General features: G+C 37.7%; 2 protein-coding genes, 1 long non-coding RNA gene, 2 other non-coding genes and 1 pseudogene across 6 annotated transcripts; 4 read left to right on the top strand and 2 right to left on the bottom strand.

The window, feature by feature from the left end:
• The first annotated feature begins 1,800 nt into the window (after positions 1-1,800).
• GORASP2 (golgi reassembly stacking protein 2) lies at positions 1,801-33,101 on the top strand. The gene is made up of 10 exons (XM_036857622.1): positions 1,801-2,024; positions 14,407-14,487; positions 16,067-16,270; positions 16,978-17,064; positions 17,846-17,976; positions 20,942-21,074; positions 22,761-22,884; positions 26,989-27,075; positions 28,089-28,199; positions 29,790-33,101. The coding sequence occupies exons 1-10, from the start codon at positions 1,962-1,964 to the stop codon at positions 30,128-30,130; spliced, it is 1,362 nt and encodes a 453-aa protein (XP_036713517.1). The 5' UTR covers positions 1,801-1,961; the 3' UTR covers positions 30,131-33,101.
• Positions 16,541-16,613, top strand: TRNAG-CCC. Its single transcript has one exon. It is a non-coding gene; the product is annotated as a tRNA-Gly (tRNA).
• A 19,447-nt stretch (positions 33,102-52,548) lies between the features above and the next one.
• LOC118898076 lies at positions 52,549-56,606 on the bottom strand (annotated as a pseudogene).
• Positions 56,607-56,697: 91 nt separating this feature from the next.
• TLK1 (tousled like kinase 1) lies at positions 56,698-209,756 on the bottom strand. Of its 2 annotated transcripts, XM_036857997.1 has the most exons (21): positions 209,474-209,756; positions 164,667-164,785; positions 142,061-142,132; positions 121,647-121,722; positions 118,448-118,494; positions 116,851-116,946; positions 115,019-115,108; positions 113,890-113,982; positions 109,653-109,763; positions 109,402-109,538; positions 106,204-106,392; positions 87,162-87,228; positions 75,226-75,323; positions 72,902-72,983; positions 68,977-69,068; positions 68,802-68,891; positions 68,473-68,642; positions 68,015-68,150; positions 64,798-64,909; positions 63,259-63,366; positions 56,698-58,471 (listed from the first exon to the last, which is right to left on the bottom strand). In XM_036857997.1, exons 1-21 carry the CDS (start codon positions 209,610-209,612, stop codon positions 58,295-58,297), a joined length of 2,301 nt encoding a protein of 766 aa, XP_036713892.1. In that variant the 5' UTR covers positions 209,613-209,756; the 3' UTR covers positions 56,698-58,294. The 2 variants fall into 2 exon arrangements, with proteins under 2 accessions (XP_036713892.1, XP_036713893.1); XM_036857998.1 differs by lacking the exon at positions 113,890-113,982.
• Positions 62,279-82,530, top strand: LOC118898077. Its single transcript, XR_005020619.1, has 3 exons — positions 62,279-62,459; positions 64,689-64,901; positions 82,202-82,530. It is a non-coding gene; the product is annotated as an uncharacterized LOC118898077 (long non-coding RNA).
• On the top strand, positions 73,892-73,963 carry TRNAA-UGC. Its single transcript has one exon. It is a non-coding gene; the product is annotated as a tRNA-Ala (tRNA).
• Positions 209,757-288,358: the final 78,602 nt, after the last annotated feature.

Consider the following 288,358-nt stretch of genomic DNA (forward strand, 5'->3'; position numbering starts at 1 on the left):
AGGAAGGGCTGGAGTTGCTCATGGGCTACTTCAGGTCCACAGCCAGGGTTCTGCAAACGATGGCTAGTGTTAGACATCTGGGAAACAAAAATTTTGACTACTCAACATAGCAACATCTTATGACCCCACCACGAAGAGGATTATAATTGCCAAGCAGAACAAGAATATTATCATCAAACCTAGCTCTTACACTTATTCCTTTGTGTCAAATTCATTAATTCATTAATTTGCATCAAATTCATTAAATTAGCTGCCAGGCACTCTGCTGAGTATTACAAACACAGAGCTGACTCCACTGCATTCTCTGTCCTTGACGAGCCTAATAACTGGAGAATTCATTTATGTATGTACTAGGTCTCCTAAAAACCTTGTATTGGTTTATGGGCAGCAAAGAAAGAAAAATGATTTTTTATTTTTAAATACTCTTTTATTGTTACAAAAGCAGTCCATGAGCATTTTAGAATGTAGAACCAGCAAAAACAAAAAATAAAACATCTCTGTCGCCACCCAGGGATCACCACTGTAACCCTAAGCTGGCATCCTACCACATCTTCAATACATACTATGTATTAACACATATTTTATTTACAAAAATGTTTTCATATTGTTTACAGACATATCCTGTCTTATAACCTGTTTTTTTTTTCAGCCAATAATTTCCACTTCTCCATGACAGTAAATGCTTTTCTTCAAACACACAGTACTCACATTTTCCCAATTGAGCCCAAAATGTCCTTTACAGCTAATTTCTCCAAATCAGCCCCCAATTCAAGACCTTTCATTTCATCTCCTGGTTATGTCCTTCATATCTCTTTTAACCCAGTACAGACCCTTTCTTATTATTCTGACTTGATGAAAAGAACTGGCCAGCTGTTCTAAAGAACAGCCCATTTCTTTTATTTTTGCCTGGTTGTTTCTTTATGAAGTCATTTTACTTGTTCTTCTCTCCTTTGTATTCCTGTAAACTGGAAGATCTAAAGAAAGGTGTGAGAGGAGCAAGGTAAACATTTTGGTCTGGAATACTTCATGGGTGATAATAGTTATTCACGTTGCTTCACATCAGAATACACATGTTCTGATATCTGGTTGATCCACCGTTAGTGAGGGTCAAATTGACCCCTGCGCAATAACTGGGGATTTTGGAGGGAAGGGACAAAAGGAGCAACCGAGTAGGAAAAGTGTGAATACAACTTGACTACCTAAAGGAAGTGGAATGGGGAACCCAGCATCAGGCGGTGCAACGCCAAGGTCATCCAACTGTGTTTCCCACTCTGGCATCGCTCAGGTTGTGATAGACTGATCTTGTTCTCACAATTAGGGAAGACAAAAAACAAAAAGAGAACTTTGGTGGGTCCTCCATAACTCTTTAGGACATTTTCCTTTATAAAACTGAGCTAAGCTGAGCGGACACGGTACTCCGCCCACGGAGAGCCACTACCACGATCCTCTGTGCAACCTGGGGACAAGACCTAGAGGTTCAGAAACCTAGAAATTAGGGAGCTCGCTGTGTTTGCATCCGCCCCTATTCTTTTCAGCAGGAGCCCCTTCCCGGCCTCTGGGCACCAGGGGGAGCTACAGTCAAGCGACCGTTCTTTCGGGAGCGCGGGAACGCGTCTAGATGAATCTTGTCAAGCCCAGGGACCCGTAGTAAGGTGTAAAGACTGGATGAACCGTATTTCTGCTCTCTCGCGAGCACGAATAGGCCTCTCCCCGCCCTCCACTCCAGCCCTGCCTCCCGGGCTCAGACCCCTGCCGGTGGCACGCGGCAGGTGGCGCTGTCTGCGGCGTCGCAGCGGCCCTGGCTGCCGCGGCGACGATCTCCCAGCGGGCAGTGCGGCCGGGCTCTCCTGAGGCTGCGAGTGCCACGTCCCAAGTGCTACGCGGAGGAGCGGAGAGGGCGGTGCGCGAGGGGGCGGGGAGCAGCGCGGAGCCCGGCCTGGCCACACTGATCGCCCGCCGCCATGGGCTCCTCGCAGAGCGTCGAGATCCCAGGCGGGGGCACGGAAGGCTACCACGTCCTGCGGGTAAGGGCTTCGACGGCGGCCCGGGGGCGGCGGGCTGGAGGCGGGGCCCGGCCGCGGGGAGGCGGAGGCCCCGACGGGCTTCTTCCCGGGGCAGCCAGGCCCGACCCCGCGAAGGAGAGGCGACCGTGGGCGCTGCGTTGGCCGAGGCCGGCTCAGGAGGCCGCTCACATCCCGCCTCCCCGTAGCGCCCCGGGCCCGGGTCCGCCGCTCCGGGAGGACGGGCTGGGACCAGAGGAGGCAGCCGGCGACTTGGCCAGGAGCGGCCCAGGCGAGAGGGCAACCTTGACTCCTTTCCTCTTCACGGCCTTCTCTGCCCCCACCCCTTCATTCTTAGCTCCCAAAGTTAGGGAAGGCTCGGGTGCAGTCTGCAAAAGAGGTGATGGTGAAGGTAGCATTTGAGTTTTCCGAGAAAAGGAAGCCTGGAACCCGCAGACTAGAGGCGGTGGATGCAACGGCAGGTGTTGATTCTCCTCCGCGCTGTCCGTGTGTCCGAAAAGGCCAATTAAGCAAACAAAACGAAATGGCCTAGGAGTAGGTTTGACGGACTTAAATCTACTTGATTTTGACTGTAGTTTTTTCTCTCCTGTGTCGCTCCTGACCTTACCAACCCTCCTCTTCCACATTTCCTGGCGGTGGGAACTTCCGTTCTCTTTTTTCTAAAGCTGCTCAGGGTGTGGTGGAGATTAAGGTTTAGATCCACAGTGTAAAAGAGGTAATGGAGAGGAACGTTTTTTTAAAAAAAAAATCCAGGTAAATAAAGGAAAGCAACTTCGGTCACCAGGATGCAGAGAAACATAGTATCTCGAAAGGCGTTAGCTAAGCCCCAGTTATGAACAGCCTGGGTTGTACGGAGCGTGTGGTCCTTTCCTCAAGGAACTGGGAGTCTTTAAAAGTGGCAGTGTTGGTTGTGTGCTGTGACACCTGCGTTGAGTGATAACATGATGGACTGTCAACAAAGTGGCCCCAATCTGTAGCACCATTTCAGGACATAATATAGTGTAAATAGATAGCTCCTCACAGGCAAGAGCATTTTCACTGAAAGTGGGAAAGTGCACTTCCTGGTGCTAGTCATCTTCTTCCTTAGGTCCCATGTTTTAGGTGAGACAACATTCTTAAACTAAGTTACCAGACATCTGCTTGATAGGACCGTTATCAATCACCTTTCTGATCTTCAGGATTATCACGTCTAGTTGTCTCTCCACTCTGCTAAAAATCCCTCTTGAAGCCATACGCTTGGTGGGAAAGGATGATTTTCCCAGAAAATAAAGGGAATCTATAAATAAACCATAATACTTTCCTGTTCTCTTTAGCTAAACCAACCCCTAAGTGCCACACTGATAGGGGAAATGGAAGGAGAATTGTCAGATCCCAGATGTGAAGTGAAAGTTAGTGGCAGTACTTTCTCTATTCTCTGGTTTGATTCTGAGTTCTCTGCGGTATGTTATCCAGTATTACTAGCTGATTCTCACAGTTGCTGATTGTGGCCATGAATCATTGGGGATTCGTGATATTTTTATAATAACGTGCTAGGTAAAGCACAGTATTAATGAGTGTTGAAAGTCTGTAAGAAAGTTGTACACATCAAAAGGATTCCAGTTCAGTGACTTCTGTTGACTTTTGTTAATGACTACCTTCGACGGTAAACAAGTTGAAGTGTATTTCTTTACATAGGTGCACCTCCGAAAATCAGCACTCATACATATTCAGTAGTGCAGATGCTGTTATTCTATAAATATGATTTTTAGAAGCACTAGGGACAACCTTAGTTTCCAGTCTGCATCTGGAGCATAAATGTTGCAAAAGATGAAATAATTCTTTTTTCATTTGAATTTTATTAGAGGGAGCTTTAAAATAGTAATGATCATCTAATTTAGGAGAATTTTTAAAAATGTTTCTGAGTTCCTAACCCACTCTGCCCTGATTCTGTAATTGGTTTCTTTATCTTTGTTTTTAGAGGGGAAAAGTACTCTGTTAAATCTCAACATATAAAAATTTTCTTTTCATTTGTTATTGCCTAAATTATGGTTGTATATTTCATCTCTGGGTTACTGAGATTGTAAACCAGGGTAAATATGGCAGGATAATCATGGAATAAAATCACCCATGTTTACCAAGTTCTAGAATGATTTAATTAGAAGTTAGTTTTCTTTAATAATTCCCTGGCCATTTCCTTGCTAGTGATAAAAACTTGTATGATTGTGTTTTGAAATACCAATTTATAGTGACACCCATATACACTGCTATTTTATTACTGTTATTTTTAAATTGTATTCCTACAATTCAGAGATTGACCTTTATGTTTTCTCTGTTATTTTTTCATATCCATTGTTAGATTCTGCTTTAAAAAATATTTAGGGGACAACCTTGAAATGTTTCCAGATTTTCTGCTATGAACAGTATACTTACCTTTTTATCTATTATGTATTAATGCACATTTTCATTTTGTGATCATATTATATACCCAACTCCCATACTCACCCTAGAAGTAACCAACATAGTTTATGTATCCTTTCAAAAATGTTTTATGCGTGTAAAAGAATCCACTCCCCTCCCAACCTTTCACTGTTTCTTTTTGTTTCCTTTTGTAACTGTTAGAATAACATGCTACATACCATTAAACACCCCGGTCGTCTTTTTTGGCAGTGTCTTGTCTATCTTTCCATAGCAGCGCACAGAGATTTGCCTCTTGCCTTCACCTAGCTCCATAGTAAGTCTGTTATACCATAGTTTGGTTAAGCACCACTTCCTGGTGTTAGACATTTAGTTTTTCTAGTCTTTTGCTGTTACAAATACATATCTACAACCTTAAATCCTACCTTTCGTTTTCACTTAAAATGTATTTTTCCATATTATTGAATTGTAATGTCTTTATATAAACATTGGTCTTCATTTTAGTAAATTACTACATTGTTTTCTGATTATCGGCACGTGTTCATTAGAGAGCATTTGGATAAGTTCAGAAAGTATAACAAAAATCCTGAATTACCTGTAATCCTACCATCTAAAGGTAAATACTGTTGAAGTATTTTTCCTTGTCTTTTTTTCCCCTGTGCTTACCATTGCCCTTTAGCCATGTTTCACAAAGATTTTGAGTAATATGATATAATCAAGTACAATATGGCCAAAAGTTATCATAGGATGTTGGCTTTACAACCTAAATATCCAACAAATGAGTAACTGTTAAATAAATCAAGGCCTAACTACAGATTGGAATTCTGTGCATTCAGTGAAAATTATGTTTCAAAACACTCTGTGGTCATAGGTGTGCTTCCGTGTGTGTGCATGTACATTTGAGTGCCTAGGGAAATAAAATGGAAAGGTAATAAGCCAAGATATTAAAAGGATTATTGGTGGATGGTGACATTTTTATTCCTTTTAAATTTTAATATATTACCCCAAATTTTCAGTGACTATGAAATATTTGTATATTTATAAAAATATAGTTATAAAAATTATTTTTTGAAAGTGGACTCCTAGTGAAAGATTTTAAAATTTGTTCAGAAGCTTTCTTTTGAAAATAACATTATAGGGAATTCCCTGGCTGTCCAGTCGTTGGGATTCCTTGCTTCCTCTGCAGGGGGCACAGGTTGGATCCCTGGTTGGGGAACTAGGATTCCACAAGCTTCAGGGCATGGCAAAAAAAAAAAAAAAGAAAAAGAACACTGTATTTCTGATTCCTTTATGCATTGGGTCCCGTTCCGCGTTCACCATGCATACCACTTTTATTCCCATTCTCTTATCCTAACATAAGGCAGGAGAAATGTTAGCCAGGACTTCTCAGTTTTGTTATAAGTTACTACAGTTGCAGTATGTTGAATACAGAATTCTTGTCTAGATTTTCTATTAATTATCAAGTAAACCCAACAAGACCATTTTCAAAATTACGTTTTTGGAGTTGCCACATGGATGCCCATTATAAGATGTTTCTAAATTAAAATATTCAAATTAATTCCACTCTACACTTAATAGTCTTTGAAACGGAGGGTATCTGAGGACATTCTGGAACCAGTGTTCACACCAGTATGGGGATATGGAAAATGTCATGTTCACTGTTTCTTGTAATTTCCTCTGAGAGAGATTTTGAGATGATGGATGTTTTGAAGGAAAGGCCATTGAGATGAATTGTGTCTACAGTGTAATAACAGGCCTTTATCTTGTGAACCATTTGCTGCAGGCTGGGCAGCATTAGGTACTCTCCTTAGAGGAGAAAGTGAGAGTAAGTGGAATTATTTCTATAGAAAACAGAATACCTAGACCGTATCTACTATTATATAGATGTGCTCTTTTTCTTTTTTTTTAATAATTGCCTATACTTTTTTAAAAAATTAATTGATTAATTAGTTAATTAATTTTATTTTTGGCTGTGTTTGGGTGTTCGCTGCTGCGCACAGGCTTTCTCTAGTTGCAGTGAGTGGGGACTACTCTTCGTTGTGGTGCGCGGGCTTCTCATTGCGGTGCTTCTCTTGTGGAGCACGGGCTCTAGGCCTGCGGGCTTCAGTAGTTGTGGCACGTGGGCTCAGTAGTTGTGGCTCACGGGCTCTAGAACACAGACTCAGTAGTTGTGGCGCACGGGCTTAGTTGCTCTGCGGCATGTGGGATCTTCCCGGACCAGGGCTCAAACCCATGTCCCCTGCATTGGCAGGGGGATTCTTAACCACTGCGCCACCAGGGAAGTCCCTAGATGTGCTCTTTTTTAATGGAACCTAAGTAATCTACGTGAAATCCTGCAAGATTTCAACTTGGTACTTGTTCTGAGAAAGTGAAATCCCATTATTTGATAGTCATAATTTTTTTTAATTCTAACCCAGTGTTTCTCTAACTTTTTAAACTCATGCCTCCATTTGAAAAACATAAAAATCTCACTATTATTCCTTCTCTTCTCACTCATTCTGAAACAGTGGGTATAAAAAGAAAACAGTTGGGTTATTTGATGTTTTCCAAATATAAAGTTATAATTGAAAAAGCTTTATAAACACCATTTGAAGATTCTAACCTGCTCCCAAAATTGATCTCTTCTAATAAAAGGCTGTGAAATTGTTTAATACACATTCTTTGATATTGCTTTCAAATGTAGGAATCAGAATACTTCATTTTATTATGAATGAATGTTTTATTAATGCCATGAAATACAATGTTTGTGAACCTTAGGACACTTTTAGGAATTGTCAGTATCATTAGACATAAACTTTTCCTGATATTAATAAGCCTCGAACAAATTAATAGTGTCATGTTGTTTGTATACCCTTATATATTTTTGTGATAGTGTGTTTTAATGTATGGATCTTCAGGATCCTCATTTGGGGAGACCTGCTCTTGGTGGGTAATTATGGTTTCTGTCTCTGGTCAGTAAGTAGTAGAGTGCACAGAACTGGCTTCAGTGCCTTTCTGGGTCAGATACTGACAGGGCTTTTTAATAATTCCCCTGAAATTTTCAGAAGAATTGAACTTAAAATAACCACTAATATCAGTACATTCATTTTGCTGGCTTTAATATTCTACCAAAAGGATTATATTGATTGATTACTAATAAAAAAGCAGTTAACAATCTAAACTAGAAAATATCCATGAAGATTTGATATGTGCCTTAGAATCTGACTATAGATTGCCTTGGGAGTTGTGATTATCAAGTAAGATGACTTTTTTCCAAACAACATATGCAAAAACAAAATAGTTACTTTGAGAGACTGTATAGGTCCTCTTGGCATCGCATATCAATTTACTACAGCATGAAGAGAATAATGCTGGGGTTTTTTGGTTTTTGCTTGTGTGTTTGTTTTTTTAAGCATCAGTGAGAGATCATGTAAGCACATTATCAGCAGTAAGGAACCTTGTCATCTTGTGGACATGGATACATTGAGAGACTATCATAGTAGACCACTGGAGACCACCCTTGTGAATCACTAGATTCTAGTGTCACTCCATCACTTCATTGTCTTCCCTTGGGCAAACCTTTGAATTTCTTTGAGCTTCATTCTTTTTATCTGAAAAGTGGAGATAAGAGTAGTGCCTCCTCCACCTCTTTTTTTTTTTTTTTTTTTTTTTTTTTTTTTACTGAAAACCACATTAGATGGTGTACATGAAAATATTTTGAAAAAAAATTGAGCACATTAAATTTCTTTATTAAAAAAATGCTGTCTACTTCATTGGTTATTCTGAGGATTAAATGGCATATTCCATGTAAAGCACTTAACATAGCATCTGGAATATGATAAAAGCTCAATAAATGTTAGCTGTTGCCTTTATTATTAGCATTTACGTTATTGTGTCACCTATTGAGAACAACTATTATAGTGCCAATACTGCTTAAAATATACTTGTTGTAAACATTTTAATTAGTATTTCCGTTTAATTAGTCATTCAGCAGCTACTTTTTGTCCATGTACCTAACCCTGTATGTCACTGCTGTTTAAGTTTTGGATCAAATCTGACCCATTAATTTTATAAATGTCCCTGTTAATTTTTAAAGATCCTCATTTTTGAGGAAATTTTACATCTGTATTTTAAAAGATAGGTGAGTGCCAGTGTCCTTTTCATTGCTTTGCCACAGTGCTACTAAACACCTGAACTAAAATGACCTACAGTCTGTATAATTAAAAATGATCTTGTTGGGTTTGATCTACACTGTAAAATCTATAGATAGCTTAACAACAGACTTCTTTCATGGTGAGTCATTCAATCTTAGAGACTATCTAGTCAGCCTCCTCACTTTACAGCTAAGGAAAAGGAGCACAGAAAGATTATTGCCTGAGATCACACAGCAAGTTTTCTTTCCCTAAGAAACAAATACCTGAGTTGGTATTTGAAGAGTATAAAATGAGATGGCATGTTGTCAGAGTTTTAGTTTCTTTTGGAGCAGACCAGTTTCTTTCAGCATCGTTTTTCTAACATGCAGATCTTTTCTAGGAAGCTATGATGTAGTGATGGGTTTTTATTTCATTTAATTAGCATTAGAATTTTATTTCAAATTTCTTCATATGTCACAAGTTACATCATTGGGTCAGAATCAGGAGAACATGCTCTTTGAGTTATTTTGATAAAACATGTGAAGAGAATGTTTTAGCAGGTGAGCCTTGAACTCCTCCAGTCTAGCTTGGGGCTGTTACAGATAGTGCTGCTGTGAATGTTACATTGTGTATGCCTTTGGAGAACATATGTATTCCCATTCCTACTGGGTATACTAAAGAGTGGAATATTTGGCAAAGGTGTGTGTATTTTAGTATAGATATTGCCAAATAGCTTACTAACATACATTCCCACTAGCAGCAATTAAGGTTTCTGATTGTTCCATATCCTCATAACACTTAGTATTTTCCGTCTTTTTCATCTTGGCCATTCTGATAGGTGTGTAGTGGTATCCCATTGTGGTTTTAATTTGCATTTCCTGATGACTGTTGAAGTCGACCACATTTTCATATTTACTGACCACTTCAGCATCCTCTTTTATTTAGTGTCTGCTAGAATCTTTTCTCCATTTCTTTAAGTTGTCTGTCTTCTTTTTTAAACAGCTTTATTGAAATATAATTTACATACCATTAAATTCAGTCTTTTAAAGTTTACAGTTCAGTGGTTGTTTAGTATATTCACCGAGTTGTGCAGCCATCATCAGTATCTAAATTCCAGGACCTTTTTATCACCCTAGAAACAAACTCCCTACCCGTTAGCAGCTGCTCCCTTTTCCTCCTACTCCCAGCCCCTGGTCACCACTAATCTACTTTCTATGGATTTACCTATTCTGGACATTTCATATAAATGGAATCATACAATATATGGTCTTTGTGACTGGCTTCTTTCACTTAGCGTAATGTTTTCAAGGTTCACTCATAGCATATATCAATACTTAATTCCTTTTTATTGCCAAATAATATTCCATTCTATAAGTGTACCACATTTTGTTTATCCATTCATCAGTTGAAGGACATTTGGGTTGTTTCCACTTTCCAGCAGCTATGAAATTTGTATATAAGTTTTTACATGGACATGTTTTCATTTCTTCTGGTTATATACGTGGAATTGCTAGGTCATACAATAACTGTTTCACATTTTGAGGATCTGCAAAACTGTTTTCCACAGAGGCTGCACCATTTTACATTCCCACCATCAAAGTATGAGGGTTCCAGTTTCTCCACATCCTTGCCAATCCTTGTTGTTGTCTTTTTTACTTTAGCAGGTTTTGTGAATGTGAAGTGGTATCTCATTGTGGTTTCACTCTCCTTCTTAATGATTTGCAGTAATTCTGAATTTGTTTTGAATACAGTTCCTTTGTTGGATATTATGTTGTATCATTTCACTTTCTTAATTGTGTGTTTTGATGAACAGAAGTTCATAGTTTTAGTAAAGTTTATCAGTTTTTAAAAAATTTATGGTTAGTTTTTTGTGTTCAGTTTAAGAAGTCTTGGGACTTCCTGGTGTCCAGTGGTTAAGACTCTTCCAGTGCATGGGGCACAGATTTCATCCCTTGTCAGGGAACTAAGATCCCACATGCCATGCAGCGTGGCCAATAAAAAGAAAAGTGTCCATACTTGATGATCTCAAAGATATTCTATGTTTTTCTCTAAAAGCTTTATTGTTTTACATTTGACCTTTAGATCTGACATCCATATAGAATTGATTTTTGAGAGACAACATTTTAAAAAATGATTTATCTCCTCTTCCTAGCTGACTAATGTTCTATGTCTTTTTCTCTTTTTTTTTTTTAAGAGGTGAGAGATAATTAATACATGGTTAGAAAAATAATGTAGTGTCCAGGAATTAATTGGTTATAAAGATTTGCCCTCAGGTGGTGATTGTGGAGTTAGGAAGAGGAGCTTAAGATTTGTAGGACTCCTATCATATGTCAGAGACTTCGCTAGGCATTTCATGAACTTAAATTCATTCAATCTCTACAATATTCTTGTAAAGTAGGTGGCATTTTCTCTTCCTTGCAGATGAGAAAATTGAGGCCCAGGAAGGTAAACTTTCCCAAGCTCTAAAAGCTAATAATTAGGCAAACCATGACTCAAAATCAAGTCAGTTTGGCTCTAAAATTCTATTATCTGTACATTTTTTCAAAATCATGTAAAATCTTAATTATTAAACTTTCAAATTTAATCTGTTCATCTTAAATTGCTGTGATATTTGGCCCAATAATAAATTAAATAGCCCATGGAGCCGGGTATATATATTTTTTCTTTTCTTTTTTTCTTTTTTTAAATTAAGATGGTTTGAAGGAAGCAGACGAATCAACAATCATGAGATCTCATAGGGGACAAAGTATTGAAGTGGTAATCTGATGCTTGAGAGATTAGGTGCCTGAGAGATTCTTGTCAGTGGCTAATACTGCCAGAGGAACTTACCTTTGTGGATGTTTAATTTGTGGTGTAGTAGAATTTATTTTCCATGCTATGAAATGTAGGAAATTTTCTTTAAATGAATTAGGGTCAAAGAGAGCATTTTCTAGGGCTCCCTCTGCTGGCTTCCTAGTAGTAATTAAGATACCTAGATGCCAGAATTGTGCTGGTAGTAATGATGTAAATAAATTTAGGAAAGAAATTAATTTCAGGGTCCATTAGAAACAGAGATATCGATGTTTCTAGCAAATGAAAATAGAAAATAGAGAAAGGATTATTTACATTTATTTATTTATTTTAGAATCCAAATTTAGCTATTAAATCTTTTTAGAGTTATGGGGAAGAACAATTCTAATGGTATTGGAAACTTTCCATTTCAAACAAATTGTGGTAAAACTTGATACTTGGAGGGTGGCATGATAAGAATCAGCGTGTGGGATCACCTTTCTTGGTTGGTGATGATATTACAAAAGTATTCCCTTTAGCCCTTTTTAACTAAAAGGTAAAGTGTTGGCAGCCTCAGTGGAGAAGTCTGAAATTGATCAATGGACTAGTTGGTTTCTAGATAAAATGGTCATTTGGAAACATTTCCAGTCAGAGAATTAGATGATTAGATGTGGACCCAGTTAAATGAGAAATTCCCTTCTGAGGGGGCTCCTAGGGTCTGTGCTAATTATCCTCTTTTCACACCTCAGGCATTTCGAACCTAATTGATAGGAACCTAATAGACAGGCATCTTACACCTAGAGTATTATGACTTTTTTTGCCAGCTAGCTGTGACTTGACGTCTCTTTTCTTGTCATAATAGCTCCAGGCAGCCACCATTTTCCTTTCAGAGCTGCCATTTGAGGAGAAATCTATCTGCCATTTTGGAATATAAAATAGCCCCCATTTAAGAAAACTGAGTATAAAGAAAATAAACAGTATGTGCTGATTATTTTTGTTAGAGAGCCAACACCTTTAAATAATAAGTCCCTTTGATATTTAACTCGTTTAATTTACAAAAATGATTTAACCCCACATTTGCAGGAAATTTTACATAAAACAAGGTCAAACAGTTTTAGCAAGTTAAACATTGAGCCATCTTTATAATGGACAACTAACTATTCCTTACTGTGACAAATGAAGAAAATCTAGTTTTACTTCCTCAGAGGCAATGATAGTATAATTTGGCTTTAAATGAATAAAAGGTAACAATAGTAATGAATGTATCATTAATCCAAGATCAAGTCTCATTAATCCAAGAAGTCTGGTATAAGAGGGACATATTCTGGGAACAATTTGGGTTCCATTTTGAAAGCATTAAAATGATTTGTTACTGTGTGAATAGCTACAGATTGATGTATGTATGGATGTGGATCTATTATTTGCATTAGCCTCAGAATTGACTATTAGAACTGTTTAGACTATTATATAAGTTCAGCCTACAAATATCAATGCAAACTCTTTTCATAGGATAGTTTTGATAGTATTTAGTAACGTCAAGCAGGATAAAAATTCCTTAAAACATTGTGAAAATATTTTAGAGGAGATGCAAAATGTTCTGTATTAACTTTTTGCTCTTTTGTCATATTACTACCATTACTAGCTACTAATATTTATATTACTGCAAATTTAGGAAATTTAATAGTTTATTTTAATCCATTTCAAATTGGGGATGCTGAACATTTGAGTTGTTGAGAAACTAGGTAATCTTAATCTTCCATGTAAAATCCTCTATAAGTCTAGCTCCATTCTTTCCTTCCAGCCTTCTTACTGGGCTAATAGTTATATACTTTTGAGTTTCACCTCTACCACTACCCAGCTGTAAGATCATAGGCAAGTCATAAGATGGTTTCTTCACCTGTAAAATAAAAGAATTGCACAAAATCCATGATTTTAACACTTTATTTGGGTTGAGGAGAAACCCTTTGAGAATCTGATGAAAGCCATGGATCTTTACACCCTGAAAACTGCTGATTCATACAAAATGTTGCATATAATTTATTTCTATCCCATACCACCCTGTTGTCTCTAGGTATACTATATTATGATCCTCATTTTTCAGACTCCCTCTGGGTTTTTTTTTAAAGATTTATTTATTGATTGATTGATTGCTATGTTGGGTCTTCGTTTCTGTGCTAGGGCTTTCTCTAGTTGAGGCAAGCGGGGGCCACCCTTCATCGCGGTGCGCGGGCCTCTCACCATCGTGGCCTCTCTTGTTTCGGAGCACAGGCTCCAGAGGCGCAGGCTCAGTAGTTGTGGCTCACGGGCCCAGTCGCTCCGCGGCATGTGGGATCCTCCCAGACCAGGGCACGAACCCGTGTCCCCTGCATTAGCAGGCAGACTCCCAACCACTGCGCCACCAGGGAAGCCCTCCCTCTGGGTTTTTACTCATATTATGTCTTCAACTTTCAAATGTTTTTCCTCATCCCCTTATCCATCTGCACCTTTGAAAGTTCTACCCCCTTTTAAAGCACAATTCAAATGTCATTTTTTTTTCTGTGAAACTTCTTCAGTCAGATTTAATCTTCCCCTTAGAACTTTGTACCTCCATTATAACCATTAACATCTTTGATCTTGTATTACAGCTGTTAGAGGTCTGTGTCCTCCATCTCCCCTTCTTGCCTGTTCCTCAACAGATTATAAATGTCTTGATAACAGCGGCTGTGTTCCTACATTAGTTTTGTGATTGAATAGTGCCTTGCTAGTAGTAGTCATGGAATAAGTAGAATAAATTAATTTGAATTTGCCGCTCAGTTGTAATGATTAACTGTCTGCTATGTCATGTGCTAAATGCTGGGAGGATTGTCCCCCACCCCCCCAAAAAGCAGAAAGTGGTGTGAAATAGAACGATAGAGGAAAAACCTCATGTACGAGATGAATTTAAAGAATGAGTAGAATTTAGGGAGCTGCAGGGGCATTATCTGGGAGATGAAGAGAAATAAGAGAACTAGTGGGTACCTGTATCAATGAAATTAATCTATTTTTACTGAAAAGTGATGGGTATTAAAATTTAGCTTTTGATTCATAATTAAGCTGTGCATTTTTCATTTTTGGCATTTTTGTTTTTACAGGTACAAGAAAATTCCCCAGGACATAGAGCTGGACTGGAGCCATTCTTTGACTTTATTGTTTCTATTAATGGTTCGAGATTAGTAAGTTCAGCTTTTTGTAGTTACGCCTATGGTATTTTGTAATCTTTTGAAAATGGAATTTTTCAGATTATCTGGGATAGATGTTTATTCATTGGTTACAAACATTATTTAGAGTATGATACCAATAAAATAACCCTGTGTTAGTAAACATGAGAATGTCAAATATAGAATACTATACCTCACACTCCAGTGATTATCTTAGGAGAAGAAAATCAGAGACTTTTACTTTATATGTTAAATATTTAATTTTTACTTTTACTTTATATGTTAAATATTTAATTTTTTTAAGCAGAAAGAGGTGGTTTTGTTGCTTTTTCAAAGATGCCAGACTTTTGTAGGTTATTGACAAATGGATTAGTAAAGACTCATTCTCAAGTAACTTGTCAGTTTTCTTGTTGCTCAATTCCCTGATATATCAATAGAAATAATGTTACAAAACTATACAGAGATGTGTTCCAGAAGTGCACAATTAAAACCACCTTTTATAAGCTGCTTTCAGTTTACATGTAGTAAAGTCCAATAGGAAGGAAACTATAATTTCAGTAAAGGAAATTCTTATAACAATGGCTGCTTGGTTGGTTTATTTTTTCACAACAGTCTTAAGTTTTTGTTCATTACTACCAACATCACCTACGTAATGGCCTTTATTCATTTATGTAATGAAATATTTAACATACTGTTTCCGTTTTCTTTTCCTGCCAGTTTGTAATAAATAAAGTGTATATGTAGGAGTAGAGTCCAAAATTAAACTTCAACTCTAGCAAATGTTTTAGATTTTTAAAATCAAAGTCATACCAACTCTGTTAGTAATATGTCTTCTTGTGGAGTATTTTGGTTTTTTATCATTGAAGCCCCGGATCATTTCAAATAATGTTGGCTTGCAAATTCTGTAATTCCATAGTCAGCTATGGAGTTGTTGCTAATGTTACTTGAACACAAGTTCATGTGCCCGACGCACAGCGGGGCCAGACTGTACCAAAATGTCAGAGTCTGGAGCAGAGAAAGGTTTATTGCAGGGCCAAGCAAGGAGAATGGGTGGCTCATGTTCAGAAAAACCCGAACTCCCCGAAGGGTTTCAACAAAGCATTTTTAAAGGCAAGGTGAGGGGAGGGGTGTCCCAGGGTATGTGATCAGCTCAGGCACAATTCTCTGGTTAATGGTGATCAATCCTTAGGTGCCGGTAGGTCTGGAGGCTACCTGCTCATGACCTTCAGGTAGTTAATTTCCTCCTTTTGGTGGTGGTTTTTAGCATTTGAAAAACTCAGGAAATATGCATGAGATACTATTATCTGGGTACTTCAGAGAGGTACTACAGCAGAGGATAGGGGGAAACGCCTGTCCCAGGAAGGCCCCATAGGGTCCTGCTCTGTTACACTAACATAAGTTCTTAATTTCTTGACATTCTTTTATTTTGAGGAGTATTTGAATGTTAATGAAACCTCCACCTATTGAATGTTTTATTTATGTTAATAATATTATTCCAATAGGGCCATGGGATGCTTAAGGTAAGATAATTAACATTAGATTTTTACTGTTAAGTAAATGTTTTTTATTAAGAAAAATTTCTATGTGTTTACAGAATAAAGACAATGATACTCTTAAGGATCTACTGAAAGCAAATGTTGAAAAGCCTGTAAAAATGCTTATCTACAGTAGTAAAACACTGGAGTTGCGAGAGACCTCAGTCACACCAAGTAACATGTGGGGTGGCCAGGGCTTGTTGGGAGTGAGCATTCGTTTCTGCAGCTTTGATGGGGCAAATGAAAACGTTTGGCATGTGTTGGTAGGTATCAACTGTGAACTGTTACTTGCAGTTTAAGAAACAGTGTAGAAAGGTGTTTTAATAGTGGTTGTTTCCAATTTGGTGAGATTGTAGGGGTATTATTAGGCTATTTTTAGTTTCTGAAAATCAAAATTGATTGCTTTTAAAATATGGATTAATAAAAAAGAAAAAGAACTTGAGGAAGAGAAGCAAATACGATGCCTAAGAACTATTTTTCTAATGATTTATCCATTAGAAGAAGGTATTTTAAAGCAAATAGCTACAGGAACTTCCCTGGTGGTCCAGTGGTTAAGACTCTGCACTCCCAATGCAGGGGGCCCGGGTTCGATCCCTGGTCAGGGAGCTAGATCCCACGTGCCGCAACTAAAGATCCCGCATGCCGCAACTAAAGATCCCGCATGCCGCAACGAAAATCCCAAGTGCTGCAACTAAGACCTGGCGCAGCCAAATAAATAAATAAATATTTAAAAATAAAATAAAGCAAATAGCTACAGAAATGTTTTAAATATTTATTAAATATTGTGGGTTGTTTAATGCTTGGGAGATTAAATATATATATATATATACTATAGTTTCTGATCTGACATCTCTAACAAGAAAAATATAGGGGGGGTTAAATTACTATAATTAAGGACTGAACTATACAATTTGGAAGATTATTTTATATGCAATAATTTGATGGGGGGGTTGTTTTTGTGTCATCCTAGGAAGTGGAATCAAATTCTCCTGCAGCACTGGCAGGTCTTAGACCTCACAGTGATTATATCATTGGAGCAGATATGGTCATGAATGAGGTAATTCGTTTGTTTATTAATACTAACAGTTATTTAACATTTTCTCATTAATGGTTAAGTTCAGAAGTATATTTGCACACTTTACATTTAAAGTTGAAATTTAGGTCTTTGCTGATCAAGATAGCTTACGCTCCAGGGTGTTAAGCAGAAATCTGGGAGGTGTCTTACTAGGTACAGCTGTGAGGAAAAACGTACACTCTGTGGCAATTGCACAGATTTTGTGTATGGTATATGTTAGAAATCTCTTGTACCTCAAGATTAAATCGAATCCTCGTCTTGATTATTGATTTCCTGTTCTCTTTTCCTTTCTAAGGTAACAAAATTGGCTTAGCTGTATTAGTTGGATCCTTTTCCTTGTCTGTTAGCTAGTGGAAGTATATATTGCTAAATCACAAATGAGAGAAAAAATAAGGTGCCCAGAGAACCAGGTCTTAATAATGTATAGTAAGCAGAATATGTAGAATTTGGGTATAGAAGACTTATACTAAAATTGCTGACTAGGTCTTACAGAACTGGACATGAGGCCTTGCGTTGTGTAGATAGGTAAAATATTGAATTAAACCTCGTTTGGAGTATTGGTTTTAAGAAATGATTTTTATGTCTAGCAGCAGGGCCCAGAATCTGGTTTTTGTGGGTGTAGTTTTTTTCGTTCTTGTTGTTTTAGGTGTGTTTTTTGTTTGTTTGTTTTAGGTTTTTGTTGTTTTAGATATTAGTCAGGTTTGAGACCCACTATTCTAAAGTTCAGTAACAAAAACATTTTTCTCCTTTAATGCTTTTGCAGTCTGAAGATCTGTTCAGCCTTATTGAAACACATGAAGCAAAACCATTGAAACTTTATGTGTATAATACAGACACTGATAACTGTCGAGAAGTGATTATTACACCAAATTCTGCATGGGGTGGAGAAGGCAGGTAAGGTCATTTTTTAGACTAAGTTATGACTACTTAAATTTACCAGTCAGATATGTTGTAAACATTGTTTTTATTTTGAAACAAGTTATTGGTTTATTGTAAGACTTCTCTTGAGAAAAGGAAAGAGCTGACCTAGAATATTGAATCCAATAATTCATTTTTTTAAAGCACATATTTAGTGAGCATGGTACGCGTACCCAGTCCTTTTTCTTCTGATCTAAGGACTAACAAACTTTTTTGTTTTGTTATTTTAGTAAAATAGTTTTCAGTTTTATTTTATTTTCCCAAAATTCCCTCCTCAGCAGTGGGACAATACAGTATAACTTTCTCTAGCTGCTGGGGAAATTTCTTAGCACTTTGTGGAAACTGTTACCTTTTAGAAATGGACAGGCTGATTTTAACCAAAAGTTAGACAAAATTGCAACAACAATAAAAAGCAATTTAGAAAGAGGATCAAGCCAAGCAGAAAAGCAAACTTTATAAAATCAGTTTTCTGGGACTGTTCATCAAGTCAGTTCCCTAATTTCAAAAGGCCAGACCAAAGCAAAGCATGATGACTTAACATGGTATCTTTAGGTCTTCTGTCTACTATTTAAATTGAAATTTTTCATTATTTTGAAAGTTCTAAGAACCTTTTTTAATTTGAGGAATTGTTGAGTGTAAACCAGAATTATAGGAAAGCCTGGAGTTTGGAAACTTCTACCAGTGTTTTATAAAAGTTCCAGCACTTGCTGGGAAAAGGATGACTTAGTTGATGCAGACGGAGAAAGCCTGTTTGCTCACAGTACCTTTACCCACACTACCTGAGGTTCTACAGCTAAATGTATATTGTCACCAGAATGCTAACTTGTTGCAATTTGAGAAAATGAGATAGAAAATGTGGCCTGTCTGGGGGCCATACTTGACCAAGTTATCATTGTCCTTTGTCCAGGTTTGTAAACACACAGAAAGATGATCTTCTTAAGGTATTAAAAGTTGATTTCATTTCAGAGGGACTGCCTCATATAAACTAAATTTGCAAAGAAGCTTCTGTCTTCATTAGAGTGGCAAATTTTCAGTTTACAATAGAAAAATACCCCCTCTCCAGTTAGAATAATACTTAGATCCTATTACTACCACAAGATTGCTTGGTGAGCATGAAATGAAAGTCTAAGGAAGAGATTCTAGATGGTGAAGTTCAACAGCAAAGAACATTACTAGTTCATTAATTTTTAATTCTGTTGACTAAACACTGCTACATTCTTGTTCTTGGAGCCCTTCTTTTCTAGACTTTAGCAGTTATTCCTTTTCTATGGAAGACATTTTTCCTATTGACATGGTTTAGTACCACTGATCAGCCGTTGCTTTAGACAGGACCATACAGACCACTTTCCTGAGTCTGCCCCCATTTGGCATATGTGTGCCTCTGGTTTTCATTCCTTCCTCAGAGGCTGACCACATTGCTTTCATTACAGCACATTTTTCTTAGCTTCATTCTTGGGCTGTCTTTAAATTTATGGAGGTCTCCCTCTTGCCTCAAGTGCCTTCTCTACCACCACTTAGTTCTTTTGATTAAGCACCTTGTTTTTAAATGTAGCTACCTCTGAAAGGCTTGTATTGATCAGTATAAATTATTTAATCTTTCTTTCTTCCTCTAAATCTATCTGAGATCCAGTTCAGTAAAATTTGCAGCTTGATGGTATAAGGGAGGAAAAGTGAGAGAAGAGGGAACAAGTAATTTTTTAATATGAAGCATTCTTATGAAATCAGATTTGGATAAGGAAGAGCCGAAGTTGGCCACTGCCTGCTCTCCCAGCTTTTGGTGGTAGTAGTACCCATGGAAATAACAGATGCCCTGGCAGGAGAGAGGCACAGTGATACCTGTGTATGTCCTACTCAGAAAGTGCAAGTAGTTTGGAAAATAAAAGCAATTGTGATGGAAACATAAGTTGGAACCTGATTGTGAAAAGCCTTAAATACCGTGGTCTGGAATTTGGATATACTTCGGGCAGTGTTAGTTCTATAATATTGTAACAGTGAGGGTTCTTTGGTTCCAAATAGTAGAAACCAGCTGCAGCAGACATGAATTTATAGCTACAGAGTCACTCATATAATCAAAGACTCAGAATGGGAAAGGACAGGACTCAGACACCTTTAGGGATTTAGAAAGGAAGAACTAATTGGCAATTTCATCACTTTCTACTGAAGGGATAAAGCCATTTTGGTTTTTTCTGTCACTTCCAAGATTTGCAGCCCTGGGCAAGAGAGGTAAACTGGCCTGGCTCTGGTCATGAGCCACTCCTTGTTTTGGGCAGGACAGGCCCCCTGCTTGACAGTCCCACCCGTGCTCCACAGAACGGCAGAGGAGTAGTTCTCCAAAGGGAAGAAGGAAAAGGGAATGTTGGGAAGACAGCAGACTCTGGAAAGAAGACAACAGACTATGGGAAGATCACTCTGGAAAGTGATTGTATCTTATTAGAAAGATATCTCTGGTGGCATTGGGAGGATGCATTAGAAGGAATCTGGATTAATTTGGATTGATATGTGTCAGGTTCTGAAATAGACCTATAGGTTGTGTAAGTGACATCAACATACAAAAGTGCTTGGAGCTCTTCAGTGGAAAGGCTATATGTCATTCATTGAGCAAATAATTACTTAGTGTCTGCCATGTGCCAGGAACTGTTAAGGCAGTAAACATAACAAGGTCTCTGCCTTCAAGGACCTTACCATTTTATTGGGAGAGACAAAATAAACAAATAAATATGCAATGTGTTGGATGGTGATAAATACTTGAAGAAAAATAAAGGAGAGTATGGTTAGTGTCTGTGGTGGAGAGAAGGGTGCTATTTAATAAAGGGTTATCAGAGGAGACTTTTGATAAGATGACAGTATTTAAAAGAATGGAGATTTGTTTTTCTGTTTCAAAACCTCAAAAATGCAAGCTGTGATTGATAACAATAACTTTAAGAAAAAAATATCTTCATAGCCTAGGATGTGGCATTGGATATGGTTATTTGCATCGAATACCTACACGCCCATTTGAAGAAGGAAAGAAAATTTCTCTTCCAGGACAGATGACTGGTACACCTATTACTCCTCTTAAAGATGGATTTATGGAGGTAAGATAACTTTACTGCCTGATTATACCATAACTTTCCACCCAAATGAGTAGATGTGTGGGGTGGTAGCACTTATTTGAGACTGGGCAGATGATGAGTTAAATATTGAAGTGTTGGATTTGAAGTTCCTGTAGGATATCCAAATGGATATTTTCTGGTTCTAGATTTCAGGAAAGAGGGCAAGGCTAGAGATACAGATTTGGGAATCAGCAGAGAGAGGGTAATTTAATCCAATGAACATTGATAAAAATCATCAGGGGACTGGGCCTTGGTGGGTCAGAGGACCGAGGCCAGAATCTTGAACATCCCTAGTGTTTAAATGGATGGGCAGAGAAAGGGGATTCAACAAAGGAAGCTCAGGAGAAGGCCAAAGGGAGAGAACAGAGCTTCAGGAAAGGGGGCATAGGCAGCTATGTGAGGTACTGCAGAGAAGTCAGGTGAGAGAAGGAGTGAAAAAACATGTCCCGGGCTAGAGCACCTTAAGGCTTGATGAGATGCAGATACCAACTTACAGGAGATAGAGGGTGAGTGGTGAGTGATAAGGTGATGATAGCTGCTGCTTCCTATTTCAAGAAACTTGACTGGGAAAGCAAAGAGAGCTAGGGGTGTGGGAAGTATTACAGGATCAAAGCGAGGCTTTTTAAAGAATAAGAGGTATTTGTGCAGGCTTATAGGCTTTTAAAATGTTTCCTGTGCAGGCCTTACAGGCCAGTTAACTCTTCTGCATGACTAAATAAAAACCAAACATTCAAAAAGAAAATGCTACAGTTGTAAAGAAAGGGCTGCTGCCACTGTCATTTTATGGTGCATGGTTGGGCCATCCGCAATTCCAGAGGAAGTGAAGGGGAGCTATGGGGAAGTGTAACCTCTCCTCACCCCCATCCACCATTGGCTCATGACCAGAACCAGTGTTGTTGTATGTTTAGACTCCTGCTGCCCCAATCAGTGCTCTCTGCCCCAGATGAGGCGCTATGGGCAGTCTGAGAAGACCAGAGGGTGAAATGGCAGCTAGGGAGAAGGGCCAGAATACAAGTTATGTTGGAATGTGCCAGAGGGCACTGGAGCTGGCATAAGTTGGAGGATTCAGAGGTGAAATCACCCATCCACCCATCTGTAGAGTCCATATAGATTCATTCCCACCCCCACCCCATGCTCCCAGAAGGTAGAGATCTGGCTGCCACATTCATTCATTGATGAGAAAAGGTAAGGAGGGCTCATGAGGTTAGACATCTTAAGAAATTTTTAAGGAATCTATCATGGTGTTAAGACTTCAGCTGACTTCTTCCATGAGCAGTGAAAATTGAAAACACGAAACTGGCTGAGAATTCAAAGAAGAAGAAAGCAGTGGTGCTTTAAGGGTTGAGTATAATCTTTTTTGGCTGGCTAGGAAGGAGGAGAGAGAATCTCCTCCTGGTGTCGAAGTGGCTAGAACAGTGTGTATGATGGGCTAGATGCCATGTGTTAAAAGACTGGAAGTGACAGAAGGGGGAGATGTTTACAGTGCGTGGTCCTTGGCACGTATCAAAATTAGGAAGGAGTGTCTGAAAGCCAAAGTGCCAGGTGAAAACTTTTGACAGTTAGTACATGATCGAAAAAGGTATCTGCAGGACCGGTGAGAGCCAATATTTATATTCTCTTTTAAGTAAATTTGAGTAATTTTCCTTTTTTCTTTCTTTTTTTTGGAAGGTCCAGCTGTCCTCAGTTAATCCCCCGTCTTTGTCATCACCAGGAACTACAGAAATTGAACAGAGTCTGTCTGGACTTTCTATTAGCTCAACTCCACCAGCTGTCAGTAATGTTCTCAGTACAGGTGTGCAGAAAAATAGATTCTGTTTTCAGTCTACTTTGTTTTACACGATATTGTTATCTGTCCCAAGCTGTAGAATTTTAAAAGTTGATGCCAGTGTACTTTGAAAACTGTAAACGTGCTCTGCATTGACAGGCCCTGTCTGAAAGCTGGTACTAAATCATCACAGGCATTTGAACCTCTTCTCAGACAATTTTAGACCTTGGGCTTGTCTTGTTGTAGAGTCAGGATTCTACCTTTAATTTCTGTTTAATAGCTCTATTTACTCAACAGATGTTTGCATATCCCCTAAGTAGTAGACACTGGGGATACAAAAGTGAGCAGTTTACCATTCCTTTCCTAGGGACTCAGTCTTGCTCAGGGGACATACGCCTATCTCCTCTTTTTCTGTACTCCTTGTTCTACCTAATATACTCCTTTTTTGTTTGTTTGTTTTGGTTTTTTTCAACAGCTTTCTGGAGATGTAGTTCACATAGCATTCAATTTACCCATTTACAGTATACAATTTAGTGGGTTTTGCAACCATCACCTCAATCAATTTAGAACATTTCATTACCCCCAAAAAACACCCTGTACCCGGTCACTCCCTGTTTTCCCCCAATCCCACAGGCCTAGGCAATTACTAATCTACTTTCTCTTTCTAATCTAGACATTTCATATAATATATGTGGTCTTCTGTGACCTTCCTCTCTGGCTTCTTTTCCTTAGAATAGTGTTATCCAGGTTCATTCATGTCATAGCATATATTAATAATTCATCTTTTTTTATGGCTAAATAATGTTCCATTGCATGGATATGCCACATTTTGTTTATCCATTCATCGGTTGAGGGACATTTGGATTGTTTCTACTTTTTGGCTATTATGAATAATGCTGCTGTGAACATTTGTGTACAAGTTTTTGCATGGACATATGTTTTCATTTTTCTTGGTTATATACCCAGAAATTAGAATTGCTTGGTCACATGATACAGTTCTTAACTTGGTATGTTGATAGAGTTTATTTTTCCCTTTCCTTTATTTATTTATTTTTAACATCTTTATTGGAGTATAATTGCTTTACAATGGTGTGTTAGTTTCTGTTTTATAACAAAGTGAATCAGCTATACATATACATACATCCCCATATCTCCCCCATCTTGCGTCTCCCTCCCACCCTCCCTATCCCACCCCTCTAGGTGGGCACAAAGCACCGAGCTGATCTCCCTGTGCTATGCGGCTGCTTCCCACTAGCTATCTATTTTACGTTTGGTAGTGTATATATGTCCATGCCACTCTCTCACTTTGTTCCAGCTTATCCTTCCCCCTCCCCATGTCCTCAAGTCCTTCTCTATGTCTGCATCTTTATTCCTGTCCTGCCCCCAGGTTCTTCAGACCCATTTTTTTTTTTTTTTTTTTTTAGATTCCATATATATGTGTTAGCATACGGTATTTGTTTTTCTCTTTCTGACTTATTTCACTCTGTATGACAGACTCTAGGTCCATCCACCTCACTACAAATAACTCAATTTCGTTTCTTTTTATGGCTGAGTAATATTCCTTTGTATATATTTGCCACATCTTCTTTATCCATTCATCTGTTGATGGACACTTAGGTTGCTTCCATGTCCTGGCTATTGTAAATAGAGCTGCAGTGAACATTGTGGTACATGACTCTTTTTGAATTATCCTTTCCTTTTTTTAAATCTCCTGTTTTCTGGTTTTCTTTCTTTATACCAAGAGTATATTATATACTCAATTAATGTTGACTAAGTGGATGAAATACTGTGTCATTGTTTAGTTTTATTTCATTAATAGCCTTTTATTCTTGAGCTCTTTTTTTAATATTTATATTCCAAATTTGATCATATTCCACTTTGTTCTCGAATGGATTTAAAACAGCCCATCAAGATGCAGTTAAGGTCAACAGTATGACCCCTGGAGTTTGTCCCCTAGGTTCAAATCTCAGACCTTTTCAGAGTCTTTGTTTTATTTCCCAAAGATATGTATGAAATTTAAATTTTTTATTTTTTATAATTAAAAACTTGAAACATATTCAAAAGTAGATGACTATTAATAAAGATTCATTTGCGTAACAAGTAGTACAACCAGCCCCCACCGCCCAGCATCACCAGTTATCAGTACGGTAACCTACCTCCCTACCCCCTGCTCTTTGCTGGGTTTTTTTCCCAGCTTTATTGAGGTATAATTTGCATACCATAAAATTAACTCACTGCAAGTATAGAATTCAATGATTTTTAGTAAATTTATGGAGTTGTGCAATCATCACCACAGTCCAGTTTTAGAATATTTCCTAGATGACATTAAATGTTAATGTCATCAGTATCAAGTCATGGATACATCTGGAAGAGATTTTAAAGTTTATTTCATTCAAGCAGTGTTTGAGTTCTTTTTATGATATTAAGATTTTTTTCTTACATCGCATCAGATGTAAGAAATGGTTTTTTAGTTTATTCCTGAATAGACTTTCCAAGACAGCAATCCAATCTGTGTCTGATAACTCTCACCAGGCTTTACAGTAAGTGTTCCAGTGCAAAGTGTTCTGGCTTTAGGAGATAGCTGACATCTCTCTTCAAGTCCCAGTTTCTTTTGAGAGGCATTTTAAATCTTCCCTAATTACATTACAGTTATATTGTCATGTAAGCACATGCACTGAGATCCCTGGTCTTATTACACTGTAGAGAAATGGTTTCTTGAATATTAAAAGACAGAGACGTAAATAAAGCAGAAATTGCTCAAAGGAGACTGAAAGAAATCAGCATTTTCACTTTGAGTAAATAAATTTAAAAACACTCAAATGTTCTAGCATTATAACATGTGAGAAACCACTTTTTGTTAAGCATTTATTTTTCTGTCTTTGCTTTAATTATATTGCTGCAAAGTAGCCCAAACAGTAACTGTAGAAACATTAAAGTATGTGGTTTAAAAAAAAACCTCTGTAGATTTGAAAATTTTGGATTAAGAAATTTTCAGAAAATGAATATATCATTTTGAAATGACATTAATCGATGTGACCCTCTCACACTTCCTGTCTCCCTTTCTTTTTCTGCCCCTTATCAGAATGTAAATTTCCAGAAGGTAGTGATTTCTATTTTCTTTATGCTGTAAAGTTCCTCAGTGCCTAGAACAATGTCTGACATATAGTAGGTGCCCCCCACCCAAACTTTAAAGACTGAACACACCAACCAACCATCCAACCCCTTTGAGAATCTGATAAAACAAAGAACCCTCTTCTATTTTTGCATGGCTCCAATTTCTGCAAAAAAGTGAATACATTACTAAATAAATTTTAAAAGCTATCTGAAAATGGTTGCTTCAGACTTTTAGGCACAATTCATTCTTGCTACCATATTTAAGCAGATCTCTGTAAGACAAAATCTAGAATCCATGTGCAGTATTACTGTTGTTTGGACATCAGCAAAACCTCCCACTTGAGTAGGTGGTAAACATTAATAGGTAATCTTTATTAGGTGGTATCGTAAGAGTTACTTGAATGTAAAGAACATGACCTCCTCAAACTAACAGCAGTAAAAGTGGGAATGTACTAGACTTCAAAGGAGTGTCGCAGAATCTAAGGTCAAAAGGAAATGAAGATTCAGGAAGCCAGGTCATTCTCCCCATCTCTGGAGGTCCACATGCTCTTCTGTCTCTTTCAGGCCATGTACATCATTCTCTTTCACAGACCAGAATTCACTGTTTCATGGGGCACATAGCCCCCCAGCAGCCCCAGGTGTATGTGGCCTTTTAGGTCAGGAGCCCAATAGGGACTGATTAGGATCCTTGTGTCCCATTTCCAAATTTCCAAAACAGTTTTCTAATCCAGCCCTGCTTAGGTCAGGAGTAAAACTCTTACCCGGTTTTACTTAGCTGTGGAGGGCTTGCAGAGCCCCCCGCCCTCTTGGCTCATGGTCTGCTAACAGCCATTGCGAAGGGCCAAGGGCAGAGCAGGTGGATGAGCTGTGGCAGTGATGCAGCCAGAGACCAACTGACTAAAGTCACACTGAGTGAAGACCTGACCACGGCGGGAGGGAAGGGACTGAAGACTGTCTGAGATAGTCTGCTCATTCCTTATCAACTGAAATTTTTAAAAGGTTGTGCTTTTATTTTAGGTGTACCAACAGTACCATTATTGCCACCACAAGTAAACCAGTCCCTCACTTCTGTGCCGCCAATGAACCCAGCTACTACATTACCAGGTAAGCAGCTGGAGACATATATGTAATAACAATAGCTTTACTGATATTTTGCATCTTAGAAAACAGTGAAAAAAATTTATACCTTTGCGGTGACTATTTATGTCTTTTACTCTCATTCTATCTCTGCTGTAACTTTGTGATAAGTGAGACCAAGTGGCAATGAACTGCTGTCACCAGCTAGTCAGCTGCTGAGCCTTGGGCTCCTTAACCCCAGCCAACCATCCTCCCTGCCCCCAGTGCAACCTGAGGCAGGAATAAGGAGTATATAGACTGTCCGTCCTTCAGCACAGGGCTTTCTGGTCATTGTTTAGTGAATAAGACATTGTGTCGTGGAGGAGAGCAGTCCTTTCTTGAGTCTTCAGTAGCTCTAATGTTAGGTTAGATTTTTGTTTATTTCACTTACTGTGAAGACCAAGTCCCTTTATCCAGCAGATAACGATCAGATATTATTTCAGTGATCAAATATACTTGCATTGTGAGAGCCTTTAATTGTATGGCTAAAGATGTCATTACACAGACATATTAAGCCATTAACCAAATGTGTGCACACACAGAATGATAAAGGAAGTGTGGTAAAATGTTAACATTTGAGAAGTTTGAGTGAAAGATATACATGGGGATTCCTCATATAAATTAGCAACTGTAAGTCTGAAATTAAAAAGGAAAAAGAAAAAAAAAAAGCTGAGAGACTGTAAACCTCAACCATCAAAGAAAATCAGTTCCATATTTGCTGAGATAAATCAGCCCCTTCTCCAAGACACAGGCCAGCATCATTCTTGCTTTCGGGTTCAGAAGTGTGTGTTTGTTTTAACCCTTACCCACTTAGCCATCTAATCACTTAGGTATAGAAGGATGCTTCACTTGGGAGAGATTTTGTTATTGTTACTGTTGTTACGATACAAAACTGCCACACGGTAAGTGGACTTCTGGTATTCTCACTTTGAAGTGGGTAGTATTTTCTTCAATATGCAAGGATTGGATGGTTTATCTTTTGTCCTCTGCCTTCTCTTCAGGTCTGATGCCTTTACCAGCAGGACTGCCAAACCTCCCTGCCCTCCCCAATCTCAACCTCCCTGCCCCGCACGTCGTGCCAGGTGTCAGCTTACCAGAGCTCATGAACCCGGGTATGTTGCCCATCTTGCCTTCCTAGGACTCTGTCTAATAAAAAGCTTTATCCAGGAAAGGCAGTCCTCTATTTCAGTCTTTTTCTGGCAAGGGCAGATCAGTTTAACAAATTTCAGCTGCTTCAAATAAAAATCAATCTTTTTTATTTAAAAAGCTTGAAAAAGAAGAGGAGGAGTGTCTTTGTGATGCTCCTCTGCCTGGCTGCCTTCCCCCCCCCCCGCCCCCCGCTTTCTCCTCTCCTGCGCCTGACAGCTCAAGCCCCACAAAGGCCAGCTGTAGAAATCAGGAGCAGTGGCGTGGCCTTGCTGGGCTGAGTTGGATGGGAGGTGTGCGCAGTTCACTCAGTGGGGGCAGATGAACTCCCTGTGATTCTCCTCATGTTTTGGGCAGCTGCCACCCGGGGAGTAGTGATACCTGTTTTGCGTGGCTGAGGCTAGCTGGGCCTGCTGCTTGATAAATATTCTTCATTATTAACAAATTTTTTATAACAAAAACTGTGAGAGATTTTAGCTACAAATAGTTAAGTTCACAGATATTCAGAGTGTTTACACTCAGATTTTATGCACTGATGAAAATGAAGCAGCAGAATGTCCCCACAAGTCTGCTCTTCTGGTTAATGATTGCCCAGATTATCTTTAGCTTTGAGATGGCCACAAGTCAGGTCTGACCTTTAATTGCTAATCTCAGGAATTTGGCCTATCAGTGATGTCAACGAGTGATCTTATTACACCGTGGTGTACATTGCCACGTTTCTAACGGCCCCTGTTGTAACACTCATCATCTACACGTATTCGTTACCCATTTGCTTTTCAGCGCAATGGGTTAAAAAACAAATGAAGTCAATAAGTTCAAACTAATGTTTACTGTCTCAGTGCTTCCTTTGTCTTTTCTTTTGTGCCCTGTATTCTTGGCTTCTGGCTCTGCCCTTTCCCCAGATTGACAGACTCTAAGAGCATTAAGGGTTTCACCAGGCCCCAGGTTGCCGCAAACCTGTTTTACAACCTGCTTTTCCTTTGTTTCTTAAAGAAGTAATACTCTTTCCCTTCATCTGCATTTTAAAATCATTACAATAAACCTGCCAAGTGTACTATAAATAGTTATACTATGAATAGATATAAAGGCTGAGTACTTCTGGTGAGGCTAATGCCAGGGGCTACACAGCAGGCCCCTCCCTTGTGAAACGTTCACAGGAGGCCTGGCCCCTGTGTCTCCTCTTCCTCTTGTCTGTCCAGAGGGCAGCTTAAATCCACCTGCAGCTTGCCCGGGAGAGTGGAGTCCTCCTGCTGGGCACTCCGTGTAGCTGCATCGCAGGCTGGGTGGGCTCCTGTCCATCCTGGCTGGGAGAATCATTTCCTCCCTGAGCTCTGGGCTGAGTCACACGAGGGAACCTTTCCTCCTGGCCAGCTGGTCCTGCAGTGAATATTTAACTCTGTCCTGGCCTCCAACTGAGGATAATCAGAAGTTGTGATTTGTATTGTCTCTCCTCAGCTTCAGTTTCCTTAACGAAATGCAAATTAATAGTCGTGTGATGCTGACTGCTGCTCTTCTAGTGCTGGGAGGATGTGTCATCTATGCCGTTTTTGTCCTAGGTTTGCCACCTCTTCCTTCCCTGCCTCCCCAAAACTTACCTGGCCTTGCATCTCTCCCCATGCCATCCGAGTTCCTCCCGTCATTCCCTTTGGTTCCAGAGGTCTCTTCCGCAGCAGGCTCCACAGAGCTGCTGTCCTCTCTCCCACCCACCGGCAGCCCACCCTCCGACCCTGTCCCGACCACTGCAAGGGCAGATGCCGCGTCCGCACTCACCGTGGGTGTGACGCCCCCCACTCCCAAGGCCCCGGCCACTGTTGAGGACAGAGTCGGCGAATCCATCCCAGCCAGCAAGAAGCCTGTCTCTGCGGTCACGGATGCAAATGCCTCTGAGTCACCTTAGCTTTGGACCGGCCTTCGGAATTGGCGTGGTGTGCTTATTTCACCACAGGAGTGTGTCTGGAAATGCAAACTATCGTTAATTTCATACTAGTTTGTACCGTATCTGTAAGCATCCTGTAAATAATTCTAAGGGGAAAACTAAGCAAGAGGACGTGGGTTTGTATCCTGCCAAGTGGGGGTGGGGCTCATGGGCCGGGGAGGGAAATGTCAGGAAGTGCTTGTATTTTAAAACAACCAAAAAGAATTGTAAGGGTGGCTTGCTGCCAGGTTTCCACTGCCATTCTTGGGGGCGTCCGTCCTTGGGAAAGGTGGTGACAGGGTGTCTGCTAGGCCCCCTGTCCTCCTGCTGCTCCTTCTGTAAGAAAATGAAATACTTTATGCCTAATACCCACACGCAACATTTCTTGTATTTTGTAAATCATTTGCGAGAATGCAGACCACCTCAGTAAACCGTGAAAGGAAAAGATATTTTACTTTTTGGTCTCTGAGAGTCATATCTCTATTAAGGTTTACATGAAAATTCCAATGAAAGATGTTGTTAAAGTTACACTATGTGCACTATTAATTGAACATCTTTTTATTCAGCCTATACACAGATCTTTGTTTTGAGCTCTCAAAAGTACTCAGACAACATTTTGTAACTGCTGCCGTTGTTATACGTCCACCAAAAAATGGCATTTAAAAAGAAATAAAGATGTTGCACAGTTTTAAACCAGAAGGTGGCACTTTGTAGCTACTTATAATATTATAGCTATACTGGGAAGCATAGATACAGCAATAAATTACAGTAGTTTTGCTTTTCTTCTTGTGGTACATTTAAATTACAACTCCTGACTGCCATGGTGCGTTCGTTCCTCTCCAGTGCATCACACTGCGTTCATGTAATTTTTCATGTCTGACGTTTGCTGTCTCCTGAATTTTCTAAGAGATGGTAAGTTATGTGGAATTGATTTATTGAATGAAATTAAATGCATATTATATCTCTGTTTTTTAAATAAGATGAAAGATTGATCGGTTATTGACCTGGCACTAGCATGAATGTTGCCAGGGGAGCAGCGCGCGGAACTGGTCTGTGATCACTAGCTGGGAACTAGAGTTATCAGCGCCCACCCGGTGCCAGCCAGTTTCTAGGATAGGTCCATTTCTGGAGCCAGGTTTATACTTAAAGCTAAATGATAAAAGAAGGCTCCACCTCTAATCATAGCTCCTTCTGTTTGCATTATAAATATTTCTAGAATAGTTCTCTCAGTTAACAATCCTGTTTTTTGAAATGGAGCTTATAACAGGTAGGGAAAATATTCACAAGCATAACTTAAATGTTACAACTTTTTACTTTCCAGGATAGGAAAAGTTGAGTTGTTATTACTTTCTAAAAGATGTTCATATTTTTTAAAAATGTTAAGGAGATACTTAATGGAAAGCAAGTAAGTAATTTTTAAGCTTTAAAGACAGTTTCTTTAACAGCAGTTTTTCCAGTGCAGTGATTCTTAACTCTTGTGAGGTCACAGTTCTCATCTGAGGATGACAGCAGCCCTGATGACATCTTCCCAGAAGAATGTCTATAAGCATATAAAAAATACTAAGCTCTGGGGAGAGAGAGGGATTCTTAGTACTCACTTGGAAGATGGGCACAGACTTGGCCCAGATTGGCTCATTGGATCTTCCTGAGGTGGAAAACACTTATTTTAGATATTCTCTGCTTCCTTCAGAAAAACCAGTTTCGGTGTTTATAGACAGTAGCATATCCTGTACCAGGGGCCAGAAACACGGATGTAAAAGATAGTGTCCCTACCAGTAGACCACTCACTGTGGCCTTGTAGAGGGACAGCATGGGTGGTCAGTGCTCAGGGCACTCGAGGATAGCGCTCTAACCATGGAGATGTGCCCCGCAGTGAGGATGGCAGTCAGAATTAGCTTCGAACCCCTGGGTGGCTCAGTGTGCCTACGTTCACGTGAGAGGCACGAGGCAGTGACAGGGAGGGCGCTGGTTTGAATAGGCCCGGTTATCAGAACAGTTCTCAATATAACAGTGGTTTAAACAAGCAAGTTTATTTTCTCTCCCATGTTCAGAGTTGGAGGTGGTCTGGCTGAGGCAGGACCAGCCCTTGGCAATGTCAGAGACCGCAGCTCCTGTCTTGTAGTTCTGCCTGGTGTGGTTTCCATTTCCAAGGTCGTCACATGGGCCCAGATGGCAGCCAGAGCCTCCACCATGCCCTCCTCGTTCCAGCCAGGAGAGAAGGGCCAGCCCCCCTCTTTGGGGGACATTTCAGAGAAGTTTCACGCAGCACCTTGGCCTACATTCTTCTGGCCAGTGTGGAGTTACATGGCCACTTCTAGCTGAACGGGAGGCTGAGGAATGAAGCCTATGCTGTCGTGTACTGAGGAGGAAGAAGAGTGACTAGTGAGGCCCCGTGAGCAGCCCCCGCCGAGCCCTCACGTGGCCCCCGCACAGCACCTCCGTTTGCCCAAGACTCAATGGAGCCAGAGGAGGCAGTTTGGCCAGGGTGCTGGGGCGGGAGCAGGAAGATTTCTGAGAGATGACATTTGACATGAAGAATTATTTAGGCAAAGGAGGGGCAGAGACCATTTGAGGTTAGAAGAATGAATGGTGAGGAGTAGAGCGCACGGGGCCAGATCCTGAGTGCCGGGCTGGGGCGTTGGAACTTTGTCTTAAAAACAGGAGTCACTGGAGGATTTCCGTGCGGACAAGCTCATCTGCATTTGAGGAAGCCTGTCCGGCAGTGGAAGCTGGCGGGGCAGTCAGCCCTGAAATGAGCGGAAAGGAGGGAGGAGCTTCAGAGCAGACGGAGGAGACTCGGGAGGCTGCTGTCACCTGAAGGCCACTTTGGTAGCTGAATAGTCTGTGAGGATAACTTCATCTTTACACTTTGTGTCCCTGTTTTATGCTTAGTCCCATACTAAACACGCTTACCTAAGAACAGCTGGCATTAGCTCAATTACTGAAAATTGAAGAAGAAAGTGAATTGAAAAAGACTTTCCCCATTTGTGAGGCAGCAACTAATGTTCAAGAATGGCTCGGCCGGGGCCTGTGGGTGACGGCCTCCCCTTTCCTTAATTATCTGACCACCGAGCAAGGGGGGTCAAATTGGAACCACTTCTATGAGAATATGGATTCCTGGGTTCCTGAGTTCTGGAAAGCTTTTCAGGGAATGAGAGACACTAAACCCATTTGTCTTCCTTCATTATACCTGCCCCTCCCCAGGTCCAGTTAGCAGAGGTCCTGCACCGCCTCCTGGGTGATAATTGAGACAGGCTGGCCTATAACTTGAAGTAATAAGGCAACAGAAAGTCCATTGTCTACTGACACTTTCACCACTTAGCAAAGTGCACACGTTAGAGAAGGGATCCTTTTATCAATGATACTGTTTGTAGTAGATCTAGGAAGAACAGTTTCTGGTCTTGCTAACCAACACGTTCCTTTGTCAGCTTCTTACACGTGAGCCAGTTTGATTAACTACAAGAATGGGGAAATAACGCCAGAACCACAGGCCAGCGGAAGGGCAGGTGAAACCACTCCCAGGCTGGCATCACTCTGGGAGCTGGAGAGGGACAGAGACAGAGAGAATGCACTGTTCACAGGGATGCGGCCAGTGGCAGAGGCACCCACAATCTCCAGGGCTGGGGACAGAGTTCGCTGTCTGTCAAAGAGCAGCTGAGGACTGACCAGTGCAGGAAAAGCAGCCTCTCCAGGGAGTTACCTGAGCACCGTGCCCTCTGGTCACTCTTCGCCAGTTCAAACAATGAGAAAGCACACTGCATCTGCTGGTGGACGTGGGCTCAGGGACTTTGTTATTAGAGTTAAGGTTGCACCATATTTCCTGGCCCTAGATAGAAACAGGCCTCGGCTCTTGGGGTAAATACTGAAGTGAGGAGCTGAACCAGCCCTGTGCAAAGCCCTCTGTAGGACAGTCTACACAGTGAACAAGAGGTAGCTTCCTCCAGACTGGTTCCTTTGAGCCACACTGTATATTTTTAAATGTGAATTAATTGCCAACATTTCAAAAATCAGAAAATTTCACATAAATCCAGATTTCTGGTTTCTCTTACCCCACATCTGGCAACACTAGTTCCTCAGCCCCACAAGGAAACAAACGCCCCCTTGAGCCTACACCCGCCAGTTTGCCACCTGGCCCACTGGTTTCTGCCACCTGCCCGGTCCACGGGCGTCTGAAGTTTTATCCTGGTAGGGATGAGTGGGAAGCCTGGGCTTCAAAAAGTTGGAAGGTCCAGAGCCTAGGGGATCCAGGATCAGAAAACAAGATCTTTCATGGACATTATTTTGGATCCATAATTCATGGTGAAATGGGCGCTAAGGTTGACAAAATTTGAAGCAGTCCCTTAAACTATAAACCTGGGGGAGACGTGTGTGTCTGGACAATGACAGGGACAGTGACAGGAATTTGGGTCTCCCCAGCCTCTTCTGGGACCAAAAACCCATTAGTTATTTACCTTAACAACCAAATCTCTTGAAATATATCATCAGTTCTCTTTTTTAGGGACCAAGGAGTAGGTAATGAGAGGTCCTGCCTGAATTCCCGAGTGGCTTCCTTGCCCTGCGCTCTATGGCCTCGAATCCTGGTGAGAGGGAAGCCGCTTACAGTTGCCTGGCTCTGGCCAGGCTGGCCCAGTTTGAGACTGGAACTAGTAAGTCTGCTTGAGGTTGGGGGGGTGAGGAAAGCATCGCTGAGGAACACTCGCATTGGGGTGCCTGGGGTGGGGTTATGGGAACTTCTCATACACTTGTACATCAACAGACTTTTTAAAGACGTATTTGAATTACTTTTCAGTCAACAAAAACAATAGGGTTATTTTCACGCAGGAGAGAAATGGGAGACTTAGAGAGCCAGGACTGCCTAGCCTGGAGGGGAGGTGCTGGCCTTCAGCAGCGGCATTTAAAAGCTCGCCACTAAGAAATCCCTAGCACTGGCCCTAGATTAGAATTATCAGTGACATTTGCCTTAATAGACCTGCACTGTAATGATCTGTGATACTATGTTGTGTTTGTAAATCAGTTTGGCCGGAAATGCCCCTGTGTGGTTCAGATAGCTCTGCTGAGCACAGAGACATGATGGCAAGAGTTCACATTGTCTCTAGGAATTGTTCTGGCATTCAGGTCTCCGGAAATGATGCCAGCTGTCAGGTATATGAAGTATTCGCAGTTCTAACGCTGTTTCATTTGAGATCAGCAGCTGAAAAACCTGTGTGCTTTGGGGCGGTGGGGAACATAAATGTGAGAGCAAACGCCATCTGTCTTGTTAGGGAGCTGAATAAAAGCAAGAAGAAGCAGGTTCCTATTGCCTGAGTCCGGGGGCTCAGAGCTCATTGTGATTTTAATAAAGCATTTACCCTCGGTCTCTGCCAAGTTTTTGTTTTTCTTTTTCTGGTATGACCAGAAATAAAAAGGGTATGAAACGTCAGAGACAGTGAAATCTGTTTTTCCAAATTCAGATCTCTACTAGGCAAATGGTATCAGGTGAGATGAGAACCCCACCCACTGGGGACTTCCAGGAGGAGACAGGTGAGGGGTGACTATGGCCATGGAAGGAGGCAGAAGAGAGAGAGAAAGAAGAGGGGCCCCTGGGCAGGCACAGGTTCTAGACTTGATCCCACGGACTGGTGTTGACCGTTGTCCATGGAGGAAATTTTTGTTTTCTAATTTTATTACCTATATATTTATTTTAACATATATTGAAAAAATAGAGCTGCTTCCTAAGATGAGGCTAAAGTAGCTTCCTTTATAAATAAACTTTAGTGAGAAAAAGGAATCAATTTAAAGAGAAGCACTGAGTTGACAACACTTTCCAAGCGGCGAGTTGGGCACGTTTTTCTACTAATTCTCCCGGGCATCCCAGCAGGTGGTACTGCTCTCTCCATTTACCAGAGAAGAAACCTCCTCCAGTTCACACAGCGGGAAACTTTGGGGTAGGAGCTGACTCCTGGTAGGTCTGTCTGCTCCCAAGCCTCGGTTCTGTCCCCACACACCGGGTTGGTCGCAGGGCCCAACACTGACTTCTGCCCAGGGACTTTTGTTGTCTCCAAGGCCACGTGGAACGGGAGCCCGGCCCGCAGTGTGCGCGCCGCGGCCACCAGGTGGCGCCGCAAGCCCGGAAAAGCCGCGCCCCGTTGGAGGCCGCGGGGTCTCCGAGCCGGCCTCGCAGGGCCCCTGGGCGGGGCTGGGGCGTCGCGGGAGCGGCCCCAAGGGTGTGGGCACTTTTTTGTTCTTTGGAAAAGGGCTCGGGGACTTAGTCCCGTACTTCCCTTCCACCGCAGATGAGTTCAGCTGGGTGGGGTTGCAGAAAAGCACGGGTGCATTCACCGAAAGGAGTCCTCTTTCAACATAATTTTAAAGTAAATAGATCAACCTGTGGATTTTTAAGATAAAAATGAAAAGCCCTACGGGTGTCTGTGAACCCCTCAGATACTTCAAGAAAAACGTCAGAAGTCTGAGGACCCGGTGGGGGAGGTGCGGGGTCTGGCTCCCCACCATTCCCAGCCCCCATTCTCCCTCACCCTCGGCCCCCGGCCCCAGGCTCCCCACTGAGGTTACGGCCTGTCTGTGGTGGGTGAACCTCCCACCGCCCACCAACCCTCCGAAGGCAGAAGGGCTCGAGGCCCCGCTCATCCTCCGCGCGGCTCCGCGGGGCACACACTCCCGCCTCACAGGCCCGGGCGCACCTAGTGGGGCAGCTGGGTTTGGGCCCAGGTGATCTGAATCCACAAGCTTCCCCCACGCTGCTGATAATGAGCAATTTAGTATCCGCTGTGTTAAGTGTAAGGCACGAGGATCCCGGGAGCGGGATGATTTCCACGGGAGGAGGTCTGAGAAGGCTTCCGGGGGAGGTGACGTCAGGGCTTTGAAGAACGGAGAGAGGCTCTCAGGCGAAGGGGAACCGCATGGTCGGCAGAGGCAACAGCGTCCGCAGTGACACAAAGGTACGTGGCACACAGTGTGTTCTGGAACCGCACATTGCTCCGGGTGTCTGGAAGGCGAAGGGCGACGTCTGGAGTGGCAGCAGTTGCAGCTGGGGGTTGGAGGGGAGCCTTGGGTGCCAGGGAGCTCAGACTGTACCTTAATGGGGAGTTGATAAAAGCTTTTTTGTTTTGTTTTTGCAAGGGAGTAAGGAGTTTGCCCTTTACAAAGATCAGAGGTTTGAAAATCTTCCCTTTTAGCAAGCCTTTTTAAAATGAAGTAGGTGGAACATAGACTTAAAAACCAAAAATTAAGGTGGAACTACCGGCAGCTTCCCTCTAAGCAGGAGGGGAAAGCGTGGGAGACATCCCTGAGGAACTGACCCCAGTCACCCCAGAGCTGCCCTGCGTGGGGAAGAGCTCATTCCCACCCCCAGCGCCCTGCTCTCGGTGTGGCTGGGGAGCTCCCTCACTTTGTCCTGGTCTGTAGAGGTCTGGGAAGAGCCAGAAACCCAGTGGCGTGAGGCCTCTTCCCCTTCTGCAGCCCCTCTCCAGGCAAGGCAACCCTTTACACCTGGGTGCAGAAAAGCCACCGACGGACCCGCGCTTTCTCAGCCCTGCGTGCTTAAAAAAATCACCGATGTACATGGCTCAGGGAGAGAGCTTGGGAGGCCTTGGAGATCTTCTCCCTCGATTTCTCATGTTACAGATGAAGAGAGTGAAATCCAGAGAGGTAAAATGACTCTCCTTCGGGCTCACAACTACAGGGCTGGTCGAGCTGGGGCTGGTACCCAGGTGGAAATAGGAACCATTCATTTGTTCTTTCAGCCTGGCTGCAACCTGTGCGGTGGGGGGACGGGGTGGGTGGGCAGCTCCCAGCCTCGTGGGAAACACGCAGATACGGAGGCAGCGGGAGAGCTAGGGTAGAGGTAAGCTCGAGGTCCTGTGCCCGCACCTAGGGGATGGTCTTAGCGCACGCCAGAGCTAACAGTACCCTCATTTTTGTCAGAATTTAGAATGCCAGTGATTTTGTCAACAGTGAGACAGTGCAGTCATCAGGGTTCTTAGCTGAGATAAGAACCCCATTTGAAGCAGCCTAGTCAGTCGGTGGCCGTTTAACCGCGGGCTCCTGGGGGAGCTTCAGCAGCTGGAGGGGAGCCACGCGTCTGGGCTGCAGCTCTCTCTGGGCACTGGCGTCTTTCTGCCCCGGCAGACTGGCGGACAAGTGCATGCGGAGGGGATGACTCAGGTTGGAAAGTGCTGCAATGTGACATTTGAGGAGGGGAGGCCGCCCCTAGGGTTGCACCATCTGTTGTCGCGCGTTGGTGGCAGGGACCGTGTCCGGTTTAACCGTCTCTGCAACACATAGCACATCGCTGGCTCACAGCAGGCACCTGACTTCTGCTGAATGAGCGACCATCAGGATGTGTCCTCATCTAGCTTGGAGTTTAGCCATGGGACCCAGATGAGAACGAGTCCGTGCGGTGAAGTTTAGAGTAGGACCGGCAGAGAGGGCGCCCACCCCACCTGAACTTCCCCAGGCCCGGGACCCTCAACAGGGATGTGAGGGCGGAGCGGCACGCCTTCCTGGAGGAAGTACAGAATGCGGCAGGGGGAGACCACAATCGTCCCTCCCCCCGGGGGTGACAGTTGTCAGTGGGGACGAGAGTGGGGTCTGGCGGTGTGCTGTGCATGTGACCTCGGGTGACAATAGGGTGAGGGCTGCGCACAGCTGCTCTAATACCCAAGTCACAGGCTCTGTATTCTCTCATTCCCCATCTAATTGGGGTGGGGGAGAGGCGTGGGTTTGTTTTTGTTTTAGGATTGGGGGCTTAGCTCTTTGCTTAAGAGGAAACGGTAAGTTGTGGGAAGGAATTGAATCTAAAGAGAGTCTGATGGGATTCTCGCTCTCAAAAGATGATATTCAGAGACTTATTCTTTTACTTATAATAGGTTGGGGGAATTCATAAAACTTTTTTTTTTAAAGCCACATTTCTTTTTATTTTATTTTATTTATTTATTTATTTATTTATTTATTTATTTATTTATTTATTTATTTATTTATTTATGGCTGTGTTGGGTCCTCGTTTCTGTGTGAGGGCTTTCTCTAGTTGTGGCAAGCGGGGGCCACTCTTCATCGCGGTGTGCGGGCCTCTCATTATCGCGGCCTCTCTTGTTGCGGAGCACAGTCTCCAGACGCGCAGACTCAGTAATTGTGGCTCACGGGCCCAGTTGCTCCGCGGCATGTGGGATCTTCCCAGACCAGGGCTCGAACCCGTGTCCCCTGCATTGGCAGGCAGATTCTCAACCACTGCGCCACCAGGGAAGCCCCATAAAACTTTTCTTATTAATTAATTAATTAGTTTATTTTTGGCTGCGTTGGGTCTTCGTTGCTGCGCGCCGGCTTCCTCTAGTTGTGGCGAGCAGGGGCTACTCTTCGGTGCAGTGCACAGGCTTCTCATTGCGGTGGCTTCTCTTGTTGCGGAGCACGGGCTCTAGGCGCGCCGGCTTCAGAAGTTGTGGCTCCCGGGCTCAGTCGTTGTGGCTCACGGGCTTAGTTGCTCCGCAGCATGTGAGATCTTCCCGGACCAGGGCTGTGTTCCCTGCATTGGCAGGCGGATTCTTAACCACTGCGCCACCTGGGAAGTCCCCATAAAACTTCTTAACGGAGAAAAAGTTAAAACCTTGAAATATCTGAACATGTGAGATACTACCAGCTCTTTGTTATCTTAAGAGAATGGAGTGGTGTCTGGAGAGACCTGCATTATATAAAATATTGGCAAAAGTATCAATAACATAATCATGGGGGGATTTAAGTTCATACATGTAATAAAAATGACTCAAATTATTAGAGTACCTTTTTGGAGAATTACCAAGGAAAGATTTTTAGCTTAAGTGATTTCCAATTTTTCACAGCTAACATTTGTCCAAAAGTTTCTCTTTTGAAGAGTCAAGGAGAATGGATAGCATTAAAGTATATCTATGAGCTGCTTCAGATTAGAATTCCCTAAATACCCGGAGTACTGCCAGCTATTATTGCCAATATTCTCAGTTTTCAGCCCAGGGTATGCTTTGGCACTTTTGATAGTTTGGGGGGTATGACTGTGTCATGTTATTTCATTTCTGAAGTGAGGGGTTGTTACAGTGAAATGATCTTAATTATTTTACGCTAGAGTACCATAGACGTTCGACTTTTCTATGTACCTCTTATTATTTTTTTCAGTAGCACTTATCACATTATTGTCTTGCCACAATATAATTTCACTTTTTTGTGTGTGATTCTCTAATTGTTGTCTGTTTCCTCTATTGGATTCTATATTCCAGAAGGACATTTTTCTGCTTTCTTCTGTATCATCAGACTCCAGAGTGTCTGACATAGAATATATGCTCTGTAAATTCTTGTTGGATGAATTGGAAGGATCTTTGAGGAATTTTAGATTAGGCTAGATAAGAACCCATTTTATAGCATCCCTGAGTGCATTATTTTCTAAATGCTCAAACAGCATTTGTGAAGGATGGGATTCTCATTTAGCAGCTTATATCACTTAAAAGATATAAGCTGCTAAATCCCTCCCATTTTGAAAATCCTTCTTTGATTTACTTGAATTTATTCATAACTGAAACCACTTAGATATGTTGACTTGTCTGATTTTCCAAGCAACTTTTTTCCTTGAAGAAAATAATATATGACACTTTACCTTTATTTGAAGATGAAGAGATTGGGGTGAAGTAATATTTCTTGAGATCTAATTGACATATAACAATATATTAGTTACAAATGTACAATATAATGATTCCATATTTGTACATATTGCAAAGTGATCACCACTATGTCTCGTTAACATCTGACAGCATACAGCATTAGAAATTTTTTTCTTGTGATGAGAACTTTAAGATGTACTCTCAGCAACTTTCAAATATACAATAGTATTAACTGTAGTCATCATGCTGTATGTCACATTCCCTTGACTTATTTATTTTATAACTGGAATATGTACCTTTTGACCCCCTTCACACATTTCATTCACCCCTTACCCATCAACCACCAATCCTCTGTATCTATGAACATGTTTTTTTGTTCATTTGTTTAGATTCCGCACATAAATGAAGTCATATGGTATTTGTCTCTTTCTGTCCGACTTATTTCACTTCCCATAATTCCCTCAAGGTCCATCCATGTTGTTGCAAATGGCAAGATTTTATTCTTTTTAATGGCTGCATAATATTCCATTATATGTATATTTATCCCATTTTCTTTATCCTTTCATTCTATCAGTGGACACTTAGGTTGCTTCCATGTCTTGGGTATTGTAAATAATGCTGCAATAAACATGGAAGTGCAAATATCTTTTCAAGTTAGTGTTTTTATTTTCTTCAGGTAAATATCCAGAAGCAGAATTGCTGGATCATAATGGTAGAATAATTTTTAAAATATATATCTATTTCTTTATTTATTTGGCTGCGTCGGGTCTTCATTGCAGCATGCAGGATCTTTAGTTGCAGCATTTGAACTCTTAGTTGTGGCATGAATGTGGGATCTAGTTGCAAAACCAGGAATGGAACCTGGGGCCCCTGCATTGGGAGCATGGAGTCTTAGCCACGGGACCACCAGGGAAGTCCTAGAATAATTTTTTTTTAAACATCTTTATTGGAGTATAATTGCTTCACAATGGTGTGTTAGTTTCTGCTTTATAACAAAGTGAATCAGTTATACATATACATATGTTCCCATATCTCTTCCCTCTTGCGTCTCCCTCCCTCCCACCCTCCCTATCCCACCCCTCTAGGTGGTCACAAAGCACCAAGCTGATCTCCCTGTGCTATGCGGCTGCTTCCCACTAGCTATCTATTTTACATTTGGTAGTGTATATATGTCCATGCCACTCTCTCACCCTGTCACATCTTACCCCTGCCCCTCCCCATATCCTCAAGTCCATTCTCTAGTAGGTCTGTGTCTTTATTCCCGTCTTGCCACTAGGTTCTTCATGACCTTTTTTTTTTCTTTAGATTCCATATATATGTGTTAGCATACTGTATTTGTTTTTCTCTTTCTGACTTACTTCACTCTGTATGACAGACTCTAACTCCATCCACCTCACTACAAATACCTCCATTTCATTTCTTTTTATGGCTGAGTAATATTCCATTGTATATATGTGCCACATCTTCTTTATCCATTCATCCGATGATGGACACTTAGGTTGCTTCCATGTCCTGGCTATTGTAAATAGAGCTGCAATGAACATTTTGGTACATGACTCTTTTTGACCTATGGTTTTCTCAGGGTATATGCCCAGTAGTGGGATTGCTGGGTTGTATGGTAGTTCTATTTGTAGTTTTTTAAGGAACCTCCATACTGTTCTCCATAGTGGCTGTATCAATTTACACTCCCACCAACAGTGCAAGAGTGTTCCCTTTCCTCCACACCCTCTCCAGCATTTATTGTTTCTAGATTTTTTGATGATGGCCATTCTGACCAGTGTGAGATGATATCTCATTGTAGTTTTGATTTGCATTTCTCTAATGATTAATGATGTTGAGCATTCTTTCATGTGTCTGTTGGCAATCTGTATATCTTCTTTGGAGAAATGTCTATTTAGGTCTTCTGCCCATTTTTGGATTGGGTTGTTTGTTTTTTTGTTATTGAGCTGCATGAGCTGCTTGTAAATCTTGGAGATTAATCCTTTGTCAGTTGCTTCATTTGCAAATATTTTCTCCCATTCTGATGGTTGTCTTTTGGTCTTGTTTATGGTTTCCTTTGCTGTGCAAAAGCTTTTAAGTTTCATTAGGTCCCATTTGTTTATTTGTGTTCTTATTTCCATTTCTCTAGGAGCTGGGTCAAAAAGGATCTTGCTGTGATTTATGTCATAGAGTGTTCTGCCTATGTTTTCCTCTAAGAGTTTGATAGTGTCTGGTCTTACACTTAGGTCTTTAATCCATTTTGAGTTTATTTTTGTGTATGGTGTCAGGGAGTGTTCTAATTTCATACTTTTACATGTACCTGTCCAGTTTTCCCAGCACCACTTATTGAAGAGGCTGTCTTTTCTCCACTGTATATGCTTGCCTCCTTTATCAAAGATAAGGTGACCATATGTGCGTGGGTTTATCTCTGGGCTGCTTTCTATCCTGTTCCGTTGATCTATGTTTCTGTTTTTGTGCCAGTACCAAACTTTCTTGATTACTGTAGCTTTGTAATATAGTCTGAAGTCAGGGAGCCTGATTCCTCCAGCTCCATTTTTCGTTCTCAAGATTGCTTTGGCTATTCGGGGTCTTTTGTGTTTCCATACAAATTGTGAAATTTTTTGTTCTAGTTCTGTGAAAAATGCCAGTGGTAGTTTGATAGGGATTGCATTGAATCTGTAGATTGCTTTGGGTAGTAGAGTCATTTTCACAATGTTGATTCTTCCAATCCAGGAACATGGTATATCTTTCCATCTATTTGTATCATCCTTAATTTCTTTCATCAGTGTCTTATAATTTTCTGCATACAGGTCTTTTGTCTCCTTAGGTAGGTTTATTCCTAGATATTTTATTCTTTTTGTTGCAATGGTAAACGGGAGTGTTTTCTTAATTTCGCTTTCAGATTTTTCGTCATTAGTGTATAGAAATGCAAGAGATTTCTGTGCATTAATTTTGTATCCTGCTACTTTACCAAATTCATTGATTAGCTCTAGGAGTTTTCTGGTAGCATGTTTAGGATTCTCTATGTATAGTATCATGTCATCTGCAAACAGTGACACCTTTACTTCTTCTTTTCTGATTTGGATTCCTTTTATTTCTTTTTCTTCTCTGATTGCTGTGGCTAACACTTCCAAAACTATGTTGAATAATAGTGGTGAGAGTGGGCAACCTTGTCTTGTTCCTGATCTTAGTGGAAATGGTTTCAGTTTTTCACCATTGAGGACAATGTTGGCTGTGGGTTTGTCATATATGGCCTTTATTATGTTGAGGAAAGTTCCCTCTATGCCTACTTTCTTCAGGGCTTTTATCATAAATGGGTGTTGAATTTTGTCAAAAGCTTTCTCTGCATCGATTGAGATGATCATATGGTTTTTCTCCTTCAATTTGTTAATATGGTGTATCACACTGATTGATTTACGTATATTGAAGAATCCTTGCATTCCTGGGATAAACCCCACTTGATCATGGTGTATGATCCTTTTAATGTGCTGTTGGATTCTGTTTGCTAGTATTTTGTTGAGGATTTTTGCATCTATGTTCATCAGTGATATTGGCCTGTAGTTTTCTTTCTTTGTGACATCTTTGTCTGGTTTTGGTATCAGGGTGATGGTGGCCTCGTAGAATGAGTTTGGGAGTGTTCCTCCCTCTGCAATATTTTGGAAGAGTTTGAGAAGGATAGGTGTTAGCTCTTCTCTAAATGTTTGATAGAATTCGCCTGTGAAGCCATCTGGTCCTGGTCTTTTGTTTGTTGGAAGGTTTTTAATCACAGTTTCAATTTCAGTGCTTGTGATTGGTCTGTTCATATTTTCTATTTCTTCCTGGTTGGGTCTCGGCAGTTTGTGCATTTCTAAGAATCTGTCCATTTCTTCCAGGTTGTCCATTTTATTGACGTAGAGTTGCTTGTAGTAATCTCTCATGATCTTTTGTATTTCTGCAGTGTCAGTGGTTACTTCTCCTTTTTCATTTCTAATTCTATTGATTTGAGTCTTCTCCCTTTTTCTCTTGATGAGTCTGGCTAATGGTTTATCAATTTTGTTTATCTTCTCAAAGAACCAGCTTTTAGTTTTATTGATCCTTGCTATTGTCTCCTTCATTTCTTTTTCATTTATTTCTGATCTGATCTTTATGATTTCTTTCCTTCTGCTAGCTTTGGGGTTTTTTTGTTCTTCTTTCTCTAATTGCTTTAGGTGCAAGGTTAGGTTGTTTATTCGAGATGTTTCCTGTTTCTTGATGTAGGCTTGTATTGCTATAAACTTCCCTCCTAGAACTGCTTTTGCTGCGTCCCATAGGTTTTGGGTCGTCGTATCTCCATTGTCATTTGTTTCTAGGTATTTTTTGATTTCCCCTTTGATTTCTTCAGTGATCACTTCGTTATTAAGTAGTGTATTGTGTAGCCTCCATGTGTTTGTATGTTTTACAGATCTTTTCCTGTAATTGATATCTAGTCTCATAGCGTTGTGGTCGGAAAAGATACTTGATACGATTTCAGTTTTCTTAAATTTACCAAGGCTTGATTTGTGACCCAAGATATGATCTATCCTGGAGAATGTTCCATGAGCACTTGAGAAAAATGTGTATTCTGTTGTTTCTGGGTGGAATGTCCTATAAATATCAATTAAGTCCATCTTGTTTAATGTATCATTTAAAGCTTGTGTTTCCTTATTTATTTTCATTTTGGATGATCTGTCCATTGGTGAAAGTGGGGTGTTAAAGTCCCCTACTATGATTGTGTTGCTGTCGATTTCCGCTTTTATGGCTGTTAGTATTTGCCTTATATATTGAGGTGCTCCTATGTTGGGTGCATAAATATTTACAATTGTTATACCTTCCTCTTGGATCGATCCCTTGATCATTATATAGTGTCCTTCTTTGTCTCTTGTAATAGTCTTTATTTTAAAGTCTATTTTGTCTGATATGAGAATTGCTACTCCAGCTTTCTTTTGATTTCCATTTGCATGGAATATCTTTTTCCATCCCCTCACTTTCAGTCTGTATGTGTCTCTAGGTCTGAAGTGGGTCTCTTGTAGACAGCATATATATGGGTCTTGTTTTTGTATCCATTCAGCCAGCCTGTGTCTTTTGGTGGGAGCATTTAGTCCATTTACATTCAAGGTAATTATCGATATGTATGTTCCTATTCCCATTTTCTTAAATGTTTTGGGTTTGTTATTGTAGGTGTTTTCCTTCTCTTGTGTTTCTTGCCTAGAGAAGTTCCTTTAGCATTTGTTGTAAAGCTGGTTTGGTGGTGCTGAACTCTCTCAGCTTTTGCTTGTCTGTAAAGGTTTTAATTTCTCCATCACATCTGAATGAGATCCTTGCTGGGTAGAGTAATCTTGGTTGTAGGTTTTTCTCCTTCATCACTTTAAGTATATCTTGCCACTCCCTTCTGGCTTGCAGAGTTTCTGCTGAAAGATCAGATGTTAACCTTATGGGGATTCCCTTGTGTGTTATTTGTTGTTTTTCCCTTGCTGCCTTTAATATGTTTTCCTTATATTTAATTTTTGACAGTTTGATTAATATGTGTCTTGGTGTGTTTCTCCTTGGGTTTATCCTGTATGGGACTCTCTGTGCTTCCAGGACTTGATTAACTATTTCCTTTCCCATATTAGGGAAGTTTTCAACTATAATCTCCTCAAATATTTTCTCAGTCCCTTTCTTTTTGTCTTCTTCTTCTGGGACCCGTATAATTCGAATGTTGGTGCGTTTAATGTTGTCCCAGAGGTCTCTGAGACTGTCCTCAGTTCTTTTCATTCTTTTTTCTTTATCCTGCTCTGCAGTAGTTATTTCCACCATTTTATCTTCCAGGTCACTTATCCTTTCTTCTGCCTCAGTTATTCTGCTATTGATCCCATCTAGAGTATTTTTAATTTCATTTATTGTGTTTTTCATCATTGCTTGGTTCCTCTTTAGTTCTTCTACGTCCTTGTTAAATGTTTCTTGCATTTTGTCTATTCTATTTCCAAGATTTTGGATCATCCTTACTATCATTATTCTGAATTCTTTTTCAGGTAGACTACCTATTTCCTCTTCATTTGGTAAGTCTGGTGTGTTTTGACCCTGCTCCTTCATCTGCTGTGTGTTTTTCTGTCGTCTCATTTTGCTTATCTTACTGTGTTTGGGGTCTCCTTTTCACAGGCTGCAGGTTCATAGTTCCCGTTGTTTTTGGTATCTGTCCCCAGTGGCTAAGGTTGGTTCAGTGGGTTGTGTAGGCTTCCTGGTGGAGGGAACTAGTGCCTGAGTTCTGGTGGATGAGGCTGGATCTTGTCTTTCTGGTGGGCACGTCCACGTCTGGTGGTGTATTTTGGGGTGTCTGTGGCCTCATTATGATTTTAGGCAGCCTCTCTGCTAATGGATGGGGCTGTGTTCCTGTCTTGCTAGTTGTTTGGCATAGGGTGTCCAGCACTGTAGCTTGCTGGTCGTTGAGTGAAGCTGGGTCTTGATGTTGAGATGGACATCTCTGAGAGATTTTCGCCGTTTGGTATTACGTGGAGCTGGGAGGTCTCTTGTGGACCAGTGTCCTGAAGTTGGCTCTCCCACCTCAGAGGCACAGCCCTGATGCCTGGTTGGAGCACCAAGAGCCTTTCGTCCACACGGCTCAGAGTAAAAGGCAGAAAAAATAGAAAGAAAGAAAGAAAGAGGCTATAATATAGTGAAGTAAAATAAAGCTATTATAAAGCAAAGCTATACAGACAAAATCTCACCCAGAAGCATATACATATACACTCACAAAAAAAGGAAAAGGGGAAAAATTAATATATCCTGCTCTGAAAGTCCACCTCCTGAATTTGGGATGATTCGTTGTCTATTCAGGTATTCAACAGATGCAGGCACATCAAGTTGTTTGTGGAGTTTTAATCTGCTGCTTCTGAGGCTGCTGGGAGAGATTTCCCCTTCTCTTCTCTGTTCGCACAGCTCCCGGGGTTCAGCTTTGGATTTGGACCAGCCTCTGCGTGTAGGTCGCCTGAGGGCGTCTATTCCCAGCCCAGGCAGGACGGGGTTAAAGGAGCAGCTGCTTCGGGGGCTCTGGCTCACTCAGGCCGCGGGGAGGGAGGGGTACAGAGGAGGCGGGGCAAGCCTGCGGCGTCAGAGACCAGCGTGACGTTGCACCAGCCTGAGGCGCGCAGTGCGTTCTCCCGGGGAAGTTGTCCCTGGATCACGGGACCCTGGCAGTGGCGGGCTGCACAGGCTCCCGGGAGGGGCGGTGTGGAGAGTGACCTGTGCTCGCACACAGGCTTCTTGGTGGCGGCAGCAGCAGCCCCAGCGTCTCACGCCCGTCTCTGGGGTCCGTGCTGATCGCCGCGGCTCGCGCCCGTCTGGAGTTCGTTTAGGCGGCGCTCTGAATCCCCTCTCCTTGCGCGCCGTGAAACAAAGAGGCAAGAAAAAGTCTCTTGCCTCTTCGGCAGCTGCAGACTTTTTCCCGGTCTCCCTCCCAGCCAGCTGTGGTGCGCTAACCCCTTCAGGCTGTGTTCACGCCGCCAACCCCAGTCCTCTCCCTGCGATCCGACCGAAGCTGAGCCTCAGCTCCCAGCCCCGCCACCCCGGCGGGGGAGCAGACAAGCCTCTCGGGCTGGTGAGCGCTGCTCGGCGCCGAGCCTCTGTGCGGGAGTCTCTCCGTTTTTTCCTCTGCGCCCCTGTTGCTGTGGGGTCCGCGCTGATAGCCGCGGCTCGCGCCCGTCTCTGGAGCTCGTTTAGGCGGCGCTCTGAATCCCCTCTCCTCGCGCACCAGGAAACAAAGAGGGAAGAAAAAGTCTCTTGCCTCTTCGGCAGCTGCAGACTTTTTCCCGGACTCCCTCCCGACTAGCTGTGGTGCACTAACCCCTTCAGGCTGTGTTTACGCCGCCAACCCCAGTCCTCTCCCTGCGATCCGACCGAAGCCCAAGCCTCAGCTCCCAGCCCCGCCCGCCCCGGCGGGTGAGCAGACAAGCCTCTCGGGCTGGTGAGTGCTGGTCGGCACCGATCCTCCGTGCGGGAATCTCTCCGCTTTGCCCTCCGCACCCCTGTGGCTGCGCTCTCCTCCGTGGCTCCGAAGCTTCCCCCCTCTGCCACCCGCAGTCTCTGCCCGCGAAGGGGCTTCCTAGTGCGTGGAAATTTTTCCTCCTTCACAGCTCCCTCCCACTGGTGCAGGTGCCGTCCCTATTCTTTTGTCTCTGTTATTTCTTTTTTCTTTTGCCCTACCCAAGTACGGGGGTAGTTTCTTGCCTTTTGGGAGGTCTGACGTTTTCTGCCAGCGTTCAGTGGGTGTTCTGTAGGAGAAGTTCCACGTGTAGATGTATTTCTACTGTATCTGTGGGAAGGAAGGTGATCTCCGCGTCTTACTCTTCCGCCATCTTCTCTCCTCCCCGATTCATCTTGTAAACCATGTAAACTTACGGTATCAACAAGTTCAGTAATGTAAATGTATTTTCTCTTCCTTATCATTTTCTTAACATTTCTTTTCTCTAGCTTTATTTTAGGAATACAGTATATAATACATATAACATACAAAATGTGTTGATCAATTATTTGTGTTATCAGCAAGGCTTCTGGCCAATACTAGGCTATTAGTTTTGGAGGAGTCAAAAGTTATACATGAATTTGACTGCATGGGGGGTTGCTGCCCCAACCCGTGTTGTTCAAGTCTGTTAAGTCCATCTGGTCTACTGTGTCATTTAAGGCTGATGTTTCCTTATTTTCTGTCTGGATGATGTATCCATTCATGAAGGTGAATATTAAAGTCCCCCACTGTTACTGTATTACTATTTCTCCCTTTACGTCTGTTAATATTTGCTTTATATACTTATATGCTTCTGTTAGGTGTATAAATATTTGCAAATGTTATATCCTGTTTTTGAATTGATCCCTTTATCATTATATAATGCCCTTCTTTATCTCTTATTACATTCTTTGTCTCAAAGTCTATTTTGTCTGATACACATATAGCTACTCCAGCTTTTGGTTTCCATTTGCATGAATATCTATTTTCATCCCTTCACTTTTAGTCTGTGTGTGTCCTTACGTCTGCATGGGTCTTGCCTTTTTACCTATTCAGCCACTCTTATCTCTTGATTGGAGAATTTAGTCCATTTACATTTAAAGTAATTATTGATAGGTATGTACTTATTGCCATTTTGTTAATTGTTTCCTGTTTTGTAGTTCCTTTGTTCCTTTCTTCTTGTTCTCTTCATTTGTGATTTTTCTGTAGTGGTATGCTTAAATTCTTTCATCTTTTGTGTATCTACTATAGATTTTTGCTTTGTGGTTACTATCAGGGAAAAAGGTTTTTACTAATAACTATGTGTGGATATATTCCATACCTCTGGGAAGGAAGCTCACAGGAATAAAATTCTAAAACATTCCCACTGATGAAGTCTAAATTGTCAAAAAGAAACATTAATTTTTTTTTTTTTACATCAGTGCAGCAACCACCATGATGATATTTAATATTCATGGTGGCTTGAACAGAAACAATCTTGAGATCCAAATAGCATTTCTAAAGTGAAGAAAAAAGAGTTCTGGAAATAGAGACCAGTTAGGTCTCCAACCCAAAATAGTCATGTGCCTTGGATGTCCAAGTCATTAGTTGTGTAAACTTCCAAAATAGCTGCATGTGCTGGAGTGAAGGGAGTCATTTATGGAGTCTACCTTATGTCATTGACGACAGGCAGGGCTCATACTAAGCAATTATGCACAGATACGAGTTAAAATACAGAAACATCTCCACATTGATTGATAAATGGCTGCTGCTTGGAGTCTCCCAAGTTCCTACCCCAACTGGTCCCATCCCTTCCTCAGAGTGTCCCACAATTACTCTTGACCCTCTCTTCTGCACTATGGCCAGTATTTGTTCTGACTGGTCAGAGCTCATGCCACATTAGTTGGAGGACCTTCTGAACCCACTTCTAGTGCTAGGTGCATGAAAGGCAAGTACTATTTTTTTTTTTTTCAGTCAATAGTCTTTATTAACATGCAAGTATCATGTGCCACAAGATATACAGTTTTTCCTAATCTTTCAGTTCTATTTCAATATTTTGAACTTCAGGTAACTTCTGGACCTAACATATAAAGTAACCTACTAAAATGGATCAAAGTTAAACTGTATTCTAGCTATCACCTTGACCTTTAAGATCACCACTTAGGTTTATAATTGGCATTATTTGTCACCAAGTAGCAGAATATATTTTTTAAAATTTTATTTATTTATTTATGGCTGTGTTGGGTCTTCGTTTCTGTGCGAGGGCTTTCTCTAGTTGCGGCAAGCGGGGGCCACTCTTCATCGCGGTGCACGGGCCTCTCACTATCATGGCCTCTCTTGTTGCGGAGCACAGGCTCTAGACACGCAGGCTCAGTAATTGTGGCTCACGGGCCTAGTTGCTCCGCGGCATGTGGGATCTTCCCAGACCAGGGCTCGAACCTGTGTCCCCTGCATTGGCAGGCAGATTCTCAACCACTGCGCCACCAGGGAAGCCCCCAGAATATAATTCTTGTACTTGATAATTCTATACTAAAATATGTAACAGTATGTCTTAAGATGTTACTAAAATATATGCAATTAACATTTATATTTAATTGCTTTCAATAACAATGTTAGGTCTTCTAGGAGGAAAAATTACTTTTATCGATCTTGGTTGTTTATGGTTTTTGCAGGTTCCAGAAAAACTGGTCCATACTGAACCAGTCTTAAAGAAGTGAGCTGAAGACTTAAAATTTTAGACCCTATAATAACAGCTTTGTTTTACTACTAAGATAGAGACAATAATAAACCCAACTCTAGTGCTTCTTTTTCCACGACTAAGCAGAGACACTCTATTATAGTTCAAATTTTTTTTTTGTCTTAGCGTAAAAGCTGAATGACCTCTTTTATAAGTTTGAGTTCAGAAGACCCACATTATGGATATCATGTCTAGTGGGACATACTTTAATAGAGGATAATTAACATACTATATCAAAGTGCATTATTAGATTTGCACTGCATCTCTCCACGTTTTTCATATTTTATAACATTTCAGTTGAATGGAGGAAGACTGGAATTGTCAGAAGTCTTGCTCTTAGGATCTAGATGAAGTTCATAGTGAGTCTTTTAAAACATATTTAAATAATGAGAAGTGTAATCACAACAAGGGACTGTGTAAGAATGAATATTGCAAAGGAGACTTTATAGTCAATGGATTGGCCAAAATGCAAAATGCACGTGAAACTAAAGTCATGTAGTTTACTTGTTGACCATGTGGCTACAGTTCAAAAAGTCTCTGCTCCAAAAGCTGTACCTAGTAATCTTCCAAAATTGATTTTAAATAAAGTTCTTAAATTGTAGCAATAAACAAAAAGACAAGATACACTTAAACAATACTGCAGTTTATCAAAAGACACATAAGTAATTTCAACTCTGTCTTTGACAGTTATAAAAATCAATATTTTGGCTAAGTTATAAATATGTTTATAATGCAATTATATGCAGTTGCATACGTCTGGTAATGCTAATGACAGCTATAAGATCAGGTTTTTAAAACAACACTAAAAACATAAAAACATGTAGCCCCATTATTTACCTGTAGAACATGTTGAATTTATGCCTAAATTTCAGCATTTACTATATCACCACTGTTCTAATTTTTAAAATCACATCCAAAGGATAAGGCAAAACCACCTACGAGTTGGCATATTTGTTTATTTCTCAATTTGTAAAAATGTCCTTAATTTGCTGATGTAGCAAACAAATTTCAACTGATTGCTATGCAGAAGAACAGAAGGTAATCTGCTTTGCAACGAACTTTAAAGTTCAATTGCACACAGGCAACATGCTATATACGAAAAAACTACTAACTACAGGTATTAAATACTGAAAAAAGTTAACAGTTTATTATAATTTATTTTATTTAACAATCTAGGAAGTTTGCAGCCATCAGCAGTTCCAGTGCAATTTCAGGTGCAACTGGAAATTCAGGAATCTCCGTGGAGCTGTTAGTGTAGCGAACCTTGTAGGTAAAATACATGCATACTTTTGACAGCACATGTGAAGGGATCTCTCTAAAATTGACTTCATTAGTTTTGTTCTCAGCAAACTGACCTGGGCCACTCAACATGCCTTTTTTGTCCTGATGTTAGCGCATGTTCTCTTTTTACAATAAATTCATGACAATCCGAAGATATCAATTTGACATACATGGCATCAGGGCCCTCACAGCCACCAGAGGTTTTCTCTTCTCCATCCATTGTGTTCTTGTGAAATTCTACTTTGCGTCCACAGGAACTTTAGTAGCTTCTCTTCAGCCCCGCAGCCACTGTACCGGGTCCCCGCGCACTGCCACAGTCCCTACACCAGGCCCCACCCCCAGCTGCCTCCCCGCAAGTACTATTAATATATACACTTTACAGATGTGGAAGGTAAGCCGAGAGAGGTTAGTCAGTGACTTCTCTAAGGTTATCCAATTATTAAGTAGCAAAGCCAGGTGCAAAGTCAGGTCAGACTTCAAAACCCAGACTTTCCCCACTTTTTTATTCTTCTGAATACCTCCTTAAAAGGAAGTTATGAATTTGGTCATTAGCAGGCATAAAGAGATGAAATAGGATCAATATGAATGACATAAATCAGCCATACTCATTCTTTAGATCAGGTAATTTTAGTATCTAAGTTTGTCCCATCCTAGAAAAAAATCCTCATCATCTGATCATGTCAATGGTATTTAAACCAAATATACCATATACTCCACCAAGAACAGTGGGGTGCTGGTCATGCACGTCTACTGTTTAGCTTAGATATTTGGTTATGGGAACAGCCTAAGTTCTTCAGATGAAAATGGATCACATATTTATAGAAAATTTTAATTACAAACAGACTTTTAAAAATCAAAGTGAGAGTCACTTGATGAAGTCAGGATTACTCATTTGTGATCTTGGCACTGGAGCACCACACACGGGTAATTTCATTAGATTTATAAGACTTTCTCAAGTTTTTGACTTAATAGAGTCAGTTTTCCAGATTTCTTATTAGAGACCAACCAGTACCATTGCAGGGAGAGGAAGGAGAATATTACCTTCTATGCTCATGAAAGTGGGCTGAGGAGGAGAAAGGTGAACTGATCCCTGCAAGTTAAGCAGAACCTAATCTGATTGTTGACTTAAATTAAAAATGCAATGAAAAACAAGTGTGAGAACAGGAAAAGGTCTGTGACCCACTCTCTGCCTTGCCTAGAATGAATCTGGACAGAAGCCCCTCTCTAACATGACTCACAGCCAGTCATCAAGGCACAGCTCAGGTGGCACTCCTGATCTAACAATTGAAGAATTCTTTATATTTGCTCTTTTATGGTGACAGTTATGTTTCTATCTGTTCATTTTTGTCATTTTGAAGAATCATGATAATTTAACACAGTAAACAAGTTTTCTAATAAAGAGGCAAGCGAAATGTTAGCACGGTAAGAACCTGGCTCTAGGACTCCAAAATCCAGGCTTTAGTTCTGATGTCATTTACTAGTTATGTGGTCTTACCAAGTTATTTCTTTTCTCCAACTGTTTCCCCCTCTGTAAAACTGGGATAATACCACCTATCCTACCTCAAATGGTTGCTACTATCAAGGAAAACCCTGGGATGTACAGTAGAATTTCCTCTGATGAAATAGCCTAAATGGTTAAGGTATGATCCTTTGGGTAATTACAGTTGAGACAGAGTTACTTTTTCTTGTTGCTGCACCCCACCACCTTCCCTTTTCAGGTAATCTAATCATCATTTGAAATGAATGAAGTATTGTAAAACTGTTTCTTAAAGGAAAATAATTTATCACAGGAAGCAAAGTAGACTGCATCTTATATGTAGGATAAAAGCAATAGAATAATTTTTGAGTCTTAAAAAAGAATAACAGCAGCTTTATATACATGGTATTACAACGTGCTGGACTTTATATATGTGAGCTAATTTACTCCTTGCCACCACTCTGTATGGTCGCACCGTTATCTTCATTTTCAGATGAGAAACCTGAAACACAGGTAGTAAATGGCAGTCAACATTTAAGCCCAAAGAATCTGGTTCTAAAATATGAATTCTTAACCAGTATTATTGTTACTGCCTTTTTAAAAACAGTCATAGGTATGTAGGTAACCTACATCTCTAGTATTTTAAATGAGTGAGGATTTCCAGGTGAAAACTATGCATTTTGATCCTAATGAAAGATGACTCTTCTAAGTTCTCCTCTGGCTCTATGCAATCGTTTTGAAGTTAGTTTATATACATTTACTCAAATCTTTCCCATTCAAAAATCCAAGAATTCCCAGGGAGAAAAATCCTCAAAAAGAAGAAAAAAAGGAGGGAAATGAAAGCAGGGGAAGGTAAATGGAGATGTGTATGTTGTAATTCAAATCAACAGATAAGTTATAGAAATTCTAAAACTGTTATACAATTCCTGAAATCCAAAACTAGAATTCTAACAAACAATTTTATTTAAAAACTAGCTGCTAAAACACTTTTTGAAACAGATTAAGCTTGGGAGGAAAATGATCAGATAACATGTCAAAATTTAAAGTGGGATTAGAGTAAGACGTGCCAATGTGATTTTAAAGGACTAAGAGTAAGGCTGTCTTTTTCACACAAATCAAACGGTAATGTAAATTCTAAGAGTAAACTCACAATCTAATAGGACTGGACCATCTGCACTACCACTGCAAAACATAGCTAATAACATCTGATGGTAATCAGCATTATTGCATTTAATAAGTAACGATCAACAGCAAAACACAATATACTCTTTAAATTTGTTTCACTGAAATTCTACCATTTTGGTTTCATGTAATGAGGTATTTGTAGAAGTATCTGTTCACATTTTATGTACTGTTTAAATTGAAAATTATTTTTAGGGAGCAGGGGATGGCGGCAAGTAAAAAATAGACTTGAAACTTTATTTGTGAAAAACAACCAAATATCTACCCAACTCCAGACTTAATAAATTAGGGTGGTTTCTACACTTACTTCCCTCAACATGCATGCACTAAAGCTAATTCATACCAAAGATTTCAAATTCTATGCAAAAACTGTACATTTACCTTGCAGTGCTTAAAGGGAGAAGACCTTGGCTACTGTCTTAGGGATATAGGAAATACTTCAATTCTGAGGACAGAATTCAGGAGACCAAAAAAACAATGTAAGCTTCAAGATGTTAGAGCCAAAGATTGCCAGAGTGACTGAAACTACTTAGTGACAAATACCAGTTTCCCAGGTGAAGGTAACAGTACTCACTTTGGCTCAATTAGAGCTATCTTGTACCTGCTGGGATATGGGCATACTACCCCAAATCTGTATCATTTCTTTGGAAAAACTTTAGGAGGAACAGATGGTCTCTAAACTGATTTACTGCCTATACATCTTGGACTGTAAACAGATGATTACCTAAACCCAGGGAAGCACTTTTATTTTATGGCTTGCTTTCCTCCTTTTCTGCATTTTGACAGTAGCAGTCAGTCACTTTCATTCATTTGAAAATAGTGTGGTCAAGACCAGTGATCTAGGTCTGTACCACTTCTTCAATCTCATGTTAGATGTACACATCCACTTAAATAGCTCACCAAAATTTTAAACAAACTGGGTATTTTCTTTTAATTCAGGACTTCAAATAACTGTTACTATATGAACATAGTATTTTAGGATTCAGAAAGATGAAAGCTCAAACAAAATTGAAAAATTGGCCGACAGCACCTAAAGCACTCAATTGATGCTAACAAACATTCCATTACCACGTCAATATTTTTTTTAATAGGATTTCTATCTTAATCTACAGAGGAACAGGTATAGCCCTTAAACCATTCCCGATAGGGCTAAGTGTTACTTACCCAGGATTAGCTTTGATAATGGTTATTAGGTATACTTTAACAGCTTGAAACGCTTCATACTTATCTTGAAGTATACTTCAAGAATTTATTCAGTTAATTCTTAAGGAGCCGAGTCAGTCAATGTCCTAAATCTTGAAAGCTCCCTTCAAATGTAACTTCATAGTCTTTAAATTTTAACTGTCATTGTTTATTACTGTTTTGGCTACATTCTCTACAATTTCAGCAGCATCTTAAAGAGACAATGTGTCTATGTACAATGAAAGAACAAAGAGCCATGGTTTAACTGTACAATATTAAGGGGAATCTGTGGTAAGCATAGCCTCCTTTTTCAGCAACATGGACAATTTACATGTAAGTATCAGCATTATGAATGTGATGATAAAGAAATTTCTTAGAGGAGTGAAATACAGCATCCTGAAAAATAATGGTTTCTACCATACAAGGCAGTTAGAAAATGTTCACATTTTAACAAATCTGTACAAACCACAAGAAACTCGTTTGAGGGACCATCATCCCACCTTGCTGATAAGAACCTTCTAGAAATGTAGAATTACCATGAACAATTTATAAATCTAGTATATATGTGCTCCACAGCCCTAGAAACCAAGAAACTGATTTCGAGAGCTCTTTATGTCCAACACGGATCATTTTTACATGCCTTGATTGTTAATAAATGCCTGCTTTTAATAATCTCTCTATAATGTACAGTCAACTTGCACCTTTAAGGAGGTCATTTGATTTTTTTAGCAAAGAAGCAACATCATTTAGCAGCAATTAAAGCGCCTTCAAGAAGACTTAAAAAAAATACAATATCCAATTAGAAAAGCCATATTTTTAAACATCTGTACAAGAATAAGCTGCTGAAACTTGGTAATTGAAATACGACATCTGTACACAATTTACAATAGAGCTAGAAGGGAATTTATCATTATCCTGCATAGAACTGGTCTGCATTTGGTTACGTATTGTCACTTGTTTGAATGAACAAGGCCTGGTAACAAAAGAAAAATACCTGTTCACAATTCTAACATGTTGAGAACACTGGAGATACTATAATTTAGTGAGTTCAACTGATTTCAAAACAAGCAGCTCACTTTGTCAAAGGTGTAATGTATCTAGGAATAGCTCTCCCTTTAACATGACCAGTGAAAAAAGCGGACATGTGATTTCGAGGTACAACTTGGTAAAAGCCAGAATAGGCAAATGACAAAAGTCTAACAACTTTGTCCAACGATTTTAACTCTCACATTCTATTACTATAAAACACAACTGTCACTGTCATTCAGTTCTTACTTTGGTTGCAGCAGATAAACTGCTGAATGCTGAAGAATGTATCCAGGCACTAGATAGTTCCTGTGTTAGAAATATGTCTCATATTTTTTCCATGTGTTTTTAAATAATGAAAAACCACCCTTCATATTAGAACTCTCTAGTAACAACCAAATGTATTTAAGTATTATAAACGTTATTTACAGTGTTCCCCCCAAAAAACATTTTTCTTTTATCTTAACAACATGGTATTCCTGTTTCTGTGCAACAGGCAGTCACCCTTCACTGCTCAAGATTACAGTCAGAAGTGTACATTTATTCACTGTCCATGAGCCACTCTCATACAAACGATGCTATGAAGAACTTCAGTTCACAAACAGTTCTCAACCATATCCTGTGTAAAAAAGAAAACAACAAAAACACTCAAAAGCTCTCAAACTCAAGTATGCATCTGGAAGCAATTCAAAGACATCATGCCAATTTTGGAGGAAAGTCAGTAAGTAATTATGCTTGAGGAAGGGGGTGTAGGGGATGCTGTCAGCCCAACCATGTGTAAGTTTCCTGAAGAATTGGATCTTCTCATGTGTGGGAGAAGGTAGGGGTCATTTGCCAGTTGGTGCACATCAAACCTATCTTCTTTTCGGTATGCCAAACAGCGTCTTATAAAGGCCTTAAAAAAAAAAAAAAGTTAGCAATTAAAATCTTTTCCTCTTCTAAATATCAGTCAACTAAATACTACAGATGATGGACACATTTAAGACAATAAATAGATTTCACTTCACTGGGGATTCAAATTTTTTAAGAAATTGTAGCAATAGGGCTTCCCTGGTGGTGCAGTGGTTAAGAATCCACCTGCCAATGCAGGGGACACGGGTTCGAGCCCTGGTCTGGGAAGATCCCACATGCCGCGGAGCAACTAAGCCCGTACGCCACAACTACTGAGCCTGCGCTCTAGAGCCCGTGCTCTGCAATGAAGAGTAGCCCCCACTTGCCACAACTAGAGAAAGCCCACGTGCAGCAACGAAGACCCAACACAGCCAAAAATAAATAAGTAAAATAAATTAAAAAAAAATTGTAGCAATAAAATTATCACTCCAAATTCAACTCTCAACTCACAGCCCCCTAGTAGTTCACTTTACAATCTAAATACTATTGCTACCATTTAAACTTATTGCTGGAAAGCTGCATTTTTTTCCTTAATTTTTATTGAGATTAAAATATACATAACATAAAAATTAGCATTTTAAGCCTTGAGTGTACAATTCAGTGACATTAAGTACATTCACATTGCTGTACAACATCACCACTATCCACCTGCAGAACTTTTTCATCATCTAAAACTGAAATTCTGTACCTATTAAACAGTATCTCCCCATTCTTCCTTCCCCCAGCCCTTGGTAACTTCCTTTATGATCTGGCTATTCTAGGTACCTTATATGAGTGGAATCATACAATATTTATTTGTCCTTTTGTGTCTTTCACTTAGCATGATGTTTGAGTCATCCATGTTGTAGCATGCATCAGAATTTCATTCATTTTTAAGGCTGAATAATATCCCATTGCATGTACATACTACATTTTGTTTACCCATTTATCTCTTGGTTGACATTTGGATTGTTTCTACCTTTTAACTATTGTGAATAATGCTGCTGTGAATGTTGGTATATAAATATCTGAGTCCTTGCTTCTACTTTTTTTTGGTATCTACCTAGAAGTAGAAATGCTGGATCATATGGTAATTTTTAAAAAAAATGACATATTAGTTTCAGATATACAACATAATGATTCAACATTTGTATTGTGAAAAGATCACCACAATTGTCTAGTTAACATCTGTCACCATATGTAGTTACAAAATTGTTTTTCTTGTGATGAGAACTTTTAAGATCTACTCTTAGCAACTTTCAAATATGCAATATAGTATTATTAACTATAATCCCCAGGCTATTCATTACATCCCCATGACTTATATAACTGGAAGTTTGTACCTTTTGTCCCCCTTCACCCATTTCCCACCCCCCTCACCCACCCGCCTCTGGCAACCACCAATCTCTTCTCTGTATCTGTGAGCTTGGGTTTTTTTCTGTTTGTTGTTTTTTAAGATTCCACATATAATGGCAAGATTTCCTTTTGTTTAATGGCTGAACAGTATTCCATTTTATATATGTATATATACACACACACACACCACATTTTCTTTATCCATTCATCCCACGATGGACACCTAAGGTTGCTTCCATGTCTTGGGTATTGTAAATAATGCTGCAACGATCATGGGGATGCAGATTTCATTTTGAGTTAATGTTTTGGTTTTCTTCAAATACTCAAAAGTAGAATTGCTGGATCATATGGTAGTTCTATTTTTAATTTTCCGACGAACCTCCACATTGTTTTCCGTATTGGCTGCACCAATTCACAATCCCACCAACAGTGCACACAGGTTCCCTTGTCTCCACATCCTTGCCAACACTCATTTCTTGTCTTTGATAATAGCTATTCTACAGGTATGAGGTGATTTTGATTTTGATTTCCCTGATTATGAGTGATGTTGAGCACCTTTGCATGCACCTGTTGACCATATATAGGTCCTCCTTGGGAAAAAACCTATTCAGATCCTCTGTTTTTAATCGGATTGTTTGATTTCTTTATATATTTTGGAATATTAATCCCTTATCAGGTATGATTTCCAAATATTTTTCCCGTTTGGTAAGTTGTCTTTTCATTTTGTTCATGGTTTCCTTTGCCATGCAGATTTTTCATTTGATGCAGTCCCACTTGTTTACTTTTACTTTTGTTGCCTTTGCTTTTGCTGTCAAATACAAAAAATCCTCACCAAGACCTATGTCAAGGAGCTTACCACCTATGTTTTCTTTTAGGAGTTTTATGATTTCTAGTCTTAAGTTCAAGACTGTCATCCATTTTGAGTTACTTTTTGTGTATGACATAAGATAGTGGTCCAGTTTCATTCTTGTTTATGTGGCTGTCTAGTTTTCCCAACACCGTTTATTGAAGAGACCACCCTTTCCCCATTGTATATTCTCGCCTTCTTTTTGTCATAAATTGACCATATATGTGTGGGTTTATTCAGGGCTCTCAATTATGTTCCATTGATCTGTGTATTTTTATGCCAATACCATACTTTTTTTTTTTTTTTAAAGAATCAATTTAATTTATTTATTTATTTTTGGTTGTGTTGGGTCTTTGTTGCTGCATGTGGGCTTTCTCTAGTTGTGGCGAGCAGGGGCTACTCTTTGTTGTGGTGTGCTGCCTTCTCATTGTGGTGGCTTCTCTTGTTGTGGAGCACAGGCTCTAGGCACGCAGGCTTCAGTAGTTGTGGCTTGTGGGCTCTAGAGCACAGGCTCAGTAGTTGTGGCACACGGGCTTAGTTGCTCTGCAGCATATTGTACTGTTTTGAATATTATAGCTTTGAAATGTAGTTTGAAATCATGGAGCATGAGGCCTTCAGCTTTGTTCTCAAGATGGCTTTGACTATTTGGGTCTTTCATGTTTCCATATGAATTTTAGGACTGTTTGCTCTATTTCTGTGAAAAATACCGTTGGAATTTTGATAGGGATTGCATTGAATCTGTAGATTGCTTTTAGTAGTATGGACATCTTAACATTAATTCTTCCAATCCATGAACATGGAATATCTTTCCATTTACTTGTGCCTTCTTCAATTTCTTTCATCAATGTCTTGTAGTTTTATTCTTTCTGATGCAACTGTAAATGGGATTGTTTTCTTTTCTCTTTGGCTGCACCCCAACCAGGGATTGAACCTGGGCCCCAGCAGTGAAAGCGCCAAGTCCTAACCACTGGACTGCCAGGGAAGTCCCTGGGATTGTTTTCTTAATTTCTCCTTCTGCTCTTTTATTATTAGTATATAGAAATACACAAAAATTTGTTGCACTGATTTCATATCCCACAACTTTTTTGGTGGTGTCTTAAGGGTTTTTATATATAAAATGATGTTATCTGCAGATAGTGACAGTTTTACTTCTTCCTTTCTGATTTGTATGCCTTTTACTTCTTTTTCTTGCCTAACTGTTCTGGCTAGGACTTCCAACACAGGCACACCTTGTTCTACTGCACTTTGCAAATATTGCAGTTTTTTTTTACAAATTCAAGGTTTGTGGCAACCCCATGTTGAGCAAATCTATCAGCACCATTTTTCCAACAGCTCACTTTGCTCACTTTGTGTCTCTGTGTCACATTTGGTAATTCTAGCAATATTTCAAACTTTCCATCATTATTATATTTGTTATGGTGATCAGTGATTTTTGTTACTATTGTAATTGTTTGGGGGATGTCATGAGCTGCACCCATGTAAGACTGCAAACTTAATTGCTGAAATGACAACAAAGGATTTAGAATATTACATAAACTTAGTTCATAAAGCAGTGGCAGGGTTTAAGAGGACTCCAATTTTGAAAGCTTTTTACCCACAGTAGAACTTCTTTCAAACAAACAGCACTGCATGCTACAGAGAAATGGTTCATGAAAGGAAGAGCCCGAGAAATTGCCTCAGCAGCCACCACCCTGCTCAGTCAGCAGCCGTCAACAGCAAGGCAAGACCCTCCACAAGCAAAAAGATTACTACTGGCTGAAGGCTCAGAGGATGGTTAACAGTTTTTAGCAAGCAAGTATTTTTAATTAAGGTATGTACATTGTTTTTTTTAAACATAATGCTATTGCACACTTAACAGACTACATTATAATGTAAACATAACTTTTATATGCACCAGGAAACCAAAAACTATGTGTGACTTCTTTATTGCAATATTCGCTTTATTGCAGTGGCACAGAAACGAACCCACAATATCTCTGAGGTGTGCCTGTAACTGTGTTGAATGTGGAATATTGCATTTCTCCCTACAAAATTCTAGAGTCTTCTTTTTCTGGAATTTGTCTTCTGTAAAACACTCCTTTCATCACCCTCATTCCACTTTACTGTCAATTTAGTTTGGCCAAAGGGTATGATGCCATTTTGCCCTAATATTTTTTCTTCCTGTTGAGCATAGAGTGTACAGCACAAAGTGAATATATCTATATAACTGGCAAACAGATCAAGAAAAAGAACTTTATCAGAACTCCTAAGAAAGACTCTTCATGCCCACTTTCAGGCACTGGATCTGCCCCCAGTCTATTGGGGTAACAGCTATCCTGACTTTTAAACACCATAATTGAGTTCTGCTTGTTTTGAACTTTATGTAAATGTAATCGTAGATTATGTTCTCCTTTGCCTGGCTTCTTAAAAGAATCACAGACCATATTTGGGTCCTTAAAAACTATCACAACCAAAGGCCTAAAGCAACTCTCCTCCAGAGCAAATCACCAGCCCCTCCTGGACAGATTTTCCTGTGGCTGCAATCCCTTTTGCTTTACTTACTTTGTTTTAAGCACAATTGATGAAATCAAAAATTTACTTCACAAAGCTTATTTTCATAAATTGAGTACCTTTGCTTCACTGCTTACAACCGGTTTTACAGGGAACTGGACATCTGTGGCTTTTAATATTGTATTTTCTTGAAGAATGTCTTGTTGAGATTGATTGTGACCAAATGGCTTAAAAAAAAAGAAAATGAATAAAATGTTGAGAAATTTATCTCACAAAATATTTAAACAGAGATATTATCAGAGAGTCCCCAAGATGCAAATGATCTGTGTTCTAAAAAAATCTTATTCTCAGTTACTTGCAAGCTGGGATGCATTCTCATAGAAACAAGGTTATAACTGATAGCAGGCTGAGGAAGAGCATCTGATCAATCCTTAGCATAGCCAAAACACTGTGACTAAGCAATAGAAAAATCATACCATTGCAATATAAGTAATTAATTAAGATAAAAATAAAAACAAAAAAATTTAAAATTTTATTCTGAATGTTTAAAATTTAAGTTTAATTAGAGAAGAGATGATGGAGAAGTAGTGGAAACATCTGTGAAAAGTCCAAAGAGTAAAATACCTTGAGTATGACACACTAACTTAAATGAAACAGCTCTGGGTTTGGTCCTAACATGCAGTGAATTCCCAGACAAGTCCCTGAATCTCTCTTTTCACACTGATGGAGGGACTGAATGGGATAAGGATATCTATGGTAGCTTATAGTTCTGACTTCAGTGTAAAGAGAGGTTTGGGAAAAAGTACTAAGTTTGATGGAATTTCCCTGAGGAAGCACAGGGGGAAACATGCTCAGGCCAAACTGTGTGTGTTGGGTGGGAATGGGGTAGAGGAGGTGAGGAAGTGGAGAGAATGGAGGATCATGAACAGTTTTGACTCCTTTGTTCCTAGCAACAGAAAAACGTTAGCACTGTTAACAGGTTACTTCTTCTCCTTAAAAGAAAAAAGGCAAAGAGCAGGCCAAAGAGGCTGTTGTGACATTAAAATAACTCTGATCCACAGAAATTTTAGGAAGTGATAATATATTTAAGATCATTTAAAAAATCAAATGGAGTAACCATGGTTCAGGCATCCAAAATGGAGCTGGGTGGCCATTGTGGATGTGGTTTCAGACACATTCCTGCATCACAGAAAACCTGAACTTTCTGAACTGTATCAAACAACTAAAAGGAAACCACTAGATGTTTTCAAAACCGTATCTGCTAGCAATTGCCAGCTGCAACCTTGTACTTTCAAAGTCCCCCCCACCAATTATGTAATCATTTCAAACCCCAATCTTTGCTTAACAAGCACCCTTACTTCTTGCCAGCTCCAATCCTAATTCTTGACAATTTGTGTAAGCTTGCAGTTTTTTGCCTATAAGCACCCTCCCCCGCTTTTGTAGTCCAGCGGAACACAATTCAAGTGCTTTCATGTATTTCTGCTTCCCAGGCTGCTCCTAACCCCAAATAAACGGTTATTTTGGGTTTTTTTGTTTTTGCCTCAACCAGGTCTCCATTCTTGGAATTCTTGACTAAATTGACTTCAAGTTAATGAAACTTTAAGAGGGGAAAATTCAACTTATCTCCATATAGCTGAATCTGTTATACTTGAACTTACTTTTCTACCATAAAGACACTGAAAGAAGATGACTCCGACTGACCACACATCAACCTTGTTGGAAATCTTCGGTGGTTCCTTTCCAACTACAAAACACTCAGGAGGTAAATACCTAGTTTTTTGGGGAGAAAAAAAGGAAAGGATATTAACAATTTATAATTTAAAACCTTCTAAATGTAAAATCTTAGAACACTCATTTTATCCATACGAAAACCTTAGGTGATTTTCACTGATTAAAGTCCTAACTTTTAAAGCATTTATATCCCTGTATCATTTGACTTTAGAGCCAAAACAAACAACTTTGTGGTTAAAGTGTGTAATATACAGTTGACCCTTTTCCAACACGGGTCAAACTGCACGGGTCCACTTATATGAGGATTTTTTTCCATAGTAAATACTGCAGCACTACACAATCCCTGATTGGTTGAATTTCGGGCATGTGTAGGAACCACGTATATGAAGGGCAACTCCAAGCTATACTCAGATTTTTGACTGTGCAGAGGGCCGGTGCCCCTGCACTGTTCAAGGGTCAACTTATATACATTTCTGTAGTGTATGATCTACAGAAGCGACAAATTATCATTAGAAATTACAATGTTTTAATCTGAGTAAGTATCTACTAATAGAAGAAATCCTCTCCTATCGCCCTTCACCAATCTTCAAACTGTAGGCAGTTCTCTTCCTAAAATACACATCTGATCAGCCAGTTCTTTTGTTTAAAGAACCTCAACCTCACTCACTGCCCAGGCAAGACCTCGTATCTCTTGCTTGTAATACGAGACCTGTCCTAATCTAGCAGCAACTTAAATTTCCAAATCTCTTCTCCTGAACCCCAGCCCCTCAACCTGGCTAGGCAAAGCCGATTCACTTGGTTCCACTACACTGTGCTTCCCCCACATGCTTCTGAATATGACAACCTCTTATGCCTTTCTTCTTCAAGACCCGCCCAACTTTCACAAGCCTTCTCTGCTTCCCTCCAGGCAGATGTTACCTCCATTACAGCGTTAATTCATTGTAGTTTTAAACAGTAGCAGCATCAGAAATATATGGAGCATTCAAAAATACTATTTTTATTTATAAATTCATAATTTTAGATAAAGAAAAGGTAAAAATAGATGGTAAAATTTATTTAAAAGGTAAAAATACATATAAGTAAAAATAAATTTTTACTTATAACCTTAGGTTATATGTATTGATAAAAAGCTCCATCAGGATGCAAGCATCTCACACTTCAAAAATTTAGATAAACTAAACTACAAAGTCCTGAAAAGGAATAATACAGCTAAATGGGAAGCTACTTTTTTTTAGTTTTATACTCACTATGCTAAAATTGTTTAAATTTCAGCAGAACATTCACAGATGACCAATAACTTATTTGTGATGTAAATCCCTTCCTACCCTCCAAATCAAGTAAAAAGCCAGATTTGTTTTATGAATAAAAGTATATATTTTCTGTAGGTTTATGTGTGTGTAACTGAAACAAGAATGACTCTTAAACACTGTGCTATACCGTCTCTCAAGGTAAAAGGGTATAAGCAAGGAGAGGAAGTGTAGGAATAGATACCAAAGCTACTCGGGGAAAATGACCAGCAGGATTTAGTGGATGCTTGCATTTGAGACCCAAGAGGAAGGGAGAAACAAAACTCGTTTTCTTCTAAGTGATACTGACAAATAGTTTAAGCTTCTGGGGATGATGTGTAAAAGCACGACATACCTATATTCTAAAAGTTTGTATAGGACATCGTTTACCAAATACATAGCTAAAAAACTAATATGAATAAAAAACTATAACCATTTTGTGGAACGCTGTTTCTACAAGAAGTATATAATTCCAGGTTCCTAACATGGAAATGCCACGACTATATCTGCTTCCTGCACAGCACCCTAAACATACGCTTCCCTGTCTCATGCCCATCTGTCAGGGGGAAGTTTCCTTGCCCTGCCCTACACTAGGGAAGCCAGAGTGAGAGGGAAACAGTAAGGTGGGAGTCTCTCTGCAGAGGAAGGATGATCTATTACTTAGAACATGGTTTTCAAGCTGTCTGCCACAGAATACAGGGTTCTACCAAGAAGCCTTATTTTTGTTGGTTTTATTAGGATTCTAAGATTTTGTGGTGAAAAAAGGAGCCTTGTTGCTAAAAGTCTAAAGACTACTGACTGAGGGTACTGACTTTTAAGGAGTTACTAGTTTGAATGATAGATTTTTAAAGAAAGAATATATATTGAAAGAAAATTATGATACATTATTTTCTTCATTTATATTCCTAAAAAAATGCCAGGAGCATAATTTGAAACTCTAAACTGGCTTTAAATGAATACATGGAACATGACTAATCCTTATTCTGAGAAGTAAAGTCCACATAAACCTGTGGCATTTTATAGAATTGGTTATTACTGCCCAGGCTATGTGAAGATTGTTCTAAAAACTCTAATGTCACATTTATGTTTGTAGTCACCATCCTGCTCAGTGAAGCTGAGTAGTTATCTCCCTTCCATTTAAGATTTCACTCCTTTTGCTAAACTAATTTATTCTGAAAACTAAATTTGTTTTGAAATTTTATAGTCTATGTTCTCCACTTTGGCAAATTTGATACTAACTTTGAAAATTCACACTGAAGTAATTTTTGTCAACACGTAGGTAACTCTGAAGGGAATGACATTCATTTAGACTCCTATCAGTGACTCTATGGTTCTATCTAGATTTATATCTGTATGTATGATGTTATTAAAAAGATTTTTGAGCGTTAAGGCCAAAGACCAAGATTGTACCAAATTTCTCTTTCATTCATTATCGACAAAACATCCATCTTAAACAAAAACTGTAACCACAGAACCTCTACAGGGAGGGCTTAATGCTTATTAGTTATTGCTTTTAATAGCTAAGATATTAATATTAAGTATCATTACTCATGATAAACATCACTCTAACATTATAGAACAAGATTCACAAATTCTCCATGTTAGGAGTTTCTGGCTGGTAGGGAACTAGCTGGTAGTCATGTGCTGATGCCAAGTTTTTCTTCCTCCGGTTTGCTGATAGTTACAGTTAAGACCAGATGAGAAAACAGGACTGATGACAGTAGTCTCTCAACTCAGAGACTTCATATCAGTACTCTCATCACACCACAGTAATCTCAAAGGTATGCAAAAATAAACTCTCATTAAAAAGACTGGGCACTAATCTAGATAATTTTGGTGTTTTTAATAATACACTTACCAGTAAGTGCCTGCCCCTTGGGAAGTTAGATCCATTCCATCTACACCATAGCTGTCATCATCCATAATCTTGGACAGACCAAAATCAGTTATTTTGATTTCCCCACATGCTGTTCCATCTACCAGAAGGATGTTTCCTAAGAACAAAGTATAAAGTTCTTTTAACGATACATAAATGAAAAACATTATCTTTACTACTAAAGCTGGACTTTTGGGAAATAAATAATACACTTGACATACATATGTAAAAATTTAATATAATTAAAATATACATTTAAAATATAGTTTTAAAATGTAGTGATAAAAATTTTAAAAACACTTCAGATACTACCACTAGTATTCCACTGACTTTTAAAAACTAAACCAAAAAGCGTATTTTCAGATAACTTAATAAGTATGACATTTAAAAATTACAATCTTTAAAGCTTAAATTATTTAGACAAAAATTTTATTAATTACCTGGTTTAAGATCATAATGTATAATAGGGGGTTTGATTTCATTGAGATATCTTAGTGCATTTACAATCTGCATTACAATAGACCTAGCTTCTTTCTCTGACATTAATTTATGTTGCTTCAGATAGAAATCCAAGTCATTGCCTTCACAGTATTCTAACACTGTACAAAACCTACAATGGAGAAGAGAAAAAAATCAGACATAAAATATTATCCAATAATTCAGAATCACAATGGACAAATGAAGAGTATTTATATCATCACTATGGAATAGGGGAAGCAAAAGCCAACATGTCTTTTCTTAAAAAATAAATCCTTTTATATTCACTTACGTATCTGTATCCAAGGAGAAATAATCATAGAGTTTAACTATTCTGGGGTGATCCAGTTCTTTGTGTATTCTATACTCTCTGCAGGCATGTCTACGAGAAAGAGAATATATTAATTCTCCGTGACGATTAAATATATTTTCAAAATTGATAAAAATCATAAAGAATTAATATTTACTTGTGGTAGTTTTCCTTCTTCTCATCCCTCCAGCTTTTATTAAGCTGATGGATCTTCACAGCAGCATATCTTTGTTCATAAAGGTCAAAAGCCTAGGATTCAAGGAATAGAAGAGTTTGGACCAAAGACCAACTGAATAGCTGAAGAGATTTTTTTCTTTTGAGTGATAATTTTTGCAATAATATGGAATGAGAATACACATTACGATTTTTGGTAGTCATCTCTGCTAAGGTTATATATAGTTCAGTGGCACATTTATTATCAGAAACAAGATACAAATTCCATGGTGCTAAATCAGAGAAAACCTTAATGTGAATTTTCATGTTCAAGTTTTATAAGTGCCAATATACTGAATCAAGATAAAACAATAAAGCTCTCTGGGTTTTGTTTTTTTGTTTTTTTTTGGCTGCGTTGGGTCTTTGTTGCTGTGCACGGCCTTTCTCTAGTTGCAGCAAGTGGGGGCTACTCATCGTTGCGGTGCATGGGCTTCTCTTGTTGCAGAGCACGGGCTCTAGATGTGAGGACTTCAGTAGTTGTAGCACACGGGCTCAGAAGTTGCGGTGCATGGGCTCAGTAGTTGTGGCTCGCAGGCTCAGTCGTTGTGGTGCACGGGCCTAGCTGCTCCGCGGCACGTGGGATCTTCCCGGACCAGGGATCAAACCCGTGTCCCTTGCACTGGCAGGTGGATTCTTAACCACTGTGCCACCAGGGAAGTCCCAAGCTATCTGTTTTTAATACAGATGTTCTTCTCTATACTGGTAGTAGCAGTAAGCAGCCAGGAAAACAGGCAGCTGTAATACTTTTTTGGTGGGTTCCTGTATCCTTTCCTAGCAACTCCACCTTTTTTTCCCCCCCTTATTTGAAAATTAACAAGTTCCTAACAATTTCCCAACTGTTTTAAAAAAATTCTAAACTTTTATTATGAAACTGTTTAAACATAACCATAAGCATTAATTATCACACCTAACTCTATCAGCAATATTTCCTTAATCTGGGCTCAAAAAAGCTCTTATACTGGTTTGTTCAAATGACCAGACTATTTCTTAAATAAAGAATGATCAATATTTTAAGGCTTCAGGTGACTTATAAATGTTTTTTAAAAAAATGAATATCATTAAAGAGGAATTTAATAATTTAGGTTCAACTGTGACTTTTACACAAAAGCACTCCCTTAAGAAAACACTAAAAGCTTACATATTTATTAGGAAGAAGGTTCCTAGTTCCCACTCCCTCTATCAATTTAACCTTAAAATAAGCAGTAGGGGTAAACTGCTTGTCACGAAATTATAAAAGCATGAGATCAGAAATAATATAGGATGCAGTAATTAAGAATATTCACTTTGGAGTCAGATGAACTTATTAGCTGCATGACTTTGTGCTTAATACCCTCTCTAATAGCCTCAGTCTCATAAAGTTTGGGTTGTCGACTAAATGGGGTGAAACATATAAAGTGTTTAGAATAATATATGATCCATAATAAATATCCAATAAACATTAGCTCATTACATACTATTAAAAGTTAAGTTTTAAGAAATATAAAAGAAAAGAATAAAAATAAAAGTTCATGTGAGAGAGAGCAATAAAGCTTTTATAAAACTCAAAGGCAATCATAGTAAAAATAAGAGAAAATAAAATTCTTAGTACTAATAAAGTTATCATCCGTGTATATTGATTATAATAAATGTATATGACACATCTTTCTCCCAAAATTAGGAGAGTAAAGTATACCTTCCCATAAAGTTAAGATGGTAATCACTGAGCAACTGAGTCAATGTTTTCCACCTTGGTATAGAGAAGAGTCAATTTTTTGACTTACAGTCCGCTACTTTGTTTACCAAGCGACCTGGCAACAATGAAAGGACCTGAAGGGGTTGGAGGGGCTGTCATTAGTATTTAAGTCAGTACTGAGGGTTCAAGTCATTAGGGGCCCACAATCTGCATTTTCTAATTTCTACAGAAGCCTTTTCTTCCAAAAGAAAAGTTCCTTTTAGACCCTATCTATGGGGCTAAAAACAATGGAAATACTATTGGGCAGTGGCAGAAGACCGTCATGAAAGCTATCAGTAGGCTCAGAAGCCGGGCAACTTCTAGGCGGAGCCAGTGCTAGCTAACTATACTTTTGGTGATTTTTAGATCCACAGTGAGCAACATTATGACCTTCTTTTCTACCTTGTGGCCTGAGTAAGACTACTCAACCATTAAGTGCCTGAGGATGAACTACCATTAGAATCAGAGAAATAGGAATTGGAAGAGAGCTTACAGATCACTCTTGATGGGTAACACTTAATGCTCGTCCAAGTTAACAAAACAAAAAATAGTTCATGGTTGAACCAAGATCAGAAATGAAGTTCTCTGAATCTAAATCCCATAATTTCCCCCAGAGTCAGAACTGGATACAGGTTGTCTCGTTGAACAGAGAGGATTTCTAATAACAATCTAATGAGCTTACATTTTCTCAGCAACAAAGTTTTATCTGATTTTCCTGTGATCGTTTGTTTAATCACTATAATGATCCTATGACGTAGGTACTATTAGCATTCCCAGGTGAAGACAGGCAGAGGATGGTAAGCAATAAGCCCAAGTTTATACAGTTAGTAAACAGCAGTCAGAATTAGCCAGGATTCAAACCCAGCCTGTCTGGCTTCAGAACCCAAGGTCTTAATCACTGACTATACCAATACATAATGAAGCACCAAGTGTTACAAGGAGCTAATCAAAGGCAGACTATAACAGGGAAGCCTTCTATAGGAATTGAAGTTTAAGGTGAGACTATGACCTTCATATGACTTTATGCTAAGAGCAAATGGGAAGCCACTGGGGCTTATAAGCAGGGGAGTGAGATGATCAGACTGCATTTTATAACAAGGCCACTCTAGCTGCAGCATACACAAATGAACTGGAGAAACTCAATGCCCAGAAAAAGGTGATCAGCTAGGAGACTTGGGCAGCAATGCAACAAGAGACAATGAGGCCCTGAGCTAAGAGAGAGGGAGAAGGGTCATTGCTGGATTTAGGAGAGCTTAATGACATTAATAATGACAGACACCAGGGGCTGGTTATGTTGGGGGAAGGGAGTAAGGGCAACGTGAATTGAAGGATGGCTTTTATGTTTTTCACTTGGGGGACTGGGCAGATAAATGGCAGTGCTGTGTATTAAAGTAGGGAGCAATGTTAAAAAGGGGGGGGGGGTTGGGAGAAGAGATAACTTCTATTTCAGATGTGAGTTTGCAGTGCTTATGAAGCATCCACATGAGGTGAACAGACTAAGTCATATAAACCAGCAGGTATGGGGCTCAGAAGGAAAGTGTGGGGTAGATAGCTATGTATCTATACATCTGTATCTGAAATCAAATAGGTGATAACTTAGTGAATGGGAGGGGGATATATTTGAAAAGGAGAACAAGAATGATGAGACCTTAGGAACTACAATATTTAAAGGTTGGGCTGAAAGATAACAAAGTGGAAAAAAAGTAAGGTATAAAGCATTAAACATGATGAGTAAATATTTCTACATTTATAAATACACATTTGAGAAACACTGGCCTTAAAATAGGTAGAAATTAGGGTAAATTCAGGACGTGTAAGACTTGTGACACATGTTTAAATTAAGGCATACAACCTTTCCATAAATGTACTATATTAAATGGCTACCTGCCTATCTTGATTCTAATGGCTGTTATTACTTGTATCAGACTGGCTAGTGACAACCAGGTACCAAATATCAGAGGGACTGCAAAGGCACAAGGATAGTTTTTAGACTCTTGAGATAAGACAACATAAGCCACCACAGACTATTTTTTGTAATGAGAGGACATAAAACCAGTCAAAAAATCATAAAATCAATAAAAAGACATGTACTTCTTAACCACATACTCCTATATCTTTGTCATATTAGTATGAAGAACAGGAAAAAAATGTACATTACCTTATACACTTCACTAAAGCCACCTCTACCAAGCAGATGGAGTAATAAATATCTTTCATTTAACGTTGGGTGATCTTTGAACCTTAAGGGTGGGGAAAAAAACACTCAGGCACATGAAAACACCCACAAAAAGGTTTCGTCCACAACAAAGTTAGCTCTCTTATTCTACTCCCAGCTACTTCTTTTTCAGCTACTCTTCTGCTAATTTTGAATTCCATTCCATACTTCTTTTCCTTCTCTAACTGCATGACTATGACCCATCTTAACGCTCTGGTGTTCACAAAGCTTAACATTTACAGCCGAATATTCAGGTTCAATGACCAATTACAGCACTGTGATAAAGACCTACTGACTATTGTATTACTAAGAGCTTTATGAAATCCCATATCTATTCAGCAGGAATTACTTCCCTTGGAAAAATATACTTTCATTTTGGGAGTTATAGCTAATCAAGTTTTATAATATTGACATATGATTAAAAATAATTATATTTATAAACTGGCTTTCATCCATGGTGAAATTTTACAGCCTTTGCCTTTTATAAATAAAATTTTAATTCCTAATCAAAAAAGAAATGCTTTAAAAAAAAACCACCACAGACAATACTGCTATTACTATTTAAAGCTTATTGTACCTGCTATACATTAAGCACTCACCTGTATTATCTCATTTGGTTCTTAACCAACCCTTTGAAGTAGGCCCTGCTACTACCTCTATTTTACAGATGAGGGCACTACTGCACAGAAAGGTTAAGTAACTTGTCCAAGGTCAACAGCTAATACATGGCAGGGCTTAGCAGAAAAATGTGGTTCCAAAATGTGCACTCTTGATATTTAAGGAAAAAAAATAAATCAATGATAGCTTTATAATTCCAGATGCAAACACACGATATTTTATTCAATATCAACACAGCTTTGATAATTTAAGCTTTTCCTGAGAACTTATAAATAAAAGAGATTTCTGTTAGTTTTAAAGCAAAATGTAGGGAATTCCCTGCTGGTCCAGTGGTTAGGACTTGGCACTTGCACTGCCGTGACCCAGGTTCAATCCCTGGCCGGGGAACTAAAATCCTGCAAGCCACGCAGCCAAAAGAAGAAAAAAAGAAAAGAAAAGTGTAAAGCTGTAACAATTTATTTAATTTTCATCAAGTGGATTAAGTAATATCCACAAACAAGTTTGGACATAATTTTCAGAAGAGCCAATTTTAAATTAGTTTTGTCTTATCTGCTGTATCAGAATTTTCATCTGGTACAATTAAGGATATTACATAACTATATTATTTCATTGACATTATACACTGCAATGATTGTGTTCATACAAAGATGATCATAAATAGGCCTTCTTTTAAGCAAGATATTTGTATTTCACAGCAGAAATAGGCCACTTCCAATTCTGACACTCGTATTAGCTCATGAAGATTTAAATTACATAAGTCTCAAAGTGTAAAAAGACATCCTTCCTGTCCTCTACACTGACTAAATCCAATTAATGCCTTGCTTAATTTCTGTCTTCTTCATAAAGTTCCCACCAGTCCACATATATTTTCTATTCTTTGAATTCCTTTAGCATTTAATGTCATTTTGATAATTAGGGATTAAGGACAGAGACTATAACTTAAACTACTTTTCTATTTCTTCTCCAGTTTTTACATAATGCTGGATACATGGCTTACTGAAATCCCTTTGGTTGAAATAATTTTTTCCTCACTACTATAATATTAACTTTGGTATTTAGTTAACAAATATTTATTCTGTGCCTACCATATGCCAGGCACTGGTCTAGGTTCTGGGGATATAGCAAGAACAAAACTAAGTCCCTGCTCTCATGTAGCTTACATTCTAGTGAAAGGAAACAGATAAAATAACTGAAAAAAAAAAATTTGTAATTCCAAATAGTGGTAAGTGCTAAGAAAAAATAAAGTAAGGCAAGGATACTGAGATAGGGGATGGAGTGAGGCAAGGACTGCTATTTTAGACAGGGTGGCTTCTCTAATGACCACTGGGAGTGAAATAAGGAGTAAGCCACTCAGATATTTAGAGGACGAACATTTCAGGAAGAGGAAATGGCGAGCACAAAAGCCTTGAGGGAACGAGTCAGACATGTCTGAGGGGGCCAGTGTGTCTACGACATATAAGTGAGGGGAAGATGGAGAGATGGGGTGGTGAGGTGGCCAGAGACCAGATCATACGAGGCCTTCTGAGCCACGGGAAGGACTTTAGGTCTATGATGAGAAGCCCCCCAACAAGGAAATACTGTGTCTATGATCTCCAAGGGGAGAAAAAACTTTTATCATGGAAAACTGTGAAATACAAATAATGACTTACTGTGAATTATCTTCATTATTTATTCTTTTGAGCTCTCGAATGTGAAGATTTCTGACTCTTTCCAAACGTTCAAGTTCTGCCTGGATTTCTGCCTCTTCCTGAAAATGAAGAGAGGGGACTATAACAAGCTCAATTTATTTGTGATATAAAAAAGATATTTTTACTCATGCACCAATTTTTTACAGTGATGGGAAGAATAGTGTATTATAAAGTACCACTGAGTTAAAAGACCAAAGTGCTCTTTTCAATGCCTGAAAGATAGAAAGAGATACGGCAAAAGCCTATTTCAAGAAACCATCCTCCACATGAAAATCTATATACCTAACGAGATGCTGACTTTTATTCTGTACCACAAGAAATCTATTTTTATAATGTCTAAACTGAAAATGACTGCAAGGTAGTCTGAAACTGACTTATAACACAAAATGAGCTGAAAGTTTTATTTCTGGTACATCCAAATTTTAATTTACGAGGGAATAATTTACTAGTACAAAACAAATGAAATGGAGATATTTCACAACAGTTAAAAGAGGAAGAAAGGTAGAAGACAGAACTACTGATTATTCTGAGACCTGACAACATTTGGAATACACACACACACACACACACACACACACACACACACACACACACACACAGTCTGACCACTCACTTTGGATAAATCCCACTACAATTTTAAAGAGACTCTTAAAACAAAAATTTTATGAATAGCTGTGGCAGATCCTTAGTTATCAGAGCAGACCTAGGCAAATCCTAAAGAAATTTACTTTAACATTCATTTAAACATTTTGATAAATATTTTTCATGTCTCAAAATATACAATTTTTAGAACATTTAAAAAAATTAGACACCAAAACAAATAAAATCACCCATTACACACATACCTCTTGTCAACATAAATTTAAATACTACTTAAAAAACAAGAACATACCAAATTTCAGTGAAAAGTTCTACAAATGCCCAATTTTATAATATTTTTGAATAACTATTTATTGAGTAAGTAAACAAATCCAGATTGCCTTGGCCTAAATGTGTACCACTACCGTTATAAATCTATACCACGTGGAAGAGAGGTTATTTAAATATTTGTTTTTCATTAGCACTGTCTCTTAATAATTTATCTTCTGATATTTTTTTAAAAATCCTTTATCTCAAAAAATTAATAGTTCTGAAATTTACTTTGAAAATATAAATATTATTTCATCGTAAAGCAGATAATAGAGATATAAAGTCTATTACACCTTTATCTAAGGCTTAAACTGAAAGGAATATTCTAAGTATCATAAAGAAAAACAAACGTTCACAGATTAAAAAACTAAATCTAAGTATGTTGTTCATATTCCACCTGACCTTAAGATTACTTCAGTTATTTTAAAATGAAACAACCACTACTTGTTGCAGAGATATTTAATGTAAATTAGGCATTAGATGATACATAGAAACCTTCAAAATAAATTTAAGTAAAAAAAAAAAAGAAAAATAAATTTAAGTGAAGATGAACTTTTCTAAAATTTTGGGGAGAGTTTTCTAAAATAGATACACTAAATTCTCTGAAATTTCCTCATTTAATGTAGCTTCAGTTACAAATATTTCTAATTTTAATGAAAAAAGAAAAAAGGTTAAGATAATGTCCCAGGGGATTAAATAACTGAAGATTCACTATAAGGAGAGGAAATAGATTAAAAAGCTTTGGAACAATAAAGTCAAACCACAGTTCAGTTGTCTCCATTTAGTTATATAAAGTAGAATAAGAAACTGGCCATATAGCTGTGCCCATGAGTATGAAAAAATTCAAATTCATTTATGCCACAGAACACAGAAAGTGGTAACCTTCTTTCTTCAGATTACTAATGTTTGCTGCCTTAAAACCTGCCATTAACTTCTTATACATGTAGGAAGCTACTAAACACTTAGTAAGTTGGTATAATTTTAAATAATCTGATAAAATGGTGAAATGCCTATTAGAATACCAGCAAAAATACTTGTTTCAGCTTTCATTTGAAAATGTGGTATGGGGATACTATTTTAAAAATGAATTTATAGAAATTAAATTTTATTAACTCATAAATATATAATTATGAGATTCAACTAGATTGTTGACACATAATTACATTTGTTTCATAATTTTTGGTAATCTTCAGATGTTTATACAATGGCAGTAATCAATATCACAATATACTTACTAAAGAAAATAAAATGTATGTCTGTGCCAGCTAAGCAAGCTTTTTACCCTCTATAAAACATGACAAGTATGCCCCATAAGATCTTACAATACAAAAGCAGAGGCAAGCTTCATTCAGTTTGAACTGTAGTGTTTACAGGAAGAAACAAAATGTCAGGAGCACTAGTTTAAAAAAAAAGCTGGATCCTAGGTATTTAAGAGGCATGTCGGGCTTCCCTGGTGGCACAGTGGTTGAGAGTCTGCCTGCCAATGCAGGGGACACGGGTTCGAGCCCTGGTCTGGGAAGATCCCACATGCCGCGGAGCAACTAGGCCCGTGAGCCACAATTACTGAGCCTGCGCGTCTGGAGCCTGTGCTCTGCAACAAGAGAGGCCGCGATAGTGAGAGGCCAGCGCACCGCAATGAAGAGTGGCCCCCGCTTGCCGCAACTAGAGAAAGTCCTCGCACAAAAACGAAGACCCAACACAGCCAAAAATAAGTAAATAAATAAATAAAAATTAAATAATGTATAATTCAGGTGTACTTAAGAAAAAAAATTTTTTTAAAAAAAAGAGGCATGTCAAGGGAAGGAACTATAACAAAGTCATATGCAAATAGACATAAATCCTCCATAGTCATCAGTGAAATATATTTACATCTTCCATATTGTAATTTAATATTTATTCCACAATATCTTGGACCTTAAAACAAAGTGACACACTTCTAGAGGAAAGATAATTCAATAACTCTAAGTAACTTCTCTCAAATCCCACTGAGAAAAAGTATACATGCTATTATGGATTGAAGGTTTGTGTCCCTCCCAAATTTTGTATGTCTAAGCCCTAAACCCCAATGTGATAGTATTTGGAGAAGGGGACTTTGTGAGGTAATTAGAGCTAGCTTAGGTCATGAGAGTGGAGCCCTCATGATGGTATTAGTGGCTTTTTGAGGAGGAAGAGAGAGAAAGAGATCTCTCCTTCCAACCCCACCACCTCTTTGTGGGAGCACAGAGAAAAAATCATGTGAAGGCTTGAGAAGATGGCCATCTACAGATGAGGAAGAGAGCCCCATCAGAAACTAAACCCTGCTGGACCTTGATCTTAGACTTCCAGCCTCTAAAACTGAGAAATAAGTTTCTCTGGTTTAAGCCATCCAGTCTATGGTATTTTGTTATGGCAGCCTGAACAGATTAATACACATACTTTTAGGCAAACACTAGGCAATACTGCTTAGTATCCTCTCCTTACAGAAAGGGGCAAGGCCCAGTTTTGGTCTAGCCCCAAGGTACAACATCCAGAACATGGTAGTCTTAGCAACTAAACTTATCTTTACTGCAGATCATTTCCAAAGATCTATATACTGTAGGCCACGCTCTCCTTGCTTGAGACTGACATTAGCCTATGGGCCATCCTCAGAATTAATCGTTTTCAGAGGGTTCAGGAGAGGCAAGGCAGACCTGGGCTCAAAACTGATCTGAATCATTATGGAATGGAAGCCTGAAACGCATGGCAAAGGTAGTCCAAATTATTAAAATAAAAAAGAGAGGCAATCCAGACAGCTAGATCATGCTTAGTAAGAACACCAAGTTTCAATCCTCAAGTCATCCACCAGCTAAGCAATTAAAGCAGAGAAGGTCTAAGAAGAAACAAACAGCATCTCTGGAAAGGAACTGGTCTCTGTAGACAATTATGGTGTTGAAGGGACATGAGTAAGAAAAGATCCCATTAAAGAGAGAGGTAGGTTTGGTAATCACATACAATAAAAGGACATGGCTCTTTTCCATTTAAACAAAAAGATATAGCAATGGACCTTAACAGTACACACTACAGCTATTTTAACAGTATTTTTAAATAAGATCTAATATTCTGAATTACTTAAACATATTAAAAAACCCAGGTCAGACAAGTATACAACAACAGATCTCAATATTGCCTCATCATTTAAGTAACCTGCAAAACACACCACCTTCTAAAATTTTTAACTTTTAAAAATTTATATGGAAGGTAAAACCAGTTTGTCCCTCACCAGATATTTAGCATAGAAATGCTTTCTATTTGTAATCAAAGTCCTTTCTGGCAACTTAGTATCCTCTTGGCTCAACATGCTAAGCTAAAATTACGTTACAGCAACAGTAGAATCTCTGTAAAATGCCAGTTAAAACTGCTAGGCAGATTTGGGGTATATTTGAGCATTTCCCTTAATGGCAATTTTTTTTAAGTGGGGGTGTGTAGGCATTAAACTATAAAGCTTAAAGAGTTATAAAATGCATTTTCACATGTAAAACTAATGGATATCCTGAAAAAATTAAACATCCTAGTTTAAACGTCTTTAGCAAATCTTTAATGTATGTTACATGTCAGCCCCCACAAAAAACCCCTCAATTTTGAAGAGCGGCCTTTCTATAAAGCCAAGATAAGATAGAAAGTATTTTCTGATATATCGTTCTCAGCTTGCCTATAATCCATCAGGGTTGGTAGAAGAATTCTGTGTGGTATATTATGAAGATGGTGAAAGCAGAGAAAAGCTTATCACTTACAATAGTATATTCAACAGCACCAATACAGCATTAGTCGGTCTGGGAAAACTAGTTCAGAATGAGGTTTCAACAAGTTTAACACCAAATTCATTTTACTAGTATGAACAATACGAATCCCTCAAAAGTTAGTATCTCCAGGTCCTCAAATTAAGTTTTAATTTGATTAAATATTTATAATGTCATTCTAAAAGTTTATCACCAGGAGAGTGAAACGTAAAATTAACAAAAGGCACTATTAAAGACTAACAGAAAGGGCAGTGCAGAAAAAAAGAATTAAGAAGAAAATTTTTACCGATTTACTTCAAATTTATCCTTATTAAATGTCCTCAAATTTTTCTCCATTATATTCTTTAATATATCTTAAATATAGATATGAGAGACATGAGCCATTGGAAATATGAACCAACCAACAAAAAAACCACGGTGAATGTATAGAGGTCGGTTTTGAAACTACTGCCCATAATCCTATTTTTGCTTGAGTATGGTTGGTATAGATTGAGGAGTAGGGTAGGAGGAGGAGAAGGGACAAATATTATGAAATTCCTAAGGAGGTTTTCTTTCCTAACTATATATATGCTCCCTCCATGCCCATCCTCAATCACTGAGCTGGATATTACTGAGGGAAGCATACTGCATTTCCCTCAGGTATGTTTAACTGGCTTAGATAATTACTTTAGAACCTTAATGTTTTCCTCTCTCTGCACTTCATTTCCTTCTTTGGGGGGGTAGGGGGTCGTTAATCTCTCTTCAAATGCATAAATATATACATCAAAACCCTTAAATGGGAATAAGTGTTAAAATGGACAGGTTTTGATTCTGTCAGTTTCCCCATTCTGTTTAAACAAACCCAACCCTATCTTCTCAGCAGCAAATAAATGTAACAGTTCAACTCTCTGGCAAACTTTAAATATTTAGTACACTTCCTGAAAAAGAAATCACAGCTACTGTATTAGGGGGATGAAATTCCTTGATGTTAAAAACATTAGCTAAGGTGCTGACACCAAGTCTTAGCACATACAGGTACAATGCCTTACTACTATACTTTCCTCCAGCATTCTGCCTCCTTTTAGCCTTTTTCAGGACTTTGGTGGATTCCATATTTTTTTTAAGTATGAAAAGATTTAACTTTCTACACAATAATGAGAAGAACCTAATCTTCTAGACCCTCTCTATACATATGCATATAAACGGCATGGAGTTACAGTTCTTGGCCAGTGGCCAAGCAATTGTTCTCTCTTTTTAGTGAAACAGTGATCTCTACACTGAACTTACAAACCTGAATAAATTAAACCCTGCTCTAACCAATGGTTAACATGACTTCTAAGATTCTTTCCAAAATTTAAGAAATTCCATTGCCTATATAACAACTGGATTAATATCAAACACTACAGAAGTAAAACACATTTTACTGCTAAATTTTCACTTTGGTAAGTGAACAATCATCTACTACCAAGTAGAGATGTGTAATTATAAATGGTGGGGGAAAAGCCAGGAATATGTTTGTAGGTTTACAATGAGAGTAGGAAGTAGCGTATACACTGGGAGCTTTCCTATCTACAGCTAGTTCCATGTTCTCTCAGCACAGGCAGCTTTCACAGATAGTACTCATTTTTAAATGGAAGCAGTACTAAGCACAAAATGTCAAGTTTAGAATTCCAACACTCTTCTTGGCACTTTTCTTGCCCACACATGCCAAGAAGTCAGGAACCTCATAATCTTCTTCATGGGCTTAATGGTGACTTTTTCTAGTATAATGCATTTTCACTAGATTTCCACTGAAAACTACTTCCTACACAAGTAGCACCTTGTGTTATGTTCTAGAGAAACATAATGTACAATGTGGTTGGCTCTGAGAGAAAAATTTCTTGAATATAAAGGTGCACACACAGTTTTAGAGAGTAAGCCCTCTAGCATTAATTATTTTCATACTTTTATTCAAAACTAAAGTGACGAGATGCCACATATGCAAACTTATTCTTTGTGGTCATACTAAGGATTTGATAAATCAGATGACAATGGTATTCTAGAAAGAAAGACCAAAGGAGATAACAAACTTCAAGAATATTTGGGGGTTAATTCACCTAAAACCAATGCCCTGTATCCTCCACTGTTCAAAAGGCTTGCAGACAATCCATTGTCTTCCATTTCAACTAGTTGCATGGTCCACTGTGAAGGAGTGAGAAAAGAGCTGTGTGCTTGTTCTTGACCTGTAAAGATTTCATCATGGAAGATTAATACTGATGCTGCGGCTGCCTGTTACTGGTTGTTTCTCTTTGCAGGTGCCAAAATCGGTCAGAGAACAGGATTTCAGTGGCAGAGTTGTTGCTATACTGTTATCTCTTCAGAACGGAGGCACAAGGAGAGATGAATGCCACATCGCAAGGAGCAAAGGAGAGAGAGAGAAAGAAATGGTGTCAGGTGGCATGTTGGATGTGATTTTTGTTTTAGTAGAGATTGAGATGACTGTAATTGTTTAGCTGATTCCTTCGGTCTGCAAAGATACACTTGTGTTGGTGCTGATGGTTCTTGACTAATCCTGTTTCAATTACAAGTTGGTTATGTTTTTCCAATAAAAATTTCTGACACTTATATTCAGGGCTTCTCTCTCTCTCTCTCTCTCTCACACACACACACACCCACACACACACACACACACACCCCAAAACACATACATTAAAGCCAATCCCTACAATACTATCTAATATTCCATATTGAGATGTCAAATCTTCTATATGCATTCTCTCCAACTAATCAAATATTTAAAATCCAGAAGACAAAAAAATTCAAAGACTAGAAAATAAGGAGCAACACCTCCACATGCTGTTCACATCACAAACTTGAATAATAGCAGTGGCATGACATAGTTATTGGTCCCAATAACTTTCAAATTTCTTACTTCCTCTTTATTTTGGCATATTATGATTGGTAACTTGTATCTTTTAAATAATAATATGACTACAGAGATAATCTATTACAAGGAAAACGGTTTTTCAGGGATTTTTTAAAAAAGTTGTTTGTGTTAGTTTAGTAACAATTCTTGGAAAGCACATCCATGTAGTTTTCTTCAATTCCAGAATAAAGATCTGAACTATACAAACAACAACCTAGCAGAACTCCTCAAATCACAAAGATAAATGACTTTCCCATAACTAGAATGTATCAAAGACTGGTATCAAAACAGGATCAACCATAAAAGCTAACTGGTATGTGGTTTATTAGTTTCCTTAAATCCAGAGATTCCACATGTGGCACAGGTGGAATGGGATTTTAAATGGGATTTAGTTGCTCTGCCTCAAAGGAGCAACTTTTTGAAGACAGGAAATTATTCCCATTGCAACTACAAGCTTTTAATGAGTGATAATTAAGGAAGTTTGTGCATAATTACTAGCAGCAAAAAAGTTATTTTTTAATAAGTTTTAGGAATAATTTGTACAGTCTCCATATACTTTACTATATAGTTCTTTTCCGTTCTATTCAATTAAATCTTTAGCTCTATAAAAGGTAAAATTATACTAGAGCATATTCACACATTTTAACCAAAAAAAAGTGCTTTCCCTGTTGACCTTTAAAAATAAACTTGCAGCTAATAATAAAGAAATATTCTAGTTGATAGAACAGTCACTAACAGGATACCCAAGGAAAGTAATATATAAGAGAAAGAAAGAAGTATGTGTGTGTGAAAAACTTAACTGCTCTCCTTTATCTGCAATGAAAATGAAACAGCATGTTTCTGGGAGAAAAGAAAAAAGCAAACATTCACACTACTCTAAGAAACAGGCAGAGAAAGCTACAAGTGACTTAATTCTTCTGAATACAAAAGGATCAACTTGCTATTTATCTACAACTAGAGAACTGTAGGAATAAAGCGTAAGGGTACTGCCACTGAAACAGGAGAAAAAAAAAAAAGAAAGAAATAGCAGTGAGAAAAGGTTCAAGTTTTCGCTTTGCCAGTTACTAGCTGTATTAATTCAGACAAAGCAAACAGAGAAGATCTTGGCATTCAAATTTAACATTAATGTTCACTTTAGAATGGTTAAAACTTCAAAGTGAAAAAAATGTAATATTATGTAATCCTCCTGAAATGGGAATTTGAATCGTGCCTCATTTAGGCAGTGTGGAAATAAATCACTTAGTGAATGAGTGAGCAATAACTTCACAAACTGATTAATAACTAAAACAATAAATATTAAATAATCCTTGCTATATTAAAAAAAGATGATGCTGCATAATAACTTTCCTAATTTCAAAAGAAAATAAGCCCTTAAGTAAGTTTACATTTACTATTTGGTGGTTACCAGAAATATGTATTTATTTTAGCCATGGACTTACTGCTCAACTCTCATTTGTTACTCTATCACACTAACAGATTCATTGGATTTGGATTTATTATGTTTCTAACCCTACAGAATAGTATAGAATATGAACTGAATTTTATGATTTATTCAATGGTAAATATACTTTCTCATATTTCAGCTTCTCTATTCAATTATTATGATTATCTTTATGAAATACAATGCACATCATAAATTATTTATCTCAAGAAAAAGTAAATAGGCCTTCTAGTCTCCTATGTCCAAATGGTATGGGTTTCGTCAGTGATGGACATTTTTTCCTTTGGTGTCAACAAATTTAATCTAATAATTCCATTTAACTTCAAGAGTTTTTATTAAAGGGAGAGTGAGAGTCACCTTTGCTAATGCAGGAGTATGCTGGGCTCCATATCTAAACCCTAAGCTGATGTAGGTCACATGATTAATTCCTATGCAGGTTACATGGACACCAAATACTCACAGATCAGATCCAGCCTATGGTAGAAGCTATATAGTTACATGTCAGGGTATATAGTTCATGTTGGCTTAAGATAGAGGTGATAACATCTTTTCTTTCAACTCAAGCTTGCTCTCTATGTGTTAAAAGTGTCCAATCTACCTGTGTTTTAGAAAACAAAATGACCTATTTTTAATGCCCTACTTTCCAACTGTGCTTTAGAATGCCAAATAACTTATTTTTAACACATGTAACTGAATGATTATTATTTTTAAATTGTACGACTCAAAAATTAATACCCAGTGGTAAGTAGACAACTGCTATTTATTTGTGCTCTAAGGTGACACTACTTACTCAGTTTTGTCCTCTGTGTGTACTACTAGCAACTTTCTTCATAATGCATTCATTCTCCTCACCCAAAATAGTCTTTCAGAAGAAAACGTGAGAATTCAAGACATGATAGTATATTTCAGCATTAATTCATCCACTCTCCCAAAATATTCCATGATGGAGATCAAAGAAAAGTAATGTTGTAAATTGGTTAAGAAGAAGATAAAGTTAGAAATCTAAAACTGCTCAGTAAATTTGATAAAAGCTGAAAAAAAAAAAATAAAATAGGAAAAAGATTATGGAGGGGACAATTATTAGAAAGAATGAGTAAATACAAAAAATGGAGAAGTCAACCACTGGGAAAGAAGATAATATGGAGGTTAGAAGAAAAGGTGTAGTAATCTACAACAGCTTACAACTGTTTATATAATATCTAGACATTTAAGTATATGTACCTCACTTACAAAATAGAAGTGTTTCAGAGAAATGAAATATTTTCAATGTACCAGGAAAGCTTTAAAATCAACCACCCACCCACCAACCAAAAATAAAAACAAACCCTCCTCTGAATCCTTTTAAGTGTTTTTGTAATACAAATAGCTGATTGCTAATTAAACTGCTTTATAATTTCAGATTTTATAATAAGTTTTCATAAAATAAAACACATGTAAAATCTCATCATTAGAAAGAGTAATTTGAAATTTACTATTATATGTGAAAATAATAACCCTCCAGTTAATTATATTCTTTAGTATCCCATTATCATGAGAGGCTGGTTAGAAAATAATTGATAAATCTTTATATGGGACATCAAACACAGGTCTCTATGAATTTATTATCAATATAGCATAGGTGGGCAGACAAATACTTGTACTAATTCTTAACTACAAAATCCCCTCTTCCCTTCTGTAGTCCCATTACAACTCCATCGGATACAAAACAGACTGAAGTTGCGTACTCATACCAAAGAGCAAGAGAAATGTGAATAATTACAACAGAATACAAAAACAAAACAGAGCAGAATAAATCATTTTAGAATTTACTGTTCAAGTAGTTTAGGTTGAAACTTTTCTGAGCAGGGGCATAGACAGATATGACATAGTAAAGAACACTAACACAAATTACACACACATATCTATATATGTGTGTATATACATATACACACATACATATGTACACAAAATATAATTTTTTTCTGTTCCCTGTAGTTAAATGGCAGGGATCTGAAGCACGGTGATAACATTCCAAAAACAAAGACATCTACAGTGAGACGGCGGCTGCTGCAAGGATGGGTTTCTCTGGCCTACCTTACCCTACCCCAGGGAGATGACTTCATAGATACTATCTTCAATTAGTTCACTAACTCAGGTTTAGCTATTATTCAGCCTATTAAAAAAACGTAAGTAACGTGACAAGCAGAAAGCAGAATTAAAAAATTGGATCAAAGGAAAAGAATTTTATATCTGTCGGTAACTTCATTTTGAGGGGGAAAATCTACTCTATTATTTCTTTGAAGTGGTTTGAACTAAAAAACAATGAACTGATTACAATTTCAGAGTTTACAAACAAGTACAAAGCTACACATTATAAAAATTTACTAATAACATATAGCAATGTTTTTCTAAATTATATCATTTCGTATTATTACTGATGATCAGGTTCTTCTAAATTTGCCAATGTACATATTTTAATTGAAACACTTAATTGAGCATTCAATATCTTCAAAGTTAAGCCAAAGAAACATGTTTGTTATTAATTTATACTTATTTCAATTTATTATGAAATGGACACAAACAATATGGAATCTTACGTTTCATCTTAAAAATAAAGCATTTTTTTACAAAAAGATAGCATTTAACAGAGTAATCGTAAGAACCTGAAGGTCTGGCCAGGAATCATTCCTCCATTACAGGGACATGGTATCATCAGCATCTCAAATGTCTCTAAGTTGCCACAAGGTAAAGGAATGTTATTTTAATATATTCGACATAAAAATTCATCTTTAATGCCCCTCTTTTTTGGTCCAAAGTTTTTAATTTGGGTGCTTTCTCTCTTAAGTTTTGACTTCTTCAATAAGAAACTTATAACACAACTTTCCACAACCTCTGGTAAACTAAAAAATCCAGCATATGCTTCACATACCTTTTTGAGATGTCCTAGTCTAAGTTTGAAAATTTCTTCCTGTTCATGATATTCTGCCAAAGTCAACCTGTCAAAATGAAATTGTAATTCTAGATATTAAGATTAACACTTATTATTTCTTATTAACAACCAACAAAAAATAAGATAAAATTAATCAAGTGGAAATACTAAAATGCTGACAACTTTCAGCCCAAAATACATAAGCCAAAAGTATTCCTCAGAATACATCTTATTGAAGGTATTCTTCAGAATACATCTAATACTTACAGATGGAACAATTGACTGATTCATAAATTCAACAACTATTTAATGAGTACCATGAATCAAGTGATATTCTAGAATTTAGATCTTAAGGATACAATGAAAAAGACAGTTTCTCCTTACACTCTGGTTTGAACTTACACTCCATAGTGGGGGTAAGAAAGCAGAAGAGAAACAACTTAGTCCAGAAATAAAATAATCCCAAATAACATTAAGTGTTATGAAGAAAATTAGAAAGGGTGGTGCGATAATGACTGTATTACACTAACTTGCACTGAGTTTTAGGGAGGTAATCTTGATCTAAATATCAAAAAGGACCTAGGGGAGTATGTTCTAGACATAGGTTAAAACAAGTACAAAGACACTAAGATGGATACAGGTTGATATATGAGAAGAGGAAAAAATGCAAGTGTCAGAACATAGTCAAAGAGGCTGTCAGCAAAAGACGTAAAGCAGGGGGGCAGCTTCTGTACGGACTTTTAGACCAAGCAAAGAATTTCATTTCACTTTAAGAGTACTGGGAAATCACTGCAAAGGGAATCAGTCCAATTTGGGCACTGGTTTAAAAAAAGAAAGAACGAAACTAAGACATTTTTCCCTTCTCTGCTTCCATGTGCTAGTGAATAAGTGAGATATAGGGATGCTAAAACTATAGTCAAACCACCAAATTATTAATAAATATAAACAGACATAAGACTTGAAAGTACTTTATGGTTGTTTTATTATTAATTTCAAATATTCCTATATAAATTTGAAAAATAATTGCAGCTAACCCTTGAACAACAAGGGTTTGAGCCATGAAGGTCCACTTATACTAAGATTTTAAAAAATAAATACATATTACAGTACTACATGATCTGTAGCTGGCTGAATCTGTGGATGCGGAACTGCAGATACAGAGGCCAGCTGTAAAGTTATGTGCTCAATTTTCAACTGTGGGAGGGGTGGAGCCCCAACCCTCATGTTGTTCAGGGTTCAACTGTAGCTTAATGTATGTAGAACCATAACAAGACATATACATATTATAACATTTCCTAAGAAAAAATGATTCTGTATCATTAAAGTGAAAGAAAGAGAAAAAAAAACCACTCACCAACAAAACAACTTCCATTTCATACACCAATATTGAAAAAATTGCTTTTATCTATCACATTCAAGCCCTTGTTTGTTTACTTATGTGTTCTGGGTGTATTTGGTTAAGCTCCTAACCCAAGTATGACTTATTTATGCTTGGTGCAGGCCCCTCAGCAACATTCAGTATAAATGCTATTTCCCTTTAGCTAGATGCTATTAAATTTACTAATTCTAAGGAAAGGGTATTCAAATGAAACAACAAAAAACCTCCAAGAAATTCAGTTAGCATTCCATTAGAAATATCTTAAGAGTGAAAAAATAAACATTTAAAATTAAATCTCTCTACCCAGTCTTAGGTTAATACAACCACTGGATTTTATTATACTGAATATAGCAGTATAGTTGCAGCGGCTGCTTAAATTCAGAGAACTAAATGCTGCATTGTGAATGTGAAACATTCACGCAGATGGAATGAAAGAAGAAGGGGGTAAGGTGATATTTTTAAAAAATGAGGTTTGAAAACTAAAATCGATAATATCTCAACTAGCCCAGTGAAGTAAAGCCATAGGAATTTTGGCAAATAGCTTCTGGATTGGCATATATGCCACCAATGGAAATCACCTGTATAACAATATCATAACTTCCTATTCTTAAAATATGGTTTTAGGCCCACTGGTAGACCATAGGATGGGCTCAGAACTAATTTTTTAAAAATATGTAAATATTTTGTTTGTTTCTATACAGGAATAAAATACAATTCTATAGTTTGGTTTTTACTGAGTTAAAGTATAGCTAAATTTAGTATTCATAAATTAAAATTCATATGACTAACTTAGTTTCCTAAAATTTTTGATACTGTATTCTAAACAAAGAAGTTTGGCTATCATGCAAAACTGTACAGCTACTACACACACAGATGGCTGGGAATTTCTGCAATTTGGAGGGAAGATATTTTGTTGTCTTGAGTTGGTAGTAGTTTTCAATAGCTACTTTTCTTCTGAGTTAATAATAAATCAATGTCAATTAACTCCATGATGACTTAGTTTGTTGAATACTGTTTGGTTAACCTTGTAGTATAAGGTAATGCATATTTGCTATTTACTAGCATTTAGTTCCAGTTGTTAATATGTTTGTGCTGTGGTTCAAATATAAATCATCCACATCCCTATAGCTAAAGCAAATGCACACAAATACTCCCTTCCCTAATTTACTTAGTATAGTGATACTTCATTGATTTCAAAAGCTTTGACCTCAGAGCATTATTTTATAGGTCTAATCCTAATATGAAACACATACAATTCTCACTAAAGGTTAATGGTTGGTAACTTTCAGCAGCAGCAGCAGCAGCAGCAGCAGAACTTTGCTATTTCCTTACTGCATTTTGATTATTACTACGATAAAACTTCAAATAAACAGTAAAAAGTTATGTATGTATATATATATATATTAATTTCTCTCTGCTTGGTTTTAAAGCATCAATAAGCAGATTTCACAGACAGTATTAAATACTGGGCTACTGACTTTCTTGGGCAGTGACTTACCATTTTGCAATCCTGGATATCTAAAAATAACCTAGGGACTTGCCTGGTGGCGCAGTGGTTAAGACTCCACCTGCCAATGAAGGGGGGGCACGGGTTCGATCTCTGGTCTGGGAAGATCCCGCATGCCGCAGAGCAACTAAGCCCGTGCGCCACAACTACTGAGCCTGCGCTCTAGAGCTCGCGAGCCACAACTACGGAGCCTGCGTGCCACAACTACTGAAGCCTGCACGCCTAGAGCCCGTACTCCGCAACAAGAGAAGCCACCACAATGAGAGGCCCACGCACCCCAAGGAAGAGTAGCCCCCGCTCGCTGCAACTAGAGAAAGCCCGTACACAGTAACGAAGACCTAATGCAGCCAAAAATAAATAAACAAATAAATAAAGACCTCTTTCCTTTAAAAAAATAATAAATAAAAAAAATAAATCATCTTAAAATTTGTATGGAGAAACAAAAGACCCCGAATAGCCAAAGCAGTCTTGAGGGAAAAAAACAGAGCGGGAGGAATCAGATTCTCTGACTTCAGACTATACTACAAAGCTACAGTAATCAAGACAATATGGTACTGGCACAAAAACAGGAACATAGATCAATGGAACAAGATAGAAAGCCCAGAGATAAACCCACGTACCTAAGGTCAACTAATCTATGACAAAGGAGGCAAAGATATATACTGGAGAAAAGAGAGTCTCTTCAATAAGTGGTGCTGGGAAAACTGGACAGCTACATGTAAAAGAATGAAATTAGAACACTCCCTAACACCATACACAAAAATAAACTCAAAATGGATTTGAGACCTAAATGTAAGACATGACACTATAAAACTCTGAGAGGAAAACATAGGAAGAACACTCTTTGACATAAATCACAGCAAGATCTTTTTTGATCCACCTCCTAGAGTAATGGAAATAAAAACAAAAATAAACAAATGGGACCTAATGAAACTTCAAAGCTTTTGCACAGCAAAGGAAACCATAAACAAGACGAAAAGACAACCCTCAGAATGGGAGAAAATATCTGCAAACGAATCAACGGACAAAGGATTAATCTCCAAAATATATAAACAGCTCATGCAGCTCAATATTAAAGAAACAACCAACCCAATCAAAAAATGGGCAGAAGACCTAAATAGACATTTCTCCAAAGAAGACATACAGATGGCCAAGAAGCACATGAAAAACTGCTCAACATCACTAATTATTAGAGAAATGCAAATCAAAACTACAATGAGGTATCACCTCACACCACTTAGAATGGGCATCATCAGAAAATCTACAAACAACAAATGCTGGAGAGGGTGTGGAGAAAAGGGAACCCTCCTGCACTGTTGGTGGGAATGTAAATTGATACAGCCACTATGGAGAACAGTATGGAGGTTCCTTAAAAAACTAAAAATAGAATTACCATATGATCCAGCAATCCCACTGCTGGGCATATACCCAGAGAAAACCGTAATTCAAAAAGACACATGCACCCGAATGTTCATTGCAGCACTATTTACAATAGCCAGGTCATGGAAGCAACCTAAATGCCCATCAACAGACGAATGGATAAAGAAGTTGTGGTACATATATACAATGGAATATTACTCAGCCATATAAAGGAACGAAATTGAGTCATTTGTTGAGACGTGGATGGATCTAGAGACTGTCATACAGAGTGAAGTAAGTCAGAAAGAGAAAAGCAAGTATCGTATATTAACGCATGTATGTGGAACCTAGAAAAATGGTACAGATGAACAGGTTTGCAGGGCAGAAGTTGAGACACAGATGTAGAGAACAAACATATGGACACCAAAGGGGGAAAACCGCAGTGGGGTGGGGATGGCGGTGTGCTGAATTGGGCGATTGGGATTGACATGTACACACTGATGTGTATAAAATTGGTGACTAATAAGAACCTGCAGTATAAAACAAACAAACAAAAACAACTAATACTAAACTTTCTTTGGGTTATTTGTATGGAAATATGTTAATATAATGTTTCAGACATTACATGAAATTTCTAAAAATCTTATATGTTCTGGTATAATGTTATAAGTCATAATTCTAGTTATTACTTTAAAACGTATATCTCAGAAATAACGAAATTTCCTTGTCAATTGCATTATTATGAACTTTCATGAAATCTTTAACCGTGGTCATTTTTAAGTCTTTTGTCACTTACAGACAGTTCTGGGTGTACTCTAATGCTTTTGCAAAAATGTTTCTATAAAAGGGTTTCATCTTCAAGGAATTCATGGAAAAGACTCTGACAAGTACAGGTTTCTGGTAACTGACTATACTGTGGAACTGAATGAATAAGCATTTTCAGAACTCTAATGGAAAACTGATGAATTCATAAAAGTGCTAACAAAAGATCAAGATGAAAAAAAAGAATTAATTACATGGGACTGAGTGAACTGATGAGGATGATTATAATTTTTGTGACTTTCTGTTTGAATAATAAAAAAAAAAATCCCACAAGGATTCATAGGCAAAAAATATACAAATCAATTTTCAATGCAAAGTAAAGGAGCTGTTACAATGGAGGATTACTGGACTGAATGTCAATATTATGACATAGTATGATTGTGTTTCGTGTTTGGTAATTGCAATCATTGTTGCTTTTGTTGTGGTCATCCATTTACAATGCTTGGTGTCAGTTTATTTATCTCTTGTAAAAATAAAATACAGTGTGTGTGTGTGTGTGTGTGTGTGTGTGTGTGAAAATAAATAAATAAATAAAAAATAAAAATAACCTAAAGGAATTTATAAACACTCTCTCCAGAAAATTTCACATATACATAATTTTGGAGTTCAAAGATACCAGTTTAAGAATTCCTATTTCTGTCTCACCAAACAGAATGCAAACCCCCAAACAGCAAGAGACATTTCTTACATTTCTTTGCACTTCCCTATCAGAAAGTACCTGACATGTATTAGCGTTTTAGATATTTCTGTTGTCTACTTCCATTAATGAAAAATACTTTTAGATAAAATGTAAATGTATTTAGATACAATTAATTGAGGATGATCTTCTTTAAAGAAACCGGATTTTATTACATATATGAAAAGAGCTAAGCTAGGAAAATATTAATTTTAATGACTTAATTGCCACGTCAATTTATTTTATGATGTGCTTTTTAAGATGCTTAAGAAACATCCACCCCCTTAAACAAGTCAGTTGCTTAAATTACTTAGCAAATCTCTTAATCACAGAGAGTGCAAAGATAAAGTCCAGTCCCTCCGTATATGAATCATATCTGCTATTATAGGCTGAATATTAATATTTTATTACACATTTAAGTACATGTATTAGGAGTATGCTAAAGCTCTTAAATAAAGCTGTTCAGTAGATTAATGTAAAACTATTAAAAAAGCCAAGAAATGTAAAACTCAAACATAAAACTTAACCCCTGATAACCTGCCACAGTGAGTATGAATGAATGAGAATTTTATTTTTAATTCAAAAATTGTTTTACAAGAGTTTAATAGAAATGTAGGATGTCTGCAGAAGTAACCGTAGAAATAACAGAAAACAAGGAATACATATTTCAAAGAAATTTGATATTCAATTCTTTAAAGAAGTTCTGTTTAAGCAGGAAACTACCCTGAAGCCTCAGAGTTAAGGAATACAAGCTCTGGTAAACAAACTGTTAGAGGCACTTAGGAAAAAAAAAAGTATCAAGCCCATTTATTTGTACAATTTAGCAAACCTTTATTGAACATTTAACTATGAACCACATGTTGAAGATTAGATTTTTTTAAATGAGGGAGGAAGCCGATGAGACTACTCTGCCTTTAAAGAGCCCTAAAAAAAAAAAAAAAAAAATAGAAGTTTCTAGTTTTTTTCTAGTTTTCTAGAAAACTAGAAACTAGAAATAGAAGAAAACTTCCTTAACATGATAAAGGGCGTTTATTTAAAAAACCACAACTAACATCATACTCAATGGTGAAAGAATGAAAGCTTTCCCCATAAGGTCAGGAACAAGACAAGAATGCTTTCACCACTGCTGTTCAATATTGTACTGGAAGTCCTACCAGAGGAGTTAAGTAAGAAAAAGAAATAAAATGCACTGAAATTTGAAAGGAAGAACCAAAACTATTTCTCTTCACAGATGATTTAACTCTGTATGTAGAAAATCTCAAAAAATGAACAAGAGCTAATAAATTCAGCAAAGTTCCAGGGTATGAGATCAACACACAAAAAGCAGATGTGTTGGGCTTCCCTGGTGGTGCAGTGGTTAAGAATCCGCCTGCCAATGCAGGGGACATGGGTTCAAGCCCTGGTCGGGGAAGATCCCACATGCCGCGGAGCAACTAAGCCCGTGTGCCACGACTACTGAAGCTCCCGCACTCTAGGGCCCATGCTCCACAACAAGAGAAGCCACCACAATGAGAAGCCCGGTGCACCACAACGAAGAGTAGCCCCTGCTCGCCGCAACTAGAGAAAGCCCGCACGCAGCAATGAAGACCCAACGCAGCCCAATAAATAAATAAATAAAATGATTTTAAAAAAATCAGACGTGTTTGTATACACCAGCAATTGAACAATCTAAAAAAGATATTAAGAATACAATTCAGGGCTTCCCTGGTGGCGCAGTGGTTGAGAATCTGCCTGCTAATGCAGGGGACATGGGTTCGAGCCCTGGTCTGGGAAGATCCCACATGGTGCGGAGCAACTAGGCCCGTGAACCACAACTACTGAGCCTGCGCGTCTGGAGCCTGTGCTCCGCAACAAGCGAGGCCGCGATAGTGAAGAGGCCCGCGCACCGCGATGAAGAGTGGCCCCCGCTTGCCGCAACTAGAGAAAGCCCTCGCACAGAGATGAAGACCCAACACAGCCAAAAATAAAATATAAATAAATAAATAAGACCCGGCACAACCAAATAAAAAAAAAAAAAGTAAAACTATTAAAAAAAAAAAAAAAGAATACAATTCAATTTATAATAGAATCCAAAAGAATAAAATACGCAGGAATAAATTTAACTCAGGGTGACTTGCACACTAAAAACTACAAAATATTGCTAAAGAAATGAAAGCATACTAATTAAATGAAAGGACTTCTGTGTTCATGGATTAGAAGACTTACTATTGTTACGAGGGCAATCCTCCCCAAAGTGATCCACAGACCCAATGTAATCCTGATCAAAATACACGTCACCCATTTTACTAAAATAGGAAAGCTGATTCTTAAATTCATATGGAAATGCAAGGGTCCTCAAACAGACAAAACAATATTGAAAAAGAAAAAGTTAGAGGACTTACACTTCCTATTTCAAAAATTAAAACAAAGTTATATTCATCAAAAGAGTGTGGTACTGCCATAAGGATAGACACATACTGTATGATTCTTTTTAATGAAGTATCCAGAAGAGGCAAACAGACGTAGAGAAAACAAACATAGAGAAAGCAGATTATTTGTTACCAGGAGGATGTAGGGAGGGAGGAATGGGGAGTGATTAATTAATGGGCATTAGGTGTTCTGGGTGAATAAAATGTTTTGAAACTAAAGGGAGGTTGTGGTTCCATAACATTGTGAACGCACTAAATGCCACTGAACTGTATGCTTTTAAGTGGCTACTTGTATGTTATACAAATTTCACCTCAAATTTTTTTTTTTTTAAGTATCACTGGGAAAAAGAAACGGGGGTGTGTGGGAAGGATGAAACTAGTCTGCTTCTGAAGAGCCCAATGTTCACAATAGAATAAAAACTGAATTGAGAACTAACGACTTACACCAAGTGCCAGTGTGGTGTGTAGAGTAATGGCCCCATAAAGATGTCCACCTCCTAATCCTTAGACATGTGAGTACGCTAAGTTACACAGCAAAGGAGAATTAAAGTAGCAGATGGAATTAAAGTTGCTAATTAGCTGACTTTAAAATAGGGATTTAGGGACTTCCCTGGTGGTCCAGTGGTTAAGACTTCACCTTCCAATGCAGAGGGTGCAGGTTCAATCCCTGGTCAGGGAGCTAAGATCCCATATGCCTCGCGGCCAAAAAGCCAAAACATAAAACAGAAGCAACACTGTAACAAATTCAATAAAGACTTTAAAAATGGTCCACATCAAAAAAATCTTAAATAAATGAAATAGGGATTTATTCTGGATTACCCTTTGGGGATGTAATTACAAGAGGCCTTAAATGCAGAGAGAAGGCCAGACATCTCAGAATCACAGTGACATAACATGAGAAAGACTTGACTTGCTACTGCTGGCTTGCAGATGGAAGGGGATCACGAACCAAGCAGGGCCTCTAGAAGCTGGAAACGGCAAGGAAATGGGTTCTCTTCTAAAGTAACACAGCCCTGACAACACCCTGACTTTAGCCCAGGGAGACCCATTTTGGATTTGTGATCTCCAAAACTGTAAGATAATAAATCTGTGTCGTTTGAACTCACTGAATTGGTGGTAATTTGTTACAGCAGCAGTAGGAAACTACTACAGATCTTGGTACCTGGAAATGGGATGTTCCGATAATAAACACCTAAAAATGTGGAAGCGGCTTTGGAATTGGGCAGTGGGCAAGAGGCTAGGAGAATTTTGAGGAGCATGATTTAAAAATAACCTTAGACTGCCTTGAACGGACTATTAGCAGAAATACGAATGTTAACAACTCTGCCAAGTGAGGATGCAAGGAATTCCATGAGGAGCACAGTACGGAAAACACAAACAACCTCAGAGAACACCTAAACTGTCATGAATGGACCGTCAGTAGATAGTAGAGGTGCCACTGGTGAGAACTCAGAAGGAAATGAGAAACATATTCTGAAAACTGGAGGAATCCTTGTTATTATGAAAGGAAGCTTAGCAAAACTGTATCCTATAGTTATGCAGAAAGCCAAACATGTAAGAAATGAATTTAGGAGATTTCCAAATAGAGTGTTGAAGGTGTGGACTGGTCTCTTCTCACTGCTTATGTTACAATGTAAGAAGAGAGAGGTAAACTGAAGGGGAGACATGTTCAACCAAAAAACCCCCCAGGATTTAATGTTTTAAGAAATTCTCATCTTGTTCAGAGTACAAAATACACCAAAATTGAGATTCATGGTCAAAGCTGCTCTTAAAAAGGAGGATGTAGCTGGACAACCTTTTGCTAATACTCCAGAGAAGTCAGGATATTCATCACATAAACAGTCTTTAAAAAGATGAAGTGGGTGACTCATAGATCCTCTTAGCCTTCTCCGCAGAAGCCAAAAATAGCAATGAAATTATCTAGAAAAGAATCATGGAGGATCCTCTTGTCTAATGGAGTGAATCCTTGTGTCATACATGAAAGATCCACAAGATTCTTGAGAACTTTATACCAGCAGAAACACTACCAGCTTGGAGTTTAAGGGACAGAGAGAGTACAAAATGGAAGGCTGTCAAACACTCAAAACTCTACAAACAAGAAACTGGTTGAAAAAGCTACTCAGCAACAAATACAGGCTAACCTTCATGAAAAAGAAATCTTCATGAAAAATGCTCAGAGGACAGAAACTTGCAGAGCCACACGCTACAGAAAAATTATTACCAGACCTTGAAACCAGAGTTTGCCTGGATGGATTTCGAAACTGCTTGGGATCAGTGACACCTTTAATATTTTTCTGTTTGAATGGAAAATGTCTCTAACTCTTATCCTATGCCTGTCCCCATCACTGTATTTTGGGAAGAGATAACTTGTTTCTTGAGGTTCACAGATTAAGAGGAATTGTTCTCAGCGTGGATTATACACAGAGTCTCACTCATAACTGATTTAGATAATGAGATTTAGAATGTTTAAATTGATGAGATTTAGATAAGATTTTTAGATGTGGAGTTAAGGCTGTAATGAAGTTGAGACTTTGCAGATAGGATAAATGGATTTTGCATGTGGGAAAGATGTGCATCTTGGGTCAGAGGGCAGATTGTGTAGGTAGAATAATGACTTTCCAAAAATGCCACATCCTAATCCTCGGGACTTGTGAATATTTTTGAAGGCCAAGGATCAAATGGGATTAATATTGCTAATTAGCTGACCTTAAAATAAAGTGACTATCTTGGATAATACAGCTATGAGTACACAGTGTAAAGAAAAAAATTTTTTATCTGAAGGAAACTGGGAGAAGGCACAGAAGAGGTAACATCTAAGCCTGGTTAAACAGGAGCAGCAGAAAGAAGCCAGGAGGAAGAAAGAGGGCACACAGGGGCATGGTGACTCAGAAGCACAGCATGCAGACGTGCAAGCAAAAAGAAAAACCAATGTATACTGTAGATTAAAGAAGTTATCTTCTACTGTTTGCTAAGAGTTTAAAGACAGATCAATGCTGAACTTTATATATTTTGGCATCTATTAAGATGATCATATAATCTTTCCCTTTATGTAGAAAATTACATTGATTTTTCTTATATTAAACCAACCTAGCATACCTGAAATAAATCAAACTTGGTCTTGATAAATTATCATTTTTATATATTACCTGTTGGGTTGCTAATATTTTATTTAATATTTTTGCATTTACTTTTTAAAAAAAATTTATTTATTTTTAAATTTATTTTTGGCTGCATTGGGTCTTCATTGCTGTGCGTAGGCTTTCTCTAGTTGCGGTGAGCGGGGGCTACTCTTCCTTGTGGTGCGCGGGCTCCTCACTGCGGTGGCTTCTCTTGTTGTGGAGCACAGACTCTAGGCACATGGGCTTCAGTAGTTGTGGCACGCGGGCTCAGTAGTTGTGGCTCGCGGGTTCTAGAGCTCAGGCTCAGTAGTTGTGGTGCACGGGCTTAGCTGCTCCACAGCATGTGGGATCTTCCCGGACCAGGGATCGAATCCGTGTCCCCTGCACTGGCAGGTGGATTCTTAACCACTGCGCCACCTGGGAAGTCCTGCATTTACTTTTTTTTTTTTTTTTCTGCATTTACTTTTAAAGGCAATATTAGACTATAACTTTCCTTCCTTGTACAGTCTTTCTTGAATTTTGAGAAGACTGTGCTGGCCTACATAAAATAAGTTGGAAGTATTTCTGCCTTAGCTACTCTTCAAAAGTTTTTAAAAGATTAGCACTATTTCTTCCTTAAATGGTTGGTAGAATTCATAGATGAAGTCCTCTGTACCTGGAGTTTTCTATGATCAAAGATTTTAATTACAGGTTAGATTTCTTTAACAGTTACAGAACTATTTGATTTTGTTTCTTCTAGTGTCAATTTTGTTAAGTTGTATCTTTCTAGAAATTTAACCATTTCACAAAAATTTTAAATTTAAGTCATTTACAATATTTTGTTTTCCTTTTAAATACCTGTAGACTCTGTAGCAACATTCCTTTTTTCATTCCTGATAATGGTTGTCTTTTCTCTCTTTCTTGTTTCCAATTTTATTAGTCCCCCTCACCCACAAAAAAAACCCCACACACCTTTTTTGGATTGGTTGATTCTCTATATTGTATGTTTGTTTCCTGTATCAAAATTTCTGCTCTTTTCTTTCTTCTCCTCCTTCTGTGGTTAATTCTGCTCATCTTCTGACTTACTGAAATAGATGTTCAGTTTATAAAGTTTTAGTTTTTCTTCTTTTCCTATATACGTATATAAGGCTATAAATTTCCATCTAGATATTCTTTCAGATTTATCTCACAAATTTTTGCTATGTAGCAATTTCACTATCATTCATCTAAAAATGTCTTCTCATTTCCATTGAGACTTTTGCACTATCTTTTTTGTTTCTGATTTCTAGTTTAATTCCACCGTGGTCAGAGAACATATTCCATACGATTCCAATCCTTTAAGTTTCACCCATGAGTTCTACCAAACATTTAAGGAAGAAACAATGTCAGTCTTACATAAACTCTTTCAATCCTTTGAAATTTGCTGAGGCCTGCTTTATGACCCAACATGGTCAATTTTTATAAAAGTCCATGTTTAAAAAGAACATACATTCTGCAAATGTTAGGAGGTTACATGCTCATTAGGTCAAGTCTGTCAATCCCACTGAATTTTTCTATACCCACATTATATGTTCTGTTTTATATTGTTTTATTCTTATCTACTTGTTCTATTACTAAGACATGTGTGTGTTGAAATCTCCCATTATAATTTGTGGATCTGGCCATATCTCCTAAAAGTACTGTCAATTTTTTATCTGTCTTGAGGGTATGTTATTATGCACACAAATTTAGAATTACTATATGTTCCTAGTGATTTTAAACTTTTATAGTTATGAAACAATCACCTTATTTCCTGTTATTGTTTTTGCTTTAAATTTTACTTACTGTGTCTGATATAATACGGCTTTCTTTCAGATGGTATTTGCCTAGAATGTTTTCTTTCTTAACTTTTATTTCTAATATATTTTTTCCCCCTTTGGCTGCTTTTGAGAATTTCTCTTTGCCTTGATTTTCTGAAATTTCATTATCATGTGTCTGGGTGAGTATTTCTTTTTATTCATCCTACTTGGAATTCTCTGGCCTTCATGAATCTATAGACTCATCTTGCTCATCTGTTTTAAAATATTCTCAGTTATCTAATCTCTAAATATTGCTTTTGCTCCATTCAAGATTGTCTTTCTACAGAGTCAGCTGACTTGTCAACAGTAATAATTTAAGTCAGAAGACAGTAAAATAATATCTTCAAATAACTACCAACCTAAAATTCTAAAACCAGTAAAGGGACTTCCCTGGTGGTCCAGTGGGTAAGACTCCACACTCCCAATGTAGGGGGCCCGGGTTCAATCCCTGGTCAGGGAACTAGATCCTGCATGCATGCTGCAACTACAGAGTTCGCATGCCACAGCTAAGAGTCTGCATGCCACGATTAAGAGTCCACATGTCGCAACTAAGAGTCCGCATGCTGCAACTAAAGATCCTGCATGCCCCAACTAAGACCCAGCGCAGCCAAAATAAATGAATTTTTAAAAATAAATAAATAAATAAAACCAGTAAAAATATTTCAAGAATGAAGGCAAAATAGTTATTTTCAGACCAACAAAAACTGAAAGACATCACTACCAACAGACCCACACTAAAAGGCTATTTCTAAAGGGTATTCTTAGGCAAAAAGATCTTACTAGAGGTAAAATCAGAGATGTAGGATAAATGAAGAACAAAACAGTGATAAATACATCGGTAAAGTTTAGATGAACACTGACTATACAAGACAATGTCTTTAGGTAGGGGTGTGTGTGTATATATATGTATGTATATAAACACAACATACTTCTAATACAGAAAAAGAATCAAACAAAAACTAAGCAATCCAAGAAAAGGTAAGAAAAAAGGAAAAAAGGACAGAGACTAGGCAGGATAAATAGAAAGCATGAGAAGAAAGATGAGATTTAAGCCCTAATAAATAAGTAAATACATGAAATTAAAATGGATTAAATGCACAAATGAAAGATTTTTTCAGACAGGATTTTTAAAAAATCAATTACACATTTGTAAAAACCCAGAGAATATACAACACCAAAAGCGAATCCCAATGTACACTACACTTTGGGTGTTAATGCTTGTCAATGTAGGGTCATCAATGGTAACACATATACCACTCTGGTGCAGGATATGTTGATAGCGGTAGAGGTTGTGCATGTGTGGGGACAGCAGGTATATGGAAACCGTACTTTCTGCTCAATTTCGTTGTAAACTAAAACTGCTCTAAAAATACATCTTATTACTTTAAAAAAGTCAGTTATGTTAATTACCAGGAACAAGTGATCAATCAAATAACAACTTCATGCTATATAAAATATAATCTTGAGTTAAAATTTAAGCTTTAAATGAGAAAAAAGTGACCTCTAAAACTTCACTCATATAAAATATAAGGTAAAATATTATTGTTTACTTTGCAATCATCCTCCATGAAACACAAAATATACAGATAAAATCAAAACAATTTAAAACATATTTAACATGAAGTCAAAAATCTTGATTAACATGTATTAATAATATACAATTAAAGCAAGGATCATTTAGACATTATCCATAGCTAATACTAGCTATGCAAACTATTTACTCTGAATAGTAAGTCTTTGTGACTAAAATGAGAAATTACTACCTAAAAAACTTGACTGAATCTTGCTGGTAGTTAAAAATTAGTTAAGAGCCAGGAACCATGCAAGTACTTTATAAGCATCACCTCATATCATCCTTTCAACATTATGATGTAGGTACTTTCACAAGGAAATGGAGGCCTTAAGAAGTAAAACAGCTTACCAAAAAAACAACCTGGAGGAGTCAGGGCTGGATTCCATATCTGTCTGACTACAGAGCTTAAAATGCTAACCACTACATAACAGTGACTTTATTTTCTATATTAATTTCTTGATAGAAAAATAATGAAAAATTCATTATCTCTATTCTAATAACTATGCTAGATGTTCTGCACAAACAGGGATTCAAAAGAAGTTTTTAGAAGACAGTTGCAAAGTATGGCTGCTAAAATCAAATTAATATATATGAATCAAAGTGCTTCTGTGGCTTTTTTCCCTATTTAAATCTATATTTGTATAAGGATGCAATCTAACTGCCATGTAGTATTACTTCATTTGCCACTCCAGGAACACACAGCAGTATAAGTTCTAAGTCAACATATGCAGTAAAATGGGATGACAATGAGACAAGTCTACGACTAATAAACTACAGTTAGGGCTGTTAGCACCCTAGAAGACAAGTCGGAAGCAAAACACCTGTGGCAAACTAGAAAAAATGGCCTTCTGAGAAGGAGAAAATGAAATTCAATCAAATGCTTATGTATTGTAATTTAGTATTTACTGACCACTTTCCATATGCCAGGAACTGGACTAGATATTGGGAGTATAGAGATAAAATAGTGAGATAAATGTTACAATATCGACAGGCATGTACAAAAGGCACCTAACTTGAGGGGAAATGGGAATGAAACTGGGAAGAAAAAAGGTCAAAGAGGATTTCCTATTGGAATTGGCATTGGAGGCAAGACTTTAATGATAAATAGAAAATGAGACAGGTAAAGAAAGGCAAGGAACAAGATGTACAAAAGCACAGAAACAAGAAAGCATAGTCCATTTAGATAGACCTGAAAGAGTTTAATATAGGATGCATAGGGCAGACATTGGAGAATGAGAGAAAAAAGAAGGCCTATAAAGGGTTTTCATGAGAGTGAATTTTATCTTGAAGGCCAGTGAAGGAGGTTAAACTTGAAAATGACATGATGAGATATGTAAGAAACAGTAATTTAAGTTTAAAAAAAAAAAAAGAGAGATGCGGTCCTATAGTAAGATAGTGGTAATGAAGACTGACAACAAAAATGTTATGGAAATAGACACAGAGAACAAGGGAAAGGCAAACATCTAAGACGTTTCTAGTGTCATTAACTGAGTGAATGATGATGCTGTGACTGAATACACAGAGGGCACTATGGCAATACCTCAAAGTGATAATTAACTCCTATCCTTCAAAGATCAAGGAAAAGCTCTCAAGAGGAGGAAATATCTAGTATGGGATTTAAAAGATGAGCAGAAATTAAGACAATGGGTTCGAGTTTAAAACTTGGTGGTGTACATATATATATATACACTAATATGTCTAAAATAGATAGTTAATAAAAAACCTGTTGTAAAAAAACCCAAAACAAATAAACTTGGTGGTGAGTGGGAGGCACTGGTCAATGCCAAAAGATGAGGCTAGAGAGGTCAGAAGCTGCCAAGTCAAAAGTGCTTTCTGGATGATATCATTCAAGCAATGGAGAGCTATGTTAGGTTTACAAGGAAGAAAAAGAAAGGACCATATTTTTATTTTGGAAAAAAAGATTCTGACTACAAGTTGAAAATGGATTCAAGGCCTAGACCAAAGCTGAAAGGTGACGGGGTGGGTAGGGGTGGGGAGAGAGAACCCAAGTAAGAGGTGGCAGGGGACGCATTTGAGCTCTAGAAGATTGGGTGTCTACAGGGGTGGAGTTAAGCTAACACACACTTTCTCCTGTATAATCGCTCATCTACCCATCTACCCTTTTTAAAGTAACAAATTTACTAATTTATGAAAAGTAAATCGTTTGTTGTCGTTTTTTAATATCAAGAGCCAAAGGATTTAATTCCAACTTACAACAACCCCTCCAAAAATTAGGAAAGGCTTAAAGAAGGAAGTACATTTTAGACTTCAAAATATAAGATTATCATCACCTGTTTATTAATGGAAAATAAAATGAAAATGGATTAAGAAAAATAAATGGAATCTTGATCAAAAAGCTATGAGTGACAACCAGAATTCTGGCATGTGGAACTGCGAGGATGGTGGTACCATGTACTAATTGAAAAAACACAGGAGGTGGCAAGGGGTGTGCGTGTGTGTGGGTGGGTGTCTGTGTGGAGAGAGAGAGAAAAAGAGGGGGTGTCGGGGGGACTGAAATGGGAAAGATAAAAATAAACAGTTTTTATTTTGTGTGTTTAGTAAATACAGTTTTGAACAGGCTGCATTAAAGGCTCTTGTGAGGCATTTAAGTACCAATATCAACTAAGCAAGGATATGACATTCAAGACTGAGATACAAACATTTGATGATAGAGAGAAGTGGGCTGGAGAAAGAAGTCTGGATGTCAGCAGGATATACATGCTAACTGAAACCCTAGGAGTAGCTAATACTCAAGGAGAATACATAGAGTAAGAAGTAAGATGGCCTAGGACAGATTCTTAAAATCCTACATTTTACAAATTGGTAAGGTAAATGATGTCCAAAGAAGAGACTGAGAAGATGTAGCCAGATAAGTTAAAATGAAAATTAGGAGAACAGGTTATTTCAAAAACTAAGGCAAGAAAGAGCCTTTTGGGAAAAAGTCAACAATATCCAATGCTGCCAAGTTAAAGATTCAAATGTCTATGGTATCAAGGAGATAATCTTTAAAAGAACAATTTCAGTTAAGAAAGGAGAGATTTGGAAAGTGAGGCAGAAGAGACTGCAAGCACAGGCAAGTCTTTCTGGAAACCTAGTTATAAAGATGACAGAATATGGAGACTGGAGGGATTTAAATTGAGGGAGAATTTTTTTGTTTTGTTTTGTTTTCTAAAAGGAAGGAACCAGTAGAGAGCAAAAGGCTGAAGATGTAAAATAAAGGAGGTATCAATAGAAGAGGTCCCTGATGTAGCAGGGGACGGGCTTCAAAGCATAGATGAAACATTATTTCTCAACAAAGGAGAAACATATTAAATATAAAATGGAGGGTGTGTGTATGTATTTTCTACTCACATAAACTTATATAAGGTCTTATAGAACAGAAAAATTATATAAATTAGGTTGCATCTATACACTGAAATTCTAACAATGGTGTTCTCTGTGGGACGGGATCAAGGTCTGTACTGTTTCATTATGTTCTTTCATATTTTCTGAATTTCCTATGATAAGCACATAACAATTTTTTTAAATGTCTTTGACTTTTGAATTATAAAAAGTAATTCAGGGACTTCCCTGGTGGCGCAGTGGTTAAGAATCTGCCTGCCAATGCAGGGGACACGGGTTCGAGCCCTGGTCCGGGAAGATCCCACATGCCACGGAGCAACTAGGCCCATGCGCCACAACTACTGAGGCTGCGCTCTAGAGCCTGCACGCCTAGAGCCCGCAAGCCACAACTATGAGCCCGCACACCTAGAGCCCATGCTCCGCAACAAGAGAAGCCACCGCAATGAAAAGCCCGCGCACTGCAAAGAAGAGTAGCCCCCGCTTGCTGCAACTAGAGAAAGCCCGCTCACAGCAACAAAGACCCAACACAGCCAAAAATAAATAAATAAATATATAAAGAAATAAATTAACTTATAAAAAAAAGATAAAAATTTAAAGAAGTAATTCATCATTAAAGCAGAAAACCTAGAAAACAAAGAGAAGCAGAAAGGGGAAAAACAATACCTATAACCTCTGAATGTGCTGCTTTCATAGGTTGAGATTACTTAACATTCTCTCAGAAAAAGGAACACTAATAGGAATGTTGAATTGGAATAATCAAAACTGATAACTGACTCTATCATTCAGACATGGAAGAAAAAGTGGATTCCAGCCTCTTCTTAGCTACCTAAGTCTTCATTTTAAAAGAGGATTAGTAAATCTCCACTTAGGTAGAATTCAGATTTGGGGGCTTATTATTATTTTAGAAGTAAATTTTTTCAATACTGCCTTCCTTCCTGGCCATAATGATTTTTACTACTTACTTATAAATAACATCCATTACTAACATTCATGCTCACTGGCAACAATTTAAAAAAAGGAAAATTAAAAATGCAGGCTTACAGTTGTGGTAAATTTGGTCTAACAAAGGGATCATTTTCTGCTCCATTGACTGCTTTGTTTTTCCTTTGTTTTGGTTCAGAATTGGTAGAGGGTGCCTGAGAATTATTAGCTGTGGGAGGTTTGCGTTTGGCTAGAAGTTTCCTTTGCCTTTCAATATCTTCCCTTTGCTGATTCACCCACTCTTGTTGCCTGCATAAAAATAAACGTAAAAGAAAATTAACCTTCCATTACTTTTCACAGTTAAAACATGAAAATACATTAGTTAAACATGAAAAATCATATAATATAAATTTGTAACCTTATGGTCCCACCCTTGTGAACCAACACCTTCTCATTGTCCACGTCTCATTTGAAACATTCATTTCTGAATAAGGTCTTCCCTAAACCCCCTGAACTAGAAAAAGATGTGCTGCCACATATAATTTCATAGTACTTTGTAGCTCCCCACCTCCTCCTTTCTAACAAATATTCCTACAGACACTTGATCAGAATGTGTCTGGTTAGACTAAATCACTCCATGAGAATAGAGACCACAACTATTTTATACCCTATTGTACCCTTAGTGCCCAGCACAGTGACTGGCACATGCTAAGTATTCAATAAATATTTGTTGAATAAAATAAATGAGCTATTAAAAAAAAAAGAATTAACAGAGTTAAAGAGTAGGTTTTATACATGCATCTCATTACTTACTGTTTAAAGAAAAACTTACAAAAGACAAATGTGAATTTAATAGAGTGTTATTTTCTAAATGTATCTCTGTCAAATTTTGGGAATGGGTAGGTGATATTTTGAAATGAAACAAAAATTGACCTCAGAAATTTAGGAAGAAAGAAGGAATTTTGACACTTTAAAGAGAAAATAGCAAAAAATAAATAAATAAATAAAGAGAAAATAGCAAGAAAAATTTACATGGCTTTGAAAAATGGGCAATTAATATAAGTAAAAATATTACTGCTTCCAACTGAAGCTTTTTAAAACCATCCTATCATACAACGCCTTAAGCTTGTTCTAATATAATTATGTTCCCTCTTAGGTCACCTCACCACACTAGGAAAAAATTTTAAACTCTACATGGTGGTGATACTCAGATTTAGAACAAGTCAAATATTTCAATTCCTTGCTCCCCCACCCCTATTCAAACCAGAACTAGAGAACTTCTACTCTGCTGACGAAGAATTGGTTTTACATACATTTCCTTGTCCTATGGTTCTAGCCAGGTAGTAGCAGAACATGGTAGGAGGGAAAGAATCAAGAATCACCTAGGTAAAAGAGTAAAACGGTGGAGAAAAATCTCAAGAATAGCAAAGTTAGAATAAGACTTTAATCCAGTTTTCTCCTTGAAGCGGTTATAAATAATTTCAATTTATTTAAAAATTAATTTTAAAGCTAGTTTCGGGTACAATCAAGATGTTATTAATGAAAATAAACAGCAATAACCTACTTAAATAATGAAAGAAAAGAATTACTGGAATGGATATATATCTAATCCCTGATTATTCAGTAATGACCTACATTTTAGAGATTATTAATATAATATTACTAATTTTTATTTATTTCTCTTCTCATCCTCCAACTACTTCCGGTTATATCACAGATATATAGCTTGATATACACTGATAAATATCAACTGCTTGATATAAAATATGTATATGTAACAACATACAGTAGGCCCTCAGTAAATGCTTATTAGTAATAAGAAATGCAAGTAATTTTTTAAAAACTAGATTACTGCTTTATTATAAAAGGATACAACTCAGAAATAGCCAGATGGAAGAGATGCATAGGGCAAGGTATGGGGAAAAGACATGGAGTTTCCATGCTCTGAGCCTGATACCCTCCCCAAATCTCTACATGTTCACCAACCCAGAAGCTCCAATTTTACTTTTTTTGACAGCTCAATGGAGAAATTTTAACAACCGGCAGAGTTTATATTTTAAATTCATATTTTTAGTTTATATTTAAGGTTATATTATATAAACTTCTCTTTTATTCATTACCAGGACAACTGTAGATCTGGGTTTAGTAGCTCAGAAAAACACTCGAAAATTGTAAGTTCTATCTCAACTGTATTTCCTACTCTCCATTTCTACTGTTAATATTTTAGCTCAAGCCTTATGACTTTTCATTTGGATGCTTCTCCATCTGAACTGTCAACAATCTATGCTCTTTCCAATATTATTCCCACATCACCACCAGCTACCTTTCTAAAACTCAAATCTGACCCCACACACCACACATAACACTGTAAGAGCTCCCTATTATCCACAGAATTAAAACCCAAACTTCCTACCATCATAAAGACACTGTCCTTCATTATAGTATACCTCACACCCAGCACAGTTGTGTTGAACAGAAGCTGGATAAATCAACTGAGATAGAGAGAAGACCATTCTGTGCTTAAGTCCTGGGAACCAGTGTTTAAAACAGCAGTGTTTAAGTGATACTATGTGAAATAAAGCTTTGCCTTCATTTTCCATTTAACTGGACTGACTCTGGGAAAGCTGATTTAGATGCTGGCACCACTCTTGCTTTGCAGGTTTTTAAAAGTTTTCCGGCTAAAAAAAAAACAAAACAAAAAACAAAAGGAGGAGCATAGATCCCGGCTCAACACATAAACAGTCAACCTACCCTTAGCTACCACCATCTGAACTCAAGAAAACATGGCAACAACGATTTCTCCATTTTAAAGTTTACCTCAGAAGTGCTAAAGCCACATGCTCAGTTCAACTGACTTATGAGTTACTATGTCTGAGGCTGCAGAGAAAATGTTCCTGTCTTTTCCATAGGAATAGAGAGCAGGCAAGTGCTGAAGTAAGGACTGGGGAATGGGGGTGGGGGGGGGCGGAGAACTAAGCAGAAAAATCCCAAGATATATAGATATAAATCTTCCAATGAAAGTTCAAACTTTTAACAATTTCCCTCCCAACTAATCTATAAAAAGCTAGGTCAGTTTATGTTCTGGAAAAGTCATATTTAGAATAATACATCATACTGTACAGATGAATGCTAACTAATCAAGAAGTCTGCTAAAGCTAAAATTGTAATGCCTGTTCTATGTTCCTTTCAACTGTATTAAATTCTGATATCAAAGAGTAGTAAGGAGTAGATGTAGAACATAATTCCAAATCTATAATCTTTGAAAGTAATGAAAACCCAAAGGAATACTAAATTTTTTAAAATGTAAGAGTGACTAACTTTACAAGATTCTGAAATGCAAAACCATCTGTCCATTGTTCAGTAAATGAAGCACCATGTCTAACGGTCGTGAAATGCCCAAGGCGTAATCTGTCTTGCATACTCTTCTCTCTGCTTGACAGTTTTTCTTGTGTACTCTGAAAAAAGGAGGAAAAATCATCATTCAATTTTATTAATTTAAATTTTAAAAGCATACAAGGTAAAAGGGGCTAGTGAAAGGAGAGGGAAAATTTATTGAACTTTTAACTTACCTTTTCGATAAGTAGTTTCTTGCTCATTGATATGCACTTATTTAATCGTTCTTTGTATTTTTCAAGTAATTTTTGTTGTTCATCTATCTGCCGTCTGAGATCACAATTAGCCTACAACATAAGTAGACAATGAAAAAGGTCTACAATTTGTGTATATGAGACATTTAAGAATATTTATACATTTTGAACAAATTTCATAAAGAGAAGGATTAATAAGATTAAGTATTTGAATATGATACTAAAAAATTTGTTAAAACATCTACTTACCATGGGAATAATACTGTTATATGCTGCTTAACTGTGTAGTGGAAAAGTACATGGAATTTGTATCCATACTCCATGGGTTCAAATCCACACTCTAGGATATATAATCTGGGCTAAGTCAAACAAGTTATCTGAACCTTAGCTCAGTTTTCTTATTTCTAAAACAGAGCAACACCATTCTACCTCATTTAATTAAAAATAACTGAAATATAGTAATACAAAGCGTCTAAACACTTAAAAATGAATGTGAGTTCTCTTCCATCTTTTGTAACTAATAAAACTTCTTTCTCCATTAGGAAGACACTGCAGATGCCTATCCAATAGCTAACTATTCTCACCATCTTTCTTGGCCATATGAATACAAATTTTGTTAACTTTGTAGGCAGCCATACGCTCAGGCAAGGGGCTTCTCTCTAAACTCAGAAGATGAGTCTGATTAGTCTAGTACAGTCAGTCACCAGGGAACAACCTGGAGAGCTTGTTGGAACACAGATTACTGGAACCCATTCCCAATTCCTGAATTAGTAGCTCTAGAGTAGGCTCTAAAAGTTTATTTCTAGTAAGTTCCCTAGTAATGTTGATGCTTCTGGTCTGGCGATCATTCTTTGAAAACCATAGGTCTAGGCCAATCATGGTGGAAGCCAAAAGACAGCAGCATAATACATCAAAAATGCTGGGAGAAAATATAGCTGCCAACCTAAAAGTATGTATCTAATAAAATTGTTTTCCAAGGAAAAGGGTAAAATAAAGATACTTTCAGAGGAACATAAATGGAATTTAGCATCAGACCCTTATCATTAGGTGCAATTCAAACAGAACCCCAACAAATTGTTTATGTGTGTGAAAACTGAAAAACTGACACTAACACTTCTCTAAGACAGCAAAGGGCCAAAAGTAGCCAAAAAGGAGATGATACTTGTTCAACCACACATCAAGATTTAATATAAACCTAGAGTAATTATAATCACCCGAATCTATTTTCTCCTTCTTCCGTAGTAATGGAAAACCAACATTTTATTCTGGATTGATATGTGTCTAGCTAAGAGACTGTATTTCCCAGCTTCCCTTGCAGCTAACGATGGTCAGTGAAATGTAAGCAGAAGTTGTTAAGTGGAACACCCAAGAAGGCTGAACACGGAATTGTTGCATTTTTTATTTCCTTCCTCTTGTTTTCTGCTTAAGAACACAGATATCATAACTGTGACTCTAATAAATATTTTGTACCTTGATATGATCTTCAAGATGAAGGCCATGTACTAAGGGTGAAAGAGCAGAAAAACTGAAGGAGCCAAGATCCTATATGACTCTGTGAAGCCATCACACCTGGGCTGCCCCGTTCTGCTCTTCTCTCAAAAAACAATATTGTGTCTCATTTAAAGTACTGCTGTTTATGGAAACCTGTCCGGACACCTACGGCCTGAGCATCTCAGTTGTCTCTGCTTGATAGCAAGGCTCTGCCTGGCCGGAAATAAAGCACGGCCAGTGAAATGGCATTTCCACAAAACCTACTACCTTCCATTCAAAGGTCCGTGGCCCCTTATGCTTTGTCCAGGGGGATAACAGCCCAACCACACACGTGTAGACATCGCTGTCTGGACAGATGAACAGGCTCCAGGCCCTCCTCTGTCACATATGGGATGAATGGTCAGTGTGGCAGTAGCAGCTGCAATTGCAGTGCCCCACCCAGCCTCCCTCACTAGCCCAGGGGCCAGGGAAAGACTGCGCCTCCACCCTTCTCCTCACAGAGGTGAGCAGCATGTAGAGAAAAGGAAAGCCTGTCTCGGGTGTGTTAGTGAGGGGCACTGTGTTCCATGGGTTATCACAGCGCCATTTCCTCCTGGGCCTGCTATGGAAGGGCCCACCTCCATCCCCAACTGGATTTGGTTTTGGGCGGGTGACTCAGTGGGCAGGAGACACTGTACCCTCATGCTCTGACTTGGAGCCCTCCTTTCTGTTCTACTCTCAAAAAATAAGATTGTATCTCATTTAAAGTACTGTTGTTTATGTTCTCTGTTACTAACAGCCAAAGACAACTGCTAGATGATAAAAAGATGCTGTGGTACCAGTATAGGAATACACAAATAGAATATGGAACTTAACACAGAACACAGAAATAGATCCACTTGTATATGAAAACAAGATTGCATGACGGGGCTGGAAGTAAAAAGTGGACTTTTAATTCCGTGGTCTGGACAACTGGTTCTCTACATAGAAAGAAATTAAAATGAAACCTTACTTCACACTATACCCAAAAATAAATCCCAGTGAGATTTACAACTTGTACTGAAAAAGCAGACTATAAAACTTTTAAAAGAAAATATAGAAGAACATCTTTATGACATTCGGGATTAAAACAACAAATTATTTTGGTATATCTTTGATAATAATTTGGTACAAACTATAAATAAAAAGATATATTTAATCATATAAATTTTAAATGATCTAATCATCAAAAGACAGTACAAAGAAATAAAAAGATAATTCACACACTGGGAGAAAAATCAACATATATGGCCAACAAAAAACTGATATCAATTTAAAAAACGACAGGAACCCATTAAGAAAAATGAGCAAAAAAAATGATCATTTACTTCACGGAAGAAATACAAATAGTTAATAAATATTTTTAAAGATGCTCAAAAAATAAAGTGAATGCATAATAACAAATACCTTGTTACACCCATTAAATTGAACCCCCAAATTAAATATGATTATAATGAACCTTGGCAAGGATAATAAGCAATAAGATTATTTCTTGCTCATTGTTGGTGGAATGGAAACTGATCCAACCACCTTGGGAAAAATTTGCTATTATAAAGTATAGTTTAAGATATGCATGCCCTATACTCTGGCCATGTCTCTCCTAAGCATATACCATAGAGAAATTCTTCCACATGTGCCACAGAGATATGTACAAGAACATTCTTAGCAGAACTGTTCATACTAGCAAAAAGTAGAAATAAAATGTCCACCAAGAGCAGAAAAGATAAATTATAATATATTCGTATAATGCCTTACTATGTAGCAGTGAAATGAACAAACTATTATTACATGACAATCCCGCATATAATGTTTAGTGAAAACAAGCAGGGCAAAATGGTACAAACAGTGTAATTTTGTAATTTATATAAAGTTCAAAAATAAAGTGAAATAATACGTTAAGAATGTGTAAGATATATGTAATATAACTATAAAGAAACATAAAGGCATAAGAAATAAATAAATACAAAATTTAGAATAGTGGTTAATGGTAAAGGGATGTGAGAGAGTGAATGGGATGGGACCAGGACAGGCACACTGGATGTTTCAAAGGTATCAGTAATTATATGATCACGGATGATGGTTTCATTGAGTTTCTATACCAACGGTTCTCAGTGTTAGCTAAATGAGCCGTTAAAACTACCAATGCCCAAGCCCTACGTCATATCAATTTAATCAGAAACCCTCAGGGTGGAGTTTAAGCATCAGTACTTTTATAAAGTGCCTTCCACACTTTCCATCCAATGATTCTAATGAGCAGCTAGGGGTGAGAACCACTGTTTTACCCCTTACTCACCTATTAGGCATACTTTTTGATGTGTCTTTTTATAAAGTTTCCATTAAAAATCTCACAAAATTGCAGTAGTTACTTCCTCTAGTATAGTGTCAAATGGCAGTCAGGTTTATAAGAAAATCAATTAACTTTAAAACTACCATGAAATGGATATCTGTCTTAGGATAGTTGATCAAGTAAAAATAAATTTTATAAACTTCTACTTCTCCAACTGTTTCTCAATTCACATTTAAAGAGCTAATAAAATAGTTTTTATCATTTAATAGTTGATACTTTCAATTATGTACTTACACTAAAAGAAAAGGCTTATTTTTTTTTCCAGTAATAGAGTTTTTTTTACAATATAAGTATTTTCTCACCAGTGTTACTACTGCCAAATAATTTACTCAAATTCTTCCCGCTCCATGACTTCTTACTTACCCTGAGCAAGTCATCTATACGACCTTCCTTTTTTTCCAGGTCCTGGTTTTTATTACTTTCTAATGCTGCTAATTTCAGCATTGTAAGGTCAGTCTAAACGAAAGAAAGCTATTTTATTACCCCATTATATATATATCACTGCATGCAAACATAAAATTAGATTTTACTCTGATTCTAAAGAGCAAAGAAAATATTGGAGTTTGTGTGTGTATGTAAAAAGTATCACAAGAAGTCTTACTGCAGTTTTAAGTTTTAATATCTTCAGAAGCATAAGTGCTATAAACTTAAAAAGAAAAATTTTAAAGGTTAATTATTTAAATTTTTAGAATATTGATATGTTCTTCATTAAAATTCAATATAAACACTGCTTTGTGCTGTCAACTCTAGCTGACTTTTGAATATGGCAAAAACTTTCACAAGCTGTTTGCTGACTGAAAGCAATGTACTTATAAATCCTGGCCTAAAGATCATCCAAAGAAAGAAGTTTTGATGCACGCCCAACAGTTTGGACATGACCTGAAAGAAGAAGTATAATGGCAATAAACTGCACAACTAAGGTGGCAAGCAAGAAGATCTACTTTTTCAATCCTTAATCTCAGACAGTCATCCAAAAACTGCCACATGTATGAAATTAAAATGAAAACCTTAGTACTCAAAATTCATAAAACTAAATAACTGTAAAAGATATCTGATTAATTTTCAAATGATTTTTAAGTGTGTAGCATATATGAATATACAAAAATACAGACACATGGAACAAACTGCTTTAATGTCCACTTATAACAAATATAACACTTTCATGAAGATATCGATTATATGTACTTGGATGTTAAGTTCAAAAAGAATCAGTAAACAGAAATGACATGTTATGGTTGTTCTGTTTATTTATTTTGCTTAAAATATATATTTAACCAGTGTGTAACAAAGGACAAGCTGATAGTAAATTGGGTGTTTCAATTTCTCACCCCCTACAAACTGTTTTTTTTGTTTGTTTAGTAATTAGCTTTCCTGATGCAGAATTTTACTTTATGACTATGTCTAAAACAAAGAGAAGACATCTTAATTGTGTGTACAAAGTTGGTCACCGGTTTCTCAGAAGTCATACAAAGAAATTTTAATTACCATTTACCTGAGTAATTTTAAAGGATAACTGCTTTGGTTGTACAATAGGGTGGTCCCCAAAAACTAATGCAGTAGGAGAAGGGCTATTCGGTCGAACCTTAAAAAAAAATATTAAAAATTTTACATTAGCAAGAAAAAAAATAGGCTTTTGCTTAGCAACAACTAGACATTTCTTAAGTTTTTATCAGGATAATAATTCAAAACATAATTGGGGACTTCCCTGGTGGCACAGTGGTTAAGAATCCGCCTGCCAATGCAGGGGGCAGGGGTTCGAGCCCTGGTCCGGGAAGATCCCACATGCCGCAGAGCAACTAAGTCTGTGCGCCACAACTACTGAGCCTGCGAGCCACAACTACTGAGCCCATGTGCCACAGCTACTGAAGCCCGTGCGCCTAGAGCTCATGCTCCACAACAAGAGAAGCCACCGCAATGAGAAGCCTGCGCACTACAACAAAGAATAGCCCCCGCTCACCGCAACTAGAGAAAGCCCACACACAGCAACGAAGACCTAATGCAGCCAAAAATAAATAAATAAATTTATTTTAAAAAAATAAAAAATAAAGAATTAAAAAAAACCATAATTGAACTTAAAAAATTTTTAATCACCATTTATTCAATAAGCATTCATTAAGTACCTCCCTCTTATAAAGCCCAATAAAAGAGACAACCAGCCATATATGCCCTGCCCTCAAGGAACTTAACAATCTGGTGCCATAAAAGCAAATTTAATGCTTTCAATCTGTTAACTAAAACAAGGCCAAATACATTATTTTAAAACAAAAATATTAAACAGATTATGATGGTTCAAAAAGTAAAACTGTAAAGACCTTAATACAGAACTCTTTTAGTAGTGGGTACAATAATGCATGCCCATATGTAGTATAATATCAATTTACTGATAAGTTTCATGGTTTATCTAGTCACTAGTTTTAAAATACATTCACTGAAAGCAACAGATTACATCATGCACCAATGCTATCACTACAACTCAAAGTTATTTTTGAGTCTTATGCTTTACTTAGTATATGGCAATATGATGTGCCCCAAGGTACAAAATGAATAAGACATTAAGAAATATATGTCTACAGACAGAACTAGAAAGGGACACTGAAAGTAAAAACAGGGTATCTGAATAAATAAGAGATACTCTGATTTTTAAAAATTTTTAATTCATCTTTAAATTACTGAAAGCCAACATTGTTTTTCTGGTTAGACAATGAACTTTCACATAATGAAAGTAAAAAAAGTAGAATAAAATCCAATATGTAGAAAAATGCATATAAAAGAACTAGGTCTTTAAAATGTTAGAAACAAACCAAAAAGTTATAAGAGAATTTTCAGGTCCAAGATCCTTCTCCTATGCCAAACTACATTATCCGAGGCTGATGGCTGCCTACTCTATTTCAGGATTCCCAGAAAGGAATTAATTATGCTACCATTTTAGTGGTTAAGAAATTTAATTGTTAAGATCCCTGACCAGGGATCGAACCCGGGCCCTGGCAGTGAAAGTGCCGAGTCCTAACCACTGGACAGCCAGGGAGTTCCTGATCCCATCATTCTTTTATAGAAACATTACTTCTTTGGGGAACAAATTCCCCCAAAGCGAAGAACACGTCTTATAATTAATTCAGGAAATCTTTAACTTAAGAATCTTACTTTCAGAAATAAAGTTCTAATAGCATCAAATCATTAAAAAGAATTCAACTCACCTCACAGAATGATTTTTTTAAAGATAAATGCTAATATATGTAAAAGGTCTCAATAAAGGCAAATTATAAAAGTTATTCATTCAGTACACATAAACTCTGAGACACAAAGACTACATACGTAAAAACTTACAGATGAGGAAGGAGTGGAATGTGAATGTGAATTCTGAGGAGAACGGATTGCAGGAGGTATGCCTCTTACTGGACTTGAGCCATTTCCACCTTGGTACTGAGGGAGAAAGGAAACATCACTATTTATTAACACAGGTTTAGACAAATATTATTTTAGATATGCCATTATGAATTAATTTAAGTATATCTTATTATTATTTTTGTGGCAGACTCAAAGACAAATTCCCCCAAAGCAAAGAACAAGTCTTATTTTTCCTTCAAATTTTAGCACAGTTCCCTTGTTTGTTAAACCAGTATGATCCCTAATCCCAAGAAACTTTAACATGTTTACATGTAGATGTTAGTGAACATAATCAACTATCTAAAAACAGAGCTGTCAGTCCCAAGATCTGTTAAGTATCCAAATGTTCATAACACTATAAAAGAACTATACAAACCAAGTCCCTTCTTTTTAACAGCACAAAGTCTAATAAAAATCAATCCTTTCTTACATGCATAACATGCATTATAGTGCATGACTTAACTGCATATGAAGAGAAGCCAACCTAATCTGTTCCATAGCTTTCTCAAGTCTCATGTTTCTGAACCAAGAATGGAAGGAGAAAACAATTTGCTGCTAATGGCTTCATCTCAGGGTACAGGTATGAACAGCAGAGATGGGAACTTCCTAGTGTGTTCATTAAACAGCTTCCTGCAACCTAGGAGCTTTGTCTAAATTTCTTATCTATAGTGCCTAGCGTAACACTCAGCACACAGTAGGCATCCAAGACGCTTGAGATTTGTTTATTTGATCCTACCTTTGGCAAAGAATTTTAATGATATTAACACTAAGGGACTGACATCAACTAAAGAGCATTAGGTGTATCTTATAGTCTGCAACAGTTTTAGCTTAGACACTGTAAACTCAAGAAAGAAAAACAATGGAGGATAAAAAATATATATATATTTTAAACACAGCCCTTCTCCTAATCAGCAAATTCTGCTCTCTCTCAAGGAAATATAAATATTTTTCAACTGAGTAGATGTTTGTTTTAATAATCACATTAATATTTTATAATGAAAACTGGTAGGCATAAGTGTTTCTGTGTAGAAGAAAGGAAACATTCCAGACTAAGTAAGAATTTAAATTTACCACTGTTTATTATTTTCAGGGACTCTTAGATTCACATCTCCATCATTATTTAATCTCTATCCACAGGGCTCAACTGTTGCTGTGGTACTGACAGCAGAAAGAATTCTAGAGGCTGGGAGACTTAAAGCTACTCTTTGCTCTTCCATTTAGAATTTGCCTTTACGTAGGCTACTTTATATCTCTGGCCCTCAGTTTCCTCATCTGTAAAATAGGAATACTAATAACAGCTGCTTTGACTATCTCCTGGATATAAGCAAATACAGGAGAAAGTACTTTGAAAATTATGATGTGCCATACCAAAGTAAAAGTAAAGTTTAATATTCCTAGGAAGTCAGGACATCACATAGTAGTGAAGTTCTGCTCTAATTAAGTAGATAATCAAAAGTTGACTTTGTGCTTCAAACAAATTATTTCAGCCCATAGCAAAATTATATTAAGAACTGAAGATATTTCTCAATGAACTTACTTCAAAATAGTCGCTAATTTTGTGGCCACGTCCCCCAATACTTTTTCCTAAAATACAGAAGTAAAAAATTTTATAGATTTAAAGTCAGTCATGACTATCTACCACATACTATATCAGAAAGAGAATGTGCCAAACTTAATTTCCCTAATACATACAAAAATAATCTATTTAATAAAAAGAATATATTTTAGTTGGGTAGTGATGGGCATCAAAAGAATATTAAGATCCCTCAGAGGGTCAGATGCCAACTTCAGAATTCCAAAAATCAAACGATATTTCAATAGATACATGTCAATTTTTAAAAGTCCTGATTATGGGAGAATCAAATAAATAAATCATATTAAAAGATCTCTGCTTTTAAAACTATGCTATTCAGATTGCTTAATGGCTAATAATTTCATAAAAACATCTCAATTGATAAGAAAAAGACAAGTGGCAGCTGTATAATTGACAAACCAATTCATACCTGTAAATAATGAATAAAAAAGCTTGGTCAACACAAACCATAACAAACTGACAATAACATGCTTTAATATGAATGCTATTTTTTTTTTTTTAATTTTTTATTTATTTTATTTATTTATCCATGGCCGTGTTGGGTCTTTCATTTCCGTGCGAGGGCCCTCTCCAGCTGCGGCAAGTGGGGGCCACTCCTCATCGCGGTATGAATGCTATTTTGTAAAATGTTTTGATTTTCTAAAAAGTATTTCCAAATTAATAGGATTTTTTAAAAAATAAACTAGATTTTAAATATTGTCCTTATATGACCATATTGATAGTGATCCAAATTATTACAGATCACAGTTCTCTAATTAAAATTTTGCTCTAAAATGGACTTTTCAAAAAAAAAAACAACAACAAATAACAAAGAAACAAAATGGACTTTTCATTAGTTTTATAAATATTGAAGTAAGAAGTTGCTAAGAAATATGGCGTTTTGGATGGGAGGCATCCATCCTTCACTGGAATTATACTGAATAATTTCTTCAAGCTACAAAAGAAAAACTAATGATAGCATGGAGTCAAAAGCTTTGGATAATATAAACATATACATTTATCAATTCAATACTGACTTATATACATTCATTCACATATTTTATTCAACAAATATTTCTTGAGTGGTTACTATGTGCCAGGCATTACTGAGATGAACAAACAATACATTTAAAAGTTCAACAACCTCAAATTCCTTCTTGGAACAAGGTAGGGGGAAATTTTTTTAAAACTACTAAGTAATCAGGACTATAAATACTACCCAGAAATTTTGAACACGAGTTTTGTACAGATTTATTCAGAGGTCAGGGAGCACTATAAAAGTTCTATACCAAAGAACTTCCCTTCTGCCTCTAACAACTTTCCTGCAGATTCTGAAGAGGTGCTATTTTTTAAATGAAGACAGAGACATTTTTTGGTTGCCTACCCAGAAACTATTTCCCCAATTTTTTTTCCCTAACTGAATCCAAATTTTATTCTGTTAACATTCCCTCCCCTACATAGCACATGTAAGTAATTTCAGGGGAGGCTGAGTCCTATCTGGCCTCCGTTCCTAGTTCCCCTTCCTTCCTTCGGATTAGAAATGCAATTTTGTTCAGGTATCATGCCTTCTCCACACAACCTGTACTTCTAAATGGAACTTTACCCCATTTTCATTTTCAGAGATGGGCCTGATTTTTTAAAAAATATTTATTTATTTGCTTGCGCCGGGTCTTAGTTGCAGCAGGCGGACTCCTTAGTTGTGGCATGCAAACTCTTGTTGCAGCATGAGTGTGGGACTTAGTTCCTTGACCAGGGATCGAACCCGGGCCCCCTGCATTGCGAGCATGGAGTCTTAACAACTGCGCCCCCAGGGAAGTCCCGAGATGGGCCTCATTTTAAGGGCAATAATACCTCTCTTGGACATAACTGGTTTTGGAATAGACACATGACCCTATTCTGGCCAAGAAGATGACAGGAAAGGTTCGCTATGGACTTAAAGAAGCCTACATCAAAGAAACAGGGAAAAAAGAAAAACACACAGAAAACCAGCCTCTCTCTAAAGCAAATACAAGTGTGGAAGATGAAATGAGGAAATGCAATTAAAACTGGCCACAGTCCTAAAACCATAAGAGAAAAGCAGACAATTCTGTGGATGGCAGACCACAAAGAAAAAGATGTGGCTTCTTAAAGACACAGGTTGGATCAACCAACCCAGAAGTCCCACGCTATTTTGGGACCTGCTTTTAAAAGTGAGTTTTAAAATCTGAAGTTAAATCTATCATAACTAATATAACTAAATAAATCCAAGCCCATTAACCACAACTTGGGGAAACTACACTAAGATCAAAAAGGACCTCAGGGCAGATTGAAATACAAAGTACCACAAACTTAGAGAAAGGTGCTAGAGTGACTCAACTCCCTCCTTCCACAAAGATAGCTGTTGCAAATATATTTCTTGATGCCAGTGCCACATGTAAATACTAGTAAGCCATGGGTTCATGGCTCTAGATTTTGTGGCTCCAAAACATGTAATATATGTGTAAAATCATCATTACATATGATTTAAGAGCCCAATTTATTGTATTTAATTTTGAGAAGCCAAATTAAATGACAATTCTATCTTGTCCATTATAAGAAGCTGTGTAGTCTAATGAAAGTAATTTTCTTACAGTTCATAATGCAAAATGTAAGTATGAAAGAAAGGATGAAGAACAGGTATGGAAAGAAAATGATGGCGTTTAATGAAGTACTTCAATCATTTTTATATAGTCTTTTTTTTTTTTTTTAATAAAAGGGATGAGTAAGTTTGGGTACTTGTCTCAAAGTGAGATATAAAGTTCTTATTCAAAAACGAGAAGCCATTTCAATACCATAATTCATATAAAGAGAGAAAAAAGAAAGGTGATAAAGGCAATGCTTGTCAGGTTTGGACATGACACTTTTCTTTCTAATTCTCAAATTAAAAAAATAAGGGAAATGTCAAAAGCCTAAAAACAGTAACCATAAACAAACTACCTGTGGTACAAAAAGATTCTAATTTCATAAAATTATTATTTCTTACACAAAGTACATTCTTAAAATATTATTAATGCAGAAATTACATGGTATCTATAGAAATCACAAAAACACACTACTTTTTAAAAAAATTATTAATTGATTAAAAACCAGAATAATTAATTGTAAATGCCTCTTCGGCTCTGAAGGAAGATTTTGCTTCGCTTACCCTGACTACTTTCATTCTGATTTTCTGCTTTTCTCTTTCTTCCTCTGGATGATTCCGATTGTTTCTTCTCTGGTGTCTACAGAAAGCAAGTTAACAGAACTTTAAATTATAGTTTTAACGGACAAAATTTTACAATCACTATAAATGTCATTTTTATTTTCGAGGTAAAAAATTTTGCTCAATAGCGTTCATGCAATGTAAACATGTAATTACTTACATACAATTTATTTAAAAGATAAAATTTTCTATTGTGTAAATTTTTAAAATTTGAAGTGTAGGAGACCTGGTACACATTACCTGAAATTTACATTTACAGAATTTGACTTGAGGTGGATGAGAAATCTGAGAGTAATCAGCTTTTAAAAGATGCCCTTCAAATTCTTAACTGGATAGGGAAAAAAAAAAAAAAAAAAAACCCCCACAAAATAACAACAAAACACCGTATGTTTTTCCCATTAGTTTTCTACTATTCATATATATTCTATAGAAGTAAAATAAACTTGGACTAGAAAAAAAGAGCAGAACACAAACCTTAATATATACAATCCCTACTAAAAAGAACCATTCACCTAAATGCCTAAAAATTATTATCCAACAACAATCAAAGCAAATTCATAGATTATATCCTCAATCAGGTGTCTGCAAACTATAGCCAGATGGCCAAATCTGGCTGGCCACCTGTTTTTGTAGGGCCCATAATCTAAGCATAAATTTTACATTTTTAAATGTTTGAAAAATATAAAAACCAAACAAGAATATTTCATGATATGAAAATTATAAGAAATTCAAATTTCAGTGTCCATAAATTTGGTTCTATTGGAACACAGTCACACTCATTCATTTATGTGCTGTCTGTAGTTCCTTCCACACTACAGCAGCAGAGTTGAGTAGCTGTAACAGAAACTGCATGGCCCATAAAGCCTAAATACCTGGCCCTTTACAAAAAAATAGTTTGCAGAGCCCTGTCCTACGTGATGGCTTGTTCTTAAATTACAGGTTTGTTCTTTTAACTGATAGGAAGTATTTCCATCAGGCTAAAACAACAAGTAATTTTTGTGCAGTCTGACAGAATGCTGTGCTTAGTGAAAAATTAAAACCAAATGTGCACAAGGCAATGGCACAGGGCCCTCAAATTCTAGAAGCTTGGCAAGTATGTCTGGTGACAGAACAAAGGATATCTGAATGAATGAAACATCAAGGCAGCTTAAAATAAATCTCTAAAGGCAACATAGTCTTCCAACAAGGAAGGGACTTAATCCGTATTTTGATGTCTCTTGTAAGTAGTTCTGTGATTAAATAGTATGAATGACAATATACAACCTAACTCATACTGAGCATCTATGGTTCCCCAAAGTATTATCTGGGGAATTTTAAGTTCTCTCACTGACATTCTGCCAACAAGATAACAGATTCAGAGAGGTTTAAGTGAATGTTACTAATCTCTGAATTCTTTAAAGACAGAAGTTATACTTTCTCCCCACCTCCTCCTCCCACCTCCATACCTAGCATGATAAATAACAAATATTAAATAACTTACTCAAGGTAACCAGGATTCAAATCAAATTCAATTCTGTATATTTCCAAGGCCTAAATGCTTTTTCCCCCTTCTATGTGTCATGATTATATATCCTACATCAAGAAGTAACTGAATGAATCAACCATACAAAAATACTTCAAATTTTCATTAAGTTCATAAATAAAATTCATTATGTCCAATAAACTGCCTATATGTTTTCACATCGTAAACCAGAGATCTTAAAGAAATCCACTCTAACTATACTCAGGAGACAGACTGACATACCAGCAATTTAAGGTAAATAGTTCATTAGTTTAGTTTCATACTCAAAATTACCAAACTCAGACTTAAGTGGTAACCAATCTGTTATTCTCCTTGGAATAAAAATATCACCAAATTAAAAATTCTAAGTTAACAGTTTTATAAAGAACCCTATAATCTATCTTAAAACAAAGGAGGGGACCTCCCTGGTGGCGCACTGGTTAGGAATCCGCCTGCCAATGCAGGGGACACGGGTTCGATCCCTGGTCCGGGAAGATCCCACATGCTGTGGAGCAACTAAGCCCGTACACCACAACTACTGAGCCTGCGCTCAAGAGCTCACAAGCCACAACTACTGAAGCCCGCGTGCCCTAGAGCCCGCATGCTGCCAACTACCAAGCCCGTGCACCTAGAGCCTGTGCTCCACAACAAGAGAAGACCACCGAAATGAGAAGCCCGGGCACCGCAATGAAGAGTAGCCCCCACTTGCTGCAACTAGAGAAAGCCCATGCACAGCAACAAAGACCCAACGCAGCCAAAAATAAATAACATTTTTTAAAAAAATTAAAAACAAAACAAATGAGAACTCCCAAATAATAATTTATTCATATCCTTCCCAAATTAATCTATGTAAAAAAATATAATTTAAGGTCAAGGAAATATGGTTTTTCAGAACAGTTTTAATGTTATACTAATTTTTAAGCATGGCACAATCCTTTTGGATTTCCATCTTAAATCCTGACTAGCTTCTTTGAATAAGCAAAACAAAAAACCAAACAGAATAATAAAATTCTGAAAGCTATATTGGAAACAACATTTTCTATCTAGAAAACTAAAGAATATATAATGTTGTAAATGGTTCCATACTATTTTCTAAAGTATATTCCAAGAACACTGGATCAGGGATAGATTGAGAGGCTACATTTTAAAATGGAAGGTATAGTAGGGTGGTTCAACTGGGGGTGAATAAAGTTAGATTTATTTACCACAAAGCTTCTAAGAACCATTAAAATACTAGCATTCACTGGCTATCTCCAAAAGGGGGATGGGGTGCAAAGATACAGTATATGTGGCAATTCTCAAACTTATTTGGGATAATGTTCATTAAATACTGGATATAGACTTCAAGATATTTAAGGTCTTTTTTATTTTCATTTTTTAAAGACATATACGGTAACTTAGTAAAAACTTTTTCTCCAAGGCAAAATTTCCCTAAGTTTAAAATTTTCTGGAATGGGGAAGTGAGAGTCTTTTGAGGGAAATGTCATTTTGTTTAGAACAAACTAACAAACCCCCCAAATGCATAATGATTACAGTGAAGAAAAAAAGGCAACAGGCTTCCCTCTTTTAAACCAGAGAAGAATTTGAGGAAGGAAGATGAAGAGAAAAAGGAGGATGAAGGAAAAAAAGGATGACAGGACTAAAATTAATTTTAAGACTGTAATCTAACACTAATGTGAGTAAGAAGTTGGAAATAGCTAATAAAAAACTGAAAAGTTGAACAAAGCAATAGATGAGAAAGGGAAACCTAGATATACCTAATTTGCCTATAAAGTAAATGTAGGCATTATAAACACACCATTTTGCCTTCCTATGAACTTGAATCTTTTTTCACCCACATCCTAGTATGACTACCTCATGCTGACCTTTGACTTCATTCTCATCTCATAGATTATTTTAGGGCTGTTCTGTCAGCCCCAATGGACCACAATTTCCTCAGAAGAAAGTACCATGAGTCTCTGAAAAAACACAGACTAAGAATCCAACTCTGGGTCCACTATTTACTATAACTTTCAGTATGTTACTTAACCCAAGACTCAATTTTCTCATCAATTTTAAAGGTGATAATATGGCCTATAAATATAAAAGGATTGTGGGGATTAAATGAGAAACATACCAGAAACATAAGTAGTATAGCATCTAGAACAGTGTATAGTCTATATCAGTAAGCTATTCTTATCTGAATGGCTATCCTTCTATTACTCCAAATAATCCGCGCACTTTTATGTTTCAAAACTTCAATCACGTGTCACTTGTTAAATAATTAGCGGCTTCTGCCCTAATAGTTTACAAATAACTTGTAGGGTTTGCAAAATAAGCAATATTTCAACTCTGATCTCAACCGTAAGCCACAGAACTTATAGTCTAGGCCCTAAGTATTACATCACTAACCCTAAGACAAATGTACTTTAAACAGTTTTTTTGGTTTTGAATTTAAATAATCTGAGCAACACCTATATTAAACAAAACAAAAACTCTCAATGAAGCCTAATGCTGCCAATTCTCCTAAGACATCCTTTGTGTATGGACTTATTTGGGGATTTAAAAGCTAGAGGATTTAGGGTAGGCAGAAACTCATCAAATATTTAACCTCTAAAATGGCTCATCACTGAGAAGAAAAAGTTCAGAATACTATCTGCGACTTTCAAATTGTACTCCAGAGACACCTTAGAGGACAGAAGGTTGTGTCTCCAAAGTTACTAAAGGGAAGGAAGGAAGGAGCAGGTGGCTGAGCTAAGGCTCTAGCCACCAGAGACACATCCTGTCCCACCTCTACCCTATCCCTGGGAACACAGCATGTCTTATTTTAATATTGAGATTCTATATCAGATTTCTTCAAAGAAAGAGCTCGATGGCTTCAAAAATGTTTGAAAAACCACTGATCCTGACCAATCGATTTCCTAGAAAATCTAAGGGAGATCAACCAGGCCACTACTGTATTTCTGTAAAGTGTAAAACTTGGACATATTGAGCATTTTATATACAACATTTTCAAGCTTGTTACTGCTCTCACTAATGCTGTCATTCTTTCCTCTATTTTTTCTCAATTACTGCACTATAATTGACCACAATAGGGAAGGATTATTATGGAAGGCAAAATAATATGACTTGGCTTTAAAGTAAAGATGGAAAGCCTACAGTATTATAAAAAGTTAAAGAATTCCGACATACAGTGGAACAGTGGTTAGGAGAAAATGATGGAAGAAGAAATTGGTATTCTTTAAATCAATTCAGCTTTATAAATGCTAGTTTGTAATCATACCAAAACCTGAATGATTACTCTGATATTTAAATGTTCCAAGCTATTACTGTGAATTTATATAGCATTTTCCAGAGTTGGAAGGAAGTTCAAAAAACAAAGACAAATCTAAAGGACTCAAGAGGTGATAGTGATATACTTAATGTTCCAATTTCATTTGGAATTTAAGTCCGTGATTATTAAACAAGGTTTTCATATCTAATCATGTGGCCTGTTGGTTTATCTTACAATAAAAATAAATCTGCCTTTCATCAATGCAAATAAGACCAAATATAAGGAAATAAGAACCTTAATGCTGTCACAGAATGAGGGAGAGAAAGCAATATGGATTGTTCCAGGAAAACAGATAACCACCTCTACAAGCCTCCAACTAGAGAGATATTTTAAATTACTGGCATAAATGCATTATAGAAAATTGTAACAGTATGTGAAAAGATATTATAACATCAACAAAAGAGGAGCGGATATTAAAATTTATTCTTCACCTCTACCTTAGGTAGAGTCCATCAGCTCCAACTGAACAGAACAAAAAGAAAAGTGAGATAGCATCACCTGTAACAAAATTACTACAGTTAACAGACACCGATATATTTAATTTCTTTCTGTTAAAGGAGAAAATACTTTAAAGTAGAAAGAAAAGTTACTCTAATATTAAATAATATCTGTAACAAAATATTCAATCCTCAAACTTGTCAGAATGAATTTTTTTCTGATTGATTCATTTAGCTAAAGACTGGTTTGAAAAACACAACTCATTGGCTATTTCAATGATTCATATAGTTACTCAGGTCTCAAATTCAAGGTCACTACACTTTGAACAAATGGCACATAAACCTTTTTGCCCGCAGCTGGTAATAACCATGTTTTATTCACATTTCTAGGCAAAATTTAAAATGTGGGAGAAATCTTTGTTATTTTAATGGCACATAACAAAACAACACTGAACTAAAAAGGGAAATCTGGAGCCTTATTAAAATAATCAATGTAAAATAGATGTTCTAGTCAAGAATATCAAAGATACAAGATACTACTTCTTCCAACATTTTGCTATAAAAATTAGGTTAGAATAATGCACTGTAAGAAAACTGAAAATTCTGTAGTGAAAACTTCCTTGCTGCTTTGTATCCAATTTACATTTAGATAAAACGTATCATAAAATATGTATATCCTAATTCCAGGATGATTTTGAGCTGGCATGACCTGAAATTCAGTCTTTCTCTGCCCAAGAGTCAAACTTTAATACCAACTATTATCTGTAAATGTTTGCTTGAATCTTTGACACCTAAAAGATCTATTATTTGGCTGATTTCAATATAAAAAGCATAAAAAGTTCATGCACGCAACATTTTGGGATCCTATCACCAAATAAGAGCATTTCCTTGCTGTTCAAAGTAAACCCAATCAACATATCAGCAATTTTTAGTGTAGCCTATTTTCTCCTGTATTGCCTTTATCATTTAATAATACGTAATATCAAAGATGGTAGAGAGCCAAAGAGATGAAATTAGGTAAACCTCAACTAAAATGAACGCTGCCTTACCGGTAACTAAAAGTGTGCCAGCTCACAACATTTTTAAAAGCCTGAAGGATTTTTACTCCCTCCACAAACATACAGCATCCATAACCACATCAGTAACTAAAAGAAATATAATACTTAATCTTATTTTCAATTTTTAAAAACTACCTTACTTGCCATCCTCACAGTTGTACTTCTTAGGTTCCTATTACCTGGACCCATTTTAATTTACATTCACATATGTTTAAAAGGAGCACACTAAATCTTCGATATTGATAAAGCGCAGTTTTGTTTGCCATTTTCTTATCGTTTACATAGCATAACTATTTCTTGGCATTTTCCCTTCTCTGGCTTTCCCTTTGACTTAAGGCTTTATCTGTTAAATAGTATAAACCATAAAATTAGAATAAAGCTGGACTTCCTCCTCTGTTCATATGATCTGACAAGCAGTTTTCAAATCATACAATCAGAATAAAACAGCCATAGAGAGCAAATGCTGTGGAGGGTGGGGGGAAGCAAATTTTCAAGACAACTTAGTCTGGAAATGTTGGCATTTTGAAGAGTACCTGTAATAGTAAAATTGAGAACGTGATTTCACAGCTTTTCTCCCATTGTGACACTCATGATGAAGTAACATATCCTGTATAGTATCCCTATAGACACTGGCTGAACATGAATCCCTAGATCCTTATACAATTATGTCTTTGGAATAGACACTTTTAAGTGTAAATGCTGTGCCAGAGGATATGCACATTTAAAAATTTAAAGATATTTCCAAATTGTACTATCAAAGGTGATATTAAATCTTTACTCACACTAAAACTGTATGAGGGGCTTCCCTGGTGGCGCAGTGGTTAAGAATCCGCCTGCCACTACAGGGGACACGGGTTGGAGCCCTGGTCCGGGAAGATCCCACATGCCACGGAGCAACTAAGCCCGTGAGCCACAACTACTGAGCCTGCGCTCTAGAGCCCGTGTGCTGCAACTACTGAAGCCCGCGTGCCTAGAGCCCGTGTTCCGCAACAAGAGAAGCCACCGCAGTGAGAAGCCCGCACACCACAAGGAAGAGTAGCCCCTGCTCACCGCAACAAGAGAAAAGCCCGCGCGCAGCAACAAAGACCCAACGCAGCCAAAAATAAAATAAATAAAATAAATAAATTAAAAAAAAAAACACCATTCACTTTATAGCAGTACACCATACTCAACAAATATTTATTAATCAATAAGTATTATTTTTTTTAAAAAAACTGTATGAGACTGCCCCAAAATCCTTTAAGATGTTTACCTGACGTGGGTTTTTTTTTTTAAAAAAAGTGGGATTTCATTGTTACAGTTTTCTCTATAGCAATACTGCATTATAACCAGAAAAAAAGGGGTTGATTTTATTTTTTAAAGGAAATTGTTCTATCATTTATCTATTAGCACTGATTCTCAATGTTGACTATACTTCATAATCACAAAGCTGTTATTTAAAGCTCATGCTGGCATCCCCATTCCAAATTTAAACATCTCTGGAGGGAGACCAAAGGAATCCATATTTTTTAAAAGCTCCAAAACTAATGCTGATATATCATCAGGATTAGCAATATAGCCAATCTAATATATAATAATATAGCATGTATTTCCTGCACATTCTACTCTAGAGAATCCCTAAAATTAGTAAGTTATTCTATATATAACCTTCCATTAAGAACTGCAGACCAAAATTGTGACATATAACAGAAAATTCATTAGGATAGGAGAAGTCCAGTGCACTGTCATGGTTACTCAGTTATTTTAGAAAATGAGAATTAATCTTAAAGAAAATTAGTAAAATACTCACTATGTTCTGCTGATATAAAAATACACCTAATATTTTTAGAACTCTACTATAGTACAAGCATACCTCATTTTATAGCGCTTCATAGATACTGCATTCTTTTACAAATTGAAGGTCTGTGGCAACCTTGATCTAGCAAGTTTTTTGGCACCATTTTTCCAGTAGCATTTGCTTACTTCCTCTCTGTATCACATTTTAGTGATTCTTGCAATATTTCAAACTTCTTCATTATTATATTTATTATGGTGATCTGTGATCCATGATCTTTGACGTTACTACTGTAATTGTGTTGCAGCGCCACAAACTGTGACCATATGACAGTGATCTTAATAAATGTTGTGTGTGTTCTGACTGCTCCACTGACCAGCCATTCTCGCCCTCTCCTCGTGCCTCCCTATTCCCTGAGATACCACAATATTGAAATTAGGCCAACTAAAACTCTACAATGGCCTCTAAGTGTTCAAGTGAAAGGAAGAGTTGCACATCTCTCACTTTCAATCAAAAGCTAGAAATGATTAAGCCTAGTGAGGAAGGCATGCTGAAAGCTGAGACAGGCCAAAAGCTAGGCCTCTTGGGCCAAACAGTTAGCCAAGTTGTGAATACAAAGGAAAAGTTCTTGAAGGAAATTAAAAGTACTACTACAGTGAACACACAAATTATAAGAAAGCGAAACACCGTTATTGGGGATGTGGAGAAAGTTTGAGTGGTCTGGATAGAAGATAAAACCAGCCACAACATCCCCTTAAGCCAAAGACTAATCCAGAGCAATTCTATGAAGGCTGAGAGAGGTGAGGAAGCATAGAAGAAAAGTATGAAGAAGCAGAGGTTGGTTCATGAGGTTTAAGGAAAGAAGCCATCTCCTTAACATGAACGTACAAGGTGAAGCAGCAAGTGCTGATGTAGAAGCTGCAATGAGTTATCCAGGAGATCTAGCTGAGATAATTATTGAAGATGGCTACACTAAACAACAGGTTTTCAATGTAGATAAAACAACCTTCTCTTGGAAGAAGATGGCACCTAGGACTTTCATAGCTAGAGAAGTTAATGCCTGGCTTCAATGCTTCAAAGGATAGGTCGACTCACTTGTTAGGGGCTTATGCAGTTGATGAGTTGAAGTTGAAGCCAATGTTCATTTACCATTCTGAAAATCCTAGGGCCCTTAAGAATTATGTTAAATCTACTCTGCCTGTGCTCTATAAATGGACAACAAAACCTGGATGACAGCACATCTGTTTACAACATAGTTTACTGAATATTTTAAGGCTACTGTTGAGTCCACTGCTCAGAAAACAAAGAGATTCCTTTCAAAATATTACTGGTCATTGACAATGCACCTGGTCACCCAAGAGCTCTGATGGAGATGTACAAGATTAATGTTGTTTTCATGCCTGCTAACACAACATCCATTCTACAGCCCATATAGGTCAAGGAGTAATTCTGACTTAAAAGTTTTATTATTTAAGAAATACATTTCGTAAGGCTATAGCCATAGTAATTCCTTTGATATAATTCCTTTGATAGATTTGGGCAAAGTAAACTGAAAACCTGGAAAGGATTCACCATTTTAGATGCCATTAAGAACACCTGTGATCCATGGGAAGAGGTCAAAATAGCAATACTAACAGGAATGCGGAAGAAGTCAATTCCAACCCTCATGGACGACTTGGAGGGGTTCAAGACTTTAGTGGAGGAAGTAACTGCAGGTGTGGTGGAAATAGCAAGAAAACTAAAATTAGAAGTGGATCCTGAAGATGTGACTGAATTGGGGCACTCTCATGATAAAACTTTAATGGATGAGTTGCTTCTTATGGATGAGCAAAGAAAGTGGTTTCTTGAGACGGAATCTACTCCTGGTGAAGATGCTGTGAAGATTGTTGAAATGACAACAAAGGATTTAGAATATTACATAAACTTAGTTTATAAAACAGCAGCAGGGACTGAGAGGACTGACTCCACTTTTGAAGGAAGTTCTACCATGGGGAAATGCTACCAAACAGCGTTGCTGCTACAGAGAAGTTGGTGGTGAAAGGAAGAGTCAATGTGCAGACATCACTGTTGTTTTATTTTTAAAACGGCCACAGCCTCCCTAACCTTCAGCAACCACCACCCTGATCAGTCAGCAGCCGTCAACAATGAAGCAAGACCCTCCACCAGCAAAAAGATAACAACTTGCTGAAGGCTCAGAAGATGGTTAACATTTTTTTCAGCAATATAATTTTTTTTTTTTCAGTAGAAAGGAAAGGTGCTTTAATCAGAAAAGCCGGCAGTCTGGGAAGAAGGTGGACTCATGTCCCAAGAGTAACTCTGAAGATTTCTTGCTCAGCCATGACAGTTTTTAAAGGGAAAGGGGGGTAAGCAATATAATATTTTCAAATTAAATCAGGTACATTGTTTTTTCAGATATAATGCTACTGCACACTTAGACTACAGTATAGTGTAAACATAATGTTCATATGCACTGTGAAACCAAAAAATTCATGTGACTCACTTTATTTCGATATTGCTTTGTTATGGTGGTATGGAACTAAACCTGCAATATCTCTAAGGTACACCTGTATAAGATACTGAAACCAAATTGCTCAGTAATGTCAACTTGTGCTGAATGTACTTAAGTCTAAAAGCATATTTACCAGAAAAAACATCTGTGAAGTGCTGCCAGTCCAGACATATCTTGGATTGGCAAATTTTATAAATCATCTTAAATCTAAATATTTCCAAAAAAGAATACCACTTTTTTCAACAGACTAACTAGGGTCATTTATCTAACTAATAAGTTAGATACTACATTAGTTATACAGAAAGAGTATAGAACAATAGTTGAGAACATCACTTTGAAATAAGACAGACACTTTAAAATTAGAACTTTGACTATTAACTTACTATCTGTGGGCAAATTAACCTCTCTGGGCTTCTGTTTTCATACCCAGAGATATGAAACTTATAGAGCTGTAATCTAGCTCCACAGGTAACATGCTACAACTTTATTTTCCCTCCTTCATTAATGGGGTGGTTCCCAACCAGAGGAGATCTGCCTCTACCCCCCCGAGGATATACAGCAATATCTGGAGACATTTTTGGTTGCCACAACTTAGGGGTGGGGGGATGGGCTACAGATACCTAATGCATCATGTAGAGATGCTGCTAAGCACCCTACATTACACATGACAACTCCCTCCCCACCCCGAGAATTATCTGGCCCCACATGCCAATAATGTTAAGGTTGAGAAAGCTTGCTTTGATGAATACGTAAGAATCACATGTAGCTGACACAAAAACTGCCTTATACTACAACTAAAGTACATTATTAAATTTATTTATTCAACAAATATTTACTGAGCATCTACTACGGTTAAGTGCTATACCAGGGTCCACTTTAAAGTATATCTTCATTCTTAAAATGACATGGCATGTTCCTCTTCGAATCTTGTTTTCAACAGTCAGCTTAGAACTTTCTTGCTCTAAAAACCACCCACCCACACTAAATGTACTTTTAAAAAGGGAAACATTTAACAGCTGTTTGTTTGCTCTCTAAATAAATGGCCTACAGAATTAATATTTCAAGATTTATTGATTTATAAGAAATCAAAAATTATCTAGACAGAGTATTATCAGAGTTTCCAAGAAGGGAGCCTAAGTGCTTTTATTTTGAAAAGGTGATTCTGACACACATAGTCCTCCACCTTTATGGAAACAGGGGCAGAGTCCAGTATCAGGCCATTTGATTTACAGTATTTTTCCTTCCAGAAGACTAAGGATGTATATATTCAACCAGGATAGACCTACTTCCTTTGCTGTGAACTCTGTCATATAACACATTTTAGAGTTAGACACTCCATAACTCTAGCTGAATATACTTCCTGTAAGAGCTCGTCCTTTAGGGACTGCCTCAGCCCTTCACTGCAGGGGGCTTGGGTTCGATCAACAACAACAAAAAAGAGTGTGTCCTTTAATGTTTAGTGGCAGAATTAAATAGTTTTCTCTTTTTAAATAAAAGGAAAATTTACAAGTTAATTCCAGGTATTTCACAGGAACTATAATTTCTAAGTTTGATTATTAGCCTTAACAGAGAGAGAAAAAAACAAATTTATTTCCTTACTGAGAAAATGTCTTTATTGCTGTTACAAAATCTTACTAACCTCACCTAATAATACAGTAAGAATAAGTCAGTGAGAAAATACTACCAAAATGAAGATAAGTAAAGGAGAAGACAGAGGAACCAATCAAACAGAACACCACAAAGGGCATTTATCAGGCTAAAACATTTCAGAAAATAATGTAGGTTACAGGACACAAAGAATATTTCTTAAAACTGATGAGGGCAGTAAACTAGGTATCTAACAATCTTTAGAAGCTGAACAGATTTAAATAGAATGAAGTCAAAAACAAGGTAATTCATTTAGGGGGAAATAGGCATAAAAATGTTAACTTTCAGCGACTCTTAACTATACATCACTAAATTCATTTTGCAAGTTTTCTTTCTTATTGGGTGCTCAGACTAAGACATTAAAGAAAAGATTTGTCCAGGTTATAACACATATATACATATACATATACATATATTTTACATATATATATATAAAACTTAAATGAATTTTAAAAAATCAATCTAAAATCTGAAATTTTAGGCTGGTATTATCTCTATTTTCAAATAAAATCATAACTTCCAATCAATCTAAGGTAACTAACTGTTCCTTGAGGAAACATTTCAGCTAAACACTATTTAGAAGGCAAAAAGGAAATATAAAAATGTAGAGATGGGGATGTATATAAAAACAAGGTGAAAACTGGAAATCCTCATTTCTTAATCCAGCCAATTCACTAATATCAGAGACATCCCATTTAATCAATTATATATGTCTATATATAATTTTACATATCAAAAAAGGAGATTTTTTTAAATTAAAAAAACTATTGAAGAACTATATAAATAATATGACTTGTTCAAAAAGTGAAAATAATGCCCCCCCCAAAGCTAGGTCTAAGGTAGTTTTAGTTCTAATTCCCTAGTATTCTTAATTTCTACTTCCTCCAAAATATGAAAATAAGAACTCACACATAATGTGGCCTTTAAAAATTATTTTTTAAAAAGAACAAAACAAAGCATTAATGCTTCAAAGTGTCTTCAGCTCCATAACTTCAATTCAAATAAGGAGGGGAAAAATCTGACTTAAATACCAAGACTACTTCTAGAAACTAAAATCAAATGAGAAAGTTAATTAGATCTTCTTTCATAAAATGGCCTTCATTAATCAACATTACAGGTAAATTAGGACAATCAAGGCACTATCTATATTATACTCCTCTTTCATTACAATCATTACAATTCTGAAAGTGCATCTAAGTTTAAATGTCTAGACGCAACAACTGTCCCAGCTTCTGTATATCTATAAATTAAAATCCTTAATCTTAAATAACTCAAAAATCCCCAAATGCACTTGGATCAAAAATAAACAGTAGGGACTTCTCTGATGGCGCAGTGGTTAAGAATCCGCCTGCCAATGCAGGGGACATGGGTTCAAACCCTGGTCCAGGAAGATCCCACATGCTGCAGAGCAACTAAGCCCGTGTGGCACAACTACCGAGCCCGTGTGCCACAACTACTGAAGCCTGCGCATCCTAGAGCCCATGCTCCGCAACAAGAGAAGTCACCGCACTGAGTAGCCCGTGGACCGCGATGAAGAGCAGCCCCCGCTCGCTGCAACTGGAGAAAGCCCTCGTGCAGCAAGATCCAACGCAGCCAAAAATAAAATATAAATAAATAAATTGTAAAAATAAAAATAAACAGTATTTCAATGCCAGTGGATAGAGGGTTAAAGAATTGACAATTACCCAGAAGGAAGTGGGAGATAAACTTTAGCTCTAGAAAAAGATAGTATATATTTTAAATTGTTCAACTCTGATTCAGGTTTATACAGAAGTAGTATAAAAGATAAATATTCAAAATTAAATTGAGACAAAAATAGAATAATTGACATGTGTCTGCTTTACAAACATCATTATGTAGTATATTGTACGAACATGTAACAATAGGCTTAAAAATATATTTCAATGAGATTTATATTCAGTCTTATATTCATTTACAAATAACCAACCACAGTTAAGAAATAAAACAGAAAAATATATTCTAGGACATCCAAAAGAAAAGGTAGGGAGGAGGTATGGATATGGTATTAATATTATAAATTATAATTCCTAATGAGCTACAAGATAATTTATCTCAGCATCGTGGGGTAAGGTACAGTGGGGACAGCAACTGTACAGAATTTAGAGAAAGTGAAGATGATCTTCATGTTTAGAGAGGGAAGGGTCCTGCAAGGAGAATGGCAAATGGGTGGATCCAGGCAGGTTCTGAAACTTGGAAAACATTGATAAAAGGAAATATGGGCTCCTTCTCTCATCCTCATAAATAATCTGAACTTTCAGCCAGTAGATAAGGCACACAGACCATGTCTCTAACTCCTTCAGGCATTCTAAAACATTTAAATGAGTGACCCCTCTCCCCTGTAAACTACTTCCTTGTCTCGCCCATAAATTTTTTATCATTCTCCTCACACCCCCAACCTACTCATGATTCTTCCTTCAGTTGGTAACCTCTATTTTCACTGTGAAGAAAGAGAAAGGTTATTAGGTATGGAAATTCATCTATCAGAGGAAAGGATGTTCCTAGTCAGTCCTGTCCACAACTAATCCTGTCCTCCCAGAGTCTGGAACTCACCATTCATACCACCTCCAGGAAAAGTTTAGCTTAGGACCTCCCTGGTGGCACAGTGGTTAAGAATCCACCTGCCAATGCAGGGGACACGGGTTTGATCCCTGATCGGGGAAGATCCCACATGTTGCGGAGCAACTAAGCCCATGCGCCGCAACTACTGAGCCTGCGCTCTAGAGCCTGCGAGCCACAATTGCTGAGCCCGCGTGCCACAACTACTGAAGCCCGTGCACCTAGAGTCTGTGCTCCGCAACAAGAGAAGCCACCACAATGAGAAGCCTGCGCACCGCAATGAGAAGCCTGCGCACTACAAAGAATAGTCCCCACTCACCGCAACTAGAGAAAGCCTGCACGTAGCAACGAAGACCCAACGAAGCCAAAAAAAAAAAAAAAAAGTTTAGTTTAGTTTATCCTCTCTCTTCAGCACTTTGCTTGTCCTTGTCCCATCACAGGTCTGCTATAACCCTTTCCCTAGCACATAATAGGTCTGTTAGACTCTGGATACTGCCTCCTTTTCTTCACAGTCAAGATTCTTCCAAGAGTAGTCAATATATGCTCACTTTCCAAGTGCTCCTTAATCAACTAATATCTGGCATCTTGCTCCCATTAGTCTACTAAAAGTAAGCCTAAGTGACAAACTCTTAGTCACTTTTTAGTCATTATCTTAATTCACTTCCATAACATTTAATTCTACTCATTATTCTCCTCCTCTTCTTTCTCCTCTTTTATCCACCTCCTTACCTCCTACTACTCTTTCTCCAGCACACCCGTCTCGCCTGCTCACATTTCCTAGCATTACACACACTATCAGGATGAGTTCATCTGCAAAAGCAGTTTTTAAACTTCTGGGTCTCAAAACCCATCTACAAACTCTTAAAAACTGTTGAGTTCCCCAAAGAGCCTTTGTTATGTGGGATATAACTACTGTTATTTACCATTTTGGGATTTAAAACTAAAAAAATTTAAAAACACCAGAATACACAATCCATAAATCATCAGAATAATGATATCATCACATGTCTTACAGCCTTTGGAAATTTTCACTGTAAACTCATGGAGAAATGAAAGTTAAAAAGCCAAATATGTCTTAGCATTACTGTAAAAGGGCAAATAATGTCTTAGCACTGTTTGTATGCCAAAAACCACTAAGTCTTCATCTTTAGCCTGACCTCCTTCCTGAGCTCCAGACAGCTCCTCTGCCTTGGTCATTTCATAAGTATTCAAACTCAGTGCTGTCCAGAATTTAATTCATTATCTTCTATGCTAACCTATTCATCTTCTTTCTGTGTTGTCTATCTCACTCAAAGACACTATCATTCACCTAAAGCTAGCTACCTTTAAATAATCCTAGGCTCCTCCCTTTCCTTCTTTACCCTCATTCAGTAATCAAACCCTACTGCTTCTACTTTTAAAATCTAGTGGAATCTGAGAGCTTGTCAGAAATGCAAACACCCACTCCAGACTGTAAGAACCCTTGGTAATTCACTTGCTATTAAAGTTTGAGAAGCATGGGCCTGGGTGGTGATAGCATCAATAGTTACAAAATCCAAAGAAGGCAGAGCCCAAAAGGCAAACTTGAGAACACTGTAATTAGAACCCCCACCTGAAGTTTTTCTTCCTGTTAAACCTTGGAGTTTTGTAAAGGCAGCAGCATTCCTTAACTAAATGGTCTTCCCAACTTAGGTTTCACCTCCCTCCCATCCTATCCTATACATTGCCCCCTGAGGGAGCCTTCTTCATCTCTACTTGTTTGTTTCCTCTCCTTTCATCTCCTAGAAAGAAGTCCAAATTCCTTACTATGAAATACAAGAGCATTCAAACCCTGACCCCTGCCTATCTTTCACCATTCTTGCGCATCTTCTCTATACCAGAAGTTTACAAACCAGATGAATCACCCAGGTAGCTTGGTTTTTTTCTTTTTTAAGCTCCTCAGGTGAGCTAAAAGGCAGTTAGGATTGAGAACCACTGCCTTACATCTTGAACAAAACTATGTGCCATGCTTCCATGGAAAAGCAAAAGCACATCCTAGTGCCTCTGCCTGCTTTCTTCTCATACTTTGCCCTTGTCCTCTGGGATGAATCCATAGGCTTTCTTAACAACTTAACTATCATCTGTTCTACTTTTTTTTAAGATAAAGAGACTATTTTTTTTCATTAATTAATTAACTTATTTATTTATTTTGGCTGTGTTGGGTCTTTGTTGCCGTGCACGGGCTTTCTCTAGTTGTGGCGAGCAGGGGCTACTCCTCGTTGTAATGTGCAGGCTTCTCATTGCGGCGGCTTCCCTTGTTGCAGAGCATGGGCTCTAGGCACGCGGGCTTCAGTAGTTGTGGCGTGTGGACTCACTAGTTGCAGCACGCAGGCTCTAGGGTGTGTGGGCTTCAGCAGTTGTGGTGCGCGGGCTCTAGAGCGTAGGCTCAGTAGTTGTGGCGCATGGGTTTAGTTACTCTGCAGCATGTGGGATCTTCCCGGACCAGGGTTCGAACCCATGTCCCCTGCATTGGCAGGTGGATTCTTAACCACAGCGCCACCCGGGAAGTCCCTATCATCTGTTCTTTGAGGGAAGACCTCTCTTTCTCTTCCTTCCCTACCTCTCGCCTGCAGGCAGATGGAATTAGGGGTTTCTTGCTCTTTGCTCCTATAGTACCTTGTGCTTACATCTATTACAGCATAGCCCACACTGTTTATCAAACAGTTTGTTTGTCCTACTAGACACTGATCTCATGTGAAAGCAGGAATTGTATCCTATTCATCTTCATATTCTCCGTGCTTGGGCACAGAGGCTAGAAGATAATAGATATGTAACAAATGCTTACTGAAAATTTTTGGAGCCTGTTGAATAGACCTAGAGTGATGTAAAATAAAGCAAAGCAATACCAACACCCTCCTATCTACTAGACGATTTCATTATCAAAAAAAAACCCTTTCTGTTTTACAATTCTACATTTAGAAATAAAAGGCAAGTTTAATTCATATATAAACTGCAATGAAAATTTTCAGTTGAAGTAGATTTAATCAACCCAACAGTGAATATCAGATGCTTTTCACTTTTAATAGTACAAGGATAGATGAAAACAAGAGGGTTCTGAGTGTCTGAAAACAGTATTAAGAAGAGGATAGAAAGCAGGGGGTTATTAGTAGGTTAAAATCTTCATTAAATACTAAGAGGAAGTCACAGATAATGTCCAATTGATGAACCAAAAAAGATATGCATATTATTTATATTAAAATGTGGAAATAAATACCAGGAAGAAAAGCTAAGAGAATGGAGAGCAGGGTGGGGTAAGGGTGAGTGGTAGAGAACTGTTATTAAAAAATAATAATAAACCTTTCAGCACTATTTGTCCATAAAAACAAAAACTGTTATTTTAAAAAATGTGATGGTTCAGGGGATGGATTACCAAAAGAATAAAATGACATCAGCAGACAACGAAATACTACATAAACGTTACTATTAGGTGTACTGGGGAAAAAAAGAAGTACTTCTATCCTGCAGCTGTTTACTGCCAACAACTTTATTCATGACTTATATGAATATCTGTATTGTGACGTATATGAAATTTCACGCCAAGGGAGTTCATTAAGGCATCTAGTACAGAAATAAAATCTGGGAATCATTTTCCAGACAAATCACTTCTTAAATGGAAAGATAGACCACCCCCCAAATTTCCTTCTTCAAATTTTAAGGAAAACATATAATCCATAGTCATTTCCAAAATATTATGCCACTTGACTTAATCATTATTTTGCAAAAATTCCAGATACAGAACACAAAACAGCAAAAGCCAAAAAATTTTAAGATTTTTCTATTGTGGCCCCAAATGTCAAAATTTCTACACAAATAAAGCTAAGTACATCCAATGGTTAACCAAATTGTATTTTAGTGCAAATACCATTATGGTCTTAAAAAAAAAATTTTTTTTAACCTAAGAACATAGCCAAAAGTGAGCCTTAAAATTCTTTTAAGGGAAGTGGTATTTTCTTACAAACTGATTCTTTTGGAAGAATTCAAATATTGCATCTACAACTCATACTGGGAATATAGATACCTATAAAGAACATAGAAATATATAACCATTACATGTGGTCTAACTTTTACTATATTTTTCTATTAAAAAAATCTATCAGAAACACTAGATTTGGTGAACAGAAAAGAGAAATATCTAAAATTATTTTATTGCCCTTCATAATACAAAAGCCTAAGAAAAGAGGAGGCATGTGAAATTACTATATAGACCCAAATCTGTGGAAGTATCAAGAAATGTTCCAAAATCCAGGAAATATAAAGTGAAAACATTCTTGATATGGTTTTTGAAAAAAGTGTACTTTGACAAGATCTAAACTTACAATATTTAAGGACTTAATGTGTGTTAATTTGATAAAAACTAAACTGTGATAATCTGGTGCTACAGGGGCTACTAACGCTTACCTCAAGGGAACCTACTGCAGATAAAGTCCCGTCACTTGCACAGTCCTTTCAGCTGCCTGCCAGTTGTCTCTGTGGAAGGGAAAGCCTGATGAGTGAGAGCCCTATGCCACACTCCTTTGGAGTGTCAGGGTGCCTGCACAGAACTCCACAAAACTGTCTACCTAGAGATTCCTAGATGCTTTCAATAACACAGGGCTTAAAAAGATGCCACCTTTGATATTCCCCTTCCACTGAACACCAAAACCAGATGCCTAAGAGTTACTGGGTGCTAATGACCTATGGTATTATTATCATGGTGATATAGCTATACTAACCCAAGCAGAAAAAAGACTAAAATGGATCAAGTAGAAGTTAACACTGACAGGGAAAATACACACACACACACACACACACAAATGTTGAAAAGTGACAGAACTCTATAATCTGAGAAGAGGAAATATTACAGACTGTATCTGCAAAAAGTGAAGTTGCAGCATCAATAAATGAATGCTACTACCCAAAGAACCTCCTGTCTAAACATTTTTTAAAATGCCATCAAGAATATCATGCTCAACGTGAACTATACCATGGATCCAAATACCTACTTATAAAATTCCATATATTTTCTTAGTGGGGAGAGTAAGTGGGTGGGGGAGGAGGGGATTTTTCAGATATTTTAAAATATGTAAAGTGAAAACCAACAGCATGAAATCCCACAAGAAATTTCAAAAAGAGAAAAAAAATGTGTTTCTGTATCTCAAAAAGTAAACAAACCTTTACTCAGGACCAAACGAAGAGGGAAGTATAACAAGAAATAATAGAAAACTGCAAAATACAACGTATTGCAAAACCACATTCATCTCTTAGAATTATGAATGGCTAGTAACTTAAGAATATCTGTCTATACCATTAATGTACAAGTTCACCTACATAACCAAAGAAACTATATTTTCTTTCTAATGTCCAATACAGTCTTCAGTTTGAATGTTGTGCTTCATAAAACAGAATAAAATGCTCCTACAAAAAACTTAACAAGGATTAAACTTTAGCACAAGTATTAAAGAAGGAAAAAAATTAATTAAAAAAAAAACAGTGATTCCAACTTTTACTTATAAATAGCACCATATTTAAAATGAAGTTACTTACCTCTGATTCTTTGTCACTCAAAGATCCCAAGCTTCCAAAACTGTGATTAGAGCTTTCATTATTTGTTGAGGCCTGTTAAAGATTTTTAAAAAGGTAAAAATTAGGAGTAATTTAAAATGGAACATTTTACAAAGTAAATAATATATCTTTATAATTAAAAATAAAATATGATTCCTTTAAATAAGGAAGACAAATGAAGTAAAAATAAGAAACACCAACTTCTTAACACTATATTTGGAAAGTTTTATCAAATCAACAAAGTTCTGCTGTGTTTCAGGGACTGACTTGTGTTAGCTGACTTTTTAGAATATCAAATTCAGAAGCAAAGGAAGTGAGATGTTGTTAGGATAAAAAGATCCCTAAAATTACTACCCAATGTATAAAAACTAATGTCTCCTTTAACTGAAAGTATTATTTGTGTTCCTTAATTTTCATCACAATCTTATGAAATTCCATCATATCTCACCCACACCCCTTTGCCTCTTCATATTAACAAACTGGTCAATCTTTGGTTTCTGTTTGTTTGGGTTTAGCCTTTTAAAAAAATCTTTTACTAACTTGACCATTTTAACTGCGTCACTCAGAAGAGTTTTTAAATTTCCTTTACAGTATTTTTGAACTGTGACAGTAATGAACTATCACTATGGTGGATAACATTTTCCATGTTTCCAATGTGTTTCTATGATGGTTATTACTTTGTCGACTTTTTTGGACCATCAGTACATTAGATCAATGTCTTCCAGGAATGTTTAGACCAGACAGACTATAGCATATATGCCAAAGATGACATATGAATGAACTTCATGTACAAGCAGGCCAGCTGGTATCCGTTTCCCTTCAATTTGTAAGAGTAGCTGCTAATACTACCATTACAAGGTTGCAAGTTAGCCTATAATTACCCTTAGACTGACTAATTTCCAAACTGATGACTGATATGATACATTGCATATATGTCCAGTGCTATGCTGGACACTGTAAAGGCTATTTTCAACACAAAATAGCATTTGAACTAAGATTCAAACACTATTTAGAGGAATTATAATCTAATTAGGGCAAGATTATCAAACTTGAAAAAGAGAACATCATAAACAGCAATTAAGAAGTGATAAATTATAAAGATTCAGGGACAATGGAGGCAGTGGCACGTTTCTGAGCATCCCTAAATCCCCAGACCCACATACAACATTTACAACAAAACTGGGTGACAAGGAAATCTACATAAATCTCCCTAAAACAGCAAGTGGGAACAAATCACCAACAACCATAGAACCTGCATGGTATGAGAAGAAGCGAAAGAAAACAGTGTCTGACCCATCTGAGAACAGAGACTCCCAAAACAGCTATAACTGGGTTTCTGCATTTTCCTAAGTCTGAAGTTGGGACAGTTAGCCTCTATGAACTCTTAAAACTGATCCTTCACTAACAGTGTCACAATGAGGATAAGCTACTGAGCATGGAATCAAAATTGAGCACATTAGGTACAATGAAGATTAAGGAATGAGGATAGTGGGGAAGGGAGCAAAGCCTTAGAAATCATAGAAAGCAAATGCCACACTTTTGAAGAGTTCCCAAAAACAACAGCAGAGGGAGCTCTGTAAGAAATGCCATCCTAAACCATAAAAAAGTAAGCAACAGAAAATGATGTAGGTCAATCCTATGAAATTATAGGGAAAAAAAGAAAAAGATACAGAATTACATCCTGACAATAAAAGCATACCAGAAATATATGCCCACGAAATAGGTGAAAATTATAACCAACTACTTCAAAATGAGATAAAAGTCATTACAAAAATGACTCAAGATGTGCAAGAACAACATAAATCAGATTTCAAAAAACTCAGAAATAAGGTAACAGAACTCAGCAAAGCATTAGAAATTGAAAAAAAAAAATTCAGAAATGAAGATTAAGCCTGAATGAACCCAAGAGAAAATACATACAACAGATAATGTTTTAAGAGAATGAGAAGGTAAAATGGAGGAACAGTTTCGAAATCAAAAGAAATGAAGAGATTAAAAGGATGAGAGAAAGCAACAACTTAATGAAGTAACAAGGATCCAACATTCAGATAACAGAAGTCTTTAAAGAGCACTACCATAAGAGAATAAATAGTAAAGACTATAACTCAAGAAAACTTTCTTGAAAACAACAGAAAACAAAACCTGAAACTACTGACTGAAGGAGCACTGTGTACACTTAAGAATTCAGCCCAGAAGGCCAACATCTAACTTTTCAAAGTCAACACTTTATTTATGCCAGAAGAAAACAGAGTAATATATTTCAGATATTCAAGAAAAGAAAATCTGAATTAAGTGTCTTATATTTGGTAAAATTGATTTTTATCACATGGAAGACACAGATAAACTTATCGTAATGCCAAAAATTGGGAAACACTGGCTCCCATGAGCCCTTCCAAAAGAATCTAGAGAATAAGCTTTAGACAACCAAAATGAATAGTTTCAACCTAAGAATTTGTGGCAAGCAATATTATTATTTACTTGTTGATAAAGACTAAATGAGAAGTACAAGGAAGAGAGTATAAAATTTAATGGCTAAATGCATGCAAAGTTGTTAACACAATTTTTTAAAAAACTGTGCTATGGAAATTCATGGAAAGCACAAGCAAAAAATGTTTTAACTATTTTCCATAATCTCTTTGGTCACTGTGATAATACACATTGTTGAGACTGCTGTGTGTGTGAGATATAGAAAGGAGTAAATAAATAATTATGTGATATTCTAATTCTATCATCTGCTTTATGTCCTTCAGAACCACAATTCTTGGTATAGAAGAAAGAAGATACAGATGTAAATAAAAACATTATAGTTCTGATTTGAACTGGAAATATTAATATAAATACATGAGATTTTTACTTTTTAAAACAAACAAAAAAATCCTGCCGTGAGTAATAACAGAATACCTCTTATCAGACCAACATTCCCTCAGATAACAATAAATTCTAGACAAAAATATAAATAACAACTACCTGAAGGCACTTGAGCAGCCAAAAATAGGCAGAATCTGGTTAGGAGACAATATTTGGAAGGAGGAAATAGAACTGGATGGGTTTCCTGTTTTTACAGCTTTTGCCTGAGGGAAGACCCCTAGATTGAGCTGCACAGAGCAGTTGATATGTGAATCAAAAGATGCAGTCTTACTGGCTTGAAAAGCAGACTTTGGAGCTACCACAGCAGCTGAAAAGTGAGAAGGCACATACTGGAAAATAAAGAACCACAAAGAGAGAGAACCACAGAGAACTCTACCCATGTCTCTGACTGGTCACTGTTCTATGCAAGAGTGGATCAGACTCTAAGCAGTCCAGGTAAGACTAAAATGACTCAGAGACATCAGCTGTCATCCTCTGTGGGGAGACATAGTTTAGATTTCAGTTCAGCCAAGTTAATTGCTTGCTAATACAAATAATAACCAGAATATTAACACTCTCCAGAAAAATACACTAAACCCCAGAGTTACTATAATGTATCATTCACAGTATGCAGGATATAACAGAAAATTTCTAAGCATATGAAGAAACAAGAAAATGTGACCCATACTCAAGAGAAAAGACAATCAATAGAGACCAACCACAAGGTAACCCAGGTATTGGAATTAACAAAGATCTTAAAGCAGCTACCTGCAAGTATGTTCAAGACACCAAGGGAAAATAAACTTATAATAAATAAAGGAACAAATTGTAAATTTCAGCAGAGAAATAAAAATATAAAAAAGAGCCAAATGGAAATAGCAAAACTGAAAAATTCACTTTCTAAAATAAAAAATTCACTGTATGGGCTTAACAGCAGAATGGAGAAAGTACTGAAGACAGATCAAAAAATTATTCCAACTAAAAAACAGAGAGAAAAATACTGAAAAGCAGTTGTCTGTTGAACACTATTAAGTAGTCTAATATAAATGAATTTGGAGTCATAGAAGGAGAGAAAAAGGAGCAAAAAAAAGAAAAAAAAATTTGAAAAAGCAGTAGGAAGAAAATTCTAAACACTGGTGAAAGACATAAATTTACAGATTGAAGTAGCTCACTGATGTCCCCAAACAGGATAAGTACAAAGAAGATCATACCTAGGTACATCATAGTCAACCTGCTGAAAACCAAAGATTAAAAAAAAACACCTTACCTCATACCTGTTAGAGTGGCTATTATCAAAAACACAAGAAATAAGAAGTATTGGCAAGGATGTGGAGACAAGGGAACCCTCCTACACTGCTGGTGGGAATGTATTGGGTTGGCCGAAAAGTGCCTTCGGTTTTTAAGTAAAAATAAAAGACACATTTTTCATTTTCACCAAGAACTTTATTGAAAAATGTATTCACCCTTTTGTTCCACTACCTTCTGCCATTTTTCAGGCAACTTCATAATTCCACCTTCCCGAAACTTTTTAACTTTTTGAGCAAAGAACTGTTCCAGGTGCCTTTTACGGTCTTCCAGGGAACCGAAAATTTTTCCATTAAGAGAATTTTGTAAAGACTGAAATAAATGGAAGTCCAAAGGTGCAATGTCTGGTGAATAGGGAGGATGAATCAGAACTTCCCAGCCAAGCTGTAACAGTTTTTGCCTGGTCATCAAAGAAACATGCAGTCTTGCATCATCCTGATGGAAGATTATACGTTTTCTGTTGACTAATTCTGGACGCTTTTCGTTGAGTGCTGCTTTCAGTTGGTCTAATTGGGAGCAGTACTTGTTGGAAATAATCATTTGGTTTTCTGGAAGGAGCTCATCACAGAGGACTCCCTTCCAATCCCACCATATACACAACATCACCTTCTTTGGATGAAGACTGGCCTTTGGTGTGGATGGTAGTGGTTCATTTTGCTTGCCCCACAAACTCTTCCTTCTGTTTCACATTACCGTACAGTATCCACTTTTCATTCCCCATCACAATTTGTTTTTAAAACGGAACATTTTCATTATGTTTAGGTAGAGACTTGCATGCGGAAATACAGTCAAGAAGGTGTTTTTCGCTTAACTTATATGGAACCCAAACATCAAAGTGATTAACATAACCAACCTGGTGCAAATGATTTTCAACGCTTGATTTGGATATTTTGAGTATGTCGGCTATCTCCTGCATGGTGTGACATTGATTGTTCTCAATTAATGTCTTGGTTTGATCGCTATCAACTTCCACTGGTCTACCCGGCCGTGGAGCATCATCCAGCAAGAAATCTCCAGCACAAAACTTCGCAAACCACTTTTGACATGTTCGATCAGTCACAGCACCTTCTGCATACACTGCACAAATCTTTTTTTGCGTTTCAGTTGCGTTTTTACCTTTCTTGAAACAATAAAGCATAATAGGCCAAAAATGTTGCTTTTTTTCTTCCATCTTCAGTATTAAAATGGCTACACAAAAATTCACCAACTTTGGTAAGTCTTTTTCTTAAATGCACACTGATATGACAGCTGTCACATATAATCTAACAAAATTGTCTCAAATGAAGTTAAAGACAACTAACTGCTACTAGAGCCATCTTATGGAGAAAAATGAATGAAACTTTTGGCCAATGCAATAAACTGGTGCAGCCACTATAGAAAACAGTGTGGAGTTTCCTCAAAAAATTAAAAATAGAACTACCATATGATCTAGCATTCCCATTTCCAAGTGTTTATCTGAAGAAAACAAAAACAGTAACTCAAAATGATATCCGCAACCATAAACAAGACCAAAAGACAACCCTCAGAATGGGAGAAAATATTTGCAAATGAAGCAACTGACAAAGGATTAATCTCCAAAATTTACAAGCAGCTCATGCAGCTCAATATCAAAAAAAAACAAACAACCCAATCCAAAAATGGGCAGAAGACCTAAATAGACATTTCTCCAAAGAAGATATACAGATTGCCAACAGACACATGAAAGAATGCTCAACATCATTAATCATTAGAGAAATGCAAATCAAAACTACAATGAGATATCATCTCACACCGGTCAGAATGGCCATCATCAAAAAATCTAGAAACAATGCTGGAGAGGGTGTGGAGAAAAGGGAACACTCTTGCACTGTTGGTGGGAATGTAAATTGATACAGCCACTATGGAGAACAGTATGGAGGTTCCTTAAAAAACTAAAAACAGAACTACCATACGACCCAGCAATCCCACTACTGGGCATATACCCTGAGAAAACCATAGTTCAAAAAGAGTCATGTACCAAAATGTTCATTGCAGCTCTATTTACAATAGCCAGGACATGGAAGCAACCTAAGTGTCCATCAACAGATGAATGGATAAAGAAGATGTGGCACATATATACAATGGAATATTACTCAGCCATAAAAAGAAACGAAATTGAGTTATTTGTAGTGAGGTAGATGGACCTAGAGTCTGTCATACAGAGTGAAGTAAGTCAGAAAGAGAAAAACAGATACCGTATGCTAACACATATATATGGAATCTGCGAAAAAAAAAAAAAAAAAAAGGTCATGAAGAACCTAGGGGCAAGACGGGAATAAAGACACAGACCTACTACAGAATGGACTTGAGGATATGGGGAGGGGGAAGGGTAAGCTGTGACAAAGTGAGAGAGTGTCATGGACATATATACACTACCAAACGTAAAATAGATAGCTAGTGGGAAGCAGCCTCATAGCACAGGGAGATCAGCTCAGTGCTTTGTGACCACTTAGAGGGGTGGGAAAGGGAGGGTGGGGGGGAGGGCGACGCAAGAGGGAAGAGATATGGGAACATATGTATATGTATAACTGATTCACTTTGTTATAAAGCAGAAACTAACACACCATTGTAAAGCAATTATACTCCAAAAAAGATGTTTAAAAAAAAAAAACAATAAGAAAAAATGATATCCGCACCCCAATGTTCACTGCAGCATTATTTACAATAGCCAAGACACGGAAGCAACCTAAGAGTCCATCAATTGATGAATGGATAAAGAAAATGTGGTGTGTGTGTGTGTGTGTGTGTGTGTATATGTATATATATATATATATATATATATATGAATACATATATATATGAATACTATTCAGCCATTAAAAAAGGGAAATCTTGCCATTTTCGACGACATGGATGGTCCTAGAGGACATTATGCTAAGTGAAATAAGCCAAAGAAAGACAAATACCTCTGATCTCACTTATTTGTGGAATCTTCAAAAACAACAAACAGAAAAAACCCCAAGCTCACGGATACTGAGAAGAGACTGGTGGTTGCCGGTGGAGGGGGGGTCGGGGGTGGTGGGTAGAGGGGAGAAATGGATAAAAGGGGTCAACAGGTACAAACTTCCAGTTATAAAATAAATAAGTCTTGAGGATGTAACACACAGCATGGCAATGATAGTTAATAATACTCTATTTGCATATTTGAAAATTGCTGAGAGAGTAAATCTTTAAAGTCCTCATCACAAGGAAAAAAACTGTAACCAAGTATGGATGTTAACTAGGCTGTGGTAATCACTTTGCAACATATACAAATATGGAGTCATTATGCTATACACATGTAATCTAATCTTACACGTAGTCTAATCTTACATGTAATGTAATCTTAAATGTCACCTATACCTCATTAAAAAATTTATGATTTTTTTTAAAAAAGAAAAAAATCTTGAAAGCAGCCAGAGAAAGATAACATACTACATTCATGAGAACAAAAAAGGATATTACTGATGGCTAGCTTGTCATAATAGATATTGGAGGTCAGATTTCATCTCTGGAAGAGGTGAGCCAGGAGAACTCTGGATTGAGACACATAAGCCACAGCTGAGGAAAGAGAAGACATTAAGTGCATGTCTACACACTAAATGAAGAGACTCTTAGCACCTTCCTGTGCTAAATTCTAGAAAGTCAGCAGCCAAACTTAAACTCTACAGGCTGGAGAGTACAGAATTTCTCTCTAGGAAAAGAAACCATCTCAAGAGACAAGACTTATAGACACCAAGAATCAAAAATCTCTCAGAAAAATGACCCAGCCAAGTCATCCTACTGTAATAAGTCCTGCCTACTCAAATAACGCTTCCAATAAGTGTTTCAGTGCCTAAAGCATAGATATGCAAAGCCCAATATCACCAGATGTCTGAAAAATATAAACAAATATTTTTTTAAAAACCCGTAAGAAAAAGACAACCCAGGGAGCAGAAAAAAAATTCACACAGAACTATTACTAATATCCTAGTGACAGCCAACTACGAAAATGAAACATTTCAACAACAACCCAAGGGGACTTTCCCTGGTGGTCCAGTGGTTAAGACTCCATGCTTGGGACTTCCCTGGTGGCGCAGTGGTTGAGAATCTGCCTGCAAATGCAGGGGACACGGGTTCGATCCCTGGTCCAGGAAGATCCCACATGCCACAGAACAACTAAGCCTGTGTGCCATAACTACTGAAGCTTGTGTGCCTACAGCCTGAGCTCTGCAACAAGAGAAGCCACTGCAATGAGAAGCCCACGCACCACGACGAAGAGTAGCCCCTGCTCACCACAACTAGAGAAAGCCCGCGCGCAGCAACGAAGACCCAATGCGTCCAAAAATAAATAAATAAATAAATTTATAAAAAAAAAAAGACTCCACACTTCCACTGCTGGTTGGGGAACTAAGATCCTGCATGTTGTGCAGTGTGGCCAAAAAATTAAAAAAATAAATAACATTTTTTTAAATTAAAAAAAAAGAACCACCCCCCCCAAAAAAAACAACCTCCTGGAAATTAAAAATATGATAGCTGAAACACAAAGGAAAAAAAAAGGGATGAATTCAAAGATAAAGTTGAAGAAATCTTCCCAGAAAGAGACCAAAAAACCTCGAAAAAAGAAAACTAGAGAATCAGTCCAAGAGGTACAGCTCCAAATGAGAGTTCCAGAAAAAAAAGAAAGAGAAAATTAATGAGCTAAAATTATCAAAGAAATAATTCAAGACTTTTCAAGAAGTGAGAGAGTAGCATTGACATATATACACTACAAATGTAAAACAGATAGCTAGTGGGAAGCAGCTGCATTGCACAGGCAGATCAGCTTGGTGCTCTGTGACCACCTAGAGGGGTGGGATGGAGATGCAAGAGGGAGGGGATATGGGGATATATGTATACATATAGCTGATTCACTTTGTTGTACAGCAGAAACTAACACAACATTGTAAAGCAATTACACTCCAATAAAGATGTTAAAAAAAAAAAAAGGAACTGGAAAACATTAGTTTTTGGATTGGAAGGACACACTTTTGAACCAAGCACACTGGTTCAATGAAGATCCATACCAAGGCACATTATAATAAACAAATTTAAATGCCAAGGATTTGAAGCTTCTAGAGAAGACTAAACAGGAATACCTACAAAGGATCAGGAATAAGAATGGCACTGGAGTGCTCAGGAGTAACACTGGAAGCTAGAAACCAATGGAACAATGCCTTCAAAATTCTGTTAAAATGATTTCCAACCTAGAATTCTACACCCAAACTAACAACCAAGTGGGAAGAGGAGAATATGCAAGGTCTCAAAAATCTGACTACCCATTTACCTTTTCTCAGGAAGTGACTAGAGAATCTGCTCCACCAAAACAGAAGAATAAACCAAGAAAGAGGAAAATATGGCATACAAGAAACAGGAGCTCAAACACGGGACAGACACAAAAGGAATTTCCATGATGATAAAGAAGAGGGATTCCAGGATGACAGGCACCCAGAAGAAACAGAGAGTAACTAGCCTAGATAAGAATGGAAGAATGGGAGATTTCAGGGGTATGTCTACAGAAATATAAGAATAAAATAAATAAATTTATATTTGAAAATGAGAGGTTTACACACCTCTGCTGGAGATTATATGGATGCTTACACTGAACACTAACAAACTAAAGAAATAAATCAACTCTAGGAAAAACAAAAAGTTGTACAAAAGAAGAAACATAATCATGGAATCTCACAGCTGTGAATAAAATTTACAGTCATAACATAAACAATGAAATAATGACCTAACCCAAAACTAAAATATTTCTAAATCAGGATAGGGTCAGGGAAGTTTGAGTATTTCTACAGCGGTAGAGGGTTGGATCATTTAAGAGTTAACGCCTCATCTTCTATAACAGGAAGTCAATAAATATCTAAAACTGAAAAAACAAAAAAGACAAAGAACTATAATAGTCTTACTTAGAAATACAGACATAAATAAAACAAAACACATATAGTATAATAAAAAGCTACAGGTGAGAAGGACTGCCTCTATGAAGGATAAATGTAGGGTTAAAAGAATGGGGCATGCTTCTACTAATTTTCATTATAGGCTTGGTAGGACAAGCTGGCTTTTAAAACTCTGACCATGGATTGTGTGTCTTTTCCTTCTTGATCTGTAGGAATTCTTTACATATCCTTGGTATGAATCCTCTATGACTTGGCCTTTTCACTCATACATTGCTATAATTTGAACACAGTTTCATTTATCAAATGGTTTCCTTTATGGCTAGAGCCTTTTGTGACCTATTTATGACATCTGTCATTATTCTTATTAAAGCTTTATTATTTTTCATATTTAGACCTACAGTCACTTGGAATTGATTTTTCTATCATGGCAAGAAATGAAGGTCGAGTTGTTGTTGTTTTTTCCCAACGTGGCTATCCAATTGATCCAGCATCATCTATTATAAAAGACAACCCTTTCCCCACTGCACTGCTGTGTCACCTTTGTCATATATCGAGTTACTATATATGAAAGGCTCTGCTGCTGGACTCTATTCTGTTCCATCGGTCTATTTTCCTTTCCTGTGTCAATATCACAGCGAAGTAATTCTACTCCTTGGTACATAACTAAGAGAACTGAAAACATACGTCTACACAAAAACTTGTATCAGTGTTCACAGCAGCATTATTCATGTCAAAAAATGGAAACAACCCAAATGTCCACCAACTGATGAATGGATATACAAAATGTGACACACATCAATACAATGAAACATTCAGTCATAAAAAGAAATGAAGCATTAATACATACTACAACATTCATGAACCTTGAAAATATTATGCCAGGTGAAAAAAGCCAGACACAAAATGCTGTGTACTATGAGTCCATTTATATGAAATGTTCAGAAGAGAAAAATCCATAGAGACAGAAAGTAGACTAGTGGTTGCCAGGGGATGAAGTGTAGGGTAGGAAAGCAGGGGAATGAGGAGCTGCTGTGAATGTTTATAAGATTTCTTTTTGGGGTGATAAAAATATTCTGGAATTAGTGGTGATGGCTGCACAGCTTTGTGATATACCAGAAACCACTGAAAAGTACACCTTAGAAGGGTCAATTTTATGGTATGTGAATTATATCTCAATATAAAAAGTTTCAAGTTATTGAGGAAAAGGGAGCACAGTTGGGGGGGGAGTGTGACAAAATCTAGTACATAATCACTTATACATTCAGACATACAGTATGTGCACATGCAAGCACACACTCATAGACTTTTGAAGCCTTCAAAGCAGAGAATAGAGTTGTTTTTTCTTTTGCAAACATTCATGAGACATTTTTTAAAATATAAAAGCAACACAGGCACATAGAAAAAATTTCATTACAGAAATATAAATATTTCCCTCCCACATCAGTCCTACTATTCAGAGGCAACAACTTTTTTAAAAAATTTAGCTTAATTAAATTAAATTAATTAATTAATTTCTTATTTTTGGCTGTGTTGGGTCTTCATTGCTGAGCACGGGCTTTCTCTAGTTGCGGCGAGTGGGGGCTACTCTTCCTTGCAGTGCACGGGCTTCTCATTGCGGTGGCTTCTCTTCGTTGTGGAGCACAGGCTCTAGGCACATGGGCTTCAGTAGTTGTGGCACTCAGGCTCAGTAGTTGTGGCTCACAGGCTCTAGAGCTCAGGCTCAGTAGTTGTAGTGCATGGGCTTAGCTGCTCTGCGGCATGTGGGATCCTCCCGAACCAGGGCTCGAACCCATGTCCCCTGTATTGGCAGGTGGATTCTTAACCACTGCGCCACCAGGGAAGTCTGAGAGGCAACCACTTTTTTAAAAAGTTGTTTTTAATTAAAATTTTCAATAGGTAATGCAAACAAACTACTTCAGTTCATTTCTTATCATCTTTCTAAGGCTGTATGTCTACACTAACAAATTAAATATACGTTCATTGATTCCTCCCTTCTTACTCAAAAGATAACGTTATGCAGACTGTCCCACATTGCTTTCTTTTCTCTTTATGTTGGAAAAATTCCAAATCAATACATAGATAGCTTCTTCATTCCCCTTTTCCTTTGCTACTTCCTTTCTTTCAAACAGGTGCAGAGTATTCCACTGGATGTACTACATTTCAATAATTCTTTATTGACCTTGCCATAAAAGATGAAGAACTTAGCTCACTGGCATCACAACTTCCCCTTCTTCCTGATATATTTTTATTTTCAAATCTTCAGTTACTTTCACTTCAAATAATAAAAAAACTTTTTTATTCTTTAACTTTAAACTGTGCATGACTCCTTAATATGTAAAATAAAATAAATCTTTACATTTCCTCCTTCTCCCAACATGATAGCTACACTATAACTTTACATCAGTACAATTTATAACATTTACCTTTACCTTCTACCTGTATTCCTGCAACAGAGCCACAAACTCATGCCACAAGGATCTGTGGCAAGTAAAATAAACAGGTGAAGTAGGCTTGGGATAAGAGAAGAGAAGTGGCATATGACAGAATATCAGTTCTTTCTCTTCCAATTTTTGTTATCAGCTATGAACACTGAATTAGCAAATGGTGAATCCTTGATGCTAAGCGAAATACAGGATTAGGTTCCTGCAAGCTTCTCATCACAAGTTCATCAACTGATCAACACATAACCTTGTTTGGTTTTTTGTTTTTTTATATATATATCTTGGCTATGCTGGGTCTCCATTGTGGGTTTCTCTCTAGTTGTGGCGTGCGGGCTGTGTAGTTGTGGCACACAGGTTTAGGTGCCGTGCAGCGTGTGGGATCTTAGTTCCTAGACCAGGGATCGAACCCACGTCCCCTGCATTGGAAGGCAGATTCTCAACCACTGGACCACCAGGAAAGTCCCCATAACCTTGTTTTATATAAAAGTGTGTTTCTGTTTAAAGACCCCTTGTTTAATATGTACTGTCGATTCATTCACATTGAATTCATGGCCAACAACACTGTAACTCATGCCTGCATGAAGCTAATCTAACAAGCATATTTTCCCCCTAAGGCACATCACAGTCTTCGTGTGCTTAGAACACTAGATAACACTTGACTACCACCCTGAGGGGCTATTTTAAACAGTAAAACTACCAACAAAAAGCACAAAAATGTGAAAAACATGGCATTAAGTAAACTGAGAAAAGAATACTTGTTTACAGTATGAGAGCTGAAAATGTAGGCAGAGTGCCACTTTATTCAGCCTCAGGCGACTCAAATTTTTCACCACTCTGCATATGCACAGGCCCGTGAATGACCAGCAAAAGCAATGTAAGTATTGGTTTTGAAGTCACAAATAAGTTGAATAAAGAGTATTGATTGTGTGTATCTACCAAATCAAGCATATAATCATATTGTGCAAATCCTGTATAGCCTTGTTCTTTTATATGTTTGAACAGTCAAAATCCAGAAGAATTATATTAAAATCCCTCAATATAGCTGTATTTTAATAAATTTACCATGTATTTTTAGAACTGTTTGCTATATAAAAGTTTATAACTGTCTTATCTTTTTTGTGGATGCTTAGTCCTTAAAAAGTATCTACCTTTGTTTCATTCAGGCTTTTGGTTTTGAAGACTGTTTCATTTGATACTCATTCATGCATTCAGAAATAATTATTGAGGGCCTTAGCATTGTTGTAGATGTTAGGGATATAGCAGTGAAAAAAAAAAAAGACTTAGGTCCAAGTGCTCATGGAGTTTACATTACAAGAAGGGAAACAGACAATAAACAAACATATAAATATTTAGTAATATATAAGGAACCAATAAGTACTTTAAAAAAACTAAGTAGAGAAAAGGAGAGTGGTATAGGTATCATACCTATACATAGAGCAGTCACAGAATGCCGCTCTAAAGAGGTGACATTTGAGCAGAAACTTGAATGCAGTGAGAGAGAAGTGTGTTTGAGGCAAATGGCAAATAAACCAGTGTGAGTGCAGTAGTGGGACAGTTATTAGTTGAATAGGGTAGTCTAGAGCTAGATCAGAAGGTCTACTTAGAGTACTGAATTTCATTTTAAATGTGATGGGAAGTCTTTGGAAGGGTCTGAAGTTCGGGAGAAACTGATTGCAAATTTGTATTTAATTCTACTTTCTTTTACTTTATGATTGTCTGAACTATTTTCTTTCCAGTTACTTCCAGTCTTTGTCATTTTGGGGGGATGTTTCCTGTCAACAGCCTAAAGATGGATTCTCATTTATTATCATAATATATACTTGGCTTTATTTCTTCCATATTATATAATCGCAGGTAAAAATAGAATATTTTTGTTTCCTCTTTCTGTCTTCCTCACTTTTATTAGACTAAGTTTCTTTTTGTTCCTCCTCCTACACCCTATCACAGTAATTTAAAAGTTCTATGTATAGTATCTCTGTTGCTTGTGCTTATTACTTTCCTATTTTTAGCAAACATATAACCCTATTCTTCTCTATAGACAAATCAAATCTTAATGAATTATTCTGTAGTCCTAGATGATTTTCTTACTGTTCTCCCCTGTTCCTCTTCTCCCAGAGCATGATCACTATCAGAAATATGATCCTTCGAATGCTTTTATTTCCACATTACAAACTCCTGGTGTCACTATTATTAAAATTTGCCCCTACTAATACTGCATTTCACAGGCACATTATCACCATCAATTTAAATAAAAACACTGTAAGAGTCATTGCTCACCACTATGTTACATTCTGTAAGCTTTACCTTTATTTATTTATTTATTTATTTATTTATGGCTGCGTTGGGTCATAATTGCTGCGCACGGGCCTACATTTGTTTTTAAACTTAAATGAATATTTTTAAAATACAAGCTTACCCCCAAAAGAACAGTAAAACCAACATTAATTCAATATCATCATCCAACATACAGTCCATACTCAAATTTCCCCTGTTGTCTCAAAAATGTCTTTTAAAACTGTTTTTCTCCCAATCCAGGAGCAAATTAGAACCCACGGAGTCACACATTGCATTTGGCTACTAAGTCTCTTTCGTCTCATCCAACCTAGACCAGTCCCTCTGCTTCCCTTTGTTCTTCATGGCACTGAATACTTTAAAGAGTCCAGGCCAGCAGGATGTCCCAGGAATATTTCCTCATGATTAAATTCAAATCAAACATTTGCAGCATGAAAACTACAGGTGATGAGTGTTCTTCCTACTGCATCACCCTCAGGATACATGTAATGTCAGGCTCTCTGTGACATCGCCAATGCAAAGCTTGACCTTACTTATTATGGTGGTGACCAACAAATCTCTCCTTTTTAAAGGCATATTTTCTCTTTTATAATTAATAACTAATCTATAGAGTGAAACTTTGAGACCTTGTAAAACACTGTTCTCCAAAACATTTTACTAAATGGTTTTAGCATCCATTGATGATCCTCACCTTAATCAATAATTATACTAGGAAATACTGTGTTGATTTTCTGATTCTATATTCCTTCTACATTAGGTAACATTCTTCTAAGAGACTGCCACATAACAATAAACATACCTAGCTTGGTTCCTAAGTACCATTCCCCACTAAAATGAAGCAGGGCTCTTTGAAAAGGTCTGTTCACATTCAGCACAGAGACCACAGTGACACTAGAGAGAGATGGTAGAGTTGTGTATGTATACATAAGCATAAAACTGGCAAAAATATTTATATTTCTTAAATCTAGATAAAGAGTATACAAGTATTCTTTGTAAAATATTTTCAATTTTTCTAAAGGTATAGTATTTTTTTCAAAGTAAAAAGTTGTTTTAAAAAAAAAAAAAACTGGGGGGAGGAGGGGAGACCCTGCAGGAATGCATAAATATCAGTTTGAGAGAACAGAAATAAATAAATGGGTATAGAGTGTCATCATAAAACTAAAACTAGAATATGTAACTTTAAAACATCAGGAAAAACTCCATTTGTCCAATGGAAAGCAACGAGTAGAAGGGAATAAAAGTCAAGTACGATTAGAAGATATCAGCCAACAGATGGCAGAACCAAGTCAGAAAATAAAAATAATTATAAGTACAATGGACTAAAACCCACCATTTAAGAGATAAAAATGCTCATATTCCATCAAAAAAAGTTGACATGTTGTCTACAAGAAACACACTTAAAAACAATAAAAATTAAAGAATAAAAAAACATATACCTAAGACAATATGAACCAAAAGAAAGTTGAGGATAGTATTCTTAAGATTTGAAAAAACAAATTTAAAAAAAAATTATATAGTCATGAAACGAAAAGAAGATATATGCATGTAAAAATATAGCCTCAAAACACATCAAGCAAAAACTGATAAACTACAAGCTGAAATGAATAAAGCTGAAATGTATACATCAATAATCACAGTTAAAGATTTAAAAATACCTCCCTCAGAAAAAGATAGCTCAAGCCAACAATACAAGGAGATACCTAAGATCTGAACAAATACAATTAGGAGCTATTAGATATGAAATGTTTATAAAACAGGGCACATTTCAGGATTGATGCCATACGAACTGTATTTTCAAAATGTAATGCAATAAATTATAAGTCTGTAACAAAAGAATAGCTCAAAATAACTAATAATCTAAGAGGAGGGAATATACAAATGTTTACAGTAGCTTTATCTGTAATTCTTAAAATACTGAAAGTAACCTAAATGTTCCTTATCTAGAAGAAATGGATTAAAAAGAACTGTGGTATACTTTTACACACTACTATATAAAAAATAGATTATCAACAAGGATCTACTGTATAGCACAGGAAACTATACTCAATATCTAATAATAACATATAATAGAAAAGAATCTAAAAAAGAATATATATATACATATATATGTATGTATAACTGAATCACTTTGCTGTACATCTGAAACACAATATTGTAAATCAACTATATTTCAATAAAATTTTTTTAAAAAATTGTTGTATATTTTATACAATAGGATACTATTCAACAATAAAAAGTAATTATTGGTAACATTACAACAACATGGATGAATCTCAAAGAAATGCATTATGCTAACTTATAAAAAGTCAGACTCAAAAGGCTACATATTTACAATACTTACCCCATTTATATGACATGCTTGCAAAGGCAAAACTATAAAAACAGAAAACAGATAGGTGGTTGCCAGAGGCAACCTAAAGGGGTAGAGTGCAAAAGGACACCGGGGAGTATTTTAGGAACTATTTTATATCTTAATTGTGGTGGGAGTTACACAATTATATACATTCACAAAACTTATAGCAGAACTATATGATGAAAAGGGGTGCATTTTACCCTATGTAAATTATACATAACTTAATAAAAACAATGGGGGGGGGCTCTCATAACCAAACACTTAAAATCTATACATTTTATCGTATGTTAATTCTGTCTCTATATAAATAAATAAATAATCTAATTCATTCAACTCAATAGCTGGAAGAAGAGCCACAGAGCAAATCCAAAGTAACAAGTAAATTATGATGACAGAAATCAATGGGAAAAAAAAGTGAAATAGATTAAAACCAATATCTGTTTCTTTGATTAGTCAGAGCTCTGGCAAGAATGGACAGAAAAGGAGAACTGAAAGAATAAACAGAAATGAAATAACAAAGGAGATTTTTTAAAGTGTTATAACCATACACTAATAAGTTTGAAAAGCTTAATTGAAATAGATTAATAAACTAAGTAATATTAGAGAAATTTAAACGTGAAAGACCTTCCTTGCAACAAACCCCAGGCCAAGACAGTTTTACAGGTAAATGTCTACTCATCTTCCCATGAACATTTTCTACAACATACAGGATGTTGAAAAAATTGAAAATAGTGAAAGCAGCAGCAGTTCATTTTATGGGGCTAGTGTGACACTGTTTTATAAAACAGACAAGGTAGAGTGATGAAAATGTTCTGTATCTTAAAAGGAACATGGATTACTACGAGTGTACACATTTGTCAAAACTCACTAAATTATTACTCTTCAGGTCTGTGCATCTATTTCTCTTATAAGCATATATGTAAAAATCCTAACTAAAATAGTTAATCATGTATTAAATCCAAAAGTATTTTTTAATATTTATTTATTTATCTTTATTCTTTTGGCTGCGTCGGGACATCGTTGCACTGCATGGGCCTCTCTCTAGTTGTGGCGTGAGGGTCTTCTCTCTCTAGTTGTGGCGTGCATGCTCCAGAGCGCATGGGCTCTGTAGTTTGCAGCATGCAGGCTCTCTCATTGAGGCGCGCAAGCTCAGTAGTTGTGGCGCGTGGGCTTATTTGCCCCACAGCATGTGGGATCTTAGTTCCCCGACCAGTGATCGAACTCGCGTCCCCTGCACTGGAAGGCAGATTCTCTACCACTGGACCACCAGGGAAGTACCCTAATAAAGTATTTTTTAAAATAGTGTATCAGGGACTTCCCTGGTGGTCCAGTGGTTAAGAATCTGCCTGCCAATGCAGGGGACGTGGGTTTGAGCCCTGGTCCGGGAAGATCCCACATGCCGCGGAGCAACTAAGCCTGTGCACCACAACTACTGAGCCTGTGCTCTAGAGCCCACGAGCCACAACTACTAAGCCCACATGCCACAACTACTGAAGCCCGCACGCCTGGAGCCCGTGCTCCACAACAAGAGAAGCCACCGCAGTGAAAAGCCCGCACGCCACAATGAAGAGTAGCCCCTGCTCGCCACAACTAGAGAAAAGCCCATGTGCAGCAACGAAGACCCAACACAGCCAAAAATAAATAAATAAATAAAACAGTGTATCATAACCAAGTAGGGTTTATCACAGCAATGCAAACGTCAACATTTTTTTTAATTTGTTATACTTATTATTTTTAAAACAAACAAAAACGTCTTAACTAACCAGTAATAAAAAAGTTCTTCTGTAATTTGGTCATGGTTATATACACAAAACCTATAACAAACACTACACTTAATGGAGAAACTTTAGATGATTCCTTCTCAACAAGACATAGTACTGAAGCTCATGACCAATATAAAAAAAAAAAAAAATTGGGGGAACATAACTATTTCTCTTAGAGAAACCTAGAGAATCAACAGAGTAGTACAACCAATAAGAGACCAAAAGCAAGACTGCTACATACAAGACCAGCCTATAAAAATAAAAAAAACCCTAGGTCAGCAATAGCCAACTAGAAAATATAATAAATAATACTTCAGCCACAAAAACTTTAAAGTATCCAGGAATAAGCCCCCAAAATTCATAAAAACTAGCCAAGAATTCTTAAGAACTCTACAGAGAGAACTGAACAAATGGAAAGACATTTCATGTACTTGGATGGGACAACCTAATCTTATAGATTTCAGTACTCCCAAAAGTAATCTATAAATTCAATGCATTCAGAATAAAAATTCCATTTGAATCTTTTAAGGAAAAAGATACAAATAAGCTATTATAGAAGAATAATCCCCAAATGCTAACAAGCAAATAAAGAGATGCTCAAATTTTATGAGGGAATAAAGATCCATAAATAATTAAGTCAACCTTACAAAAGAAGATTAAAGGAGAGACTTGCTCTACCATATAAAGAAGGCATACCAAAATACAACTGTATTCTTTTTTATGTGATACTGGCACAAGAACACAGAGAGACCACCGGAACATTAGAGAAATCTCAGACACAGACTGGTATATACACATGGCAACTTAATATATGATACAGGTGCCAGTACAAGTCAGTGGGAAAATATGGATAATTTAAGAAGCATTGTGGAGAAAACTGGTTTACTACATGGAGAAAAATAAAACTCGATCTCTATCAATATTATGTAAAAGATAAGGCCTCGGACTAAAGAGTAAATATAAAAGTAAAACTGTACAATTAATAGAAGGAGCTGTAGAATATCTTTGTGCCTCAGGGGTGGGGAAGAAGTATTTAACTTTTAGAATACCATCAGAGTCCACTGGACCCAATTTTAGTTTTTTAGCTTCTTTTTCAAGTAATTCTGTTTGTAATAATTAATATTTCAGGACTTTTATTCTTTCTTAGAGATCATCCATAGAATAAAAATAAGATTTATTTTTAATAGAATAAAACACATTCTAGCTTGCAATTAATTACCAGATGTCCACTGGCCTTTCATCAATCTACAATACATTATGGGATCTTACTGATCTTATTTTTCCTATATTTTGTTATTATACCATCCTAGGAACTCATCATTACTTATCACTGTTCATCAATTATTCCCAACTATGCTAATACAAAGAAAAACCACTAAAATAAAAAGAAAATGGAAGAATGATGGTATGATAGGCAAAATATTGGCCTCCCAGTAATGTCCATGCCCTAAACACCAGAATCTGTGAATGTTATTTTACATGGCAAAAGGGACTTGCAGATGTGATTAAGGATAAGAATTTTGAATTGGGGAAATTATACCAGCTTATCCAAATTGGGGTGGGCCCAATCTAATCACATGAGTACTTAAAAGTGAAGAACCTTCTAGGCTATGGTCCAAAACATATGACTGCCAAAGAACTGTAAGAGAGATACAACATTGCTGCCTTTGAAGATGGAGGAAGGAAACCACCAGCCAAGGATGCAGGCAGCCTCTCAAAGCTGGAAAAGGCAAGGCAAAAAGATCCTTCCCTAGAGCCCCCAGAAAGGAATGCAGCCTTGCAGACACCTTGATTTTAGCCCAATGAGAGCGGTGTCAGACTTCTGATGCTACAGAACTGTAAGATAATAAATCTGTACTGTTTTGGGCAACTTGGTGATAATTTATTATAGTAGAAATAGAAAAACAACACAGATTAAATCACCTAAAAGGACGATGCAATAGCCAAATAAATTTTGATCTTTTAGTTATCTTCTTGCCTTGCCCAAAGTACCACATCATCTTTCAAAAATGTATAAATGACTAAGAAACCATCTTTGTAGTCTGATTTTAGCTTTCATTTGACTCCAGCTGAGAATTAAGAAATTTTCATTTTCCACTTAAGATAATCAAGAGAAGAAAATGACAGAAGAAGACAATTTATAATTATTAGACAAATCAGAAAATAAATACAAAGAGATAACAGCACCTAAAACTGATGATGGTGACACTGACTATATAAATGAAATCTGAGTCTTCAAATGACAGTATCCTAGATGAATTTTCACAAATTCAAGAATCAATGAATTGGACAATACATTTCTAAGGGGGAAAAAAAAAGGGAAACATGGTATTCTCATCAGTTAAGTCATTCAACTGAAGGACTTCACCATACAATATTCTGCAACAAGAACCTGGACCATTTCATTATGCTCAAAGGACACATAACAATATCCTTCATCTTTTATGATGTTTGTGCACCAAGATTTACTTGATACAAAGAGATTTTTAAGTATGTTTAAATTCATATAAAATTTCTAATAAAGTTGTTTTTCATTATAGTTTTATTCTTATTGTTGTAAATTAGTAAAATAACAAAATATAAACATAGCAAAAAGGTCTATTTGACCCAGATGGTTAATGGTGACGACTGTTCTTCTTAGGTACAGACCATAAAGCAAAAAAATTGGTGAGTTTGAATACAACAAAATTAAATAGTTCTGTACAATGATGGATACCATGAACAAAGTTAACAGACATGACAAAATGGCAGAAGTTATTTGCACTGTATGTAATCAACATGGAATAAATATGTAGAATATACAAGGAACATGGGAAAATCAGTTTGAAAAAGAAAGTAATTCTGACAGAAAAATAGGCAAAGAACTGGAACAATTTATAAGACTCCCAAAGAGCTAACAAGCATTGAACAAATGCTTAAAATAATTGGTGGTACAAGTAAGACAAAGATACATTATTTTGTACCAACTGGACTATCAAAAACGAGGAATCTGGATGATGCCAAGTGTTTCTGGGATATGGAGATATAGAAACAGTTGTACAAAACTAATCTGCTGAGAGCGCAGGTTAGTTTTATTAGTTTTATACAACTGTTCTGAATAGCAATCTTGCACTGTTTATTCAATTTAAATCTATACATACCCTATGTCTTATCAATTCTGCTCTTGGGAATATATTCTAAACAAATGCTCACAAAGTTCTATAAGGGAACAATTACAAGAAATTCACTGCAGTGTGAGGTAGTGGGGAGTTGGAGACAACCTGATATCTACCACTGGAAGGCCCAACAGATACACTATTAATTTTACGCAGCAGTGGATTAATGTACAGATAGGAACATACACAATAGAAACATGGGTGATGGGGCAAGGAAGAATCAAAAACAAAGGACAGGAGAGGTAAAAATTATGTAAATGGGAGAAAGGCAGTACAATCTACCAAACTCCTTTTTACCCCTGAAACCTGTTATGCTATATTATAACATAATGCCCCAAAATATATTATGCTATACTAGGAATCAGGTATAAAAACAATGGATTTTTTTCTACACATTATAAAAATTACAGTAAGTATAATTTGCTGTTAAGTACGTATGTAGGGATCCTTTACAAAATATATTTTATATCATTTAATACAAGGAAAAAATGTCAAAGATTACAATTTTACTCACTTTAGCTCCAACACTGCAACTGCCCGTGCTCCCAGTGCTCCCACTTGCAACTCCTGTAAATCTAGCTTCCAATAATTCTTGCCTTCTTGGATCCAGACTATGAAGCTCATCCATTGCACCTATTAAGATAAAAAAAACAAACAAAAAAAGTACACGCACATACATATATATGTATTTATATACACACATCACAAAATATGTGTATGTAATTAGTTGAGATGTAAATATAAACTTAGTGAATTCTAAAAACAGATGAAAGTAAGGACTTAAAGATTTTTATAATGTCCACACTTATTTATCAAAATAATCTATGGTGATGGTGGATTTCCAATACTTTTGACTGCAATCTACATTAAGAAATATAGGGCTTCCCTGGTGGCGCAGTGGTTGAGAGTCTGCCTGCCAGTGCAGGGGACGCGGGTTCGAGCCCTGCTCTGGGAAGATCCCACACGCCGCGGAGCAACTGGGCCCATGAGCCGCAATTACTGAGCCTGCGCGTCTGGAGCCTGTGCTCCGCAACAAGAGGGGCCGCGATAGTGAGAGGCCCGCGCACCGCGATGAGGAGTGGCCCCCGCATGCCCCAACTAGAGAAAGCCCTCGCACAGAAACGAAGATCCAACACAGCCATAAAAATAAATTTTAAAAATAAATAAATAAATAAATTTAAAAAAAAAAAAAAAAAAAAAAAAAAAAAAAAGAAATATATTTTCACCCAAATCAGTACCCACATACATACATATATTAAAAGTTCCAGGGGGCTTCCCTGGTGGCGCAGTGGTTGAGAGTCTGCCTGTTGATGCAGGGGCCACGGGTTCGAGCCCTGGTCTGGGAAGATCCCACATGCCACGGAGCGACTGGGCCCGTGAGCCACAACTACTGAGCTTGCGCGTCTGGAGCCTGTGCTCCGCAACAAGAGAGGCCACGATAGTGAGAGGCCTGCGCACCGCGATGAAGAGTGGCCCCCGCTTGCCGCAACTAGAGAAAGCCCTAGCACAGAAACGAAGACCCAACACAGCCAAAAATAAATAAATAATAATTAAAGGTGCTAATAATTAAAAAAAAAAAAAAAAAAAGTTCCACAAATACTTCTTACTGTATACAGTACACTCCAATATTTTCTAGTCTATTCTAGTCCATTAAAAAGGAAAACCACTGATTGTGAGCTGTTAAACTGATTTCATGAGCCATTAATGGACCCAGGTCCATAGCTTGAAAAATACCACTTCTCATAATGCAATCTCCCTATTCTAAGCTGATACAGAATTTTGGCACTAAGTGGTATTATTGATTATATATACTTTATCTGACTAATTTTAAACTGGGAAGACTCTTATTACTGTCACATCCCCCAAATTTTTTGTACAGTAGACAGTTTTCAGTTTCTATCAGACAGACAGAAAACACACACATATATCAAGCAGATAACTGAGGTAACATCTATTATTAAACAATAACCCTGAAAATTAAGGGGGAAAAATGAGTGCCCTCCTGTAACTGCTACTATGCAAACTAAAGCACTGATAAAACCTTAGAACTGACATAAATGGTTGGTTCTCAAAGGGAGCAGGGAGGATATTATCAGAATTCAGAATCACATGTGGAGCATTTATAAATTACACTAGACCACTACCATGTACCCTGACATTCCTCTCCTAAAGGTTAAGAGCTATTACTATAAATCTTACCCTTTAAAATTCCCTTCATTACCTTCCATCTTCATCTGGATAGAGGACTACATGGATAATGGCCATCCTTCCATGTTTATTAGCATTCCTGTACCTGCATATATCTTCCCTGGCCATTCCTCATTCTTCCATCTTAGACAAAAAGGTAGCTACCTTCAAAAAGCTAAAGGCTTCAGTTCTTGCTTTTGATCCCATTCCTTCTTGATATTCAAGGAATCTTGCATTTGCATGTATCCCCCCCCTCTCTCTTGCATCTTGTCCCTCCCTGCCTCCTCCTGCCTCATTTATATGTCTTTAAAAAAGAAAAAACAAAAACAAAAAAACTTTTGCTTGAATTTCATGCTATTAATATTACCATTTAATCCTTTCCTTGAACTAGTGATTTATAACCCTATCCTCCTTAGGTCCCTGGAATCTGGTTTCTATTATAAGTATACTCCTGACAATGTACTTTCAAGTATCATCAGTACTTCCAATTTTTTTCTGATCCTGCTATTACATCAGAAACAGTCATTGTCAGATGATAGATAGACAGAGAGAGAGACAGATAGATAGACAGACAGATAAGAAGAGCATTTGCTCCAAGGCTCTGATATTTTTTTCCATTTTCTTCATAATGTTTGACAAGCAGAAGTGTCTAATTTTGGTGAGGTGAAAATTATCTAATTTTTCTATTTATAGTTATTATTTTTCTATTCCTTCCAAGAAAACTTTGCATGTCCCAAAGTAAAAAACATAGTGGATTTAACCAAGATGGCGGAGTAGAAGGACGTGCTCTCACTCCCTCTTGCGAGAACACCAGAATCACAACTAGCTGCTGGACAATCATTGACAGGAAGACAATGGAACTCACCAAAAAAGATACCCCACATCCAAAGACAAAGGAAAAGCCACAATGAGATGGTAGGAGGGGTGCAATCACAGTAAAATCAAATCCCATAACTGCTGGGTGGGTGACTCACAGATTGGAGAACACTTATACCACAGAAGTCCACCCACTGGAGTGAAGGTTCTGAGCCCCACGTCAGGCTTCCCAACCTAGGGGTCTGGCAATGGGAGGAGGAATTCCTAGAGAATCAGACATTGAAGGCTAGTGGGAATTGATTACAGGACTTCGACAGGACTGGGGGAAGCAGAGACTCCAATCTTGGAGGGCACACACAAAGTAGTGTGCGCGTCGGGACCCAGGGGAAGGAGCAGTGACCCCTGGGGAGACTGAAGCAGACCTACCTGCCAGTGTTGGAGGGTCTCCTGCAGAGGCGGGGGGTGGCTCTGTTTCACCGTGGGGACAAGAACACTGGCAGTAGAAGTTCTGGGAAGTGCTCCTTGGCACAAGCCCTCCCACAGTCTGTCATTAGCTCCACCAAAGAGCCCAGGTAGGCTCCAGTGTTGGGTTGCCTCATGCCAAACAACCAACAGGGAGGGAACCCAGTCCCAACCATCAACAGTCAAGTGGATTAAAGTTTTACTGAGCTCTGCCCACCAGAGCAACAGTCAGCTCTACCCACCACCAGTCCCTCCCATCAAGCCTCTTAGATAACCTCATCCACCAGAGGGCAGACAGCAGAAGCGAGAAGAACTACAATCCTGCAGCCTGTGGAACAAAAACCACATTCACAGAAAGATAGATGAAAAGGCAGAGGGCTATGTACCAGATGAAGGGACAAGATAAAACCCCAGAAAAACAACTAAATGAAGTGGAGATAGGCAATCTTCCAGAAAAAGAATTCAGAATAATGATAGTGAAGATGATCCAGGACCTCGGAAAAAGAATGGAGGCAAAGATCGAGAAGATGCAAGAAATGTTTAAAAGACCTAGAAGAATTAAAAGACCTAGAAGAATTAAAGAACAAAGAAACAGAGACGAACAATACAATAACTGAAATGAAAACTACGCTAGAAGGAATCAATAGCAGAATAACTGAGGCAGAAGAACGGATAAGTGACCTGGAAGACAGAATGGTGGAATTCACTGCTAAGGAACAGAATAAAGAAAAAAGAATGAAAAGAAATGAAGACAGCCTAAGAGACCTCTGGGACAACATTAAATGCAACAACATTTGCATTATAGAGGTCCCAGAAGGAGAAGAGAGAGAGAAAGGACCAGAGAAAATATCTGAAGAGATTATAATCGAAAACTTCCCTAACATTGGGAAAGGAAATAGCCACCCAAGTGCAGGAAACGCAGCGAGTCCCATACAGGAGAAACACGCCGAGACACATAGTAATCAAATTGGCAAAAATTAAAGACAAAGAATAATTATTGAAAGCAGCAAGGGAAAAACAACAAATAACATACAAGGGAACTCCCATAAGGTTAACAGCTGATTTCTCAGCAGAAACTCTACAAGCCAGAAGGGAGGGGCATGATATACTTAAAGTGATGAAAGGGAAGAACCTACAACCAAGATTACTCTACCTAGCAAGGATCTCATTCAGATTCGACGGAGAAATCAAAACCTTTACAGACAAGCAAAAGCTAAGAGAATTCAGCACCACCAAACCAGCTCTACAACAAATGCTAAAGGAACTTCTCTAAGTGGGAAACACAAGAGAAGAAAAGGACCTACAAAAACAAACCCAAAACAATTAAGAAAATGGTCATAGGAACATGCATATCGATAATTACCTTAAACGTGAATGGATTAAATGCTCCAACCAAAAGACACAGGCTTGCTGAATGGATACAAAAACAAGACCCATTTATATGCTGTCTACAAGAGACCCACTTCAGACCTAGGGACACATACAAATGGAAAGTGAGGGGATGGAAAAAGATATTCCATGAAAATGGAAATCAAAAGAAAGCTGGAGTAGCTATACTCAGATAAAATAGACTTTAAAATAAAGAATGTTACAAGAGACAAGGAAGGACACTACATAATGATCAAGGGATCAATCCAAGAAGAAGATATAACAATTATAAATATATATGCACCCAACATAGGGGCACCTCAATACATAAGGCAACTGCTAACAGCTATAAAAGAGGAAATCGACAGTAACACTATAATAGTGGGGGACTTTAACACCTCACTTACACCAATGGACAGATCATCCAAAATGAAAATAAATAAGGAAACACAACCTTGAAATGACACAATAGACCAGATAGATTTAATTGATATTTATAGGACATTCCATCCAAAAACAGCAGATTACACGTTCTTCTCAAGTGCGCACGGAACATTCTCCAGGACAGCTCACATCTTGGGTCACAAATCAAGCCTCAGTAAATTTAAGAAAACTGAAATCATATCAAGCATCTTTTCTGACCACAACGTTATGAGATTAGAAATGAATTACAGGGAAAAAAACGTAAAAGACACAAACACATGGAGGCTAAACAATATGTTACTAAATAACCAAGAGATCACTGAAGAAATCAAAGAGGAAATCAAAAAATACCTTGAGACAAATGACAATGAAAACACGACGACCCAAAACGTATGGGATGCAGCAAAAGCAGTTCTAAGAGGGAAGTTTATAGCTATACAAGCCTACCTCAAGGAACAAGAAAAATCTCAAGTAAACAATCTAACCTTACACCTAAAGAAACTAGAGAAAGAAGAACAAACAAAACCCAAAGTTAGCAGAAGGAAAGAAATCATAAAGATCACAGCAGAAATAAATGAAACAGAAACAAAGAAAACAATAGCAAAGATCAATAAAACTAAAAGCTGGTTCTTTGAGAAGATAAACAAAATTGATAAACCATTAGCCAGACTCATCAAGAAAAAGAGGGAGAGGACTCAAATCAATACAATTAGAAATGAAAAAGGAGAAGTTACAACAGACACCTAAGAAATACAAAGCATCCTAAGAGACTACTACAAGCAACTCTATGCCAATAAAATGGACAACCTGGAAGAAATGGACAAATTCTTAGAAAGGTATAACCTTCCAAGACTGAATCAGGAAGAAACAGAAAATATGAACAGACCAATCACAAGTATTGAAATTGAAACTGTGATTAAAAATCTTCCAACAAACAAAAGTCCAGGACCAGATGGCTTCACAGATGAATTCTATCAAACATTTAGAGAAGAGCTAACACCCATCCTTCTCAAACTCTTCCAAAAAATTGCAGAGGAAGGAACACTCCCAAACTCATTCTATGAGGCCACCATCACCCTGATACCAAAACCAGACAAAGATACTACAAAAAAAGAAAATTACAGACCAATATCACTGATGAATATAAATGCAAAAATCCTCAACAAAATACTAGCAAACAGAATCCAACAACACATTAAAAGGATCATACACCATGATCAAGTGGGATTTATCCCAGGGATGCAAGGATTCTTCAGTATATGCAAATCAATCAATGTGATACATCATATTAAAAATTGAAGAAGAAAAACCATATGATCATCTCAATAGGTACAGAAAAAGCTTTTGACAAAATTCAACACCCATTTATGATAAAAACTCTCCAGAAAGTGGACATAGAGGGAACCTACCTCAACATAATAAAGGTCATATATGACAAACCCAGAGCAAACATCATTCTCAATGGTGAAAAACTAAAAGCATTTCCTCTAACATCAGGAACAAGACAAGGATGTCCACTCTCACCACTATTATTCAACATAGTTTTGAAAGTCCTAGCCACAGCAATCAGAGAAGAAAAAGAAATAAAAGGAATACAAATTGGAAAAGGAGAAGTAAAACTGTCACTGTTTGCAGATGACATGATACTATATATAGAGAATCCTAAAAATGCCACCAGAAAACTACTAGAGCTAATCAATGTATTTGATAAAGTTGCAGGATACAAATTTAATGCACAGAAATCTCTTGCATTCCTATATACACTAATGATGAAAAATATAAAAGAGATATTAAGGAAACACTCCCATTTACCACCGCAACAAAAAGAATAAAATACCTTGGAATAAACCTACCTAGGGAGACAAAAGACCTGTATGCAGAAAACTATAAGACACTGATGAAAGAAATTAAAGATGATACCAACAGATGGAGAGATAGACCATGTTCTTGGATTGGAAGAATCAATATTGTGAAAATGACTCTACTACCCAAAGCAATCTACAGATTCAATGCAATCCCTATCAAATTACCAATGGCATTTTTTACAGAACTAGAACAAAAAAATCTTAAAATTTGTATGGAGACACGAAAGACCCCGAATAGCCAAAGCAGTCTTGAGGGAAAAAAACGGAGCTGGAGGAATCAGACTCCCTGACTTCAGACTATACTACAAAGCTACAGTCATCAGGACAATATGGTACTGGCACAAAAACAGAAACATAGATCAATGGAACAATTTAGAAAGCCCAGAGATAAACCCACGCACCTATGGTCAACTAACCTATGACAAAGGAGGCAAGGATATACAACGGAGAAAAGACAGTGTCTTCAATAAGTGGTGCTGGGAAAACTGGACAGCTACATGTAAAAGAATGAAATTAGAACACTCCCTAACACCATACACAAAAATAAACTCAAAATGGATTTGAGACCTAAACGTAAGACCGGACACTATAAAACTCTTAGAGGAAAACATAGGAAGAACACTCTTTGACATAAATCACAGCAAGATCTTTTTTGATCCACCTCCTAGAGTAATGGAAATAAAAAGAAAAATAAACAAATGGGACCTAATGAAACTTCAAAGCTTTTGCACAGCAAAGGAGACCATAAACAAGAAGAAAAGATAATCCTCAGAATGGGAGAAAATATCTGCAAACGAATCAATGGACAAAGGATTAATCTCCAAAATATACAAACAGCTCATGCAGCTCAATATTAAAGAAACAAACAACCCAATCAAAAAATGGGCAGAAGACCTAAATAGACATTTCTCCAAAGAAGACATACAGATGGCCAAAAAGCACATGAAAAATTGTTCAACATCACTAATTATTAGAGAAATGCAAATCAAAACTACAATGAGGTATCACCTCACACCAGTTAGAATGGGCATCATCAGAAAATCTACAAACAACAAATGCTGGAGAGGGTGTGGAGAAAAGGGAACCCTCTTGCACTGTTGGTGGGAATGTAAATTGATACAGCCACTATGGAGAACAGTATGGAGGTTCCTTAAAAAAACTAAAAAGAGAATTACCATATGATCCAGCAATCCCACTACTGGGCATATACCTAGAGAAAACCATAATTCAAAAAGACACATGCACCCCAACATTCACTGCAGCACTACTTACAATAGCCAGGTCATGGAAGCAACCTAAATGCCCATCGACAGATGAATGGATAAAGAAGTTGTGGTACATATATACAATGGAATATTACTCAGATATAAAAAGGAACGAAATTGAGTCATTTGTTGAGACGTGGATGGATCTAGAGACTGTCATACAGAGTGAAGCAAGTCAGAAAGACAAAAACAAATATCGTATATTAACACATGTATGTGGAACCTAGAAAAATGGTACAGATGAACCGGTTTGCAGGGCAGAAGTTGAGACACAGATGTAGAGAACAAACGTATGGACACCAACGGGGGAAAACTGTGGTGGGGTGGGGATGGTGGTGTGCTGAATTGGGCGATCGGGACTGACATGTATACACTGATGTGTATAAAACTGATGACTAATAACTACCTGCAGTATAAAACAAACAAACAAGCAAACAAAAAAAAACAACTAATACTAAATTTTCTTTGGGTTATTTGTATGGAAATATGTTAATATAATGTTTCAGACATTACATGAAATTTCTAAAAATCTTATATGTTCTGGTATAATGTTATAAATCATAATTCTAGCTATTACTTTAAAATGTATATCTCAGAAATAACTAAAAAAAAAACCATAGTAATCTGTAAGTTTTATGTTTTTCTGCTTAGGTCCATGATTTATCCTAAATTACTATTTGTATATGGTATGAGGGCAAGGATTTTTTCCCATGTGGTTTTCCTGTTTTATTAACCACCATTCACTGAAAAACAAAAACAGCAAAATTCTGCATCCACCAATAAATAGCCTTGGTGGCTTTGTCAAAAGTCAAAAAATATATATATGGTCTAGTATAAAGACAGACATATAAACCAATGGGATAAAATAGAGAGCCCAGAAATAAGAGCACCAAGACCATTCTATGTGGAAAAAAGTCTTTTCAACAAATGGTATTTGAAAAACTGGATATCCACATGCAAAAATGTTAAGTTGAACCCTTACCTTAACACCAAATACAAAAATTAACTCAAAATGGATCAAATACTTAAACATAAAGACGTAAAACTGATATCAATATCATTAATCATTAGGGAAATGCACATTAAAACCACAATGAGATAGATACCACTTCACACCCATTAGGATGGCTGTTATCAAAAAACAGACAATAACAAGTGTTAGCAGGGATGTGGAGAAGTTTGAACCCTTGTGTGTTGGTGGTGGGAATGTAAACTGCTGCAGTCACTATGGAAAACAGTATGGCAGTTCCTCAGAAAATTAAACATAGAATTACTACATTATCCAGAAAGTTCCACCTCTGAGTGTGTGTATGTGTGTATGTGGGTGTGCTTCACCCCCAAAGGAAGCGAAAGCAAAGACTCAGATATTTGTACATCCAAGTTGATTGCATTATTCCCAACAGCCAAAAGGAAAGAGCATCCTAAGTGTCCACCAATGAATGAATGGATGAATAAATAAAATGTAGTATACACATAAAATGGAATACTATTCAGCATTAAAAATGAAGGAAATTTTGACTAGAACATAGATGAACTTTGAAGACATTACGCTAAGTGAAATATGTAAGACACAGAAGGACAAATACTGTATGAACAAACCCTTGTGTGCTGGTGGTGGGAATGTAAACTGGTGTGGTCACTGTGGAAAATAGCATGGCTATTATACTAGAGTCCTAGAGTAGTCAAATTCACAGAGACAGAAAGTAGAATCATGGATGCCAAGGGCTGAGGGACATGGTGGAATAGGGAGTTAGTGTTTAATGGGTACAGAGATTTGCTTGGGGAAGATAAAGTTCTGGAAATATGGTGGTGATGGCAGTACGACAGTGAGAATGTACTTAATGCCACTGAACCATACATCTAAAAATGGTTAAAATGGTAAATTTTATTTATGTATATTTTACCACAATTCTTAAAAATAATTTTTAAAAAAGAAAATAATAAATTGGATTTAATCAAAAATTTGAATTTGCTAGTTCAAAAAACACGGTTATAAAAATGAAAAGGCAAGCAAGAGACTGTGAGAAAATGTTTACAAAACATGTATGTGCTATATATACTATGTCCACTCTTTGGCTTGGAAACTGGTTGCTGACCCAATAGAATTTAGCAGGAAAGATGAGGACATTAGTCCCTACTTTGACTTGCACCAGCTAACAATGTGGTATTTTGTTTCCCATTGTTTTTGTTTCTTAGATGTATAGCTTCCTCTCCTCCATGAGGTCCTAGAGGAAGCTGTACATTCAAGGGAAAACAAAACAAAACAATTAGCTTCTAACTGAAAACCCTTACTAGGGTTCCCAACCCCACTGTAGTCCTTAACACCTTCTAACAAGTTTTTGTGACATTTTAAAGAGTCAGTATGTCCCAAAGACCCTGGTATAACTCCTGGCACATAAGAGATGCTTAACAAATATTAGCATACCTGCCTAAAAATCTACCTAACCTTGAATACTAGAGCCTTGCTTCTCAAAATGCAGTCCGCTGACAGCAGCATCTGTTATCACCTCAGATGCTTATAGGAAAAGCAAAATCTTGGGTTCCACTCCAGACCTACCAAATCAGAATCCATATTTTAACAAGAGCCTCAGAAAATTATGTACACTCAAGTTTGAGAAGCAGTGCTACAGAACAGAGGATACCACAAACTTTGGAAAGAGCCTAATCATAAATATTTTAGTCTCTGTAGGCCACTGGGCAAAATCATGTAGATGTTTATGTAACAAGAGAGAAAAGCTTCCCATAAACTTTTTGTTGACAAAATTTAAGATGTAATGGGACTTCCCTGGTGGCACAGTGGTTAAGAACCCGCCTGCCAATACAGGGGACACGGGTTCCATCCCTGGTCCGGGAAGATCCCACATACCGCGGAGCAACTAAGCCCATGTGCCACAAATACTGAGCCTGTGCTCTAGAGCCCATGAGCCACAACTACTGAGCCCATGTGCCACAACTACCGAAGCCCACATGCCTAGAGCCCATGCTCCACAAGAGAAGCCACAGCAATGAGAAGCCCGCACACCGCAACAAAGAGTAGCCCTCACTTGCCACAACTAGAGAAAGCTCGCGCACAGCAATGAAGACCCAATGCAGCCAAAAATAAATAAATGAATAAAATATTTTTTAGAAAGATGTATACGATAACTCTATATAATATATTGTAATAGATCAGTCTGATAATGAAAAGAATGGAATTGGCAGGGGAGGGGGGAACATTCTGCTTAATTTGAGTTTCCTATAATCAAAATATATTCCAAGTACTCATCTGATAATGATGATCAGATTTTATGGATTTATCTTTGAAAAAGTCTTTTCTGAAAAATAAGTACTGCTGAATGCTGATATAAACCTGGAAACACATGACTTTAATTGAGCATATTCATTATCTCAAAGGCAGTTAGAGAAGTCTATTAGATTATTCTTTTGATATTTGCCTCTCAGTATGTCACTACAGTGCAGATTAATCACTTCCAATTGAAGGTTAGGTAGAAGTTCCTCAGATGCACAATTAAATTGATTCTGAATTATGGAAACATTCTTTGCACTTGCATCAATGTCTGAAAAATGCTGCTGGAACTGTAGTTTGAGGTTGGAAAATATATTCAAGCAAATTCATGTGGGAATGAAGATCTCACTTTGATGGGATGAGAAGTGTATAAAGCAGCTTGATGGTACTTGTAATTCAAACATTAAGTTATCACTCAAATGACTTTACTGCAGCTAAATTTCACGTATCAGCGCTATTTTGCCGTGTAATTCTAGGTTAAATTCATTTAAAAATATTTCCAACTCTGCAGAAAAAGCTGATTTCCAAAGCCAATCAGTATTTGATAATAGTGGTTGAGGGCAGTCCCATTTGTTCAGAAAAATTTCAATCTCAGTCCTAAAATCAAAAAACTGCAATAAAATGTTACCACTGCTAAGCCAGTCAGGATATTCAGCTTCTATTTCTAACAAAAATTTGTGCAGCTGATGCTAGTTAGGTCCATGAGAGCAAATGGAGTTCACCATTAACAATACTGATTCAATAACGTGATAAATTCACCTATTTTCTGCAAAGTACCTGTTGATGAATAATACAATGAATAACAGTAGGCTTTGAACACCTCACATTTTTACAAACTTTGTAAATGTGTCCAACTAAGCCTTCTTCTGTTTCACACATATTTTTACCACCATCAGCTGTAGCATGTCTCAGCAGATTCCACCTCAGGTTGTACTTAGTGTTTTCTCAACTGTGAAAATACTCTTGCCTGTAGTTGTTCTACACAGATTATTCATAGAGGCTAATTTTTCTGCCACTTCAAACTTGGCATTGACTCCTCCAATAAACAACAACTGAGTAGTATCAATAAAATCTGTGAACTCATCAAGAGGCAAGGAAAACCACTCTAAATCTTTCGCCTTGTTTTTAAATTAACTATTGATGTTGTTTCAAATGTCCTCAACTCTTAAGTCAACTGTTCTTGCCAAAAAGTTAATAGTCTAAAACAAGTTTATTTTCTCTGGACACATTTCTTTGCTGCAATCAAACACAGTTTAATTAACTCACCATCAGTAAATAGCTTTCTTTGCTTGGCTAATGAATGAGTCACTCAGAAACTTATTTTGGTGGCAGCCTCATTTTCAATTTTATTTTTTATGAAGTTATGCTGTAATGAGATATTCCATTTTAAATGGACTGTTACTTTAAAAATTTGAGAGTTGAGAATACTGTGGTGTATGCTTAGTCTAGAAATGTCAACATATACTGTATTCTATCACACAGTGTCACTGAAAAATAAGAACAATTTCTTGCTATCTAATTCAATAATAAAATAATACACACGCCACTGTGCCGTAAAAAGCATGCCATTCAGAGTCCATTGTTCTCTTCTTTTCTTGTTTTGACATGATGGATATGCAGTGGTATAAAAAAAATAAATAAATATTGCAGACTGGCAATACACATGGCACTCAAAATACTGTCAAGTTATAACTGCAGCACTGAAATTCGTAGTGCACCGAAGCAGTAAGAAGTGAAGAGAATGCCATATAGGGTCTCTGTCACAACTACTCAGCTCTGCAATTATAATGCAAAAGTGGCTGCGTTCCAATAAAACTTTACTTATGGGTACTAAAATTTGAATTTCACATGTCACAAAGTATTAGTCTTTTGATTTTTTTTTTTAACCATGAAAAAATAGGTAGTTTGCTGACTCCTGTTACAGCTAACACATTTCAGAAGTTTTAATCTTTTATGAAATCAAACTGTCATTTCTGATACATCCAAAAATTTGGTTCTCAATTACAAGAGGTGAGATTTTTCTGAAGAATATGTAATTTTACCATGATCCATGAAATTCTTCATTATACAATAAACGCTTATACTTTTTAAAAAGAAAAAAATTATAAAAGGGACTTCCCTGGTGGCATAGTGGTTAAGAATCCGCCTGCCAATGCAGGGGACACGGGTTCGAGCCCCGGTCCGAGAAGAGCCCACATGCCATGGAGCAACTAAGCCCGTGCGTCACAACTACTGAGCCTGTGCTCTAGAGCCCGCGAGCCACAACTATGGAGCCTGTGTGCCACAACTATTGAAGTCCGCGCACCTAGAGCCCGTGCTCCGCATCAAGAGAAGCCACTGCAATGAGAAGCCCGTGCACCGCAACAGACAGTAGCCCCCACTCGCCACAACTAGAGAAAGCCTGTGCGCCGCAACTAGATAAAGCCCGTGCGCAGCAACGAAGACCCAATGCAGCCAAACACAAAATTAATTAATTTTTTTAAAAAAACAAAAAGAAATGGCAGTGACCTGCCCAAAAGCCATTCTATGTTTAAAAAAAAAAAAAATTATAAAAGACACTATAAAGACCATACCATCCTTAAAGAATACCCAATCTCAAAATACAACCACCTGTCTCCTAATTATGCTACTATTCTTACTGAACTGCTCCCCAAAATCTATTGTAAACCCAAAACTTCACATAAAACATGTAACAAGAGATGTCACTACTCAAATTAGAGATCAATCACATCCTATTTTATGAAGAACAATTTTAGGAAAACAACATAAATAAAACCACAATTTGACCCATTAGAGCAGTCTGTCATGGCCCCTTCTAATAACTTCTTTTTTCCTCTCTCTCTCCTTCTCTTTCACACACACACTCACAAACTCACTCAATAAATGTTAATTATTATACAAGTATGGCCTCCCAAGGTGGTCAGTCTAAAAAAGGACACATGTATTTGGACATATTAGCAGCTCTGGTTGGTCAACATTACTTTATAGTTATAGCACCTTTTTTATGACAATGAATCAGTTTTTCATTATTTCATTTTTAAAGTGCCTTAAGTCTTCATCTTCCTTAGCAGAGAGTCAAAACAAAATAAAAATATCTAGAAAGCATGTTTTCAAAAGGTTAAAACCAGAATACCAGTTACCAAAAAGAAATGAGTTTGTTCAATAAGACCTTTCTAATATTAGATTCAACTGCTACTCAGCCATTACTTCATATTTTTTTAAATTTAAAACTTCCTTTACTCTGAAAATATTTTAATTCATTCCAGGTTTTAACTGTTACTTTTCATATTACATATGATAAGCTGATTTATACAGAACAGTAAAGTCTTTCTTCAATTAATACTTTTCACATTATGCCTGACAAGGCAGAGATTAAAAACAAATACCATAACAAAGTTAGAAATTATTTGAACAAGATAAAATATTCCATTTAAATCATTCCTTTTCATTAGTTTTTAAAATGCATTTGAAAGTATAGGAAACTAAAAGAATTCAACAAGTTTACACTGTTTAACACTCCAGAATTACTTCTGACTCATCTTTAAACATCCACTCTAACATGGTTAATAAACAGAACATATCTATGTTCATATACAGTATTTTGTATACTTAGTGGATATACTTATTATTTTTGTTGACTACGTTGCACTTCATCATTTATTCCACTGTCTGATCTCCTATTTAAAACCAAATATTCTAATTTTTTGGCAGTTAAATGAACGTGTTAAATGACCTATCACAAGAGCAGTCCAAATTCTTTATTTCCTAATATACTTTCTCCCTCAGGAATCCAATAAAAATACCACCCACATTTTTTATAATGATTTAAAATATTAACATTTGGACATTTAATTCACTTAAAATTTAACTGTACATATCTAGAATTTTTTCCAAAGGGAAATATCATACAATTTCTCACAAATTTGACCTTTCCCCACTGATCTGAAATACATCTCTAGTCATGTGTCACATTCTGATATAAACATGGGTGTGTTTCTATACTTAAGTGTTTCACTAAACTATTTCTGAACCATATATATCTCCATTCTATCTATCTACACATACAAATATTTATGTATTGTACATATACACATAAATATTTCACCTAGAATGACTGAAAAGAGTATATATAAAAAGCCAAGTTTCTGAATCTATTCTACTGATACACATTCAGTTACATAAGCCTGTGGTAAAGAGAAAACAGGTCTGATCTAGAATCACTCCAAGTCAGATTAATACCTCACCTTAACTTTAAGATAAGTCATTTTAAACACTTTAATTATAACCCTTCCAGCAAAGGATTCAGACAACCTGAGACCGAATTTTCATGTAACGATATGTAGCTTGCCCCAGAGGTGAGGCATAGAGTTCTCGCTTATGCTTCTCTATACTGTCATGACCTTGGAGCATGAGAATAATTTAATTTCAATTTTATTCTTATAAATAAAAAATGTCTGACAGCTACTTTTTCTTTCATCAAAAATAAAACACACACACAGATAGACAAGTTGTGTCAATATGGCCAAGTTCCTTAACCTCTCCATGCTTCAGCTTCCTTATGTATAAAATGGAGATAATAAAAGTATATACCTTATAGTTGTTAGAGTAAAGTAAGTTAATATGAAGAGTTCTGAACTATATCTGTCACTTAGTAGTCAATAAATGTGAACATATATGTATGCTAAAATACAAGTGCTCAATAAACATTGGCATGTATAATGTACATAATATAAGCTCTCTTCCAGCTTTCTCCCTGAAGCTAGAAGTTCCTGGTAGGTAGAATAGCATATACTTCAATGCCTCATTTCTTTAATGTATTAATAACATGACTAACTCCTCTTCCTCTAGCTTATAACAATTTACCTTAAAAAGCAATTATACACATATACACACATACATATATGTATCACACACACATACACATATGTATACACACATACATATATATGTATATATACATACATATATATATCTTAATACTAGGCTATTTTTCTATTTTAACATATAGTTCTCATTTTAAAGATAAGGAAATTGAGACACTGAGAGGTTATGTTACAATGCCTTTTGTTAGAACTTATATCCACTCAACTAAGCACCCTTGTCCCAAAGGAATGGTCCAAAAGAAGGGTGTAAGGGTGTGTGTGGGTGTGTGTGTGAAAGAGAAAGAGCGCCTGCCGAGAGAGCACGTGACTGCACACGTAGGAAGGAACATTCTCCAGGAAAGCTCCAAAACAGGATTTTGGTAAAACCTCCTCACTACTAGGAAGTCAGCTGGTATCCTGTCACTAACCAAAGTGCAAATTACTTAAGAATCTTTTGTAGTTTCATGAGTTTTCCCATTATTAATACAAAACATACTTGTATTATAACAATAATAAACAATACAAAACTAGAAAAGTGAAAAGTCCGAGTACTACCCTGTCTCCCAAAATCCCACTCCTCACAGGTAACCACTTAACATGCCTTAAAAAGCACAGTGATGATTTACTGCCCACAGTACTCCTTCTTGGTCTATTCTTCTATCCCAATAGTGCAGGGTAAAAGAAGGGCTACAGAACAGTCTTAGAGTTCATTTGCAACAGGGAAGGAAATCTCTGACCAGGAAGTAAGTTGCATGTACTACATGTAAGAAGTCCAACTTGAGCACTATCTACCTATTAAAATACTACCTAAAACAATGCATTATAATAAACAAGGATAAAATATTCTAAATGTTTATACAGTGATTTCAACATAAGTATCATCTCACCAACACTGGCTCTATCATGGCTTCAACAAGATTCCTGAAATGAATTTCTTCGGACATTTATTGTAGCAATGTAACTTTAGGGCTAAGGTGGGCTCTGCTGCAAGACTGAGTTCAAATCCCAGCTCTGCCACTTAAAGACCTCCTCATCCATAAATTTCTGGTAATAACAAAGTCTAGCTCACAGGATTGTTAGGTGAATTAAATGAGATAATACTTGTAAGCCCTTAGCAGGTTCCTGGAATATACAGCCTCATTAATTTTTGCTTACTCTTACTAAGTGCCAGAAAAATAAGCAACTTACCCAAAATTGCATACCAAACAAGTGATGTGAGGAGAGAAAGCAATAAAAGATTATCAGTAGACAGGAGAGCAGGCCAATTTACTCACTTACTTTTCAATTTCTCTAGCCTAACTCTTCACATAAAGAAGAAATACATATTTCTCTCAATTAACAGATCTACAAAATTTCCAGCAAAACAGACTACTCTGTTTAGGAACCCTACCTGCTCTAAGTGCATAAACATGTTCAACACAAATTATACTGCTTGATGAAAATAAAAATAATCTTTAACCATCACTCCTAACTCTAAATTGATGTAAAACTCCACAGTGCCAAAGTTTAGGATCCAGATACATAAATTAGCGCATAAGCCCACTGAGATGATAATGTTCCTCTAGAAAGACACATTTCCCAATGAACAAATACCCAAAAAACAAAAAAATTTTAATTTTAGTAATAACTTCTATTAGCTGCAACCTTAACAGAAACACCAACCTGTAACTTGAGATAAATATGTAACACAAACTAAGTAAACCAATTTGAACAAAGGATGAAATATTATAATTTTTAACAGGTTCAACTGTATGAAGTTACAGGTATTCAACCATTTTTAATCTATAAAATAGGTTCAGATGGTTCAACCCAATACTCAATGGCCTATGGTATAATCAATCCCCTAGTGCCTTTACAAATGATTATGACTGCCATTTTTTACAGTGTTCAGCGATTCAAACAAATTGTGGGTCACATCATTCTCATACATCTTTATTAGTGTTTAAATCTCAAAACTGCCAAAACAGAGTGACAGATGCAAAGTCTTACTAAGTTTATAGCTTATAAGGTTGGCCCTCAAATTTTCACCATAGTCTCTAGCAAATCTATACAATCATTTAAAAAGTCTGACTTATATACCAAGTTTTCTTTCAGTTATAGCAATTTTCTGACATTTCTTTCCCAATGCCAATTTATTTGCCTTATGCAAAAAGGTACATGTATTTTTATAAAATTGTGACGATAAAGAAGCAATTTCAAGTCTTTTCCTTTTTACCCTTGGTCATGAACCCAAAATTGCCAACACTACAGAAAAATGCAAAAATGCAAAAAACTAGAACCTAAAATAATCCCACCCATTGTCTACTACCCAAAGATAACCAAAGTCAACATTTAGGTTTATTTTCTTCCAGTCTTTTTTCTGTATACTTTTTACTCAACAATTAAGATTACACTTTATAGTAGCTCCCGGCATTCAAAGATGTTTCCACATTTCTAATTTCAACCATCTGCAAAAGACTCTGAAAGTTGATGACATAAAAACTGCCGAAGTGCTACTAAATGAGAGAAACTTATAACACAACCTCCATCCACCCAATTCTCAGTTTGGGTTTGTTTTTCCTTGTCTGTAGTCATATATCCGGAAACTCTCACAGTTACTCCAACCCCCCATGAAAAACATTTTTTTGGGAAAAATGTTCCCCCCAAATAAACGCAATTAATAATATTAATGATGAAAATGACAGCGGCAGTTATTTGCCATAAAAAACAAGCTTCAGGGGACTTCTCTGGTGGTCCAGTGGGTAAGACTCTGGGCTCCCAATGCAGGGGGCCTGGGGTTTGATCCCTGGTCAGGGAACTAGATCCCACATGCATGCCTCAACTAAGAGTCCGCATGCTGCAACAGCATGAATGAATGAATGAATGAATGAATAAATATTAAAAAAAAAAACAAGCTTCAGATAAATTACAAACTTATGTATTTATATAATACATTCACTGCATGTTGATGTTACTACCCTAATAATATAATGTAGTGTACATGTTTTAATAAAATTTATTTAAATTTCTTTACAAATAACTCCAACTTTTGTGTTAAAATTGATGAGTAGTGAAGCTGTGTGATGGGTACATTAGGGTTCACTGCAGTATTCACTCTACTTCAATAAATTAAATTTTTTCCCATAATAAAAAGTTAACTTCTTACATTTCCCCACATTTTTGTGAGGAAATTTGTGTTTTAAGGGCATTTGCAAATTTCAGAACTAGAAAGTCATCTGGCATCCATTACTACTGTCAAGATCCTACACTAGTTACTGCATTCTACCCTATGTCCTTCCAATTATACAAAAGCAATTTTCCACATTATTATGTTTTCATGAACATTATTTTCATGGCTACCTAACATTCCATTAAATGGATATACATTAAAATGTTTAATTATTCCCCTACCATTGGGGATTCAAGTGGTTTCTAATTTCTTGCTATTAAAAACAGTGCTGCAGCAAACACTGTCCTACCTAAAATGCTTTATTTGAATGTAGGGTTATTTCCTTAAAACAATGACTCCCAAAGCATGATAGGAAAGACGACTGTAAATATTTACTATCCCTCCCCAGACTCACCTCAGCAATCTCCATCCAGAGTCATTAGGTAACTGTGCAGAAAAGTGCTAACACAGTAGACCTGAGGATGCTATCTTTAGAAAGTCCTCCCAGCAAAGAAATCCCCACCTTTCCCTAACTGATAAGGTGGCTCACAGTGCCTAGGTTATACAAACAATGTAGTATAACTAGGAAGAAGATGCCCCAGTAAAAACCTTGAATGCAGAGTCTCTAGTGGATTTCCCTGGACACACACATTGCACACAAGTTGCTGAAATTTCACTGCTGGGGGAAGTGTGTGCACTCCCTGTGCCCCCTCTTGTGAGGGAAAGAACATAAGGAAGCCTAAATATGGATCCCTCCAGGCTCTGCCTACGCTTTTTTCCCTTATGATCCGGCTGTTCATCTTTACTATGTCACCATAATACATCTCAACCATGAATACAACTATATGCTGAGCCCACTAGTCTTTCTAGCAAAACTGACACGATATCTGAAGCCCAGAGACCACTCTAAGATACCATGTTCAGAGCTCTAGGCAAGAACTGGTGATTACCCTGCTTTCTGAGGTTATGGAGAACCCCCTATGTAAGTTAACTTTACATATCTCCTTCCCATGCCAAGATAGGTGAATGCTTCTTAGTTTTGAAACTCCTTGGCAAACACAGTCATTCTGAGTCTGCAACTTTATCAATGAGCTGGCTTATCTCCTCCTCTCACAAGAATGTAAGCTCCAAAAGAACAGGAATTTGGGGGTTGGGGGCGGTTTATTTGTTCACTGAAATATCCAGGTGCCTAAAAGAATGCCCAACACATAGAAGACTCTCAATAAGTATTTGTTTAATGAATAAATGGATATTCTCAGGTATCCTATCCCCAAATTCTCAGAATGAAGAAACCTACTAGGGACTTCCCTGGTGGCGCAGTGGTTAAGAATCCGCCTGCCAATGCAGGGGGCACAGGTTCAAGCCCTGGTCCGGGAGGATCCCACATGCCGCAGAGCAACTATGAGCTCCCATGTGCCACAACTACTGAGCCTGTGCTCTAGAGCCCACGAGCCACAACTACTGAGCCCGTGTGCCACAACTACTGAAGCCCACATGCCTAGAGCCTGTGCTCCACAATGGGAGAGGCCACCGCAGTGAGAGGCCCGCGTGCTGTGGCAAAGAGTGGCCCCTGCTTGACACGGCTAGGGAGGGCCTGCACGCAGCAACGAAGAACCAACGCAGCCAAATAAATAAATAAATAAATAAATAAAATAAAAAAATAGATGCCGTAACACCCTTCTTACATAAATTCTTTGAGAAAAACGGTAAACGAAAAAGTACTTCTCAACTCATTTTTATGAAGTCAATGTTACCTTGATAAAAAACCTAACCTTTACAGAAATGAAGATTAAGCCTGAATGAACCCAAGAGAAAATACATACAACAGATAATGCTTTAAGAGAACGAGAGGGTAAAGAGTAGGAACAGTTTTGAAATCAAAAGAAATGAAGAGATTAAAAGGATGAGAGAAAGCAACCACTTAATGACATAACAAGGATCCAACATTCAGAAAACAGAAGTCTTTAAAATGCACTACCATAAGAGAATAAACAGTAAAAACTGTAATTCAAGAAAACTTTCTTGAAAATTAAAAAAAAAAAATTGAAACTACTGACTGAAGGAGCACCATGTACACTTAAGAATTCAGCCCAGGGCTTCCCTGGTGGCGCAGTGGTTGAGAGTCTGCCTGCCAATGCAGGGGACACCGGTTCGAGCCCTGGTCTGGGAGGATCCCACATGCCGCAGAGCAACTGGGCAGGTGAGCCACAACTACTGAGCCTGTGCGTCTGGAGCCTGTGCTCCATAACAACAGAGGCCACGACAGTGAGAGGCCTGCGCACCGCGATGAAGAGTGGCCCCCACTTGCCACAACTAGAGAAAGCCCTCGCACAGAAACGAAGACCCAGCACAACCCTAACTAACTAACTAACTAAATAACTAACTAAATAAATAAATAAATAAGAATTCAGCCCAGTAGGCCAACAACTAATTTTTCAAAGGCAACACTTTATGCTAGAAGAAAACAGAATAATGTATTTGATATTCAAGACAAGAAAATATAAAGTGTCTTATATTCAGTAAAACTGATTTTTAGCACATGGAAGACACAGATAAACTGTTATCAAAATGCCAAAAATTGGGAAATACTGCTCCCATGAGTCCTCCCAAAAGAATCTAGAGAATAAGTTTGCGAGAAAGTTAAGTTATAGACCTATCTCATTCATGAACACAGGTGTAAAAATACTAAACAAAAGATCAGCGAAGTAATTTGTATAAAAAGAATAATAGTTCACAATTAAATTGGGTTTAGTCCAGGAATACAAGGTTGGTTTAATACTTAAAGAGCAATAAAATAATTTATCACATTAAAAAAAAAACCTGGAAAAAAGTTAAATGATTGTCCAAATAGATGCAGAAAAAGCATTTGATAAAATTCAATAGCCATTTGTGATTTGAACAACAACAACAAAAAATTAGTAACTAGTAACAGGAATTTCCTTGACCTGAGGAAGGACAGACCCAAAATAGCCATATAATAAATTGTAAAATACTGAAAAATTCTCCCCCCACTTCTAAAATTAGTAACAACACAAGGATTCCCACTATAACCAATGTATTCAATACTGTACTAGAGGTCACAGTCACTATAATAAGGCTGGAAAAACAAATTAAGCATAAGGATTGGAAAAGATGAAATGAAATTATCATTCATAGGTCATATGTTTATAGAAGATGAATCTAGCTGAGATAAATTATCAGAATTATAAGCAACGTTGCTGGTTACCAAGTCGATATGCAAAAATTAACTGGATTTCTACATATCAGCAATAAATAGAAAATAATAAAAGTTAAAAAGAGATCCCATTTACAATATCAAAAAGTAAAAATAAAACATCTAAAAGTGCAACAGTAATTATGCAAGTTTATTACAAACTACAAAACATTATTAAAATGATGAAGGGAATACACTATATACATGAATTATAACACTCATTATTGTAAAGATATGATTAATAGATTCAGTGTAATCTCAATGAAAACCCCAACAGATTGGTGTGTTTGTTTGGTTTTTGAAATTAGCCAAAAATAGCCAAGGCAATGTTGAAGAAAATCAATAAAGTGTGTATTAATTCCCTACTGCTGTCCTAATAACAAGTTACTACAAACTTAGCAGCTTAAAACACCCATTTATTATCTCCAGTTTCTATGGGTCAGAAATCTTGGTGCAGCATGGCTCAGCTGGTTCTCTGCTTAGTGTCTCACAAGGATAAAATCAAGGTATCAGCCAGGCTGTGTTCCGGTCTAGACACTCTAGGACAGAATACATTTCCAGGTTCATTTAGGATGTTGGCAACACTAAGTCCCAAGCAGCTGCAGGACAGAGGTCCCCATTTCCTTGCTGTCCATCAAGTGGGGTTTAGTCTCAGCTTTTAGAGGCTGCCTACATTCCCTGGCTCATGGTCCCCTTCCAAAGGCAGTAACAGCAGGTCAAGTCCTTTTCACTGCTTCTGAGTCAAATCCCTCTGACCTCTCCTTCTGCCCCTTTCCTCTTTTGCTTCCTTCTTCTGCCTTCTTCTCTTCTGACTTTTCTATTTTTAAGGGCTTGTGTGATTATATGGGACCCACCAAAATAATCTCACTATTTTAAGGTCTGTTGATTAGTAACTTTAATTACATCTGCAAAATCACTTCACAGCACTTCCTAGGTTAGTATTCAACTGAATAATTGGGACTGAAATGTTGGGAGAACACCTTTAGAATTCCACCTATCAAAAAACAGGAAGTTTGATTTACTGGACATCAACCTAATTATGAAACTACAGTAATTAAGAAAATATGACACCAGCACAAAAACAGACAAACATAATACAGAATATAGAGCCTAGAAACTGACCTGTTTCTGGGCACAGACACTTGATTTACAAAAAAGGGAAGCACTGCAAAACAGTGGGAAAGAACAATTCTTTTCAGTAAATTGTGCTGGGACATCAGGACACTCACAGGGAAATGAAACCTACTCCCATCTCACACCACACAGAAAAAAATCAACTTCAGAAGGATTACAGATCTAAATATGAAAAGCATAATAACAACAAAGCTTCTGAAAGATAATACCGGAGAGTGGGACTTTAGGAATAGTGGCATGAGGGGCTCGGTGGACCATTTCTCCAGTAAAACAACAATTTAACTGGTGAAAAAAATTTTTTTAAACAACCAACTATTTAATGCCTCTGAAAATTGTCCTAAGGGCATACAGCAAATGGAAAAACATTTATTCAAGAAAACATACTAAACAGAGGTGAGAACAGCAAGTATCCATGACATATGGGCCATAAGCCGCTCCCAATTACACCCCACAACTCAGGGTGACAGAAGTTCTACACCAGACAGGTGCTACAGGAGCTCCCACACTCCAGCCTAGGACTAAAATTTCACCCCGGCAGGGGAAGGCTGCTGGCATCTCTTACCTGTCGCACCCCCCAGCTCCATGTTGCAGAAACTCTATGCCAGGGAGGCCTGGATGAGAAGACTAGGGGTCCCTCCATCCAACCAGCCCCCACTTATAAGGCAGAAAAGCTCTTCTCCAGGTGGAGTAGGCCAAAAACACTAGGTCCCTATTCCTCACTCATAAGGCAGAAGTTCTTTACCAGGAGAGGCAAGATGAAAGTAGGATTTACTCTCCTTGCCCAGCACACTACTCCTAGAGTGGGGTGTCACTTCAAGAGAAGTGATCTCCTTGCCTCTGACCCTAATTTCACTGAGGCAAGGCAGAGGTTCTTCCCAGGGGAAAAGGTAGACCATTAAGAACAGAAAGCTCTGCTCCCCCCCCCCCACCTAACAGAATGACTTTACTAGGGCAGACTGTGGGGAACCTCATTTCTAAGGGCAATGTCCAAAACTATGGAGATCCTGGAGGTGAATTACTAAAAGGAGGCGGGTAGTTCCACAACAGTAGTACCAACAAGCAAAGCTACAAACCAGCTAGAAGTTTAACAGAGAGAACTAGGCAAAGAAAAAGGCGGTAAGATTCCTCAAGGCAAGCAGCACAAGTCTCAAAGGCTGGCAACACTTAGCTTCTGCAGAGACCTGACTTAAAGCAATCAAACTATGGAGCAATTTATGCCCTGGGATGTTGGTGAAAACAATAGAGCAATAAGCTAGCAGTCAGTGGAGGCTGACAGCTGGCTGTGACAGCAATAGAGACAGACCAGCCAAAAGCTTAACAGGGAGATCAGGGAAAGAGGCAAAGAAAACAAGGCCAAAACCTATCAGCTCTGGTGGTCAGGGAGACTGCACATGACTTTGAGAGGGCCCAGATGTTGGATTCACCAGACAAAGAGTTTAAAGCAGCTATTATAAATATGTTCAAAGAACTAAAGGAAACCATGTTTCAATAATTAAAGGAAGGTATTATTACAATGTCTCATCAAGCGAGAATATCAATGAAAAATAGGAATTACACAAAATAATCAAATGAGAAAATATGAATGCTAGTAAAGAGAGCATAATTGCATATTTCTTCTCCTTTCTTCCCTTAACTAATTTAAAAAGCAACTACACATACAACATGTATATAATTGTACTGTTGGGTCTATAACATAGAAAACATAATATATTTGACAGTAACAGCACAAAGCAGACAGGTGGAAACAAACTTTATCGGAGTAAGGAAATAACATCATATGGTATTAATCAAATCTACATGAGGTAACATCGACATATATACACTACAAATGTAAAATAGATAGCTAGTGGGAAGCAGTTGCATAGCACAGGGAGATCAGCTCAGTGCTTTGTAACCACCTACAGGGGTGCGATAGGGAGGGTGGGAGGGAGGCACAAGAGGGAGGGGATATGGGGATATATGTATACATATAGCTGATTCACTTTGTTATACAGCAGAAACTAACACAACATTGTAAAGCAATTATACTCCAATAAAGATTAAAAAAAAAACCTACATGAGGAAATGAAGAGAAACAGAAATAATACATAAGGTCAGTATAAAAACTATAAACGTGTCTTCCTTTCTTATCTCAGTTTCTTTAAAAAAGACTTTAAATTATATAAAATAACTATAACAATTTATTCTGGGGTAACATATAGTAACATGTATAACCAAAAAAGGGGAGGATGGAGTAGAGCTATATAAAGAATAAAGTTTCTATATATTGCTCGAATTAAGTTAGTGTAAATCTGAAGCAGATTTTGATAAGATGTATAACGTAAACTTAGAGCCATCACTAAAAAAATAACTCAAGAAAGAATTAAAAATCACAAAAGCAATTAAAATGTTACACTAGAAAATACTCAATGCAAAAAACAAACAGTAACATAGGTACAGAAGGATAAAAAGACATGAGACACACAGAGGACAAAACGCAAAATGGCAGGCATAAATCCAACCATAACAAAAACATTAAATGTGAACGGATTAAGCAATATAATCAAGAGGCAGAGACTGTAGGAATCGATTAAAAAAGAACACAATCAAATTAAATACTGTCTACAAAAGACACACTTTAGATCCAAAGACACAAACAGGATAAAAATAAATGGATGGAAAAAGACCCTGCAAACAGCAACCACAGAAGAACTGAAGTGGATATACTAATATCAGCTTCTAAAATGATTTCAGAGATGAAGAGAAACATTTTATAACAAAGGGTCAATCCATCAGTAAGATATAAAAATTATAAACATATATGTACCTTATAACAGACCTTCAAAATACTTGAAACAAAGCTGACAGAAACAAAGGGAGAAAAAGACAATTCAAAACTAGCTGGAAGATTTAAATACTCCATTTTCAATAGCAAATAAAACTAAGCAGAAGAATAACAAGGAAATAGGAAACAAATACAATAAACCAACTAGACCTAAAAGACATCTAGAGAATACTCCATTCGACAATAGAATACATGTTCATTTTTTTTTTTAAAGTGACTTTTTTTTAAAAAGCTCCTGACTTATTTTTTTATTTTTTATTTTTTTTTTGCGTGTTGGGTCTCCGTTTCTATGCGAGGGCTTTCTCTAATTGTGGCAAGTGGGGGCCGCTCTTCATCGCAGTGCACGGGCCTTTCACTGTCGCGGCCTCTCTTGTTGCGGGGCACAGGCTCCAGACACGCAGGCTCAGTAGTTGTGGCTCACGGGCCTAGTCGTTCCGTGGCATGTGGGATCTTCCCAGACCAGGGCTCGAACCCGTGTCCCCTGCATTGGCAGGGAGATTCTCAACCACTGCGCCACCAGGGAAGCCCCCTAGAATACATGTTCTTCTAAGGCACACATGGAACACTCTCCAAGACAGACCATATACTAGGCCACAAACCAAGAATCAACAAATTTAAAAGAAGTGAAAGCACACAAAGTATGTTCTCTGACCACAATGGAATTAAATTAGAAATAAATTACAGAAGAAAATTTGGGAAATTCACAAATATGCGGAAATTAACATACTCCTAAATTACCAATGTGTCAAAGGAAGAAATCAAAAGGAAAATTAGAAAATGCTTGAGATGAATAAAAACAAAAACACAACATATCAGAACTTATGGGATGGAACTTGCACAAGCCTCTTAGATAGCTTCATCCACCAGAGGGCAGACAGCAGAAGCAAGAAGAACTACAATTCTGCAGCCTGTAGAACAAAAACCACATTCATAGAAAGACAGACAAGATGAAAAGGCAGAGGGCTATGTACCAGATGAAGGAACAAGATAAAACCCCAGAAAAACAACTAAATGAAGTGGAGATAGGCAACCTTCCAGAAAAAGAATTCAGAATACTAATAGTGAAAATGATCCAAGACATCAGAAAAAGAATGGAGGCAAAGATTGAAAAGATGCAAGAAATGTTTAACTAAGATCTAGAAGAATTAAAGAAAAAACAGAGATAAACAATACAATAACTGAAATGAAAAATACACTAGAAGGAATCAACAGCAGAATAACTGAGGCAGAAGAACGGGTAAGTGACCTGGAAGACAGAATGGTGGAATTCACTGCTGTGGAACAGAATAAAGAAAAAAGAATAAAAAGAAATGAAGACAGCCTAAGAGACCTCTGGGGCAATATTAAACGCAACAACATTCGCATTATACGGGTGCCAGAAGGAGAAGAGAGAGGAAAAGGACCCGAGAACATATTTGAAGATTATAGTCGAAAACTTCCCTAACATAGGAAAGGAAATAGCCACCCAAGTCCAGGAAGCGCAGCGAGTCCCATACAGGATAAACCCAAGGAGAAACACGCCGAGACACATAGTAATCAAATTGACAAAAATTAAAGACAAAGAAAAATTATTGAAAGCAGCAAGGGAAAAACAACAAATAACATACACGGGAACTCCCATAAGGTTAACAGCTGATTTCTCAGCAGAAACTCTACAAGCCAGAAGGGAGTGGCATGATATACTTAAAGTGATGAAAGGGAAGAACCTACAACCAAGATTACTCTACCTAGCAAGGATCTCATTCAGATTCGACGGAGAAATCAAAAGCTTTACAGACAAGCAAAAGCTAAGAGAATTCAGCACCACCAAACCAGCTCTACAACAAATGCTAAAGGAACTTCTCTAAGTGGGAAACACAAGAGAAGAAAAGGACCTACAAAAACAAACCCAAAACAATTAAGAAAATGGTCATAGGAACATACATATCGATAATTACCTTAAACGTGAATGGATTAAATGCTCCAACCAAAAGACACAGGCTTGCTGAATGGATACAAAAACAAGACCCATATATATGTTGTCTACAAGAGACCCACTTCAGACCTAAGGACACACAGAGACTGAAAGTGAAGGGCTGGAAAAAGATATTCCATGCAAACAGAAATCAAAAGAAAGAAAAAGAAAGCTGGAATAGCAATACTCATATCAAATAGACTTTAAAATAAAGAATGTTACAAGAGACAAGGAAGGACACTACATAATGATCAAGGGATCAATCCAAGAAGATATAACAATTATAAATATATATGCACCCAACATAGGAGCACCTCAATACATAAGGCAACTGCTAACAGCTATAAAAGAGGAAACTGACAGTAACACAATAACAGTGGGGGACTTTAACACCTCAATTACACCAATGCACAGATCATCCAAACAGAAAATTAATAAGGAAACACAAGCTTTAAATGACACAACAGACCAGATAGACTTAATTGATATTTATAAGACATTCCATGCAAAAACAGCAGATTACACTTTCTTCTCAAGTGCGCACGGAACATTCTCCAGGATAGATCACATCTTGGGTCACAAATCAAGCCTCAGTAAATTTAAGAAAATTGAAATCATATCAAGCATCTTTTCTGACCACAACGCTATGAGATTAGAAATGAATTACAGGGAAAAAAACGTAAAAACCACAAACACATGGAGGCTAAACAATACGTTGCTAAATAACCAAAAGATCACTGAAGAAATCAAAGAGGAAATCAAAAAATACCTAGAAACACATCACAATGAAAACACGACGATCCAAAACCTATGGAATGCAACAAAAGTAGTTTTAAGAGGGAAGTTTATAGCTATACAAACCTACCTCAAGAAACAAGAAAAATCTCCAATAAATAATCTAACCTTACACCTAAAGGAACTAGAGAAAGAAGAACAAACAGAACCCAAAATTAGTAGAAGGAAAGAAACCATAAAGATCAGAGCAGAAAGAAATAGAAACAAAGAAAACAGCAAAGATCTATAAAACTAGAAGCTGGTTCTTTGAGAAGATAAAATTGATAAACCATTAGCCAGACTCATCAAGAAAAAGAGGGAGAGGACTCAAATCAATACAATTAGAAATGAAAGTTACAACAGACACGGCAGAAATACAAAGCATCTTAAGAGACTACTACAAGCAACTCTATGCCAATAAAATGGACAACCTGGAAGAAATGGACAAATTCTTAGAAAGGTATAACTTTCCAACAATGAACCAGGAAGAAATAGAAAATATGAACAGACCAACCACAAGAAATGAAATTGAAACTGTGATTAAAAATCTTCCAACAAACAAAAGCCCAGGACCAGATGGCTTCACAGGTGAATTCTATCAAACATTTAGAGAAGATATAACACCCATCCTTCTCATACTCCTCCAAAAAACTGCAGAGGAAGGAACACTCCCAAACTCATTCTATGAGGCCACCATCACCCTGATACCAAAACCAGACAAAGATACTACAAAAAAAAATTGCAGACCAATATCACTGATGAATATAGATGCAAAAATCCTCAACAAAATACTAGCAAACAGAATCCAACAACACATTAAAAGGATCATACACCATGATCAAGTGGGATTTATCCCAGGGATGCAAGAATTCTTCAATATATGCAAATCAATCAATGTGATACACCATATTAATGAACTGAAAAATAAAAACCATATGATCATCTTAATAGATGCACAAAAAGCTTTTGACAAAATTCAACACCCATTTATGATAAAAACTCTCCAGAAAGTGGACATAGAGGGAACCTACCTCAACATAATAAAGGCCATATACGACAAACCCACAGCAAACATCATTCTCAATGGTGAAAAACTAAAAGCATTTCCTCTAACATCAGGAACAAGACAAGGATGTCCACTCTCAGCACTATTATTCAACATAGTTTTGAAAGTCCTAGCCACGGCAATCAGAGAAGAAAAAGAAATAAAAGGAATACAAATTGGAAAAGAAGAAGTAAAACTGTCACTGTTTGCAGATGACATACTATACATAGAGAATCCTAAAGATGCCACCAGAAAACTGCTAGAGCTAATCAATGAATTTGGTAAAGCTGCAGGAGACAAAATTAATGCACAGAAATCTCTCGCATTCCTATACACTAATGATGAAAAATCTGAAAGAGAAATTAAGGAAACACTCTCATTTACCATTGCAACAAAAAGAATAAAATACCTAGGAATAAACCTACCTAGGGAGACAAAAGACCTGTATGCAGAAAACTATAAGACACTGATGAAAGAAATTAAAGATGATACCAACAGATGGAGAGATAGACCATGTTCTTGGATTGGAAGAATCAATATTGTGAAAATGACTCTACTACCCAAAGCAATCTACAGATTCAATACAATCCCTATCAAATTACCAATGGCATTTTTTACAGAACTAGAACAAAAAATCTTAAAATTTGTATGGCGGCACAAAAGACCCCAAATAGCCAAAGCAGTCTTGAGGGAAAAAAATGGAGCTAGAGGAATCAGACTCCCTGAATTCAGACTATACTACAAAGCTACAGTAATCAAGACAGTATGGTACTGGCACAAAAACAGAAATATAGATCAATGGAACAATTTAGAAAGCCCAGAGATAAACCCACGCACCTATGGTCAACTAATCTATGACAAAGGAGGCAAGGATATACAATGGAGAAAAGACAGTCTCTTCAATAAGTGGTGCTGGGAAAACTGGACAGCTACATGTAAAAGAATGAAATTAGAACACTCCCTAACACCATACACAAAAATACACTCAAAATGGATTAGAGACCTAAATGTAAGACCGGACACTATAAAACTCTGAGAGGAAAACATAGGAAGAACACTCTTTGACATAAATCACAGCAAGATCTTTTTTGATCCACCTCCTAGAGTAATGGAAATAAAAACAAAAATAAACAAATGGGACCTAATGAAGCTTCAAAGCTTTTGCACAGCAAAGGAAACCATAAATAAGACAAAAAGACAACCCTCAGAATGGGAGAAAATATCTGCAAACGAATCAACGGACAAAGGATTAATCTCCAAAATATATAAACAGCTCATGCAGCTCAATATTAAAGAAACAAACAACCCAATCCAAAAATGGGCAGAAGACCTAAATAGACATTTCTCCAAAGAAGACATACAGATGGCCAAGAAGCACATGAAAAGCTGCTCAACATCACTAATTATTAGAGAAATGCAAATCAAAACTACAATGAGGTATCACCTCACACCACTTAGAATGGGCATCATCAGAAAATCTACAAACAGCAAATGCTGGAGAGGGTGTGGAGAAAAGGGAATCCTCTTGCACTGTTGGTGGGAATGTAAATTGATACAGCCACTATGGAGAACACTATGGAGGTTCCTTAAAAAAACTAAAAAGAGAATTACCATATGATCCAGCAATCCCACTACTTGGCATATACCTAGAGAAAACCATAATTCAAAAAGACACATGCACCCCAATGTTCATTGCACCACTATTTACAATAGCCAGGTCATGGAAGCAACCTAAATGCCCATCGACAGACGAATGGATAAAGAAGATGTGGTACATATATACAGTGGAATATTACTCAGTCATAAAAAGGAATGAAATTGGGTCATTTGTAGAGACGTGGATGAATCTAGAGACTGTCATACAGAGTGAAGTAAGTCAGAAAGAGAAAAACAAATATCGTATATTAACGCATATATGTGGAACCTAGAAAAATGGTACAGATGAACCGGTCTGCAGGGTAGAAACTGAGACACAGATGTAGAGAACAAACGTATGGACACCAAGAGGGGAAAGCGGTGGGGGGGGGGGGGGGTGATGAATTGGGAGATTGGGATTGACATGTATACACTGATGTGTATAAAATGGATGACTAATAAGAACCTGCTGTATAAAAAAATAAAAATTTTAAAATTCAAAAAAAAGATTTTTAAATATTGTTAAATTTATTTATTTAACCTTTGCAAATTTTTATATTGTGTGTTTTACAACGTGTGTAATATATCAGCATATATTGTAATATTTTACAAAAAAGAAAAAGAACTTACAGGATGAATTAATTGAGTGCTTACAGGGAAATTTACAGTTGTAAATGCCTATATTAAAAAAGAGAAAACATAGGAAAACATTTTTCATGAACTTGAGATACTTCTTAAATACCATAAGGGAGTGGGGGAACAGGCCACAGAATGGGGGAGGGGTGTTAATAAAAAACAGAAAGTACTTATCCAAAATAGAAGAATTTCTTCAATTAATTTTTTATTTTTGTAAAGAGAAACAACACAAAGGAAAACTGATCAAAAGATCTGAACAGGCACTTCACAAGATATATCCAAAAGTCAGTAAACTTATGAAAAAATGGTAAACCTCTTAACTCACCAGGGAAATGACAATTCAAACCACAAATACCACCTCATATCCACCAGAATATCAAAAATAAATAATATTAACAATTCCAGCTGTCGGTGAGGGTGTAGAGCAATGGGAACTCTCATACACTCTTCATGGGAATGTAAATTGTTACAACCACTTTGGGAAACTGGCCGTATCTACTAAAGGCAAACACACACATAGCCTATAACCCAGGAAATTTACTGTTTGGTATATATTCAACAGAAATTAATAGTACATGAAGAGACAGGTATAAATATGTTCATACAGCATTATTAGTAATAATAGAGAAGTGGAAACAACCCAAACATCTATCAACAGACTGTATAAATAAACTGTGGTATACGCATACAAGTAATATTATAGAGCAATAAAAGTGAACAACAGTTACAGGAATTAACATGGGTGAAACAAACTCTAAAACATACGTGAAACAAAAGCAGCTAGAAAAAATATACATACTGTGTGAGTCCATTTATATAAAATTCAAAACAGGCATAATTAAGTCAGAATAGTGATTGCTTTGGAGGGAAGGGAGAAGGTAGTGAATGACTGATGAGTGCAGGAAGAGAGCTCTGAAATGCTGCCAATGTTTTATTTCTTAACTGAGTGGTCGTTACGTACATCATGATTTATAGTAATTCACTGAGCATTATTTATCATGTGCATTTTCTGTATATATTAATATTATGATACAATAATGAAAGGTAAAGCACCATATAACATTAAAAAATAAAATCAATTGAATCACAGTAAAATTAGAGTACTTGAACTTTAGAGGGTAATAATTTTTTAAAGACTGGGCTTTTGATATAAATATTAAGTTCAATCTCACTAGCAATCAAGACATACCAACTGAAACAAGATGATAACATTTAATAGTTAAACTGGAGGAAAACTGTCTAATTCCCTTCTCTAGGGAATACTCTGTTCATACCTATTGAGAGAAATACAATTTCCTTCCTTCCCACTTTTCCTTTTTAAAAAACTTCCCTTCACAGCACTGGAGAGGGTTGCTCTATGATCCACAGGAGAATAGTGCTACTGTGGTTCCTGAATTTCCAGTTTCCAGTTCAGTCCCCTTGAGACCTAAATGGGTTCTAAGAGACACTCAGCCCTATATCCTTCTAATAATAAATTTGTTTTGCTAAAGTTTTTTTCTAGCAACCAAATGACCAATGAATATAACACCTTGACACAGGCTATGCTACAACCACATTATATAATAATTGTTTATATCAGAAGTTGAAACTGGCATCACAGATTGTTTTATCTGACCCACAGTGGTTTTTTTAAATTACATGTTATGAATTGTAGTCTTCCTCACTAGACTTTGGCCAAGCTCCTAGGAGACAAGGACTATATCTTACATACCTTTGTTTACCTACTGCTATGCTCCAGGTCCAAAAATACTTGCTGAATGAATAAACAAACTATGCCAATAAGGTTTCTATAAAACTCTAAAGCTCTGACAATTGATTCACTTCTGAGAAGCAATAACAGATTTTAAAATCCTGGTTATCCCATAGGGAAAACAATAGTGACAATACACATTAAATGACATTAAAAAATTCATGCCCTTTTGCCCAGTAAAGCAAACCCTTAAAATGTAAAATAAAGAAATAAATCAAAGGAAGAAAAATTGTATGCATAATAAATGCCACAATATTATATAGTGAAAAGAAATGAGACTAACAATTATGATTATCACTTGAAATCTGCCTCTGTCATACACAACCCTGCTAGAATTCTTCAACAAGCCAGGGAGACAATCTATGTATGTCAAGTGTACTCTGGCCATAAGGATCTTAATCCAGATGGTACGTGTTCCCTATTCTTGACATTGAAACAAAGAAGAAAAAATTTTTAATTGTAAAGCATCCTTGTATCTAAATATAATAGTAACAGTTAACACATACTGACTGGTTAACATGCCACAAATTTCTCATTTAATTCTCACAACCTTATGAAATAGTTACTATTTCTTATCCCATCCTACAAACAAGAAAACCTAGGAATTCCCTGGCAGTCCAGTGGTTAAGACTCCACGCTTCCACTGCAGGGGGCACAGATTTGATCCCTGGTCGGGGAACCAAGATCCTGAAAGGCACATAGCCAAAAAAAAAAAAAGCATTTAAAAAAAAAAAAAGAAAGAAAATCTACAGATGCGTGGAGAGGCTAAGTAACTTACTACAGTAAGTGGCAAAACCTAAACTGATATCCGGGTCTAACAAATATGTGCTTGTAACTACTTCTACATAATAATGCTTCTAACATAAGGTACCAATATCTAAGTATAAAAAACTAAGTATAATGCTGTCAACTAGGTCAGAGAAGTAGGAGACACAGATAGGAAAGAGGAGTAGGGGGCCAAGGGCTTGCCGAGGACTGCCATTCGTTAGCCTTTTGGGTTTGTTGTTTAAAACTATAAAATAAAAAATTTTTAAACAGCGAGAGAAATGCCCGGAGAAAATATAATAAAGCATTTGATAAATTGGATTAGATACATGTTCAGTATGAAGATCACAACCCTTTGGTTAACTGCAAGGCACTGTGTGAATAATATTTAAGCCCAGTAATTCCTAGGATGAGGTGAACCCCGCCTGGTTCAAAAATACATGCCTATCTCATGCACTGCTGCTGTATGAGTGGAACACAATTCTTCAAATAATAATTTGACAATAGTTATTAAAAGCCTTTAATTGTTTTATACTTTTTGCCCTGATAATTCCATCACTGGGAATCCTCTTCGGGGGGTGGGGGGAGCTTTTACTCAGAGATATTATATCAATATCTACTGTAGCCAAAAAGTAAAAGTAAAAAGAAAAGAAATAACCTAGATAACTAACTATGGTAGTTAAGATGTTTTTGTTCACCATGATCCATTCCTCAGGAAAACTACCACTCACCCAATTTGTGTGACCTTCAGCGGTCTGTCAATCATGGCTTTCTGTGGATTCCCCAACTCACTCTACCTACAGCCATAGTGGCTACCTTGCTGTACATCTCCCAGGTACCAGTGATTGGTTAAGGAACTGACAATCATAATGCATGAGCATCAACCCAGAAGTGACATGTGGACATTAGGAAAAAGTTTTGTCTTCCAAGTGTGGTTGCTAAGCCAAAAGGTATGTGACTGGGCTCCAGAATCAAGAGGCTAGAAGAACCCAGAAATGGAGTCCAAGAGGCTCAGTGACACTATTTGAGACATTGGATCTAAGCTGTTTCCAAAGCCATTCCATCCTCCTCCACACATACAATTCCCAGTTACGTGAACCAGTAAATTCCTTTTTTAACTTACCAAGGCTTGTGTTAAGTTTTTATCACAGGTAAGCAAAAGAATCATGACTAACACACTACCAAAAGAAGAATGGTTAACTAAGTAAATTATAGTATCCCTGTGGTTAAAATTCAGTGGAATAATGCTGACAGAATAGTATAACTGCTAAGAGCATGCACTCAGGAGCCTAGTCTGAATCCTGACTCTGCTACATATTCTCTCTGTGTCCTTGGGTTAGTTAGTTAACCTCTCTGTGGCTCAATTTCCTCATCTGTGAAATAGAGGTACAATAGTACCTACTTCATGACTGTGAGAAGTAAATGAGTTACTATTTACAAAGTGCCTAGAACAAGTCCTACCATTAATAAGTATATGCATCTTTTAAATAAATGAGATAAGCAAAAATATATATACAAAGTTAACTAAACCATGTAACTTCACTGATGTTTTTTAAAATCTGTGTGCAGAAAAAGGGAAAACTATGTTTTTAAAAAAGCAAAAATACCCTATTTGTCAAAAAAGAAAAAAAAAATGAAACATGCCTCAGGTCTCATGAAAGACGGGATGAATCTGATTGGCTTCATACAAATCCCCCTGACCTTCTCCAGAGGCACCATATTCACCATCAGACAAGAAGCACATACATAGTGTCAAGTGTGGAATTATGAAATCACAATGTATGACATTTAACAATACCAGCAAGTACCAGGTTAAAGCTTAATTTAAACCTAGAAGTCATTTCTCCAACTAAACTAGTTTCCAGGGAAAGGTACAAATTTATGAGCAGAACGAACTCTTAATAATCCATATAAATGAAGGAGAACAAATATTATGTCAGCCCCCAAAACCACTCATATTTGGCTTTGTTCTGCATCCTTGTAGCATACAAGCATTTTAACTTAAATAGAGGTATAACCTGTCTTCGTGAAATTCACAAAATTTCAAACCTAACAGTGAAGCCACATTGAGAAGATTTAACTTTCACAACCTACCACCTGTTTCAGATCTGCATCTTTCTACATCATGCTTTGAATTCCTATCAACCCATTCAAATTCTGTCTCTCATTAGATACACTAAATAATACATGTTACCAAGGGATCTGTTTTGTATGCAATAAGGTAATTAAAGCTTTAAGTGTTTTTAAAAATACTTCTTACAAGATGAATCAGATTAAGCTTCAAGCTTCCTTTCCCTGCCATATTGAATACTAATAAAACTCAAACATCTGCCACTAAAGCATCTCAATTTTGTTCAGAGCCTCATGCACCAGGTTAAAACCCTCCACAATAAGTGGACTATTCCTATGTGGACAGTCAAAAATTCTCCATTCAAATTCTAATGTTTATTTGTTATTGCTGTAATGAGCTTATGAGGTCAAAATATTAAGATAAATGGCATCCCAATTTAATTATTAAACATGAAAGTAAGATTTCTCATTAGTATACCTCTAACATTTTCCATGAAACGTAAGATCTGTACAAATTGGTTTTGGATTTTTCTTTTTTTTAATCTTATCTCCACATACATACAAAACTCATGCAAAAAAATAATAATAACAAAGTTTACCAGTAAATTGAATGAGCCTAAAAGACTGATTAGTAAATTAAAATTTGTTAAGGAAAAACTAAGAAATTACCCAAAGCTAAATTTCCATATCTTAGGCAATATATCCCAGTGGTTAAAATGCAGACTTGATTCAAATCTTAGCCCTAACATTTACTACTCTGTGTCATACTGGGCAAGTTTCTTTACTTCTCTGTACTTTGGTTCCTCATCTGTAAAATGAGAATGATAATTGTATATACCTCACAGAGTTATGAGAATTAAATGAATTAACATATACAAACAATAAACTTTAGCTATTATTGTTATCCATTATCACTCTCTAAAATATAACTTGCCTATGAATTACTAAAATGAGTATCTCCCTGGGTCTGAAATACGTGCATATTAAGTATATAATCACTCCGTTTTAAAAAAAAAAAAGCTTTAACAGATCTTCAACAAAACTTTTCGTTAGGTGCCACCTCTATAGAGCAGCAGTCCCCAACCTTTTGGCACCAGGGACCGGTTTTGTGGAAGACAATTTTTCCACGGACAGGGGTGGGGAATGGTTCAGGCGGTAATGCAAGCGACGGGGAGCAGCAGATGAAGCTTTGCTCACTCAACGCCACTCACCTCCTGCTGTGCAGCCTGGTCCCTAACAGGTCCCTAACAGGCCACGGACGGACCGCAGCTGTAGCGGTCTCCCGGGGTTCGGGGACCCCTGCTATAGAGGACATCCTACTATGCACTGAGAATATGCAAATGAACAAAACACAGTCTCTGAATTCAAGACCTTTCTGTCTAGTATGCAAAAAAATAAAACTATAATAAAAGGTAGTATGACAAAGGTGCTATGAAATAGACAATCCTATACGACACTAAAGAGCAGAGGCATCTAACTCGGGGGGAAACACACCAGAAATAATTTCTGAGGAACAATCACCTAGTTACTTCACTTCAGGGCACCACATTATTATTTATGTAATTTACACAGCTTTTAATATATTCATAACAGTATTTTAGAATGTAGATCATTAAAAAGACAAGATCACCTAGCACACTACTGCTTACCATGCTCATAAATAAACTTAAAAATCTTTTGGTAATAATGAAGATGAGTATCTTCTCTTAACAAATTATAACCTTGAAAAGGTCACATTGCTTCTTCAAGAAACATTTCTTTCACCAATAAATAAAAGCTACAAACTTTCCTCCAGTAAATTATAATTAGCACTAATGTCAAAAGAATAATATTTTTGAGCTGTTAGAGAACTCTGAAGGCTTCGAATTCAACTCCCTCATTTTACAGATGAAAAGGAGCCACAAAGTATAATGGAGAAAGCAGTAAGTTGAAAGTCAGAAAACTGAATCTTGGTCCCAACTCTCCTACAGTAAAAGCCTGGGCAAATTATCTAAGTTTCCTCATCTGTAAAATGAGAGGTTTGGATTCAATTGCTTCCAAGGTCCCTTTCAGCTCTGTAATTCTCATTTTATGAAACTGAAGCAGAGAGATAAGCAACTTGCCCAAAGTCACCCAGCTAGTTAATGGCAAAATTGGGACTACACTTGGATTCTAATTATCAATGCACTTTCTCTTCTCTACCATACTTCTTCTCCTACTTCACCATTCCTCTAAATTATTCTAAGATTTCTGGAAATTATTAAAGAGCATGAAGGAGTTTATTAAACTAAATGACTTAATCCTATGGCTCTTCTATAGAAAATGAGCTTTAAGTCTAAATGCAACAAATACATGAAGTCTCAAGCTGTGTCACTTACTACACTTAAGTTGACCCCAAGAAGTTACAGGAGTTTATCCTTAACTTCCCAGCACCTAAAATCTAACCTTTCAATACATCTCACAGAAGAGATTATGTTCCATATTAAATTAAAATATGAATTGCTATAGGTAATGATAGCTATTACATGCATAATTCTCTCAATAAGATGAGAATTTAAATTCTTCACTTTATGTTCTGGTTTTATTTAATATGCATTTTTAAATTCAAGAGAGATCAATTTAAACACTTTGCCTTCAGGCGTCCTTTTTTCAGACTCTCTAGCTTTAAAACCATTAGATTAAGCACATTACTTCTGAAATCACATAAACAATTACAAATAAAAGACTATACAGACTGCTGACAGTTTCTCTTTCTGAACTGAAACCAGACCCCCACAGCATTCTAAAATTCTGTGCCCAAGTATATGACAACTCTACTAAACTGTATCGTAAGCAGCATCTGATTCCCTAAAATGTCTTCAGAGCTTATTATATTTCACAGGGAATTTATTAGGATTTCAGGAAGACTGACAGTGTTGATTCCAGAAAATACAGAGAAATCCTCAGAGGAAAAGCACAATAAAAATGGAAAAGAGTAATGAAGTCAATGATAGTTTCATACTACTGACTTAAGAGAATATTCAAAAACATTCATGGATATGTAAGTACAGTTTAACTATATTTACGAATTTTTAAAGAATCACAGAATGTTTGCACTTTTTAACTGGATGGGACCTTAAGTCACTTAATCTAATAGCACACAACAAAATAATCTACAGAATTTATCTCTAGCTCCCCCAAAAAAGTCTCCGTAGTTTGCTTTAAATTCTTTAAAGCAGTTCTTTCATTGCTGGCCAAGTCTACCAGTTATACAGTTTTTACATTCTTGTCAAAAAATGATACTGAATTCATTCTGTGCCTTCCTAACTTTCACCTGCTGGTCCACCTTCTATAACACCATAATGAACACATTCTCTCTTCTATTTATGTGTTTGAAATGCCTGAAAACAGCTATACTTTTTCCCACCCTTTAGTCTCTTCTTTAGTCTAAATGTATAGTCCACAGATTTCTTGTGGGTCCTGAAGACACTTCCGGGATAAAATGTACTTCCACATCACAAGTACCTCTTTTTTCATTTATTTATTTATTTATTTATTTATTTTTGACTGTGTTGGGTCTTCGTTTCTGTGCGAGGGCTCTCTCTAGTTGTGGCGAGCGGGGGCCACTCTTCATCGCGGTGCGCGGGCCTCTCACTATCGCAGCCTCTCTTGTTGCGGAGCACAGGCTCCAGACGCACAGGCTCAGTAGTTGTGGCTCACGGGCCTAGTTGCTCCGCAGCATGTGGGATCTTCCCAGACCAGGGCTCGAACCCGTGTCCCCTGCATTGGCAGGCAGATTCTCAACCACTGCGCCACCAGGGAAGCCCCCACAAGTACCTTTAAAAAAACTGTCACTTGTCGAATTTTGGTGTAATATCAAAGAATAACTTCCAAAAAGACTATTAAAATAATTCTTTTGCAACTACATATCTATGTGAAGTTGGATTCTCTTCACATGCCTCAATCAAAATATATCTCAACAGACTGAAAGAAGAAAATCCAGCTATCTTCTAGTAAGCCAGAAATTAAAGTGATTTGTAAAAATATAAAACAATGCCACCAGCCTCACTGAAGTGTGTTTTCGTTTTAATTTTTGGCTGCATTGGGTCTTCGTTGCTGTGCGCAGGCTATCTCTAGCTGCGGTGCGTGGGCTTATCATTGAGTGTAGGTTCAATGCAGGCTCTCATTGAGTGCAGGCTCAGTAGTTGTGGTGCACGGGCTTAGTTGCTCTGCAGTATGTGGGATCTTCCCGGATCAGGGAACAAACCGGTGTCCCCTGAATTGGCAGCCGGATTCTTAACCACTGTGCTACCAGGGAAGTCCCCTCACTAAAGTTTTTGTTTTAGAATATTTATCTTCATTTTAAAATTTGTTAACATGTAATCAGATTGTTATTTTTAGATAAATATTTTTGAAGTTATTTCATTTCAAATGTAGTAAATATCAATAGACATAACCCACGTAAACAAAATCTCTTCCTCAATAATTTTTAAGGGAGTAAAGGGGTCCTGAGGCCCAAAATGCTAAAGCACAGCCTATTTCTCAGGGGCAGACTCCCAGACTTCTAACTATCTTGGATTTCCCTCTCTCCTCTAATACGTACATATGCCTCTGTAAGGGAGGCACCTACCACATATCTATATATTCATGAGCTAGAATCCTTAAACATACAACCCTGTCTTGCTCCGGCAGGTGACTTCAAGAAATTAAAGCGCCATCTGGTACACTTAACTGTTAACATCTCCCTACAGGTATTACTCAATCATCTGGAGTCAAATACTTCAACTCTTCTGTCTAAAGGATGCAGTCTATAAATATGGAAACAGAGAGCAAGTTTATTTAAACTGTGATATTATCTTTTTGACCAAACTACTTTCGTTATTTATATAAAAGTAAAGCAAATTATTCATATCTGGCAAGATGGAACAGAAAAGCCAAGTCTTTTGTATAACCATTTATTTGACTCTTAGCAGTAACCCATTCAAAAGTACCTATGTACTGATACGCAAAAAAACCACCTGCTCATCTAGCCAGTACACACATCAGGTTCCTCGGCCTCAGCAAACAAACCTGACCTTATTTGAAAATTTAATTTCTTAACTTCCTACATCCTTATTCACAGATTAGAAGATAAAGTGGGATAGAGAATTTAGCCACAGGTTTAAAAGACCTAATGTGAAATCTAGAGCTACACTGCTGAGCACCTCTCAGAGAATTTTAAGATTGATAAAGGAAAAGCTTTGGGACTCCGAGGGAAGAAAGAAGTCTACACTATATCATATAAATTCCTAAATCTTATGAGTTAGGCTTATGGATAAGATACTTATGGAACAACTTTGAAAATAGCCCATTTTCAAAGTAAAGTTTGCTTAAAAGGAGTTCATCACATATGTAACTTTATATATGTACATATACATATGTGTATATCTCTTTTAAGTTTAAAAATTTCTATTATATATTACATTTAATTGGCTCAGTTTTTCAAGAAACAAAGTTTATTCTCTCCTTGATACATACACTCAAGTTCCATTAACAGTAATGGTTCTTACTATCTATCAGTCACCAGCAATCAAAGCTCTCAATTTACATCAATTTACACAACATACTAATGTTACTTGGAAAAGATGCAAAGCACTTGTTAAAATAAAAACTGGGATCACACTCAAAAGAAAATGTTTCCATCTTGATACCTAGGGCTTCATATATGCAATTCCTATTAGCGTTAGTGAAATCTGAAACTATAGCTTCAAGATGAATATATATAATCCAGAAGAGAATTAATAGTTTTAACTTACTTCCTGGTTGGTCAAAAAAACCAATGTACCACTGGCACCATACAGGTACTTGGGTGTGAAGTATAACTTCCACAAAAACATGTCCTGTTATTTAATTAGTAAATAGAGACTCACTATTCAGGTTACATAAAAATCCAAACTGCTGGACAAAATTTCTGGTTATTTGGAGGGTCAAGCTAAATTATTCCAACCCCTGAAAAATTTAAAACATCAGGAAAATTGCAGAATAGTATGAAAGTTTTTTAACTAGAGTTGAACCTCAGAAACTCACAATCTAGATTTTTCAGCCCCCAAATTATTAATTACAGATGTTACAGATGAGCAATTCAACACTATGCCCTCAGTATCTAGCACAGTGCTTAGCTCACAGAAATGGCTCAGCAAATATTTAAGAAATGAATGAAAAAAAGGTATAGCCTTAAAAGAGAGTCTTTCCCAAGACCATCATTTACTATCACTCATTACACTATCATTCCTAACACTATCATTAAGCATCTTAATGAAAGTACAGACAAAAGCAAAAGGATGCTAAAAGCAACAACTGCTCTGTTTACAAAATAGATTTTAAAACATTCATTTACAAATTTTCAACTGCAAAAAGAAAAATTACCAGGTGTACTAAATTTGAGTGCGTCAATAAATAAACTTTTATCTTCTAATAATCAGAACTCAGGGTTGGGGGTGAGATGGAAAGGGGAAATGTCGTGTCAATGTATTCAGCATGCTTAATGGATGCCATAAATCAAACCTTCCCCTGAATTTTCCAGAGCAAATTCATACCAATCTTTGAGCCTATTGTCACTTTCACACATGCTCACAGAACAAAATGACAAAGAATGCTGTGCCTGAACCACTGGATTCAGGGCACAAACCACTTGATTAACAAATGTCAAGGCTCTGAGTCGTAAATATTGACAGATATTTTCAAGATAAATTAATCCCACCGACTCCTGCATAAATCAAAGCTCCTGGTATCTTTAAAGGATTCACTAGACTACTGGACTTCCAGACGTTTTTTTTTGAAAATGTGGCTACAATCTCCCTGTGTGACACAACCGGCCGTGAACAACCCATTTACCAATTGCTGATGAATACCGCTAAACGTTTTCCAGACAAAAGAGCGTTAAACGTGATTCTACGCACATTTATTCTTCCCCCATAATTCTCCCAAATTTCATTTTATGTCGTATACTTAAAGTTAAATACAGCAAGTTGAAATTTTAGTCAAAAGCACTCCGGTGTCTTACTAGCTGTGTAACTGCTACATCTGGTGGCAGCACACTTGCATGCAAGAAGCCAGAAAACTTAGAAAACAATTGTAACCGATCTGGTGCGTGTTTGCAGTAACCTTTACGCAGATATTTCCCACAAAACCCACGACCCTGTCGAAGAACAGTAGCCTACTTGCAGTAGAGAGAGAACGCACAAACACGCAGGAGGTGATGGCGAAGCAAAGTTGCAACCATCTGGAGGGATGGTTTTAAAAGCCTGCCCACGAATCAGTCTGTCGTTTAAACTGCTCTAGGGGGCCAGGCAAGGGATCAAAGTCGGCTTTGATAATTTCAGAGGCTCCCCCCAAAGGGCAGAGACCCTGCAAACGAGAGGCATCCTCCAGGTCCCGGGCAGCAAAGCTCGCAGAGCGGGGACCGCCTCTAGGGGAGGAGTGCGCGAGGGAAGGGGAGGGGGCTCGAGGATGAATGCTTCACCAAGAGGGAAAATCCACCAGAGACCCAAGGCCAGGAGGTTAAGAGTACTGAGTGTACTAGCAAATGGAGCAGAAAGGGGCTCCCGTCCGGGGTCAGGCTTCCCATCCCAGCAGGACTGGCTCTTAGGAAGCCCAGGCGAGTCTGTGCGCCGCGCCTCGCTCCGTCCCCTCCAGCGCGCACCCCCTCGTCGGTCTTCTCAGCCACCCGCGAACCACCACCCACACACGGAGCTCTACCTCCCCGGAGCCGGGAGGCCTCGAGTCCACCTCGCCCCCTCCCCCACCCCGGGGTCGGAGGAAGGAGACGCGGGGGCGCGGGGGCCGCGGCGCAGGAGGGGAGGCCCGCGAGCGGGCGCGGGCGCGGGCGCGACGGCGCTTACCTTCCCTGGGCCTCCCGGATGGCGGCGTGTGATTCAGCAGGGACCTGGCCGCCGTCGCCGAGCCCGGGGTTGGAGACGTGGAGAGCTGGGACCAAGATGGCGGCCCCTCCAAACTTCCACTGCTACTTTGGACACTCATCAAGCTACTTTCTGGGAACCCGACTCCCCCCCTGCGACGGCAGCGGCGGCAACGGCAACGGCACCGGCACCCGCCTCCGTCATGGCGGGGGCCGCGCTGAGGGCGAGCGAGAGAGCGAGGGCAGGGAGGGGAGATTCAAGGGGATGGGGGAGGAAACCGAGAAGGGGGGAGGTGGGGAGGGTAGAGGGGAGGGTAGAGGTGAGGGGAGGAGAGGGGACGGGGAGGAGGAAAAGGGGGAGAAGTGAGGGAGCCGGCGGGCGCGCCGGGGAAGAGGCGGAGGGAAGGAGCGCGGCGGCGGAGATGTCGAGGGGGCGTCCGCTGGGGCCGGGGTCGGAGAGCGGGCGGAGCGCGGGCTGCGCCGGCCGAGAAGACTTCCGCGGGCGGAACCTGCCGGCACCTCTGCAGTGCGTCGGCCCCCGGCGTCGCCCGAGTGGCGGCGGCGGCGGCGGCGGCGGCGGGTGGGTGGCGGCTGAGGCGGCGGGATAACCTCTGCATCAGTTACAGGCGGCGGCGGCGTCACGCGCCGCCTGTGCAAACACTATCGCGAGGCTCCTGCGCCTCCGGTAGCAGCGGCGGCGGCCGCGGCCGCGGGAGCAGGCTGGGGGGAGGGACTGCCAGGGGTTGGGGGCGGGGGGGCTGGGGAGGGAACGAGCGCGCGAGGGAGGAGACGCGGGCGCCGGGCGCTGCTGGTTCACCCGCGGATCGCAGCGCTGCGCGGGAGCCCGGCCGACCGATTGGCGTGCGCGGGGGTGGCCTCCCCGAGCCGGCCGGAGGGAGGCGCACCCCGCACGCGCCCCCGCCGCGCTGCACCGGCTCCCGCGCCCGATCCGCTGCCACCTGACTCCCCCTCTCTCTCGCGGAAGCGCGCCTGGCTTCCGACCCACACCCAGCCTGGAGAGAAATGCTTCTGCTCTCGCTGGGCTGTCGTTTCTCAGGAGTTCGATGTGATCATTTCTCAAAATGGAACTGAAAAGTTGAGAGTTGCTTCTTTCTTGCCCCTCTCTACTGTGCAAAAAAAACTGGTGTGCCTCTCCCCGTCTACAGAATGGGAGTGATTATCGAATAAAAGAGCTAAGAAAATAAGTTGGGGGGGGATGGAAATAAAACTTTATGAATGTTTTCCAAAAAAGAAAATCTTTACCGGTGTTCTGCGCTGTATGTGTGGTCTAGCAGTTCTTTGTTTTAAAACAGTAGGTGGGAAATCTAAGAAAATTTTGATCACCGAATTCACATATTTAGGGAAACTATCCAGGGTTCATCTTGTAGAAGAGGGTATGGTTTCTAGAAAGTTCCAGGGCCGCTGCTGAGCCCTGACTACAAAATCCTAAAGCAAATTGCAGCATTTGCTGAAATTTATAGGTACAGTGTAACTTTCTACACACCCACACACGGACAGACACATCAGGGATTGGGCATCTTGTACATAAAGGAGCTGTCTAATAGTTCAGGAAAAATACAAGGCGATTGCTCTCTTTAAAAAACCAAGTTGAATAGAACACTAAAAAGATTATGATATAGAGCAACTGTACTGGCACGAGGAAATGGCATGCAGGGGGACAAAAATGTCATTTCTATTTTTTATTTTTATGACTTTGCATTTCTCATAGTAATGTTTTGTTCAGATAAACTATCATACTAGAATAGAACCTTGGTTGTCAGTTATCTCCAGAGGTAATTTTAGTTTTCTTATGCTTCAGATTCTTCAGTGAGTTTTTAGTAATGTTCTGCTTTTCAAACTTAAAAGGGACATCTCACAGATTAAACAATTTTATTATTTTTTAAATTAATTATTTATCTATTTAGGCTGCTCCGGGTCTTAGTTGCTGCACGCGGAATCTTCGCTGCAACACGCGGCTCTTAGTTGCGGCATGCATGCAGGATTTAGTTCCCTGACCAGGGATGGAAGCGGGGCCCCTTGCATTGGGAGCACAGGAGTCTTACCCACTGGACCACCAGGGAAGTCCCCTAAACAACTTTAGCGAGTTATAATTAACATACAGTAAACTACACATATTAAACTGTACAACTTGATAACTTTTGATGTGTATACAACCCTGAAACCATTTATACAATCAAGATAGTGAATATATCCATCAGCCTCCAAAATTTCCTCTACCCCTTTGTGGTTCCTCTTCCCCTACACCCCCATTCCCAAGTAACCACAGATATGGTTTTTGTCACTTAGATTAGCTTGCATTTTCCAGAACTTTAGATAAATGGAATCCTACGGTTTGTACACTTTTGTCTGGCTTCTTTTACTCAACATATTTTGAGATTCATCTACATTGTTGCATTTATCAGTAGTTCATTTCTTTTTATTGCCGAGTATTCCATTGTGTGACTATACCACACTTCGTTTATCCATTCACCTGTTGATGGACATTTGCACTGTTTCCACTTTTTGGCTATTATGAATAATGCTAGTATGAACATTGGTGTACAAGTCTTTGTGTGGACATATGCCTTCCTTTCTCTTGGATACATATCTAGAACCTTACCATTAGATTTTTATACCAAAGCACATTCACCCTAAGGCAAAACAAGAATTCCTATATGATAGGTAATAGGCAACTGTATGCCCTTTCAGTATTTTAAGAGTAAGCTTAGTCAGCTGATTGTGGTGAAAAGAGCACAGGACAGGAAGGAAGTCAAGAGGCCTGGGTACTAGTCTCAGCAGGTAACAATCCTTCTCGATTCAATTTCCTCATCTATGAAAAAGAGGTTAGAGTCACTAGGTGATCTCTAAAGCTCCCACCGATTCCAAGACTTTATACGGAGCTCTAGAGAGTAGTAAACAAAACCCAACCAAAGAGATTTGATAGTAGGTTATCTTCCTCCCAACCCTCCCCAGAGCCTCAGGTTACCTTTACACCAACCCTGGTTACATTTTATGCAGACTGACTCCTTTTATTTTAAATGGTAACTAGAGGATCCCAGTAAATAACATAATCCAATTACTTTTGATTTATTTTTGTTACAAGTGCTGCCTTGGAAAGACAATTAAATGATTGATTCCTGCTTTCTTGTAGCTTATGATAAAGATAGTCAACACCGACTTACTTATAGAGGCTACTGCCAGCAATAGGGAGCTACTTAAATAAACTGCGGCTTAGCCTGAAAATGGAATGTTATGCCATCACTTAAAATCATGTCTTTGAAGAATACTGAAAAGGATGATAAATTTTCATGTATATTTTAAGAGAAAACATGGGTATGATCCCGATTTGTTTGTAAGTATGCAAAACAAATGACTGCAAGGATGCACCCCAAAAAAAGTGCATGGCCAGCCTTGGGCTGTAAGATTGCATAATTATTCTTTTCTACTTTCTGCTTTGCCAAATTTTGTGCAATGAATCATGTATTTCTTAAGTAATTTAAGCATAAAAAGGGCCTGGATGCAAATAGTGCAAATACATAATTTTATTAAATTATTGTGATAAATGAAAGCTTTTAAATGGTAAGGAGAGGCTCCCCCACTCCTTGCACATCAGCTAGTACACAGGCATTCAAATAACGTTTGATAGAGAGATAGATGGGATGGCTAGAGTGTTAGCTTGCTCAACAGGAAAAGATATAAGAAAGTAAGGAAAGTCCAGATTCAGCCACTCTGGGGAAAGAGAACTATCAAGAAAAGCAAGAAAAGATCATTGGAAGGGGGTTTAGGGCAAGATTTCTTGGGGAAATATTCCCAGAGGGAAAGCCAGCATGAAAACACAGGAGTAAAACTGCCTACAAAGAATTGGGGAGCATATTCTTTCTGTGAATTGAGAGCTCCATGAGGACAGGGACCCAAGCCCCTAGTGCAATGCCCGGCACAGAATCAAGGACTCTGTCATGGAATGGGTAATGAGGATCAACGAGCTGGGATACAGGTGAGGAAGCAGTCCAGGAGAGGAGGTCTTCAAGCCTCTCCTGATAGAAGGTCACATACAAAAGGGGAGAACTAAGCCCTGATCTATAGGCTAGTCATAATTTACAACTATGTTTATTAGACTCTTTTCTATTTACATACCATAGTAAAAAATATTTACAAAGCACCCAATATCATAGGTATAATAAATTTTTTTTATATCTCTTAACATTTGATTCCTTCTAAATTTGAGGAAACAATTAATGCTTAAGTCCCTTTCCCCCAAACCAGTCAGAAATGAGCCCAGAGACTGGATGAAATGTCCTTTCTTAGTACTCCCCCATACAGGGGCTGCTGGAGTCATTTCATACCACCCAGAGAGCAGATTGTACAAGTCTCTCCCTCAACTCAAGAGTTCAATGATGTCACATTGGTAGCTTGAAACTGGCCATGGTAAGAGTATTTACAACACCAAAGTCAGCAAAATCTACAAATCAAGGCTTGCTCACCAGCACACCACTGCTCCCACAGAACATAGATCATTGCCTCATTATCCTCCATTTCCCCGCCTTGGCTAAAAGCCTGGGGAGGGCAAGGACCTTGTCCGTCATGTTTACAGTGATAGTCCCAGCATCTAGCACCTGCTCGGCATACAGCTGGTGCTGATACATATTTGTTGAGCCAATCAATTACCCACAGAGCTGGTTAGCAAGCACCTGAGCCCCCTGAGCTAATCTGCTCGTAAACAACTCTGTTGGCCATGCTAGCAGAGGAAGAAAAGGCCAAATACTCCCCCACCCCTTCACACTTTCACTTCATTGGCCAATGTTTGTGATTTGGTAAAGTTCACTGACCTTGTTAGGGTTGCCAGATGAAATATAAATTTTGCAAGGGCCATACTGATACTAAAAAGTTATTTGTTGTTTACGTAAAATTCAAATGTAACTGAGCATCCTGTATTTTTATTTGCTACATCTGGCAACCCTAGCCCTTTTGAACTAAGCGAAACATAGTTAATGATGTATTACCTAGTAAAGTTGAAGATACTATTACCTGGCAATTCCATTCCAAATAATATATCTTAGAGTAATTCTTGTTCATGTGCACCAGGAGAAAGAAGAAGCCTGTCCGTAGCACTACTGTTAATAGCTGCCGAAAACTGGAAACCACCCAAATGTCCAACAACAAGAAAATAGGTAAATAAATAGAGTTATGTATATTCACACAATAGGATACTATACAACAATTAAAATGCTCACAGGCATAATGCTGATTTATAAGAACAAATTAAAGAAGGATGAAGGCAGTTTGATTCATTTATAAAACATTCAAAAACATTCAAAACTAAATAATATAGTGTTCAGGAATATATAAGTGGCAAATCTAGAAAGAAAAAAGAAAAATGAATGAGAAGCCAAAATCAGAGTAGGTACTTCCATCAGGGAAAAGGGGGGATGTGATCATGGAGGACCCACAGGGTCTTCAAAAGCATCAATAAATGCACTACTGTTAAGTCTGGTGAGAATGTGGAGGTATGTTTGTCTTACTCTTTTTCTTTAAACTATATATATTTATAATGTATATATATATATCAGACCTGCTCTCATATGTATGAAATATTACATTACAAATGTTTAGGAAATGGAGGGTGCTGGGCCTTTTTATTAGAGTGAACTGAAATGCCCAGCCTGTCTCCTCTTGCCTGAACTCACCCCCAGATTTGATTTCCTTCTTTGTCTGAATGTATGCACACAGATCAGAGCTCTCAAGATACCTGCCCTACCATCGTGACATGTCACCCTAGTAGTACTCTTTTTGGTAGATGCTTAGACAGATGACTCCATTGCATTGGATTATGAAGAATTCTCATTTCACTGAGTATGTTCTACCTGCCCTGCACAATTCACAAAGCCACTGCTTGAAGATTATGGTTTCCAAATCCCTGCAGAGATAGTTTCAGGGTTTTGTGCATAATAGGCTAGGTTACACTTCCTCTGCTCTCTCTAGCAGTGGAAGTGGTTTCCTTCTGGTTTGTCAACTCATTGGGGGAGGGGGAAGCAGTGCAGGAGAGGAGGTTTTCAAGCCTCTCTATACATGACAAAAGCTGGAATTATTAGATTCTCAAAACAGATTCATTTCACCTTAGGTTAAAAATTATGATCAGCTTCAGAACAATATTACCTCCCCCAAAGAGCACTAGAGGCTGTTCTCCAAGGGCATGAGTATTATGAAATGTTTACAAAAACAAAGTGCAACAAGCAAATAGTGCTCATAGCAGATTTTAAATCAACAATGTACCCCTTAACAAAGCAGTCTACTTAGAAAAGTGATTAAGAGAACATATAAAACCGATTGTAATCTACTGTTCCACTTCACTCATCCTAAGTCTTACTGATTAAACTAAAATATAAATTCATCACTTCAGAGGGAAGAACAAAGATTCCCAAAACCTTACTTCGCTGGACTTTGTTTCTACAGTCCGAATTTTTTTGTAGGCAAAGAAACTGATGTTCCTTTTCATAAATATTAATATCAAATATCCTTGATTTTTGACAATATCTTTCCAACTGTATAGTTTCAAGACTTTCAAAATCACTTAATGCAAAAAAAAACAAAAACAAAAAAGCAAACAAAATCACTTAATGTGTGACTTCCCTGGTGGTGCAGTGGTTAAGAATCCGCCTGCCAATGCAGGGAAAACGGGTTCAAGCCCTGGTGCGGGAAGATCCCACATGCCACAGAGCAACTAAACCTGTGCACCACAACTACTGAAGCCCACGCACCTAGAGCCCATGCTCTGCAACAAGAGAAGCCAACGCAATGAGAAGCCCACGCACGGAAACGAAGAGTAGACCCCGCTCACCAAAACTAGAGAAAGCCCGCGCACAGCAACAAAGACCCAACGCAGCCAAAAATAAATAAATAAAATAAATTAAAAAAAAAAAGACCCAATGCAGCCAAAAAATTAATTAATTTTAAAAAATCACTTAATGCTTTCCTAGCAAATAAAAAATGCTAAATCTTTCTTAGATACACGACAAAAATAATGTGAGATGTATATAACCTCATACATATTTAGAAACTTTGAAACAATACAAAAACATCAAATATTGATGAGAATTTCTCCCCCTTCACCCGCAAAAGTCAAAAAGTCACCATGAAGCAAGAGGGGGGTTTCTGAGATGCAAATAGTATTCTGTTCCAGGTGCTGGTTAGAAGTGAGTGTCTAGTTTGTGAAACTGTACACTTACAGTAAAAAGTTAGAAAAATTTTTTTAGAAAAAATTCGGCATTTTGTGATTCTAATTATTTGCACACGTCCGTGCACACACACGCATGCGGGCATACACTCTAAAGAGAAATTTCTTGTTTAATGAGAAAATAAAAAGGAGTATATTTTTAAAAAGGAAAATGTTGTCAATATGAGGGGAAATGAATGGCAGTTTCTTAATGGAAAGAAAATGTCTTGAAATCAATAAACACATGATGAAATTTCCAAAACTGCCACCATGAAAAATTCCTCAAGTAAATATTTATCTACTTAGCTATTGCTCACTCTGAGCACTTAATAAAGTTGTTTGGGAATGGTTTATAACTTGTATATCCACTGGTTTTGAAAACTGTTACAGACTGATAAGCATTGGTTTCAGGAATTATTTGTTGAGCACCTATCGGGGATAAAGCAATTTGCCAGTTGCTGTGGAAGTGCAGAGGTGAGTCACACATGTAGCTTAGAGGTAATGATCAAAGAATAGTCCAGCAAATGACTACTATCCAAAGTAGAAAATGATGCATTTTCTAGAAAAATGGGAGAATTTGAAGGCAGGAAAGATTACATTTGAGGCTTCCTAAATGAGGAGCAATTTTAGCTGGGCCTTGAAGTGCATCAAAGTGATCTAAATTATTATTTCCTTTTCAAGATTCAAAATTTATCCATCAGAGTCTGAATCTATTCCATACACCAACTTAAGACTCTATTCTATTTTTTTATTATATTTTCAGTTTCAGATAGTCTTGAGCACCTAGTTAAATCTTTGCTTATTTTCCTTCTTTCCCCTGTTTAGAAGCCTCAAAACACTTTTCCAATCCCTCCTAGAACTGCATCTTTCAATTTACCATAGGCTTCTCCTTGCTCTATGAGTTGGGAGAGGACATGGACACTAGTATCAAAAAGTAATTTTCCTGGCTGGTTCACTTTGTTGTGCAGTGGAAACTAGCGCACCATTGTGGAGCAATTATACTCCAATAAAGATGTTAAAAAAAATTATGGACAGTTTCAAAAATATAGAGTAAAACAGAAGAGAAAGCAGAAAAAAAAAGTAATTTTCCTCACTGAAACTAAGTCACCTGCTATGCAACATGGAGAAAAGAAACCAAATTAAGTTACATAAAGCATTGACTTTATTGGTAATCAACAAAAAAGCATATCAGGAACATTCTCCCATGAATCTGACACAATTTGATGAATCATAAAATGAGTCACTGAATCATACAAAGAACTCATAATTTGGAAGATAGGGTTGGAAAGAGTTGGTGGAGATGCCCAAAACAATAATGAGAGATGAATTGATGCTAAGTCTGAAATGCTAAAAGAACTATAGCAACAACATAGTTATACTGAGATTTTGTCTAAAATGATGGGATTTCTTTTGGGAAACAATTTAGCAATATGGATCAAAAATCCTATAAAAAATGTATTCCTTTTGGGACTTCTCTGGTCCAGTGGTTAAGACTTCCCTCTCCCAGTGCAGGGGGCACAGGTTCGGTCCCTGGTTGGGGAGCTAAGATCCTGCATGCCGCACACTGTGGTCAAAAAAAAAAAAAAAAAGGTATTCCTTTTGACCCACTAATTTCATTCTGGAAATCTGCCCTAATGAAATAATCCAAAATTAGAAAAAAAGTGCTTTTTCTCCTTTCGCACAAAGATAATTTTATTCAATATTATTTACAATAATTAAAAGTTGAAAATAACCTAAATGTACAATAATAAGGATGTGGTAATAACTTATGGCTCATCTAATATGATACGGTCATTAAAATGATTGTGAAGATTTTATATAACCAAAAACAACTGGTTTGCTTATAAGAGCATTTCAGTGAATAAAGCAGCATATAAAAATTATATATACAATATAATCTCAATCACATAAAATGTATATAGTAAAAAGACTGAAGGGACATATACTAAAATATTAACAGTGGTTGTCTTCATGTGATAAAATGATGGCAGATTTTTGTTGCTGGCCTTTGTACTTTTGGGTATTGTCCAAATATTTTATAGGAATAGCAATTACTTTATGAGAAAAAAAAAAAAAACTGTATTTTTCCAAAGGACTGGGTTTACTACCCCAGATTAGATTAATGAAGGCAAACAAAAGGAAGGGTCAGCAGGTGATAGGGAAAGAAAAAAATGTTTGGTGCCTCCTTTTCCATAGTTTCCAAAGGTTATTGTTTGGCTTTTTATTGGTACAATTAAACAAGTGTAGATTTTAAAAGTATTTGTGGAAAGCTCTCAGGAACCCACTAGCAGAATCAGAGGAATGTCCACCTTCAAAAAATCACAGTAGAAAATAAGAGAAAACAAAACCAAGCCTGCAGAGCAAATGACAAAACTGAAAAGAAACAGCATGCATGTATGAAAACAAAGGCACAAAATCATGGCAGTAGTGAGACTAAGCATGATCAGTTTACTTATTAAATTTAGATTCCCTACTAATAGAAAAAGCCTCTCAGATTGTGTTAAAGATCAAAATCCAATATTTTGCTGCTTATAAAAAATACATCTAAATAAAATAACATAAAAAGACTAGAGAAAAGGATGGGTGAAATGTAGTAAGCAAGCTTGCAATAAATTAGAGAAGCATTATTAAGTCAAAATAGAATCCAAGGCAAAAAATCTTAAAGGGTATTTTGATTTAATATGAATATTAGATACCCCAAAAAGATAAGCGGCAATAGACACAAACAATTCACACAGTGGAAATATGATTAGTTAATTGAGGGAATGTGATGGAATCACGATCTCCGTGGTATCTGTTTTTCCTCTCCACCCTGGGCACATGGGAAAACTATACTTCCCAGATTCCCTTCAGTGAGATGGGGCCGTGTTACTAGATATAGACCTCAGAACATGAGCTGAAATTGGGTGTGTCCCATCCAGGCCAAGAATTTAAGAGTCAATGTGCCACCATCGCACTCTCTCTTTTCTCCGAACAGGGATTATAGAGACCACATAATAATGTGAAGTCACATGATGGAAGTGACCTGGATCTCCCAGTCACTGCAGGGAGACCAGCTGCCTTATAAATTGGCCCACTGGCACTGGACTTTGCATGAGGAAAAACAAACCCATGTTATTTTAAGCCTCTGAAATTTGGTGCTTTATTTGCTACTGCAGCAGAGTCTATCCTGTCTTAATTAATACAATAAAGAAACGGCAAACTGCCCAAACAATCAAGAAATTTGAGTCTAACAATGAGGTTCCACTTCCCATGCGTTAAACAGAAGAGAGGGAAAAAACCTTAAAATATTAATACTCAGTGCAGTGGGGGAAAGGATAATCTTTTCAATAAATTAGACTGTGTCAAATGGATAGCCACATAGAATATGCATCTTGATCCCTACCTTACACCAACTACAAAAATATATTCCAGATGGATTGCAGATCTAAATATGAAAATAAAAAATAAAGCACTTAAAGGAAAACTTGGGGGGACTTCCCGGTGGTGCAGCTGTTGGGAGTCCGCCTGCCAATGCAGGGGACAGGAGTTCAAGCCCTGGTCCGGGAGGATCCCACCTGCTGCGGAGCAGCTAAGCCCGTGCGCCACAACTATTGAGGCCCGTGTGCCTAGAGCCCGTGCTCCGCAACGGGAGAGGCCACCGCAGTAAGAGGTCCACGCACCGCAACAGGGAGTGGCCCCCGCTTGCTGCAACTAGAGGAGGCCTGCGCGCAGTAACGAAGACCCAACGCAGCCAAAAATAAATAATAAATAAATAATTTTTTTTTAAAAAAAAAAAAAAAGAAAACATGGGGAAATATCTTCATGGCTTACAGGTGGGCAAAGATTTCTTAAACAGAACACAAATGTGCTGACCATAGGAAGAAATTTGACAGACTGAACTATATTAAGAACTTCTGATCACTGACAGACTTTATCTAAGATAGTGGAAGCAAACATGGAGTCGGAAGATATTTGCAATATATACACCTGATAAAGGACTCATATTCAGAATATGTAAAATAACAACAATAACCTCCTACAAATCAATAAGAAAAAGACAAACAATACAGTAGAAAAGTAGACAAAAAGATTGAACAATTATTTCAAAAAGAGCATATCCAAATGGCTAAAAAACATATGATAAGGTGCTAAACATCTTTGGTTAACAAGGAAATGCAAATTGAAGCCAAATAAGATACCATTCACCAGAAGACTAAAATGAAAAAGACAAACTATCAGACAGCATGTAGAGCACCAGGAACTCCCATACACTGGTGGAAGTGAAAAGTGGTGCCCTTGGAAAACGGGGCAGTAATTACCAAAGCTGAAAATATACACATATTATGATCCATCAGTTCATTCCTAAGTACATTGCCAATAGAAATGCATACATATATTCATCAAAGGACATATATAAGAATGTTCATAAAGCAGCACTCTTCATAATGGCCCCAAACCAGAAACTACCCAAATGCCTACCAGAATAAATACATTGTGGAACTTTCACACAATAGAATACCACACAGAAATGAGAATTAACGAATCATAGCTACACCAGTGACATGATGAATTGTACAAACATAATGTCGAACAAAAGAAGGTAGACACAAAAGATTACATATTATGTGATTCCATTTATACAAAGTTCAAAAACAGCTAAAACCATCCTATAATGTTAAATCATTCAGTACACCTTTGGAGGGTATATGAGGGAGAATTCTGGGATGCTGGTAATGCTCTGTTTCTTGATTTAGGTTCAGATTATACAGTGCATTCACTCTGAAACTTCATCAAGCTGTACACTTAGATTTGTACACTTTGGTGCATGTATATTTTACTTCAATGAAATGTTTAACATATATAATAAAAATATATACATTCCACAAATACATAATACCAAATTATAGCAAGGACTTAATTAAACTTGTATTCTCATACAGTATTGGTATCAAGGAGAAAATGGTACAACCATTTTGGAAAGTAATTTGGATGTATATGTGCAACATACATTAACTATATAACAACACACATATATTCCCATTTCTGAGAATCTTTCCTAAGGAAAAAATCCAAAACATGGGAGAAAACTATGAACAAAAGTTTTTATCACAGAGCTAAGGTCAACTATAACTATAGCATATCCTCTTGGTATATTTTTATTCAGTTTTGACTGCTTTGAAAACTCTAGTGCAACATGAGAAAAACTTTTGGTATAATGTAAGGTGAAAAAGGAGAAAGGAAATTGCATATACCTAATTATTATAATTAAATAAAGATACAACTTAGAATAAAATCACTAGAAAGGAAAACACACAAATGACACATACACAACATCCCTGCCCAGTCTCAACCACTCCATAAATCACATAGGTAATGATGCCTCTTTAATCTGTATCTCCAGCCCACACATATCTTTTGAGCTCCAGGATATTCAAACTCATCACTACACATCTTCCCTTGGATGTTTCACAGGTCCCTCAATTTTTTCCTCCTATATTTTTTACCTTAGGTGGAAACTCAGCCAAGAATAAGAACAGGGATAGTTATCTAAACCAGAGATCTGAGAGTCATTCTTGTCATCCCTCACTATACATTCCTAATACCCCCATCCCTTACCATTCCCTAAGTCCACACTGTCTCCTAAAGAGCCCTTTGAATTCATCCCTCTCCATCCATCCATCCATCCATCCATCTATCCATACATCTATCCATCCTTCTGCCATTGCCTTTACCATTTCCCACCTAGATTATTGCAAGATCTCTCTAACTAGTCTTCCTGCTTTCAGCCTCTTTCAATTCAGCTGCTGTGGTTATAGTTGTAATACCAAATTTGAGTGTGCTTTTCCATTTTAAAATTCTTCTGGGGACTTCCCTGGTGGCACAGTGGTTAAGAATCCGCCTGCCAATGCAGGGGACACGGGATCGAGCCCTGGTCCGGGGAGATCCCACATGCCGCGGAGCAAATAAGCCCGTGAGCCACAACTACTGAAGCCTGCACGCCTAGAGCCCGTGCTCCGCAACAAGAGAAGCCACAGCAATGAGAAGCCTGTGCACCACAACGAAGAGTAGCCACCGCTCGCCGCAACTAGAGAAAGCCCGCGTGCAGCAATGAACACCCAACACAGCCAAAAATAAATAAATAAAAAATAACTAAATTTTAAAAATAAAATAAAATAAAATAAAATTCTTCTGTGGTTACTCATAAGTGACTGGATAAAGTTCTAACTCTCTAGCACAGCCTATGGTGATTCTTTTTATCTTGTTATCTCCTGCCTATCTTTCCAGTTTTATGTCTGGTTACTCCCTCCCAGGAATCCCACACTCCAGCAACACCAAAGTTATTACAGTGGCCAAACAGGTTGTACGCTCTGTCTCACTTCCCTTGACTTCTTCCGGCTCAGAATTCTTTCTCCCACCTTTTCCCAACCTTATTTACCTGGCCCATCATCCAAAACTCAGTTCAAGATTCTCCTTGACTGGGAAAACTTCAGGGATCATATTTTTATATGGTTATAATCATGGGGTACACTCAATTTTCCACCTGGTTTCTATCACTAACATTACAGCATGAGCAATTTTCTAGTTTGCCAAGGTGCTCTTCATAATTATCATTTAACATGCAATAAATTCTCTGTCTTCTTTGCTCCCACCGTATGCTCCATATAACCTTTATTACATCACTTATCACTTTGTTTTGTAGTCATTTTTTTATGTGTTCACCTCCCCCTCTAGGCCGTGAATTATTTGAGGGAAGAGATTTTTGTTGTATTTGTTTCTACATCACCAGCACAGAGTCTGCTGCAGAGTAGGAATTCACTAAATAAAAGCGAACGAATGACTAAATAATGGTTGAGTTAGTTCAAGAGAATATGGTAATATATTTTTTTTCTTTTTCTCAGTTGCCCAAACTTTCTGTGGCTACTTATTTGCTTAGATTTGCCATCTTAAAAAAAAAGGGGGGGGGGATTTAGAATATAATTTTCAGTAGTATTATATTACCTTTACTACTTTAAATTATTTTTGATTTATCAAATATATTACAACTCCCAACTTTGCTTAATATGTATGTGTACAATGAAGAAATACTGGAAAAGCATTTGTTATCTCCTGCTCTATTTGTAACACACTTTTCTTGTACCTAATTAACAGTTAACGCTCAGTCCTTATCATAATAATCCTTCTAGTATGTATTTGATTCAGCTGATTACTCTGTCCTCCTTGAACCTCTGTCTTTCTTTGACCTCTGGAACAAACACTATCCTGGTTTCCTTCCTACCTTGATACCTTCGTTTGATCAGTCCTGTTGCTGGGCCCTCTGCTTCCTCTTCTGATCTGCTAAATGTTGGAGCCCACCAAGGCTCAATCCATGATTCCCCTCCTCTTCTCTTCACTACCTCACTCCCTTTGGCCCTGGTTCTCAAGCCTCGCTACACATTAGAATCACCTGAGAAGCTTTTAAAAAGAAACGCCAAATCCAGGTCCCTTTTCTATCAGAAACTCTATCAGAACCTCTGGGGGCAGAGGCAGGATTTCATAGGTTTTAAAGCATCTTAAGTGATTCTAATGAGGGACCAGTATTGAGGATCACATTGAATGGGTTTAAATAACATCTCTCTGCAGATTAGTTCAAAATATATGTCCCCAGCCCTGACCTCTCTTTGAGCCTCAACCTCAAATATCCAATTGGTTCTCAACAGCTTCTCTTGGGCTAATAACTACCATGTCCAAAACTAAATGCTTGATTTTTGCCCCCAAACCTGCTCTTTTCCCAGTCTTCCCACCTCTGCAAATGATCCCATCATTTAGTAGTTGCTCCCACCAAAATCCTAGGGATCATCTTTGAATCCACACTCCTCTCACTTCTCACATCCACATAATTCAGTCCTGATCTGTTGTACACTAAATGTATTTTCTGAATTTTACCATTTCCCCTCTCCTCCAAGCCTACTGCCCTAGCCTAGGCTAGCATTATCTCTTATAGAGCTAAAGCAATAGCTGGTAATTAATCTCCCTGCTTACACTCCTGTATTCCTAATCTCCATTTTTTTCCCCTGTGATGGGGACTTTTAGGATCTACTATTAGCAAATTTATATATACCATACAGCAGCGTTAACTAAAGTCATCATCTTGTACATTATATCTCCAGTACTTATTTATCTTATAATTTAAAGTTTGTACATTTTGACCCCCTTATTCCAATTCCCCCACCCCCCCACCAATAGTCAATGTAATTTAGACTCAATGAAACATGGTAGTAAGTACTCAAATAAATAACATAATGGGCTGGGGGAACTGAATAAACATATAAGTAATTAGAATAAATGTTATATATCTGGGCCAAAAAAATTATATCCTGGTTAATACAGAGAGAGAGGAAACACACCATAGAAATAGGAGATTTTCATTGGTGTGAGAGGGGCAGAAAACCCTGGGTTGCACCTCAAACACTGCTGTGGGAGCCCTTGGCATGCAGAACCCTAGGTGTCTTGAGGGCAGAGAGAGAGTCACTGGAAACAGAAATCAAATTTAGAACAGAACTGGTCATCAAAGAAAAAGAAGTATCAAAGATACTGGACAAAGGTTTGTCCAGAACCTGTCTCTTCTCAACTAACAAAGTGATACAAGTATAGCATTTTTATAGGCTCAAAGTCATTGCTGAATAAGGTCCCCCAAAAGATATGGGAGTATCTCCTACCAAGGGTTTAGTGCATTTTTTAAAAACAAATATATTTTTATATTAATAGCACCAGTGGTTTTTTAGCTAGCATTTTTTGATTTGGTTTGGTTTGGTTTTTGGCCACATGGTGCAGCATGTGGGATCTTAGTTCCCTGACCAGGGATTGAACACATGCCCCCTGCATTGGGAGCCCGGAGTCTTAACCACTGGACAGCCAGGGAAATCCTAGCTAGCATTTTTTAATGCTTACCATATGCCAGGTACCACGTGGAGTGTTTATATGCATTATCTAATTTGATTCTAACAATAAACTATATGAGACAGGTACTATTGTTATCCTCATTTTACAAATGAGAAAGCTAAGGCTTAGAGGAATTAGGGAGCTTGTCCAAAGTCATGCAGATATTAAGGGAAGAAACCAGAATTGAAACCCAGGTCTGCTTGGGGCCAAAGTCCATGCTCTCAACTGCTCTGGATACTGCTTTTTATATATTTCTATCCCCAAAGACTATGCTTCTAAATTTCTGGATGGAATGTCATGGAGCTTTCAATTACAGACTGGAGCCAAAAGGAAGTGTGCTTTTTAGCTTTTCACCCTTTCCTACTTCCTGACCATCTTTCTTCTTCCTTGAAGAAGAAATATAAGATAAACAGACTTGGTTGCAGACATACTTTGAGACAAGGTTAACAAAAGCTATCGAACCACCAGAACAACAGTGGAAAGATATCTCCAAGCTTGATGATCAAAGTAACCAAGATACAGTTAAGCAAAGTATTAGCTGAAATGGACTATCTGTCAGGTTATAAGGAAAACTACAGAGAAGCTTCAGATCTCACTTCCTAAATAGATTCAAACAAAGCTGCTATAATGTACATTGCCTTTATACTTTTTGTTAAACATTTATAGACTTAATAAACTAAAGAAATATAAGTGTGAGTTATGCTTTGTGTCACTTTTCTGGCTTGGGGTATCAATTTAACTTAACATTATCAAAACAGGCTTAATTTTCAAGTACTATAGCCTTTTACCCTGATGACTTTTTTTTTTTCCAGAAATGATGGTCCATTTATTTACTGAAAAAGAGGGAGATTAGGCCTTCTTGATGAATTTCTTCCAATCTCCCAAAACTCCCTCTCTTCACTTTTCCAAAATAACACATTGAGAAACATGTTTGTGTAAAAACCACATATTATTCCCCCCTCACAAAATCAGGTGGCTGTATCACAGGAATGAAACCAGATCAAAGACATAAAGAGAAAAAGTCACCACTTATACTAAAACATAACAGTGTAAGAATTCAGGTATTCTGTAGAATTATTACCAGCATAGTAAAAATACTTCCACCTGGATCTTTTAAATTTGAAAGTGGTCACATTAAAGACCTGAGGTTACAAGAGACCACAGTATGAACCAGAATTCCATTTTCCTTCTAAGACCTCAGTGGAAAAGGTAAGTATTTGGAATGAGTTTCCTTTGGGAAAGACTGGTGTGAAAATAAAACCCTGGCCGTTGTCAAAAGGCACGGGGGTCTTTCTGGAGTCAAAAGCAATGGAATTAAACTCCAGTAGGAAAAAGCTCATTTCCACTCCAAGAGTCCAGAATAAACTCAAAAAAGGAACAAAGTCTCCTTGGTTCCAGTACTCTGATGGTGACCAGGGCCACCTGGTTAGAGGTAACACCTGAGGGTTTGAAAGGCAAATCTTAATTGTGGTTTAATTTTTTTTTTTTTTTTTTTTTTTTTGCTTTCTGATATTAAGGAAGAAAGTTCTAGGGTGTTTTATAAACACCTTCCCACACCCTCACATATGTAAAGCTTTATAGAGTATATAGGAAAGGTATCCAAAAGATGTTCCACTTTGCATTCTAAATGAAACTGCCACTTGAGACTGTGAAGAGGCCAGGTGCTTTGGAAATCAAGCTCTACTTAAAACACTCTTTCCCCACCCATGGAAAGACAGAGGGGACGGAAGAAGGACAAGAAGAGAAAACCAAGAACTCTTAAGCCACTCATACACTGATGACTATTAAATCTTATATATACTTTTTAAAAATATATACACTTTTTATAGCATTGGATAATTCAGTGTATTTTCAGTGCTGTAATTTTGAATGACTCTTTCCAAGGTTCTGAGGTAGCTTGCATCTGCTCTAGTTACAGCTTTTTATAGCCTCATCTAATGATGGATTTGAAGACTATTTTAATATTTATTGTTACACCAGAATAGGTCTTACATTTCATATAAGAAGGTATGGAATAGCAATTACCAACTGTATAGGGAAATTGACGGTGCTTCTCTGATGACAAGCACAGTTGTGGTGGTGTGACCAATTTACTCATTTCCTTAATAACCTTCATAGCTGTAATGAGTCATCCCTGTTTCTTATTCTAAATTATAGGGCACCCTTTTATTCCCAAATCAAATGAATATACATGATGACATTTTTTTCTTTCTTACTCTCATTTCCAAGACTTAATTTTTCATAATCTGCAGTTAAGAACATCAGACAGACATGAGTTGGAATCCTGGCTAAGAGGAATAAAAGATGAGAGAAGGTGTGGATTCCTCCGCTGCCCCCTCCTTGTCCTCTAGACATCTTTCAGAGACTTTGAAACACGGCCAGGCTCTTCGTTGCTGTGAGACTGACATTAAGCAGCTAGCCCCTTCCATTCATTTTATGAAAAAGGAAAGAGGAAGAGAAAGAGGAGAGGAGGAAGTAGTTTTTGGTTTGACAATCAAGCAGACAGTATTTGCTCTATACATCAATTTCATTATTCACAAATATGGAATTTTTAAAGGAGCCATTAAAGAAAAGTCATCTGAGGGTGTGGAGAAAAGGGAACCCTCCTACACTGTTGGTGGGAATGTAAATTGGTACAACCATTATGGAGAATAGTATGGAGGTTCCTTAAAAAACTAAATATAGAACTACCATATGATCCAGCAATCCCACTCCTGGACATATATCCAGAGAAAACCATACTTCAAAAATATACATGCACCCTAATGTTCATTATTGCAGCACAATTTACAATAGCCAAGACATGGAAGGAACCTAAATGTCCATCAACAGATGAATGGATAAAGAAGATGTGGTACATATATACAATGGAATATTACTCAACCATTAAAAAGAATGAAATAATGCCATTTGCAGCAATATGGATGGATCCAGAGATTATCATACTAAGTGAACTAAGTCAGACAGAGAAAGACAAATACCATATGCAATCGCTTATATGTGGAATCCAAAAAAAAAAAGATACAAATGAACTTATTTACAAAACAGAAACAGACTCACAGACCAGACTTAGAGAAGGAATTTATGGTTATCAGGTTGGGGGGTGGCATGGGGCAGGGGGAAGGTTGAAGGGGAGGGATAGATTGGGAGTTTGGGATTGACATGTACATGCTGCTGTGTTTAAAACTGATAACCAACAATGACCCTACTGTATAGCACTGGGGACTCTGCTCAATATTCTGTAATACTTAAATGGGAAAATAATTTGGAAAAGAATAGATACATGTATACATATAACTGAATCACTTTGCTGTACACCTGAAACTAGCACAACATTGTTAATCAGCTATGCTCCAATATAAAATAAAAATTAAAAAAAAAAAAGAAAGAAAAGTCATCTGAGAAGGCAGAGGAACACGTCCACCCTCCAGGTCCCAGTGTGTTAGTAGGTGGTATTTATCATAGGAATTCTGATGCTGAGCTGATGAGAAAGCCAGCCTCAGCATACTCCTAGTTGTTTTATCCATACTGCATTCTTTCTTCTGGAGTATGGATAATTGAAATCACAGGTTAGCAACATAGTAGTGCTGCAAACTAAAGAGACCAATTGTTTTCTCCTATGATTCCTCGAAACAGAGGAGGAACTATCTCAGCAGAGAAGATTGCAACATGTTTTAACTTGTTGCTTCAGCAGCACACAAGGCTTTTCTAAATTGGCTTAGAAATGAGTGACTGTTATCGAGACAAAGATTAGAAACCAAATTTTCAGTCACGTAAATTCTGCAAATGAGTCACTTGGCATGTTAGAAGGAGTATACGGGCATGAAAACAATGGTAAGAGGAAGTATTTTTTACTTTAACATAAAGTTCAAAGTTAGAGAAGATGCCACTCATAAAACTAAAGGCCTAACAAAAATGTTGAAAAGTTCACAGATGATTAACTCTGATAATGATGATTGAGGAGTTGTATTTACATGAAGGAACAGATTCCTTCTGTAAGAAACCTTGAGCACAAGAAAGTTTCTGTTTGGATTATATACAAGGACAATAAAGGTCTGCCATTTGTTCTCATCTTTCAACAGAAGCTGGAAGAATTAATGTCTCATTAAGGAAAATAGTAGCCGAAACAAAATATGGTGTTTCTTTTAGGAAATGGAAATAAAATATCAAAGTTGGTGGTGTAAAACTCTAACATCACCAAGACCCCCAAATTGTCAGACTCACAAGTGAAGGCAATGTTGTTTTTTTTCTTGACTCCAATAAGTATGGATCATTCCATGAGCTTAAGCAGTGAGGTGAAAATATAAACACTCTAAAGCTTTAGTGAACATCTGAGAAATCCAAAGTGAAAAGCCATGCCAACACTTGAACCCCAGTGTTCTAATGTCTTGTATGTCTCCAGACCTGCCCCTCCACCATGTTAACATCATCAAGGTTCTAGGTCCTCACCTCTCTCCATTTCTTCCTAATCTGTCAGCTCCCTCTGGCTTCACTTCCTTCATTATCCAGTCAGACCCCACAGTCCATCTCTTCAACCCCACTCTTGCCAAAGCAATTAACTTCCTTATTCCTTTGAAAGGTCATTCACTGAACCCACTCTGAATCAATCCAAGCACTGGCTTCTCCCTCTTATACCTGAACATCTGGAGAAATAAGAATCATCAAGCTATCAAAAATTGATGTTAGGGCTTCCCTGGTGGCGCAGTGGTTGAGAATCTGCCTGCTAATGCAGGGGACACGGGTTCAAGCCCTGGTCTGGGAGGATCCCACGTGCCGCGGAGCAACTGGGCCCGTGAGCCACAACTACTGAGCCTGCGCGTCTGGAGCCTGTGCTCCGCAACAAGAGAGGCCACGACAGTGAGAGGCCCGCGCACCGCGATGAAGAGTGGCCCCCGCTTGCCGCAACTGGAGAAAGCCCTCACACAGAAACGAAGACCCAACACAGCCATAAATTAATTAATTAATTTAAAAAAAAAAAGAATCACCAGGCTATCAAAAATTAATGTTAGTACTAGAGACCATTTTGTAATATATAGAAATATCAAACTGCTATGTTGTATACCTGGAAGTAACATGGTGTTGTAGGTCATTTATACCTCAATTACAGAAATAAAAATTAAGATTAAAAAATAATGTTACTAATGGATATCTCTGGGAATATAGGGATATAGGGAAATTTCACTCTGTACTAATAAATGTAGAAGGAATGATGGAATTAGAAAATCAGATTTTGGCAATCAGCATAGTAACAATTCAGGCACGAGGCGTCAATGGATGCTAATACTAAAGTCTGAAAGAGGAATGAGGAACAGAGTTCTATACAGTCTCAAAGTACTTCCTTCAAATACCTATTAATTACAAAAAGGTAGAGGAGTAATTTTTCAGTTGAGAAACCTGTCAGATACCATCTTAAGCAACTGATCAAATCAATGCCACCGGAAATGGGACAAATTGACGTCATAGGCTACATATTGGGATTCAATAAGAAGAATCCAGCTTCACTTCTGTGATGTTCCAGGATGATCTGGGTCTAATCATAAGGAAACTTCAAATAAACCTATATTGAGAGGCATTCTACAAAATTATTGGCCTGTAGTCTTCAAAAATGTCAAGGTCATGGAAGTCAAGGAAAGACTGAAGAACTGTTTCAGGGTGAAGGCAACTAGAGAAATGTGACAACTGGGTACAGAACCAAAATATGTGTTTTTACAACATCACCAACAATTAACTCAATTCTGACATCACCTACCTGGAGACAGCATCAGATCCCACAGGTTAACGTCTCAGTCCAACAAGACTGCCTCCCCCACTTCAAGATGCCAGTCACAAATCTAGGTTGTTATTTGTACTTCTGGCTATAAATTAGAAGCTTTCACAGCCCTCTCCTCGGGTTCAGTTAATTCGATAGAGCAGCTCACAGAACTCAGAGAAACATTTACTTATGTATACCAGTTTATTATAAAAGGATATAATTCAGTAACAGCCAGATGGAAGAGATGCCTAGGGCAAGGGATGTGGTAAGGGGTGCAGAACTTCCACGCTGTCTAGGTGTGCCACTCTCCCCACACCTCCATGTATTCACCAGCCGAACTCTATCCTTTTGAGTTTTCAAGTAGGCTTCATTACATAGGCATGATTAACTAAATCGCTGATCATTGGTAATTTTTTTTTTTAATTTTTATTTATTTATTTATGGCTGTGTTGGGTCTTCGTTTCTGTGCGAGGGCTTTCTCCAGGTGTGGCAAGTGGGGGCCACTCTTCATCGCAGTGCGCGGGCCTCTCACTATCGCGGCCTCTCTTGTTGCGGAGCACAGGCTCCAGATGCGCAGGCTCAGTAATTGTGGCTCACGGGCCCAGCTGCTCCGCGGCATGTGGGATCTTCCCAGACCAGGGCTCGAACCCGTGTCCCCTGCATTGGCAGGCGGATTCTTAACCACTGCGCCACCAGGGAAGCCCCCTGATCATTGGTAATTGATTCAACCTTCAGCCCCTCTCCCTCCTGGAGGTCAAGGGGTGGGACTGAAATTTCCAACCTTCTATCTATCACATGGTTGGTTACCATGGCAACCATCCCCCACCCTTGCAGGCTTTCCAACTCACTTCATTAACATAACTCAGGTATGGGACTTCCCTGGTGGCGCAGTGGTTAAGAATCCACCTGCCAACGCAGGGGACACAGGCTCAAGCCCTGGTCCGGGAAGATTCCACATGCCATGGAGCAACTAAGCCTGTGCACCACAACTACTGAGCCTGCGCTCTAGAGCCCATGAGCCACAACTACTGAAGCCCGCGCGCCTGGAGCCTGTGTTCCACAACACGAGAAGCCACCACAATGTAAATACCGTGCACCGCAACAAGGAGTGGCCCCGCTCACCACAACTAGAGAAAGCCCGTGCGCAGCAACGAAGACCCAATGCAGCCACAAATAAATTAATAAATTAAAAAAAAACATAACTAAGGTCTGGTTGAAAGGGGTTTGTTATGAATATCAAGACACCTTTATGGCTTAGAAAATTCCAAGGGTTTTAGGACCTTTGTGCCAAAAAAATGGGGTGAAGACCAAATATATATTTCTTATTATAAATCACAATATCACAAACACATGAACCTGGAGTAAATCCTTTTGCTATAAAGAATATTATTGGGACAATTGCCAAACTTGAATAGGGCTTCTAGACAAAGGATATATGGGAGTTCTTTGCATAATTCTTGCAACTTTCTGTAAGTTTGAAATTTTTTCAAATACTGTAAATTGTTTCCAAATAAAAAGTGAAAAACAAACCTGCTTTTCCATTTTTGAAATCAAGAATCATTGGATACATACACACAAAAAATAAGTATAATGTATATATGTTATGACCTTTAAAAATTAAAATGAACTCCTCTGAATTTACCACTCAATTTGAGAAATTAAATATTTATCAGTAATGTTAAAGTTTCCAGTGTGCTCCTCTCCACCTCACCCCCACCCCAGGAAATAGTATCCTGAATATGTTTTATCATTCCCTTGCTTTTCTTTAAAGATTTACCACATATATAGAAATTCCTAAATAATATTTTCTAATAACTAAAGAAATTTAGCTTTTCCCTCCTTCTTTATTTATTGGTTGCTTTGATTTCATCTTTAAATCATCTATTTTTATCATTTGCCCATTTTTCTAAGTTTTTTCCTTATTGGTTTGTAAATACTCTTTATATACTACAGGTATTATCTTTGTTATGTATGTGGCCAATATTTTTTCCTAGTCTGATGGTTGTCTTTTAACTTTGTAAATTTCTTGTGGTGCTTTTCACTTTACGGATGTTTTGAATATTTATTGGGTCAAGTCTGTTGATAGTTTTATTTACGACCTCTGGATTTCTTATCCTATCCAGGAAGGTCTTCCTAATTTAAAGATATTCTCCTGGGGTTGCTTCTAATACTTTGGTAGTTTTGTTTATTTTTATTTTTAGATCTTTAATCCATAAGTAATTTATTCTTTGTTTATGGTGTGAGGTAGAGATCTAAATTGACATTTTTCACCTGTGATAGGCAGAATAATGGCCCATAAGAGAGGTCTATACCTTAAACTTCAGAACCTGTAAATGTCACCTGACATGGCAAAAGAGATTTTGCAGATGTGATTAAGGTTATGAAATTTGAAATGAGGAGATTATCCTGTGTCATCCAGGTGAGCCCAGTCTAACCGTATGAGTCCTTAAAATTGGAGAACCTTTCCTGGCTGTGGTCAGAGGGAAATGTGACCATAGAAGAATGGTTAGAGGGAATTCCCTGGCAGTCCAGTGGTTAGGACTTCATGCTTTCACTGCCGAGGGCCTGGGTTCAATCCCTGCTCGGGGAACTAAGATCCTGCAAGCTGCACAGCATGGCCAAAAAAAAAACAGGTGGGGGCAGGGGGAAGAAAGAAAAAGAGTGGTTAGAATGGTTAGAAAAATGCATTGTTGCTGGCTTTGGAGATGGAAGGGAGGCCAAGGAATGAGGATGGCTTCTAGAAATGGAAAAGACAAGGAAATAAATTCTCACCTACAGCCTCCAGGAAGGAATGCAATCTTGCCGACACATTGATTTTAGCCTAGTGAGCCCCATGTCAGACTTCTGACCTACGGAACTGTAAGATTATGAATTTGTATTTAAGCCACCAGGTTTTTGGTAATTTGTTAATTGGAAAACTAATATACCCCTCTAACCGACACTTTTTTTTTTTTTTATCAAATATTGCATCTTGTTCCTAGTAAATTAAAATGCAATCTTTATATAATTCCCAGGCACATGCTGGTTTCTGAACTCTCTATTCCGATCCATTGATCAGAATGGATCTCTTTTCCTGATCCATAATCATATTGCTTAATTACTGTTACTTTATAATTTTTTTATATTTAATGTCTTAAATCCTTCCTCTCCTTTTAATCCCCACTCCTACCTTTCTATTTAGGACCTCTTCATTTCTCTCCTCTTTCCTGACATCTTAACCACTCTGTGTCTGGTTTCTCCCTCCTCCAGTTCATTTTCCACTCTATTGTTAGAATGATTTGAAATGCAAGTATCCTCAGACTTCTATCCTTTAAGTCCTTCACAGCCATCCTTCATCTCCAATTCAAAGTCCAAATTTCTTAGTATGGTACATAGAAGTGTTAGGACAAATGATGCTGCCTATCTCACCAGTGTCATCTTCTGCCTCTCCCTAATAGACACCAAAGAACTTGAAGCTCACAGAATGCACCACACTGAATCCTTTGTAGCTTGGATATGTTACTGCATCTGCCCAGAGTATCTTCCATTCCTCCTCCAAGCCAATGAGCACTGTACATTCAAAACTCAGATAAAACATCAGATTCCCTCAGCAAACTTTCCACATTCCTCATTGTGAGATTGAGCTAGTGCCCTTCCTTTGCATTCCCATAGCCTCATAAGTATACCCCTTCTAGCATGCACTTATATGTTTGTACTGCAATTGTTGGTTCACTTGCCTCCCTACCTTACTAGATAGTGAACTCCTTAAAGGCAGGAATTGCCTTTCATTTCTATACCCACAGTACTTAAAACAGAGTGCTAACAACATTGTAATAATAACGAATATGAAAAACAATGAAATAAGTGGTACCTGTTATTAAAACCTGGGTTAAGTGCTTTTCATAATTCAATAACTATGAAGTGTCTGCTCATAATTTTGTGTTTTGTGGAACTGTTTTTAATTACAAGTAATATTATCCAGCTTGTTCACTCATATTATTCACAAGGCTTGGCTACAAGTGACTTTGGGTTGTTTCCAAAGGAAGAAAATTTCCTCTGTTGAACAAATTCAAAAGAACATGACTCAGGCTCTAAAAGTAATCCAGAAGAGAATTTCTAAAATATTTTGAGTAGGAATGGTATTATTGGATTGTTTCGGTAGGAATAACACTTAAACACCTGTGAGAACCACCAAATTCATTTAGGTGTCCCTCCTCTGTGCTCCCATACAGATGAACACAAATAGCTAGCTTAGCACATATCATATGGGAGTAAGGTACAGTCATCCCTTGGTACCTTGGTACCCTTGATATTGGTTCCATGACTCCTGTGGATACTAAAATGTGCAGATGCTCAAGTCTCATATAAAATTGCATTGGACAGTCAGCCCTTGGTATCCCCAGTTTCACATTCATGGATTCAACCTTGAATATCTTTCTACCAGTGGTTTTCAATCAGGAGGATAATACAGCTCCCCGCTCCCCGTAGGGGTGTTTAGGGAAATTTTTGATTGTCCTAATGATGCGGGAGGGTGGGGGGAGGGTGTGCCCCTGTCACTTAGTGGCTAGGAGCCAGAGATGCTAAATATCCTACAATGTGCAGGACAGTCCTGCACAACAAAGAATTATCCTGCTAGTGTTCACTAAACTTACTGTGGTAATCATTTCATGATGTATGTAAGCCAAATCATTACTCTCTACACCTAAACTTATACAGTGCTATATGTCAATTAAATACCAATAAAACTGGAAGAAAAAAATATCCTCCCCAAATTGCCCATAGTGACCCATTAAGAAGCTGACTTTTTTTTTTTTTTTTTTTTTTTTTAAATCTTTGACTTCCCATTGGCTTGGAAAGCCCAGCAATAAAAGTCACTCTGAACTGAAACTGCAAGAAGATGGGGGCAGGAATACTTAGCCATAGACTGTAGGTTATGCAGGCTTAAATAATCAGCCCGTTACTTTGTGATCACCTTTCATAATTACTTCTATATTTCTCTCATATAACTGATGAAACATGAATGATTAGAGAATAAAGTCATTAAATTCAGCTATTTCTTTTTTCTTTATTTGGTTGGTTCAGTTAAGGTTAATTCTAATCGAAATAGCAAGAAAAAAAAAAGTTCATCTTCGGTACTTTCTTCCATTAATCCACCCATCTCTAGGAGTCTCCTTCATATTTTGGCATCCACCTCCAAAAGCCTCCCCAATTTGGCACCAATCTAGGAAACAGACATCTTGGCCTGGAATATGTACACCTGATAACACCATTCCTTCAAGGTCCAAGGTCTTAATTGTTTGAGCTGATAATTCAGGTAGCTCTCAGATAATACAGTTTCTACATTATATCCAAATTCCCTTCCGGTTTTAACATTCTATGATTCAATACCATTAAAAATGTACAATATTTTCACAAGTCCTTTCTAAATTTACTCATGACACTAAGCTATTTATCAGTGTTAACAGTTTTTACAAGAATAGTGCCAGTGCCATGAGTTGAAGTGCAAGAGAGAATTTTAAGGAGAAGGGGGCACAAGACCGTTTCAGCCAAATGGGAGATATTTTTTGAGCTGCTGGATTTTGGGTTCCTCTAATCATGATTTTTAGGAAAGCAGCTTGCCACCATTCCCTAGATCCATTCCTAGTTTTTATTTTATTTTATCTTTTTAAGATTTCTTTTTTAATGTGGACTATTTTTAAAGTCTTTATTCCATTTGTTACAATATTGCTTCTGTTTTATGTTTTGTTTTGTTTTGTTTTTTGGCTGCGAAGCATGTGAGATCTTAGCTCCCCGACCAGGGATCGAACCCGCACCCCCTGCATTGGAAGGCGAAGTCTTAACCACTGAACTACCAGGGAAGTCCCCATTCCTAGTTTTTAAAACAGCATTGTTTATCGCTTGCTTCTGCTAAAATGTCAACTTCATAGGCGCAAGAACACTGTCAGCTTTATTTGTACTGCATCCCCAGCGCCCAGAACCATATCTATTCTATGGAGGCGCTCATTATATATTTGTTGAATGAAAAAGTAATTTACTATAAGTAGAGATTTAATCATTTACCAATACAAGAATACAATGATATTCTAAAACAAAAGGAAACTCCATGTTTAGAGGAGATTACATGACATATTGTGAACCCTGTACTGAATTGCAAAGTCATGGGAGGGGAGAGAAGCAGGAACCATCCATATGCATAACATGAAATATAAAAACAGATATCACTGAATTATAAGGAGCACTTAACCATGGTGCAAAGGTCAAGTGAAATTCATTTATCCCTATGTTTGATTTAGGTGAAGAATATCTGGTAGGCTCTCAGCAAAAATAAGATCAATTTTAATGTATTACCCTGAAAAGCCCAAAGTCCACTAGTTTAAGCAATAATTCTGGACACACTTAAAATATTATTTTGCAAGATCCTAATATGCACGTTAAGACCTAAGCAAAATACTTCATGAAATAATGTTTAATACTTTACTGAGGACATACAAAGAAATTATAACAAACTCATTTACCTCATTTATGTTTAGTAGGAACCAGCAATTATTTCCATTTTACAAAAGGACAAAATAAAGATAAATGAAATGTAAGTCAACCATGGAAAATCATCTTAAATCAATACCACATCCTAAGTGAAATTTCCATGCAACAAGATAATATTAAGGGAATTCAAATAAAACTGAAAAAAATCAACTCAAATATTGATAGTATAATCTTAAAACTTCAAATATTCCTGACTTTAAAATGTCAATGAGAAGCATGGGAAAGACTTGTGAAAACACTGTGCATTTTTCATTGCATAGGCAACCAATTTTTTAAATGTTCCAAGTCCCACAGAGGGTTGCAAAAGAAATTCTGTCTCCTGGATCCTTAATTCAAAATCAATACCAAGGGAAGCATTTTAATTTGTGATTGCATTCAGCAGCAAATAACAGAAAACATGACAAGTTTTTTTCATGTACCAACAAGCTTGAAGGTAGGGAGTGACCTCAGGTTAGGAGCCTTATATCTTTCTGAGCCTCCATCTTAGCATATAGTTTTGCCTTCATGTTTTTATTTTGTGGTCACAAGATGGCTGCTCTACCTCCAGCATTGCACATGAGTTCCAAGTAGGAAGAAAATGACAAAGGCAAAAGGCATATGCCAGCTAAAACTTGGAAAGAGATTTATCAGAAGCCTCTATTCAGTGAATTTTTGCTAAGGTCTCATTGACCAGAACTTGTCTCACATGGCCACTCCAAGCTGCAAGGTAAGCTGTGAAAGGTACTGTTTCGCTGGCATTATGCCACACTCTTCATTTCTATAGGATTTATGCATAGTAAGCTGTTCCAAGTTAATGTAGTATTGACTATCCAGCTGCGGGGTCCTGAGTAAGAAAGGGTGTGAAACTCAGAGGCAAATTTACCCTGATGCTAATGAAGCTTAAACTCAGCTTCCCTCACTTATACAGATCCCTCCAAGACCCTGGGAGAAGTTCTGGAAATATGTTCACAAGGTCATAAATTTTTGTAAAATTTGTACACTTAAGATTGCAATTAATTAATACTACTGTTCTTTCCTACTCTGACTTTCCCACCCCTCAGGACACAATATAAGTGTTGTTGGTGTGGCCATGGGTATTTGGAGGATCAAGCTAAGAGGAAGCTAAATTGAGGACACATTCAGTTTGAATTTAGTGGATTATATTAAGGAGGGTCACAGGTGCTTCAATGTATAGTTGAGTTACTGCCACCCATCAAAGTGTAGGAATCATTTTCAGGAATACTCCTGCTGCCCACTGTGCTAACTCACCTGGTACCATGATGGGAAGGTAAGGGCTCAACATAAAGGTCATTAGTAAGCCACTACAATAGGACATTGGTGACAGACTATTCAACAAATGTCTTCAACTCAAAGAGTTACATTAATTACTGACAAGAAAATTTGAAATGCTAAGTCTCATATATGTAAGACACTAGGTAAAAGTTTGCCAAAATTTGAAAATAATCCTAAAATTCTACATGCCATTTCCAATAAGTTTTGATGCTGAAAGAAACTTTTCTGAATGATCAATAGCAAAAAACAAAATTCAAACTTGTTAGAGGAAAGCCTGGATTATCTTTCTATTCTATATAAAATGTTATTTCAAAATTTGAAAGCTTCATATGAAGAGACAAATAACAAGGATGCAGCAAAAAATATTTTTTAAAAAATAGAGGTGTGTTAGGCAGTTAATAAAATGTGTGTTGTTTTTCTGGGTTTTGTGATATTCATGGTTTTTGCCAGTTTTAAAATTTTAATTTGTTGTGATTCCTTTCCTCATTTTAAATAGTCACTTTTGTTCCTAATTTTGTATTTTATTTCTCTTATCAAGTTCCCCCAACCTCCAAGTTGGGTAATTTTCAAGCTCCATAGAACCTGGTTCTGCCCTTGTGCCTTGGGACCCCAGTGAGTCCCCTAACAAGAAACACGCCCTAAGGCCTTCCAAATTTACCTCCACATCCATTTTGGGAAGAAAGTGTAAGGAGAGTGCCATTCTCCTAAGTCAGAACTGGAGCTGGCCAGAGGTGCCTACTTGAAGTGTCCTTTCCCCTGAACTGCACGCTGAATTCACTTAGCCTTCTTAGATGAAGGTCACCGTCAGGCATCTCACAGCAGCCAGGAGACGGCCACAAGAAAAAACAAAAGGGAAATAAGTTTAAAATTCTCTTACTCCTCCCAGTGAAAACTAAACCCCTTGGTCCTACCTAGGAACTCCATTTTGTCATTGACCCATATTGGCATTCTTTCTAGCTGGATGTAAGAAGGGGTTCACCCAGCATGGCCAACACACTTCCCTGAGGGTGTCTTGTGAAACAGCAGTCTAACAAATCTCTGCTCCTTGGTATTACAGAATATAAAACAGAAATAGGGGCTTCCCTGGTGGCACAGTGGTTAAGAATCCGCCTGCCAATGCAGGGGACACAGGTTCAAGCCCTGGTCCGGGAAGATCCCACATGCCACGGAGCAACTAAGCCCGTGCACCACAACTACTGAAGCCCGTGTGCCTAGAGCCTGTGCTCTGCAACAAGAGAAGACACTGCAATGAGAAGCCCACAAACCTCAACGAAAAAAGTAGCCACCGCTCGCCTCAACTAGAGAAAACCCACGTGCAGCAATGAAGACCCAATGCAGCTCAAAAAAAGAAAAACACACAGAAAAAACCAGAAATAGACCCATAGACATAGAAAATGAACTTATGGTAACCAAAGGGGGAAGTTGGCGGAGGGGTCGCGGGCAGGAGAGGGATAAATTAGGAGTTTGGGATTAACATATACACACTATTATATATAAAATAGATGACCAACAAGGACCTACTGTATAGCACAGGGAACTCCACTCAGTATTTTGTAATAACCCGCAAGGGAAAAGAAACTGAAAAAGAATATATGTATGTATATATTCACATATATATCTAGCTGAATCACTTTGCTGTGCACTTGAAACTAACACAACATTGCAAATCAACTCTACTTCAATTAAAAAATAAATAAATAAAAAATAAATTGGGGGAATGCTGCATACTAGAATCTTCTCTAAAGAGTCCCAAGGCACACTAGCATCTTCAGAGCTTTCAGAAGTACACAAGTGAGTTGACTTTGATTCCACATTTTCTAATCTAATTTGTCCATAGGATCCTTTCTACCCCAGAATACACCTTGAGAATTTTTGCTCTAAATACATGTACAAACAGTATTACTATTATTATTATATTCATAACATAAGCCGCAAGCCTCCAAAGGGCATTTGGATTTTAAAGATTCTTGGTAACAAAAGAAAGCAATCTGTAACACTGGACTTCAAGGGGTCATGGCCACAAGGTCAGAGAATTTAAGACAATGTTAGGGGACATGTTTCAAATCCCAACATCTTGATAGTTGTTGTTCTAGCCATTCATAAGTCTTGAGCCTGTTCACAAAAGAGAGGATTTATGATGCAGGATGTTATTTGTTACTTGATTATGCTTCCATGCTATTATACTCAGATTTGGAATTAGTTGCCTAATGGATCAATAATACTTTAACACATGAACTTGTTAGTTTTTAGTTACAGAATCTATAGAATGATTAAGATGTAAAGCCTGCTAATTTTCCTTGGTTAATAATAAAGCCAATTTAAATTGCTATGAGAAATTTTGTTTAAATTTGCTCTTTAACACATTCTGCTCAGGTACAAACTTGTACAGTATTGGTAACCACACATTTGGTAAAAGAAGGAAATCTGTGAGCTCAGCCATATGCTAAGATAAATCAGGTATGTGAAGCCAGTAGCCATGCTTAGAAAAATCAATACGAGGAGTGAATGAATGAAAGGCCTAATTTAGGGGGAATGGACTCACTACCACTAGGACTTCATAAACCTAACCAAAACCCTTGTGTCTTCAAGGATATAAAATACATCTCCATGGTGACTTTTAATTTTTTGTTTGGTTTTATTATTTATTTATTACTGTAATAATGCAATTGCCCTGGTCATGGCATGTCTGGATCTTTTTCCCCTCTTGTGCCAAAAGCAAATGGTTTACATGCCAGTGTGTCATGGATATAGTTGGGGCTCTCCATTGATGAAATGTATTTCTTTAATTTCTCTTCATATTAATCTGCAAACACAATGCTCAGGAAATGTAGGAAAATGAGCCTCTTCTATTAGGGCTACCATATATAGTTGTGCAGGTTGTGGACTGTACAACAGTCCACAGAAGTTGATCGTTCATTATGTAATTTTAGTTTCCACATTCTTTACTATGGAATAAACTAAATTTTTGTGGTTGAGAAAAAAGTTCAGTGAAATAAAATTTGAATAAAATTAGAAGTGAAAGCCATTGTATTTATTTTCCATTGAGAGGAAAAAATCCATTTGTTTAATATTAGAAAAAAAAGAGAGGAGATTGAAGTGCAAGGCTCTTGGCAACCACTATGTGAATCATTATTCTGCTCATTCTTTGCTCCTTTTCTAACATACCCTTTTCCTCAATCAGTTCAAAATGCAGAATGTCTGTGTCTGGCAAGTGGAGTCAGCAGCAAAATTTCTCTGAGATGCATTTTTATATATTTGCTGTCAGTAGAGATGAAACTAGTGAAATTCTTCTGGCCCTCACCATTGAAGACATGAAATACTCTTCACAACCCCAAACACCCTTTTCCCAACAAGATAACGTCAGGCACTAAGAAGAGAACAGTACCTGAAGAAGATCTATAGTCTATCATTTTCCAGGGGGCAATAATTAAATATATCCTCATGTTTTGCTCCTGAAATTACACATATAGTCCCTGAATAATCAATACTGTTTATTTTGTGTGCTATCGTCTTCTTAGATCTCTTTTTGGTTGAACGTATGGATAAAAACCTAAAAATGATTGCTCTTGTAAGATTTTCTGTTGAGATCCCAACTGGCTCAAAGGCATCATAGCTGCTTTAAGTGAGATGTGGTGGGACTTTTCATTTTGTTTAAATGTAATACAGACAGTTGTCTCTTCCTTATTAGAAAACATCAAATCCAGGAGGATTTTTTTTTAATGATCTCAAAAATTGACATATATATGCCAGTATTACATATATAATCATATATATATAATATAGGGCAGCCAAGTAACTGTCAATTTATATATATGTATATATGTATATGTATCTCCTCAGGTGCATCGACAGAGGTTGTAGAGAACTAAGGCGAGGGGAATAGATTTCCTCTCCGTAGGGTGAGTGAGGGCATCCCTTTAATCGGCTCTAAAAGACTAAGCAGCTGGCAGTTGAAATACAAAAAAGGTATGGGAGGAAGGAAGTAGTCTGGAGGTCATTATCAGCCTGGTTTTAAGAGAGACTTCACAATGAGTTGAAAAAGAAAGTTTAAGTACTTCCCTGGTGGCGCAGTAGTTAAGAATCCGCCTGCAAATGCAGGGGACACGGGTTCGAGTTCCTGGTCTGGGAAGATCCCACATGCCGCAGAGCAACTAAGCACGTGAACCACAACTACTGAGCCTGTGCTCTAGAGTCCGTGAGCCACAACTACTGAGCCTGTGTGCCACAACTACTGAAGCCCGCACGCCTAGAGTCCATGCTCCGCAACAAGAGAGAAGACACGGCGAGCACCACAATGAAGAGTAGCCCCCGCTTGCCACAACTAGAGAAAGGCTGCGTGAAGCAACGAAGACCCAACGCAGCCAAAAATAAATAAATTAATAAATTAATTAATTTTAAAAAGTCACCCAAGCGTACGTTCTTGAAAAAAAAAAAAGTGTAAAACTGGAATTGGGGTAGGGAGTGGGTGGTGGGACTCTGCCTGATCAAACTTAAGCATTAGTGAAAAAAATACCAAATTCTACCTGTATGAATGAATAGGTCTCCAAAAACTTACCTGGTAGATTATTTAATGTTTTGCTTTGTTAAAACTTATTTTCATAGTCTCTTTCAAAGTAGTGAAATATGGCTAGAATCTGCTTCTCAAGTAAGTCATGATTTGGGTCTTTAGTTAGACTAGAAAAAACTAAATGTTCCTTTCCTCCTGGAAGCGGGAGACCCTACTTTCAGGAAGAATATCTGTGAAGAAAAAACAGACTCAGAGTAGTATACTTCGAAATCTGGACTTCTACAAAGTGATAACATTGCTGTAATACTGTTATAAAGTGTTTAACTGTATGGTTTAATGGGGGGGAAGTGGACGAGACGATATATGATAAATGTCTAGGTTTTTAGCAAAGAACTCATACTTTAAATCTTCTTATACTTAAGCATTAATCTCTGAATATGAGAAGATTTCTTAGTTAAAAGTGACAGAGAAAAAATATTTATGGAAAAGGAAACTGGTTAAATAACATTTTCCTTTAAATAGCATTTTGAAAAAAAACTTCATGATAACAGTCCAAAACTACAGGCACAAATATTAAACATTCAATAGGATTTAATGTGGTGCTTTCAAAGGCTTATCAAGAGACTACCTGCAACAGACTCACTGGGAGGGTTTACTAAAATACAGATTCCTGGGCCGTACCCCATACTTTTAAAATTGGGGCAGATGACAACTCCAGAATCCGAATTTCAACTAATACCCTCACATGACTCCTAAGAACGCTAAGCTATGAGAACCACAGCACCCAGGTTTCTTGTAGGTAGAATAAATACAATGTATCCATTTTTGTACCCTCATTACCTAGCATCCTGCCTGGCCCAGAGCAGATGTTCAGTAAATGTTTACTTAAGCAACTTGTGTAGGGGAGATGGTCTTTCTCCTCTAATCATAGCGTTAAGTCCAGGTGTTTACTTAAGGAAAGTATTCATCTATGTCCTATAATTACCAGCGGAAAACAAATGCAGAAGAAAAAAGTGAAACCCAAAGGACATGGGCTGGAGAACTGGAAATACATTATAGATGTATTTGACATGCATATTTAATGTGTGATATAAATGCATAAGCTCAATTAATGTGCTATAAAGGTGTCAGCTCAATTAATTAAAGCATGAAACTTTTCTGCTCAGAGGCACCATTTAAGAAATAGCAATGGATCAACATAGCCCAACATCTCAATTGCAAAAAATATGTAAAATATCTGCCTCTTATGATGAGTAGGATAATTTTCAATATAAAAATTAACACATTTAAAACTGCAATGGAAAGATCCTGGAATGAGTGTGCCAAAGTAGAGGATTGGAATGGCTTTGGATAGGATAAATAAAAGGGCCATTAAAACTATTCAGTTAGCAGGTTGTGAGACAGCTGGGCGGGATAGACTTGGTGGTTGGGTTGGCGGTAATGAGAATGGGAAGTTAGACCAGTATCCAAAGATGTACCAGAAGTAGGTCTGATTGACTGAAGGATGGAAATGAGAAATGATTGCAAATGCCCTTAAAACCCTGCATGATCAGAAAAACCTGAACCTAATATACTTATCCTCCCATCTACAAAAGAAAACATTTGCCTATTTTAGCTCTTTTCTGATTACAACTTAAAGTCTTTCCTATCTATTTACCTACTGATCAATTTTAAAATAAATTTATAGCACATTTCTGCAGTTAAGGAATTTATTTAAAAGATTAAAATGAACAAAGCATGGCTCTGACAGCGCCAGAATCAACCTTTTTTGGTAATATTTAATGTGCATTATTAAAAAATAAAAATCAAGTCCTGTCCATCCAGTAAGTTTCCAATGAAAGGGTCATGTACCCATTTTTCAAAACAATGGAAGAATTGCTTTTTTTTAAAAGGTTATCTGTAACTAAGTTGTTTGCTACTTGGAACTATTTCTCTTAGAAGTAGTGTTATGTTAGTCATGTGCCCCTTTTAGATTAGTTTTCTACGCTAGCCCACAAAATCATGCCAGGGTCACTCTGAACTCAGAAGTCCCAGGAGTAGTGAGTCTTTCTGAGCCTTGAGATCTGAAACCCAGAGTCACTCTGAAGTTGGAAGGATCCCTCACCAGTGGGTCTTCCGGGAGGTATGTGTTGGGGTGTGGCACAGTCAAAGCGGTAGATCCAGCGGTCCTCTCTGTTGGGGAAAAACTTCTCTGTCGTGGGAAGGTTCATCTTGTAAATTCAAAATTTGGAGGTTTCAGAGCCTGATCTATTGAAAAGGTTCTACAAGGCAGAAGTCATGGAATATGAGGTTTGGTATTTTCACGTCTTCATCATACAGAATACCAGTGAACAAGTAACTTGAGATTTTGTTGATATTTCAGACAGAGCAAGTCTAACGGGGAAAAAAAAAGCTATCTCACAATGGGTAATTAGCAATCGCCAAGTAGATGGTACACCTTTGACACAGCTTACAATAATGGCTCATGGACTCCCTTTTCCTTGAAAACGTGGGAACCACTAGTATTAAAGTGGGAGACTGTAAAGAGGCCAACATGGCAAAAGTTTTTTCCCTTAATTAAATCAGAACCAATACTAGTAGAAAATAAAGCCGCATTGAAATATACAAATAAGTGTATTGCTTCTTTGAAAAACATGATAGAAATAGCAATTGTAGGTTTTTCATTTTCCCCTCCCATCAAAATGCTATTTCTCAGCATTCCACAGTTATACTACATTATTTTAAGTGTGTTTCAGTGTATCCTTCAGGTGTTTCTTTTGCCATCCCATATCCTGGGCTGTTAAATTTCAGTTGAGTGATACCTTTGCACACAGGAGTTTTAAATTTTTGTCTGTGTAGCAATAATGATTTAGGTTTACCTTTATCATATGACTATCAGGAAATGGTTCTTTTCTCTGCATACCATTGGGATGACTTACATAGCCCACATTTTATAATCTTGGTGTGATGTATTGGGATCCGTAAAGGTAGGCTTGATTGCTAGTTCTAAAAATCCATGGACCTCCAGGTTAAGAACCCATTCTTAGAGGGTTTTTTTTTTAACTCTCCATTGCAAAATTTACTAAAACAGCTATTTGATATAGTGTTAATATTGTTAATCTTCCAATTAACTTCACTAAACTTTGAGGAATAAAGCTAGTGCTTTTTCCATTGTAAAAGTAATTTTAGGAGAAATAGGTACTCTCATACCGTACTGTTGAAAGTGTAAATTTTAAAAACATCTTAATTGTGGTAAGATACACTTAGCATAAAACTTACTATCTTAACTATTTTTAAGTGTAAGTTTCAGTAGTGTTAAACACATTCACATTGTTGTGTAACCAATCTCCAGAATACTTTTTATCTTGCAAAAATAAAACTCTATACCCATTAAACAACAACTCTTCATTCCCCCCATCCCCAGCCCCTGGCAACCACCATTCTACCGTCTAGCTCTATGAATTTGACTAATTTAGGTAACTCATATAAGTGGATTCATACAATACTTGTCTTTCTGAGGCTAGCTTATGTCACTTAGCATAATGTCCTCAAGATTCATCCATGTTGTAACATGTGTCAGAATTTCCTTCTTTTAGAGGCTGAATAATATACCACTTTATGTATATACCACATTTTGTTTATCCATTCATCTGCCAATGGACACTGGGGTTGCTTCCTCCTTTTGGCTATTGTGAATAATGCTGCTATGAGCATGAGTGTGGAGAGTAAAAGCTTATACAAAATTTCTTGGAGGAAATTTAGCCATGTCAATAAAGTTACTGTGGATTGGCGATTGATGACCTAAATAAGGATTATAAAAGAGAGGATGATAAAATTATGGTTAAGTGAGGGGTTAAACATTTAAGTAGGTATGTTGTATAGATAACAAACTAAAAATTTGTGTATTGGATCAGAATTTTGAAGGATTTAGAGTTAGATTGGAATATTATTGTTAAAGTGGATAAATTAATGTAAACTCGAGATTTTCTAGAGAAATACCTTTTCCAGCTCTGCATTAAGGTGGCCTAGCAGTGTTACCATCCCGGCTACACCAGGACAACATGAAATGATATAATTTGTAACCTGAGCATGTACCCAGATTTTGGTCTTTAATTCTAGCAGCCATTACAAGTAGCTAATTTCATGTCCTACAACAGGGAGAAAAATCAGCATAGGCTTAATATATCTTAATGTTTTCAGAAAGCAAGGATGTTTTTTAATAGTCACTGCAATGTTGAAAGGACAATGGAGCCAACTTAAAGTTAGTCCTGGTTAACTTACGTCAATTTGAACTTTCAAAAAAGAAAAAGATAATTATGGCTAATTGAAATGAGTTGCATCTGTGAAAATCCATGAGTCTGTAATGGTGCTCAAAAAAGAAAAATCTACATATATTGTATAAAAGGAAATTGTGACCTAAATATGGCAAATAAAATAGAATATGCTAAATTTTAAAAATGTATTTAATTAATTGTATTTAATTAAGTGTATGTAAATGTATTTAAATGTATTTTTAATAAATAGGGAAATGACATTTGTGGATGTCTTATTTTTTCTGTTAAATATATCACAATTAATAAATTATAGATACATATTTATGATTCTAAGATAGCTTTTTTTTTGCATTTTAATATGTCTGAAATTGTGCTTCTACAGTGGATGATGGCCTTTTCAGTTGCTGTTGGTGAAGAGCTGTATGTTCATACTTGGTCAGAGCTGTTTATAATGTTTTCACTTCAGTTGAGTAATGTGCATTGTTGGTATTTTACAGGTTGAATTTAACCACCATTTGAAATGTCTTTTAAAAAGTTTCTACTGTAATTTTGGCATTGAAATGAGGTATTGTGTACACAGAGAGGCAGTGAAACAGAGCAATGGAATGTGCCTTTGATATTAGCGAAGGTTTCATCTTCTGAGGAATGTCAACATATTTTCCATATTTTCTTTCAATCCAACAACTATGTGCTTTATGGAAACTGAGAAAGAGAGATACCCACAAGTAGATGAAGCTATGTTATATTTTGTCACTAGGATACATACAAAAAGATTCTTATTACTCAACAAGAAATACAACTGAAGGCAGGAAAAATTGCCAAATCCCTTGTAATAATTTCAGAGCAATGAGAGGCTAGTTTAACTGACTACTAAGTCATGCAAGACTATTGTTAAGGCATTTTGTCATAGTTTAGTTTTTTCCTTCTTATATAAAGGACATAAGGTACATAAAGGTATATAAAATAATGGAGCAGCTGACAGTAGCATCTTATGCTTGATTAAAGTACGGTGTGCATTTTTTTCTCTATTTGATTAAGAAGGGAAAGAAAAAGTTATGGAACTCTGAGATAGCCAAATAATAATGGAAAAAAGGCGGAACTCTACAAGGATAGGAAGAACGAGGAAAGAGAGTCCAAGAGAGGGTGGAAAGATGGTGGATTAGACACATGTTCCAAAGAGGCAGGTGGGGGCTTCCCTGGTGGCTCAGTGGTTAAGAATCCGCCTGCCAATGCAGAGGACACGGGTTCGAGCCCTGGTCTGGGAAGATCCCACATGCCGCGGAGCAACTAAACCTGTGCGCTACAACAACTGAGCCTGCATTCTAGAGCCCGTGAGCCACAACTACCGAGTCCCCGTGCCACAACTACTGAAGCCCGTGCACCTAGAGCCCGTGCTCCACAACGAAGGGTAGCCCCCGCTTACCACAGCTAGAGAAAGCCCGCGCATAGCAATGAAGACGGAACACAGCCAAAAATAAATCAATTAAATAAATAAATGTATTTTTAAAAAATAGGAGAATTGTAAAATAAATTACGATGTGTCTATGACAGAATACTATATAGTGATTAAAAGTGATGTTGTAGGTATATAAATTCATAGAGAAATGTTAAAAATATATAATGGGTAAGAAAAGCAGGTTATAAAAAGGTAATAATGTAGGATCCTATAATTTGAAGAATTATATTCACTTCTTTAGTATAGCTTCCTAAAGGTAGAATAACTCAGTAAAGTGTCCTTTTTCAAAGTCTATTTGTTTAAATCCTAATCCCCAGTAATCTCACAATATTACTATGTTTGAAGGGACTTTAAAGAGGTAAAGTTAAGTTAAAATGAGGTCATTAAAGTGGGCCCTAATCCAATATGACCTGTGTCCTTATAAGAAGAGGAAATTTGGACACAGATACATACAAAAGGAAGATCATGTGAAGACACAAAAAGATGGTCATCTGCAATTTAAGTCCTCTGTACTTCTAGCATGTAACTTCCCAACTGTAATAAACATTATAAATCCATTCTGTCCTCATCATTTTTATCATCAAGGAGCGAGGCCTCAGAAGAAACCAACCCTGCCTATACCTTGATCTTGGACTTCTAGCTTCCAGAATTGTAAGAAAATAAATTTCTGTTGTTTAAGCTACCCAGTCTGTGGTTTGTTACGGCAGCCCTAGCAAATGAATACACTATTGATCCACCTTCTCAAAATTTTCAGGAGCTTGTACCACGAGTGATGTGTGAGAATACCTGTTTCATACCTTCTACTAGTTAATTAGTCAGCCAAAATATAGTATCATATCCTAGCTTGCATTTCTTTGCATTTTCCTTATGTTAAAAAGTTGTATGACTCTTCTGAATTTGGATGTCATTACACTGCCATGATCGGTGAACCAATTGATTACTCTTAGATGAATAAAGCTGAGCTGGTGACCAAGGTGTGTATTCATCGTGCCCCTCTGAAGGGGAATCAGTTATCATGCCACCCACACCTTCACTGTCAATATCGCACCCCCTGTGTGTGTGACAGCACTGGCTAGGGCTGCTCCCCACCGTTCCTCCTCTTACCACCCCTTCAGGCCTCTCCATGACTACTATTTTTCCAGTTTTAACACCAGTTCTCCCAGAAACCACACCCAGGCAAGTATGTGGGGCAGGCAAGTATTTCAGTCCCAGAAATAATCAGAAAAATCTCCATAGTGAGCACATCTAATGAGCTGAGCCCCACAATAAACAAAGACAATTTCCCTGTGCAAAACCTAAGTAAAACAAAACAAACAAAAACCCCCCAAAACCCAGTCTTAAAGCTCAGGGATACTTTGGAAGCTGAAGTTATTTGCCTTGTATTGCAACATCCTTATACCTGAACCACCTAGTGACTAAACTAGGATGCTTTACAAGGGAAAACTTGCTAGTTAATTAAATTAGGGCAAGGTTAATTCATAGAGAATGCCATGAAATGTGAAGGAAATAGGCTTTTCTGACTGTTACCAGCAGGAGAATGGAAGCTGCATTTGAACCTGAATACATCCCAGAGGCTGAGAGTAACTTCACCCAGCAGGTGTGTACAGCTGGGCGGACCAGGGAGAGCAGTTAGGAGCAGGCAGCCCAGAAGGTAGTTCTAAAGATACGTCTACTTATCTCATAAGATCTCTGTGGCGACCTCCTTTGGGCACATGAAAACCTTCCTTCTGGTTGATTTCTCTACTTCCTGCCCCATGTTACATTCTTAGAAACTGAAAAGTGCTCTGAAGACGGATGCTCAACAACTCAGAGAACTCGAATCTTACACGACTGTCACTGTCCATAACACGGTACATATTGCTGTAGAAACTTCATGCAATAAAATTTAAAAATATCATTTTGTTACTTACCTGGCTCACTTTCTATAACAGATTTTGGTGGTAGGAAGTCTTTTGGTTTTCACCATGAGTTATTTCAAACCGTTTGCCATGGTAAATTCACTTCCTCTTCCTTTTCTTGCATAAACTCATCTAAGGTGCCACAGTGTGGTTACCCCACATTCTAATACACCAGAAATATAACTATAATACTTCATTGATGTGCACACCAAAGCTTAATTTTTCAATGCTATTTTCTACTGACAACTCTCAGTCTAATATTCTACACCATAAATATGTTTGGTGATATCTGAGTTAAATGGACACTCCTTCTCCCTTTCCTCTCAGTTTAAAGCCTGACTAACAAGCCTTGCCAGTTTGGAACTCCAGAAATTGATTAGCATCTGCATAAGTGCAGCCTGGCCACTCCAACAGTTGTGTTTTATCATAGAAAAACATTCCAGATTCCCTCCCCCCCATCCACTCCTCCTTATGCTGACTTTTTGCCGCTTGAACCTAACACCTCCAAATTTCCTGAGATCTCTTGGGTTGATATTATCTTTATATCTTATAATAAGTCCTGATGTTTGATTCCATCGTATCTTTCTTGCCTGGGTAAGTTAATATGGTTCCCTCAAGCACATAAGAGACCTCCTATTATACTTCCTTTGTCAACGTCAGTGTGGTCTAAGGGAGAAGGATTCTGAACCAGGAGACAGAAGATTTCAATTCCAGCACCAGCTCTTTTTATAACTGGTTATGTGACCTTGGAAAAGCAATTTAAGTCCTCCGTGCTCCTAGCATGCAGTTTCCCAACTGTAATAAATATTATAAATCCATTCTGTCCTCATCATTTTTATCATCAAAGAACATTTATCAAATGCCTACTTGGTGATGGCACCTTGCAGGGTGAGGCAGGCAGTCAGTGCCCCTGTTATTCAGGGGTCTAAAACAGAGAGTTTGAGCCTCATATGAGCATTTGATCACAAAATTTTACTGCTCTTTGGAGAAATAAGAGGAAAACACACAGGTAAAAAAAAATTTTTTAAGGTAAATGTATTTAATATTTTTAAAAATCTGTCTTTTATCTAAAGATTAAATCTAATATATTTTTGGTATAAAAAGTCATCTCTTTTATGAAACATGTCATTTCTTTTATGAAATTATGGTCATGGTAAATGTTACTTTCTAAAACTCTTCTCACCAAAATAAAAAATTTTGCTTTTTAAAAAATTTTATCTCCAAAAGTTTTTACTCATGGGGGAATTTCAAATCTGAGATCTGGCTGGGCCATATATCCCTTGAGAAGGGGTTTTCATCCCACCTCTAGAAGCCATCTTCCACTTGGAGACTCTGTGGGGTGTAGTTCTAGAACATTCTGAGTTGGTAGTCTCTGGGCAAGCGGGGACCTAGTGCCCCTACTGCCTTTTAGTGTCCGTGTGGTGTGGGTAAGCCCTTTAGTCCCTCTGCACCTTAGGCTCCTCATCTGTAAAATGGGGTTGAGAGAGGTCACCTTTTATCCTAATGGGTGACAAAGACTCTCTTCTTGACCTAACTCTAGTCTGGTTCCTCTAAACTCTCCAGGCCCTGACCTCAGGCTCTGTCCTTGAGCCATTAGTCCAGTTTTAGCAAGAATCCTGCTGGGTCAGTTTAGTGGAAAATCCCGCACCCTTGATATCTGATCAAATTCCTCATCCCCCACTCTTAATATCTTATCACCCTGGCTTGCCTTCAGCAAGAATCCTGTTGAGTCAGTCTAGCAACAATCCCACTGGCTTTGATATTTTATCTTAGTAATTTTCCATACACTGATCCCCATCCTGCTCTTCGGCTATAAATCTCCACTTGTCCTTGCTGTGTTAGGAGTTGAGCCAGATCTCTCTCCCCTCCAACACACCCCATTGTGGTAGTCCCCTTGAATAAAGTCTTCCTTTTAACAAGTATCACAAAGAACTTTTTCTTTAACATAGGACACCTGAGAATGACATGTGTATTTGCATAGCTCTCTGGGCCCCATTCCCTGGGCACTAATTGTATACAACTTCACCCCTCTCACTCTCCCTTGATAAAGCACACCTGGATGCCAAGTGAGTTAAATTAATTCCATTTTAACAGTGGTTCTCAAACTGGAGTGTGCATCAGAATAACCTCTAGCACTGGTTTATCACAGGCTGCCCCACCCTAGAGCTTCTGATTCAGTAGGTTTGGGGTGGGACTTGAAAATTTGCATTTCTGTTAAATTCCCAAGTGATGCTGCTGCTCTTGCTGGTGGTCCTGGAACCACACTCTGAAAACCATTGTAGGGTAAGAACTTTGAATCCACTAGAATTTAGTGATCGATCAACCAATCAATCAGTCAATCATTCACGAACTGTACTCTTATTATTTGAAATAAATTACTTTCTATACTTTGGTTTATCTGCTGAATTAGCGACCTCCAAGGACCGTCCATCTAAACAATTCTTTGATGTTTAAGTGAGGCAAGACAACGGGTCTTGGTTCAGTTGAAGCCTGACTCCCTCTGCAATCATATCCTCTTTCAACTCTTTCCAGTACCCCATCCACCCCACCTACCTAAAGACTCTAACACTCAGTGTCGTAGGGACCAAGGAGGGCACACTGTGTCTTGGTTTCCTGCATAAAAATGGAGTACTCTTCTCCAGGTCTTGTCAGCTGTAAGGAGAATCTTCTATTTTCCTCAGGGATCTATCTAAGGGGATCAAATCTACATTCTGGCTCTCCTGAGGGTGGAGGGAGGTCATTCCAGGCCCAGCAAATGCTACAATTTGCTTTTAAGAATGTCCAAGACAGGCACCACGGTGGTATATTGCTCTTTCTCTGATAAAGCCTACAGGTCATTTTAAGTTGAAATCCAAAAGGAACCAAAGAAAATACACACACACACACACACACACATATGTGTGTGTATATATATGTATGTTTTCCTAATAGTGACATGTTGTCCGTGAAATATTTTAATGAATTGTTCTTCAGAGGCTGGTGGTCTAAAAGAAAGAAGAAATATTTCTCCGGGGATTTTGGAAGTCTACTGGAAGTCTGCCAGAAGCCAGGAAAGACAGCTTAGCATTACAGGGAGTGAGAAGTACACTGGGCAGCTGCCCCTTCACTCCAGGTCCAGTGTCTTTTAGAAGGAGGCTCTGGTAGGTGCATTCACACAGTGGAATGCTTTATCCCCTCAGGCTTTTTTACAACAAACCACCACCATGCCTTTCTAATGAGAATTAATTATAAGAATAGTCAACTCATGGTAGCTCATTTTTAATTAAAAAAGCTAACATGTACCACGGTTCTCTATGTGGCAGGCATTATTACACGGACTTTCTTGGTATTAATTCATTTAGCCTTTACAACAATCGCATAAGTACTATTATTATCACCATGTTATAGACAAGGAAACCGAGGCACAAAGAATTAAGTTGCCCAAGGTCACACCACTTAGTAAGAGGTAAAGGTAGGATTCAAACCAACTCTGGCCCCAGAGTCGCATTTTATGCTGCTTTTTTTTTTTTAAATAGAGGACAACAACCTTGCAGATTAATTAAATCCATGATTCAATGTTTTGTTTGTTTTTTTTCAGTTTTTTTTTCTTACTGAATTTTTTTTTTAATCAGTCATCAATTTTATACACATCAGTGTATACATGTCAATCCCAATCGCCCAATTCAGCACACCACCATCCCCACCCCACTGCGGTTTTCCCCCCTTGGTGTCCACACGTTTGTTCTCTACATCTGTGTCTCAACTTCTGCCCTGCAAACTGGTTCATCTGTACCATTTTTCTAGGTTCCACATACATGCGTTAATATACGATATTTGTTTTTCTCTTTCTGACTTACTTCACTCTGTATGACAGTCTCTAGATCCATCCACGTCTCAACAAATGACTCAATTTCGTTCATTTTTATGGCTGAGTAATATTCCATTTTATTGAACCACTCAACAATCAGAAATTGTACTGGGTTAAATTGTGTCCAACCTCCCTCCTCCCCACTGTGAATATCTCCAACTCCTAACCCACATTCCTCTGGAATGTGACCTTTAGAAATAGGGTAGTTGCAGATGTAATTAGTTACGATGAGGTCACACTGCAGTAGGGTGGACCCCTAATCCAATATGACTGGTGTGCTTATAAAAAGATGGCCATTTGTAGAAGACCTTAATAGACATCTCTCTAAAGAAAACATACAGATGGCCAGTAAGCACATGAAAAGATGCTCAGCATCACTAATTATTAGAGAAATGCAAATCAAAACTACAATGAGGTACCACCTCACACCAGTCAGAACGGCCATCATTAAAAAGTCTACAAATAACAAATGCTGGAGAGGGTGTGGAGAAAAGGGAACTCTCCTACACTGTTAGTGGGAATGTAAGTTGGTGCAGCCACTATGTAAAACAGTATGGAGGTTCCTCAGAAAACTAAAAATAGATTATCATATGATCCAGCAATCCCACTCCTGGGAATATACCCAGACAAAACTATAATTCAAAAAGATACATGCACCCCTATATTCATGGCAGCACTGTTCACAATAGCCAAAACATGGAAACAACCTAAATGTCCATCAATGGATGAATAGATAAAGAAGATATGGTACATATATACAATGGACTACTGCTCAGCCATAAAAAAGAATGAAATAATGTCATTTGCAGTAACATGGATGCAGCTAGAGATTATCATACTAAGTGAAATAAGTCAGAAAGAGAAAGACAAATATCATATGATATCACTTATATGTGGAGTCTAAAATATGGCACAAATGAACCTATCTACAAAACAGAAACAGACTCATAGACATAAAGAACAGACTTGTGGTTGCCAAGGGGGAGGAGGAATGGGGGAGGGATGGACTGGGAGTTCAGGGTTAGTAGATGCAAAGTATTATATATAGAATGGATAAACAACAAGGTCCTACTGTATAGCACAGAGAACTATATTCAATATCCTGTGATAAACCATAATGGAAAAGAATATTAAAAAAGAATGTCTATGTTTGTACAATGGAGTCACTTTGCTGTACAGCAGAGATTGCCACAACATTGTAAATCAACTCTACTTCAATTAAAAAAAAGAAAAAGAAAAAAAAAGAAGATGGCCATTTGAAGACAGAGACCCACAGAGATAACACCACGTGACTATAAAGGTAGGTGTTGGAGTTAGGCAGCTGCGAGCCAAGCAGCACCAAAGATTGCCAGCAAACCATCCGAAGCTAGGCAGAGGCAAGGAAGGAGTGCCCTCCTAGCCCTCCAAGGAAGGTTTCAGAGAAAATGTGGCTCTGCCAACCAACACCTTGATTTCAGATGTTTAAACTCCAGGACTATGGAGACGATAAACGTTTGTTATTTTAAACTCCCACTTTGTGGCATTTTGTTATGTTAATAAATGTTGTGGATTGAATGAATTCTTCCAGCATTTACTAAGGGACTACTCTTTGCCAAGATTATCTAAAAATGGGGCAACAAGTCTTAAAAATCAAGAGTAGACAGTGAATAACATTCCCCCCTCAAATTTACAGATAACTTGATAAATATTAGCCACCAAAGCGTCTTCCAGAATCCCTAACACAAACATGACTGTGTTAAGGTTTACTTTCTGGGCCCTCCTGTTCCATTAATCTGTCTATTTTCCAGTAATGCTTCACCTCTTTTCCAGTTCCTTTCCCCCCTCTGGTGGAGGTGCTAAAGAATGGAGAAAGGTATGAAAAGCAAACGGCAAGAGGGAGAAGCACAACTCCCAAAGCTGATCATGAGAGCCTACATACCACTGTCAAATTGTAGAAAAAGCACTCTGAAGACGTTTCAGACATTAGTATCTAATGAAGGCTTATCAAGGTACTTTAAAAAAGGTTTGCCCAACGACAACGAAGGTAACGATTATTCTGAGGGTAAATTTATTGAACATGTTGAGTGAAAAGAGCAAAGAAAAGTATATGTCATATAGTCTCATTTTATAAAACAATGATAAAAATTCCTGTGTACATATGTGTGTGCAAAACTGTTTATGTACATTTATGTATATTTGAGATTGTATGAACATGGAGAAAGAGGTGAAAGTATACTGTATTAGTTTCCTATGGTTGCTATAACAAACTGCCACAAACTTGGTGCCCTAAAACAACAGAGAGTAGTTAAATTCACACAGATGGAAAGTAGAATGGTGGTTTTCAGTTATTGGCGAGAGAGGGAGAGGGGGAGTTATTACTGAATGGGTAAACACCTTCAGTTTCACAGGATGAAAAGAGTTCTGGGAATTAGTTGCACAACAGTGTAAACATACTTAACGTTAAATGTACATTTAAAAATAGTTAAGATGATAAATTTTACATTTTGTATATCTTACCACAGTTTTTAAAAAAGCTTTACACTCTTCAGATAAGTATTATTTTTAACCCTATTTTGGAGGAAATGAGGCACTGGAACTTGCCCAAGATCACAATCATAGTAAATGGCAGAGCTGGGATTCCAATCCAGGACAATCTGACTCTAAAGACCTTCCTCCTAATCATTATGATGTATCAAAGATAACCTAAATGGGAGGGGAGTCCAAAAGGGAGGGGATATCCGTATGTGTATGGCTGATTCATTTTGTTGTGCAGTGGAGGCTAACACAGCATTGTTAAACAACCACACTCCAATACAAATTAATTTAAAAAAATTTTTTTAATAAAAAGAAAAAAAGACACCACCCCCCCAAAAACAAAAACAAAAACAAAGTCATTCTCTTATGGTTCTGAAGGCCAGAAGTCTGCCATCAGCTTCTCTGGGCCAAAATTAAGGTACTGGGTGGGCTGCACTCCCTCTGGAATCTCTAGGGGAGAATCTATTCCTTACCTCTTCCAGGTTCTGGTTGTTGCTGGTGTTCCCTGACTTATGACTGCATCACTCCAATTTCTGCCTCTGTGGTCATATTGTCTTCTCCTCTCCTATGTGTGTCAAATCTCCCTCTGCTTCTCTCTTATAAGATCCTTGTGATTGTATTTAGGGCACTCCTGGATAATCCAGGATAACCTTCTATTTCAATATTCTTAATTTAACCACATCCGCAAAGATCCCTTTTCCATATAAGATGACACAGGTTCCAGGAATTAGAATCTGCTATCTTTTGAGGACCATTCTTCAGCCCACCACAGATACATGGGGAGGAGCAGAATGGTAGCCAGCCTTCAAGATGAGCCCCAGTGATCCTTTCCTTTTGATATTTGTGCCTTTTTGTAGTCTCTTCCCACATTGAATGAGGGCAGTCTATGTGTCCAACATGAGGTGGAGAAGTGACAGTGTACGATTTCCAGGCTAAGTCACAAAGGGCATTGTAGTTTCTGCTTTGCTCTCTTGGATAGACTGCTCTGAGGGAGACCAGCCATCATGTGAGGACACCCAAGCAGTGCTGTGGAGAGGCCCATATGCAGAGGAACTGAGGCCTCCCATCAACAACAAGCACCATGTTGCCAACTCTATGAGTGTGCCACCTTGGAAGTAGATCCTTGAGCCCCAGACAAGTCTTGAATAATGACAGCATTCTCAAAACTGCCCAACTACCCAGCCAAGCTTTTCCTGACCCACAAAAAGGTATGAGAGATAATAATGCTTACTGTTGTTTTAACTGTGGGGTAATTTGTAGCAATAGATAGTGCCTATGGGAAAAGGAGAAACCAAGCCAAAAAACCAAAAATAAACAAAACTATAGTGAAAGAAATCCCTCTTTCTACCCCTGCATTTAAGTAAAATTATATATTAAAAAAATTCCACAGAGAATATTTTGGGCTCATACGATATTCATCTCTGAGAATAAGAAATGGATTTGAGCGACATACAGCATTTTACATTCTCAGGAGCAGAGGGGAAAGAGCCTGAAGTTTTGTTGTAGTTACTCTGCATCTTCTATACTGAGGAGTATAATTAGTATCTGTTGTTATTGCTTACCCTGTATCCATTCTCCTTCTTTCTAGCAATAGGGCTCCACTTTTCCTCTAGGGAACTACTCTGGAAGAACATAAAGGAGCAAGAGAATGAAAAAAAGAGCCTATTTGAAGGCAGAATTGATTGAAAAATAAATAAACAAAGGAAGCCTCTGGATGCTCTGCTTATAACTTCAATAATCTGTGTAAGTCATATATTTAAAGGTGTACCTAGTTATGTGTGTGTGATGCCAATGCACTCCTCTTCTAAACCACATAAACTCCTTGGATAAAAAAAGATGATGTATTGCTGTACAAGCTGTTAAAAAATTCAAAGCTTTCCACTGCTTCACAATTAAGTATAGATTAGTTTAAAGCATTCTACAATATGATCCAACCTATTTTTCTAGTCTTCCCTCCCTCTATGTGGCTAAAACATTGTATTAGTCAGCTCAGAGCTGCTGTAGCAAGATGCCATAGACTGGGTGGCTGAAACAGTAGATATTTATTTTTTCAGTCTAGAAGATGAAAGTCCAAGATCTGGGTGCCAGCAGTGTTGGTGTCTGGTGAGACCTCTCTTTCTGGCTTGTAGACAACTACCTTCTCACCATATCCTCACATGGCCTCTTCTCTGAGCACATGTAGAGAGAGAAAGAGAGAGATATCTGGTGTCCCTTCCTCTTCTTATAAGGATACCAGTCCTATTGGGTTAGGGCCCCACCTTTATGACCTCATTTAACCTTAATTACCTCCTTGAAAGCGCTGTCTCCAAATACAGTCACATTGGGGGTTAGGGCTTCAACATATGAATATTGGGGGGAGAACACAATTCAGTCCATAACAGATATTGACTGCTCACCAAATATCCATGTGCTCCCTAACATTTCCCAGGCTCCTTACAGTCAGTCAGGGTCATGTGACTAGTGGTGGCCAGTTGGCTGCAGCAAAAGACATTTCTGATTGAAGATTTTAAAAGTTTGGTGCATGACCTTCAGTTCTACTTTCCTCTTAATGACCTAGAAGCCATATATTCCAGACGGTGCAGGTATAAGATGACATGGCCTCCATTAGCCTGGGTCTTGAAATGACTATGCTGGGGCAAAACCCCCTGTCAGCTTGCAGTGGACATGTGTCATGAATTAGAAGTAAATCTTTGTGGTGTTAAGCCTTTGTGATTTCAGGGTAAATTTGTAATTAAGCAAAACCTTGCATTTCCTGACTAATTCTTAAACCTTATCCTTCGAACTACTAAATAAATGGAAAGATGGTCCATGTTCATGGATCTGAAGTCTTATTATTGTTAAAATGGCAATATTCCCAAAATTGATCTACATATTCAACACAATCCATATTAAAATCTCACTTTTTTTTTTTAACAGAATTTGACAAGCTAATCCTAAGATTCATATGGAAATGCAAGGGACCCAAAATAGCCAAAACAATCTTGAAAAAAGAACAAAATTGGAGGAATCACATTTCTCAATTTTAAAACTTACTACAAAGCTACATTAATCAAGTCAGTGGGGTACTGGCATAAGGACAGACATATATATATAAATGGAATAGAATTGAGAATCCAGAAATAAACATTTACAATCAACTGATTTTTCAACAAGGTTTCCAAACAACTAAGTAAGGAAAGAGTAGTCTTTTCAACAGACGATTCTGGGACAACTAAATATTCACATGCAAAAGAATGAATTTGGACCCCTAAAACACACAACATACAAAAGTCACTCAAAATGAATCAAAGGCCTAAATGTAAGAGCTAAATATGATGGCAGAAGCACAAACAACAAAAGAAAAAATAGATATATTTGACATCATCAAAATTAAAAATTTTTGTGCTTCAAAGGACATCATTAAGAAAGTGAGAAGCAACTCACAGATTGGGAGAAAATATTTACAAATCATATATGTAATAAGGGTCTTGTATGCAGAATATATAAAGAACTCTTACAACTCAACAATGAAAAGAAAAAATTCGATTTAAAATTGGGCAGGACTTCCCTGGTGGCTCAGTGGTTGAGAATCTGCCTGCCCATGCAGGGGACATGGGTTCGATCCCACATGCTGTGGAGCAACTAAGCCCGTGCGCCCCAACTACTGAGCCTGTGCCCTAGAGCCCATGAGCCACAACCACTGAGCCCAAGTTCCACAACTACTGAAACCCACGCGCTCTAGGGCCCACATGCTGCAACTACTGAAAGCCCACGCGCCTAGAGCCCGTGCTCTGCAACAAGAGAAGCCCGCACTCACTGCAACTAAAGAAAGCCCGCGTGCAGCAACAAAGACCCAACGCAGCCAAAAAATAAAGTAAAATAAAACCCCATATTAAAAAAAATAAAATAAATTAAAAAAAAAAAGAAAATAGTAGAGCAACATCTTTAAAAAAAAAAAAGTGGGCAAAGGATCTGAACAGACATTTCGCCAAAGAAAAAATAAAAATGGCCAGTTAGCGCATTAAAGATGCTTAACATCATTAGTCATCAGGGAAATGCAAATGAAAACCACAATGAGTTACTACTTCACACCCACTATGTTGGCTACAAGAAAAAAAGGAAAAAAATTTTGGAGAGGATGTGGAGAAATTATAATCTTTGTACCTTGCTAGTGGGAATATAAAATGGTATAGCTGCTTTGGAAGATGGTTTGGTATTTTCTTAAATAGTTAAACATAGAGCTACTATGACCCAGACTTTACACTCCTTGGTTTATACCCAAGAAAATTGAAAACATATATCAACAAAAAAACTTGTACATGGATGTTCATACGTTATTATTTATAATAGCCCCAAAGTGAAAACAATCAAAATATCCATCAATTGTTGAGTGGATACCTATGTGTTCTTTTTCTTTTTTTTTTTTTTTTTTGAATAAATTTATTTATTTATTTATTTATTTATTTTTGGCTGCACTGGGTCTTCGTTGCTGTGCGTGGGCTTCCTCTAGTTGCGGCGAGCCGGGGGCTACTCTGTTGCGGTGCATGGGCTTCTCACTGCAGTGGCTTCCTTTGTTGTGGAGCACAGGCTCTAGGCGCATGGGCTTCAGTAGCTGTGGCTCGTGGGCTCTAGAGCATAAGCTCAGTAGTTGTGGTGCATGGGCTTAATTGCTCCTCGGCATGTGGGATCTTCCCAGACCAGGGATAGAACCCGTGACCCTTGCATTGGCAGGCGGATTCTTAACCACTGCACCTCCAGGGAAATCCCTACATATGCGTTCTTAATGCCTCCTTAATTTCTGGAATAATCTTTACCTGACCCAAACCTAGAGTCAGCCATTTCTCCAAGGAGTCCTGGTTTCTTTCATCATTAGTGAATGGAATTTAGAACCAAAGATCTGGACACTAAGTATACTCATTGCTATTGGGCTAGTTGCTTCTAGGCACTATCAATGGACAGAGCTGGGTCTTCTGGTATTAGTTTTAAAAATAAAGCATCCTAATCCACCCACCCCTTACAGTCTTCTGTGAGTATTTATGGATTTCCCTTGATGGAGTACCACATACCAGAGCCCCAAGGAAACAAACTATGGTAATCCATGGAAAATGGTGGGAACATGTAGTGAGAATGAGAAATAAGCTTTTGTTACTGTAAACCCTTGAAATTTGGGGTCATTTGTTACAATCAGCCTAATCTAGCCTAATCTGACTGTTACAGTAATTAGCACAAAGCACTGGGCTAGATACAAATAGTCATTTTTATATAAGTAGCAAGAAGTATTAGGAAGTTAAAATCTTGCTTGCTTTCACATAAATCAGTAAGGCATCAGCAGAGCAGAAGACCTATCAGAAATTTCTAACTTGCCAAATTTCCTAAAAAGCATCTGGTACTCAATTCTGACATAATAAAAGCCAGTCTCTATATAACAGAGGTTAAAACCCCAGGAGAAACAGGGTAACAAGGGCCATGTTTTCCATATCAAAATTACTTCACTAGAATATGAGGACTCCATGTCACTGTACAGATTTATGAAGAAAACAGAATTCTTAATAGAGCCTCGGGCATCTGCTCATATCATGAAGGGAAAGCACTCCCAGAAGCAAGTAGACAACATTTGCCTAGAACCTGCTATTATTACACTCTGTGCATATGGTAGCTAAAAACTCATTAGTTCTATAATTCTGGCTGAAGTTGGCAAGCCACCTCCAGAAATATTTCATACAAGCAAAGTGACAGAAGGCAATTTCCTTTGTTACAGGATTAGCTGGTTAGGGTAGTGGTCATGCACACAAAAATCATCCAGATAAGACTGAAAACTACTCTTATGAAATTTATTTGCAGCTTCTGGTAAGTCAGTCTTCATGTCATTGGCCTCATTTTTGTCATCCAAGAATACATTATTGGTCTGATTTACATAATTTCTTTCAAATAGGATTAGAAAATATATTTCAGTAGCCACCATGAGGTAGATATATATTTATTTTGTAGCAACCAAAAACCAGGGTGTAGTTGCTTTGTTTTAATTTCCCTCCCACAGCCTCAGTTCCTTCTGTAGGCATTGTTTGTTTTCCTCTCCAGTGTACCATCCCCATCCTCTTTCTTTTAGCAAAAATGCCCCAGTAATACTTTGAGGCTCCCTACCACCTCTCCCCAGGTAGAGCTGACCCCCTCCCCCATCCTCAGGCTCTAGTGATGAATACAGGATCCAGACCTGGCCAATGAGAATATCAGTATGTCTTGCCCTCATGACTGGTTCAGAGATGGGCATGTGACCCAGTTTGGGCCAATGAGAGTCTCCCTCTGGTCTTGTGCTGAAACTACTAAGAAAGAGATACTCTCTTTCCAATGGATAGAATGTAAGCCTGGAGTTGCTTCTGGAATCTTTGCTACCACTTCAGGAGAGCCTGTCAGACAATGCAGCCATACAGAGGAAAGAAGAACTAAGAGATTCCTGGCTTTATCTTTTGTGTACCTGGATCCAAATAATCTCAAAGCCACCAACCCTGCACTCTTTTCATTTACATGCGTCAGTAAATACTCTTTTTCCATTTAAACCAGTTGGATTTCTTTCATTTGCAACCATAAGAATTCTAATGCACTCACAATTATAGGACATACAGCCAGAAAAATATTATAATCCTCCCTGGTATTATCTCTATGACAAGTCATTGAACCAGAAACACAACACAAATAAAATTTCTTCCCAATATAGTACATTTTCCCACAGAATCTCAAAGCATTTACAATCTCAGAAAACCATACCCTGAAATATAAGAGTCACCTTGAAAGGACACCTAACTCTTGTTTGTAGAGTTGAAAATAACATTGTTCTTTTCCTGAGAATAGGCTATGTGCCAAGAACTGTACAAGGCATTTTATAGCTTTACCGTATTTAATATTCACAACTATTTTACTAGGTTGGTATTATTATGCCTACTTTACAGATAAGGAAGTTGAGGCCCAGAGAGATTAATTTTCCTGAGGTGATTCAGCTCATAAATGAACTCTCCAGCATTTAAATTCATGTCTTTCTGGCTCAAAGTCTGTGCTCTTCTATTTATTTATTTATTTATTATTTATTCATGTATTTGGCTGCGTCAGGTCTTAGTTGCAGTGTGTGGGGGGCTTCTCTCTAGTTGTGGTGCGTGGGCTTTAGAGCACACAGGCTTTTTGTTACCTGTAAGATATACTTTTTCAGCTTAAGGAACAAAATGGTCCTACGTCTTTCATTTTTCCAATAATTTACTCAAGTTCTCACATGTACTTTTCCAGGGTCTCCTCTGTGAGGACTTCCCCCTGAATTGTCCAAGGCTCCCAGGGGCTTTCTTGGTGCAAAAGGATCCACCCTGTCAAACCTCAAAAAGAAAGAACTAGAAAGGTGATTAGTTTACTAGCAGTATTAGTCTTGTCCCTGCCACACAGCATTATGCTTCAGTGCTGGTCTTGTGCCTGCTGGTGGATGACTGCCTGTCTTCGTTAGCCCAGAGTCTCATACTTGGCCTCTAAGATCAGACCTTTGTTGACTTGCATTCACTTACTCAACACAGTGCCAGGAGAGCTGGGTCTCACAGAGAATCCAGCTATCAGAATTTTGTGTTTAGTTCAGGTCACCAGTTTAAACTCACCCTTCCCTTTGGAAGGTGCCATCTTTTTGGAAACTGTATTGTCCTCTTCCACCAGAGGACAGGCCCACCTTGGTTGACCCTGATAGGCTACTGGACTTCATTTCTAAGAAAAAAATAGGTAGAGGGTCTCTGTTCTTCTGTCCCAAGAAGTCCTTTCCTCAAGAGAAAGGTGCTAATGGCCCTTATATTTACATGATTAAGGAGGGGGCATTCAAAGGATTCCTTCATTAACAATGAAACTTGGTTCCTGGTTTAGTTACTGTTTCCACCTAAGAACACAGACACCTGCTAAAACAATTTCTAAATTGTACCTCACCATACATCCTGTGCCATCTTGAGTCAGAGGCATGACGAGTTAATTAGTAGAGGAAGCTGACTGATGAGAGAGAGAGAGAGAGAGAGAGAGAGACTTTCTGAGTTTGCATAAAGCTCCAGTTCCAGTGCATAAGACCTTGCTGTTCTTCTCACCCTTCCTAAGTTCCACCCATGTTAGTACGTGGCCACCTCTGTTTAGGAGTTCATATTGCAGGTCAAGGTTATATTCCAGGAGAAGGTAACTTAACAGTACAAAAGACTAATAAAAGGTAATTATTTCCATAATGATTAGTATGAAAAATTAATATACATTTCCAGAATCCCACCCTCCAATTCTTCATCCATTAACTGCCACAAACACTTTAAATAATACTACATTGTCTTGCATAAATAATAAAGAAATTTAAAAAACTTTGTGTAACCATTCTTGAAAATGCTAATGTTGGACTTGATGCTAGAATTTCTGGGGACTTCCCGGGTGGCACAGTGGTTAAGAATCCGCCTGCCAATTTTCCCGAGCCAGGGGACACAGGTTCGGTCCTTGGTCCAGGTAGATCCCACATGCCATGGAGCAACAAAGCCCATACGCCACCCGTGTTCTAGAGCCCAAGAGCCACAACTACTGAGCCCACATGCCACAACTCCTGAAGCCCATGCGCCTAGAGCCCGTGCTCCACAACAAGAGAAGCCACCACAATAAGAAGCCCGTGCCCTGCAACGAAGAGTAGCTCCCGCTTGCTGCAACTAGAGAAAGCCCGCATGCAGCAACGAAGACCCAATGCAGCCAAAAATAAATAAATAAATTAATTAATTAATTAAAAAAAAAGAATTTCTGAATGTTCTATGGAGAACACCAAAAGCAAGAACTATAAAATTTTTTGGTGAAATGGCCAGAGTTATGTAAAGGAGAAAAGGGGCAGAGTTCTGTCACTATCCTCCACTGTCGAGCCTGCAGGTATCTCGGGAGCCAAAAGCAGGTGGGAGACACGAAGATGCATTTTTTCATAGGCTTCATGAAATATATATCATGAAATATATATAATATATATATATGCTTTAAAATTATGAGTTGTTTGAAATATATAGAAAATGCAGAGAATAGTACCCATAAACTTCCCAGATTTGACATATTTTTACTTTTTGCACCATTGTATCAGTTTCCTAGGGCTGCCATAACAAGTTACCACAAACTTCATGGCTTAAAAAAACAAAAATTTATTCTCTCACAGTTCTGGATTCCAGAAGTCCAAAATCAAGATGTCGGCAGGGTTGGTTCCTTCTGGAGGCTCAGAGGGAGAATCTTTTCCATCCCATCGTTGGTGGCTGCCAGCAATCCTTGGCGTTCCTCTGTGTGTCTTCTCCCCTTCTCGCCTCTTCTAAGGGTACAGTCAGCCCTTTGTATCCACGGGTTCCGCATCCACAGATTCAACCAACTGCAGATGGAAAATATTCAGAAAAAAATTTCTAGAAAGTTTCAAAAAGGAAAACTTAATTTGCCATACTCCTGCAACTATATACATAACATTTACATTGTATTTACAACTATTTACATATAATTTACATTGTATTAGATATTATAAGTAATCTAGAGATGATTTAAAGTATACAGGAGGATATGTGTAGGTTACATGCAAATACCACACCGTTTTATATAAGGGACTTGAGCATCCCTGAATTTGGGTATCCACAGCAGGTCTTAGAACCAGTCATCTGTGGACACCAAAGGATGACTACACTTGTCATTAGATTTAGGGCCCACCCTAATTCAGGATGTTCTCATCTCAAGATCCTTAAATTAATTTCATCTGCAAAGACCCTTTTTCCAAATAGGGTCATATTCACAGGCTTTTTGTGGAACATATTTTTTGGGGGGGCCACTATTCAACCCACTACAACTATTTACTTCAACTCTTACAAATAAAATGGCACAGATATCATTAAAATAACTTCCTCAACCTTCTTCTATTTCACTTCATCCTCAGTTGTAACAACAATCCTAAGTGTTGCTGCTATGTAGGTTTTAATACTTTTACTACCTTCGTATCTGCAAAGAATTTGCAGTTGTTTATATATAGATACTATCTTTGTAAGACTAAAAGATTTCTGTAAATGATATCACCCTGTACATTTTTTTTTTGCAACTTGTTTTTTTCACTGAATATTAATATTTTAAGACTTCCCTATGCAGATACATATAGCTCTGATTTACTTATTTTGACTATGGCATGAATATTCACAATTTATTTATCCATTCCTCTGTTGAAAGAGATTTACTCTTTTATGATTTGGGGTATTATAAACTTTGTGGTCAGGATCAACCCAGGATGTATCTCCCTATCCTTATATATACACACATGTGAGAATTTCTCTAGGGTGGATACCTTGAAGTGGAACTAATAGTTGTTGCTTTTTTTGAATTTTATTTATTTATTTATTTATTTTTGGCTGTGTTGGGTCTTTGTAGCTGAAGGTGGGCTTTCTCTAGTCGCAGCGAGTGGGAGCTACTCTTCGTTGTGGTGTGCGGGCTTCTCATTGTGGTGGCTTCTCTTTGTTGCAGAGCACGGGCTCTAGGTACGCAGGCTTCAGTAGTTGTGGCACGCGGCCTCAGTAGTTGTGGTTCTCGGGCTCTAGAGTACAGGCTCAGTAGTTGTGGCACACGGTCTTAGTCGCTCTGTGGCATGTGGGATCTTCCCAGACCAGGGCTTGAACCTGCGTCCCCTGAAATGGCAGATGGATTCTTAACCACTGTGCCACCAGGAAAGTCCAATAGTTTTTTTTTTTTTTCCCTCTATTTTTCTATTCTCTTGAAGAGCATATGTAGATGTTAACTGTTGCCTCTTGAAGGTTTGCTAACACCAGGTTATAAACTGTCTGGGCCTTATTCTGTTTGGGGGATGGATTTTTTTTTTTCACTATAATTTAATTTCTTTAATGCTGTCAGTATATTAAAGCTTTAAAATTCTCTTTTTAGTTAATTTTGGTTTTTTATATTTGTCTGGAAAATTTGCCACTTTATGTTTTCAAATGTTTGCGTTTATGGTTGTTTATGTAATGTGGAATTGTGGTTTTATTATATAAGGTCAAAAGGTTGAATATTGGCAATTTCATGTGACAACATAATAATTTCTTGTGGCTTTAAATGTTCTTTCTTCCTTTGTAATTATGAACCCCTTTCATTACTAATATCATTATTTGTACCTCCTGCATATTTTTGGTTTATCACTAAACATCTATTTTACCAGTCTTTCAAAATATAAGATTATCTCTCTGTTTCTTCATTTTTTATTTCATGAATTTCTAGTCTTGTTTTTATTTCTTCTTCTTGCTGCCATCTTGTGACCTTTGAATTTACTCTGTTGCTCTTTTTCTAGATTCTTGAAGATTGAGCTCATGGCTTTTTAACACTTCTATTATCTGATATACATGCATTTAAGGCTATACTCTCCCAGATGTATCCAAATTTTACCGAGGCATTTTCATTGTCATTTGGTTCTACATATTTTTTATTTCTCTCTTAATTTTTTCTTTGAAAAGTAAATTATTTAAAAGTATATTTTTTAGTGTCTAAAATACATGAGGGTTTTGTTCATTTATTTACAATCTTTTTAATAATTCATTTAAAATTTTATTTAGAGAAAATATATCAATTTTTTGGTATTTCTCTCTTTTTTACAGCCTAATGTATGATTTATTTTTGAAAGAGTTTATGTGTGTTTGAAAAGAATGGGTATTTGGGGACTTCCCTGGTGGCGCAGTGGTTAAGAATCCGCCTGCCAATGCAAGGGTCACGGGTTTGATCCCTGGTCCGGGAAGATCCCACATGTCGTGGAGCAACTAAGCACATGTGCCACAACTACTGAGCCTGTGCTCTAGAGCTTGCGAGCCACAACTACTGAGCCCGCACGCCACAACTACTGAAGCCTGCGTGCCTAGAGCCCGTGCTCCACAAGAGAAGCTACTGCAATAAGCCTGTGCACCGCAACGAAGAGTAGCCCCCACTCGCCACAAGTAGAGAAAGCCCAAGCGCCGCAACGAAGACCCAATGCAGCAAAAAGTATAAATAAGAATGGGTATTTTACAATTTTTATGGTGAAGTACTGTTTTTATATGAAGCTGATAATTATGTAGTTCTAGTCTTCTAGAAGCTTACTGGGTTTTTTTGAGTCTTTGATCTATCAGTTTTGGATGGATGTATTAAAATCTGCTATGATTCTAGATTTGTAAACTGATCCTGTTCATTTTTGCTTTTTATATTTTGAGGTTTGTCTATTAGGAATATACAAAGATGACAGTTATTTTCTCTTAGCATTTTTAAGACATTAATTCCATTTGCCTCTGACTTCTATTTTGTTGTCTATCCAGCTGTTGATCCAGTGTAGGCAATTTGTCTTTCCCTGCTGTTAGTTTTTTTAACATTTTTTCCTTTGTCTTTAATGTCCTGCTATTCCATTATGATGTTTCTAGGTAGATTACCCTACTTGGAAATCTTACAGAGTCCTCAGACTACTGGTGCTGCCACTCAGCACCCATTCCCTATGGCCAGTATCCTGGTTTGGTCTTACCCTGAGCTATTGGCAACTTCTGGCTCTTATTACTCTGGTTTTGAGTTTTTGCTTTATTTCCAGAATTCATTGTTTTCTTTCTTTTTTTTTTCATTGTTTTATTTCTCTTGCTTTTTTCTTTAATTTTTTCACATTAAAAAATGATTAAGGGGCTTCCCTGGTGGCGCAGTGGTTGAGAATCTGCCTGCCAATGCAGGGGACACGGGTTCGAGCCCTGGTCTGGGAAGATCCCACATGCCGCGGAGCGACTGGGCCCATGAGCCACAATTGCTGAGCCTGCGCGTCTGGAGCCTGTGCTCCGCAACAAGAGAGGCCGCGATAGTGAGAGGCCAGCGCACCGCGATGAAGAGTGGCCCCCACTTGCCGCAACTAGAGAAAGCCCTCGCAAAGAAACGAAGACTCAACACAGCCATAAATAAATAAATAAAATTTTTAAAAAATGATTAAGGAATATTTTACCCAGCATTTTTATGTGATTATAGTGGGAAGAGGTTCTTTGTCAGCTCTGCTTTCCATACTGATGAATCAGAAGGGTCTGAAATCCCTTTTTTTTTAAGCCTTTTTTTTTTTTTTTTTTTGGCTGCATTGGGTCTTCACTGCTGTGCGCGGGCTTTCTCTAGTTGCGGCGAGCAGGGGCTACTCTCTGTTGCAGTGCGCAGGCTTCTCATTGTGGTGGCTTCTCTTGTTGCGCAGCATGGGCTCTAGGTGCGCAGCCTTCAGTAGTTGCAGCATGTGGGCTTCAGTAGTTGCAGCATGCGGGCTCTAGAGTGCAGGCTCAGTAGTTGTGGCACATGGGCTTAGTTGCTCCGCGGCATGTGGGATCTTCCCGGACCAGGGATCGAACCCGTGTCCCCTGCACTGGCAAGTGGATTCTTAACCACTGTGCCAGCAGGGAAGTTCCGAAGTCCTCTTTATTCTTCTGTGAGATCGTGAGAAGAAAATATAGAGTCAACTGCTTTCCACTAAGAGCCCAACATTGAGAATCAAGGAATAATATTCTCTTCCATCCAAAATCCCTGTCTGACTTAAGATCAGTATACTTGAAAAATGTGATGACTTACAGAATAAAATGTTTTGTAGAAGTGAGTGATGCCATTATGAAAGGACATATTACTATTCACATTTTATAGGGGAGGAACTGAGGCTCAGAAGCTAAATAACTTCCCAAAGACAGTAAGTGGGAGAACCAAGATTTTAAGCTATGATTCTGAGACCAAAGCACACATTTCCCCTACTATGTTGCCTCCTAGGAAATTGTAATCTTTATAACAAGAAGAGACATTTTAAAAAGGTAAGAATTAAAGAATCAGAATACATTTAAGGGCTAAACTGTGTAGTACAGAAAAAACTATAAAAGGAAGATATCAATGTGGGGTATATATATATATATATATATATATCTCCTTCATTCCCGTTGAGAGAAACCAAATAGCTGCATGTCAGTTGAATGTATTCCTCACAGATAGAATTACCTGTTGAGAACAGTTTTGGAAGAGCTCAGCAGATGGCATTCCAAATGAGAGATGCCCACATGGGCTGTGAAGGCTATAAGGGATTTCAAATGTCTGTGTCTGTCTCTCTGGTAAATGACATTGCTTTGAAAAGGGGGATTTTTTTTTCCTTTGTCTTTTAAAGGCTGTATTCACTTGTAGAGAGAGGCACATTTGCCTTATATGGATTGGATCTAAATCTGTGTGGACATCAGACTGTGTGTGGGAGTTGACCCAATGATATTGGGTGATTCTGAGGTTAGAGGTACTCTAGCTGATTTTTTTACGCTTAATATTTCAATTCTTATTTCTTCATAAGATAAAGGGATATTTCCTGATATAAAGCTGATGGTAAGAGATGTCTCAGGTTTTAATTCTAATGCTTTTTTGTTGTATATAACAGAAAACCCAACTAAAGGTGGCTAGACAGTAAGGAATTAATTTTTCCACATATGCATTCTGGAGATAGAGTGATTTACAGGTTGGTTAATTTAAGAGCTCAGGAGTGTCATTAAAGACTGACTCTTTCCCTGTGTTCTTGCTCCATCCCCAGTGTGTTGGGTTTTGTCCCCTTGCTTGTCTCATCATAGTTCTGAGATGGCTGCCTCATCTTCAGAGATCTTCCCCTCATACAGCAAAGGAGAGACATCAAGAAAGGGCTGTTTTTCCTCTCTCCTAGAAGCTACCACTCACCCCAGAAAAGTTTCTTTCACACATCATTTGCCAGAAGTGCCTCACACACCCATTCCTAAACAATCAATGGCAAGAAAAATGGAGTTTCCACAATGGATTTTGCTAACAGAGGCTCATCCTTTGGAGCTGGGGAGGGCCTCCTTCACCGAGTACATGGTCATGGTAAGGCTGAACCAAATCAGGGCTCTACTGGTAAGCAATATGGGAGGGACTGGCTGTCGATAGGTAACCAATAATACTTGCCACACTTAAGTCTTGTTGGACTGGGGAAATGTGCTAGCAATTGTTACCTTGGTCAATTGGTTTAAAAAGTGACTATCATTATTTAATCACCAAAGAGCTACGAATGACATTTCGTTTTTAACCAGAAATACTTTCTCTTTTTCAGTTCATGAAGCTTGCGCCTATATCTTAAAAAACTACAGTTCTGTCTGCTCAAAACATCATCCCTTTTCTTTTTTTTATTATTTATTTTCTTTTTCTTCTTCTTTTTTTTTTTTTTTGAATGCGTTGGGGCTTAGTTGCGGCACTCAGAATCTTCACTGAGGCGTGGGGGATCTTTTTCGTTGTGGTGTGTGGGCTCTTCCTTGCAGCATGCGGGCTTCTCCCCAGTTGTGGCGTGCAGGTTTTCTCTCTCTAGTTGTGGTGCGGGGGGTCCAGAGCATGTGGGCTCTGTAGTTTGAGGCAGGGCTCTCTCGTTGAGGCGTGCAAGCTGTAGTTGTGGCACACGTGGGCTTAGTTGCCCTGTGGCATGTGGGATCTTAGTTCCCCAACCAGGGATCGAACCCACGTCCCCTGCATTGGAAGGCGGATTCTTTACCACTGGACCACCAGGGAAGTCCCCCCTTTTCTTAAAAAAAAAAAAAAAAAAAAATCAAAATTTTCACCACTCCAAACAAGTGAATCTTTTGGCCATTGCTAATCACTGTACCTACTTCTCTGGCCACAGAGCTGAGCATGTGACTCAGGATGGCCATAGCGATTGGTCTATGATGGGCACACAGCTCAGGCTAGGTCAAGTGTCTTCCTCAAGATTCTTCTAACTGGAGATGGAAGAAAATAATCATTTTTTTGAGGATTAGGGTGGGAGTCACATACAGAATTATAAAGCCTAGACACAAATGCAGCCATGATTCTAGATGATATTAGGTTGGCCAAAATTTTTATTCGGGTTTTTCCGTATCATCTTACAGAAATAGTTATAGCTGTCCTGAAGTGATGAGGTCACATGCAGAAAAAAATAGAAGCAAGGTTTGGGGTGGAAAGAGGAAAAGAGAAAGAAAGAAGGACAGAAAAATGAACCCTCCTACACTGTTGGTGAGAATGTACATTGGTGCAGCCACTATGGAGAATAGTATGGAGGTGCCTTAAAAAAATTAAGAATAGAGTTACCATATGATCCTGCAATCCCACTCCTGGGCATATATCTGGAGAAAACTCTAATTTGAAATGGTACATGCACCCCCAATGTTCATAGAAGCAATATTTACAATAGCCAAGACATGGAAGCAACCTAAATGTCCACCGACAGATGAATAGATAAGAAGATGTGGTATATATATACAATGGAATATTACTCAGCCATAAAAAAGAATGAAATAATGCCATTTGCAGCAACACTGATGGACCTAGAGATTATCATATTAAGTGAAGTAAGTCAGACAGAGAAAGACAAATATCATATGATGTCGTATGTGTGGAATCTAAAAAAAATGATACAAATGAACTTATTTACAAAACAGAAATGGACTTACAGACATAGAAGACAAACTTATGGTTACCAAAGGGGAGAGCTGGGGGTTTGGGGAGATAAATTAGGAGTTTGGGATTAACATATACATACTACTATGTAAAATAGATAAACAACAAGGACCTACTGTATAGCACAGGGAACTATACTCAATATCTTGTAATAACCTATAATGGAAAAGAATCTGAAAAAGAATATATATATATATAACTGAATCACTTTGCTGTACAGTTGAAACTAACACAACATTGTAAATTAACTATACTTCAATTAAAAAGAAAGGAAGATATTGTGAATGCAGTTCCTCCACTTAAATAACTGATGTAACAGGAGGAAGAGGAAAAGATTATCTTCACTGTTCTTTGTGAAAACTTAACTGATGCTATAGTATGGTGCATTAAATAAATATATGTGATTTATGGATAAAAAAAAAAAAAGAAAGGAAGGAAGGAAGGAAGGAAGGAAGGAAGGAAGGAAGAAAGAAAGAAAGAAAGAAAGAAAGAAAGAAAGAAAAAAAAAAAGAAAAAAAGAAAGAAAGAAAGAAAGGAAGAAAGAAAAAGAAAGAGAGAAAGAAGCAGAAAAGGAAGAAAGAAAGAAGGACAGAGACAGAGACATGGTAGTGTTTGATTCACTGAACCCCTCATTTCTGCCTTTTTTTGAGGTTTGGTGTTTTGGACCAATAAACTCTTTTTTATTTAAGCTAATTTGAATTAGATTATTCTTAATTGCAACAAGAAGAATCCTGACTAAACAGAGTCTTTTAGTTATCTAAACTATATAGCTGAGGAGGATCAACATTCAACTTATACAACAGAGGCACTGTATCAGTCAAGGTCCAATCAGGAGGCAGAAACCATCAGTAATTTGAACAGAGGAAGCTTAATATAAAGACTTATTAACCATAATAGAGGATCAGAGTAATGAGGGAATGGAAGTAAGAGGTAAGGAGAATTCTAGATAATATAGGAATAGCAGATGTAATGGAGCAGCCCCTAGGGCTGAGTTAGAGTAATCATGGAAGGGTCTGCCAGCCCCTCTAGGCTGAGAGCCAGACCTTGTTCAAGTGGGTGGGGTGTACGACTCACTGAATGGCAGAGAAGTCCCTGTGGTGCCATGTTAGGGCAACTTGCTGGAAGTACACCTTCCTCAGAAAAGTTCCTAAAGGAGAGGTATCTTGCTGGAGGCATTCCAGTACAAAACATTCCGAGTGGAGTGCCAAGGGAAACTGCTGGCTACTGGGTACTGCTGACCACCACCCACTGCAGTAGCCCAGTTCTAGAGAAAACTCACCTGTCGCTGGTTGCCAGAGAAACCACCTACACTGCAGGCGCCTGCTGCAAGCCACACAGGAGCCAGGAAGAAAAACATCTTCCTGAAGTGTCTCTCCAGCAGCCCCTAATGACAAAGCTTAACATTACTGTCAATTGGCAAAGGAAACATATTTAAAGGGCTCAGCTTCATTTTTGTAGAGCAGGCAATGAACAGTGAATTTGGAGCTGAGAGGCAACAAATTGAGAAGTGGCAAAGGTATCTTACTGGAATGTCTTGAGAACCCCATAATGTGCTGAGTCTGGGGTCCAAGAATAAAGATTGCCTTACCTGACCTTGAAGAGACACGCAATTTTAAGAGTGTTTCAGGGTAACTGTTCCTTAAGCGATTTCTTTCAGCAATCAAAAAATGAGACTCAGGGCCACTCAGCTCACTTTATGGTTGTTTCATAAACAAACTGAACACCAACAGAAGATTCTGACATAGCATAGATTTTGTTGGATAGCTTTTCCCCTGCCATGAAAGGCAGTACAGCTTGTCAAAATCATTTGGTAATTTTGTTAGTCTACGGCTTAGAGAAAAACATTCTCCTTTACAGGGAAGAGGATACTACATAATGGACAGCATGCAGGTTCTAGAGTTGAAGCTTCATTTGGCCCTTTAGTAGCTATTCAATCTTGTGCAGGATACTCAACCATTCCCTCTTCTATTTCTTTCATCTATAAACTGATTATAATAATAGTCTCTCCCCCAGTGGTTGCTTTGAGGATTGAATGAGTTAATATGCTCAGTTGCTTAGAACAATTCCTTACCTCATAGTAAGTGGTTGGTAAATGGTAGCTATTATTATTAAAATCAGACCCTGGAAAATACAACCACCAGAGAGGGCTATAAAAGGAGACAAGGTTAAATCATTTGCAAACCCAAACTCTCATGTGCTCTAAATCTTGATGCTTTTCTCTACCAAAAGACCTCTTCTAAGTGGGTAAGACAAAGAGAGAGGAGAGGAGAGAGGACACACACACACACACACACACACACACACACACTATGGGGCCCATTCATCCACTGTTTTCTTGGTCCCTCAGTAACAAAGTGACCAGTTTCTGCTCTATTTTCCCATGCTCCTGATTAGGATTTACTTGACTGAAGAACCCAACATTCTTTGATTTCTATAGTGAAGTCTAGGTCAGTGGCAAGAGGAGTCTCTATCCTCCTCAGCTGACACTTTCTCAGAGAAAAGAGCAGCTCTGTTCTGATCTTATTGTGTAACAGATGATTGATAAAGTGAATGGCCATTGTGTCAGTTTAAATTATGCTCTCTATCCTGACCCTAAACAAAAAATTGCAAAAGATCCTCTCTTCAAATTGCTATGCTCAGAAGTACCCTCCCCATGAAGCTTTTCCTTCTATTCATGGACCCCAAAATGCAGCAGTGGGACTGGGGGGAAAAGAGCCTGGGAAAGGGAAGGCCTATGGCAGCGGGGGCAGGGTAATTTGCTGACTTGAAATAAGGAAGTGGCTGACTGTGCGAATTCCAGGTGGCAGAACAAAGACCCAAGAATAGAAGCGAGGGGCAGATTTTGGCTGACTGTTAGGTAACATTTCCTGATAGAGTCACTCTAAAACAAGATGGGCCACTGTACTAAGTAGTGACTTCTCCAAAGTAGACATGTTCAGGTGCAAGGGATGGATATTGCAGAGCAGATTCCTGCCTTGGTGGGAACAATGGATGAGGTGACCTCTAGACTTTCTATGATTCCATGACACTTGATGGGACAAAGGGATAGCTGTGCTCTGACAATCAGTCTTATAGAGAGCTACTGGATAATGGTTACTTGTTCAAAGGCTTGGGCATAAACCAATTCTTATTTGGGTATCCTGACTGACCAGACATTGTCAAGCCTTTCATTACTTAATCCTCTCAGCAAGCCACTATCAATTATTATTCCACGTTTACAAAAAAAGAAACTGAGGCTCAGAGAATTTAGGTTGCCAGCCTTAATTAAAATCCAGTCTCAGCTGTCTTTGAAGACAGCATTCTTAAACACTTTACTAAACAGAAACACTGGTTACAAATATGTAAACATATTTTAGATACTATACAAAATTAAGCAAACTTTAAAAGCAGTCCAATAAATTCAGATACAAAATTTTGTTACTATGTCATTAACAGCCGTTCCTTAACAAAATCTTGATTTTTGTCATTTACTTTTCAGAAAAACCTTCCCCCCCCCACCCCCCGCCTCAGTTTTAAAGCTTTCAGGCCCATGGCATGCTATGAAAAAATCACTCTTTAAAAATCATAATAGACATCACGGTGTTTCTCCTTTTGCATATGCTAATTCAGAATTTTGAATAGTATGACTTCCATGTCTTTAAATTGCATCAATCTTTCTCTAATATCTCATTTCCTTGCTCTTTCTTCTTTCTGCTCAGAAAAAAATCATGTTCTTATAGGGGAGGAAAAAATTTCCTTTCTACCCTTGTAGGTTCCGTGGCTGGTCTAAGAATTAAATTGACATAAGACAGATTAACAGGAGGAAGACATTTTTAAAATTATGGGCAAAGGAGCTTCACAAAAGTATGAGGCTCAAAAGGCAGCTTCTTTCAAAAGCATCTGAAGAAGAGTATATACATATGTGTGTGTGTGTGTGTATATATATATATATATATACATACACATACATATATAACTGAGTCACTTTGCTGTACACCTGAAACTAACACAACATTGTAAATCAACAATGCTTCAATTAAAAAAAGCAGCCAGACAATTAAGACACATACCTTCCTGAGCTGAGGAAAGAGACGGGGGTTTGGGGCTTCTAGGTGGTGGAGGGGGTGAGGCAATTTCTGGGAAGGTGAGAGGAGGAAATACATGGTAAATAATGTATGCATTGTTATGCAAATAAGCCACTCAGGTGAAAAAGTTATTTCTGGTAGTAATTCTCTTCCTGGTCCGGTTACCCTTTCTAATGAAAATTTCCTTTATAAATGTAGATTTTCCTCCTACAAATGGAGAAATTTACACTTACTTTTAGGTAGTTAAGGGAGGGGGGGGCGGCATTTAAAAAGCTTTCCTGAGATTGCTGGGCCTTCAGCTAAAAATAATCCCCATGCCAAAGTGGCATATTTTGGGGTGGCATGTTTTGAACCCCTTGACTCTCCTGGGCTGTCCAAAGTCTGTGTCTAACCACTTTGTTTCCTTTTAACAGGAAACATTTTCCCTAGTAACCAAGTTACTAATTCACTCAATTAACTTCCTCCTTCATTACCTCTCAGTTGGTTTAAGTGACTTCTTTGCTAAACCCTGCAGTTTTACAATCTGCTTTGGCCAGCCTGCATCTTCAAAGAGAGTTTTTAGTTTAATCAAAACACTTTAAATACTTCTTAACAGAATAGAACCATTTAAAAGTTAAGTTATCTATGATGAAGGCATAGGCGTAGCTAGTCCATACACCTCACTTGATTTATCTTCTCAAAAATGGTGCTATTAATAAAACTGATGTAAATTGAATCTGATTTTCTCCTTTCCCCGTAGGAAGGCGATGAAGCATCTGACTAAGGGCCTGAAGCCCATGATTTAATGAATGGTAGTGAAACTGCACAACTCAGATTGGGACTTGAACCCACTATCTTTTAATTGATGTCACACACCTGGTTTCAGGACTTAATGAAGCTCAGGTTCTTTATGTCTGGTTGCAGAAAGAATTCAGTGAGAGATAAAGTGATAGGTAAGAATTGGATTTATGTGAGAGATATACATTCAATAGACAGAATACGGTGTGTCTCAAAGGTGAGAATGGCCCTGGGAGAAACACACTTCACAGACAGAGTGTGGGCCATCTCAGAAGGCAAGAGGCCTCAAAATATGGGTTGGTTACTTTTTATGGGCTGGGTAATTTCATAGGTTAATGAGTGGGAGAAATATTCCAACTACTTCAGGGGAGGGGCAGGGATTTCCAGGATTTGAGCCACCACCCAATTTTTGGCCTTTTATAGTCAACCTCGGAACTGTCATGGTGCCTGTGGGTGTGTCATTTAGCATTTGTTAAGGCATTACAATGAGTTTATAACGAAGCTTAAGGTCCACTGGAAGTCGAATCTTCTGCCATCTTGGGCCTAATCAATTCTAACTAGTTATGTCCTATCCTCAAGGGCTGTGTCATTCTTTTAAAGGTTGTGCCCTGCTCCCTTTCCTCCTGTTTCATTAGGAATTCATTAAAATGTAACAAGTGAGAAACTAGTAGAAAACTTAAAAATCAACCAGAGACTCCATTTCTTCTATCTTACAAATATGGGATAGCAAGCTCACACTTCACAGTCAATAACTTATATATTTAATGCTGAAGAGTGTATAGTTTTCAAAAATATATGTAATCCAAATAGGAATTCATCACATCCAACTTCAATTTTCATGATAATAACATATAAACACACTACAAATAGTCTTTTTTAATATTCTTCATAATTTGTTCCCTATTTTTGCTGTAGCAAAGCAAAAATTGAAGGATCATTACACCTTGAGGCAAATGAATAATTTCTAAAGGAGATTTTGAGAAAGCTTTTTGGGAAAGCAACTTTACGGGATATTTCAGGAGAGTTTTGGGTACCTAGCTCAGGAAAGTTTGTTTCATTGTCTAACTTCCTAGCTTTATAAATCAAATTAATTGTGTTGGATTGTGGTATAATAAAAATATATGTTCGGACTTTGTCCCCAGTTTCTGGCACAGAGCTCCTAAAACGCTGGGAAATTTCCTGAGTGATAGGAGTCTTTTGTTGTTCCTAAGGCGTCCCTTTCACACATATCAGAGTCTGTACTAATGAGATGACTCAGGGTGGGGCTCCTAGATAGTTTCAGAAAGCCCAAACAAGTATTAGTGGGTTGCAACTTTCAGCAAACCCTCCCCTCCAGGGAGGGGATGGGGGCTGGAGATTGAGTTCAATCACCAATGGCCAATGATTTAATTAATCTTGCCTACTTAATGAAACTTCAGTAAAAACTCTTGAACATTGAGATTCAGAAATTCCGGGTTGGTGACTCAGATGTGCTGAGAAGGAAGGCATGAAAACTCTGCACCAACCCCAACCCTACTTCCAATACCTTCCCCTATGGATCACTTACATGTGGCTGTTGCTGAGTTGCATCCTTTACAATAAAGCAATAAACAAAAGTAAAGCTTTTTCCTAAGTTCTATGAATTGCTCTAGCAAATTATCATACCCAAGGGAGGGTAATGGGAACCCCTGAGTTTGTAGCCAAGTCAGACGTAAGTGCAGGTAGTCTGGGGACCAGGGATTTGGGACTGGCATCTGAAGTGGGGATGGTTTGAAGTACTAAGCCCTTAACTTGGGTCTGCACTATCTCTGGATAGTGTCAGAATTGTGTGAAACTGCAGGATACTCAGTTGGTGTGGGAGAACTGGAGAATTGGTGTTGGAATGACATATTTGTTGTTGGAAAGAAACCACACATTTGTTGTCAGAAAAAAACATGCATGGATGTATGCAAGGTTTGTGTCCCCTCAAAATTCAAATGTTGAAATTGTAATCCCCCAATGTAATGGCATTTGGAGATGAGGTCTTCGGGAAGTAATTAGGTCATGAGAGTGCTACCCTCATGAATAGGATTAGTGACCTTATAAGAAGATGAAAGGACCAGAGCTTTCTCTTTCCACCATGTGAGATTACAATGAGACGTTGCCAGTGTGCAACCCAGGAAAGGGTTCTTACCAGGACCTGACCGTGCTGGCACCCTGATCTTAGACTTCCAGATACCAGAACTGTGAGAAATAAATGTCTGTTCTTTATAAACCACCCAGTTTACGGAACTTTGTTATAGAACTAAGACAGGATCCATTTTCTCCCAGCTGATCAGATGATGCCACCTTGCAGCACTTGTATCACTATGATGAACTGCTTGTTTACCTGTCCGTCTGACCCACTAGACTGTGAGGAACTGGAAGACTGAATTGGGCTTTAAAGCATCTGCATTCCCAAAGCTACATATCTTAGGCAAATCTAAGTTCTATGGCCATAAAACTTATACAATTTGGGGAAGAGAAGATTCTTCAAAGGAACACAAAATTAGGTGAGAAGAAATCACAACAAATTACATATATTAAAAGCTGATAAATACCACCAAATTTATAAAAATAAAATATTTTTATTTATTAACTGCTTGACACATCTCTATAATACAATTTTTCCTACTTTTTTGACTTGTACTCTTTGATTACTTCTTTCTTGTGACAACAATTTATAAGTTCATTTTCTATAGTGATTAGAAAGACAGTTCATGCTTTTCTCTAGTGTGGTTGATCAACATGTTTTCTATTATTGATCATTTAAAAAAGCTTCTTTCAGTTTCTCAACTCATTATTGGTTAAGTCATAAATGCATTTATAAGAATGTTGTCAAATTTGGGAAAACCTCTACCAAGTTTCTTTCATATGTGGGCTGTAAGATTTCAGGGCATTTCAAGTTATGCTGTGCAGTGAATAATCTTAAATATTCTTTGAATTGACCATACTCATATTAACCAGTGTATCATCAATGGCTCTGCACATTCAGGTCACAGCAGAAGGTGAGTTGGCACAATGAAGGGTAGGAGTATACCTACCAGCCATTCCCATGCTGGCATGGCCAGCAATAACTTAACTATTCACAGAAATGACTGCCAACTACATGAATTTTTACCACTAAACTCAAACAAAATGTGTTCCTAACTTAACTTCCCTTAGTTGAATCCCTGAAATGACCACAGACTCTCCAAGGCCATCAGACACAAGGAAAACTTATGATAGAAGGGATGTCAGATTGGAAAGAGATAATAGTCTTAACCAATTGTGGTTAAAATATTTTACTTTTCCAAATTTTGCAAAAATACATAACCAGTGAATATATTGCTAGGTGTACCCCTGGAAGAGGTCCATGAAATTGTGAGTCCCTGAGGATCAAGCTTTTTTGGCTTCATGTCAAATTTTCCACTCCCTAGCATGGTGCCAGGCACAAAATAGGTACCTAACAAGTACCCGAAGAGTGCACGAGTGAATGAGAGAGTTCATCTCTGTGCAGCCTGTCAAAGGGCAGTAATGATAACATAGGAAGGGAAGGAGTAAGTGCTTTAAGTTAATTATTCTAAGTCAGGGATTGTCTGATCTTTCCTTTTAAACATTTGTTCCAATGTAGTAAAAGAAATAAAAGGTTCTTCCGGTTAAAAACAGTGAAGTGATTAAATCCTAACAGCTCTGAAAATAACTTTTGCAGCACATACCTCATAGTCTCTTCTTGTTGCGTAAAAGCAAAGAGAGGGCTGGCAAGTCCATTGGAAGATGAGGAGGCCTTCCAATTCCCTGCTGTCTTGATTCTGAATATCCCACTAGTCACTTAGCCTTATCACCCCAGTGAGTATCTCGATAATTTGGGGCATTCTTTAAAAACTTTGATATGATAAGGTCTTTCTCATTTTCAGATCAGGGTTTAAGTTTTTTTTTTTTTTTTTTTTTTTTTTTTTATTTTATTTTATTTTTTTTAGGGTTTAAGTTTTATATTCATCAAATTAAAATGTGAAAAGAAGCTTTTAAAATTTTAATTGGCACTCATAGGCACCATCAGGAGAATGCCTTCACAAACTGTTTAGGGGACATTTCTGATCATGAAAATAACCAACATTTCCAAAACTTGAAAGAATAACTTTAAGAGTTCATATAGGACTTCCCTGGTGGCCCAGTGGTTAAGAATCTGCCTGCTAATGCAGGGGACACGGGTAGAGGTATATATTGTTGTATGGTTTATTTTTTCCTCTTACAGCCTCAGTTCTGGGTTGTGCCCCAAGTTATGACTTAGGGGGGCAAGTGGCTATGACCTCGTTGGAAGTCAGAAGTGGGTTTTGGGTTTTAGCAAGAACAAGATTGAGAAAGAGAAAACTTTAGTTTGAGAAAACTAAAGCTAATAAAAATAGACTATTTAGGGCTTCCCTGGTGGCACAGTGGTTGACAATCTGCCTGCCAATGCAGGGGACACGGGTTCGAGCCCTGGTCTGGGAAGATCCCACATGCCACGGAGCAACTGGGCCCGTGAGCCACAACTACTGAGCCTGTGCGTCTGGAGCCTGTGCCCCGCCACAAGAGAGGCCGCGATAGTGAAAGGCCCGCGCACCGCGATGAAGAGTGGCCCCCGCTTGCCGCAACTAGACCCAACACAGCCAAAAAAAAAAGACTATTTAGATGGCCAATAAGCACATGAAAATATGCTCAACTTCACTAATTATTAGAGAAATGCAAATCAAAACTACAGTGAGGTATCACCTCATGCCGGTCAGAATGCCATCATTGAAAAGTCTACAAATAATAAATGCTGAAGAGGTTGTGGAGAAAAGGGAACCCTCCTACACTGTTGGGGAGAATGTAAATTGGTGCAGCCACTATGGAAAGCAGCATGGAGGTTTCTCAAAAACTAAAAATAGAGTTGCTATATGATCCAGCAATCCCACTCCTGGGCATATATCAGGAGAAAATGCTAATTCAAAAAGATACATGCACCCCAATGTTCACTGCAGCACTATTTACAATAGCCAAGACATGGAAGCCACCTAAATGTCCACCAACAGATGAATGGATAAAGATGTGATATACAGATATATATATATATCCATCTTTATACATTCTCTCTCTCTCTCTCTACGCACACACACACACACACACACACACACACACACACACACAGACACAGGAATATTACTCGGCCATAAAAAAAGGATGAAATAATGCCATTTGCAGCAACATGGATGAATCTAGAGACTATCATACTAAGTGATATGATATCACTCATATGTGGAATCTAAAATATGATACAAATGAACTTATTTACAAAATAGAAACAGACTCACAGACATAGAAAACAAACTTACGGTTACCACAGGGGAAATTTGGGGGCAGGGGGAGGGATAAATTAGGAGTTTGGGATTGGCAGATGCAAGCTATCGTGTATAAAATAAACAAACAACAAGGTCCTATTGTATAGCACAGGAAACTATATTCAATATCTTGTAATAAACTATAATGGAAAAGAATATGAAAAAGAATATATATATATATGTATAACAGAATCTGTTAGCTTGCTGTACACCAGAAACTAACACAACATTGTAAATTAACTATACTTCAATAAAAAAAATAATAGAATAGGCTATTTAAAGGATAAGAGGCCACAGACAGGAGCACTGGGAACATACCCAGGTTATAGGCCAGTTCTGCTGGATGTGTATTTGTAGTTTCTCCAACATCAGGTAGTCAAACATCTCCCCTTAAAAAAATCCCACATAAGAGATATTTATTGTCATCGATGTTTATACTCAGCATCTGAAACTCCTCCGTTTGGGGAATGAATGTTATGTTATGAGTCTCAATGGGAAACAGTGCCTACTTCTCACTGTAGAGGCAGAAAATGCCAAATGCTTATTTCCCAGCTTCCATATTGGGAGGTTGTGCCACAGTATGGGTAAAGCCAATGAGAAATACCTGCCTCAGTGACCCAAAAGTGAGAGTCCCCCCCACTTTTTTTTTGCAGGGGACGGTGGCACCAGCAGCAACATCAGTTGCGGGGGCAGCCTTTGGTGACATGGTTTTAGCCATGGTCCTGGCTGCTTCCTGCCCTCCTTATTCTTACCCATTTTTCATTTGTGGGAGTTGCTCAATATTGTTTCAAAAAATTTCTTTCTCACACACTCCCTTAACAAAATTTTTTTTTCTCTTAAATCAGCCAGAATTAGTTTTTGTTGTGTGAAACTTGTGACCAAATTGTAGCTCTGACACCTCGGTCACAGGTAAACTGCTATTTTAGGGGGTTTGAAGGGCACTTTGAAATTCTTAGTAGTTCTCTTAAGTATTTAAATAGGATTCTATCCTGAATTTTAAACCTTAAAAAGAATGTTGACATCTATTATGATCAGTGACCCTCACTGTAACACTTAAATAATTGGTGCACATATTATGAATCCAATTTTACAGCTTAGGAAACTGAGGCACAGAGAACCAGAGTGCTCTGCCCAAGTAACAGATCCACTTAATGGCAAAGCTGAGAATGCTAAAACCCAGTCCCAGATCTTTCTCTTTTTTCTTTACTAAATCTTTATTGTGAAAGCAAAAGAAAAGCAGAGAGAAAGGTCCAGTATCAGAACTCAATTCATATAAAGAGCAGAAAGGTAAAGACCAGCAATCAAAATGACTTGAGGCAGCTGCTTCTGTCAAGGCAGCCCCTGAACTCAAAATAGGACCTGAAGGCAGCAGAAAGGGCTTTCAGGTCCCTCACTGTCTTCTGCTGCTAAAAAGACATCTCAAGAGAGTCCTCCTTTTCCTATGGCCAGCTTAGACTGTGGCCGATTGGGAAGGGCAGTGACAAGATAATCAATCATCAATTTTCTGTGTTTAAGAATGACCTCTGTGAGGTTATCTTAAGGGGAGCAATTACTGCTAAAAACACAGTCATGGAGTAGTAATCAGAGAGGCTTTCTCTAATAAAACGACCAAAGGAGATATTTGTACTGAATAACATACTTAAACAAACCTACTTTGCAGAATACATTTCAGTTTCCTCCTAATGCTTCTGCTTTATATAAAACTCAACTCTGTAAAGAATAACTTGAACAATCAGAGCTCCCAGGATATCAACTCCCAAACAGTCGTATGCGTTTAATGAGAACTTCAAGGAACGTTCCTTAATTTGGAAGAGGTGCTGTCTATAGGCAATGATTGTAGTTATTGCAGGAAACCACTGAGAGTTCAGCTGTTGTGTTAAAAACAAACGGTCGGATTCCATCTTGGAGTTTCTCACAGATTATGTTCTATTCACACTGACAAAAAACAAAATGCTTTGGGAAGTTATTTTTTTGTGTACTGCTTTAATTCCGTTTTTTGTCTAAATTAGTTTAAAAATGTGTAGCTTATCCTTTATTTCCTCCATCACCCAGCCGCAGAAAATAAACTGCAAATTGAGTGCAATGTAGAGAGCAACTGCTGTCTCTGGTCGTCTGTGGAAGGCTGGGGAGTAAGTCTAGCAAAAGGGAAAGTCGAATTTTTTCTTTTTAATAAAGCTTTTAGTTTAAAACAGTTTTAGATTTACTGAATTATTGTGATGATAGTACAGAGTTCCCATATACCCCACACCCAATTTCCCCTATTGTTAGCATCCTACATTAGTATAGTACATTTGTTACAATTAATAAATCAAAATTGATATATTGTTATAAACGAAAGTCCATAGTTTATTCTGCTTTCCTCAGTTTTCCTCTCATGTCCTTTTTCTGTTCCAGGATCCCATCCAGGACACCACATTATATTTAGTTGTCATGTCTCCTTAGGCTCTTCTTGGCTCTGACAGTTTCTCAGTCTTTCCTAGTTTTAAAGACCTTCTGAGGAGGACTGGTCAGGGATTTTGTAGAATGTTCCTCAAATGAGATTTGCCCAATGTTTTTCTCATGTTTACACTGGGGCTACGGGTTTTGGAGAGGAAAACCATAGAGGTAAAGTCCCATTCTCACTGCATCATACAATCAACACAACCTGTCACTGTTGAAGTTTGGAGAGTCCACTTTTTCTCTCATTCTTAGGTACCTTCTTCCAGGTCCCCAAATAACACTCACTTGCTTTCTTTCCCAATTACTGAATTATTATAATTTCAAAAGTAAAATTGAAGATCCAATATTCAAAGGTAGAGAGAGTACCTAAGGTAGGCAGGAATTGTATAAATTCCAAACCTGTAACATAGGAGAAGGCAGAAAGAGAAGCCGTCTTGTCTAAGCCTCTGCCTTCCTATTGTTCCCCTGACAAATCAAATCACCTCAGACTGAGGAGGCTCTTCCACGTCAGCATATAAACCAGGTGATACTGTCAGTAAAGGACAAGAGGAATTGCCAACTGTGTCAATCATGCTGTCCAGTATATTTTTATACAGCTTTCGTTTGGCTAAATATAGTTGTAATCCATTTCTGTTGCTAAGCATCATATTTTTATTAGGTGAGGTACTCTATTTGAAAATGCAAACAGAGTCTGAGACTTGTAGTGAAGTGCCTGGAAAAAAAGGGACAGACTCTAAATGTCAATGACTTTGGTCAGTTTGAGCTTCCAGACGAGTGTGGTACAGTTTCCTAAACCTACCTTACAAATGAGTCCGGGGAGTGACCTGCTCTCATCTTGCAGCCTCCTTGATTTTATTGCCATCTCTGTGTGTCTTATTTCACATATCTTTCCTGTCAGCTATAGAGAGGCTGAGCTACGGCTATGGCTGCTGAGCTGTGTCTCTCCACAGTCATGTGGTTCAGATGACAACAAAACAAATAGCTCACTCAGATGAGCAAGGGCTCTCCAGAGCAGGGTGATCTGTAGGAGAGGGGAAACAAAAAACTATTTAAAATCCTTCCTCGTGAGGAGATGCTGGGAATATATTAGACAGTGCAAGGAGTCTATGGGTTGCTAAAAATTGCAGCAGGTGACCCATGGAGGTTTATGTAGAAAATTCTTCTCCGGCAGTTGAAGAAAAGCAGAATGGATGTTTGTCTATCTCAGTGGCTTAAGAATAAACTTCTCCGAAACAGGCATAGGCTAAATGTATTAGTCAGGGCTCCTAGTTGCAAATCAGACACCAACAGTAGGTCCTTTAAGCACAAAAGGAATGTTTTTGCAGAGCTCAGCAAATTGACCTGCCACTTACTTTTGTATGGCCTGAAAGTCAAGGATAATCGTTACATTTTAAAATATTGGATAAAATTTTTTTTAAAAGAATGATATTTTCTGACCCATAAAAATTATATGAAATTCAAACTTCACTATCCATAAATAAAATGTCACTGGAGCCCAGGAACACTCATTTGTTTACATATTGTCTTATAGCTGCTTTCATGCTACAGTGGTGGAATTGAACAGTGACAAAGACTATGTGACCCACAAAGCCTGAAATATTTACTAATGACTTAGCTCAGGCTGCCACAATAAAATACCATAGACTGAGTGTCTTAAACAACAGAAATTTATTTTCTCACAGTCTTGGAGACTAG

The sequence above is a fragment of the Balaenoptera musculus genome, chromosome 7 (genome assembly GCF_009873245.2).
Source record: "Balaenoptera musculus isolate JJ_BM4_2016_0621 chromosome 7, mBalMus1.pri.v3, whole genome shotgun sequence".
Taxonomy (NCBI): Eukaryota; Metazoa; Chordata; class Mammalia; order Artiodactyla; family Balaenopteridae; genus Balaenoptera; species Balaenoptera musculus.

Coding starts and splice junctions, on each gene's coding strand:
- GORASP2 (XM_036857622.1), top strand. CDS start 1,962: ATGGGCTCCTCGCAGAGCGTCGAGATCCCAGGCGGGGGCACGGAAGGC. Junction 17,065..17,845: donor CAGATATGGTCATGAATGAG/GTAATTCGTTTG, acceptor ATGCTTTTGCAG/TCTGAAGATCTGTTCAGCCT. Junction 28,200..29,789: donor ACCAGAGCTCATGAACCCGG/GTATGTTGCCCA, acceptor TTTTTGTCCTAG/GTTTGCCACCTCTTCCTTCC.
- TLK1 (XM_036857997.1), bottom strand. CDS start 209,612: ATGAGTGTCCAAAGTAGCAGTGGAAGTTTGGAGGGGCCGCCATCTTGG. Junction 118,495..121,646: donor TCAGAATGAAAGTAGTCAGG/GTAAGCGAAGCA, acceptor TCTGTATTTTAG/GAAAAAGTATTGGGGGACGT. Junction 87,229..106,203: donor AGACCAAATTTACCACAACT/GTAAGCCTGCAT, acceptor TCATTTTGACAG/GTTGACTTTGGCAGAATATC.